The following is a 235,953-nucleotide window of genomic DNA, read 5'->3' as shown; positions in this document are numbered from 1 at the left end:
TCAGGAGTTCGAAGCCAGCCTCAGCAACTTTGTGAGGCACTTAGCAACTCAGTGAGACCCTGTCTCTAAATAAAATGTATAAAAGGGCTGGGGATATGGCTCAGTGGTTGAGCGCCCCTGGGTTCAATCCTCAGTACCAAAAAAAAAAAAAGAGAATGGGGACGTGGCTCAGTGGTTCTGGGTTCAATCCCCAGGACAAAAAAACAGAATTTGAGGGCCCCCTGGGTTAAGAATCCTGGGTAAATTGTGCCTACTGTGTTTCTTGGGGCTACCACAGCCCGTTTTTGACCGTACAAGGGATACTGAGGGTTATTTTTTCTCTCTTTCTCTCTCTCTGGCACTGGGATTGAAACCAGGGGCTCCTGAGTTACCACTGAGCTATCCCTTGCCTTTATTTATTTACTTATTTACTTATTCATTTTTGAGACAAGGCCTTGCTAAATTGCGAGGCTGGCCTCAAGCTTGAAATCCTCCTGCCTCATCCTCCCAAGTAGCTGGGACTACAGGCGTGCACCACTGCACCTGGTGATGATACTGAATCCCGAGGGCGTGGCCACCAGGAAATCCCCCCAGCCCCCGCTGTAGGACAGGCTGGGACAAGGTGATCCTGGTCCCCTGAGGGTTCCAGACAGGACCTCCCCAAGAATCTACTCCCCCTACAGGCTGTCATGGAACCAGCCCCCAGGAGCCGTCCCACCCTGCGGAACCTTCTCAAGCTTTTGGCTTGAAGTAGTGAATTGGCTAAAGCTGCAGCCCCCTGCCTCCATTCCAAAATCCAAAATGCTCCAAAAACCACAAACTCACCCATAAGAGTTAGGGACACTCATTTGACCCCAAGGCCTGACCTGAAGGCTCCCCACTGTGCCACTAAGTTCCTCTGGTGGGAGATACTGTTTCCCAGCCGGTTCGCCAGTCTGCAAGCTCGCGTGGTTTGTTTGGGGTCACTGCGTGCTCCTTGGTATTTTCACTATATTATCTTTGTAAATTCCACAACACCTGGCATCAAGGGTGTCTGGGGGTCTGTGCACCCACGCACGTTGCAGGTGGACCTAGGACATTCACATCCACAGCCTCCACCTCCCCCCATAGGCTAATAGGAGGGACCAGTGGGGCCACCTGGACTGCCAGATGGTAGAGCAGGATCCCTCAGGATCCCTCGAACGATTGCCAGAGACACAAACAGAACAGGCATGGGGAAACTTAGGATAGAGCACCTGGAGGGGTCTCAGCCCATGCTGCGGGTACACAGGGGTGCAGGACAAGGAGTTAGAGGCTGGCTCGGGTCTCTCTCTCTTCCAACCTGCGTGAAAGTCAAGGCAGCTGGATGGGCAGAGGAGCCATGGTTGGGGAGACTGAGGGAGAGAGGGGTCCAAGGTCAACCTTAGCATCCTCCAGAGCTCAGCAGAGATATTTCCTTCCTCAGCCTCAGTTCCCCTAGGAAGGACAGAAGTAGGGGAGGCTAGGCAACTGCCTCCTCCATCAGCCGTGGGGCAGGAGCCAAGAGAACCCAGAGTCAACTTCCTCCTGCCCTGGGCAGAAGAAGAAGTGCTTCATTCCAGGAGGAAAGAGGAACAAGGGCAACCCCAGCTAGTCAGGAGGCTGAGGCAGGAGGTCACGAGTTCCAGGCCAGCCTCTGCAACGAACGTAGCAAGACCCTTTCTCAAAATAAAAAGGGGATGGACCTCAGTGGTAGAGCACCTCTGGGCTCAATCCCCATGACCATAAAATAAGTAAATAAATAAAGGAAGGAAGGAAGAAGGAAGGGGTGGAGAGAGAGAATTTGGGTGATAGATGGCCTCTAAAGCAGAGGTTACAGTGTTCTGGGGCACAGGTCTTCTTTTTTTTTTTTTTTTTTTGGTATCAAAGATTGAACTCAGGAGGGCTTAACCACTAAACCACAACCTAGCCTTGCTAAATTGCTAAGGCTGGCCTTGAACCCACGATCCTCCTGCCTTAGCCTCCCAAGTCACTGGGATCACAGGCAAACCCACAGCGGCCATCTGGGGCACTGAGCACCTGGTACCACCTCAAACCTATGGGTAGCCCAGAAGTGAGGGGTCACAGAGATTAGACTTTGAAAGAGGAACAGGATTTAGAAGAACTGAGACCCAGACATGGAGAAGCAGGGTGCATAGCCAGTTGGGGCAGCTGGACCTTCCACGGGGCAAGGCCATGCATCCAGCAGGCACTGGGTAACTGGAGAGAAAGCCTCCTGGTTCTCCTTGATTTCCACTTCCTCCTCCTCCTCTCTCTTTCTCTTTTTCTTAAGACTCAGGATTTTGCAGCCTCTTTGCCACGCTGCAATTTAAAACTACTTATCATCTCTTTCTATCTCTTTCCACATGTCCGGGGGCTGTCAACCTCGAGCCAAATGTCATTAGGATGGATGTCACAAGCCCGGATGTCAAAATACAATTAACATTTAAAAGCCCCTCCTGGCCGCAGCCTCTTGGCCAGCCTGCCCCTTCCTTTGAGTGGCAGGGCTCTGGGCACCAGGGGGAGCAGGCAGGTGACAGGCGCAGGAGGCGCCGCTGTCCAGCTGGCTGTGAGAAGAGGCTGCCGGGAAAGGCAGAAGGGAGGGGGCCCCCGATCTGGAAAAGGGGTGTCTTCGCTTTGCAGCACCCCCTGAGCACCCCTGATGGATACTCTCCCTTCTGCCCCTCTGATCTCAGGCACACTCGCCATGGGCCATCCCGGTCCGTCACTGTCCACAGCACGCACTATGGGTGTGTCCAGGGCCTCAAATCCTCGACTGCCAAATGTGACCCCAGATTTGGCCTGCAGCTCACTTCTGGGCCATGTTGGGGACAAGAGGGAAGGTCAGCCGGGCGGTGACGCACACCTGTCATCCCAGCGGCTCGGGAGGCTGAGACAGGAGAATCGCAAGTTCAGAGCCAGCCTCAGCAAAAGCAAGGGAATAAGCACCTCAGTGAGCCCCTGTCTCTAAATAAAACACAAAATAGGGCTGGGGGTGTGGCTCAGGGGTCAAGTGCCCCTGAGTTCAATCCCTGGTACCCTCCCCCCAAAAAAAGAGGGAAGACCAGGTATGGCGAGTGCTCTCCAACTATCAGGATCCCTGTGAGGGGGGGCCTAGACTGCGTCTGGTGGCTTTTGTCCTCCAACTAGGCTCCAGTCCCTTGGGACAAGGCAAAAGCCACACAGCCTAGCTGACTGACTGACGGTGGGGGGGGAGTCCCTGGCGGGCCCCTCTGCCAATGTCCCCACCAACCCCACGCCAGCCTTGGTCCTGTTTAAGAAGCCACTGCAGCGGGGCATGGTGGCGCACAGGTGATCCCACGTCTTGGGAGGCGGAGGCCGGAGGATCACAGGTTTTAAGCCACCTCAACAACTCAGCGAGGCTGTAAGCAACTTGGTGAGATCCTATCTCAAAACTTAAAAAAAGGAGGGGGGCTGGGGATGTGGCTCGGTGATGAAGCGCCCCTGGGTTCAACTCCTGGTACCAAAAAAGCAGCAGCAGCAGCTGCTGGCAGACGGCAGGAAGGGAGCCCGGCACTTGCTCCCTTCCTGTGAGGGACACAGACACTGACAGGACAGAAAGCTGGACACGAACCCCAGGTCTGCGGCTGGTGGAGCCCTGAGGAGCATCGACCCCTCGGGCTTTTCTCCAGAACTTTCCATCACTGCTCCCGAGGCACCACCAGCACCTACCACAGAGCACCGGGGAGGCCAGGCTGACCCAGAAAAAAGCCTGATCCAGGAAGAGCAGGAGGGGCGCCATAGTCCCACCCGGGGCTGGGGCTCAGCGCACCGCCCCCCAACCTGCACGTCCTGGGGACCCAGCAGCACCAGGGCTCTGCTTCCCTCAGGCAGCAGCGCTTCTGCAGACAAGCCTTGCCCTCCTCCTCCTCAGCTCCCCTCTCCTCCTGCGCCGCCTCTCAACCACCGCGCTACCTCCCAGACCCCCCAAAGAGGACAAAGCCGAGCTGGGGAGGAGAAGCCCACACCCGCCAGCTCCTACCCTCGTGGGCTGCATTTTAATGGCGTTTGATTGGATCGGATGTGCTTTTAATTCCCTCCTGGGACATCAGAAGGAGGAGGGTAGAAAAGAATCTTTAATTCATCAAACTGAAATATTAATAGACTTCCAACCAGCTGGAGTGGGGTATGAGGCCCCCACAATGGAATATGAGGGGGACAGGCAGGAGCAAGGTGAGGATGTGGCTGGGGATGGGAAAATGGCCTCTTGGCAGGCCTGGGGCCAGGCTGGGTGGAGGACAGGAAAGAAGGAGCACATTGATCACCTGCTGGCTGCCAGGTGCTCCTCCAAGTAGCCCTGCTGCAGGAGTAGAGCTAGCTCCCTCCAGAGCCCTGTGACACAGAGACCGGGGTCATGATCTCACTCTGCAAACAGGGAAGCTGGGAGGCACAGAGACTCACCCAAGGAGGCACAGCTGGCGTGACATGCAGAACCCCCGCAGAGGGGAGAAGGGGTCTGGGCAGAGGACCCTGTCCCCCATGCACCCAGCTCGTGCCTGCACCCACACCTAGCCTCCCCAGCCCTTCCTACCCTGGGACAGCATGTCACTCCCCTGCTCAGATAACTGGGGCCCAGAGAGACCAGGGCTGCCCTGCAGTTTAATCAGAGCTGTCTCTGCCCGTAGACCTCCTGGGGTGGCAGAGTACTGGGGACCCCCAGGTGGTACCTTGGCTAAGCTCCACTTGGTTCCTGCCTGCTGGCACAGCCAGAATCCCTTCCTTCCCAGGGGTAAAGGCTTTTCCCACACACTGATGGCTGGTGGCTGAGAGCAGACCCTGTCCCCAGAGCAGGGCATGAGTGGGAGACTCCATGAGGTGCTGAACGGTGATGTGAAGCAGGGCCCGCCTATAGTTCCAGCCCTCAGTACCCTGAAGCAAGAGCATCGCAAGTCTGAGGCCAGCCTGAGCACTTAGCAAGGCCCTAAGCAACTTAGGGAGAACCTGTCTCAAAATAAAAAATAGAAAGGGCTGAAGATGTGGCTCAGTGGTTAAGTGCCTCTGGTTCAATCCCTGGTACCAAAAAAAAAACAAAAAAAAAAAAAAAAAAAACCAGACCCATGTGCTCCTGAGAGTCAGTGCTAGGCCCAGAACCACACTGGGGGTGTAGGGAACTGTCCTTTGGCTAACACACTCTGTGGTTAAAAGCAAGCCACTCTTAGCCAGGTGGTGCATGCCTGTAATCTCGGGGACTGCAGAGGCTAGAGCAGCAGGATGGCAAGTTTGGGGCCAACCTGGGCAACTGGGGAAGACCCAGTTTCAAAATAAAAAATTTTTAAAAGGGCTGGGGTGATAGAGCACCCCTGGATTCAATCCCCGGTTCCAAAACCAACCAACCAACCAAAAACCCCGAGGCCCCCTCTGAGTCTCAGGGCGCAGTCACTCCCCGCCCCAGCCTTGGTCTCCTGATCTCAGTCTTTGTGCAGCCACTAGCACAGAGTGGCCAGATCCTTGCTCCCTAAAGTCACAGAGCTCGGGCCCTCCACTCTCCTCGCCTCTGTGACCAGTCATCTTCTCTTCCACACCCAGAAGCCCCACCTTCTCCAACCTTCAACCTCAAGCATCTTCCCTGGCCCAGAATTCAGGCATCCCTCCCTGGGACTGGGAGGGATAATGTGCCCCTCCCCTATTTCTTTGGTCCAGTTAGCTGACAGTGGGCAACTAATTTTAGATGGATAGATGGAAGACAAACCGACTGGTTAGATGGAGGGTTGCCCTGCCTCCTACGTGGGAAATGCGGGACAAAAGGCGGCAGCAGCTGGGCATGAGGATGGAGATGGGGGGTGGTCTTCACGGCCCCAACTCTGCTGCGTCTGCAAGAAGGGGTACGCACTGGCCTGCGCAGGCCTCTGCCGGGTCTCTTCCGTATGAAGGGCCCCTTCAGCCACCCACAAAAGCAGGGAGATGATCTCTCAGGCGCCCAGGGACCAGGTGCGAGGCACCGCCTTCAAAAAGCCACGGCGCGGCACCTGCCGAGCTCCCTAGCGCGGGCCGACAGCGCCGCCGCGTGGTCGGGCGCCCTCACTGCACGCGCCGGCCCGGCCCCGGGCGGGTCCACTTGAACGTGAGCGGGACCCAGGCCCGAGCCTACGTAGCCCGCTGCGCTGGGCGCGCCTACCCACTGCGAGGCCGGGAAGACGCCCGGATTGAAAGGGTTGTTTTTCACCTGAGCAGATTCCGAAAGGAGGCTGCGGGGGCGACAGGGGTGTCTATTTCGGGGCCGTTCCCAGCTGGGCCGCCGCCCTCGGATTCGTGCGCAGCCGGCTCACCTGCTCCGGTGGCAGGGAGCGGGCTCCCCTGATGCACCCACACGCGCGCTCCCGCCAATCCAAGGCAGCCCGGGGCAGGGGGCGACCGGCGAGAGGCCCGAGGTTTCCTCGGTGGGGGGAGGGCGGGAACGGGAGTAGGTGAGCACCTCCGCCCAGGAGGTTGCACACTGCAGCCTTGCAGTCAGCCATCCTTGCAGTCAGCCATCCTCTCTGCCATCCTAGCCCGACGGCGCGCCCACTGTGCCAGGCGCTGGCCCTCAGCCTTGCTGCAGAGTTGAGAGTCACCTGGAGGCTTTTAAACTCCCGATGTCCAGACTGCACCCCCAAACCAACTACTCCGACCTGTGCAGGAGGACCTGGGCTTCGGGATTCCCAGGGTGGAGAACAGCCACTTCAGAGCGCAGGGAGACCCCTTCTCTGCACAGCCCCTGGGGTACACAGGATGTTCCCTGGCTTCACAGAGGCTCAGGGAGGGCGACAGAGAACTGGGCTCCAACCCCCAGGGCTACAACAATCCAAACTAACTAAGGCCCCATAGTCAAGAGGTGTGATCATTTACATGCACCATTATCCATGTGACATTTTTTATTTTTTAAAATAAATATCTTTATTTTAATTATTTATATGTGGTGCTAAGGATGGAACCCAGGGCCTCGGATATGCCAGGCAAGCGCTCCCCCACTGAGCCACAACCCCAGCCCTCCATGTGACATTGTTATTAATACTACAGCCATGTCCTCCCAGGGGCTCAAGCCCTAGGGGCTGATAGGACAGACTGCAGACAGGCACTTCAGGAAAATTGCTGGTTCAACATCTGAAAGTACAAATGGCCAGAGGTGTGTAGCTGGTAGAAAAGGACTAAAGACGAAGTTCTCCCAAGTACCACCATGTACTACCGTGAGGCAAAGGGCTTCCTGGGGCCTTGGCCTGAGTCCAAGCCTTTTTTTTTTTTTTTTTTTTGTACTGGGGATTGAACCCAGGGATACTTAACCACTGAGCCACATCCCAAGCCTTTTTTTATATTTAACTTAGGGACAAGGTTTTTATGAGTTGCTTAGAGCCTCAATAAGTTGCTGAGGCTGCCCTTGAACACATGATCCTCCTGCCTCAGCCTCCAGAGCCACTGGTATGCACCACCACACCCAGCCAAGTCCAAGCCCTTTAAAGGGGTTCCATGTGAGAAATACAACACTCACAGCTGTCACCGTAGGCCCCATTTCATAGACAAGGGATTGTGCCCGAGAGGTGCAGTGGCTCGTCCTCGGTCACTGTTGGACTCTCCAGATCCTGTCAGCCCCATCTCCAGAATATATCCTGAATCTCCCCAGCACAGTGCAGCTTGCAGCAGAGATGCTGGGCAAAAGAAGCCAGGTCCCAGGACACATGCTGAGCCACTGTGTCGCCATTTGTACCAAGTACAAAACCAGGTGAGACTAGCCCAGGGGGAGAGCGAGGATATTGGTCATCTTTGAGGGATGCAGTGGCAAGAAGGACGTGAGAGACACTGAGAGGGATGACTCTGGGAGTGTACGTCCTCATCTGGGTATCAGTGGCATGCCGAGCTGGCTCTAATGAAAATTAGTAAGTTAATTCCTATACTTACTTCCAGTAGGTATAGGAAATTCCGAAGCTCCCAGGTCCCTGGGCTTCAACCAAGGGTTCCAAAGCTTGTGCACCTCTCCCTCTGCTGGCATGGGCCCTGCTCTGCCATCCAGCCCCATTGGTGACAAAAGAGACATGAATTTACAGCTAGGATTCTCCAGTGCAAGCAACAGGGCATCTCTGTCCAATCTTAAGCAAAAATAAGACAATGTCTCCACAACCCACGGAGAACTTGCCCGTGGTCGCTGCCAGCTTACTAAGAGGCCTGAGCCGGCTTCCATGGTCCCTTAGGATAATGGCCATTGCCAGATTCCACATCTGTCCACATATCCTCCCAGAGCCACACAGAATGACAAGGAGGGCAAATAAAGCCATTTGTGTCCCTGCCTTGGGCATGGCCTGTAACAGGGTGCTTCACTCTCATCTGCAGCTAAGCAGAGGAATAAACATCTGTGAATAACAGGTCTGCTCATGTGGGAAGAGGGTCAGAGGGAGAGGAGGGGCGAGGACTGGGGTGTGGCTGGGGGCAGAGCCTCGCCCTGGGCTCCTCCTAACCCAGCACCAGGAAAAGAAAGGAAAAGAGGGGGAGGGGGAGGGGAGAAACAGGAAGAGCAGCGAGGGCCTGGCTGGAGATGTTAGGCCGGGGATCCTGCCCTGAGCCGAAACACCTAGAAAGGGCTGATGCTGATACTGGTGGAGCATGGACTTCTGGGGAGGTGGGCTGGTAAGGGAGGGTATATATTTTTTGTTGGTTGGTTTGTTTTGGGGGGAGTGTGCCAGAGATTGAACCCAGGGATGCTTAACTACTGAGCATTAACCACAATCTCAACCTTTTTTTTTTTTCTTTTCTTTTTTTTTTTTTTTAAGACAGGGTCTCTATAAATTCCTCAGGGCCTCACGAAGTTGCTGAGGCTGCTTTGAATTTCACTCTTCCTACCTCAGCCTCCAGAGACACTGGGATCACAGGAGCGCTCCACCACGCCTGGCCAGAAGGGGTTTGGGAACATGTGGGAACAGAATGGGAGTCCAAAGGACTCTGAAGACACGGGGTGGGGAAGAGCAGGTGACCTGGAAGAGGAAGGTGTCCCTGGAGGCTGGAGGGTGGATGGAGACAAGGCAGGAAGCCACGGAGGTCAAGGGTTTACAGCAACAAGAAAAAATCATAAAATCAAAGGAGAGGCCAAGGCTGGGGCGTGGCTCAGGGGTGGAGCGCTCACCCAGCATGTGGGAGGCCCCGGGTTCCAGCCCCAGCACCAAAGAAAGAAAACTCAGTATCAATGTCAGCCCTCCCTCCAGAAGGGCGTCACTGAGTTTTTTTTCTTGGTGGCACTGGGGATGGAACCAGGGCCTCGCACATGCTGGGCAACTGTTCTACCACTGAGCTGCACCCCAGCCCCTCACTGACTTGTTTTATAAACTTCTTTGGCAGAAGGTGCCCTTGTGGGTGCATGGCGTGTGCCTGCGGTCTCAGCTACTTGGGAGGCTGAGGCAGGAGGATCACGTGTGTCAACACAAGTGACAGAGGCGGGAGGCGGGAGGTGGGAAGCAGACCTCGGATCAACAAGGGTCTGAGTTTTATAGGCTTCATTTAGAGTGGGACAGGAGGGTAGTTCGTGGGGTTCATTGTATTGGAGTCAGGTACCAAGCAGGGGCAAGTTCCTTTTTTGGGGGGTACCAGGGATGAACTCAGGGGCACTAGACCACTGAGCCACACCCCCAGCCCTACTTTGTATTTTATTAAGAGACAGAGTCTCCTGAGTTGCTTAGTGCCTTGCTTTTGCTGAGGCTGGCTTTGAACTTGTGATCCTCCTGCCTCAGCCTCCTGAGCTGCTGGGATTACAGGGGTGTGCCACCGCACCAGGCGAGCCAGTTCCTATGGAGCTTTCCCTTCCTGCCTTCCTCTGGCTGAGGCCTGGGCTTTTAAATGACAAAAGCTTCAGTTTTACCCCAGACAAGTCTGATGGAGGAACACTGCAGATGTGTGGGGGGGGATGCTCTGGAGCCTATTTCCCATATTCTTCAACTTGAGCCAGGTAATTAGAGACCAGCCTGACCACACCCCCAACCCTCCCCCAAAAAGAGATGATTTTTTTTTTTTTTTTTTTATGCTGGGGATTGAACCCAGGGACTTGGGCTTGAGAGACAAGCACTCTACCAACTGAGCTATGTCCCCAGCCCCCACCCCTTTTATTTATTTATTTTTTAGTTTTCAGCGGACACAACATCTTTCTTTGTATGTGGTACTGAGGATCAGGCCGCACGCATGCCAGGCGAGCGCGCTACCGCTTGAGCCACATCCCCAGCCCTGAGACCCTGTTTCAAGATAAAAATTTTAGGGGCTGGGGATGTGGCTCAAGTGGTAGCGCGCTCGGCTGGCATGTGTGCGGCCCGGGTTCGATCCTCAGCACCACGTACAAACAATGATGTTGTGTCCGCCAAGTACTAAAAAATAAATATTAAAAAATTCTCTCTCTCTCCCTCTCTCACTCTTAAAAAAAAAAAAAAAAAAAAAATTTTAAAATGGCCAGAGATGTAGCTCAGTGGTACACCCCTGGGTTCAATCCCCTGTGAGAAAAAAAAAAAGAGAAAGAGAAAAATGCCAAACAGAAGAAATCAGTAACTCCACACTCGTATCTGAGCCAAGTTTTCTTACCACAAAAGCATTACATATATGAAAACACTATACTTTTTATTATTCAGTCCTGATGATTGAACCCACGGTCTCACACACATGCTAGCCTGGTGCTCTGCCACTAAGCAATATCCCCAGCCCTTTTTATTTCTTATTTTGAGACAGGATCTCACTAAATTGCTGAGGCCAGCCTTGAACTTGTGATCCTCCTGCCTCAGCCTCCCCAGTCACTGGGATTTCAGGTGTGCACCCTACACCAAGCTTTGAAAACTACTTTACATGGAAAAATTTTAAACACAAAGCAAATATAGACCCCACCCAAAAAAATAAATAAATAAAAGGAAAAAAGGGAGAAAGCATGAAATGAAAGTTAATAAAAATCAGGAAATAAAGAAAAACCAAAAATAATCTCAAAAATAAAGATTAAATTGCAAGATACTCAAGGAAAATGAAATTCAGTTGAAAATATATAACAGGCATTTATGAATGGAATGAGAGAGCTAAGAAAACAAAAATGAAATCAGTAAAAAGTTTTTTTAAGTATCAGAAAAAGATGGCTACAGAAGGCTTGCAAAGCAGGGCGCGGGGCCATTCCTGCAGTCCCAGTGACTTGGGAGCCTGAGACAGGAGGAGCGAAAGTTCAAGGTCAGCCTCAACACCTTAGGCAGGACTTGAGCACTTAGCCGGACCCTGTCTCGGGATTAAAGATTTTACATATCTCTCCATCAAGAAGAAGAAACTTTCTAGAAATAAAAAACTATGAATCTGGGGTTGGGGTTGTGGCTCAGCGATAGAGGCTGCCCTAGCGCGTGCGAAGCCCTGGGTTCAATCCTCAGCACCACATAAAAATAAATAAAATTTTAAAAAATAAAAACCATGGGTCTGCATATTGCCAAGGCCCATCAGGTTCTTAGGAAAGTGGACCTGGAATTGTCCACTCTGAGTCATGTGTCAGTAAACCCAGGAAGAGGGGCAGGACCTTTACCAAAGGGACTGTCACCAGGTGCCCCCACAGGCCCTGCAGGAGGCGTGCGTAGCACCTACGCAGTATTCTTGCCAAGAGTGTCCTGGCCTGTGTGTGGCTTCGGCCATCCTGGGTCACGGCCACCGCGAGTGCCCGAGCAGCCTTAGTCTGTTCCCCTCTAGTGTCCCAGCTGGTGCCTGGAGCTGCACTGCTCAGACTGATGCCATCCGCACCAGGGACGCGCCTGGTGTCCTCCATAGCAGCTATGGCTTGGCGGGGGTCACCTGTCCTGCTCACTACGGAAGCCTGATTGGGACCGCAGGGACCCACCCGTCTTGCTGCTGTCCTTCCTGTCAGTCAGCCCCCAGTCATTTGCACCTGGTGCCATCCTGGAACCTATCTGCTTCTTCTTTGATCTCAAGGCAACTTGCAGCCAGTTCTCGTACACTGGGGCCAGGTCTCTCCAGAACAACCTTCATGTTAGGGTTAGGGTTAGGAAATCATCAGACAAACACAGATGAAGGCTATTCCACAATACAACTAGACTCAAAAAATGGCAATGACTGCCAGGCACGGGGGCTCACTCCTGTAATCCCAGCAGCTCTGGAGGCTGAGGCAGGAGGATCACGAGTTCCAAGCCAGCCTCAGCAAAAGCAAGGTGCTAAGCAACTCAATGAGACCCTGTCTCTAAATAAAATACAAAATAGGGTTGGGGATGAGGCTCAATGGTTAAGCGCCCCTGGATTTACACCCAGTACCCCCCCCAAAAAAATGGCAATGACTAGGTGCACTTCTGTAATCCCAGCTACATGGGAGGCTGAGGGAGGAGGATCAAAAGATCAAGGCCAGCCTGGGAACACATCAAGACCCTGTCTCAAAATAAAAAATGACTGAGAACCAAGCTCAGTGGTATAGGGCTCAATCCCCAGTACCCCATCCCCCAAAAAAACTAGGAGTTGGGCCCAATGGGAGGTGATTAGGTGACTGGAGGAATCGCCCTAGAAAGCGGTTATTGCTGGTCTGTGAGAGAGCACATTCTCATGAGAACAAGTTGTTATAAAAGACCAAGCCTGGTTTCCTGTCTCTCCATGTGGTCTCTCCCTCTGGCAAGTCTTCCCACTGTGAGGCCATCTGCCATGTTGTGATGCAGCCCAGGGGCCCTCACCGGAGACCACACAGAGTCCAGCACTCAATCTTGGCCTCCAAAACTGGGAGTTAAATAAGAGTGTGTGTGTGTGTGTGTGTGTGTGTGTGTGTGTGTACATGTGTTGATGGAGATAAATCCAGGACCTTGTGCATGTTAGTCAAGTGCTTTTCTTTCTTTTTTTTTTTTTTTTTTTAATTTCAATATTTATTTTTCAGTTTGGGCGGACACAACATCTTTGTTTGTATGTGGTGCTGAGGATCGAACCCGGGCCACACGCATGCCAGGCGAGCGCGCTACCGCTTGAGCCACATCCCCAGCCCCAGTCAAGTGCTTTTCTACTGAGGTACAACCCCTACCCAACTTCTCCTTCTTTTTTTTTTTTTTCCTTTTGATACCAGGGGTTGAACCCAAGAGCACTTAACCACTGAGTCATATCCCAGCCTTTTTTATTTTTTATTTTGAGACAGAGTCTCACTAAGTTGTTTATAACCTCACTAAATTGCTAATGATGGCTTCAAACCTGGGATCCTCCTGCCTCAGCCTCCTGAGGCTCTGGGATTACAGGCATGTGCCACCACACTCAACCCAACTTTTTTCTTTGTAAGTATCCAGCCTCTGGTATTTTGTTATGGCAACAGAAAATGTACTAATACAATAGTGTAAAGCAAAATACAGGGGAAGTGTTCTAAGATACTAATTGTCAGGTTCCTGTTCGAGACTAAAAGGCTCAGAGGTCACTCCAGTTGAACTGGGCTAACTGGGCTGCTCAAAATAACCACACAAGGGCTGGGGATGTGGCTCAAGTGGCAGTGCGCTTGCCTGGCGTGCGCGGGGCGCCGGGTTTGATCCTCAGCACCACATAAAAATAAAATAAAGATGTTGTGTCCACCGAAAACTAAAAAATAAATATTAAAAAATTCTCTCTCTCTCTCTCAAAAAAAATTTCTAAATCATTAAAAACAAAAAACTACACAAGAGACACAAATACCTTTTTCTTTGGGGTCGCTGTGACGGCTCCTCTGATCTTAAGGGTCTGCAGAAAGAGAGAGAGGGAGAGAGCATGCGATGACCCCTTTTATTGAGGAGAAGCTATTCAAATGAGGCAAGGGGTCAGGTTTCAGGGGGCTGAGTCTATCTTCATGATGTCCACTGTCAGCAGGTTGACTGACACCTAGGTAGGCCACACCCAAGGGCACATTAAGAGAAGGGGACACACACAAGGCACTTCCTTGGAAGATTCTATCCTAAACAGGGCAAGGGGTTATATTACAAAGGAACAGGTGAACATAGCTTCACCCTGGGGCTGTAGCAAGACACACCCATGCACGAGATACCGACCCTCGAACCCAAGAGGGGTGGAGAAAGCTCTGCCACATTTCTGTGACTGAGCACCTCAGCACCCAGCCGGGGAGTGTGACTCTGTCGAGTGCAAGGTTAGTCTCCCACAACTAATGATAATTAAATGTATTGCATAATCCTGGATTGCAGACTAGATTTTTTAAAAGTTATAAATGACATTATTAATGCAAAGTTAAATGTGGACTTGTTTTAGGAATATTACTCTATCAACATTAAATTGATGGGGTATGCAGCAGTTTTAAACACAACACAGTCTTTGACACTCCTCCAATCAAGAAATGGGGCTAAGTCCCCAAATCTGGGATCTGTGACTTCTTTTTTTTTTTTCAATATTTTGTTTTAGTAGTAGTTGGACACAATACCTTTATTTTTTTATTTTTATGTGGTGCTGAAGATCGAACCCAGTGCCCTGAACAAACGTGCCAGGCGAGCGCTCTACTGCTGAGCCACAACCCCAGCCCTGGTCTGTGACTTCTTGACCAATAGAATACAAAAGAAATGACACTGCCAGTGTTTGGGACCAGACCTGAAGAAGCCAGCACCTTCCGCTTCCTGCTTCTTGAGATCCTGACTCTTGGAGCCCAGATACCATGACAAGGAAGCCCAAGCCACATAAAGAGGCCATCCAAGGTGTTCTGGTGCATAGCCCAGCTCGAGTCCCAGCCCCAGGCAGCCTCAGCCACCAGATATGTGCAGGGGGGACACTTGGACTATAGTCCCCAGAGAGATCCTGGGCGAAAGCCACCTGCTAATCACAGGACCCAAATAAATACTATAATTGCTGCTGTTGTTTGTAGCCACTAAGTACTGGGGTGATTCATTAAGGAACAATAGATATCCAAACCCTGTGATGGTTAGGAGAAGGGTGCCCTCACTCTTAGGAGAATTTGCTAAAGGGGTATGGATGAAGTGTTACTTGTAAATGAAAAAAAAATTGCTGGACGCGGTGGCACACACCTGTAATGCCAGAGGCTTGGGGAGGCTGAGGCAGGAGGATCACGAGTTCAAAGCCAGCCTCAGCAAAAGCGAGGCGCTAAGCAACTCAGTGAGACCCTGACTCTAAATAAAATACAAAATAGGGCTGGGGATGTGGCTTAGTGGTCAAGTACCCCCTGAGTTCACTCTCCAGTTACCCCTCCCCACCAAAAAAAATATATATTTAAAGAAAAAAATTGTGTATGTAAATAAATTACCAGGTGGTGAATCCCAGTGAGTGGAATAGGCACGCTCACTGCACTAGGGCTTCAACTGGGGAAATGGCAAGGTAGCCAAGCCCAACCACCTTGCCTGTGGGTTTCTCTGCAGGCTCCAAACTCCCAGGAGAGAATCTGATTGGCCAGTCCAGTTGATGGACTGTAAGTCCCAGCAGATGACAAGGAAGGGCAGAGAGGGACTTCCCAACAGAAAATCAGGAAGCTATCACCTGCAGCAGAGGGCAGAAACCCCCATGTTCACCCACACAGCCTCCAAGAGCTTCTGAGTTTTAATTCCTGCTGCTTTCCATGCGTGACAGGGATCCTCCACTACTCCCTGGGTCCCAGATTCAAAAACTCCACGGGGAAAGGATCTGTTCTTATATCCTGCATCCTGGTAGCTCTGGCCAGGAGTAAGGCAATGGCTGGCCCAAACAGACCAGGTGCCTCCGCCTGAGCCAATCAATGGCTGCCACGTGTTACGAAGGCGGGGGTCTAGGGGAAGGGAGTCCTGAACAGACATTGTCCACCATCCATGGTGAACCCAGGTGCCCTGGGAACCTGGAGCAGGGCCACTGGGAAGGTGGTCAAGCCTGCCGTGGGGGCACTTGGGTTTCTTGCCTCACTGGGTTCACTCGGCCAGCGCTCACACTCGGTGCTCACACTCGGTGCTCACACTCGCCAGTGTGTTCTCCCAGGAACTTGAAGGAGAGAGAGACTGGCTGTCATAGTGCGCCTGGACCCAGGTTCATGAGCTGGGACACTTGCTCATCTCCTGGGGGACGATCCACCAGTACAGACAGGACACAAGAGCTTGCTCCCCAAGGCCCGGCCCTGGCCAGCTGAAAGGGCTCCTGTCCCTCCCTGACCGAGTGCTCACACATTTGCAAAGCAAAGGTGGCAGAGCCATCAGAGGGGAGGGACAGCTCCCAGGGCTGAGAGCAGAAGGACAGCACGAGAGGCCTCCCACAGACGGGCTGAGACCATCCCCCCAGGGAAACTGGAGCTGGCAGCGAGGCTTTTTGGGCTGTGGAGTGGATGGTGGCCCTGGGGACAAACCAGAGTCAGGGAGGCCCATAGGAGGCTACTGGGGTAATTCAAAAGGCTGAGGGGCACGCTGAGCAGAGGGGCAAGGGTGACAGAGGAAAAAAGAACTGAGACAACAATCGGGAATCAGCCAACGGGGGGGTGACAGGCAGGCTCAGGACGGACCCCCATCTAAAAGCCTGGGGCTGGGCCAATCGTGCCAAGGATGATGGTGACGCTGGTCTTTGCTGGGATCTCAGAAGGGACAGGGATGGGGTTCTACCAGGGAACATCTCCAGGTGGCAGGTTGAACAGCCTTGCTCCTGAGCAGTGGGGGAAACCACAGGCAGGATCCAAGTCACAGATTGAGGCGGTCCCTGGCTCAGGTAAGTTCCCCGTCACTCCAGGTGTGCGTGGTACCGGGGCCCAGGCAACTCTGCTTAGGCACCAGATGACATGGAGATGCTACAACACCAGGAAAGGCAGAAGGAAGAACAAAAGGGACTTGGAGCCCTGGGAAAAAAGCATCAGGAGGAAACGGAAACCTGTCCTCGCTAGGTTGCCAGGGGAACTAGAGGCTGAAGGTGAAGTATTATGTCCCATGGCAGCTACTCCAGCAGGTGACATGGTGACATGGTGCCTGCATCCCAGGCCTGCGCAGAGCCTCCCCTGGCCTCCCACCCCACCTCCAGCCACAACCTGTGGCAAGGGCTGGCAGCCAGGAGGACCTAGCAGTGCAGGAGGGTCAGGTGTGGGTGGCGTCCCTGCCACACAGATGTGCACAGAAAGCTGCTGATGCCCCTCCCCACAGGGACAGGGGTTATTCCCTTCTCCCAGAAGATGAGACAGCAGGCTGACAGCTCCGTCCTCAGGGGGCCCCCAGCTGGCCTGGCTGGAGGGCTGCCACAGTTTCTGACTTGGGCCTTGGCGACCACTGGCCAGCAGAGGGCGCTCCAACACTCCTTTTGATCTTTGGGTCCCGCCGGTTCTCCTTCCTTTATACGGACAAGGAACCTTCAGGAAGGTGGAGGGAGGAAGCTGAAAAACAACTCACCATTAATTGAGCACCTACTGCGCTTGACTCCATATGGTTTCATTTACCCCCCCCCCGCCCAGGTGAGAAAACAGACCTGGGAAGGTTGTCTCCGGAAACACTTTCCACCAAGCTCCTGGGAAAGGGTCCACCTTCAGTCACTCAGCAAACCACAAACTTAAACTAAAAGACCTCAGGAAAGCAAAGGTAAGGAAAATGTTCCAACAAAGGAGGGCTGTTGGGGTGGCCAGTGTGGCCCTGGCAGATCCAAGCCCTAAATACACACGGGGCTTTGCCAGACTTTCTGGGAATCTGGCTCCTTGACTCTGGCCTGGTTTCCTCGGCTGGTGACAGGTGCAGGTTTGTCCCTGGCCCACCCAGCTCTGCACCCTCTGAGGCCCTGTCTCCGCCCCTTTCCCGCCCTGTGCCCTCTCAGGCCCTGGCTAAGAGTCTCCAGGGCTCCTGCCATCTGCCCCAGCCCCAGACTCCTGCCTCTTTTCTAAATTCAGGGGCTTTGCTCTCGGACTCTCCAAGGACCTTTAGCTGACCCTGGCCGGAGCCTGACCCCCACAGAGGAAGGGTGAGACAGCGGGTGGCCTCTGGCCCATGTCCAGCTGGTGCAGTGTAACAGCTTTGCCCTCCTGGGCCTCCAGGGTAGGACTTTCTGGTGGCACCACCCTGAATCACTGATGTGGTCGGCAGGTGGGGACAGGCCTGGCCTGGCAAGGGAGGGCCGAGGTTATTCACCCCCTGCTCCTACGGCCCCCACCCAGGACCTGAGATGGACCCGGCCAGGGTGAGGAGAGCCAGGTGCTGGCCTAGCAAGTCCCTGCTGGCAACCACAGCCCTGGTCCAGGGCGGGCTCAGGCCTGGGGTGGGGGTGGGCGCTTCCACACAAAACTCAATTTGTTTTTTGTTTGTCTGGTGACTTTCACATACAATAAGGCCCAGTCCCCTCAAGTGCAGATTTAAACTCCACCTGACCGGGTCATGCGCTCCCCCTCCCCCAGCTGGCTGGGGTCCACACCCGGGGCTCTGGAGGGGAGGGGCCCACCGGCTGCTCTGCCAGGAGCTGGGGTGAGAGGACAGGAGAGAGAGAAAAGGGGATCTGCGTGTCACTGATCCCTGCCACCGAGTCATCACCTCTACGGCCTCCAGAGCTGGGCCTCTGTGGACAGAGGGCTGGCAGGCTCCTGGCCGGGTCCCCTGTCCATTCAGTGCCCTCGTGGGGAAAAGAGGCCTTGCAGGTCCACCCTTCCACCACCCCAGGGTCCTCAGCCAGTGGCCAGCCCTGGGTGTGAGACAGGCAAATGGACCCTGACCTCCCGGTGGCCTCTCAGGTCCTTGCTCCCCTGCTGCCCCCAGGCCACCTGCTTCTGTCCTCTCTGCTTTTCCCAGCTCAGGCCTGGGGAAGGGCAGCCTGTCTTCCTGCCACCGAGGACGCAGGTGTTGCAGGGAATGAGAGGAATCCCATGTCCTCCCACCAGAGCCGGCAGAGGAGGGGCAGGGCCACCAGGGCCCTCCGCCCTGCACTCCCCAGCCTCCTGCTCAGGGGCTGTGAGTGGGTAAGAACCACAGTAACAGCAGCGCATTGCTTCTAGGTCCTGTCACTGTTCTCTTATACGTGGAGTGACCCATTTAACCCTCACAGCCACCCTGGAGCCCTGTTACCCCCACTTCACAGCTGAGGCACCTGAGCCCCAGAAGGGACATCTGTGCTCCAGTAGCCGAGTTTGGTGACGCTGCTGTAACTGGCACAAAGTTGAGGAGGCAGAACTGGTTCAGCCGCTTTCCAGGGCCCTGGAGGGAAGCCCGCCACCAGCAGAGTCCACGTCCTCCAGAGCGCCAGTCCCAGTGCTTCCCTGTCCCAACTGTGATTCCTAAGTGACAAGGAGAGGAGTGTCCTCCAGCCACCTCTTAGCAGGCTGGGCCACTGGGTCTCCCCCCACCCCCCACAGTCATTCATTGCACGTTGTTACAGTTCACCTCTGGAATGTTCCCCAAAAGCTCACATTTTGAAAGCATGATCCCCAATGCAGCCAGGACCAGAGGCGGGGCATCTGTCGGGGCTCTAACCTGGTGGAGGAAGCCGAAGGACACCAGGTGGAAACTGCAGGCAGATGAGGCGTGGCTAGAGGAAGTAGGTCACTGGGGGGTGGCCTCCCCCAGGACCACACCTTGTCCTGGCCAGCCTCCTCCTCTCCTCCTTCCGGCTGCCGTGAGCTGAGCAGCTGCCCTCTGCCACGAGGTTCTGCCATTCTCAGGCCCAGAACAATGGAGTTGGCAGAGCACGGCCTGAATCAGAACGAGTCAAAGAGAGATACGGGACACCTGGGTCAATGTAAGACGACACTCAATCAGAAACATTTCTTGGGCTAGGAGGGCTGAGGCAGGAGAACCGTGAGTTCAAAGCCAGCCTCAGCAATTTGGCAAGTCCCTAAGCAACTTAGCGAGACCCTGTCTCTAAATAAAACATAAAAAGGGCTGGGGATGGGGCTCAGTGGTTAAGCACCCCTAGGTTCAACCCCAGTACCCCAAAAAATAAAAATAATTAAAAAAAAAAAAAAACCTTCTTGGACCAGGGATGCAGCTCAGAGACAGAGCACTTGCCTAGTGTGCAGGGGACCCCAGGTTCCATCCCCAGCACCATTAAAATAAAAAATCCCTGCCAGGTGCATTGGCACACACCTGTCATCCCAGGGACTCAGGAGGCTGAGGCAGAAGGATCATAAGTTCAAGGCCAACCTCAGCAACTTAGTAATGTTGGGGACATCAAGCCAACCGATGCACCCTTCCAACATGACAGCCCAGAGAGGGGAGCTACCAGGCCTCCAAAGCTACTGCCCCATCGTCAGACCACCACAGGCACTTGGCACAGCCGAGGCTGCCCTCACAGGGAAGGGTCTCATTGCCAGCATGGCTGAGTCCCCATCCACCCCAGATTCCTGCTGTAGCCAAATCCTACCTGTAAAGATTTCATTTTATAAAAGCCAGTTAGGAGCTGGGTGCGGTATCACACGCCTGTAATCCCAGCAGCTCGGGAGGCTGAGGTGGGAGAATTGTGAGTTCAAAGCCAGCCTCAGGAAAGGCAAAGTGCTTAGCAATTCAGTGTGACCCTGTCTCTAAATAAAACACAAAATAGGGTTGGGGATGGGGCTCTGTGGTCAAGCGCCCCTGAATTCAATGCCCTGTACCAAAAAAGAAAGAAAGGAAGAAAGAAAAGAAAGTAAGTAAATGCGTGCCAGTTAGAGTGAGGATATTTGTCTCACCAAAGAAATTAAGGCAGGATTTTGTTGGGGGGGGTGCTGGTGGAGGGGGTATTTGTGTTATAGTGCTAGAGATCCCAGGGGGCTCTACCTCAGAGCTTCGGCCCCAGCCCTTTATATTTTTAATTATTTAATTATTTTTTGTGGTGCTGAGGAGCGAACCCAGGGCCTTGTACATGCTAGGCAATCCTCTACCACTGAGCCACATCCCCAGTCCCCTTTTTATTTATTTATTTATTTTTATTTTTTTAAAGAGAGAGTGAGAGAGGGAGGGAGAGAGAGAGAGAGAATTTTTAATATTTATTTTTTAGTTTTCTGCGGACACAACATCTTTGTTTGTATGTGGTGCTGAGGATCGAACCCGGGCTGCACACATGCCAGGTGAGCGCGCTACCACTTGAGCCACATCCCCAGCCCCCCCTTTTTATTTTTTGAGACAGGGTCTCACTTATTTTCTCAGGCTGGCCTCGGACTTATAATCCTCTTGTCTCAGCCTCCCAAGTAGCTGGGATTACAAGCATGTACCACCTTAAATTAAAAAGGTATTATTAAAAATTCCTGGGCTGGGGTTGTAGCTTAGCGGTAGAACACTCGCCTAGCACGTGTGAGGTCCTGGGTTCGATCCTCAGCATCACATAAAAAAATTAAATAAAGATATTGTGTCCATCTATAACTAAAAAATAAAATATATTTTTTTTAAATTCCTGGAGCTGGGTGCCTGGTGCATGTCTACAATCCCAGCTGCTTAGGAGTCTGAGGCAGGAGGATCACAAGTTCCGAGGTCAGCCTCAGCCCTGTCTCAAAAAAATAAAAAGGGCTGGGGATGTAGCTCAGTGGTTGAGTGCTCCTGGATTCAATCCCTGATACAAAAAAAAAAAAAAAAAAAACTAAACATTCACAAATTACTATCCAAGGTGGAGCAAGAATAACTGCATAAATCAAAAGAAAGTGGCCATCAGAAAGGGACAAAGAGCAGAATTACTAGATAGGAAACAACACAGAGTGAGAAGATCAAAAAGGGTCAAAAGTAGTTTTTGTGAAAAGACCAATTAAACTGGCAAACCTCTAGTAAGACCAGCCAAGGGAAAGAGAAAGAGGTCATAAATAAGTCACAGGAACATGGCGCTTGGGCACCATCCTGCTGATGCCGGGAGGTTAAAGAACGAAGGACAGGAGGGCACTTGTGGGACCTCAGGAGGACCAGAGAGCCCAGATCAGACCAGGTGCCCAGGGTCAAGCCACTGCCCCCAGGCCTGGGCAGGAGGCACGCTGCAGCCCTGGAGAGCAGAGCCCATGGCCACTGTCCTAGCCAGCAGGGGCCCTGGGAGCAGCTCCTCCAGCCCCTTCACCTCCGGCAGCAGCTCACGGCCTCTCTTGAGTCCCACGGGCCCCACAGGGAGCTGATCAGGCACTGCTCCTGGAGCAAGGAGAGTAGCAGACCTGCTCTGTCCTCCCTGGACAGTGGGCCTCTCCAACACAGGACGGGCCCTCCAAAGATGGTGGAAATTACTTCTGTGTGCACACCCTGGGAATTGAACCCAGGGCCTCCAGCACACTGAATGGAAATGATTAAGATGTTAAATTTTATTCTGAGTATGGTGGCCACATCTGTAATCCCAGCGGCTCGGGAGACTGAGGCAAGAGATTGTGAGTTCAAAGACAGCCTCAGCAATTTAGTGAGGCCCTAGGCAACTTAGTGAGACCCTGTCTCCAAAAAAAAAAAAAGAAAGTGGGGATTGGGAGTTGGGGTTGTGGCTCAGTGGTAGAGTGCATACACAGCATGTTCGATTCTCAGCACTACATAAAAATAAATAAATAAAATATAAAGGTCCATCAACAGCTAATAAAAAAAAATTTTAAAAAAGCTAAATTTTATGGTATGTATGTATTTTTTTTTTTTCACCAAAATTGAAAAAAGAAACGGGCTGGGTGAAGCCACAGCCACAGGCAGGTCAAAGGCCACTACAGAGAATCTTAATCCAGGCCCTACCCAAAGCCATGGAGAACCTGAGACTCTCCCCGATTTGCAAGCCAATACCTTAGTCCGTCGCCACGTCACACGTGATGGCAGAAGATTCCTGGGTCAGAGAGGAAGGACTTCAAGGCACAGCTGCGTAAGGGTTTCACGTTGGCGATGACTCCTCTTGCTCTGCTAGTCCCAGAGGAACATGCAAAGCAGCCCAAGTGGATTCTGAGCACACAGTGGGTCTGCATCACAGCTGAGGAGGCCCCAGCTCAGGGAACTCAAGGGTGTTTGTGGACAATGCTAAGGACCAGGGACCTTAGGCAAGCACTGGACCACCTGGGGAGGCACCACCGCGCACAGCCTCCGCCTGAATCTCAAGTCTTTCATGAGAAATAACACGTGAACCTACGGGAGACACAACACTGGACAGCAAGCAAACCTGCCCTCAACCTTCCAAGATTTTAGATCTAGAAAAGCCCTGCAAAGGTGGGCCACAACACAGGCGTGTGTGTGTCGGGAACCGCAGGACAGGACAGGATAGGCCCCGGCATGAGGAGCCCCGGCCACAGGCTCCAAGGTCCCAGCCCAGGACCAGAGGGGTTGCTCAGAGGATGCTGCCCAAAAGCCACCCAAGCACCAGGCCCCTCCACCGCCAGGGACAAGGACAGGCCACCCCTCCCCCTTTTCCTGGGACCAGGGAACCCAGATCCTGACATGAGCTGAGGTGATGGAGAGAGACTAATAATGGCTGGTTGTCCTGACAGCCAGGCGGGCGCAGGCTCTAAGCCAATCATAAGTTTGTTTTGAAGAATGCAGAAATGAGACTCTTCATGCACAAGTGTTTTGGAGACAGTTCCCATTGCTGAGAACAGCATGTGCCCTCGCCCGGGACCCCGCGGTGACCTTCTCATCACCCACTCTTGGCTCCAGGCCTCATTCCAAGTCCCTGGCCTGATTCTACCCCAAGACAGTACTGGCACAGTGAGGGCATAATACTCATTTGTTTACCAATCTCACCCCAAAAAATACAGAACGAGACTTTTTTTTAATCAAATCAGAGGCAAATTTGGGGTAAAGTAAAAATAAAGGCAGGAAAGAGAAAATGAAACCCAGAATAAGTTCATTACCCACAGTATGGTCTTCAGCTCTTCCTATTACTCCAGAGGTCAGGGCAGAAAGGGAAATTACATGGTCACAGGGCCCAAGCCACAGTCATTCAAAACAAATCACAGCCATTCGTATACTGACCTGGAAGAGATTTCTTCCCTGACCTCTGTAAGAGGGCTGGGGTGTACCTCAGTGGTGGAGCACATGCTTAGCACATACGAGGCCCGAGATTCAGTCCCCAGCCCTGCAAAGAATAAAAATGTCAATAATGATGCTATATACAGAGATTGCAGTGAACAGATTAAACTTACACAGACTAGCATTGATAGATTTCAAAAGCATATTGAAATAAAGTGATTCACAAAATATTGTGTAATATGTGATAAGATTCACTGGGTATGGTGGCCCAGGCCCGTAATCCCAGAGGCTTGAGAGGCTGAAGTGGAAGGATCGTGAGTTCAAAGCCATCCTCACCAATGGCAAGGTGCTAAGCAACTCAGTGAGACCCTGTCTCTAAGTAAAATATAAAATAGGGCTGGGGAAGTGCCTCAGTGGCTAAGTGCCCCTGAATTCAATCCCTGGTTCCAAAAAAAAAAAAAAATTTTCATATAAAATTTTAGAACACAAAAGGAGCACATATTGTTCATGAATATATCTACCTATTTGATAAAAGTTTTAAAGCATGTTTGGGAAGGAAGGAGGGAGGCCAAGGGTGGGCTTTAGTTCCTTCTGTGACCTTTCTTCTTTTCAATAAAGCAAAGATCAGAAGCAAATAAGCCAAAATATTAGAAATAAAATAAGCTGGTTGGAGGGTGTCTGGCTTTATATTACTTTTTGTACTTTTCTGCATGCATCAAATATTTTTAAATATCTAGGCAAAAGCAAAACAGAGAGTGCTATGGCTGCACAGCTGCCTGCCTGCTGTGGGTCACTACTGCCCACCCTGCAGGACCCAGCTTCTCTCACCTCCTGCTCCCCTGCCCAGGGTCCTGAGACCCAGCTGCCTACCTGACGGCAGGCCCTGCTATCACCATCTGGGTCCCTGGAAGCCCCCTGCCCCTGGTTTCCTGCTGGAAAACGCATCTCCTTGCCCACCCTACCACCTGTGCCCTTGCTAGACACCTTTCCCCAATGTCTACCACGCACAGTGGTGCCCAGAACATGAGAATCAGAGCCACAAGACCCGCATCCAACAGTATGGCCCTGGGCAAGCTACCTACCCCATGTTAAAAAGATGGACAGCATGCCAGGCACGATGGCTCACACCTGTAATCCCAGCAGCTCAGGAGGCTGAGGCAGGAGGATCGCAAGTTCAAAGCCAGCCTCAGCAACAGCGAGGCCCTAAGCAACTCAGTGAGGCCCTGTCTCTAAATAAAATACAAAATAGGGCTGGGGATGTGGCTCAGTGGTTGAGTGTCCCTGAGTTCAATCCCCGGTAACCACCCCCCCAAAAAATGGACAGTGCCTGTAATCCCAGAAATTTAGGAGGGTTAGGCAGGAGGATTACAAACCCAAGGCCAGCCTCAGCAACTTAAATGAGACACTGTCCCAAAATGAAAAGAGGTGGGGATGTAGCTCAATGGTAAAACACTCCTAGGTTCAAACCCCAGTAGCAAAAACCAAAGCAAACCAAATAAAATGATGGACACCAGGAGGGAAGGAACTGGGTCCTCATGGTTGTGGAACTGACCTCCTAGTCCTGGACAGGTCACTTCTGATCTCATCGACATGTGAGCAAAAGAAAACCTACCTTGGTTAAGCCACTGTTATTTGAAGGATTCGCTGAGATCCTATCTGCTCTTCCCAGAATGCCCTGCCCCTCCCCAACATCATCTTGAGCCTGGCTTCTCAGAGTGGGATGGGAGGCTCAGCAGCCTCCGCCTGGGGACTGGGCAAAGCTGTGGGATCTCAGGCAGGATCCCCAGTGGCTTGTGTGCAGCTGGGGTGAAGCCTGCTCAGGGCTGAGGAGATCCTGGGGCTTTTCCTGTTGTCCTGGGACTGCTAAAGCTGCAAAACCAGGAAGGCCAGGTACTAAGCACCCTTCATTCTAAAGTGGCTCCCCGGGCAACCAGGCCGGCCACCATGACCTGCCAGCACCCAGGAGCCCTGAGCAGGAGAGGGAGTTACCTCAAGGGCAAAGGAGAATGCTGTGGCTGCTCCCTTGGGCACCACCTGCCTCGTCACCCTGCCCCCAGGCCAAGGGCAGAGTCCCAGGGTGATCCTGGAGGGATGCCTGCAAGAAGGAGAACTTACTGGTGTCTCATTTTCCAGAGGGGCAGTCAGCAAGTGTCCACCTCTAAACCACTGGAACAGCCTGTTCCTCTAGGAGGACACCTGGGGGACAGGAAATGCATAAGAACAGACTTTCCAGGGGCTGGGTACGGTTAGGGTACATCAAGGCCATCATGTCCCGGGGACAGTCCTCTGTCCTAGCGCACATATGAGCTTCCTTCCAGGGTGCTTCTGGGGGTTCCCCCGATCCTAGAGTCTGACAGGGAGGTGCCCTCCTGTGTGACCCCTTCCAGCCCTTCAGTCCCTTGTGCTGCGGGGGTCCCTTTGCCTTTGGAGGGGTCTTCAAGGCTGCTGTGTCCACCCATGGTAACACACCCCTGGGTCAAAGGCAGAGGATAGCCCCCTCTCTGACTGCCATCCTTTCCAATTTCTTTAACCTTCTGTTTAAATTGAGAACTCACGCAGGAAAACCAGCATCCAAATTGTAGGAATTACAAAGGAGAGAGGGTAGAACCAGAGAGAAGATTTGATGTCGTCCATGCCATTATAATAGCCCCAAAATGGAAATATCCCCTGTCCATGGGCTGATGAGTAGATCAACAACATGCGGTCCATCTAGGGCTGGGGATGGGGCTCAGAGGTAGAGCACTCACCAAACATGTGCGAGGCCTGGTCTATCCACACAACAGAACATCCCCTGGTCATTAAGAGGAAGGAGGTGCTGACCCACAGCACAGAGCTGAGGCTGGAGAACATGGCCACGGTGAGAGAGGCCCATCTTCTGCAGCATCCCACCTAAATGAAACATCTAGAACAGGCACATTCATAGAAGCAGAAGGTGGATTAGTGGTTGCCCAGGGCTGAGGGAAGTGGGGGTACCAGCTAGGTGGTGTGGGGTCTCTTTCCCAAGGTAATGGGAATTGTGTAATGAATGTGTAATGAATGTACAACTCCATGAATACACTAAAAATCAATTGTGTAATGAATGTACAACTCCATGAATACACTAAAAATCAATTGTGTAATGAATGTACAACTCCATGAATACACTAAAAGTCATCGGGTGGTACACTTTAAATGTGGCAACTGTGTGGTATGTGAATAACATCTCATTAAAGTTAAAAAAAAAACCAATAATAATATTCAAGCTGGGCCAGTGTGCACACCTGAAATCTCAGCTATTTGGGAGGCTGGCACAGGAAGGTTGCAAGTTCAAGGCCAGCCTGGGCAACTTAGCAAGATCCTGTCTCAAAATAAAATAAAAAGGGCTGGGGATGTGGCTCAATGGCAAAGTGCTTGCCTACCATGTGTAAGGCCCTGGGTTCAGTCAATCCCCAGCTTTAGTCAGGTGTGGTGGCACACGCCTGTAATCCAAGGGGCTCTGGAGGCTGAGGCAAGAGGATAGCAAGTTCAAAGCCAGCCCCAGCAACTTAGCAAGACCCTGTATCAAAAACAAAAAAAAATATAAAAAAAGGGCTGGGAATCTGGCTAAGTTGGAAAGCACCCCTGGGGTTCAATCCCTGATATCAAAAAAAAATCCCCAGTATTGGGGGGTAAAAGCAATCATTTTCTAAACTAAAGAATGTAAGTTTCCAGATTTAAATGACCTGTTGGGTGCCAATACAATGAATAAAATAGAATCTCAACAAAGCCCAGAATCATGAAATTTCAGACATAGATATTCCACAGGCTTCTAAGGAGGAAAAACTAGGTTACATACAAAGGGTCAGGACCTAAGATGGCTTCCAGCTGGTCACAGGCACCCCTGAGAGCAAGAAGACAAAGTGCCACTGCTTCAGCCTTCAAAAGAAAAGTGACCTTCCAGGGGCTGGGGTTGTGGCTCAGTGGTAGAGTGCTCGCCTAGCATGTGTGAGGCACTGGGTTCGACTCTCAGCACCACATACAAATAAATAAAAAATAAAGGTCCATCCACAACTAAAAAATATTAAAAAAAAAAAAAAAAAGAAAGAAAGAAAGAAAGAAAAGAAAAGTGATCTTCTACCCACAGTTTTATAGCCAGCCCAACTGTCCATCAAATGTGCTGGTAAACCAGAGACATTCCCCGCCTGCCCTGTTTTTGAAGGCTTCCCTCTCACTAACCCTTCTCAGGAAGTCACATGGGACTGTCCCATCCATAGGAAGGAGTACACAGGAAGAAAGTCAGTGTGGGTGCAGGTAAAGGGACGGCCCAGGAGGATGGGGAAGGATGAGCTCAGGGTGACAGCCAGGCATAGGGCAGAGAGGGCAGCCAGCCACACCAAGAGGACACTGGTGTCATTTAAAATAAATAAAAGAGAGTCCAAGTTGGGTGCAGAGGCACACGCCTATAATCCCAGCAACTCCGGAGGCTGAGGCAGGAGGATCACAAGTTCAAAGTTGGCCTCAGCAATTTAGCAACCCGAAGCAATTTAGCAAGACCCTATCCTGAGCTGGGGTTGTGGCTCAGTGGTACAGAGCTTGTTGTGCGAGGCCCTGGGTTCCATCCTCAGCACCACACAAAATAAAAAAATATATTGTGTTCAACTATAACTAAAATGGAAATTTTTTAAAATTCATTTTTAAAAAAGACTCTATCTCTAAATAAAAAATTTAAAAGGGCTAGGGAGATGGCTCAGTGGTTAAGCACCTCTGGGTTCAATCCCCAGTACCCACCCCCTGAAAAAGAGAGAGTTTACATTCCCCTAAATAAAACAATATGTAATATACTCGTTATGTAAAATATACAACATACCAAAAAAGAGCAGCCTGGCCCAATTCTGCCTACTCTTAACCATCTACTGGTGAGATGCCCCTCACGGTGCAGTCCTGGCCACAAGGCACAGTGGAGGACCCGGAGGCCTTGAGTCTCTGCCGGCAGGGCTGGTCTCCATGAATCAAAGGAGAAATCCAGAGAGCCTGCCTCCATGCTGAGCCCCACAGGACCAGAGGTTTCAGGGAGCCCCAAGTTTTTAGGGTTCATTCCCAAACTTGCCCACTGTCTTCTCAGAAGGGGCTGTGCTCCCTCTCAGGAATCAGCAGGTGGACTGTGCCCAGCGGTTTTGTCCAGTGGACCTTCTCTAGGGGCCTTCATTGGACACTGAGAAGGGACAACGTGGCCCTTCTTATTCCCAGCTGGGCGCATGCTCTACCAGTTGGGTTATTTTTTAGTTTGTTTGTTGTGTTTTGTTGCAGGGCTGGGGTGGAAGCCAGGTCTTGCTTATGCGGGTGGCGCTCTACCCCTGAGCTAAGCCCCAGCCCCCAGTTTTTGCATGCACCTCTTCTTTATTCATTTATGTGAAAATCCTTCCCAACAGAAATTTTTAAGTTTTCTTTTAGTGAAGGAGAAAATAAAGAGTGGGGAGAAGCTCCTGCCCCAAGGGATGAAGCAACAGAGGTGGAGAGCGGAGGAAGGTGAGGCAAGCTGTGGGAGGTCAAGCCCCAGCAAGGAGGCCGCGGGGCCTTGGGGGCTGTTGCGCAGGCTGAGGGCTGGGACACCAACCTGCAGATAAGAGGTGCCCACACCTCCTCCAGAGGGTCATCCCTGAGCTGCCCCCTCCCTACAGTGGGGACCAGAACAGCCCTGGGCACTGCTGGGAAGGGTTCTGCCGGACCACGCGGGCCACCTGGATCACAGTGGAGGCCTCACCTGTGCGGAGGACTGACCCGGGAAGCTTATCTCCGGCCCATGGTCGCGCTCAGGGTTCCTGGCAGGAGCTATGGCCGATGTGGCCGAGATCTGGCCATCTGCCCTCAGCGATCAGGAATAGGTGGAGGGAGGCTGCCTCCAGCTCATCCTCTCCCCCACCAGGGCCTCCACCTGAGCCACAGGGGCAGGTCTGGAAAGGTCGCGGGATTCCGTGGGTGGGGGTCGAGCCACAGTGTGGGTGCCGGGTGTCGTCCTGAGCCCGGGGCACCCTCACTCCCCGGGCCACCTCTGCCTCACCTGCCCTGGACCCGCCCAGTTCTTCCTTCCCAGCTTCCGGTGCGTCCCGGGCCACGGGAAGCGCGCGGAGAGCTGGTTTTCTCTCCAAAGCCTGGAACAGGGGTTGAGGGGCCGTTCCCTTCCCGGAGCCCCAGAGGCCGAGTTGACCCCCACAGCCTCTGCCCTCCCGCCGCCAGCAGCAGCCCCACGACTTTCCGAGGAGGCGCGACAACGCCGACCACGACCACGAGGTGGCGCCACGGCCCTGCGCTGAGAATCCCGACCCAGGCCCATCCGGGCCTCTCTCCAGGCGCGAACCCCACAGTCCCAGGGCTTGCACGTGGCCCTGTGGGTCCAAGCCTGCCCACGCGGCGGCCCCAGGGAGACCCAAGCCGGGCCGCAGGGACATCCTCGTGCTCCGGTCCAGGGCGCCAGCATTATCCCCGCATCCTGGTGATGCCAGCCCGCCATCGAATGTGGCATGCACTCTCCCTGCGGGGTCCCTCGGGGTGCACCCAGCTCCCTGTTTGTAAAAGAGGAGGGGAGAGAATGGGACATGAAGCCTTGGGGTGTAGGTCAGTGGTGGGTCGCTTGCCTAGTGACATGGAAGACATCGCCATTGACAGAGCTCCTCGATGCCAGCGCTGGCCCAGTGCCTCCGTCAATATTCCTCAGTTGGGGCGGGGGCGGGGGCGGGGGTGGGGGGGTGGGGGGGCGGGGTTGCTCCTGTTGTGTCTCTACAGATGGAGACAAAGTCTGGAGGTTACCCAGCTCGGCCATATCAGCGGTAGAGCTGGCATTGATGTCCCGGACCCCAAGCTCCCCATGCACACCTGGATGCTCATCCCTGTGGAAGGGCAGAGGTGCCGGCTCCTTGTGCTTGGAAGGAGGCGACCCAGGCACACGACTGATCTAAAGTTCAAGCTCCTGAGCAAGCTGGGTCCTGAGGACAGACTCCCCAGTCTGACCCCTGAACTGAGTCTCCCCTAACACCACACACACACACACACACACACACACACACACCATCCATGCTGGGCAGCAACATGGGGTCAGGCAGGGAACGGGGCTCTGGGGCTCTGGGGCTCTGGGCCACCGCTGGCTCTGCAATGACTAGCTGTATGATCTTGAGCCAGTCCTTCAACTTTCCTCCTTCCCTGGAGGGCCATCCTAACTTAGAAACCTGGTGTGAGTGGGTGCTTGATAAACTACCACTGAACAAGTGATCATTGTCTCCTTCTTTGTCAAACCATTTGGACCCCTGAGAAGAATGAAGTGGGAGTGACCGCTGCCCTCCAGGAATAACTGTTGGGCGAGATATGATTCAAGTTCTTCCCCAGAGACCCAGGGGAGGGAGGGAGATGTGGTTTAACTGAACGGAACCACAAAGGCTGCAAGAGGTAGCTGTTGTTGACCTTGAATGTGGGGGGCACGCTTTTCCCCCCTTGGTACTGGGGATTGAACCAGGGACGCTCTACCACTGAGCTACACTCCCAGCCCTTTTTATTTTTCATTTTGGGACAGGGGTCTTGCTGGCCCAGGCTGTGGCCTCAAAACTTGTGATCCTCCAGCCTCAGCCTTCAGAGTCACTGGGATTACAGGAGTGCCACACCCCACCAGGTTGGTGGCAGGCTTCTTACATTTCATATTATAAATATGCCACAGATCATAGCCATTGTCACTGACTTTATTGAGTCCATACCCTGTGGCAGCTTCTTCACGTACATTCATTCAACAAACATGTTCTGAAGGCCTTCTGGGTACCAAGTACTCTGCCAAGAGCTGAGCACAAGCCATGAACCACAGGGATTGCCCCACACAGAAAGGACAGTCTGGCGAGGAACAGGCCCCAGGGATCATGATACAAGCACAATATGGACTCATAATTGAGGTCAGAGCCTCAGAGGGAATTGTCAGGAGGCAGACCCAGGAGTATGCACCAAGGGCAGGCATGCAGCAGCCACCCCGCGCGTGCAGGCAGAGGGAGGAGATGCTGTCAGGAACAAATTTTAAAACAATAAGAACCAACTAAAAGCCAGTCTGCTCTCTATTATCACTGCACACCAGCAATCCTAAACAATGGCCTCCCCCCAGATTCTTTTGATGGTTTAAGACCTCAACAATTGCTTCAGTTACTGTTGACTTTTAATAATATCTATGTAAGTTTCAAATTAACACATTTTTATTACTTACCCTTTAATAAACACTACATGCTACTTGGAAGTTAATTGGGAGAGTTCCCAGTTATGCAGCCGCTCCCAAGGAGGGGGACCCAGCTGCTGGGCTTCACATAGACTCAGAACTCTTCCCTCTGGCCTGGGGTCCCTGTTGTCCTGCGTCATCCTGAAGCAGTGGGGTTGGTAGAAACACTGGTAGCATGGTTTTAGGTGACCACTTGAGTTTTATTGGCTTGAAATGGGAAGATATTTGAAAGCCACTGCGCGATGAATCCCTAAGAAACAGATTTGACGATACTGTAATTTCTGGAATTTATTGTGAAATGGATCTTTTTCTGATTTTCTGCCAAACTTATCCTTATGTTGAAGGCTTTCCCTAGCATTTGTGCATTTATTGCTTCATGTGAGAAAAGAGGTTTCCAAATAAAAATAAAAAATGCTGCTCAATCAATCATGAGTGAGATAGATTAACAAATCTGCCTGTGCTCCTTTCAAATCATGAATATGCAAAGATTGATTCTGATGATGTCATTGTCAGATTTGCAGAAGTCCGGAGACGGTGACGTTGATTCGTCATCGCAACAGGTGCGGATAGACATTTTTCCCTTTTGCCAATAAAATTAAAAACTACAATATTAATCCATTATTTCTTTATTTTTTGCACTATCAAGATTGTTCGGGCTGGGGATGTGGCTCAAGTGGTAGCGCGCTCGCCTGGCATGCGTGCGGCCCGGGTTCGATTCTCAGCACCACGTACAAAGATGTTGTGTCTGCCGAAAACTAAAAAATAAATATAAAAAAAAAAAAAAAAGATTGTTCTATTTTATTTTTTACTATGATAATTATATACACGAAATTCAATAAAATAAAAATTTTACTGTATTTTTGTTGGTCATTTTATTCATGAGTAATAATCATAATAAGAAAATTAATATAGAGAGGAGGGATATTTTTAAAAATTATCTGCTCTAAGGGGCTGGAGATATAGCTCAGTTGGTTGGGTGCTTGCCCCTCATGCACTAGGCCCTGGGTTCAATCCCCAGCACCATTAAAAAAAAAAAAAAAATCTGCTCTGGGTACCGATACTCTAGGTAGGACACTGCATGCGGGAAGTCTCCCCTGAGCAAGCAGCACCCTGGCTAAATCTTGAAGGGTGCATTGAGCTGGCCAGAAAAAGCCGGTGGGGATGGGGATTCAGGCAGAGGGCAGAGCATGTACAAAGGCCTGAGACAGGACCAGCTGGGGGTGCAGAAGAGACTGAGAACCCACAGCCGCACCTCACTGGCTGCTGCAGAGTGCACAGGGCAGGACCAGCAGGGGCCTGTGATTTGGGTGGGATCTGGCTGAGCCAAGAGAACATCCAAAATAAATGACTTGAACTAGGAGGTCCCTGACTGTTTCCCATCACTAAAGGTAGGTAGGGCCAGGGCCAGGGCCAGCCCAGGTCGATGCTGCCGTATTGCTGCACTCCTTCTTCCTGTGGTCCAAGATGGTGGAGTGTCAATCACCAGGCTTGCATTTATGGGTAGGGAAAATAAAGGGGCAAAAGAAGCCTCACCCCACAGCCATGTAAGGACAGGATTTAGTCCTGTGGCCCCACCTAGCTAAAAGGAAGGCTGGGAATGGAGTCTTTATTTAAATGGGTTTGTGCTCAGCTGGGTGTGGCACACACCTGTAATCCCAGCCACTTGAAGGGCTGAGCTAGAAGGGTCCAGAGTTTGAAGCCTGCCTGGGCGACTTAGTGAGACCCTGTCTTTTTTTTTTTTTTTTTTTTTTGGTACTGTTGATTAAGCCCCACTGAGCCATGTCCCCAGCCCTTTTTATTTATTTATTTTTTTTATTTAGAGACAGGGTCTCACTGAGATGTGTAGGGCCTCTCTAGTTGCTGAGGCTGACCTTGAACTTGTGATCCTCCTACCTCAGCCTCCTGAGTTGTTGGAATTACAGATGTGGAGCCCTGGGCCTGGTGAATTCCTGTCTTAAAAAGAGCTGGGAATGTGGCTCAGGGACAGCACTTGCCAAGTACATGTGAGGCCCTGGGTTCATTCTTTAGTTCCCCAAACAACCAAAGATTAATAAAAGGAAAATGACTTTTAAAAAATAAAAGCATGGGCCAGGCACAGTGGTACATGTCTGTAATCCCAGGGGCTTGGGAGGCGGAGGCAGGAGAATTGAGAGTTCAAAGCCAGCCTCAGCAATTATCGAGGCACTGAGCAACTCAGTATGACCCTGTCTCTAATAAAATACAAAATAGGGCTGAGGATGTGGCTCAGTGGTTGAGTGCCCCTGAGTTCAACCCCCGGAACCCCCAAAAAGAAAAGAATGGATAATGGGGAAGAGAGACTATTCTGTTGTACTAAGAAGAGAATTTGGGTCTTTATACTGAAAACAATGGTGAGCCATGGAAGATTTTAAAACAAGAACAGGAAGAAAATAGAAAGAAAACTACCATTTTAGGAAGGTATTTTTTGGCCAGGGCTGGGGTGTGCTCGGTGGCAGAGCACTTGCCCAGCATGTGTGAGGCCCTGGATTCCAGTGCCCAGCACTAAAAACAAAAAAAAAAAAACAAAAAAACAGAGAAGCTGAGTGGCTTCAGGCTTCGGGGAGGCAGGTGAGGCAGGACGGTGATGGCCCCGACGCAGGGGACCGCAGGGAGGGAGAGGAAGAGGAGTCTCAGATGCCCAGTCGGCCTGGCCGAGCATGGAGCCAGGACTGAGCCTGGCAAGAGGGGGACACAAGCACGTTTGTGGGGGGTGTTGGCGACAGGCCTGAAAGAAGGCAGTGGAGAGGGACCTGAGGGAGGGACACCCCCTGAGCAGCCGCAGGACAGAGGGGGCTTGTGGGAGGAAGCAGAGGCGGCCTTCACTGGAGGCTGCAGGAGGCCTCCCCACCCAGACGCCCCCAACCTGTGCTGGAGCAGAGACTGGGAAAGCCGGGAACCCCGAGACCTGGTAAGCGAAACTGGAGTGCAGAGTGTTCGCCTGTCACAAAGGAGCATAGGTTCCCTCCTGGTTGAAACGCCCACCCTGCCTCTCGGGACCCCATTCTTCCTCTGTAACATGGGCATGTGGCGCTAGGCATTGTCACCTGGCCAAGGCCATTTCTCCTGAATTCCTAGTAGAACCCTAGTCTATGGGGGAACTGGCAGAGACTGCAAACGCCCACCCCACCCCACCCCCCGGTCCTTTCTCCCTTCTTTCTTAGAAACTGGAGTTTTAGCTGGGCACAGTGTCCCTTCCACACCTGTATTTCCAGCAGCTGAGGAGGCTGAGGCGGGAGGATCACTAGTTCAAGGCCAACTTCAGCAAAAAGCAAGGCGCTAAACAAATCGGTGAGACCCTGTCTCTAAATAAAATACAAAAAATAGGGCTGGGGATGTGGCTCAGTGGTTTAAGCACCCCTGGTTTCAATCCCTGGCACAATAGAAAATAAAAAAAAGAAAAGAAAAGAAAAAAGAATTTGGAGTTTTAGCTGAGCACCCCAGTATCCAGATAAAGACTACATTTCCCAGCCTCCACTGCGGCGAGGTGGTCTTGTGACTGCAGTGGGTTGTACCACAGGAGAGGAACCCAGAGCTTAGGAAACCTGTAGAAGGGGACCCAAGCAAACCTGCCCTTTAACCTAAAAGAAAACACTATCTTCTGAGACTGTTGGCTCTACAAACCCCTTGAAAAGAGCCTGGAACAAAGGGCACATGGCACCCCTGCTCACAGAGTGCACAGAAACACAAGAGACTCGAGGATTCCATTTGTAAAAGAGCAAATGGAGAATGAATATGGCCATGGCCAGGGAGACACAAGGACAGCTGGAACTGCAGCTGAGTGGTAGGGTGCTTGCTGGAAGTGCAAGGGCCTGGGTTTGATCTCAGCGCAGAGAAAGAGAGAGAGAGAGAGAGAGAGAGAGAGAGAGAGAGAGAGAGAGAGGGGTTATTGGCCGCTTCTGGGAAAGTTCATCCTCCCTCACTGTACATTGTCATGTCTAGACATAATGCTTGGTAACAAGCAACCATCTTGTGACTATGAGGAAAAATTTGATATTTCAGCAGTGGTAGAGATGAAAGTTGAAAACGACCTTGGTCCTTTCTGTTTTGTTTTGGTACCAGGGATTGAACTCTGCGATGCTTAACCACTGAGCCACATCCCCAACCCTTTTTATTTTGATACAGGGTTTCACTAAATTGCTTAGGGCCTCACTAAATTGCTGAGGCTGGCCTCAAACTTGCAGTCCTCCTGCCTCAGCCTCTTTTTTTAATTTAATTTTATTTTAGTTGTAGATGAACACAATATCTTTATCTTTATTTTATTTATTTTTATGTGGTGCTGAGGATCGAACCCCCTGCCTCATGCATGCAAAGCCAGCACTCTACCACTGAGCTACAAACCCAGCCCCTGCTTCAGGCTCTTGAGCTCTAGGATTACAATGTGCGCCACCACACCTGGCACAACCTTGGTCCTTGATGAAACTGTTGAGTCACTCAATTGGCCAACCTCTCTGTTCACTTGTCACAAAAGAGCCTAGCTGTCCTCCTGGTTGAAGCCTCCTGAGACAGGGCGTTTGCACACGGGCACTGGGAATCTTGCTGACCAGTACACCATCCCTCCTCCCTCCTGAAGGGCCACGAGGTCAGTCACACAAAGGCCCAGGTGGGAAGCATTTCCCCAGAGCTGGCTTCACCCAGAGGTGGCAGAAATCACCCATTCAGAGCCACAGATGCGGGGCACCTTGACAGCCCCTCAGCAGGGACCAGGCACCCACCCCCCCCACCCCACCCCCCGGCTTCTTGGCGTTCCTTCAGCTCCCAGCTCTGCGGCTGTGGGACCCTCCTGTCCACCCAGCGAGCTGCTCCTACGTTCCACCGAGACTCTCCAGTGCAGGCCCTGTGCTCCTGGGAGGTGTGGGGGGCGGATGTGCCGGGGGCATGTCCCCACTGCTTTGAAGGGGCACGTTCTGCTCACCTTCTCCACCATGGGAAGTCCCCTCAGGGTGGAGGACAACCCGCCCTCGGTCCTCCTCATTCAGGAGTCTCCAAGGAGGAGCAGGCCACGGGTCACTCCCGGGGGTCTGGACTGACCGTGAGGGGGTGGCTTAGGGATCTGGGTGAGAACCGCGAGGCGGACTCCAGCCTGGTGACACACCAGGCAGTTTCGCAGTGTGGCTGAGGGCTGTGGTGACAGATGGTTTGTCAGATCAGTTAATCAGGACGCAGGGCCTTTGTTACCCTCCCACGGAGCCGCTGGTGAGGCTGAGCGGGAGCTTCCACCATGCGGCTCCAGAGCTGAGCGCCACCCACCAGGGACTGCAGGTGCCTCAGCAACCCAGGGGACACAGACAGGGATTCTGTCACCCCTTGAGCCCTCAGATTACCCTCCTCCGGATCAATTGAAGTTCTGTTGAACTACTGAACGTCCAGGTCACAGATGGAAAAGGCCCAGCTTGCAGCCCCTGCTGGCTGCCCGTGCTGGAGTCCTGTGACCCACTTACCGCTCACCCCGTTCCTGTGTGACCCTCTTGCCGCAGTGCAGTGGAAGTGGCTGCCACCCCAAGCCCGGCTGTTCCCAGCCCAGCTGGCTGCCCTCCGCCCCTCTGCAGCTGTGTGGATCCCACCACCTCAGCTGCGCTCCAGCCTGTGGCCAGGCGGAAGGTACCAGAAGGAGGCCTGGGGGGAACAGTGCCCTGGGCTGGGAGGAGCACCGCACCTGGGAGAGCCCGTGAGCAAAGGGAACAGAGGAGGGGGCTGGGCAGCTGCAGTCAGATGGAGGGACAGTGGCAGGGCAGGGGGGCAGGGCTGGAGCGCAGGAGGCCACCAGAGAACGGAGCAGGGACAGTAACCCAGGGAGCTCTGTGTGAGCAGCTACGATGGGCAGCACCGGTCCAGCACCGTCCACCACTGCGCCACACTGCCTGTCCCTGCCTCACACCGCGCAGCTGCAGCACGGGGGCCGCAGGGGGCCCAGGCCCAGGTCAGCTCGGTCTCTTGCCCTTGCTGAGCTATGATGCCAAGGACACACCCCTCCTGGCACTGAGCCCCGCTGTCCCTCCCACATGGCGGGGGTGAAACTACTGCAGAACTGGCCAGGCCTGGCTCCCGTGGAGGAGCTAAATGGCATTGGGACATCTGCCTTGCGCTCAGTCTGGGGTCACACACTCTGGGGGATGCCGTCCACCAAGTCACCAGGATGCTCCATCAGCCTGTGGAGAGAAGCTGGGACGGAGACCGCCAGCCGACAGCCCCCGTGAGCCCCTGGGAAGGGGCCCGGCAGCCCTGGTGGAGCCCCCAGGCCACTGCAGGCCTGGCCGGCCTGGCTGCCCTCTCAGGAGGACCCACGTCCGAAACCCCGCAGCAGGGCCTAGACCCCAGGCCTGCTCTGCAGTGACGTCACTGGCTCTGAGACAGCCTCCCTGCCATGTGACCCAGCCTCTACCGCCATGTGACCGTGGGCCTTCTTACCTGAGTGCATCGATCTGAGGCAGAGCTCAGATCGATGCAGTAAGTGGCCCCCGGGAAAGTCCTCAGCCTGGAACTGGCCTGTCCCAGGTCAATGCCTCTGGCCACTTCCCGCCACAGCTCAGGCTGTCCTCAGCTCTTCCAGCTACCAAACAGCCCCTCACTGACCCTCTCGCCTAATGCAGAGTGCAGGTGACAAATGGGTCACCCTAGGCAGAAGTGTATTTCTGGGGCCGGGGATACAGCTCAGTTGGTGGAGGGCTCCCCTTGCCTGCACAAGGCCCTGGGTTCAATCCCAGCAAAAAAAAAAGAAAAAGAAAGAAGGAAGGAAGGAAGGAAGGAAGGAAGGAAGGAAGGAAGGGAGCTGCTGGCATTTTTTAAAATTTAATTTTACTTTTTTCTAAATTGATAAAAATTTTATATAAGATCTGAGGTTCTTTGTTGTTTTTGTTTTTTCTGGTGCTGGGAATTGAACCCAGGACCTCATACTTGCTAGGTAAGTGCTCCTCTACCACTGAGCCACAGCCCCAGTCCTGGATATAGGGCTTTTTTATTCTTTTTATTGTGGGGGTACCAGGGATTAAACTCAGGCACTCAACCACTGAACCACGTCCCCAGCCCTATTTTGTATTTTATTTAGAAACAGGGTCTCACTGGGTTGGTGAGTGCCTGGCTGTTGCTGAGGTTGGCTTTGAACTTATGGTCCTTCTGCCTCAGCCTCTGAGCCTCTGGGATCACAGGCATGGGCCACTGCACCTGGCTAGGTTTTTTTTAATCAGATAGTGATCTTGATCTCCTTTGGTGTGCAGTTCTATGACTTTGACGTGTACAATGGCATATAACTGTGACAATCAAGATTCTGAACAGCTCCATCAACCAGAAAAGCTCCCCCGTGAGGTCCCCTCTAGTCTTCCCTCCCCCAACCCTAGCAACCTCTGCACTGTCCTCATGACCCTGTTTGGTATCTTCTGCTGTCACTGTGCCACTCAGTGTGCAGCCTTCCCAAGACTGGCCTTTTTCATCCTTGCTGTTCAATGTACCAATAGTTTGTTCCTTTTTATTACTGAGTAGTATTCCATGGCGTGGGCATACCACAGTTCATTTGTTCATTCACCATGTTCCAACTGCCTCCAGTTATTAGTGATTATGAATAAAGCTGCTATAAACATTCTTGTTAAGTGTTTTGTTGGTTTTTGTTTTTTTGTACCAGGGATTGAACCCAGGGGTGCTTAACCACTGAGCCACTTCTCCAGCCCTATTTTAGTTAAAGACAGGGTCTTGCTGAGTCACTCAGGGCCTTGCTAAGTTGATGAGGCTGGCTTTGAACTCACAATCCTCCTGCCTCAGCCTCCTTAATTCGCTGGGTTTACAGGCATGTCCCACCGCACCTAGCTCTTATACAGATTTTTGTGTGAACATAAGTTTTTATTTCTCTGGGGTAAATATCTAGAAGCGGGAATGCTGGGACATCGTGATTTTATTCTGTATTTATACGATGCTTGAGGGTCTTGAGCGTTTTTCATGAACTGGTCATCTGCATTTCCTCTTTGGCGAGGTGTCTCTTCAGCTTGCCCACTTTTTTTTTTTTTTTTCACCATAAAGAAAAAGATTTTATTTTTATAAATTTGGTTATTGTGGTTATAAAGGAAGAAAATGTGGCAAACAAAAAACTCGCCCACTTTTAATTTGCTGGCTGACTTTCTCCCTATGTTGCTGGGGCTGGCTTCAAACACCCCGCCCTCCTGCCCAGCCTTGAAGGTCTCTGGGTTTGTGGTCACGTGCCATCACCACCAGCCTGGAGACAGGTCTTTAGTAAAACATGTGATTTGTGAATACAGTCTCTCAGCCTATAACTTGCAATTGCATCCTTTTTACCTTGTCTTTCGCGGAGCAAAGGGTTTATAATTTTGATAAAATCCAACTTACTGTTTTTTTCTTTCACTATCAGGCTTTTAGTCTCAATGTTAAGGACTCTTGGATGACCCTGGTTCACGAAGGGAGCTTCTCCTGTGTTTCTGTGGAAGTTCTATGAATCTCGGATTCCTCTGAGTTGATCTTAGCTGTGGTGCCTGAGTGAAAGGTTCTCTCTGAGTTGCTTAGGGCCTCGCTAAGTTGCTGAGGCTGGCCTTAAACTTGCCATTCTCCGGCCTCAGCCTCCTGAGCTGCTGAGATTACAAGCATGTGCTACTATGCCCAGCCATTCCTGCATCTTTATTGTCTTTTTCAAAATTGTTTTGGCTATTCTAATTTCTTTGCCTTTCCCAATACATTTTATTTTTATTTATTTATTTTAAAGTTAGACAATGTAAGCATTGGTTAACTTTTTTTTTTAAAGAGAGAGTGAGATAATTTTTTAATATATATATATATTTTTTTTTTAGTTTTCAGCGGACACAACATCTTTGTTTGTGTGTGGTGTTGAGGATCGAACCCGGGCCGCACGCATGCTAGGCAAATGTGCTACCGCTTGAGCCACATCCCCAGCCCCTTCCCAATACATTTTAGAACGAGGTTGCCTACATCTAAAAAAAAATTATTGCTGGCTTTTGATTAGAATTGTGAATAGGTCACTGTTATGGGTTGAATTGTGTCCCCCAAAAGAAATATTAAAGTCCTAACCCCCAATTCTTCAAGATGCAACCTTAGTTAGAAATAGGGCCATTTAAGCCCGGTGCAGTGACACATACCTCTAACCCCAGAGATTTAGGAGTTCGAGACAGGAGACAGGAGGATCAGAAGTTTGAGGCCAGTCTCAGCATCTGAGTGAGGCCCTCAGTAACTTAGCAAGACTTTCTCAAAATAAAAGGGGCGGGTACTGGGGATATAGCTAATGATAAAGCACCCCTGTGTTCAATCCTCAATACAAAAAGGAAGGAAGGAAGGAAATATAGGGCCATCGTAGCCAGGTATGCACACCTATAATTCCAGCTACCCAGGAGGATGAGGTAGGAGGATGTCAAGTTCAAGGCCAGCCTGGGCAACTTAAGCACTGTATCAAAATGAAAAAATTAAAAGGGTTGGGGACAGCTTCATGGTCGAATGTTTGCCTATACCACCAGGAAGCCCTGCATGAAAAAAAAGAAAGGAAGTGAGACAGAGAGTCACAGACTCACAGAGAGAACACCTGGTGACATTGGGGGCAGGAGCCGGAGTGCTTCAGCTGCAGCCACAGAGCACGGAGGGCTGCAGGGAAGTCCCAGAAGCTGCGTGGAAGAGGCGGCAGGGACTCCCTGGGGCCCCAGAGCACGCCTGCTCACAGCTGGCAGGACCTCCGCCTGCAGAGCTGCGAGCCCGTGGTTCTCATCTGGCTGTGATGGCAGCCCTGGAAATGGATTCCCTTAGGGGAGAAAGGACATCTCTACTAAGGTGAATCTTCCAGTACACAGCAGTGATGGCCTCTCCATTTATGAAGGTCTCATTCCCCTCGAGAGCATCCTGGAGTGCGCAGCCCAGCCGTCTTGTGCGTGCTGTTAGAACATCCTGGGTGTGGTGTGCAGGCTTGTCATGCCCACGTATTTCCTTTTTTCTTTCTTTCTTTTGCAACTATTATAAGCGGTAGAGGTTTTGCATTTCAGTTTCCACTTGTTTACTGCTGACGTGCAGAGACACGGGTGATTTTTGTTTGTGATCTTGCATCCTGGGCTCTGCTGAATGCTCTTGTTAGCTGCAGGAGTTCTAAGAGTCTTTCTGTGGTGTTTACTCTCGCAGAAGAAGTTAGGTTAAGCCAGGTGCCATGGGCCACACCTGTAGTCCCAGCAGCTTGGAAAGCTGAAGCAGGAGGATCTCAAGTTCAAAGCTAGCCTGGGTGACTTAGCAAGGCCCTAAGCAATTTAGCAAGAACCTGTCTTGGATTTTTTAAATGACAAGGGCTGAGGATGTGGCCCAGTGGTTAAGCACCCCAGGGCTCAATCCCTGGTACCAAAAGAAAAAGTTAGGTTAATTCTTTCTTTTTTTTTTATTAAGTTGTTGATGGACCTTTATTTTATTTATTTATTTATATGTGGTGCTGAGGATGGAACCCGGAGCCTCACACATGTGAGGCAAGCGCTCTACCACTGAGTCACAACCCCAGCCCCCAAAGTCAGGTTAATTCTATAAAACATGTTATCATAGTTCATTATTTTTCTATTTTATTTATTTAATTTTTTGTAGTTGTGTATGGATAGAATGCTTTTATTTTATTTGTTTATTTTTCTCTGATGCTAAGGATCAAACCCAGTACCTCACATGTGCTAGGCAAGCCCTCTGCCATTGAGTGACAGCCCCAGCCCCTATCAAAGTCATTTTGTGTGTGTGTGTGGTGCTGGGGATTGAACCCAGGGCCCTGTGCATGTGAGGCAAACACTCTACCAACTGAGCTATATCCCCAGTTCCTTGTTCTTAATTTATTTCAACAATTCCCTCTCTTTCTGGACATTAATGTTGTTTTCTTTTATTATTATAAAAATGATGGAATTAAAGCCGGGCGCAGCAATGCACACCTGTTATCCCAGCAGCTTGGGAGGCTGAGACAGGAGGATCCAGAGTTCAAAGCCAGCCTCAGCAATGGGGAGGAGCTAAGCTACTCAGTGAGACCCTGTCTCTAAATAAAATACAAGATAGGGCTGGAGGTGTGGCTCAGTGGTGGAGTGCTGTTAGAACCCCATGTGGTGTGTAGGTCAAAAAAAAAAGATATTAAATTTAGATTAACTAATTATTTGGGAAATAAATCTCTAACCCTTTTACTAAATATGTCAGAGGAGAGATTCCTAGAAATGGGATTAGGAAGTCAATACATGGCTCAGTGGCTTTCCAGAAATGTCACCAAGCCACTGCCATCAGTGATGTGTGTGAGGACTCATGGGGCTTTAGCAGAGCCAGCACTGAGCATGATCACTTAAAGCTCTTTGCACTCAACAGGAAAATACAGTATTTCCTGTGAATTTCAGAGTAGTCCTTTCTAAAATACCAACAGGCCCCACCCCTGCTAAAAAAAAAAACCTCCCGTGGCTACCCAGTATTTTTTTTTTTTTTTTATTATTGGCACCAGGGATTGAACCCAGGGGTGTTTAACCACTGAGTCATATCCCCAGTCCTTTCTGTATTTTATTTAGAGACAGGGGCTCATTGAGTTGCTTAGGGTCTCAATAAGTTGCTGAGGCTGGCTTTGAATTTGCTATCCTCCTGCCTCAGCCTCCTGAGCAGCTGGGATTACAGGCATGCACCCCTAAACCCAGCCTTTAATTTTCTATTTTGAGATAGGGTCTTGCTTAAGTTGCTTAGGGCCTCACTAAGATGCTGAGGCTGGCCCCAAACTTGTGATCCTCCTGCTTCAGCCTCCTGAATCTCTGGGATTACCGGCTGCCTCACCACGTGGCTCCTTGGCTATTTTTGAAACCCACTAGGTGAGCTCTTTCCCCTCCAAGCCAGGCTTCCCACTGGGCTTAGATGCAGGTGTTTACCTAGCTGACCCCTCCCTGCCCAGCCTGATTCACACCCCACAGGGGTTCCTAGGAGAAGTGTAGAGGAGCAAATTTAGAACCAGACTGGTTGTGTTTCAGTCCACTTTTTTTTTTTTTTTAAAGAGAGAGAGAGAGAGAGAGAGAGAGAGAGAGAGAATTTTTTTAATATTTATTTTTTAGTTTTCAGCGGACACAACATCTTTCTTTGTATGTGGTGCTGAGGATTGAACTTGGGCCGCATGCATGACAGGCAAGCACGCTAGCGCTTCAGCCACACCCCCAGCCCCTTCAGTTCACTTTTACTGGGTGGCCTTGGAAAAGTTATTTAACCTCTCTGTGCCTGTTACCTCAACTGCAAAATGGCGGTAAGAACAGCCACCTCACTGAGTTATAAGGGTATGTCAGAACTCTCTGGCCCTTGAGAAGTGTGGCTATATGTTAGCTACTATTCTTGTCACTCATAGCTGTCTTCTCCCAGATCTGGCCCATTACCCATGGGAAACAGCCAGATTGCTGTGGCTGCTCTTATTCCCTCATTGCTTGTTAAATGTCTCAGCCTGTTTTTCTCATCTGAGGGAAGCTAATCCCCATCCCTGCTTCACAGACTCATGTGAGGACTGGAAGAGTGACAGGTGTCCTTGCTTAGGCTGACCACTGCCATAATGATCATCTCTGCCCACCCCCATGCTTGGGGCAGGAGCAGGATAGGAAAGCTATGAGCTCTGATTTGTTGAGGTTGAGCACTTACAAAACTCCAAACCCTGGGCTGCCTCATTTCATGCCCCCTGCTGTGTGGCTGTCAAGGCCTGGGCAGGAAATGGAATCCAACCCAGAGGGTTCAAGAGCTTCAGCAGAAGTTCTGGCAGGTGAAGAGGCCCAGCCATGCTGGGGAGGCACTGGGACCTCCAAGGCTGAAATGAAAACGGGAAAATCCCCTAGATGCCATCAGAGGGACAAGCTGCACCCAGGCCAGGCACAGAGGCACTCTGCTCCACCTGTCTCCATCTCTCCCCACTCCCACCCATCTCCTGGGTGGGGTGCTGGACAGGAATCCAGCCGCAAGGGAACCTGGGGACCAGGCCCAGAAGTCAGCAGCCTCGGTAGGAAGGAGGGGGACAGAGAACAACAGGTGGGCAAGGGAGGATAATAGGCCCCAGGGGGCAGGATAATCCTCCCATCCCTCTCTTTGTCGCCGCGTTCCTGTTTTTCTGGTTCTGGGGAGTGAACCCAGGGCCCCCTGCGTGCAGACCGGCTCTCCACCACCCAGCTACGTCCCCCGTCTTTCAAATCTCATTTTGAGACCGGGCCTCCCTCCCCAGGCCACCTTTGAACCGCCATCCTCCTGCCTCCCCCAAACAAGTGGCTGTGGCTGGGGTTCCAGGACAAGTGCCGCCATCCCAGGCCCCAATCCATTTTGCAGATGGGCAGATGGCGGTGCGGAGACCTGCGGGGACTTGCCTGCCGTCAGGGAACTGGGAGGTGGGGCTGGAGGGGAGGCTCGCGGGCCTCGGCGGCCAGGCTTCCCGCACAGCCCACCCCCGTCCCTGGGTGGCAGGGCGGGCATGGCCCGGAGTCCTGTCCCCAAGGCCGCCCTCGCCCCTGGCAGGACTGAAGGCCTCGCTCCTTTTTCCCAGTCCCCCCTTTGGACCTCTCTTCCCGACCTTCCGTCGGCGGTGCCCTCCCGGCCTCTCCCCGCGGGGGCTCCCTCCCGGCTCGCCATCCTCCCGCTCGGCTCTGCAGCTCCGCAGCCTCGACCCGGCGACCCTCGGCCCCACCCCTCGCCCCGCGGGCCGCCCACCCCCGGCCACCCCGGGCCACCCCCGGCCACCCCCGGCCCGGGTTCCCCCCGCGGCGCCCCCCGCGGCCCGGGCCCTCGCGTCCCTGCGGCGGCGGGCTGGGTGGCGGGCGCGGGGCGGGAGCAGGGCTGGCGCGGCGCCGGCCTGAGTCACACGCATGAGGCAGCGTGAGTCAGGCGCGGAGGGAAGTCCCTGCGGAAGGGGCTTTCGGAGCCGCAGTGGAGTCGCAGGAAAGAGAAAGTGTCCGAAATGCTCCTTTGACACAGTGACCTTGTGTGAGCCCGAGCCCGACACACCCCTCGCCCACGGCCTCCCCGCAAACCACGGCACGCACGCCCCGCGCCGCCGAGGCCCCGGCCGCCCGCCGCTCCCAGGTACGCGGCCCGCGGCCCGCAGGGCCAGGCGGGGCCCGTGCTGCCTCCTCCGGGATGGCCGGAGAGGAACCCTGGAGGGTCCCAGCCGCCCTGTGCCCCGCAGCCCCAAAGCTCGGTCTTGTTCCCTCCCAGCTTCTCAAAGGTGCAGTGAGTGCCCCCCAGCCGGCATGGTCCCCTGCGACCAGATGGCAAGCCCGTGATGGGTGTCAAGGACCCCTTGGGGTCTTCCCTGACACCCAATGGGGCCTTGTGGGGTGTGCCAGGAAGCTGACAGCTTGCGGTCCCACAGAGTCCGGAGGACCAAGTGTGAAGCTCTGCCACTTCGGACTCTTCCAGCCCTCTTAGGTTGTCCTGGAACCCATCGTTTGATTCAATTACAGAAATATTTACCTACTAAGTGCCAGGCTCTTAAAAACCCGCGATATAGCTGGGTGCAATGGCCCTGTAAATCCCAGTGACTGGAGGCTGAGGCAGGAGAATTGCAAGTTGGAGGCCACCCTCAGAATGTAGCCAGGCCCTATCTCAAAAAAGAAAAACAACAAGGGATGTAGCTCAGCGGTAAAGCACCCCTGGGTTCAATTCCAATATCAAAGCAAACAAACAAACTGAACAAAGTGAAAACGGGAAAGTGAATAAAATATGTTATAATACCTGCATTTCAAAGAGTAGGCCTTCTGTCTGGATGGGTGAGGGAGACAATGATCAATAATAAATAAGCAAATTAGGTTTGGGGGTGTAGCTCAGTGGTGGAGCACTTTAGCATGCAGAGGCCCTGGATTTCATCACCAGTACTTAAATAAATAATAAGCAAATTATCTAGACCAGGGCTCTCCAAAATATAGAATGGGAGCCATGACTGTAATGTTAATTGTTCTAGTAGCCACTTTAAAATGTAGAAGAAACACATGAAATAAATTTTAATAACAGAATCTATTTAATCCAATATATCCAGATATTACCATTTTGTTCTTATTATTTATTTACTCATATTCTTTGTTACTGGGAATTAAATTAAATCCTAGGGTGTTGTATCCCCAATCCTTTTCATTTTGGGGGGAAGTTACCTGGGATTGAACTCAGGGACACTTGGCCACTAAGCCACATCTCCAGCACTATTTTTTTTTTTTTTTTTTGTATTTTATTTAGAGACAGGGCCTCACTGAATTGCTTAGCACCTCACTTTCACTGAGGCTGACTTTGAACTCATGATCCTTCTGTCTCAGCCTCCCAAGCCGCTGGGATTACAGGCCTGTACCACCACTCCTGGCTCCCAAGTCTCCCAATCCTTTTGAGCCAGGATCTCACTAAGTTGCCAGGGCTGGCCTCAAACTTGGGCTCCTTCTGCCTCAGCCTCCAGAGTTGCTGGCATTGCAGGTGTGCAGCACCGAGCCTAGCTTTCCCTTTTTTTTTTTTTTTTTTTTGGTACTAAGCCTTCGAAATCCAGTGAGTACTACTTACACTTCCAGCAAACTGCAGTTCAGACTCACATTTCAAGTGCTTGGGCAGTGTGTGTGCAGAAGGGGTAGCGCAGTGGTGACTCTGAGGAAGGTAAGGGGGTGGTGGGACCTGGTGTACTGATTAGGTTGGCAGGACAGTAGTCTGTGAAGGAATGGGAGCCACAGACACCTGGAGCCAGGCTCCTCCACTGGCTACAGCAAGCCCTTGACCTTGCTGAGCCCCTGAGGACTGAGGAGGGGCAGGTGCAATGTGTTGCATCCCACCTACCTACCTACCCAGCTGGTTAAAGTTGCATGCAGGACACAGACTCCTAATCTCAGAGTCATGTCCCACCCTCAAGGTTTGATGGTCACCAAAGGCAGCCCTTGCCCAGGCCCTTCATTTTTATCCATTTCTAGCCAGGGCTACAGTGATAGATTGATAGATAGATAATTTTTTTTCTTTTTTATGCCAGGGATTGAACCCAAGGCCACTTAACCACTGAGCCACATCCTCAGCCCTTTTTTTATTTTCTGTTTTGAGATAGGGTCTTGCTGAGTTTCGTTCAGGGTCTCAATATGTTGTTGCTGAGACTGATCTCAAACTTGCAATCCTCCTGCCTTAGCCTCCCTGGTTGCTGGGATTATGGGCATGCGTCACCACACCCGGTTTCCAGTGAGATGTTTAATTAGTATTTTGAACTTTTTTTTTTTTTTTTTTTTCCAGTACTGGGAATTGAACCCAGGGTCTTGCACATGCCATCCTCAGCTCATGTTTTAATCTTAAAAACATTGTAGATTTCCAGGGGACCAAGCCATCCACTTAAGATGGACCCAGGACAACGCCAATGTGGGTGGGGACATCAGATACCAACCTTACCATACCTCTTTGGGAACTGGGAGAAAGATTAGCCCTGGTTTTCTGCCCAGATATCATCCTGCTCTCAAAGCACCCCCCCCCCCGCCCCACTAAGGCAAACTGCTGGAAAGGGTCACCTCTGAACTGTGGACAGATCCCAGAAGCAGTGGTGGAAGAGAGGGCCCCAAGCCAAGAAGTTATTGTGGAGGGGCTTTGGATATCTTTTATGCACCCCATCTCTGCAAACCTAAGGGATTTATGGTATCAATAACCAGCCTCTTCCTGGGGACAGGGGCTTAGGACTAAGGCTGCTGAGAGGCTGGAGATGAGGGCGGGAGCATTCCAGAAAACCCAAGAGGCAGCAAGGCCTGGCCCTGGGATGTAGACCTGCCCTTGTTCCTCACCCAAGACTTGGGAACTGGCAGGGTACCGTGGATGGTGACCCAGAAACCTGGCTGTCAGCCGCTCCTGCCTGGCACTGCTTACAGCAACGGGAGGGAGTCCCTGGCAGCTGTCAGTGGAGCAGGCCCCTGGACTCTTTCACCCTAGCCCCGTTTCTCCAGGGCTCCCAGATCCAGACCTGAGATGTCAGGCAGGGTTAGGGGATGTCCCAGCAAGGCTTAGCTCCCAGATTCACATGGCCAGCCCAGGCACTCAGGTCCCAGAGGGCCGCAGACTGCTCATCCTAGAAAATAAGAAAACAAAGAGGCTGCCCACCTAATTTGCAGTGAGGACTGGGTTTTGGAGGACTTACTGCACCCCAGGATTTATGGAGTGAGGGTAGGGACTGGGTGAGCAGGGAGCAGACAAGGAAATTGAAGCCAGATTGGTGGGGAAGGGAATGCTGGTGGGCCCACCCTGCCGGCTCCGGCGCCATCTCCAAGACAGATTCCAGACCAGTGGGGCCTGCCCAGCCCCCTCCTCTGCTCTCCCGCCAGTGGCTTCCTCTCCTCCCCTCCCCCACTCCCTCTCCCCCTCCCCCCAGCTACCCACTTCCTCCGCCCCTTCTCCAGCCCCTTTTGCTCCCATTCATCCATCCATTCACGAAACTTTTGCTGAGCGCCAAGGCCCCCTTGGGCCCTAAGGAGCAAGGCTTGCGGGTGTGGAAAGGAACCAAACAAAGCCCCAGAGAATTCTCACAAATCTCTGGCATGGAGTTGGCCCCTCCCACACCTCTCTCCCCAGCTGCAGGGGCCTGCACCTCCATCCACCCAGCTCTCAGTTCCATCGCCAGGCTTCAACTTAGAGGAAGTGTGCAGGGTCCCAGGTGATACGTGGACTTCTGGGATGTCCTCCCAGGTTGGAGACCTCAGAAGCACACTCTCAGACCTAAGAAAGTCATGGGGTAAGAATCCAGGGTGGCCTGGACTCCTGGACCCAGGTCACATTTCCTCAGTCCCATCGGCAGCTCAGTAGGGGATTTCAGCTTCCAGAGGAAGAAGGGACCAGGCCAGAACCTGCGCTTGCGGGGCTGAGGGGCCATCCCATGACTGGTGATGGAGAACCGGCAGGCCTGAGGCACAGGGCAGCCAGCCTTTCCTGTGGGCCTCACAGGACCCACTCCCACTGGGCTTGGAGAGCTGGCAAGAAACACAGACGAGAAGGTCAGAGGCCATAGAGAACCCCGTTTAGTTGTGGAGAATTGAGCACATAGATAGAAGTGGCTTTGAGGAATCCCCTGCTCCCAGATGGGTTCCCCGGGTGGGAGCAGGTAGCTAAGTTCCACACTCTAAGGCTGGCTCAGGAGCTGCCATGGACTTCTGGCCCTGGGTCAGGACCTAGGAAGGCCAACCCAGCCCAGGGCCTCTCGCAGGACTCCGGAAAACGACCCCACCACCCACTAGACCACAGGGTCACCACATGCTGTCCCACAGTCCCGTTCTAACATGCTGTGTGTTGGTTGGTGTAACTGATGTCAGACTCTCGCTTTCACGGGCTCCAAGGCTTTCAAGCTTGACTATTCCCAGTCGCCCCCTCCCCATAGGAGGGAGCAATGTTTTGGGGGCATTTGACCTGCAAGGCCTGGCACACCGGGTGGGTTCCTGGACACTGTCAGTTAGGCTCCCTAGTGAGCTGCCACCAGTGCTCTGCACCACAGCGAACTGGGCACCACAGCGAACTGCCAATCCCTTAAGCCTAAGAGACAAGGTGTTTGACAAGCGGCTACCAGCTCCTCAGGATAAACCCGGGACAAAGGGGGAAAACAACAGTTTTCTACAACTGGCGACACTACAAGCAGAAGAGCACATGAAGACCGTGCTGAACCTCGGGATGCAAAAACTAAGGTCTCCACAGGGGGACACGATACCTTTTCACCTGTCTGAGGCCTGACCAACCTGCCACATGATGCCATCTGACTGCTGCCATGTGCCCTCGTCTGTCTTGAGGTTGGGGGACAGATGCCCCAGGGTTTGGCCTTTGTGGGTAACAGAAACTACTTGGCCTAACTATTCTTCTTTCAACACATTTTTGGGGTCTGAACACTCTGCTAGGTCCCAGGCTCAGTGAACACACAAGATAAAATTGACAGCTGTCTCGACCTGAAGGAGCTGGCGTTCCAGTGGAGAGAAGTAGACAGAAAATATCACATATATCATTAATTATTGATAATGATTAAATAATTATACAGTATGTTAGAAATTGATATGTTCTGGGAAAAGAAATAAAACATGTAAAGCTGATGTGATCCTGTAGAGAGAGACATTCAGTTTTAAATAGTGAAGACAAGTAATATTGAACAGAGACCTGATGGCCGTGAGACAGCAAGCCCTGGAGATGACTGGGAGAGCATACCAGGCAGAGGCAACCACAGGTGCAAAGGCCCTGAGGTAATCTCAAGCCTGGCAGGTCTGGGGAAGCCCAAGGCCAAAGCAGAGAGAGCAGTAGGTAGGAGATGGGCAGGAGACAGATGGCAGGGCCTTGTTGGCCTTTGTTTTTGTTCTCTAAGATGGGAGCCCCTGGAGGGTTTTGAGCACAGCAGGAAACTACTTTACATTTCAGGTAGAGAGATTCAGTATTGGGAATTAGACGCTTACAAAACTGTTGGAAGAACTGGAGAAGCCGGCTCCAGGCCTGACCTCCTGGAACGACAGGACTGAGCTCCTGGCCTCTGCCCCAGTGATGGGGTAGGGTGTCAGGAAGCCCCACAGCAGGGCTGAGTTGTGATCTAGGAACAGGAGGCCTTTCTCTCAGCTCTGACCAAAGTCCAAAACTAGTGGCTGGATGATGCTGAATGTGCTGTTGAATCTCCACAGCCCACATGACAATATATCCAAACTATCATGACAGTCACACCTCCACCCCCAAACCCCTGCCAGACACTGCTGTTCCTACCTGCCTGCTTCCTGGGCCTCCTGCAATATGTCCTGGGTCCCTGCCCTAGGCTTCCCCAGACCCCCTTACAGTTACACTGCTCTGGTGAAATTGTCCATGTTCTTGTCTACCCCCACCCCCGAGGAAACCCCTTGAGGACAGGAATGTAGCTACTCCATTCAAAGCCACACACCAAATCAATCTGGTCAGGCTGGAAGAAGGCAACAAACCAGCCAGCCTGGGAGTAGAGGGACAGGAAGAGGCAGAATTCTAAGCTACTTAACTACCCAAGACTCAGCTGTCCCTTTTGTTTGTTTGCATCCTGGCTCTGCTACCCAGGGTCTTGCACATGCCAGACAAGCACTCTACCACTGAGCCACATTCTCAGTCTTGAGGTTGTTTTCTTTTTATACCAGGGAGTGAGCTCAGGAGCACTCTGCTGAGCCACATCCCCAACCCTACTTTGTATTTTATTTAGGGACAAGGTCTCATCGAGTTGCTTAGCACCTTGCTATTGCTGAGGCTGGCTTTGAATTCGCGATCCTCCTGTCTCAGCCTCCTGAGCCACTGGGATTACAGGTGTGTGCCACCGTGCCCAGCTAGCCCTTGGGTTTTAACACCCGTAAAACAGGCACTAGCATTCCTGATGGTAAGGGTGTTGAGGGATCTGGGAGAATGTTATGCTTTTGCAAACTCCACCTTCAGTTTTTTTTTTTTTTTTCCCCTGAGGTTAGATAAAAACTGTGTTTCCCCGGAGATCCAGCCCTGAAGAGGAAAAATGATAAAACCCATGGTGACCTGGGCAGTGCAGGGTGGGTGGCCAGCTCACATCAGGGAAGCAGAAAGGTGCCTGCTTCCTGGGCCCTCCTTTACTTGAGAGTTTTTCCCTCGAAAGTTGGAACCCGAAGAGGCCCTCCTCCCACTCCAGGCCTGCCAGGCTTCCTGGCAGCAGAGCTTGTGGTCAGCAGGGCCTGGAGGCCTGATCCTGCCAGATGACCAGATGCACTAGTAGCTGGGTGGCTCTCCAGAAGAGTGGTCAAACACTGTGTGCCAGGGTGACCCTACCTCTTGGCTTGCTTGGGTCAGTCCCAGCTGCTATGGGCCAGATCAAGTTTATGCCCGTTGTCTGCTCCTAACTATTAATAGTGCTCCTTTCACTCTGAAGTGTCTTGCTTGTCTGCTAAAGCTGAGCATGCATATCCTGTGATCCAGTAACTCCTCTCCTAGGCATGTACCCAACAGAAATTTGCACATCTACTCACCAGGAATATTCTAGAACACTCATTGCAGCACTATTTCCAATAGTCTCAAACCAGAAATTATCCAAGTGCCCTTCAACAGAATGCATAAATAAGTTGTGGAACATTCACACTATGTAACTATGCAGTCATGAGGATGTGCATTCTGAAGCCACATGCTATGGGATGGATGAATTTCACAGATGCGACGCTGAACAAAGGAAAGTACAGTGCCTGGCTCCATCCCCACGGGGACATACAGGGATGTGAGAATGGTAACATGCAGGGGCCACAGACCTATTTCTTGATCTGGGTACTAGTGACACAAAAGGGTTCACTTTGTAAAACTACATCAAGTTCAACACTTATGAGTGTTTTCTGCTTGTATAGATTTTACCAGTAAAAGTTTTACTTTTTACTTTACTGATCTGGACAACAGGTTAGATGAATACCTAACCCTCCCCTCCACCCTTCCCATCTACTTCCCGTTCACCTGGACCCCTAGAACACCAACACACCTTACCACCTAGCCACATAACTAAACAGAACCTCTGCACCTGCCCTCCCATGTAGTCTAAAAAATGAGCTACCTCAGCTGTCCTGAAATAAAGTTGACCTGAACTCCCTCCCCGTTCCCCACACATTCTTGTTGGTTTGCCAGGCTGTCCTTGAGAGTAATGTGTAAGTCAACTTCGATCACTGGAAAATGTTTCCTGGGAGAAGACTGGTTCTGATGACAATTCCTCTGGGACTCCTCAGGCCTTGGCCAACCAGCTGATGTCCCAGGTCTGGAACAGCTCCCTCTCCCTGTGTGTCCTTCCCACCCCAGCCATCCAAATCCCAGGAAGGCCTGCTCAAGCCCATCTTTTTCTACCTTTTGGAGCTCCAACCCTCTTTCTTTAAGCATCTGCCTCCCCCACTTTTCAAGTTTCAAAAATAGAGAGGACTTTGCTTTATTCATTGGCTGTACCCCAAGAGTTGGGACTAGCTCCTGGTTACACAGTAGTCACTCAATGTTTTCAGCCTCATGGCAGTTCCTGGGTTGTTATGCAGCTTTCTCTTGGTGTATTCCTGGTCCTGATTCCTCTACTCGGTAAATTCGGGAAATCCGCTGGGACTCATTCATCTTTTTACCCCGACCACTCACCCTTCTGTTCAAGAGGAAAGCAAGGAAAGGAAGTGAATCCGGGGCATTTGCATCCAGAAAGCCTGAAGGTGGGGGTCAGTGGGTAGAGTTATTTGGATTTCAAGGGTGTGGGTAATCCTGGAGAGGAACAAGCTACTATATTTATTTGCCTACGAATTTATTTATACCTGTGCCTCCTTCCAGAGAGGGTTTGAGGTGGCTTACAAAAATACACACAATGCAAGGTAGAAAACAAGTCGGTGAGCAAAATCAGGACTAGGGGAAAACAAGACTGGGAAAAACGGCACCACGTGGGCTGGCTAAATGCGGGCCCAGAAGTTGGCCAAGGTTTCCCACAGCCCACTCGGGGCGGAGGACCCTTCCTCCTGCCCAAGCTCCTCCTGGGGAGAGCCACACGTCCCATCAGGATAGGAGGCTGCCCCGCGGTCAGCGGCTTGTGCAGAAAGGGGCTGACGAAACCCAGGCGGCCGCCAGCCCCAGAGCCCCGGCCTAGGAGCCTGCGCGGCCTCAGGGAGGGCTCTGTCGAAGGGCGCCCGGCGCTGGGGCACATGCTCGGGCCCGCACCTGGGCGCCCGGGTTGCTGCCTAGGGCCTGCGACCTGGGACAAGGTGTGGCAGGGGCGGAAGGTTCACTTTTCCACTCAATCCTGCAAAGGTGCCCTGGCTCGCAACTTGAGAGCCCTCCAGCTAACTCCGCTCGCGGCCTACTAAGCGCGCGCTCGGCGCGCGGGGCACAAAGATGGAAGGAGCAGCGCGCTTCCACCCCGCCCCACCCCCAGCGCTCCAGACAAAGGGGCAGCCGCCCCTCCCCCACCGCCCTCCTCTCCCCTCCTCGCAGGCCGCCCTTCGGTGACTTCCTCTCCCTCCAGGGCCGGCCCCAGGTCTCCTCAGGAACTGCCTTTCACCTGGGCGTGGGGCGGGAGCAGCGCGCGGAGGCCGGCCGCCCCAGGCCCGCGCCCTCCCCTTTGAACCCACTCTGGGCCTCCAGCGCCTTCCCGCCCGGGCGCCCGCGCCCCGCCCCCACCGGCCGAGCACGTGCTGCCCCGCGCCCAGAGCGCCATCCCGCCGGCCCGGTGGGGGCTGGGCCCGGCTGCCCGCCCCGCTCCCCACCCCCACCGGAAACATTCCTGAGGCATTCCTGAAACTTGGAGGCCCGGCCCCTCGAGTTCCCCACCCCGCCTCCACGCCGGGCGCTGGGTTTGCCTGGCGTCCCCCCTCCACCGCTCGCCCCTGAGGAGGGGGCTGGACCAGGGCCTCGGCTGACCGGGGAGGAAGAAGGGGAACCCTGAAAAACATGAGTCACAGCCCTGTGTCACTGGGCCGCATTGCTATTCCCTGCATCACAGGAGGTGTGGAAGGCCGCCTCAGGGACCAGGCGCAGGGAGGTGCACCGGGAGGGCCCTGGCCGGCCTGCAGGGCGCGCCTCTCCGGCTGCGCCTTCTTCCCCCACCGCCCTCCCCGCCATCTTCCCACTTTGGCTTCCTCCTCGCTCCGTGCAACAAGTCTTTGTTGAACCAGGCGCCAAGCGGGCCAGGCCCGGCGGATATGGTGTGCGTCAACTCAGCCCCTGCCCTCAAAGCGCTTCCAGGCGGCCTCTGACCCGCCCTTTACTTTTTAAAAAAAAGTCGCCGTGGAGGGGATCGGGGTCCGAAGTGGTATCGCGTGTCTCCGGAACCCCATCCAGGTCACCTAGAAGGGTAACTCCTCCCTCTGGGCTACCTGCTAAAGGGCCAGTCGTTTGTTTCGCTTGAAGGCTGCACCTTGATTACGGCTCACTTGCGGCCGTTAATAAATTTAAACACTTAGCATTTCCCAAGTTTCACGTCGGAATTTCACAAGACTTGTATTTCACCCGCCAACCACCCGCGGGTTGACGCCGAAACGCACATGCTGACACCTGTCCGCCCCAGGGAAATCTACGAGCCGTCGATCTGGGCGAAAGGGGCGGCGAGTAGGCCGCGGAATCCTCCAACTGGCGCGCTTATCTCCACCCCCTCCGCCCGCGTGGACCCCCGCAGGCGCGAGCGCCCGCCCACCCCCACGCGCCATGCGGGGGTCGGGCCCACACGGCCGGAAGGACCCCAGAGGTGACTGACCCGGGACCCCATTCCAGGCAGGAAGCACGCCCCGGTCAACCCCCACCCACGAGAAAAGCTCCTCGGCGCCCGCAACCGTATTTCCTCGCCCGGGACTGTGGGAGTGGACCGTGGACTCGGGATGCCGGCCCAGGCCTCCCGCACAGGCCGGCCCACGGACAGCACCCACCCGCGCGCGGCGGCGGCTGGCGGGCGGCCGCCCTTTTAAATCCCCGGGCTCATTTGCATGGCCCCGCCCACCCCAGTGACACGGCTGGCGCGGGCGGGCCCGTCCCCCCTGCCCCTGGGTCGCTCTTTTTTAAGCTCCCCTGAGCCGGGGCTGCGCTCCTCTAATTGGGACTCCGAGCCGGGGCTATTTCTGGCGCTGGCGCGGCTCCAAGAAGGCGTGAGTTCGCGGCCGCTCCGGTGGCTTCTTTTTTTTATATCTATAATTTAATTAAATTATTTATTTATTGAGGCCGCGCACGGGCCGTGCCCAGCTTCCTGCCCCTCGCCATCCTCTGGGGGAGGGGGGATATTTTTGTCCCCCCGCCTGGATGTGACATATAAATACCCCGCGGGGGCCTTGGCGGCGAGCACGCGGCGGCGGCGGTCTCTGAGCGCCTCTGCCCTCTCTCCCGGTTTCAGATCCGCATTTGCTAGCAGCGGCGGCGGCGGCGGAGCCAGGCCGGTCCTCAGCGCCCAGCACCGTCGCTCCCGGCAGCCCGGAGCGCGCACCGCAGGCCGTCAGCCGAGCTCGCGGTGAGTCGTCCCCGGGGCCCGCGGCGGCGGCGGCCGAGGGGGGCGCCCGCACGCCGCCCCTCCTGCGAGCCGCCCGGGGCTGCAGCGCGCGCCGCCGGCTTTATTCCCAGGCCCGGGCGGCGCGATCCGCCGGCGGGGAGGGCCGCGCGGCGCGGGGGCGGGCGGTGGCGCCCGGCGGCGCGGGGAGAACGCCCGCACCGGGTCCCCAGCGCCGCGGGCGCCCTGCGGGGGGCGGGGACCCGGGAAAGGCGCGCGGTGGGGGAGGGGGTTGCGCGACTGCAGCGGGCGCGAGTTGTGCACCCAGCGGAGCCCGGTGCACCTCGCGCGGCCGCCGCTCCCGCCCGAGCCCAGGCCGGGTGGGGGGCGGGGAGAGGCACGGGCTGCGGCGCAGTGGGCGAGCGGGGGTCGAGCGCCCCCCGCAGCCTGGGGAAGTTCTTGAAGTGAGGGGGAGGGGCGGGAGCCCCGCGATTCAGCTCTGCCCTCTCTCGGCCTTTCTCCCCGGGGCCGCTCCGCAGATGAGGCCGGATCGCGGGCCTGGGCTTGGGGCTTCACCCCGACCCCACCTCTGGCCCGGCCCGCGCCTCTTCAGCCCCCAGGGCCCTCCGCCCCCACAAACTGGTTTCTCTGCTTTGCTGGGCTCTGTTGGAACTAGTCCCTTTGACTCCCCGTTTCTTTTTTTTTTTTTTCTGGGGTTTTATTTTTCGGGAAAGGTAGGGAGGAGGGGGTTTTCTTCCTCTAGCGCGCGCCAGGTTTCCTGCCCCAAGGCGGGCTTGGGTGCCCCCTCTGGCAGGAAGTGGGGCCGGGTGCACCCGCGTGGCGGTGCATGCGGTCGGGGTGCGCTGGTTTCCCGCGCCTGCAGGAACGGCCTGCGCCCCTCCCCCCGCGCGCCCTAGCTCCTAGGCCGGCTGGCCGGCGGTTGTAGGCCGTCTGCAGACACTAGCAGAGTCACCCAGGGTCGGTCTGGAGCTGGGGGCAATTGAGTTTTAACTAGCTACTAAGCCCTGTACAAAGTGGCAGACTGGAAGGGCCACCGAGAACCTACTCCATCCTTCTCGCCAACTTGCTCTGTGACCTTGGGCCACTCATCGGGCTTCTCTGGGCCACTTTTTTTTTTCCTGGAAAATAATGGAGCTGCCAGATTTTTTCTGAATTATTTTTGCAGAATTATAAAGCATTTAAGGGCCACACACACTGCATGGTGTATGGAGGAGATAGGTTTAAGGCTCAGAAGGGCTTATTACAAACAGGAATTGGTCTTGGGCCCGAAATGTGGCTTCTCCAAGCCAGGCCTCCCTGATGTTCAGAAACAGGTGGAAAAGACAAGCCTTCCTTGGCCTCATTAGACAGGGCCTGCCTCCTTCATTCAGTGGGGACCTAACTGAAAGGTGGGAGTGGGTGAATTAAGGGGTCCCTTATAGTCTGAGGTGGGTGGAGAAACCAGACAGCATGAGAGCTTCCAGAGAGACTGGTTCCTCACCTGAACCCCCTCTGAGAGGGCCTGAGGCAGACCTCATGTGAGGTCAGCACTCATTTAGCTGATTAATTTTGATGTTTAGTTTGAGGGGGGACCTGTGGTGTAATGTGAGATCCTAATCACTGCCTGTAATTACAGAGCAAAGCAAGCCACTAATGATGGAGCAGGATAAATCACCAACCACCCTGTTTAAAAGGGTCTCCAAGTCTGAAATATTATAAAATAGAATGATTACCGAAGTCCTGCCATCTGGAGGGTCTCTAAGTGCTTGAGAATGGGGGTTGGAGCCCTTCAAAAATCAAGTTTCCAAAAATGTTTTCTTGTCATTGGGTTAAAATTGGAAATTGCCTCAAAATCTGAAAAGAGAAAAGAAACATCTTCAAATAGTTTAGCTCTCACTGTGGTGAGTGAAGATGTCTTTCCATCCAAGTCTCTTTAAATACTGCCTGGTTCAGCCTCAACAGTCTGGGAAGATCTGGGGGGTAGGGTGTTGAGGCAGGTGCTCCTTGTCCCCATCTTACAGATGGGCAGACTTTCAGAAGTGGGGCCACTTGTGCCCACTCCAACCAAGGACAGGTTGGTAGAGCTATAGGTCTCCCAGGAAGGGTCCATTCTGGAGTCCCACCCCTCCTGTAAGTGAGCCCCATCTGTCTCCAGGTGGGCCAGGTTGGAGGGAGAGGACATCCCCAGCTCCTTTCCCTCACCCTCTGCACATTCAGCCATTTCCTCTCTCCCTCAGTTGTGTTCATCTCTGAATCCTTTAGAGTTTGCCCTGGGAGAAAGCAGAGAGAACTGGCTGGTGGACATCCCCACACTCTGATTGGCCCTTCTTAGCATCTGGTCCTTAGGCTTGGGACCTTGCCAGATAGGCAGTGTCAGTGCAGGGGCAGGGGGATGACATTGATGGCTGCAGATACCACGGTTTCTTTTTTTCCACTTGACTTTTTACTCCCCTCAGAACTGCCTAGGCATGGTTTTCACAAGAGAGAGCAGCAGCTGCTGACAAGAGGGAGGGGTCCTTGGCAGTTTGTGGGATCCCATTTTCCCCTCACCTTTGTCCTTGGGCTGCCTTACCAGGTCTGGGCTGGCAGTACCTCATGGCACCACTCCTGTGGCTGCAGGACAACAAAGAACCCTTCTAAAAAGAGATAAGGAGCTGATTAGAACCAACGGCACTGCTCCACCCCTCCACTCTGTGGTAGCATGTATGGGATGGGCAGCACCTTCTGTCTAGAGTCCTGGGGTCCGCTGGAAGCAGGCAGTTCCTGCAGAGTCCCCCAGGGTGGGGGTGGTGAGAGGTAGAAGATGACTGAAGCATGATGTTTTGTTTAAGATTACTTTTTCTGTCTCTAGCATCCCAGCCTTGCTCTTCACCTGCTCCATAGAGAAGGAAGATGAGTGAGTCAAGCTCAAAGTCCAGCCAGCCCTTGGCCTCCAAGCAGGAAAAGGATGGTACTGAGAAGCGAGGCCGGGGCAGGCCGCGCAAGCAGCCTCCGGTGAGTCCCGGGACAGCGCTGGTAGGGAGTCAGGTGGGTGTCCAAAACTTTGCCTCAATTTACCCTTTGGGGCTAGGGAGGTGCTTGGTGGATCTGTAAGTGTGGACATGGCATGGAAGGGTCCAGAATCATGCCTACATGTCTGTGTGTCATCCCCACACCCATGAGTGCTCATAACTTGTAGACGACTGTATAATCAGATCCTTCAGACATCCCAGGAAAGTGTCCTGGGGCCTGAGGAACTCAAGGTAAGGTGGGTTTTAAAGCCAGTGTCAGAAATCCAGGCCAGAAACAACCCAGTGGTCTACACAGAGGTCAGTGATTTATCTCCCAGGGTTTAATCATGAGATTCAGTGCATATAAGATTACTCCTTGTCAATTTGCTATACAAATTTCTATACACTGTCAATTTTTGTCCATTCGGTCCCATAATGAATTCCTGGGCCAGCACCTATTCGCAGGCCACACTTTAAGTAGTCCTCAGGTGGGCTTTGTCCCTGGCTCTATAAACATTAATGAGGCCCAAGAAATTGAAGGTGTTGGGTAATTAGTGGCAGTAACCTTGGTACTGATACCCTATAATGTCCCTTAGTGGGGTGGGGTGACTGCTCTGGCAGTGTTAGGCACCCTAGGGAATGTGGCCACCTGTTAATGTGGCAGAGATCTTGTCACAGGAAGGAAGCTGTCTCCCAAGCAAGGGATGGTTGTTGAAGCCTAGTTACTTCCTCTTCCTGAGGAACAGAAGAATTGAAGTTGGCCTTGTCCCTTCAGCACGAGGCAGGTTGTTACACCCGCAGGTCTTCCCAGCTGTAGCCAGGGAGTCTCAGGAGACTATGAATTAAGAAAGAGTCTGCTGGGTGCAGTGGCACGCCTATAGTCCCAGTGGCTCGGGAGGCTGAGACAGGAGGATCGAGAGTTCAAAGCCAGCCTTAGCAACAAGGAGGTACTGAGCAACTCAATGAGACCCTGTCTCTAAGTAAAATACAAAATAGGGCTGGGGATGTGGCTCAGTGGCAGAGTGCCCCTGAGTTCAGTCCCTGGTACCCAAAGAGAGAAAGAGTCTTGATTGTATGGTGGAATTCAGCACCTTCAGGACAGGGTGCTGGACTTATCCTCTTAGCCCAGCCCCCTTTGCCTCCCTTATTTTACCTTTTGGCAGAGGTAGGGGTTACAGGGCCATGCTTATATAGGGCCCCTGGAGCTGCCCCTAAAGAGTGTCCTTCTATGCAGAAGCTTTTTATTTTGTCTTGGGCTTTTAAAATTCAGCAACAGTGGTATAGGGATCTCTGGAGTCTAGGCATAATTTCTCTTCTCTAGGAGTCCCCCCAGTTTTCAGCATATCTCATGGGAGAAAGGTGATAATGATCAAGACCAGTGCCAAATATTTGCCTCATATTGATTTGGTTTTATGACCTCCTGAGGCTCCAACGTTAAGTGTTTTGCCCAAGATCAGGGGCAAGACCATCTAAGAGTTTCTTCCTGCCCATGGCATCTTTCCCAGAGGTCTTCTGGCTTCTTGTCATTTCATTGTCCCAGAAACCTCCAGGGAAGAAAGTGGTAGGGGGGAGGTGGAGGGCTTTGAAAAATGGTCACATTGAGGCCCTGAGTCCTGAAGGGCTGGCCTCCTGCTAGCCTCCTGCTAGCCTCCTGCCTTGGTTCTGTTTGACTGGGTCAGGAATTTTCTTGCTGACTTAACCCTGCTGGGTGGGGCACAGGACTGTCTTCTGAAGGGGCTTGGACAGACAGGTGGTGGCTATGACCCTGACTGCCTCCTTCTATCTGCAGAAGGAACCCAGCGAAGTGCCAACACCCAAGAGACCTCGGGGCCGACCAAAGGGGAGCAAAAATAAGGGCGCTGCCAAGACCCGGGTGAGGCTTGAGGGGAAATGACCCCACCTGGGCCACTGGAGAGAGGCCCCTCTGGTTTTTCATGGGCACATCTGTAGGGAGGCTGGGAAGAGACTGCTTGTCCTGATTCTTCACCCCACCCCATCCTGGTACATAGTGGGTGGTAGGTCTTTGCTAAGCGTGGGAAGTGGGGTCATGACTGAGGTTTCTTCTGTGGCCTTGGCCCTGTCACTGATGGTGGGGAAATCAAGTCAGAAGTTTGGGTGGCTTTCCAGTCTGGAGAAAGGTGGTGATATGGGGAGAGTAAAGGGCTTCTTCCAGCCCCAGGCCGAGAATGTCCCCTTCACCCTTGGGGTCCCTGGAGCCCAAAGAGGTGGGGACAAGCAGTGAAGGCCAGATTCCCAGTGGCATGAGCCTTTCAGAAGGGTGTTTTGTGTTTGTTTTTTTTCGGAGACACGACTCATATCCTCTGAGTCACAGGTGGAGGAGGGGGCAGGGGGCGAGCGTGTATGTTGGGTGGGGGGCAAGTGTGGCTGGCCAGTCATCAGCAGCTGGACTTGGGTGGGCCTTTGGGGTGAGTCCTGGGTTGCCCTGAGCACAGTGGGTACTTCTGTACCTCCCTTTCCTCTCCTCACTAATGGGCACTGGGCACTGAGTAGGGGCTTCCTAGCACTTTTTTACTTACGGGATATTTTCTCTGACCCTCCAGAAAACCACCACAGCTCCAGGGAGGAAACCCAGGGGCAGACCTAAGAAACTGGTAGGTGTTCTTGCTTCTGTGGCTCATTTTGGGGTGGGGGTTAAGAATTCAGCGTCTAGTTCTGTGCACCGACTCTTGTCCCTGACCTGCAGCAACAGGAATGCCAGGACATGACAAATGTCCACATGGGTCCAGAGAAAGGAAGGGGTTTGCCAGGGTTTTTATAGGACTGTGCCCATGAGGAGTGGTCGCCCACACATTCTGCAGCCCCTCTGCTCCTAGCATAGACTTTGGGAGTCATCTAGTTGATGTTGAAGGAAAGCCGCAGGGGGTACTAGGATGTTCCTGGAAAGAGCAAAGCAGCTCAGCTCAGCCCTGCTAGTTCCAGGCTGGTTGGGAGTTACACTGTGACCCCACCTCCCCTCATGGGGAGGCGCCATTCATTTCTGGGCTCCCAGGTAGCTGGTGGCAGGCTGTCCTGAGGAGTGCAGTCTCCTCTGCTTCTCGCCCTTTCCTACCCTTCACCTGCCCCTCCACTCCCAAGGCACTCATTGCTAGAGCTGGGCCATGGGGTGGGGGAGGCTTAGGGGGCACTCTGGCCAGGCCCCAGGAGTGAGTAACAGGAAACAAGTTGTTTTGGATTCTGTGCCTGGCACAGGGGCTGCGGGCCCTGTGGTGTCGCAGCATTCCCGCCCAGTGAGTGAGCCCAGGCAGCATGCGCTTCCCCTTCCTCCCCACCCTGGGCTGGGGTCAGCCTTTGGCCACTCAGGACTCAGGCCCAGCTCCACAGTTCAGCGCCTGCCCTATGGGTCAAGGCCATCTTGTTTCTCTGCGCCCACCCCAGGGCTTGCCCTCTGCTGCCCCTTCCAGATTCCTCTCTCCAGGCTGCATCTTTTCCCTCCTGGAGAGAGCCAGTCACTTCCTCTGCAGAGCCCTGCCCTCCCCTGGGCCTAGGGGCCTGGCTTTGGCTGTGTGTGAGCAGCATGTGTGTGTGTGTTTTTTTCCCCCTTTTAAATTCTTCATTTTTATGAATGAAACCCAGGGCTGGAGGTTGCTGAGTCACCCACACACTCAGCCCTGACTCATCCCCCTTCTGGAGAGCCTGGGAGTGCAGGGAGGGGTGGGGACCTGCCTCTGGGATAGAGGAGGGGGCCAGACCCAGAGCTGCTCTGCCCACCTCTGCAGGAGAAGGAGGAAGAGGAGGGCATCTCGCAGGAGTCCTCTGAAGAGGAGCAGTGACCGCCCGTGCCGCCTGCTCCCTCCCCAAGGAGCAGCTTTCTTCTGGGACTGGACAGCTTCACTCCGCCCCCACCACCCTCCCCTTCCCCCAGGCCCACTGACACCTCTGGCCCGCCACCCCACTGCGCCCTCCCCACCGCACACTACACAGCACACCAGCCGCTGCAGGGCCCCTGTGGTCCCATGGGAAGCAGTTTTCCTCTAGCCTCAGTCCCCAGCCACCCTTCCTACCCCAGCCCCACACGCGCACATTTGCCCTTCTGGACAAGGCTAACGTCCCACTTAGCCGCACCCTGCGCCTGCTAGTCCTTACCCACTTGGTGGGGACATTGCTATCTGGGCTCTTGGTTTGAGGGCCCCTTCTGCTCCACTGTTCCTTCTGGCTTCCCATAGAGGGGCCTGGGAGGGCTCCCCTGGCCTTAAGGGGTCCAAACCCCATCTCATTCTGACATGCCCCCCTGTTGGACCTGCACTAGCAGGTATAGCCAATGGGGAAGGGGTGCTGAGCCCCCAGGGAGCCCCCAGCCAAACTTATCAGGTGGAACTCCCCACTCTCTTCCCCACCTGAGCCCTGCACTAGGTTGGACAGCCCCTTTGGGATATGGGAAAGGGGGCAGGAGTTAGAGCCCCTGTCCCCTATCACAGGCCCTACCACCTTCTTCTCACCCTGGGATCTGAGTATATAGTACAGGGGTGGAGATTAGTCATCTACTGCCCAGGTTCCCTGTGGCAGCCACCCAAGGCAGGCCAGGGGCTACTTGCCCATCCTCTGCTTCCACTCTCAGCTGTTGACCTTCCTACGAGGGGGCGCTATCAACAAGGAGCCTGCCCTGCCCACGCTGCCTCCCCCTCCTTCCCAACCCCCATGGTTCTGGTTCCATCTTTTCCTCTGTTCACAAACTACCTCTGGACAGTTGTGTTGGTTTTTGTTCAATGTTTCATTCTTAGACATCAGTCACCTGCTGCTACCAGCGCCAGACGCTCATCCCCATGCCCTCTCCCCTGTTCCGACCATATTGCCCTCCCCAAGGTGTTCCTCAGGGGGAAGGGGCACTGGGGTGCAGCAGGCTGGGTTACCTACTACCCCAGTCCCAGGGAAGGTGGGGTCCTGCCCCTAGGATGCTGCAGCAGAGTGAGGAGGGGGGTCTGTGTTGACCGTGAAGGGTGTAGGGGCCACCTTCTCCCCTTGTTCTGTTGGGGAGAGGTTGGCCATTATTTGTCCCAGCCTGGGGCTCCCCTCTGGTTTCCTATTTGCAGTTACTTGAATAAAAAAATATCCTTTTCTGGACTAGAGTCATTCTGTAATGTACCCCTGTAGCCAGGGTAGAGGGGTGAGAAGCAAAGTTGGTACTTGGAAGGGCTCTCTCCGCCCTCATGCCATTTCTGGGAGAAGAAATGGCAATGAAAGGAGCTCCAGAGGTAATTTAGACCCTTCTTGAAGTCAAGTCAACCACACCCCTAGCCACAAAACATTTTATTTACAAAATATATATATACTGAATACTATACATGTGGGTCCTGTAACCATGGAAACAATTCCAAATCCCTCCTGGGGGTTTGTGCCAAGGCCCAGTTCAGGCAGGTTAGAGAAAGCAAAGCTGTTCCCAGCCACAGAACCCCCAAAATGAGATCTGTTAGTGCCTGGGGGTGGGTGGGGTCAGCCCAAAAAGGGCGAGGGTCTAAAGGGAGCAAGATGATGGAGCAGCGGGGTGAAGACCACAGGAGCCTGCAGGACCCTCAAAGCTGGAGGTCAGGGCCAGGAACCAGGTCATGTCTTGACATCAAGCAAGGGCATCCGCTTGTGCTGGTAGCCACTCTGCCAGCCATGCACAACCTGTGGGGGGAGACACTGAGGGCTGTCACTTGGAGCAAGTGTCCCACTGGGGAGGCCTAGGGCAGGATGGGGTCTGGTTTCAGGAGTATGAGGGAGAAGATTGCTCCCTCATCTCCACTTGATTTCCCCTGCCCAAGAGTGCTCACCTTGGGGTCTCCCACGTCAGAGAGGAGCTCCTGCTCAGCCTCGTGCAGCTCCTCAGCAGGGTCATAGCTGTACATGGGTAGCAGGTGATGGCGGAGCCGGTCCACCCTGGAGAACAGGGCAGGGGCTCAGCCCAAGCCCCACCTTCACCCCCATCAAATACTTGACTGCCTGGGGCCACTCCCCCTCCCCCAGCCAGGGCACTTAAGTGGGTGTCCTGGACATAATGTGGCTGCAAAGGGGCCTCTCCCAGGTGAGTTGCATGAGGCAAGGAGAACAGACTTTCAGGCTTGGTTCAGGCTGGCCAAGGTTTTACCACTCACACAGACAACCCAGATCCTATGGGAAGAAATATCAGACTGGGGTGGGGACACTTACCGCTTTTTCTTCTGCACATACATTACCTGTAACAGAGACACAGCACTGTGGAGGCTGCTGAGCCCAGGAAGGCCCACAGTGAGGAGGCCCAACTCCACACCCTTCACTCCCTCAAAGGACAGCTAAGATGCTGTGTGCACCTGACCAGGCCCACCCAGCCCCTGCCTGGGCACAGGTGTGTCTATGTGTGCATGTGGGGGGCTCCTTACCACAGCCACCACCACCCCGACCAGGGTGATGAGGAAGAAAGGCCCCAACACATAGCCCACCATGGAGTCACTGTTGGCCTGGGGAGCATTGGGCACTGTGGTGTTACTCATGACATCAGCAGCAGGAGGGCTGGGTGGTCAGCATGGGCAGTGGTGCCTCGGGAGGGTGCCTCCACAGGGCTCCCTGGGGAGGAGGAAGGGAGGTTATCAATTGCTCCTACAGTGACATCCAAGTTCCCAGCCCCTCCCCCAGAGCCCAAGATCTGCAAAAAACACCCCAGGTCAAACCCTGGGATGAGGAATCCTCTACAAAAACACACTGTGTGTAATCCTCCAATGACTCTTGGTCAATCCTGGGTGGAAAGGGCACCAAAGGAAGGTCCAGATCCAGGATCTGTTTCCTGTCCAGCTCCTATCCCTAAGTCAGGGTGGGGCCCAGCTCAGATGCTGGATGAACATTTGGATATCTCAATTGTTGGGGAAAGGGTAGGTGCAGGTTTCCAGGTCCTGCCACAGACCTGGACATTGGGCTATTAGCACCCATCCAGTGTAGCAAAATGGAGATCAGGTAAACAGGAGGGGTGGACTGCACCTAGAGGTGAGATGGGAGCATCTGAAGGGGCCTGCCTCAGTTCTGGTTCAGTCCCCACACTTCAGGCTACAGGCTCCATGCGTAGGCTCTATGTCCTTCTTACCCCTGGTGTCACAAGAACCCGGACACCCCCTATCACCCCACTCAGTCTCATGTACCAGTGTGTGCACAGTGGATAGGGCTGGACCTTATCTTCGAGATGATGTCATCTCACTCCGTTCCCCACCCGGGACTCCGCCCAGGTCCCTCCCCTCCTGGCCAGGGTTGACAGGCGAAGTGGAGAGGGTCAGTCCCCATAGACAGAAGCGAGAAGATCGTCCTGGAGCAGCTGCACCAAGATTGTCCAAGGTCCCTGACCCATGTTTGCCTGGGTCTCAATCAGAGGGCAAGGTAGAGCTCCCTGCCCCGTGTCCGTGGGGTATCAGCTTGCCCATACCTAGCGACAGGCTCCGCCGTCCCAGGCCGAGGAGGCAAGCCAGGATGCGGAGCGCATCAGGCCGCTCCTAGGATGCTGGCCAGCAGCGGCGGGCGGAAGGTAGTTCCCACCGTGCTGGGAGGCTCAGGCCGGGGGCGTGGAGTGTTGGGGGAGCGTGGAGGGGCCGCCCCGGGCCTCGGCATCTTGGAATCCGGGCACCCTGACGTGTGGACCCGTGCCTGCGCTCTGCAGCCCATCCAACCCTGCCATGCCTTACCTCCCGCCGCTGCAGCCCCGACAGGAACACCCAGGGTTGGCTCCCGGGCCCCGGAAGAGCCGGCGGGCGCGTGATCAAAGGACCCGGGGAGGTGGGCGGGGCCTCACCCCGGGGCGCAGCCAATCCGGTGGCGGAAGGCGAACGGCCCGAGCCTTCCGGAGCAGCCAATCCGGAGGCGGGGGTGGGCAGCGAGAAGGCGGGAACAGCGGGGCGTGCAGGGCCCACCCCGCGGCGGCAGGGGGCAGCCGAGGGCTGCGCAGCTGAGGGAGATCACAGGGCTGCAGGCGGCGCGGGTGGTTTCCCGGCTTTCCGCGGGCGGGCCCCGGTTGGGCGCCTCGGTGCCAGAGAGTTGGAGTCGGAACTTGGGGGCGACGCCGGGCGTCCGTCGCCCTCACCCTTCTGGTTGGAGCCCAGGCCTGGTGTCACGCCACGCTCTAGCCCAGACCCTTCACGACAGGACCCTGCCCCCGGCCCACGAGGCCTCCATCGGCGTTTGTTGACAGGCTCTTGGGCTGCGCTCAGCGGGTAGAGGCGGGGGCGTGGGTTACTTCCTGCCCAGCGGCGGGACCCAGGCCCACCCACCCTTTCTGTGTCCAGTCTTAGTGTCTGTGAAACAGGCTGTCGTGACGATTAAACGATGATACAGAAAAGGAGCCTGGTTCATAGGCCGTGTCCTGAATGTTACATTCCTCCTGTTCTCTTTCCTTCCTGTGTCTTAGGGGACACAGGCAGCTCAGGAATCTTGGGTTAAAGTTTTCACGGTCCGATGGTACACACTGGAGAAACCTGAGTAAGATTGGTGAAGTGTACCAATGTCAATATCCCAGCAACTCAGAAGGCTGAGGCAGGAGGATGGCAAGTTCAAAGCCAGCCTCAGCAACTTAGCGAGGCCCTAACTATTAAATAGAAAAAAAGGTCTGGGAGTGTGGCTCGGTGGTGAAGTACCCATGGGTTCAATCCCAAGCACCTGAGTCTACATTTACCTCAAATGTGTGTATACATACCTGTACATACCTATAACTAATTTATATATGCATTCAGTTTTGTACCAGAGCCTCCTCTTCCACCCCAAATCACAGGTGATCAGATTATTCTAGGCTTGATGTTGGGGGAGCCACCAAAGAATATCAAGTTTGTGGCATCTAAACCAGACTGAAGCCCTCTTGGGTCATCAGGTGGTAATGAGGATAAGGGATGGCCCGTGTCACCCTATTCTTGCCAGGGGAACCCTTAGGAGTGAGTGTGAAGTGCTGGGAACCACTCACCACTGGCTACCTGGCAGTGGACATGGTGACTTGGTCTGAGCTGTCCTGACAAGGCTGAATGAGGACAAGTCTTTGAGAGAGGCAGACCCACTGGGAACCACAGGGCAGATGGGCACTTTGACCTCTAGCCTGCCTGCAGACACCACTGTCCGACTCTGGCAGGGAATTGGGTAGAGGGAAAGAATGAAACAAACCCAGGAGCCTAGGGGCTTCCAGAATCTCCTGCTGCTCTCAGGCTTTTGAGTCTGGAAAGAAGGAGGACCACCCACCCAGGGCTTTGTCTTACAGGGACATGGGAGCAAGTGATGAATTTGAGAACCGAGGCCCTCTTGTCTACCCATATACCCAGGTTTGTACTCATCCTTGGGACTTCTAGCCACATTTGCTGAGAGTCCTCTGTGAGTCAGTCCAGTGCTCATGTTGTATGTGGAAATGGCCCAGCTTCCATGTCAGACTCAACATGTTTTACTTCCCTCTCTTCTAGGACAGGACACCTGTGCAAGCTACCCAGGGCCCCTTAAGCAACTCCAGTTAGAACTGAGCAAGCTGACATCCTGAGAAGTGTGATGACATGGTCTGATCATCCAGGAAATGGTGTGATGGGGTGTCAGGTGACAGACACTCTTCCTGGCAGCTGTTCCTCCCACGCTGCAGGTGAGGCCCATTTTCTCCTGAACTGAGGCTTTGTATCCCATGAGCAACCAGAGAGCAATCCAATTCCATAGGTCTTCTTCTTGTAGCCGTCCCTTCAAAAAGGGGTAGGGATAGGATGGGAATGAGGTCCCCAACGCTCCCCTGACTAACTGTGCTGCTTCAGTCATTGCCTGGACTCGTGCATCCCTTCTCCAACACCTCGCTCACCCAGACCCCATGAAAACATCATAAAAACACTACCTGAAAAGACCAACCTGTTTTCAAGTGACTTAACTAAATTCCAGAACAAAGCTCAAAAAAGATGTATAGGAATGCAAAAATATTCAGTTCTAAGAGGTAAATTCATCATATCTGGCATCCGTTAAAAATATCCAGAGGTGTGCTGGGGTTGCAGCTTGGTAGTAGGTTGCTTGCTTAGCATGTGAAGCACTGGGTTCGATCCTCAGCTCCACATAAAAATAAACCAATAAACTGGACATGGTGATGCATGCCTGTAATCCTAGCAGCTCAGCAAGCTGAGGCAGGAGGATCATGAGTTCAAAGCCAGCCTCAGCAATGTCAAGGCGCTAAGCAACTCAGTGAGAACCTGTCTCTAAATGAAATACAAAATAGGGCTGGGGATGTGGCTCAGTGGTTGACTGCCCTGAGTTCTTTCCCCAGTAACAAAATAAATAAATAAATAAAGCAAAGGTATTGTATCCATTACTTAAAAAACAAAAAATCCAGAAATATTGTAGAGGATCAGGAAAACACAACCAACCCCTATTGAAAATAATAAAAATAAAACCCCATTCAACTGAAACGAACCAAGAACAGATAATACAGATGTTAGGCCTAGCAGAAGATATTAAACATTATCATAACTGCATTCCATAGATACCAAGAAGTATGAAGTTAAGTATGAAGTCACAGAATATATTTTAAAAATCCAAACTGAACTGGAGATGAAATCCACAGAGTCAACTGAAAGTGTCTACTGAGTGGGATTCCTGGTAGATAAAATATTATAGAAAAAAAGAAAATGAACTTGGACACATAACAAGAATAAATCCAAATATAAATACAACAGAGAAAAAATTGCAGAAATAAAGAAAAGGAAGGGAAGGGATAGAAGAAGAAAGAAAAATATGAAAAGGGCACCAGTGAGCTGTGGAACAACTTTAAGGAGCCGCACTCTGAGGAGAGAGCTGGGCGTGGGGCGCACACCCGAGATCCCAGCTACTTGGGAGGCTGAGGCAGGAGTCACAAAATAAAGACTACAGGGGACATTTTATATTGATAAAAGGGTCAGTTCATCAAGAAGATCCAGAAATTGCAAACATACATGCTGAAAAACAGGGTCCAAAAATATATAAAACAGATTTTGTCAGAAGTTAAGGGAGAAATTATTATTTTTTATTTTTTAGATGTTAATAAACCTTTATTTTTTTAATTCATTTATTTGTATGTGAATCAAACTCCGTGCCTCACACATGCTAGGCAAGTGCTCTACCACTGAACCACAGCCCCAGCCTGAGAAATTGCTCTGTATTCTTGGAAATCTGTTTGGAATTTTTTATAAATATGAACCTATCTAAAAACAAATAAACAAAAAAATACATGAACCTATCTAATGATAGATAAGCAGTTTCACTCCCAGAAAAAAATGAAAATGTTTGTCCTCAACATATACATATGTGAATGTTCATAGGAGCATTATTTATTTACTTATTTTTCATTTAATTTTTTTTTTTTCAGTACTGAAGATCAAACCCAGGGCATCATGCAAGGTAGGCAATTGCTCTACCATGGAGCGACACCCCAGCCCTTAAATTTTTTTTTTTTATTGTAATAATTATGATTTTGCTGTGCTGGGGCTGGGGATACAGGTTAGTTGGGAGAGTGCTTGCCTCAAATGCACAAGGCCCTGGGTTCAATCCCCAGCATCACCCCCCCCCCCCGAAAAAAAAAAAAGATTTTGCTGTACTGGAGTTAGAACCCAGGGACTTTACCAATAAGCTATATCCCCAGCCCCATTTTGGGGGTTGGGGGTTACCAGGGATTGAACTCAGGGGGCACTTTCCCATGGAGCCACATTCACAGCCCTATTTTGTATTTATTAGAGACAGGGTCTCACTGACTTGCTTAGCGCCTTGCTTTTGCTGAGGCTGGCTTTGAACTTCCCAACCTCCTGTCTCAGCCTCCCAGCTGCTGGGGTTATGGGGTGTGCCACTGCACCCAGCCCTTTAATTTAATTAAGTAATTAATTTATTTTTGGCATCAGGGGCTGAACTCAGGGCACTTGCACATTGAGCCACTTCCCCAGCCCTATTTTTTTTTTTTTTAAGAGAGAGGTAAGAGAGAGAGAGAGAGAGACAGACAGACAGACTTTTTAATATTTATTTTTTAGTTTTTGGCGGACACAACATCTTTGTTTGTATGTGGTGCTGAGGATCGAACCCAGGCCGCTTGAGCCACATCCTCAGCCCCCTATTTTGTATTTTATTTAGAGACAGGGTCTCACTGAGTTCTTAGTGCCTCACTATTGGCTTTGAACTTGTGATCCTCCTGTCTCAGCCTCCTGAGCCACTAGGATTACAGGTGTGAGCACTGTGCCCGGCTTCTTTTAATTTTGTTTTGAGACAGGGTCTCACTGAGTTGCTAAGTCTGGCCTTGCATTTGCCATCCTTTTGCCTCAGCTCCTGAGTGACTGCATCTCAGGCCTGTGCTGTTGCACCTGGCTTCAGTGTTTTGTGTTGGTTTCTTTTCAGTGTCAGATTGGACTGAGGACCTTATACATTCTAAGTATGTACTCTACCACTGGGTTACACTTCTGTATTTAAGGTTTTTGGTTGCTGTTGAATTAGAATCCTACATAACTATAGGGTACAAAACAATATTACATATATATAGTGTGGAAGGACTGAATCAAGCTAGTAACATATCCATCACCTTAAATACTTACCACTTACTCCTCCTGTCTGACTGCAACTTTATACCCTGTGACCAACATCTCCCCATCCCCCACATCCCAGCCTCTTATAACCACTGTACTATACTCTGCTTCTATGGTTTGATATTTTTAGATTTCACATACAAGTGAGAACATATTTAGAAATAATTCCACAATTATAGTTTTGGAGACTTCAGTACCCCATTTTCAATAATGGTTAGGAGATCCAGATGGATAAATAAGGAAATAGAGGACTTGAAAAACACTACACCAACTGGATCCAACCGTCACAAATAGAAGGTTCCACCCAACAACAGTAGAGCATGGGTTCTTCTCGAGGGCACATGGAACATTCTCCAGACATATGTTCTCCAGAACATGTCAGGCCACATACACAATTTTTTTTTTTTTTTTTTTTTTTTTAAGAGGAGGAAAAGTTTATATCAAGGCTCAGGGTTTCAGAGGTCTTAGTCCATAGAAGGCGGCCCCAGTCCTCCAGGCACAAGGGGAAGCAGACCTCATGGCAAAGAGTGTGGCAGAGGGAAGCAGCTCTTGTGGTGATGGGGCTGCAGAGTCAGAATCTGCTCACCAGGTATAAATATATACCCAAAGCCACACCCCAGTTCCCACCCCCTCCAGCCACACCCTACCACTTCAGTTACCCCTCAGTTAATCCCAGTTGGGGGATGAATTCACTGACTAGGTTAAGGCCATAACCCAATCATTTCTCCCTTGAACCTTCTTTTTAAAAAAAATTTTTTTTAATTTGTTCTAATTAGTTGTACATGACAGTAGAATGCATTTTGACACACTGTACACAGATGGCGCACAGCTTCTCCTTCCCCTGGCTGCACATGGTGCAGTCACTCCAGTGGTGTAAGCATTCATGTATTGAGGGTAACAATGTCTGTCACTCCACCTTCCTTGTCATCCCCACAGCCCCACACCTCTCTTCACTCCCCTCAAAAATCTTAATACTAAAAAACCTTCCAACAGCCAGGGACACGGACACATGCCTGTAATCCCAGTAACTAGGGAGGATGAGACAGGAGGATCACAAGTTCAAGGCCAGTCTCAGCAATTTATAATGAGGCCCTGTCTCAAAGTAAAATATAACAGGCCTGGAGGTGTTGCCCAGTGTAGAGCGCCAGGTTCATCCCCAGCACTGCAACAAAACAACCAAAGCAAAAAAAAAAAATCTTCCAACAGTCTAGATGTCTTCTTCACTGGTGAATTCTACCAAATACCTAAAGGAGAATTAACACTAGTCTTTCTCAGAAATTTTGAGAGGAGGGAATCCTTCCTAACTTTTTTTAACTCAGTATTGCCCTGATCAAAGCCAAAAAAACATTCAAAAAAAGGACCCTATGGGCACAGTGGCACATTCCTGTCATTCCAGCTACACCAGAGGCTGAGGCAGGATGATCACAAGTTTAAAAGCCAGACTCTGCAATTTAGTGAGACTCTGTTTCAAAATTAAAAGGGCTGGAAATATGATTCAGTGGTAGAGTGCTCCTGTGTTCAATCCCCATCCTCCCACCCGGAAAACAAACAAACAAACAAAATTAAAGGTCACTATTCCTTGTTAACATAGGCGTTAGCCCACAAAAGCATTCTCAGGGCTAGGGCTGGGGCTGGGGCTCAGTGGTAGAGTGCTTGCCTAGCATGTGTGAGGCCCTGGGCTTGTTTCTCAGCACCGCATATAAATAAATGAATAAAATAAAGGTCCATCAACAACTACAAAAAATTTAAAAAAAAATTCTCAATAAATTTTCACAATAATTGAAATTTATACAAAGTCTCTTCTCTGACTAAAATGAAATGAAACCAGAAGCCAATAGCAGAAGGAAAACTGGAAATTTTGTAAATTTGTAGAAAATAAATACACTCTTCAACAACCAATGGGTCAAAGAAGAAGCCACTAGGAAAATTATAAAATACTGTAAGACCAATTTAAAACATCCCCAAACTTAAGGAATATTGTAAAAGCAGTACTCAGAGGGAAATTCATAGCTGTAAAAGCATAATTATCTCAAATCAACATTACAATTTAAGAAACTAAAAAAAGTAGATCAGAGCTGAGGCTGTAGCTCAGTGGTAGAGCGCTTGCCTAGTGTGTGAAGCACTGGGTTCAATTCTCAGCACCACATAAAAAGAAATACAATAAAGACATGCTGTCCATCTACAACTCCCCCCGCCCACAGAAAAAAATCAAACTGAATTTAAGTCATGAAGGAAAAAAGGAAATAATGGAGCAGGGCACTGGGTATGGTGGCACACACCTATAATTGCAACTACTCTGGAGGCTGAGACAGAGGATCACAAGTTGGAGGCCAGCCTGGGAACTTTGTGAGATTGTGTCTCAAGATACAAAATAAAAAGGGGCTAAGGATGTAGCTCAGTGGTAGAGCACCCTTGAGTTCAAAGTTCAGTCCTCAGTACAAAGGAAGGAAATAAAGAAAAAGAAAACATGGATCAATATTCTCAATGAATATAGACTCAAAAATCCTCAACAAAATACTAGCAAAATGAATCTAATAGCACATTAGAAAAAATTATAGAGCTGGGGATGTGGCTCAAGTGGTAGCACGCACACTCACCTGGCATGCCTGAGGCACTGGGTTTGATTATTTTATGAAAAATAAAATGTTTTCATTAAAAAAAGGAAAATATTATACACTATACCCAAAGGAGATTTAACACAGGGATGTCAGGGAGGTTCAGCATAGGAAGTCCCCCATACACCCTACTAATTGGACAATAGGAGAATAACATATCCCATGTATGTTTTTTCTTTTAATCTACCAATAATCTCCCTCTCCTGCCCCTGGCCTCTCTCCCTCTCCTTTTCTCCCTTCCTCTCTTTTTTTCTTTTGCAGTGCTGGGGATTGAACCCAGTGACTCAGGCATGCTAGGCAAGTACTCTACCGCCTTTTTATTATTTTCATTTTGAGCTTGAACTTCAACTTTCGATCCTCCTGCCTCACCTTCCAAGGAGCTGGAATTGCAGGTGTGTGCCATCATGCTGGTCTCAAATTGGACATTTTAGATATGTGTAGCCTCTTGTATGTTAATTTGATTTGATTAAACTTTTAAAAATGTGGTGGATGAAGATTGCTTTAAAAAAAATGGAGGGCTGGGGTTGTGGCTCAGTGGTAGAGCACTTGCCTAACATGTGTGAGGCAATGGGTTCAAGTCTCAGCACCACATACCAATAAATAAATAAAATTTAAAAATTCATCAACGACTAATAAAAAAAAAAAATATATATATATATATATAAAATGGAGCGCCCCGTGGGCAATCGGTACATAGGTACCTTAGAAATGAATGAATGGAATCAGTGACTGGGTAGTCCACTGTGGCTGGGATGGTGACACACACTAAAAAAGAGGGACCAAGACTGTAGCAGCGCACTGTCCACTGTTTCATCAACAGGCTCCGCTTTGCAGGGTGCCTGGTATGCCTGGCCCCACAGATGTTTCCCCTGGGGTCCTGCCCCGACCCGCCCACTGTTCTCATGGGAAATCCCCTGGTGTTCCCTGGGCAGCGGTTCCCCACCTCTCTCCAGCCATTCTCCACCTGTGCAGTTGGAAGCACATGGGTCTTCTGAGGAAGGCCAGAGCCAGGTCAGCCTGGGTCCCACCCTGTTCTGGCATGAGGGGTCAGGGGGTTGAGGCTGAGAGGGACTCCACAGTCCCAGTCCCTAGTACTGGTGGCCTGAGCAAGCGGGCCATGGAGCTGCTGGGACTAGGGCATCAACTTCATTTTGGGACTTTCTACTTCATGGTCATCACAGGTGCTTGAGAGTATGGGTTTCCAGGAGCTGAGCCACCCGCCACAGGCCCCTGTCTCTGCTTAGCCCTGAGCTCGCTGTGACTTTGCCCAGCATCCTCCATGCTGGTCCTCCCAGGCCCCCAAGTGGAAAGGGTTTCCATCCAAGCTGGTCATTTCTCAATAACAGGACAGTCCATACTCCTTTCAAAGCTGAGCAGAGTCAGGGCTGGGATAGGGGACCCAGGTGTTCCATGCTGGGGCTGCTGGGATAGTGAGGAGGGACTGAGTGAGTCCTGCAGGAGTCAGTGGGAAGCCCTCATGGCGTCCCCTGGCAGCACCCGAGGCCTGACTTGCAGCCTCCCCAGCTCTCCTCCTCCTGAGCTGGTTCTCCACCAACCCAGCTCCCTTCTGCCCTCAGGCTCCTCGGGCTCTGGCTCCCTCCAAAAGAACCAAGTCGGGATGGAGGTGCCTGCTCCCGGGGAGAGATGTGAAAGTCCGGGGTCCTGTGCAAGAGCTCTCGGAACTGGTGGGAGGGGGTTCTGGAGACTAACCGGGAAGCACTGAAAACAGTGTCAGCTGTGAGGGTGGCCCTTCAGCTTCCTCAGGAAGTGACCAGCCTCTTGTCGCCTCCTGCCCTAGGTATGGGGAAGTTCACAGGATCCTGGCTGAGTTAGAGGGAGCAGCAGGAACTGGGGGTCTCCTTTCCTTGACAAAGCACCTCCTCCATGTCCCCCAGACTAAAGGCAGGAAGAGAAAGATGGAGAAGGGCTTCGGGGGAGGCTGGACTCGGTGATTGGTCAGGTTGCTGCAGAGGATGGGCAGCACCATGCCCCCAGGGGAGGAGCCTCCCACCTCCCCTGCTCCACACTCCTGCCCCAGGTCCCTCAGGGCACCTGGTATTTGCTCCAGGGTTTGGGGAAATGCACGGTGGGGGTGTGGGGTGCAGCGGGAAAGGACAGGATGCCACCACGCACACATTCCTTGTGCTGTGGACTTTCAAAATGCCAGTTGGCTTTTTGTCTCCTCCAACCAAATTTCCTGGGTACTAGCTCTACATCAGTCAGAGACCAAGACTGGGGAGAGCCTCCCTGTGTGCCTTCAGAGGGCACCTGCAGCCTGGGGGTGGGACTGAGGGGACAAGGACCAGTATAGGGAGAAGGATGTCAGGAGATCTTTCCCCCTAAAGGGCACAGACCCTGTGGGTTTGAACAGTGTGGTGGAGTATGATGCATCTGCAGAAAGTTCTGGGACACAGAGTGGCAGTAAAGTGGTCTGACAAGGTGGGCAGGGCCGACTGGCTAAAGGACTGCTGAGCAAAGGGGTGGAACTTCCCCTGAAAACTACAGTAGGGAGAGAACCGGAAGTGTGGCCAAGGACTGGGGGATGGGGAGCTCAGGAGCTGGGTTCAGAACAGGTGAGTGGCCTTGGACTTGCTAATGCAGCAGTCACTGGCCAAAGATGGGCAACACCAGAGGTTGAATGGAGGGCAAGCATGAGCCTGTGGTGTCCCCTCAAGATACTGTTCTCTGAGCAGGATCAGCTCTTCCCAGGAGGGGAGAGGAATGGATGGATTAATTCAGGGTGATGGATGTGGGGTCTGGGCCTCACACCGGTTGGATAGTTTGTTGGCCAGAGTAAGACAGCCATTTAAAAATGCTTTCCATAATGACAAAGAGCAGCTAGCTATTTTTTTTCTTCCTTCCTTCCTTCCTTCTTTCCTTTGCAGTATTAGGGATTGAACCTGGGGTCTGCCACTGAGTCACGTCCCCAGCCCTTTTTTATACTTTATTTAGAGACATGGTCTCACTGGGTTGCTTGGGGCCTTGCTAAGTTGCTGAGGCTGACTTCAAACCTGCAATTCTTCTGCATCAGTCTTCCAAGTAGCAGGGGTCACAGGCGTGCCCCACTGCACCTGCTGGCCGCTAGCTACTTAATGGAACTTAGGGTTCCAGTCCAGAACACTGGTGAAAAGTCCCTTCCTGCTGTGCTGTTTCTAGAACTGTAAAACAGAGGATTCGACTAGACTATCCCTAAAATGCTTCTAACTCTGTCAAGCGATGATTCGCTGCAACCATCTTATTTATAGCCTCTTCTACTAAGTGCTGTGACCACACATTCACCCACGGGTGCCTCACAGACACCTGTCACTGCACGGGTACATCGTCAGTGCCTGCTGCAGTTTTTGATCTGGACTATTCCCTAAGGACTCGTGTGTTAAAGGCCTGGTCCCCACTGTGACCCTATGGGAGGCGGTGGAAGCCTTAGGAGGTGGGTCTTAGCGGGAGGTCTTCAGGTCATTGGGGACATGCCCTTGGTGGGGACAGTGGGATCCCAGCTCCTTCCTCTATTTTTTTTCCCCCCTCATTTGCTTCCTGGCCACAAGGCAAGTGACTCTGCTTTCCCACGGGCTCCTGCCAGGTTGTGCGGCCTCACCCCAAGCTGGCAGCAGTGTGCCAACCATCAGGAACAGAAACCTCCAAACCGCAGGTCAAAACAGACCTTTTCTTTTCTTTTTGATATTTATTTATTTATTTATTGGCGGACACAACATCTTTGTTTGTATGTGGTGCTGAGGATTGAACCCAAGTCGCACGCATGCCAGGTGAGCGCGCTACCGCTTGAGCCACATCCCCAGCCTCCAAAACAGACCTTTTCTCTAACTTGGTTATCTCAGGCTGTCGGTGCCATGGTGGGCGGCGAGTGCGGTGACCAACCTGTTGACTGAGTGATACCCAGGAAGCCCCTCCCTCGGCCTCCCTAGCCATCTTCATATGAGGTGTTTGGGGACAAGATGCCAACCCCATTCTCATTTACCACCTCCCTACTGTCCTGGCCCATCCTGCAGTCTAAGGTGACCATGACGGAGAGAGTACTGCCCATTGCAAAGAGGGTGGGTCCTATGGGGACCCCTCAGCTCGGAGCTCAGTTGTCATCTTGGATGTTACTTCTAGGATTTCTTCTAAGGGTTTTATAATTCATTTTTTTCACATTTGTGAACTCGTTGTCCTGGATGGTGTGAGGCTGGGATCGGACCTTATTTATTTTTCCCATTTGGCTGGTCTGAGGCCCAAACACTGAGGAGCATGTGCGCTTCCTCTGGCTCTGGCCACGCTCCTGTCACGCAGGGTCTGTTCCTTGGCACCCTATTGCATTCTCTTCGACTTCCTAACTTACTTCTCCTGAGTGATGTTCTTTCAGGGCACCCAGTTACCTTTGTGTATGTTGATAGGACCCAGGATTTCCCTTGCAGTCCAGTTTTTCCAAACTGTCTTAGTTATCCTGGGTATTTTACTCTTGTGATTCCAGAATGAACTTGTCTAGTTGTTTTAAAGTGGTTAGCTCCCCTAGGCCTCCATTTCCTTTCCCATGACCTACACCTCCCACGATGACCAAGACTCCATGAACGCAAGGCCTGGGATTAAGCCCTGGAGCAGTGGGAGCACTCTGTAGAGAGTGGTATCATTGTCCCCAAATGCCCGAGCCAGTGCAGTCACCGCTGCTTTAAAGCCTCGTTGGCTTCCCAGTCATGCGGAGTAAAGTTCAAACGCGGCCAGCCAAGCCACTGACCCCAGCCTACCTTTCCCACAGCATTGCCTGGCCCTCTCTCCTCCCTGCCCACTATGACCATCAAGTTCCAGATACCTGCTCTTCCCCAGGGGTCCCTTCAGCTGGGGATCCCCTCATCCATCCCAAATCCTCTCAGATGATGCCTCTTCTTTTGGGAAGGGGAAGGGGTCGGTCACCCCCTCGGTCTTCTTTTCTTGCATGTGACTGTGTCGCTGTGACTCTATTTATATAGTAAACTCAGCACAGCCCTGGGCATTTCCCCAGCAGGTGCAGCATAGTGATCACACCCCAACTTTGGTGCCATATACTCCTTCACTTATTATTAAACACAGCAGTCATGGATGGCAACATGTCAAGATCACGGAGCCTGTCAGCAGCGGAGCTGGGACCCACACCTGGCTGAACTCCAGCGCCCACACCTGTCACACCAGGCAGCCTTCCCATGAATGTGTCCCTCCCCCTTTTCTGATCGGCTCTCTGTCCCATTCCTCCATTATCCTCTCAACTGGGCTCTGCAACATCAGCACCCCCCGCCTCCTGCAGCTTATTCTACCCAGGCTGTCACCTCTCCCGTTTCACGCCATCTGTCACCCAAGCAGGTGCCTCTGCGAGGACTGTGTGTCCTGGTTTTAGCACATTGCTGGTATTCAGGACACAGAATATGGGGCCTCATGGCTTCACCTTCGGATGCTGAGATGTTAGTTGGGTGTCACAAGACAAAGGAGAAAAAACAAGCCCTTCACACCCTAAATCTGCCTGAAACCAGGAAGCAACCAAGGCCATGGCTTCCACCACAGGCTTCAGGTCTGCGCGGAGGGGAGTCAGCCTGAGTGAAGGATGGGCGGGAGTTCTGCCAAATCTGAGCAGGCCTGGGTGGTCAGAGCACCAGCACGACAGGTCACAGGAGCGCATTGCCTGTCCCTATGGTCAGAACTGCACTGGTGTCCTTCAAGACCATTTCCTGGGGCTGGGGATGTGGCTCAAGTGGCAGCGCACTCGCCTGGCATGCGTGCGGCCTGGGTTCGATCCTCAGCACCACATACCAACAAAGATGTTGTGTCCGCCGAAAACTAAAAAATAAATATTAAAAAATTCTCTTAAAAAAAAAAAAAAAAGACCATTTCCTCTCCTCACTCTTGCCCCAAGTTTTTTTGGGGCCACTTTTATGTTTCTCACTTTAGCCACAAAGTCCTGAAGGCCACAGAAAGAGGACTCCACACTTTACCCTGAGAATGGAATGACATGCAGTTGACATGCAGTAGATGTGACATTGGTAAGTGGGGTGTTTCCAGAACACCCCATCTGATTGGAAGTGGCCCTCTGTCAGCACCTACGAGCTTTGTCCCATGCTTACGGACTTGGGCACAAGGAAGACTCCTTTAACCAGAGCAGGGAAGGTGATCATCTTGACATGGACAAAGGCAGCCTTCACAGTCAGGATTTACGGGGAGAGGTGCTCCGACCGGCAGAAGCCATCTGTCCCATGTGGAATGAAGTGGAATAAGTTCACCAATTTTCTGTTTTTGGCTATTCACAGACTGTCACTCACCAGCCATTCAACTCAGTTTGACATTTATCACCACAGAGACACGCTGACTTCATCTGGGCCCATACATGAGCCTCTGGGTTAGGTTTGTGTGGCTCTTGTCCTGGATGTGGCCCTCTTCCACTGACCACTCGGCTTTCTTGGCTTATGAACGCTGGCCAGTGGTGACCCCAGTTTGCCTTGAGAAGCCAGCCCGTGCCCGGAGGGTGCGTGGTGACCTGATGGTGATGAGCTGTTGATTCTTTTCCTCCCCCTCTTCTCCCCAGGTCCCCTCTTTCAGACTGCATCACCTCTTGCACGGTAGGTCACAGTGGCTTCCAGAAGGCCTCTCAAAACTCCTGCCGACACTCCCTCAGGGAGCAGGCTGAGGCTGTGTGACTGCCTTGTTCAGGAATATGTCATGTGCATGAAGTCAAATTTGTCCCTGGTTTTTATGGTGTGATTATCTATCAGTCATTTGGGGGGTAGCGCTGAGGCTTGAACCCAGGGCCTTGTACACTAAGAGCAAGAGCTGTACCACTGAGCTACATCCCCAACTTTTTTTTAAAGATATTTTTTAGTTGTCAATGGATCTTTTATTTTATTTATTTGTGGTGCTGAGGATTGAACCCAGGGCCTCACACATACCAGGCAAGTGCTCTATCCCTGAGCCACAGCTCCAGCCCCCCAATTCTTATTTAAAATTTTCTTTTGCTTTAAATATCTTTTTAGTTGTACGTGGACACAATGCCTTTATTTTCATGTGAGGCTGAGGATTGAACCCAGGGCCTCACATGTACAAGGCAAGCACTCTACCACTGAGCCACACCCCCAGGCCCCCTCCTTTTAAAAATATTTTTAAGTTGTAGATGGACACAATATCTTTTATTTATTTTTATGTGGTGCTGAGGATGGAACCCAGTGCCTCACATGTGAAAAACAAGGCTCTACCACTGAGCCCCAACCCCTCTTTATTGAGACAGGGTTTTGCTAAGATGCTGAGATTGGCCTCAAACTTGGCCTCAGCCTCCTGAGTGGCTGGGATTACAGGCATAATCCACTGTGCCCATCTGTACTATTGACCCCACTGTACTATTTTTCATTATACTTCAAAGTGGTTTTCTTCTGTCTGGGGCTCAGAGGGACAGCTCACTTACTGCTACTCGCTCACAATATCGTCTGCCTGTTGTCCTCTGCCTACAAGCCTTACCTGCTGTGTATCTTCAAAAAGTGGTACTTGTTAGCTGGGTGCAGTGGTGCATGCCTGTAATCCCATCAGTTTGGGAGGCTGAGACAAGAGGATCACAAGTTCAAAGCCAGCCTCAGCAACTTAGAGAGGCTCTAAGCAACTCAGTGAGACCCTGTCTCTAAAAGAAATATAAAAAAGGGTTGGGGATGTGGCTCAGTGGCAAAGCATCCTGGGTTCAATCCCCACTAACAAAAGGTGGGGGCACTTGTCCTTGACTCCACCCCCACACAGGAAAGCTGCTTCTTGCTGTCTCCCTCATCCGGGATGATGCCTAGCTCTTTCCGCTCCCTGCTAACAGGACCTCCTCCGCCCCAGGCAGCAGTGCTGGCTGATGCTGGCTTGTCCACTGTGTTCTTCAGTTTTCCACAGCTACCCTTGACCTCTAGGGCAATTTGCAAGAACCCCAGAGAAGTAGGGGGTGACATTTAAAGACTGATATGAAGGACTCGTGGAAAATCCTTGAGAGAAGAGACCGGATGCTAATAGAGTGTGAAATACTGGCTTTTATTGGTTGGCACAGGATTACAGCCCATGTCCCATGCCCGCCCTCCCCCATGGCTCATATGGAAGGAACCAGTGGACACAGGGAAGGGCGGCACTCACAGGCTCCAGTGTTTATTTTTACAAAAAGGAGTGGGATTCGGAGTGGAGGGTGCGGGGAGTACCAGAGCTCTCCCTAGACTTCAGGGGAGGCTTGGTCCCTGTTGCAGGCGCCACATAGGGAGGTGTGTTAGTGAAGCAGGGGAGGGCCACACACCTGTCTAGGGCTATTCTGGGTCCGGCCAGCGTCCCTTTCTTCTCTGCTCCCCTCTCCTCTCCTCCACAGTGACAGCGCGGCTGGCCGCACTGTGGGGAGAAGACAGCAGGAAAGCCCTGAGGGAAGTGAACAGGAAACTTCACCTTCTCGAGGCCAGTTTCCATCCCCGCAGAGAGCATTGCTGTCCTCAGGAGCACTGGGCAGACTCTGTGGAGGAGGCCAGGCCTGTGGTGGCCATGTGCAGGCGGGAAAGTGCTCTCCATGCAGTGCCAAGCAAGGTTGTTTGGGGGACAGGAAGGAGAAAAAAAAGAAAAAAACCCACAGGCCGGGCAGCTCATCAGTCCCAAAATGCATCTGGATCAGGGCAAGGGCAGCAGCACCCCCAACCCCCATTTCATCTCCCGCACCAGGTGCCGAGGTTCAGTGGCCACACTACCCTGTCCTTCCTTGAACAGGCTGCTCTTTGGACTCCCCGTCCTGTCCCGCTCCTCTGGGGTCATTCCTGCCCCCAGGACTCAGCCTGCTGGTCATTCCACTTTCTACAACCATGAAACAGCCTGAGCGGGTGGCCCCTGGCACTGCGTCTCAGTCCCAGAGACACTGGTGGACTTGGCCATTTATACCTCAACCAAAAAGCCTGAGCACCAGGGAAAGGGACAAGACAGACTTGTGTCTTTTGTGAAAAGTTGAACTCAATATATCTCAGCATCTCTGCCTGGATCCCATGGGTTCCAGGGAGAGGAGGCCACATCTGGACAGCAAGCCTGCGAGGTGGGAAGCGCATCTAGTGCTTCAGTGGAATGGTCCCGGACCCTGACCTTTCTGATGCTGAGTGTGGGTGAGCGGAAACCACTTAGGGGAGCCTCTGACCCCACAGCTGTGGTCACACAAAGCTGGGGCCTCGTCACTCAGAGCCTGTCCCTTACCAAAGCCATGGGACAGGATGGAAGGCAAGGTCCTTAAAATAAAAGCTAGGCTGGCAAAAGCAGGTATGAAGATGCCACTCCCAAGCTTCCACTTCACTCTCTCGGACAGGATAAGTGACACTTACTCATTTTACAACAGTCCCCAACATCCCCAAACGTGCTGGCACATGGCCAACCAGCAGACATCTTTCTTGAAGTGCACAAACTGAAATTTTACTTATTTTAACTACCAATCTTTTCTTTGATTACAAACCAGCTTGAAAATTTTCAGACATAAAACAGTGAAACAACAGAACAGATCTGGCATTTATAAAACTGTTCCACATATTTCTTTTATGGTAGAGTGATAGATATTTTATGATAATTTCCTAACTACCGAAGCCTCTTGCACCTGCACCTTGAGCCACACATCCAGTCTGTTCAGAGGTGGAAGGCTGAGGCTATGTGAAACAGTGGCGGCAAGTTACATTTCTGAAGGGAGAGTTCCTTTGGAAAACTCTTGAGCAAAATGCTCCCAGCCACAAGAGAGGAAGTTTCTGTTTGGAAGCTGTGGTTTATTCAGATGCCTGTCATTCCCCTTGGACCGCCTTCAAGTTCTCAGGATACAAGCCTCTTGCTCCCTGAGAAAGGTCTCCAAGTCCTCCCTGCATCCAGTGCTCTTCAAGACCCCCGACCCTGACCTAGCCCTGGCTTGGGGAGGCTCTATTGAGGAGTAGCAGCCCTGTGCCATCCTGGGTCTTGACAATCTGCATTACTGCAGAACTGCATAACCCAAACTAGATGTCCTTCGGATCACTTTTATCTACACATTTTCTCCATGACAAAGGGAGGATAATGATCAAGGCTCAGGGCTGGGGTTGTGGCTCAGTGGTAGAGCCCTCCTTCCTAGGTAAACATTTTCGTTTCAGTTTGGAGAGAGGCCCAAACCAGGATTACTTCCTGAAGGCATTTATAGGCAATCTCACTGGCAAAATGACTTCCCAATGGTGAGCTCCTTTACCCCCGCACCATGGGCTGCGGGGGCCCCCACTGGGACTGAAGCATCTTCAATGGCTTCTAGGGGTTATGAAGATTTTCATCTAAGTTTTCAAGCCTGAAACAGTTATTGTACTATTTTTCAGTAGATTGTTGGGATGTTCTCTGCACAGTCCTCCCACAGACGATGAGCCATTTAGCAGGTAATTTATTCCAGACCAGAATGACAAGATGACAACGCGGCTGTTTCCACATCCTTTAACGCACCACATCCAGGGTTTTAAATGCCTTTTCTATTGTTGCCTGATAAGAAGTCAAGTGTTTGCTTTATGTTCCCAGTTTTGAACGCTAAGGAGACCTGAGTGACTGGACACCGTCTACTGGAGAAATAAGCAGTGACACTCTCGTCACCTTCCAGGTACTGATCTTGGTTTTTTTGGCCAAAGCATTTACTTCTTCAGCAGAGCCCCTCTGGCCTGCTGAATTCCAAGTCACTGCTTCTCTTGAGCTCCCTGCCAGACGACAGTCCCATTCTCTAACACAAGCTCAGGCTCAATGGCCATAACTGTAAGGTGTGTTCCACACAAGAACCTTTTACTTCAAAAGCTTCATGTCAAAATCAGGTGATTGCTGGCCTCACTCAAGGAGTATAGCTAAAATCAACATAAAGTAATCTTCCTTTTGTTTTCTTACTTTTTGTAGTACTGGGGATTGAAATCAGGGCCTCAGCATGCTAGGCAAGTGCTCTACTGCTGAACTACATCCCCAGCCTTTTTCACTGTTAAGTTTCAGACAGGGTCTGACTAAGTTGTCCAATCTGAGCTCAACTTGTGATCCTCCTCCCTCAGCCTCCTGAGTGGCTCATTTTTTCTTTTTCTTTTGGTACTAGGAATTGAACCCAGGGGCTCTTATTCACTGAGCCATATCCCCATCCCTTTTGATTTTTTATTTTGAGGCAGGGGCTTGCTAAATTGCTGAGACTGACCTCAAACTTGCAATCCTCAGCCTTAGCCCCCCTCAGTTGCTGGAATTACAGGTGTGCGTCACCATGCCTGGCTTCATTTATTAATTTTTAAAGGGAGTAAGACAATTTATATGATAATCTGAAGGTAAGAGGCATCATTTTTTCAGATGCCCTGATTAGGCTTCCTGCAGGGTTATTAGCTTATTAGCAAAAGACAAGAGACTTTCTGGGGCTCATACAAACACTGGTGAAAATGGGATGCAGCCCTGTCAGAGGCAGGGATGGAAGGCCGCCAGGCCCATGGGGATTCCTCCTCCACCTCAGTGCCCCCAGGACCACAGTGACTCAGATCAACTTCTTGCATGGACTGCAGCATCTTTTACATTATTATTGTAAATAATGCTCCCTAATTTGCAATATTTTTACCTTAAAATCTCAAATGTCTCACTGGTTTGGATGACACCTAGAGTGACATGGAAAATACAGCCCTCCTGGACAGGGAAGTTCCCATCACAAAGTTCACCCCAGAGCTCAGAATTCGACTCTAGGGAGCTCTCTCGCCTACTCCAAATGAGGCAGGTGCCCTGGTAGCCGGCTACATGGCCTCCAGGAGCTAGGTCCTGCCCAGCAGGGCTCCAAATTGATGCCACCTCAATGGGGCAGTCTGAACTGCAAAGCCTCATGTCTGACCTCTTCCAGTCCTTAAAAGTAAGTACTAGAAAAGCCACTTTGTATTGCTCAGTCACCATGAAGCAATTTCCCCTCTCCCATAGCTGCAAAAGCTGACCGCCCTTTTGAAATGCAGGTGGGACAGGCTGGAGCTCTACTAACAGTGACAGCCAATTCCCATCTCTCTTACAGCCAAATGTCATATCACTGTGGAGACGAGACTTCTCCAGATATTTCTCCCAGTTCCAAATCAATTTCATTTGATTCAAATCAAAACAGAGGGGCTTAGAAATATGCGTCAGAAATATTAAAATCATATAGTTTTGGCAAAATCGCATGTGGTTATTAAACCTTTCTTCTGAAGGAGAAGCATAAATGTGGCTCAGACTAAACTATTTTAAAAGTCGCTGAAGAGGAGACTCCACCGAAGATGGCCACACTGCACTGGATGGAAATGAGAAATATGCGAAGCTCAGATGGCAAAACGCACACCCAGAACGAAAAAGACTGAGTACATTTCTGTTAGGGAGGCTTAGGAGGGGCCTCCAACAAACACTGTCTGTGGAGAAGAAAAAGGGGAAGGAAAGAGGGGAGGAGTGGTTCTGCCCAGAACTTTTTTTTTCTTTTAAGTAAAAGCCTTAGGGACTTTACATGGGCCGACTCCTAACATCAAAACAGAAAATATTTCTTTGCCCTGAAGAACTTGTCATGTAGCAACACATTTACAAAACTGCTGCACAACACCCCCAGAGGGTAGTGAGTGACCTACTCTGCTCCCCAGAGGCCACAGGAAGCAAGGCTCTGTGCCCCCTGTTCCATGGGGCTGGACAGGCAATGCAGAGGGCGGAGCTCCCTGGGCCTTCTGTGGCCTCAGAGGGAGTGAGACTCCCTCACCCTTTGATCCCATCAGATGGTCCAGCCCAGGCTCAGCAGGGAGGGAGGCCTCTCCACCAGAGAAGACGGGTGGTGGACACGTGTGAAAACCAAACCCATCAACCCACTAACTGTTCTATCCTGTCATATTTGCTGTTTTATGGCTGCACTTCTTCATTGTGCTGGGGATGGAGGCCCGGGTGTGAGCGTGCTGGGCGAGCGCTCTAGCACTGAGCTATATCCCCGGCCCTTTTTATTTTATTGTTATATTTTGGATACAGGAGCTCCCTAAGTTGCCTAGGCTTGCCTCAAACTTGAAATCCTCCTGTCTCTGCCTCTGGAGTGGTGGGATCACAGGCCAGGCCGCTGTGTGCGGGCTGTGCCGCTGCTTCTACAGAGAACCTCACATAGTTGACTCCCAAAAGCACCCCCCCCCACACACACACTCACACACTCACACACAGAATTTAGTCCTGGTTCACAAAGATCACATGACCTCACTGGTGTTTCCCAAGGCTACAATTTATGAAGAAATAATAAAAATAATAAAAAATTCCATTGCTGTGTTTTTTATCGAATGTGGTGGCCCTGATGGTGGCTCCAGCAGCAGTCCGCGTCTCTGTGTAATTTACTATGAGCCAGAGACTCTGTACTGGCCATAAATATTCAGAACCTGTTTCCATCAAGCCTCATGAGCCTAACACTGGTAGAAATAACAGCAAATCAATGCCAACAAAATATTCTGCATGTAGGACAGTTTTTGAACCTCCTTTTGTTTCTTTTTGCTTTTTTTTTTGGAGAGACAAAGGATGTTGCGACCATGGCTCTAACCAACCTATCAGAAAAGGATTCCAAATATTTATCAGTAAAAACAGCCAATGTTCATGGTGCCAAGGAGAGAAAAACACCAGCCTTGCTGTCAGAATCCAGTGCAGCAGGAAATAGCACCAGTTCAACAATTGTGGGGTGGACAAAGCCTCCCTTTGTCAGTCACGAAAGCCTCAGCACTCTCCCTCTCCAGCTGACTGCATTATAGGACCCATTCATGTCACTGAAAAGTACTTGTTGGCACAGTGCACCTTCTTGATCCAGAGACTTCAACAACAATCAAAATGGAACTTTTCGGGGTGGTATCTCTTTACACCAGCCCCGCTGAAACATTTTCAGGAAAAATGCAAACTATCATTACCAATGAGGTTCCTTTTTCAGGAGATCTATTTTCCTGTAAAGCACTTTCAATCTGTATCAAAAAGGTAGAATTTTTCTGCAAGAATGTGTCTTTTTGATTCTACTTAGTGCTTAGTTAAATCTATTTTATCTTCCTCTTTTACTTATTTGGACAGAACTTTAGAATGCTCTAAGTCAGGCAATAAGAATCAGTGTTTGCTTTTGGGCAGGACTTGTGAACAGCAAGTGGGCTTTTGGACTTAAATTTCAAGGTGCTGTGTCTGTCCACTGGGACCCTGTCTGGCATACAATTCTTTCCCCAGAGGTAAGATGGCACCCCAGGAAAACTGCCTACTTTCTGTCTCTGTGGGTCAAGCCCGGGAAAGAGAATGCAAAACTAATGTCTACAGAAATGCTGAAGGCTAAATGACACAGGCCTACCAGAGGGACACATTTCTTTGAGTGGCAGGGAAGAGCAAAAGCTTTAAGGAGTTTGATGACTTGTTGGAATTTTTAAATAAACAGATCTACAATTTTAATTTCACATGTTGGCTATGTTTTGACAAAGGAGATGCCACTAAGAGAAGAGCAGCCATCTCCTGTCCTAAGCCAGGGACCAATCCCACCCCACCCCACTCCCATCCCTGATTCTCAAGACCCTTCATGAGACCCTCTCACTTCCCAACAAAACAATACAACTGGCAAAGGAAGCCAGCAAGAACCTGTATCCACACACCAAGACCACCCGCAGCAAGCCAACGTATCACACGGCCAGGCTGGGGCTGACGCATGGCCTAGCGCTGCTCTTGCAGCAGATGGACCTTTCACATCCTGGCAGGGACCAGGGCTCCTGCTGTATCCAGAGGCTCCACTACATCACAGGACAAGTACACATACTTTCCTCTGGGTACCTTTCAGGACCTCAACAAGGTTACCATGTGTGGAGACAGGACTGAGCAGGGCCGCACTTGCAAAGTTCAGTTGTGGCTGCTCCAAGAGCACAGGATGATGTCCATTCAGCGCGGTGTGAGGTGCACACGGCGAGAAGAGAGCCGTTGTGGTCAGGATGTAGCACCGCGGAAAGATCCCCAGCTGGCAGGGCAGAAGCAGGGCTTGATGCTCCAGTTTTCAAGATCGTAATCCCAAGAATCCAGTTCAAAACCTACTGTGGACATGTAGGCCAGAATGCAGTTGCTACCATTGTTTCTCTGGGTCTAGGCTGAGGCCATTTGCTCCTGGATTGGTAATTAAAAAAAAGGTTTCTTCCTTAGCATGGAGACACAGCTTGAAGAGAAGACCGTGAGTCCTGGGAGCGCTATGAAGGTGGCCAAATTCCTCCTGCACCTAGGGAATGACAGTTCCAACTGGGGAATGGAGAGAAGGCAGGGAAATGTACCTAGCCCCTAGCATCAAAAATAAAAAGTCAATTAACTATTCTCCACACCAGAAACATCCCTAAATCAAAACCCCAAAACCTTGAAAAATTCAATGGTTAAATTCTTTCTAAAAGTCATTTATTTACATATTATATGTCCAGTATATAATGTGTAGATAAATGCAGCCTGCAGTGAAAGTGACCAACCTACTGGACTGAAGAGCACATTATAGGACAAATTCTTGGAAAGTTTCATCTCACATTGGTATATTTTAATAAAAAAATTAAAAATCAAAGAAAATGTCTGGCCAGGGCTGGGATGAGACAGGAACACTTCAGAACCCCAACTGGAGAAAGCTCTTTGCCCCCCTTCAGAGGGTGCCGGGTGTGGAGGGGAGGGACAGGTCATGCACAAAGGTACTTACAATCACACACCCAGCCCCCACCCCCTCAATAAAAAGAAGGAAAAGCCCCATCACTTAACACCAAACAGCAACGTCCCAGCACCCCTGCTCTGCTGCCCATCTTGCCACATTGAAAGAGGAGGCCTGTGAGGAGAGGTGAGAAGAGCCGGGGGAGGGGGAGGTCTGCGCTTCAGTCTAGTTTCCACTTTCCATCTCTTACAGGAAGTCTTCAGTCATCTGATGCCTGACATTGAGCTCTGAGCAGAAACCGAGTACGTGGTGGCCACGACCGGGGTGCCGTTGTTGGTGGAGTAGCCTTGCCTCAACGTCTCAAAGTACGACGCCTGCACAGGTTTGTGATACTGCAGCACTTTTATGGCTTCTTCTATTTTAAACCATTCCCTCTTCCTTCCTATGGAGAGAAATAAGTACAAGAGGGAAGCAACCAGGAGGCTTATGAACCTAGAACTTCTGAGAAAATGTAGAAGAAAACATTGAAGCAATGCTTCTCAACACTTTTAAAATGTGTATTTTATAAATTTTCCCCCCTCTTTTCTTTTTTTTTTTTTTTTTTTTGTACCGAGATTGGACCCAGGGGCACTTAACCACTGAGCCACATCCTCAGCTCTTTTTCATATTTTATTTAGAGACAGGGTCTTGCTGAGTTGCTAAGTGCCTTGCTAAATTGCTGAGGCTGGCTTTGAACTTGCGATCCTCCTGCCTCAGCCTCCCAAGTTGCTGGGATTACAAGCATGCGCCACTGTGCCCAGCCTTTATTTTCTTTTCTTACAAAAGAAAAGGAAGCATACTTTATATGCTCCAAATAGTATACAAATGCTTACTGCAGAAAACAGATACATAATTAAACCTGAGACTAAGAGTGACCATGCCACATGACCTCCAGTGTGCTTCTCTAGGCCCTGGGACTCCCTCTGGCTTGGGTGAAGGGTCCAGTAGTATTTCCACTTTCTGAAAAAATTAACATGAGTATCAGCTGGCAGAATACGAGGATTGCTGGCCTATAATCAGTTATTTAATCAAGAACTTAAGTGGTATATCTACCTAATGGGAAATATAAAAGAAGCCAGGCATGGGGGAGCATGCCTCTAATCCCAGCTGCTCAGGTGGCTGAGGTTGGGCGGCTGAGGGGGGCTGCAAGTTTGAGAGCAGCCTGAGCAATTTGGTGAGACTGTTTCAAAAAAAGGGAAGTGGATATAGCTCTGTGGCAGAGCACCTGCCTGGAGGGTGCAAGGCTCTGGGTCCAATCCATAGCACTAAAAACAAAACAAAACGACAAACAGCAGAACCCAACTCAACACAAGCATTATTATCTTCACAGTCTTTCTTAAATTTTTTTCTTTTGTGGTGTTGGGGACTGAGCCCAGGGCCTCATGCATACTAGGCAAGATCACTATTCTGTGTATGACTTTTCAACTATCAACTGAGGTGGTTAATGCTTGAATCTTTTACCTCTAATGGAAAGCATATTCTGGAAAAGTGTAATATTAATTTCTGCTATAAACTGGCAGATGGATAAAATTCACCTGCCCAAATCGTTCCCCCTACTGTTGACAAGCCTTGTCCCCATGCCCCCTCACTGTTAGTCTGGGCGGTCTGTAGCCCTTCAGTTCTTAATGGCTTTGTATCTCTTAACAGTGCAATAAACTCATGTCAAAAGGTTCAGTGTGGACTGCTGAAAACTAACTCCTGGACTCCAGTGCTGGGGCCTGAGGAGGAGACAGAAGTGAGTGCGCTGCAGCGCCATCCTCAGCACTCTGTCAGGCAGGAGTTGCACACTTGTGATACTAATTTTTAAGGTGCTCTTGCTCTATTAATGTCCAAAAAAGCCTTTTACACCCACTTATGAGAACTGGTCCTAATGTGACGGCTGGTCCAAAATGTGAGGAATAAGTCTGTACTCTTTCCTTTGGATGATCTTCCTCATATTACTAGAGAAAGACTGTGTCTTAAATGTACATCTCAATGCAGACAAATGAAGGTGCATTTATCTGATGGGCTGTTACACAGGTGTTCCCCTGGCTGTGAATCCTAGCAGCAGACCACAGGAAGGCGCTTATGGAATAGTGTTGGTGAAGAGCAGAGCAGGGTGTGCACACACACACACTCTAACTACAGCCACATTAAAATAGGAGGCTGAAGTAAAACCTGAAGTGAGATGCAGGTCTTCACCTAAGTAACTGACAAAGATGAAGAACAGGCAGCAGTGTGTGCTGAGACAGGCACTGCGACCGACCCCTATAAGTGACACTGAGGGTTGGAACAGCCTTTCTGGAGAGCAGTTTCAAATATACACCATGAACCCTTCAAAGTGTGAATGCTTTACTGAGGTAGTCCTTAGGCTACAGGTCTTTCCCTGGAAGGTTAAAATAGAAAAAACAAGGCTAAAGATCTTTTTCTTTCTTTTTTTTTTTTAATATTTATTTTTTTTTTTTAGTTTTCAGTGGACACAACATCTTTGTTTGTATGTGGTGCTGAGGATCGAACCTGGGCCGCACGCATGCCAGGCGAGCGCGCTACCGCTTGAACCACTCTTTTTCCTTTTTATTTATTTTCTTGCTACTGGGGATTGTACCCAGGGGCACTTAACCACTGAGCCACATCCTCAGCCTCCTGGGCCACTGGGATCACAGGCATGCGCCACCACTCCCAGCTCTAAAGATCTTTTTCTAATCATAGCATTATTTATGATAACTAAATTACAGACTGTTGATGGTCAATAATAGGGAATCAGTTAAATGTGATGTCATGCAGCCATTAAATGTCATATTTTAAAAATGATATCTCAGTCTCCCAAGTAGCTGGGGTTATAGGTATGTGCCACTGTGCCCAGCTCTTTTTTTTCAAATTGATGTTTTAAAATCTTTTATTGTTTTTCTCTTATAAATAAAAGTAATAAAATAGCTGGGTGCAAATCAAAGAAAATGGCTCCCTACAAGGAAGCTGGGTAGTATGAATAAAGCTAAACACTGTCCTCACTACTCTGCATCTATGGAGTGACTCTTTGGGGACAGTTGTACACCACCCAACAGACTTTTCCAACAATACAAACTTTTTTTCCCCCCAACACTGGGAATCCAACCCGGGCCTTGAGCTTGCTATATAATCACTCTACCACGGAACTGTATCCTCAGCACAAGTGAGCACCATGAGAAACAAGAAGGTCCTGCTCTCACCTCTTGTCCCCATGGCCAGCAGCAGGCCTCAGTCAGTATCTGCTCAGGAGATACAGATGCATAACCCTTTTGGGGAGGATACAATTTGATTTAAGAAATACCTCTAATATGTATAGGCCATGTTTCTACTTGTTGACCCTATACCTGATTTTAGCACATTTTAATTTTATTTTAAAATTCTGTTTTTTTTCAGCTTGCTTTTAGACAATGCAAAATAATAACTTTCTCAAGTTCAAAATATATGTGCTTATTTTATTAAACACAATCTTTTATGCCAGGCATGGTGGCGCACACCTGTAATCCCAGCAAATAGAGAGGCTGAGGCCAGAGCATCTCAAGTTCAAGGTAAGCTTCAGCAATTCTGTGAAGATTCTCAGCAAAAGAAAAAGAAAAAAATCACCCTTCTACCATTTCTTTTCTTCAACAGGCTCTTTTTGGTTCTGAGTAATGCCCTAAGGGCAAGTGTCAGTTATGGGGAGCTCTTCCAAGGCAGCAGTCAGGTGACGAGGACTTACCAATGTTAACTGAGTCTTCCCAGTCTTCCAGCACTTCTGTGACAACCAGCACATAGACATACGTCCTGTGCTTCCTCTCCTGGTTCTGACAGACAAAAGAGAAGGGTAGAGGGAGAGTTTTTCCTCGGAGAGCGAGATCACGGAAACACACTCTTATGCACATGTCCAGAGAATTTAGACATAAAGATTCCTTTCACTTTTTCCCATCCTACAATCATGGCCTATTTAAAACAGGTTACACCTGAATTTTGGGCTATGAAAGTTAAGACTTTATACTCACTTTTCCCTCTCTTCCCTTAACTGCAACTTCAAAGGAATGTTGAGACCTCTCAAGGAAAAGGACCATGAGCCAGGCGTGGTACACCCCTGTAATTCCAGCTACTCGGGATGCTGAGCAAGTCTGAGGCCTGCCTCAGCAATTTAGCAAGACCCTCGAGCTAGACCCTCAAAATAAAAAAGGAAGAGGGCTGAGGATGTGGCTCAGTGGTTAAGTGCCCCAGGTTCAATACCCAGTACAAAAAAACCCCCAAACAAACAAACAAAAACCATGTAAATGTAACTAAATACAATGCTAGAAAAGAGACTATGGATGGCAGGAACGCCACAGAGGTCTCAGCTTTGGTGGCCCCATCAGACTGGCTGAGTATGGCAAGCCTCCCCTTTTCCTATGAACTCTGCTCCTCTCTATTCCCATGACTTCTCAGGTCCTTCACCTTCTTTCACATACCACAGCCAATTTTCTTGTGTTTCCCTCCTGTACTACAGACACCTAACTCCTATTTTTCTTGTTTTCTCTACCTCCCTCCCACCTCAGGAGAAGAGGAAGAAAGATAGGTATGGGATAAATAATGACTAAAATTATTTTAGCTTTTTGGAGGAAGACATTAAAGGATTTAAAAAGAAAGAATGGTGCCTGGCGCTGTGGCGCACGCTTGTAATCCCAGCAGCTCAGGAGGCTGAGATAGGAGAATCGCAAGTTCAAAGCCAGCCTCAGCAAAAGCAAGGTGCTAAGCAACTCAGTGAGACCCTGTCTCTAAATAAAATACAAAATAAGGCTGGGGATGTGGCTCAGTGGTTGAATGCCCTTGAGTTCAATCCCCATATCAAAAAAGAAAGAAAGAATGCTATTCTCTGCTGTGCTTTGTTTGACAATTCAGGAAAGCAGAGCTCTTTCCCAGATTAGGAATTTGTGGTTATTAATATAACATTTGTACCAAAGAGGTCAAGAGACTTACCTCAAAAATTCCAACTAATCTTCCCAATGTCCCTTTTACTCCAGCCTGAAAAAGGAAAAAGAAAAATTAATACAGATATTTTTACATTGCTGGTCTCACTGAGTCTTTTTGAACAGTCTAATAAAAACCAAAAGGAGATGCTGGCAGAGACTCCAGGGCTGAGTACACCACAGTTTCCTACATGTTACATCTAGACTGGTCACAGCAGGGTACATTCCGGAGAGGAGGAGTTCCTGTTCCTCTCATCTCTCCTGGTCTCTCTCCCCAAAATGCTGGCCAAACAAGCAAGGTGATTAATCAAGTCAATGAAACTATATAAAAATACAGTGAGGTATTCGCTACTTATTCTTTATGTAACACACATACACTGAATGCCTGAGCTAAGCCAGAGCAGTGTCGTGCCAGAGGTGCGCAGAGAACAGGCCGGGCACGACCGTCGAGAGCAAGACCCTAGGCTGGCTTGTTTGTGGCTCTCTATATACAATATGCCAGAAGATAATGCAGGACCCCCCAGGACCTCAGCAAAGCCCAAGCCAACAGACACATAAACATGGTAATCCTAGTGCAGGGTATTGGGCCAGACATGTACTGAGTGATGTGACCAAGAGTGACAGGAAGAGGGCCAACCTCAGAGATAATACCTTCTTCTTCTTTTTTTTTTTTTTTTTTTTTTTTTTTTTAGAGAGAGAGAGAGAGAGAATTTTAATATTTATTTTTTAGTTTTCGGGGGACACAACATCTTTGTTTGTATGTGGTGCTGAGGATCGAACCCGGGCCGAACGCACGCCAGGCAAGCACGCTACTGCTTGAGCCACATCCCCAGTCCCGAGATAATACCTTCTTAAAATATAATTTCCATTTTCCACCAGCCCTTTCAAATTTTAGAATTATGTCTTTCTTCCTCGCTCACTCTCTCTCCCTCATCTCCATGCCTTCTTTTAAAATTTATGATTTTTTAAAAATACCTTTGTATTTATTCTTATGTGATGCTGAAGATCAAACCCAGTGTCTCACATGTGCTAGGCGAGCACTCTACCGCTGAGCCCCAGCCCCAGCCCCAGGCCATCATCCCTATGCCTTTTAACTTCACTTTGATATAGGGTCTAGCCAAGTTGCTGAGGCTGGTCTTGAACTTGCGATCTTCCTACCTCCCAAGTAACACTAGGCTAGTTTTGTTTCTTTCTGATGCACTCCATGTAGAATTTTTTTTGTGTGTGTGTGTGTGGTAATGGGGACTGAACCTAGTTCAGGACAATTTACCACTGAATTAGAACCCCAGTCCTGTGCTGGGGTTGTGGCTCAGTGGTAGAGCACTCACCTATCATGTGCGAAACACTGGGTTCAACCTTCAGCACCACAGAAAAGTAAAATAAAGGTATTGTGTCCATCTACAGCTAAAAATATTAAAAAAAAAAAAAAAAAAAAAGAACCGAAATCCTTTTTATTTTTTATTCTGAAACAGGATCTCATTAAGTTGCTGAGGCAGGCCTTGAACTTGCAATCCTTCTGCCTCAGCCTGAGGCTCAGCTGGGATTATAGGTGTGTACCACTGTGCCTGGCGACAGGTGAATTTTTCATGAGTGTTTTTGAGATAGATAAAAAAACATGTCTCCAGAACAGATGAATTTTTAAGTCTATTCCAATTCACTAACTTTCTGTTCAAGTGTATGCATTCAAACCTATTTCCATCATGTATACTTTTGTTTGCATGAAACACACACATACTCTCTCTCTTGAGGTGCTAGGAAATTGAAACTAGAGCATCCTAGGCAAGTGTTTATATTTTGAAGTACTGGGGATTGAGCCCAGAGGCACTCTATCACTGAGCTACATCCTTAGTACTTTTAATTTTATTTAAAATTTTTTTAGTTGTAGATGAATTCAATACCTTTATTTTATTTTTCTGTGGTGCTGAGGATCAAACCCAGTGCCCACATGTGCTAAGCAAGTGTTCTGCCACTGAGTCACAACCCCAGCCCAGCCCTTTTTATTTTACTGAGATAAGGTGTCACTAAGTTACTGAGGCTGGCCTTGAACTTGTGATCCTCCTGCCTCAGGCTCTGAGTTGCTGGGATTGCAGGAGTGTGCCCCTGTGCTAGGTAAGTGTTTATTCTTTTAAAACATAAGTTATTCCTTCATTTACTCATTGAATGTCTTGAATATAAATTTAAGTTCTTTACAAGTCATGCTACAAAATCCTCCATCTCTGATTAATTCCTCCTGCACTAGCTGAGGCTGCTTTCCCCACACTCTCCAGGCCAGATCATGGCACAGTCATCTAGGTGATATGGGGCACTGCAGGGAGAGTCAGGGGTCAGAAGGTGGCATGGCTCTGTCCTTTGCTGGGCAGGGCACCTGTGTTCTCTCTCTGCCTAGGCCCAGGTCTTTCTGAACATCTCAGCTCTTGGTGTCCTTTCATCCCACATCCCATTTCAGGAGGGCCTTTGGACTCTGCTTACTCCACGGGTTCAACCATGAGCCACCCAAGGCCAGACAGGCTTTGTCTTTTCTTCGCTGTTCTGAAATTCTGTTTGTGATTCACAAGTGTTCACCTTCCTTTTGGATAAGACTATTGTGTTTTTGGCAATGTCTTTTTTTTTAATATTTATTTTTTAGCTTTAGGTGGACACAATATCTTTATTTCATTTTTAGGTGGTGCTGAGGATCGAACCCAGTGCCTCACGCATGCTAGGCCAGTGCGCTACTACTTGAGCCGTATCCCCAGCCCTGGCAATGTCTTTTTATTTTTTAAAAGAGAGGGTGGGGGGAGGGAATTTATTTTTAATATTTATTTTTTAGTTCTCAGCAGACCCAACATCTTTGTTTGTATGTGGTGCTGAGGATCGAACCCGGGCCGCACGCATGCCAGGTGAGCGCGCTACCGCTTGAGCCATATCCCCAGCCCAGTCTTTTTAGCTTTTATATTTATCTCTATTTTCTGGGAGCAGAAGGGATAAGAGGTAAAGGCTTCGTCTCTGGAAGCACCTGAGTAATGCTATAACTTGTTTTCCATTTCTACTGCCACTTTTTTTGGGTAATAAATTAAAAATTAAGACAAAAATACTTTTTCTTTTTTTTTGAGGGGGCAGTACTGAAGAGTGAACCCAGGGGCGCTTCATTACTGTGTCTCACATCCCAGTCCTTTTGAAGACAGGGTTTCACTAAGTTGCTTGGTCTTTCGATAAGTTGTGAAGGCTGGTCTTGATCTTGTGATCCTCCTGCCTCAGCCTCCTGAGCTACTGGGTTTACAACTGTGCACCACTGTGCCTAGCCCAAAAATACCTTCTAAACACAATACTCAATAAGTTTGTACAGAATGAACAAAATTTTAAATACTCTAAAATTCTTAAGAGATATTTAATAACAAAACAATAAAAATGGATTGAAAGGCCTAAACTGGATGACTTACATTTTGACATTAATTTCTGCTAATTTTCTGTTAAGGAATTTTGTTCCTCTCTTGCCAACATGCCTGCTTTCTCACTATTTTATATCGGTTCCTTATATCCATGCACCCTGGTGGCTTTTAATCTACCTGAATAAAAACGTCTACCTTTCTTTTACTTTAACTGCTTGTCTTACATTTTTAGAAATAATTGCTCTTCAAAGCCAGATAAAACTAGCTTTACCTCAGGAATTAGTCAGTGACGCTGCCTGAAAGAGGCGGCACAGCTGGCAGGCACCGGACTAGAAAGCCCTTCTCATCACCTCTGGATTCAAGCCACCCGTGCTCGGGCCCCAGGTGTCCAGGGCCTGGGCAGACAGCTGCTGCCACAGCAGGGGCGGGGGGGCGGGAAATAGGGGCCGGGTGAGGAAAGATGGATTTATAAAGGCCACCTTCCCCTCTCCCTTCTGGAAAGTGGAATATGTTCGCTGTAGCAGCTGCTGCCCACCTAATTTTTTTTTTTTTTTCATGAAGAAGTAAAAAATTTAGAAAAGCAAACAATGTCCAAATTTTAAGGGCACAATCAAGTTATTATTATGACAACTCAATATATTCAAAATTTTTAATAGTAATTTATGCATTCAACACCAATGATTCATTGTGTCAGAAGCATTTGGGTGAAATATAAAAGCACCTTTCAGAAGTATGAAATAAGTATATTTTTGTAAAATCTACTATAAATCAAATAATGTTGCCATCTGTATATGAAAATTTCGGTAGCATTTGTTTACACTTTACTTTCAACTTGTAGAAACTAATAATAGGTTTTTTAATAGGGTGGTGCTCTGAATTGAACCCAGGGCCTCGCACATGCCAGGCAAGTGCTCTACCACGAGGCTACGCTCCCAGCCTTCCTTATGACAGTTTTCTTTGTCCTTTAGTCGTTCAGACTTTTAGACTAATACTTAAGGGATTTACTTGGCAGAAATCTATTTAAAGTGATCCTACCACTTAGTCTACAATAAAAAGCAGAGAAATATTCCTACATTTACCGGTTTTCATATTGGGGGATTTGGCATTTCCTAAAGGAGAGGTCCCCTTTAGGAAAGAAGATTTCAGGGTGCAGGTTGTGGTTCAGTGGTAGAGCGCTTGCCTAGCATGTGTGAGGCACTGGATTCGATCCCCAGCATCATATGGAAATGAACAAATAAAGGCATTGTGTCCATCCAGAAATAAAATTTGTATTGTGTGTGTGTGTGTGTGTGTGTGTGCGCGCGCGCGCGCGCGCATGTGTATGAAAGAAGGTTTCAGAGTAGGAGTGTGGTTCAGAGGAAGGGCACATGTCTAGCATGCCTGAACCTCTGGGTCCCCTCCCAGCATGGGGGAGTCAGTGTAGCCATGGCGCTCATCAGGAGCAAGCCCCCTTGTGTGCAGGGTCCTCCTAGACAGGGCTCACTTGAATCATTTTACTTTTTCACAATTCTGGACCCTGAGTCCAATTTTTATCTCCTGTTCTTTTTCAAAAGCTGCCATGTGCAACCTGAGAGTGGGTTATTTTTATCTCTCACATGATTCCTGCATGCAGGTCAGGATAGGTGTCAGGGTCACGGCTGACAGATATTTGGCTCAGGCATTTGGGAATAAGATTTGATTTAGGGTATGTATAAGTCTGGTCCAGTTAGTCTGCTGGTATGGTCCTGTTTATCTGAAATCATATGAAAGCAATTAAATTTCAATCTTTATGTTAAAACCCCATAATCCAGAGAAGGGATCTGTATTTAAAAGCTAACAGTGAAAATTCAAAATAATATAATCTATTCATCATTATTTGATCAAATGGAGGAAGTGCTTTCCCAAATCTCAAACTATGGAGTATGGATTCTAGAATTTTAGATCTAGGTAACAAAAACAATCTCAGCAACTTCCTCCCACCTTTGGGCTATACTACAGATTAAGCCCAAAGGCGCTCTACCATGAGCCACATTCTCAGCCCCTTTCATTTATTTTTAATTCTGAGACAGAGTCTCACTAAGTTGCCAAGGGTAGCCTCGAATTCGCAATCCTTCCTCCGCCTCAGGCTGTTCAGTCACTTGGATTACAGATGTGCGCCACCACACCTGGTAACTATCTTTTTTTTTTTTTTTTTTTAAAGAAAAAAATCCTACTCCTTTTCCTTTGGGGTGTTTTATTATTAGCATAAAATATTTACCTGGGAAGGGCTGGACTGACTGGTAAGACCTCAGCCACCCTTTCTTCCCTGTACATGCGTGCATGAGCTCAGGCAAAGGCATGAATTCAATGGGCCTAAAATGACCTCCACAAAGAGCCCTGGCTTTGCTGTTCAGTTTGGATGAACACAGGATGGATCCTCATTGTCTAAAACCAGGTTTTGCCCTCTGTGGTGGACACTCTGGCTGCCTCATCAACAGATACTGCCTGCCCTCCTGGCTACCTGGAAGACTAAGATTCTGTTCAGGCCTGGGCTCCAGCACACCTGGAAAAGGCATCTTGAGTGGGGCACTGGGAATTCACTCCCTCCAGACACAGGTTCAGGGGTGCTGCGTATGACCCAGTTCTGGTCAGCGGCTCCTGGGAGAATGTGTCCTGGGGACCTGCAGAAAAGATTTCCCACCAAGATAAAGAGACTGCACAAAAGAAACCCTACACTTCCTTGCTTCTCAAGTGGGGACTGAAACTTGGAGCTGCCCCAGTCATCTTGTGATCATAAGGGGAAAGTCAAAAGAATCAGCGAGAAGCCGACGAGCCCTGGGGCTGCGGAGCTGAGGAGCAACACCATCATGGCCACCTTTGGACTTCTGTAGAAAGATGACCATGGTGCAGAAGCCACTTTGAGTCAGCAGAAAGCTATTACTTTTGATTTAAAGGACAGCTCTCTGAGGAAAGCTAAGTATCCCCAAACAAAAATTCTGAACATTCAAGGAGGCTGAGGTATACAGCATCAAAGCGTCCTCTGTGAAAGCAGCGAGCCCAGTCCTACCAGAGGACCGTGCAGCGACTCTAGTGCAAGTGCTTCAGTGAGGAACCCACACACAACAATAGGGGGTCTTCAGTGCACCTGTCTGGCAACTGCCAGGCTTGGGGACCACTTAGAAAAGTTCAACTGAAGAAAGGTAGAGGTAGATGGGAAGCCAATAGAGGTCCATTAGAATTAAATCATAGGATTTTCTTTTTAAAAAGAAATACTTCAAATGTCAAAAAAGTAAATAAAAAAATACTCATGTTGTCACTGCACCAAATAATAACACCTTTTTGTCTTTTTTGTTTTTTTAAACAACTACTGGCACACATGAAACCCCCTGTGTACTCTCCAACTCCTACAGGTGGCAACTAATCATCCCAGTGACTTGGGAGGCTGAGGTAGGAGGATTGCAAATTTGAGGCCAGCCTCAGCAACTTAGGGAGATCCTCTCTCAAATAAAAAATAAAAAGGGCTGGGGATGTGGATTGGTGGTTAAGCACCCCTATGTTCAATCCTCAGTACCAAAAATAAACTCCTGTGTGTTTTTATACTTTTACTACCTAGCTATGTATCCACTATTAACACTATATGGTATATGATACATGGAGTTCTAGTTAATTCACTTTAACTGCTAAACAACTATGTTTTATGAAATTACCATGTTTATTAATCCATTTTAGTTCTATCATTAATATGCTTTAAATAAACCTCTTGTAGATCTCCTTATCATGTGTGAATTTCTATAAAACCTACATTAAAATTCATATTTCTGAGACACAGGGATAAGAATTTCCAATTTTCCCAGATACTCAGTTGCTGTCTGCAGTTTATCAACTACAAAACCAGCCACCATTCTCCACCTTTTCTCACATCTGTGTCCTTTGAAAGGTGATTTTGCAGCTCTTCGTATCAAGAGAGAGAATCTACTTACTCACCCCTGATCTAGAATAATCATGACTTGCTTTGGCCAACAAAATGAGAATGGTGTACCAGTTCCAAGCCTGGGCCTCGAGAGGCTTTGCACTTTCCATGATACCTGCACCGGAACTCTGCCACTGGCATGTGAATAGGCTTGAGATAGCCTCTTAAAGCCTGAAAGGCCACGGTGTCTCAGCTGAGCAGCCTACAGCCAGCCAGCCTCCAAACAGAGAGTACAGCCAGCACAGTCAGCAGAGTTGCTTACTTGACCCAGAGCTGGCTGCAGACATCTGAATAGTCCAGCTAACACCAGGAGCTGATCCATGGGCACCTAAGAATTAATAAATACTTACATTTTAAGCCAATGGATTTTGAAATGTTTTGTTATATGGCAAACTGAAACATCATCAAAATACACATGTAGTGTATGAGCTGCCATCATTTTTTCGACTCCCTTCTGGTACTGGGATTGAACCCAGGCATACTACCAGTGAGCCACACTTCCACACATTTTCAACCCTTTTAATTTTATTTTGAGATAGGGGCCTTGCTAAGTTGCTGCAGCTGGCCTTGAAGTTGTGATCCTCCTGCCTCAGCCTCCCAAGTTACTGAGGTTACAGGCATGTGCCACCATTCCAGTTATTACATTGCCTTTTTTTTTTTTTTTTAATATTTATTTATTTTAGTTCTCGGCGGACACAACATCTTTGTTTGTATGTGGTGCTGAGGATCGAACCCGGGCCGCACGCATGCCAGGCAAGCGTGCTACCGCTTGAGCCACATCCCCAGCCCCTACATTGCTTTTTAATTGAAATTGTGCACCTTAATGTTTAACAAACAGAGGCTGAGGTTGTAGCTCAGTTGTAGAGTGTTTGCCTGGCATGGGTGAGGCCCTGGGTTCAATTCTCAGCACCACATACAAATAAATAAATAAATTAAATAAAGGTCCATCAATGACTAAAAACATATTTAAAAAATGTTCAGCGAACATTCAGATATTCCCTAATGGTAATTTTACAGTCATATCCTTTTCACACTCCACTACTCAGGTACATACCAAGCCCTGAGAGCTGGATTCCTTGATCTTCAGAAGTAATCTGTCCTGTCTTGATACACATTCTGTGGTAACTATTTTCTGTCACTCTGGTACTGGTACTTGTCTTTGGCCTTTTAAAAAAATGTTGTGGTATTGGGGATTGAACCCAGGGGTGTTTTACCAATGAGCTATATCCCCACTCCTTTTAATTTTGAGACAGGGGTCTCAACTAAGTTGCCAAGGCTGGCCTTGACCTTGCAATCCTCCTGCCTCAACCTCTCAAGTTGCTGGGATTATAGGCCTGTGCCACCATACCTGGTTTAGCCTTATTTTTGATGTATTTGTTGAACGTATTTTATTAGACACAATTGATTTTACTTTTAGTTTTGTGAGTTTAGGATCTTGTTTTAAAAACATCCCTATTCCACAGTATTAAGTTAGTCTTCCAATTTTTCTTATAATATTTTTGAGGTTTTTTTTGCGGGGGGTACTAAGGATTGAACTCAGAGACACTCAACAATGGAGCTGCATTCCCAGCCCTATTTTGTATTTTATTTAGAGACAGGAACTCGCGATCATTCTGCCTCAGCCTCCCAAGCTGCTGGGACTATAGGCGTGTGCCACTACACCCAGCCTTTGAGAGAGTTTTATACTATGACTCAATTATATTTATTCTCCAGTAGCCAAGGACCTAGAGATTTCAGAATAGAGCCATGGGACATTGTTCTGCTTTCCTAACCTAGTTGTTAATTTGTGTACTAATAACACACATTCTGGTTTTTTTTTTTTTTTTTTTTTTTGGTGTTAGGGATTAAACCCAGGGGTGCTTTACCACTGAGCTACATCTTCAGAGCTTCCCGTCCCTTTTTAAATTTTTTTTTTTTTGAAGAGAGAGTGAGAGAGGAAAAGAGAGAGAGAATTTTTTTAATATTTATTTTTTAGTTATTGGCGGACACAACATCTTTGTTTGTATGTGGTGCTGAGGATTGAACCTGGGCCGCACGCATGCCAGGCAAGCGCGCTACCGCTTGAGCCACATCCCCAGCCCCCCTTTTTAAAAATTTTTGAGACAGGGTCTTAACTAAGTTGCTCAAGGCCTCGCTAAGTTGATGAGGCTAGCTTTAAACTTGTGATTCTCCTGCTTTAGCCTCTCAAGTTGCTGGGATTATAGGTGTGTACCACTGTGTCTGGCTGTCTTTTTGTATTAGTCCTCAGAGGTTCATCTATTTTATTAAACAAATAATTCTGTTACTTTTGGCTTTGTTGATCATTTCTATTTTTCCTACGATTTCTGTTCCTTTTCTTCCTGTTTCCATCCTTTTATCCTCTTTGGGCTTACTCCTGTTTTTTCAGGCCTCTTGAATTGACTGCTTAATATACTTAATATCTATTTTACTTTCTGATATAATATCTAAGGTACAAAGAACCAACTGAGCTGCATCCCAGAAGTTATGAAAGCAACTGTGTCTGAAAGCTTTTGTAGCTGTTCAGTTACATCTGCTAACTAATTTCTATTATGAATTGTGCTTTCCCTCATGGATTAGAGTATCTTTTTCTTTCCAAACATGTTTCTCTGTTAGGTTGGCTTTCTTGTTGATTTCTAATTTTTACTGCACTGTTCAGAGTATAGAGAGCATATAATATTGATGTTCTAGATTTTATTTCTCCCCAGTACTGGGGGTTAAATCCAGGAGCATTCTAGCATGAGCTACACTCCAATCCCTTTTTTTACTTTTTTGAGACAGGATCTTGCTAAATTGCCCAGGCTGGCCTCGAACCTGACATCTTCCTGCCTAGTCTTCTAAGCAGCTGGAACTAGTTATGTAAGACAGCACTCAGGGGGATGCAATGAAATTTTTAGTACTTCATTACTTTACATAGGATTAGTTTTTATAACCCTTCCATTTGTGCTTAAAAACCTACGTATTCGTTTGGTACAATAGCTCTTGACACACCTAACTTCCTCAGTCTTGTAAATGATGTTATTCAACCACTGGTAGTCTTTTTTTTTTTTTTTTTTTTGGTACCAGGGATTAAACTCAGTGGCACTTAACCACTAAGCCACATCCCCAGCCCTATTTTGTATTTTATTTAGAGACAGGGTCTCACTGAGTTGCTGAGGCTGGCTTTGAACTTGAGATCTTCCTGTGCCACTGGGATCATAGGTGTGTGTCACTGTGCCCAGATTTCTTTTATGTCCCTCTAATTTCTTTCTTTCTTTTTTTTTCCTATTTTTTTATTGGTTGTTCAAAATATTACAAAGCTCTTGACATATCATATTTCATATATTAGATTCAAGTGGATTATGAACTCCCATTTTTACCCCAAATACAGATTGCAGAATCACATCGGTTACACATCCACATTTTTACATAATGCCCTATTAGTAACTGTTGTATTCTGCTACCTTTCCTATCCTCTACTATCCCTCCTCCCCTCCCCTCCCATCTTCTCTCTCTACCCCATCTACTGTAATTCATTTCCCTCCTTGTTTATTTTCCCCTTCCCCTCACAACCTCTTATATGTAATTTTGTATAACATTGAGGGTCTCCCTCCATTTCCATGCAATTTCCCTTTTCTCTCCCTTTCCCTCCCACCTCATGTCTCTGTTTAATATTAATCTTTTCTTCTTGCTCTTTCTCCCTACTCTGTTCTTAGTTGCTCTCATTATATCAAAGAAGACATTAGGTATTTGTTTTTTAGGGATTGGCTAGCTTCACTAAGCATAATCTGCTCTAGTGCCATCCATTTCCCTGCAAATTCCATGATTTTGTCATTTTTTTAGTGCTGCGTAATACTCCATGGTGTATAAATGCCACATTTTTTTAATCCATTCATCTATTGAAGGGCATCTGGATTGGTTCCACAGTCTAGCAATTGTGAATTGTGCTGCTATGAACATCGATGTGGCAGTATCTCTGTAGTACGCTCTTTTAAGGTCTTCAGGGAATAGTCCGAGAAGGGCAATGGCTGGGTCAAATGGTGGTTCCATTCCCAGCTTTCCCAGGAATCTCCATACTGCTTTCCAAATTGGCCGCACCAGTTTGCAGTCCCACCAGCAATGTACAAGAGTACCCTTTTCCCCACATCCTCGCCAGCACTTGTTGTTGTTTGACTTCAGAATGGCTGCTAATCTTACTGGAGTGAGATGGTATCTTAGGGTGGTTTTGATTTGCATTTCTCTGACTGCTAGAGATGGTGAGCTTTTTTTCATGTACTTGTTGATTGATTGTATGTCCTCCTCTGAGAAGTGTCTGTTCAGGTCCTTGGCCCATTGTTGATTGGGTTATTTGTTATCTTATTGTCTAATTTTTTGAGTTCTTTGTATATTCTGGATATCTGAAGTGTGAGGAGTAAATATTTGTTCCCATGGTGTAGGCTCCCTATTTACCTCCCTTATTAATTTCTTTCTTTCTTTTTAAAGAGAGAGAGAAAGAGAGAGAGAGAGAGAGAGAGAGAGAGAGAGAGAGAGGGAGGGAGGGAGGGAGGGAGGGAGGGAGAGAATTCTTTAATATTCATTTTCTAATTTTCGGCAGACACAACATCTTTGTTTGTATGTGGTGCTGAGGATCGAACCTTGGCCGCACGCATGCCAGGCGAGCGTGCTACCGCTTGAGCCACATCCTCAGTCCCAATGTCCCTCTAATTTCTTCAAATGTTTTTGACTTAAATTCTGTTTTCTCTAATATTACAATTACTATCCAAGTTTTCTTTTGGTTATGACTTACCTGATATATCTGTTAATTAACTGCCAGCAACTTACATTTACTGTGATTTAACCTGGACACAGTTTTTTAATACTGATCCATGTGAAGTCTCTTCAAGAGGAGAAACAATCTAGTTCTTAAATTTACTTCCTACTTGCATTTGTAAATTTGATGAATTAAGAAGCTGCTGCTAAGTGGCACCTCAGCCAGATTGTCAGACACATCTAAATCCAGCGGCTTCTTGCAGTTTAATAATTGTGGACTTGCTAGAGGCAAGGGCTGTGTGTGGTATTTGCTGAAGCCACTGTGAGCTTTATTAGAGTCAATGGAAAGCAGGCTGTGGAGGTGCTTCCTAATGACTAAACATCCTTTCCTGGAATGTGGAGCTGGATGTGGAAAGCAAATACAACTGTTTTGGAAGACTCTTCTGGACTCAATTCATTTAGCAGAAGGCAATTGGCTCTTATCCCAGTAATTCAACCTCTATTCAGGGTTCCAACAAAAACTAGTTCAAATACAGTAGTATATTCACTAAGAGGATAGATTCTAATCTCTACACTTAGCCACTGAATTAGCTACTCATCAATGGGTAGTATTCAATTATGTGTGATAACAGCTAATGTGCATAAAGGACATCATATTTTCTTTTATTCCAGTTTTTAAAATGGCTGAAAGGCAATTTAGGGATAGTTACTTGCACTAAAAATGTTCTAACAGCAAGGTACCTTTAAATTAGGCTCTCTTAGTAAGTTTAAGATATCAATTATTTGACTAAAGAGTGATTCTTGTTTATTTATTTATTTATTTATTTATTTTTAATTAAAAAAAATCTTTTTTATGTTTTGGGTACTGGGGATTGAACTGCAGGGCAATTGACCATTGAGCCACTTCCCCAAGAGTGATTCTTTTTTAAAAGCCACAAGTGTTCAAGATAAATCCTACATAGAAATGACCGAATTTATAAAAACAAGACCTATTTGCAATCAGGGGATGAGAGGGTCACACACTTATTGAAAGATACACCTTTTTAGTATCTTATGTCACAACCTTAGAGAAACAAAAATACTTCTATCATTACTTCAGAATCAAAAGAAAAGAGGATATGTAATTCTAAAACTTTAAAAAACATGATGGTAGACTGACAATGCATATTATCTCCTTTTTCTAGAACCCCACTAAAACAGAAGTAGGAGAGTAAGAAAGAAAGAAATTCTATCATATAAAAATGTTCAAAAGGCTCATAATCCCAGTTACTCAGGAGACCAAGACAGGAGGACTGCAGGCTTGGCGTCAGTGAGACTCTGTCTCAAAATAAAAATAATAATGGCTGGGATGCAGCTCCATGGCAGAGGGCCTGCCTAGACTACGAGAGGATCTGGATTCCCCCATAACAAACCAACCAACCAACCAACAGACACAAAAGGCAGACAGAGAAGACAAAATAAAGAACAAAGAACATGGACGGTGACTAGAAAACAGCATCAAACATAGAAGATACTAATCCAAGTATATTAATAATTACCTAAGCAACCATGGATTAAATTCATCAATTAAAAGAGAATGTCAGGGGGCTGGGGTTGTGGCTCAGTGGTAAAGCTCTTGCCTAGCATGCGTGAAGCACTGGGCACTGGGTTCGATCCTCAGCACCACATAAAAATAAGTAAATAAAAAAATAAAGGTATAGTGTCCATCTACAACTAAAAATATTTTGGGGAAAAAAAAAAAAAGAGAGAGAATGCCAGGGGCTGGGGTTGTGGTTCAGTGGTTGAGCACTTCCTTAACATGTGTGAGGCAATGGATTCAATTCTCACCACTGCATGTAAATAAATGAATAAAATAAAGGTCCACTAACAACTAAAAAAAGAAGGGCTGGGGATGTGGCTCAAGCAGTAGCGCGCTTGCCTGGCATGCGTGCTGCCTGGGTTCGATCCTCAGCACCACATACAAAGATGTTGTGTCCGCCGAAAACTAAAAAATAATTATTAAAAAATTCTCTCTCTCTCTAAAAAAAAAAAACAAAAAACACAAACAACAACTAAAAAAATACATATAACTTAAAAAAAAAAAGAGAGAGAATGTCAGGGTGGATTAAAAAGCAAGATCCACCTATATTCTGTTTATAAGAAACTCAATTTAATTATAAAAATACATATACATCAAAAGGAAAGGGATGGAGAAATATATACCATGCTAATACTAGTCAAAAGAAAGCAAGAATAGCTATATTAATTCAGACACAGGAAACTCCAGGGCAAGGAAAGTTATGAGGAATAGAGAGAGGCATTATATAAGAACAAAGGAGCCAATTCTCCAAAAAGACATAGTAATGCCTTATGTGCATGCACCCGATGATAGAAGATCAAAAGATACACGGCTCCCGGCATGGTGGTGTGTGCCTGTAATCCTGGCAAGTTGGGGATTAAATTTAATCAAATTTAAAAGAACAGAAAGCACACAGTGTATGCTCTCAGACAACAATGGAATTAAAACTAAAAATAACAGATAGTTGGAAAATCCAAAAACATTAGGAAATTAAGCAGTCTACTTCTAAATAACACACCAAAGCAGAAATCAAGAAAAATTTTGAATTAAATGAAAATAAAAATACATCTTATCAAAATGTGAGAATCAGCAAAAGCAGTGCTTAGAGGGAAAGTTATAGTATTAAATACATATGTTAGAAAAGAAGAAAGATCTAAAACAAATAATCTAAGGGTCTAGTGGCACATGACTATAATTTTAGTTAGTTTGGAGGCTGAGGCAGGAGGATTGCAAGGGTTTATTTAATGTCTTTTCTTTTTTGGAACTGGGGATCGAACTCAGGGCTTCACATAAGTAAGGCAAGCACTTTACCACTGAGCTACATTCCAGCCTGGAGTATTGCAATGCAGGCCAGCTTGAGCTACTTAGTAAGACCCTGTCTCAAAATTAAAAAAATAAAATAAAAAGGGCTGGGGATATTGCTCAATGGCCCAGTGCAATTGGATTCAACCCCCAGTACCACTCACCAAACAAAACCAAAAAACTTCTATTTTAGGAAACTAGGGGGAAAAAAAAAAAGAGCAAAATAAACCCAAAGCAAGCAGAAGAAAAATAATGAAAGCTAGAGCAATGATCAATGAAATTGAAACAAAATATCAACTAAGATAAGCTATGGTTCTTTAGAGAATAGGCATAATTGATAAGCTGCTAGCCATGCTAATTAAGGAAAAAGAAAAGACACAAATTGCTAGTATCAGAAATAAAAGATGGGATACCACTACAGATCCCATGGACAGCAAATGGAAAATAAAGAAATATTAAGAACAAGTCTGTGCTCACAAATTTGATAACCAAGATGAAACAACCAATTTCATGAAAGACACAATCTGCCAAAACTCATACCAGAAGAAATATAATCTGAAAAAGTCTGTATCTATTACAGAAATTGAGTTTATAATTAATAATCTTTCCAAACAGAGGGTGCCAGAAGGGTTCACTGATAAATTCTACCAAAAATTTAAGGAAGAATTTACATCAAGTCTCTATGATTGCCTCTAGAATACAGAAGCAGAAGTATTACTCTCTGGTTACTCAATGCGGCCAGCATTATACTAATACCAAAACGAGACACAAAGACTTCACAAGAAAACCAACGACCAATATTATTTTGCAAATCAAATCCAACAATGTATAAAGAGAATCACAGCTATGGCCAAGTGGGATTCATCTCAGGTACGCAAGGCTGGTTCAACATTCAAAAGTGGAATAAAGCAATCCATCATATCAACAGGCTAAATATGAAAATTCACACATCAATAGATGCAAAAAATGATTAAATTAATTATTTTAAATAATTTTAATTAATTAGTAACCATTTAAATCATTAATTAAAAATTAATTAATCCATGATTTAAAATCCTCAGCAAACAAGAAGAAAGACAATCTATAAAACAAAACCAAAAAAATCTCTATGCTAATATCATACTTAATGGAGAGAAATTAGGTTTCTCACTAGGAATAGGGACAAGGCAAGGATGTCCTCTCTCACCACTCCTTTCCAAAGTCTCACCACTGCTTTTCAACTTCACACTGCCAAGTCCTAAGTAATGCAATAAGACAGAAAAAAGAAATAAAGGGTATATATATGGAAAAGGAAGAAATGAAACTATTTTTGTTTAAAGGTGACATGACTGTCATGTTAATAAAACAGAAGTCAACTATTTTCTTTTATTCCAGAAATGAACAAGTGGAACTTGAAATTAAAAGCAGTATCACTTAATATTAGCACCCCAAAAGAAATAATTACATATAAATCTGACAAAAAATTATGTACCAGATATCTGTATGAAGAAAATGCTGATGAAAGGTATCCAAGAAAAACTAAATAAATGGCAATATTCCATGTGAATGGAAAGAAGACACGACATGAGAAGACACCAGTTTATCCCAACTTGATCTATAAATTCAATGCAATCCCAGTTAAACCCCATCAAGTTGTTTTATAAATATTGACAAGTTGACTCTCAAGTTTATAGGGAGGTAAACACTTAGGTAACTCAATGAAGAAGAATAAAGTCAAAGACTGATGTTACCTGACTTCAAGACTTACTGTAAAGCTACAGTAAGCAATACAGTGTGGTTTGTTCAAAGACACAAGAAATAATGGAATAGAAAGCCCAGAAACAGACTCAAATACACAGGTAGAGTCAACTGATCTTTGAAAAAGGAGCAAGAGCAATATAAAGGACAAAAAAAAAAAAGTCCTTTTGACAAGTGAAGTTGGAACCATGGCATCCACGTTAAAAAAAAAAAAAAATCTACATACACACATCTTCAAACCTTCAAAAAAATTAAAACCAAAATGGATAACAGGCCTAAATGTAAAACGTGAAGCTATAAAATTCCAAGAAGGTCGGATAAGACAGGAGAAAGTCTAGGTGACCTTGGGTTTAGTGATGGCCTTTTATTTTTATTTCTTCTTTTTATTTGTGAATGGACACAATACCTTTCTTTTGTTTTTATTTTTATGTGGTGCTGGGGATCAAACCCAGTGCCTCACACATGCTAGGTAAGTGCTCTACCCCTGAGCCACAATCCCGGCTCCTGGTGACAGTCTTTTAGATATGACACTAAAGGTGTGATTTTAGGGGCTGGGAATGGGGCTCAAGCTGTAGTGCACTCTCCTGGCATGCGTGCGGTCTGGGTTCAATCCTCAGCACCACATACAAACAAAGATGTTGTGTCCGCCGAAAATTAAAAAATAAATATTAAAAGGGCTGGGGATGTGGCTCAAGCGGTAATGCGCTCACCTGGCATGTGTGCGGCTCAGGTTCGATCCTCAGTACCACATACAAAGATGTTGTGTCCGCCGAAAACAAAAATAAATAAGTATAAATATTTTAAAAAATAAAAAAATAAAAATAAAGGTGTGATTTTTTATAATGTTTATTTTTTGGGAAGTATTTGGAAACAATACCTTTATTTTATTTAATTACTTTTTATGTGGTGTTGAGGATCGAACCCAGGGCTTCGCATGTGCTAGACGAGCGCTCTACCACTCAGCCCCAGCCCCAGCCCAAAGGTGTGATTTTTTTTTTTTTAAAGAAAGAACCGCATAGTTTAGTGTAGCAGCAGAGTGCTTGCTTAGCATCATGCAAGGGCCCTGGGTTCAATCTATAATATGGCAAAAAAAAAAAAAAAAAAGAGAGAGAGAGAGAGAGAGCATTATTAAAATAAAAAATTTGGGGCTAAGCTCTTAGTGCTTCCTGCATTTCATGAGGTGAGCAATTTTCCTCTGCCACCCCTTCCACCATGACGCTCTGCTTCACCTCAGGTCCTGAGTGTGGAGTTGGCTGACCATGGACTTCGACCTCTGGAACCATTAATCGCACTGTCAGAGGAAGACACAAAATGTCATCGACTAGAGAAGACTAGGAAAATAGGATGATTAAATGCAATGTGACACCCTGAATACATTAAAAAAAATTAGTGGAAAAATATGTGAAATCTGAATGAAATTATAATTTAGTTAATAGTAATGTACCAATACAAAATTTCATAGTTTTGTTACATGTACCATGGTCATGTAAAATGTTAACATTAGGGAATTCTAATATCTCTGCAACTTTCCTATAAATCTGAAATTATTGAAAAATAAAAATTTTTAAGAAAAAAATGTTGCTTTGTGAAAGACACTGTCAAGAGAATGAAAAGACACAAATTGAGAGAAACTATCTGCAAAAGAGATATTTGATACAAAATTATTATCTAAAATGTACAAAGAAAACAGCCATGTTAGCACAGCCTATAATCCCAGTAACTCAGGAGACTGAGACAGGAAAATCCCAAGTTTCACCAACTTTGCAAGACTGTGATTAAAAATAAAATAGAAAACTGGGCATGGTGGCTCACTACTATAGTCCTACCAACTTTGGAGGCTGAGGCAGGAGGATCACAATTTTGAGGTCAGCCTAAGCAACTTTGTGAGATCTTGACTCACAATAAAATAAAAAGGACTCGGGATGTAGCTCAGTGGTAGAGTGCCCCTGGGTTCAATCCCCAGTACTGTGCTCAGGGGAATACCACACAAAGAACTGAGGTTATAAAAGAGAATAAAATCATGGCATTTGCAGGTAAATGGATGGAGTTAGAGAAGATAATACTAAGTGAAGTTAGCCAATCCCCCCCCAAAAAAAACAAATGCTGAATGTTTTCTTTTCTTTTTTTTATTATTAGTTGTTCAAAACATTACAAAGCTCTTGACATATCATATTTCATACATTTGATTCTGCAATATGTATACGGGGTAAAAATGGGAGTTCATAATCTGCTTGAATGTTTTCTTTGATATAAGGAAGCCGATTCACAGTGGGATAGGGAGCGGGAGCAAGGGAGGAATAGACGAAATCTAGATAGGGCAGAGGGGTTGGAGGGGAAGGGATGGGGCATGGGGTTATTAATGATGGTGGAATGTGATGGTCATTACTATCCAAAGTACATGTATGAAGACATGAATTGGTGTAAATATCTTTTGTATACAACCAGAGAAATGAAAAATTGTGCTCTTTCTCTATAATAAGTATAGTAATGCATTCTGCTGTTATATATAAATAAAAAAATGACATAAAAAAGTAACTCATAATTCTTTACTTCTAATCCCTGGTAACCTCTATTCTATTTTTGGCTTCTATGAAACCATATATTCTAGGAACTTATTAAATGGAATCATATTTAAAAAAAAAAAAAAGAACTGGGGTTGTGGCTTAGTGGTGGAGCACTCGCCTAGCACATGCGGGGGCCCTGGGTTTGATCCTCAGCACCACATAAAAATAAATAAAATGAGGGTATTATGTCCAACTACAACTAAAAAACAAATATTAAAAAAAAAAAATCCACAGTAACTAAACAACCTGATTAAAAGAGATGGCACATGCTTGTAATCCCAGCGGCTCAGGAGGCTGAGACAGAAGAATCTTGAGTTCAAAGCTATCCTCAGCAATTTAGCAAGGCCCTGAGCAACTCAGCAAGACCCTGTCCCTAAATAAAATAGAAAAAGTAGGGGGAGGGCACTGGGGATATGGCTCAGTGGGTTAAGAGCCTCTGGGTTCAATCCCCAGTACCCCCCCCCCAAAAAAGGCAAAAGACCTAAAGACACCTCACTAAAGAAGATACACAGATGTGAAATGCGTATAGGATGAACTGCTCTGTGCCACACTACAATGTAAATTACACAGAGATTTCACTACAAACCCACTAAGAGGGCCAAAATTCAGAACACTGCTGGGGAAGATGTGGAGGAACAAGAACTCTCATTTACTGCTGGTGGAAATGCAAAACAGCTACTCTGGAAGATGGTTCCTTTCCTCTCCTTTCCTTCCCCTTCACCCTGCCTCTTGACACAGTCTCTAAGTTGCCCAGGCTCATGATCCTCCAGCCTCGGCCTTCCAAGTAGCCAGGAATATGGGCACACACCACTGTACCTGGCTCTAGAAGAATTTTTGTTTTTTTTCAAAATTACAATCTAGCAATCATTCTTTGGTATTTACCCAAAGGGGCTGAAAATATGTCCACAAAAAAAAACCTGCACACAGATGTTTATAGCACCTTTATTCATAATGACCCAAGCTTGTAAGAACCAAGATGCCCCTTAATACATAAATGAATTGTACTACAACCAGATAATGGAACATTATTCAGTGCTCAAAGAAATGATCTATTAAGCCATGAAAAGACATGGAGGAGACTAAAGTGCACACTGCCAAGTGAAAGTTATCTATCTGAAAAGGCTATATACTGATGATTCCAACTATGTGACATTCTGGAAAGGGAGAAACTATGGAGACAGTAAAAAGTTCAGTGGTTGCCAGAAGTTTATGGGGGGGAGAGAGAAATGAACAGGCAGAGCACAAAGAATTTTTAGCACAGTGAAAATGTTTCAAATGACAATGGTGGCTACACATTATTATATCTTGACCAAGGATGTCAGCTATGGACTTTGGGTGATAATGTGACAAAGCTGGTCCACTGACTGCAGCAACTGTAGCACGGTGAGGAGGGATGTTGACAACGGGGGAGGCTATGCATGAGTATGGTTAGTGGGTTTATGAGAATTTTCTATACTTTCCACTTGGTTTTTCTGTGAAGCTAAAAATGCTTAAAAACTAATGTTAAACAAAACTAAACTACTTTTAAAATAGAATGATTAAACAAACTATGGCATATTCATGATATCCTTCAAAACAATCACATGTATGCCAAATAATATGAGTGGATGGTCACAATATAAGCAGTTAATCAAATGCCCAAGTTCCAGGATTAAAAAAAGACTTATTGGTCTGTATGAAATTACCAAAATGTTAAGTTTTTTTTTTTTTTTTTTTTTTGAGATAGGTATTTCACTATGTTGCCCAGGCTGGCCAACTTTTGGTGTCAAATGATGCTCCTGTCTTGGCTTCCCAAGCCTCTGGGATGACAGGTGTGCACCACCAAGCCTGGCTCTGAAACATTTAATAACACGTATATTTAATTCACTCAACAGAAAGTTTATCTGAAAGTAGCAGTAAACTGCAACTACCTTTCTTACTCTCATTCAGCATCATTCATTTTATCATATTAGCTATTCTAATAGGTGTATAGTAGCATCTCACTTGTGGATGAAATTAAAGGTGACTTTTTAAAATTAAAAATTATTTATTAGATACTGTACCAGAGTATTTTTACAAATATAAACTCAAAAGGAAAAAAATGGAGGCTTAAATGTTGTAAAGTTTGCTTGACTAAAGTTAAGACTTAAACAGATAATCTCTTGATGCTCTTTGTAACAATGTGATTCTATGACCTCATAAAAATAGATTCCACTAAACATCACAGTCCCCAAATAGGCAGGCAGGCACCTTCCCTGCTCCTCGCAAGCTCCTCAGCGATGTCCTCATTCAGCTCTGTACTCAGAGCGTTGCTGGTCACACAGGCATAAATAGTTGATTGCCATCTTTCAGCTCTTATAAATCTTAGTTAAAGCAGGCCATGGAGGAGCTCTGGCTGTCTTGGTTAAAAATGATATGGTTCCACTCTTTAACTGCCTTACCTCTCCATTTTAAAAACCCACTTCAAAAGCTTAGCCCTTTGGAGAGTGGTTTTTATGGCTTACTTTGAAACCAAACCATATCTGTTTGAGGGCCTGATGTGGAGCCCTACCAAGTTTCTCACTTGACAGAACCCGCAGTGCAGACGGCGTACCAGACTGCCCCTTATAGTCCCTCAGCCACGAAATGTAGTGAAAGGAACAAAAGTGGAGTGGAGTGTTGGTCCTGGTGGTGCACACTTGGAATCCCAGAAACTCAGGAGACTGAGGCAAGGGGACGGCAAGTTCAAGATCAGTCTGGTCAACTTTGGGAGACCCTGCTTCAAAATAAAAAAATAAAAAGGACTGGGGATGTAGCTGAGTCGTATAGAGCCGTGGATTCAATTCCCAGTTTCATCAAAAAGGGAAGGGGACAGCAAATGCAATGACCACTTTAGTAGTATTCAAGAAGCCTCCTAGAACTCCCACCTGATCTGAAGTCACATAGAAGAACTCTGAATGATCAAGAATGGCAGGAGATGGACTCTGAGTAAAGGTATTTAATATGGCACAGATAAAAATGCTTGGGCCTACCACTTACAATGGGAGCAGTCTGTTGTTGGAAACTGAATTTCCCATCCTCCACACCACAGCGTTTCTTTACCTATAAAGGAACTAATTATAAAACCATTAGGAAAAACCAGCAGGATGGAGTCTCTCTCCTGCAGGCTAAACACCTTAGACAGTATTTTCAATTGTGGTGAGTTAGACAAAGGAAATGGCAATTACAAAGACCCTGAGTGGGAAAAGGCCTGGTGTTGGAGGAACAGCAAGGAGGTTCAGGGCTGGCTGGAGCTCAGTGAGAAAGACGGAGTGAGAGATGAGGAGGCAGACCACTGGCCAATCTAAGGGCTGTAGGTCAGAAAGCCGGCGAATGACATGATCTGTCATGTCAAGTTGAGGAGAGCTGAGTTGGGCATGGATGATTCACCCACCCTTCTGTTTACCTACCTACCCACGAACTCAACCACTCACCTGCTCTTCTTTTTGCAGTACTGAAGATTGAATACAAGGATGCTTTACCACTGAGCTACAATCCCCAGTCCTGTATTTTTTATTTTGAGGCAGGATCTTGCTAAATTGCCAAGGCTGACCTGCAGTCCTCCTGACTCAGTCTCTCAAGTTGCTGGGTCTACTGCAGCAACCTGGTTCTTTTAAGAGAATCGTTTTGGCTGCTGGATCAAAAATAGAAGAGGCGAAAGTTGTGGAGGGAACAGAGGAACTGAGGTAAGAGGCAATGGTGATTTGGACCTCGGTGGTAGAGACAGAGATGGTAAAAGAAGATGTGTATTTGAAGGTACAGCCAACTAAGGGACTAAGTATTAGGTAAGAGAAAAGACAGAAAACAAGGATGATTTTAGTTTTTCAGGTGAACCAACCAAAAGGATGGAATTGCCATTCATTAAGATGGAGAAGACTGCTGGAGGAGCAGGTCTGGGAAGGTCGTGGACTTCAGGTTTACATATACTGAGTTTCAGATGCCTGCTGGAGTTCCAGATGGAAATACCAAGCAGGCAAGTTGAGGAGAGCCGCGTTGGGGATGGATGATTCACCCACCCTTCTGTTTATCTACTCACCCACGAACTCAACCACTCACCTGCTATATTTGCTTTTCTTTCACGGTTACCGGGTGCTAAACCTTGAGCCTTGCACTTGCTAGCCGAGTGCTCTACTGCTGAGCGACATCCCCAGCCCTCACCTACTATATTTAAAGCTCTGAAATCACCAAGAAATAAAGAGGAGGCAGACAAGAAGAAAAAAAAAGGCAAAGGACTGAATTTTGGGGTATTCAACATTTAGAGGTAAAGAAATGAAGAGGAACCAGCAAACTTAAATAGATGTACAAGAAAAAATTATTCGCGAGTCTCCCGGCTCCCAAAGGTCTTCTGCGCTCCGTCTGTGATGCTTCCGGCTAGGATCTGAGAGCTCATGGAGCATGGCTGCACCTTGCATGAATTCATGTCTCACAGAAAGCATGAAATAAAAATGCTCATTTGTGTTTTAAGTTTTGGTAGGTAGTAATAGGTAATAGTTTCTAAGTTCGTAAGTATCAGCATCACCAACAAAAGGGGTCCCAAATACAACAAGAACATTCTTTAATTCACAGGCTGATTAGCATTTTTGATGGTTCTTCAGGGAGTACTTCTGGACAAAATGTCTTTTACCCCTTTAAAAATTAACCTAGACATTAACTGTCTCACAGATTGCATGTGAACTATCCCTTCTCCAACTAACCTAATCATCAATAAGCATTCTAACTAGGACAAAAAAATAAAAATTCTAAGAATTGGAAGATAAAGTTTTGAAGTTGAAAATAAGCTTGCTTCAAAAGCAAAAACAAAATCCTAACTAAAGTTCTTTGGTTTCATTTCTTCAGATCCAAGAAGATGACAATGTGGGAAAGAATTTCAGCAATTCTAATTTTAACTGTTCTGAGCTCAAAAATATCTCTTTAGAATTCTTGCGGGGAGGGCTATACCATTAAGTACTTTAAATATGAATTTTCACAACTGGATGATGGCTCATATGTCTGCCCTGACTCTAGAAAACACAACAGGATTATAAAAAACTCATTTTTTTTTTTTTAAGATAAAGCAAAAGTTCCTTAGGTCTTCCTTTGAGTCCACCTCCTTCCCCAAAGGCAATCACTATGATCAGTTTAATAATTTCTCTTTCCAGTTCTATAAATATATTTACATATATATGAACACACACGTGTAGGCATTAGTATATTTCAGTTCATACAAATGGGACCACATTTGCCATCTTATTTAACTTCATGTCTTAGAAGATGCTCTGTGTTAGGATATACAGATTCCCTATCATCTAGTTTATTTTTAAACTAGGTGAAAATATATAATATTAATGTCCATCTCTTATTGATGGACATGTAGATGGTTTCTAATTTTTTGCTTTTACAAAACAAGTTTTGATGAGCCTCTTTACATGCTTCTTTTTTTTCTTTCAATTAATTTTTTTTTATTTGGGGATAGATCTAGGTAGAAAAATCGTGATGACTGTACATGCTTCTTTGTGTCCATGAACAAACATTTCTTGGCAGATGCTTAGTGAAAATGCTGGGGTGAGATATAACCAAGAGGCACAGAAAGTTACAAGATTTGGTCAATGTGTCCTGGACTGTGGTAGGAAGAGAGACAGAGCTCCTCTGGGAGAAAAGGAATGGTAGGAAATGACAGCAAAGAGAAGTGCTAGAAAACCCTGTTTCCGCTTATGTTTTTATGAAGCTCTCAATTTGTCCCAATATCTGATATTTGAGATTCTCCTTTGGAAGCCTGCAGTTGAGAAGGAACCCTATAGCAGGCTGGAAAAACACAGAATACATCAAAATGTTACAAGGTGGGGTAATAGCTCAGAGGTAGAGTATGTTTGAGGCCCTGTGTGAAATTCCTAGTTTAAAAACAAAACAAAAAATTCTAGTGGCAAGAAAAAATTAAATTTTATTCTTTTTATTTTTCTCTTTTTAAAATGTCCATACTAAATACAAATATTGTAACCAAAAAGAAAAAAAAAAGCAAAATTTAAAGCCTGCACTACAATGGGATGGTGAATAAAGCACTTTATACATCAGCCCATAAAGTCATGAAAGCTTCCATTAAACGTAGTGACCAAGTTGAAAAGCCAAAGAGGGGGCAGGAGGGAACCACTGAATCATGTTGCACGTGTGGTAAGCCATGACTTGGAGAGCAGGTGGAATGACCACTGCACGGGGCCCAAGAAACAAAGACATTCTTAAGGTTGTTAATATATGATGCCTCCTTCAAACTCACTGTCAGAATTTATTTATAAATCTTGGCTAATTTGATAGAAACAAGACACCAGCTTGTTTTACTTTGCATTTACCTGATGATCAGTGAGATGGAATACGTCTTTTTTCAGTTATTATTTCCTCTTCGCTGAGTGGCAAATCCCATGGGAGAACCACCACTCCAGCTGGGTGCTGTGGCCCACCGCTGTAATCCCAGTTACTTGGGAGGCTGAGGCAGGAGGATCAGAAGTTTGAGGTGAACCTGGACAACTCAGTGAGACTCTCAAAAAAAGGAATCACCATTGCTATCTTCCCCAGTACATTCCATGGATTTGCAAGTCACTGAGCAGAAGTATAATCTCACCACCACACCCCGGTCTAAGAACCTCCTCCATTGTGAACTCCTCTGCCGGGCTGCAAGAGCCCTCCGCCACCCTGCTGTACTCGTGACCCTTCTTTTCTTCTATTGTATCTACCATGTTCAGAAGCCCACAGTGAGAGCCTGGCAGAGTTACCAGTTAAGCATGAGTAATTAAGCAACTAGGATCTGAGGACAAAAGGAATTCCCAGATCTGCCAAAATGGCACTTCTCCACAACTGTGACTGCCCCCAAGGGCACTGTGGAAGTGTATGTCTTTTTGGTTTTGGTGACGATGGAAGGGAGGCACATAATGAAAGGGACCAGGATTGCTAGATGTCTTGAACTTGGAAGGATGGTCTTACCATTCTGTGGTTCTGGGGCTGGGCGCGGTGGTGCATGCCTGTAATCCAGTGGCAATGGGAGGCTGAGGCAGGAGGATTACAAGTTCAAAGCCAGCCTCAGGAATTTTTGGCCCTAAGCAACTCAGCAAGACCCTGTCTCTACATAAAATACAAAAAAAGGCTAGAGATGTTGCTCAGTGGTTAAGAGCCCTTGGGTTCAAACTCTGGTACCAAAAAATTAAAATAATAATAATAAAAAAAAGATTAGTTCTGTGGGACTTTTAAAAAAAAAGTCTTGCCACACATTTATGCAGATGGGAAACCTGGATTTAACTCTTTAAGCCTAGAATAGAACTCTTCTTTATTTTATTTTAATAATATTTATTTTTTTTTTTGTTTTTTTCGGCGGACACAACATCTTTGTATGTGGTGCTGAGGATCGAACCCGGGCCGCATGCATGCCAGGCGAGCGCGCTACTGCTTGAGCCACATCCCCAGCCCAGAACTCTTCTTTAGTTGATAAATATTAATACAGAAGAATGTATTGATTACAAAGCATTTATTATAGAAAGGAGGTATCGGGTTTGACAAGATTGAGAACCACTCTGATTTAAGTAATCATTTAGCAAATATACGAAGAGAAGAATGGTAATTGTGTATACAGGAGTCTACCACACAGCAGTACCTTTTTTTATCAGCACAATAAGGGTATCTATGAGGCCCAGATCTACACAGAAGAAATTAGTAATCTCCCTGCCCAGTTCTCAGATTGTTTCCTAACTTGTTTTATTATTTCTCTGTCTGAAAACAGCTCCCAAATGAGCTGAAGAAGCCACTGTACCTAAAATAAATCAAACTAGAATCCAGGTTTAGAAAGAAAAGTTAAGCAACACCTTCCTGCTACTGCCAATTATTTCCTAATATTGTCTTTGTCATTTACCCCCAATTCCAAGCAACCCAGATTCAATTCCTAAATTACACAAAGCAGCACCAAGAGTTATCCAGTCTACTCCTACCAGTGCTCCTCCCTAAAAGCAACATTTTAGACAACTGAGAATCTATTCTCAGACTCTATGACATCTCTCCTGAAAATACTAGTGCTTCTGTTCTAATTTATTTAGTTTTGTGTTTTGCAAACATGTGTTACAAGCCAATTAAAATTTTACTGGCAGTTGCTGCTTTACAGCACTAAAATTTACATCTCTCAAGGTCCCATGCTTTATGTTAGAAAAAACAATGTTTTTAGAAGCCAGTAACAATAATGTTATTAGAATAATGTTATTAAACCAATATTTTAAAAGATACAAACAGAAAATGAAAGAAAAAGGCTTGTAATGTTAATTTTGGAGCAGAAATATTAACATGAGATCATAACTCTTAAAAAATGTTTTTTATTTCTGTCTCCTGAAAGGGCCTAGGAGCAATGGTACCGAGTAGCACCTTAACCTTGATGTCTATATAACATTTCTATACAACATTTTTTACTAAAAGGGAATTCACCAGAGAAATGGCTGATAACAGGTCTGGGTTCAAGAAAGGTCAAGGTGACGGGACTGGGATTGTGGCTCAGCGGGGCCCTGGGTTCAATCCTCAGCACCACATAAAAATAAATAAATGGAATAAAGGTATTGTGTCCAACTACAACTAAAAAAATAAATATTTTTTTTTAAAAAAAGAAAGGTCAAGGTGAATCTGGAACAGAATTCAGGGGTAATATATCATGATTATGACATTTACAACTTTTTTTTTTTTTTTGGTACTAAGAATTTAACCCACGAGTGCTTTACCACTGAGCCACATTCCCAGTTCTTTGATTTATTTATTTGGAGACAGGGTCCAAATTGCTTAGGGCCTTGATAAATTGCTTAGGCTGGCCTTGATCTTGCTATCCTCCTGTCTCAGTCTCCCAAATTGCTGGGATTACAGGCATGTGCCAAAGTTCCTGATATCTATAACTTATTTAAATGGCATAGTTACATGCTGAAACAAAATATAGGGAGGTAAATATACAGAGATAAAGCAAAAATATGTAAGATCAAAAGATGTTATATTTAGAAGATAGTACTTTTGGGCTGGGGATGTGGCTCAAGCGGTAGCACACTCGCCTGGCATGCGTGCGGCCCGGGTTCGATCCTCAGCACCACATACAAACAAAGATGTTGTGTCTGCCAAGAACTAAAAAATAAATATTAAAATTCTCTCCCCCCCCCCCGCTTTGAAAAAAAAATAGAAGATAGTACTTTTAAAAATAGTTTATTTTACTAAAGATTTTCTTATATGTTTGAAAAGGTTCATGATTAAAAAGAAACAAATAATTAGCAATGGAACTGTAAAAAAATGTGCTTTCTGTGTTTTCATTTTTCGATTTATTATTTTTACAATAAGAAAAATGGTAAGCTAAGATGAGCACCAGCTTAATCAAGGGGTCAACCTTGGCCTGACTAAAAGAATCACTAAGTGCTTTGAAGGAGCACTTAAAACCTCTTAGAATCAGGCTAGAGTTGTAGCTCAGCGGTAGAGTGTTCACCTAGCACGTGTGAGGCCCTGGGTTCAATCCTCAGCACCACATAAAAATAAATAAAATAAAGGTATTGTGTCCAGCTATAACTAAAAAATAAATATTTTTTTTTTAAAAAAAAAAAACCTCTCAGAATCAGGGCCTTACAAAGATTATAATTTTGGGGGGTGTTTGTTTGCTGTATGGTGCTGGGGATTGAACCCAGGTCCTTGTTCATGCTACAGAAGCACCCAATTGCTGAGTTACATCCCCCTTCCAGCCCTTTTTTCATTTGAGACAGTCTTGTTAAGTTGCCCAGGCTGGCACTGAGGTTGTTCTCCTCCTGCCTCAGTCTCTCAAGTAGCTGGGACTACAGGCATATGCCACCACATCCAGCTCTCTCTCTCTCTTTTATTTTGGTACTGGAACGGAACCCAGGGTCTCATGCATGCTAAGCAAGTGCTTTACCACTGAGCTACATCCCCAGTCTCAGCTCTATTTTTATTATTTATTTACTTATTTATTATTTATTTTGGCATTGGGGATCGAACTGAGGGGGTCTTAGCCACTGAGCCACATCCTCAGCCCATTTTTATTTTTAGATAAGGTCTTGCTAAGTTGCTTAGTGCCTGGTTAAGTTGCCAAGGCTGGCTTTGATCCTGTGATTCTCCTGCCTCAGCCTCCCAAATCCCTGGGATTACAGGCATGTGCCACAAAGGCCAGCTTTCAGTTCTACTTTTTTGTGTGTGGGGAGGCAGGTACCAGGGATTGAACTCAGGGGCACTTGACCACTGAGCCACATCCCCAGCCCTATTTTGTACTTTATTTAGAAACAGGGTCTCGGGGCTGGGGATGTGGCTCAAGCGGTGGTGCGCTCGCCTGGCATGCGTTCGGCCCGGGTTCGATCCTCAGCACCACATACAAACAAAGATGTTGTGTCCGCCAATAACTAAAAATAAATAAGTGAATAAAATATTAAAAAAAAAAAAAAAGAAAGAAACAGGGTCTCACTGAGTTGCTTAGCACTTTACTTTTGCTGAGGCTGGTTTTGAACTCCAGATCCTCCTACCTCAGCCTCCCAAGCTACTGGGATCACAGGTGGTCAGTTCTATTATTAAAGAGAAAATTTTATACATCACTCTAGTGGATATTCCTAGTCAAAATTATATTTTTAAACTAAAACAGTCACTAACACAAATATGTAAGAACATTATGAATATCAGTTTTCATAGAGTCAACAGTGTCTACTAAGAGTTTTTGCAAAAGTCAAAATGATAGTCACCAAAACTCAATCTTCCTGAAGATAATTCTAAAAGTAAACATGGAAGGAAAATAGGAGTAGATAGCTGCCATTTTCTATTCCATGTGGAGTAGAGGAGTTCCTCTGAAAAAACAGTATCCCCTGAGCTGGGCCCAGAGTTGAAATTTCACTTGGCCATATGAGCACACAGCAAAAGCCGAGCACAGGGATCTTCACAATTGTACCTCAGCCAGGCCTTTCACTGAGGACGTGTCTAGGCCAAGGTTTCTTTTCATCCCTGAACTGTAACTGAGAAGCCAGGTCCTTTCTAAGGTCTCAGCTGCCAGAAATAGAAGATTCAATACCGATTCACTCACAGGCCCCAAAGTTCCTGCGGTCTGCAGGATTCATTTTGTTCTCTAATGTAAAATGGCCTCACAACAGCTTGTACATCAAGACGTGGAATGTTTTCTCTGTTCATTTTATGTATTCAAATTTATTTCTTCTAAGAACAAGCTCTTAACTTCTTTTTTTTTTTTTTAAACAATTGACTTTATTTATTTTTTAATATTTGGCGGACACAACATCTTTGTTTGTATGTGGTGCTGAGGATCAAACCCGGGCCGCACGCATGCCAGGCGAGCGCGCTACCGCTTGAGCCACATCTCCAGCCCCCTCTTAACTTCTTTGTATATATTTTTGTGTCTCTGCTTTCCCAGGAGGGCAGAATAACGAAGGTTCCTCACCAAAAAAAAATTCATGTTTGCCAGGCACAGTGGTGCACGCCTATAATCCCAGTGATGCAGGGGGGCTGCAAATTCAAGGCCAGTCCCAGCAATTTAGCAAGATAATGTCTCAAAATAAAAAAATTAAAGGGCTGGTGATGTGGCTTAGTACGAAGTGCCCATCGATCAATCGATCAATCAATCTCAAAACAAAACCAACCCCCCCCCCCAAATAAAAATGGCTGGGATGAAATGAGTGACCCACTACTGCAGTCAAAAAAAAAAAAAAAAAAAAAATCAATCCATGTTAGGTAAACAAAGGCTTTCTTGAAATTTTTATGACTATGCCACAGTTCCCAATAAATCCTTTAAAGAGAATAAATTATTCATGTAAAACTAAAATGTACTAATAAAAACATAAATAAACTCTAGAGATGGCATAAAACAGAATAAAGCTATTTCTATCATAAAAAAGAATGAAATCTAACAAAACTTTCCTATGTACACATATGAATGCACTACAGTGAATCTGAACATTATGCATATCCACAGACTGGCATCCTAATTAGAATAAGATATACTCCGTGTTTGTATAAATATGTCAAAATAGACTGTACTGTCATGTGTACCTAAAAAGAATAAAAAATTAAAAAAGAATTATCAGAATAAAATCAGTTCATGTAGTGTACTAGGTGGCAGATACTTGTATTTTGTAATGCTGTGACTAAAAGAGCTTAAAATGTCTTTTTCCAAGTAAAAATAAAGTCATGGTGATCCTGATGAACACGCAATTTGTCTTGGGGAAAGCAGCGTCCATCATGTCAATGTGCTTCAGTTTCCAGCTCAAGATGTTGAATATGGTTGGCATATAAGTATTATGTCTATTTTGTACCCAGCCATTTTTTTTTTAATGTCAAATAGAAAAATTCTTTGTCGGGCTGGAGTTGTGGCTTGGCAGTAGAGCGCTCACCTAGCATCTGCAAGGCCCTGGGTTCAATCCTCAGCACCACATAAAAATAAATAAAAGTATTGTGTCCAACTACAATTAAAAAATAAATATTAAAAAAAAATTCTTTATATATTTTTGTACCTGTTTTATGTTTGTTTGTTTTTGGCACTAGGGATTGAACCCATGGGCACTTAACCACTGAACTAGATCCCCGGCCCTTTTTATTTTTTATTTTGAGACAGGGTCTTACTAAGTTGCTGAGGCCGGCTTTGAACTTGCAATCTTCCTGCCTCAGCCTCCTGAGCTAGGGATTACAGGTATACACCACCCTGCCCAACTTATTTTTATACCTATGTTAAAGATAAATCTATAGGTCCAACAAACATACATGTACATTAAAAACTGGCAATCCATATTCATGTATTTAAAATCCTTTAAAAATTAAATAATGAGAATTCAGAGATGGTTATCTTAATAAAGCCTGCTTTTAAACAAACAAATGGGGTTAACTGATGGTCTCTTTTAATTTATAGCAATTTATAACTAGATATGCACTTTCTCATTTAAAATATTTATTTTTTAGTTATAGGTGGACAGTATATTTTATTTTATTTTCATGTGGTGCTGAGGATCAAACCCGGTGCCTCATGCATGCCAGGCAAGCAGTTTACCTCTGAGCCACAACCCAGCCCTATACTTTCTCATTTTAACATTTCTGTTAAATATATTCCAAAGGTTAAAAACCTTCATTGGCTTTCACTTATTACTTAGGAGACTGAAAAAAGGAAAACTATCTTCTTCTAGGAGGCTGGAGTTTCAGTTTGAGCTCGATATCTGGAACACAGCTGATTCACCTAATTAAGAACAAATTTTAGTTATTTTTCATTATTAGCCTTTCATTATTATTGCTGTTATTGCTTTTTTAATCCACAAGCAACTTTAACATTTTGAAAAAAACATTTTTTAAAATCAGTTGCCTACACTGAAAGATCAGGAGATCTCACTCGAGTACTCATCTTTCAGGATTCCCTGGAGACGGCCGAGGACCTGGCCACGTGACGTTTCCCCTCACCTTCCCAACTTTATTAAGGTACAACTGGTGAATAAAATTATATATGGTCATGGTACAGAACACAATGTTTTGATGGATGGATGTGTATATGCCTGGTCTTAGATGCCACAAGACAGCTGGCGGGGCCTGAGCAGGGGCTGCCGTGAGGTTAGGGCAGGCTCTCCATACTTTGCCAAGCCCACACACACTGCCAACTGCCTGTCCTCCTCCCTATAAGCTTAAGAGCTGGAGAGTCCTGGTCTATAACTTTACCTCTCCTAATTCCCCAAACTGTTTTACTTATGATAAAATGATTGAAAATATTCTTAATTCATTCTTTTTTTTTTTTTTTTAAACTAGAATTCAACTGAGAAGTGCTCTCACCACTGAACTACATCCCAAGTCCTTTTTAAAAAATTTTTAAAAATTTTTTAGGTGTAGTTGGACACAATGCCTTTATTTTATTTATTTTTATGTGGTGCTGAGGATCAAACCCAGGGCCTCACATGTGCTAGGCAAGCACTCCACGGCTGAGCTACAACCCTAGCCCCTCCCCAAGTCCTTTATATTTCTGGTTTTTTTTTTTTTTTTTAATATTTTTTAGTTGCTGATAAACCTTTATTTTATTTATTTGTATGTGGTGCTAAGAATCGAACCCAGTGCCTCATGCATGCTAGGCAAGCGCTCTACCACTGAGCCACAACCTCAGCCCCAATTTATTTCTGATTTTGAGACAAGGCCTAAATTGCTGAGGCTGACCTCAATCTTGAGATCCTCTGCCTCAGTCTCCTGAGTAGTATGGATTATAAGATTATAAGTAAGTATGCACCACTGTGCCTGCTATTATTCATATTTTAAAGTTTGCTACTAAATGACATATATTTTGTGACTAAAGTTCTAGATTTTTTAATTTTTTTTTTTTTTGGTACCAGGGATTGAACTCAGGGGCACTTGACCACTGAGCCACATCCCCAGCCCTATTTTGTAGTTTATTTAGAAACAGAGTCTCAGTGAGTTGCTTAGTGCCTCGCAGTTGGCTGAGGCTGGCTTTGAACTCCCAATTCTCCTGTCTCAGCCTCCCAAGCCACAGGAATTACAGGCATGCGCCACCACGCCTGGCTTTAAAATGTTATTTCTTTGATAAATTCTGTGACACCCTACCATCTACCTTCTATTCACAACTGTTTGGGCCTGGTAAAAAGTAAACACATACTGAGCTTACACTGAACCTTCACTTTTTCTCACTCCACATCCAGTTAAACATTTATGAGCTTAAAAAAAAAAAAAGGTGACAAAAGAATTTCTTAAATTACTACCAAGTAGTCACAGACTTTAAATGTTATACTCTTGTGTAACAGGAGACATGAAATTCTGCTTTCCTGTTACAGACAATTCTGAGATACCATATGGACCCTCTTGATTGCTATAATATAAATATAAAACCATCCTTTTTCCAGCGACAGGAAATGCATAATAGAGGAATTGGCATTAAATACACACACACACACACACACACACACACACACAATACGTACATATATATGGGTCTTAACTGGGTGTATCTATCTATCTATATATATATATATATTGGGGGCAGAGTACTCAGGCCTACCACTGAGTCACATCTCTAGCCTATTTTTATTCTGAGACAGGATCTCACTAAGTTGCTGAGGCTGGCTTTGAACTTGTGATCCACTTGCCTCAGCCTCCCAAACTGCTAAGATCATAGGTGTGTGCCATCTCATCTGGCATCCCCAGCTCTTCTATTTTTTTTTTTTTAGACACAATCTCACTAAGTTACTTAAGGCCTCATTAAATTGCTGAGGCTGAACTTAAATTTGCAGCCCTTCTGCCTCCATCTCCAGAGTTGCTGAGATTATAGGCATATGCTACTGCATCCAGCAAACATACAGATTTTTAAAATAAAGTTCACTATGGCATTTTCTATGCTCTTATCTGAAAATGCAATGAGACCAAGAAGGGTTACAATAAACTCTTGTCAGTCTTCCATAAAACAGATTAGGAGGACTGAAGATAATTAAGAAGCAGCTCTGAACTCTTTTTGTGTGGTACTGGGGAATGAACCCAGGGCCTTGTGCATGCTTGGCAAACAATCTACCACTAAGCTACATCCCCAGCCCTTTAAAAAAACTAAGTCACACAGGGTAGCCTCAAACTTGCAATCTGCCCTGCCTTGGCCTCCCAAGTAGCTGGGATTACAGGCATGTACCACAGCAAACAGCAGCTCTGAACTCTTGAGGTCCCATTAGGGAGATAAACTTGCTTCTTGGCAGTGGTTCACAAGCCCAGTGACCACTGGTCCCAGTGACTACAGTAATTGAACCCAGGAGTTTGAGACTAGCTAGGACAACATAACAAGAACTTGTCTAGGGGGCTGATGATGTGGCTCAAGCAGTAGCGCGCTGGCCTGGCATGCGTGTGGCCCGGGTTCGATCCTCAGCACCACATACAAACAAAGATGTTGTGTCCACCAAAAACTAAAAAATAAATATTAAAAAATTCTCTCTCTCTCTCTCTCTTTAAAAAAAAAAAAAAGAAGAAGAACTTGTCTAAAGAAGGGAAATGGTCTTAATAATAAATACCACATTAGGTATCAAGACTTTCAAACTTTTTCTTTAATAAGGCTGATTAAGTCAAACATGCTGTGAGATTTTTACATACATACATTTTACCTAAATTCTGACAGTCTATGAAAAGCTTAAGGGAGGATAGTGAGGTATAGGAAAGATAATGAGACATCACTAATTTGAAAAAATTTCGAAGATGGTGAGTTTCATACAGCAAAGTGTATTGTAGTAAGAGAGAAGCACAGAGAACTGCAACATTAGGGTTAGATTTCAGAGAGAGTACGCATTGTCTTAAGGTTGAGCCTATGTCACAGGCTAATTAGGATGTATACAAATGCTTTATGTACTTAATTTTCTCTTGCTTTCTTTTCAGATGTTCTCTATCTTTGTGATAATGCTCTTGGTTTGACTGAGGTGAGAAGAGGTGAAAGGAATGTAACAAGAACAGAGGCAGAAGGTTTCAGAGCCATCTTCTCTTTCCCCCTGTGATAAGGGTTTTACCTTTCCCATTGAACTTAGCAAGAAAGAACACCTGAGGACCACACAATGAGGTGCCTTTCTTTTATAACTACAGAGACTATCATATGGATGTTCACACAAGCTTTTACTGCCCTGGACTAGGAATGCACTGTTGTAAGGCTCACAGCAGGCCCTGAGAAAAAGTCTGGTCCCTCTAACCCTGTGAGGGTCACTATAATAGGATTTTGATTGTGAGCAGCTAAAATGTGGAGGGCAGTTTATAAAGGAGAACCTTTTAGTTCTTCCTTTAAGTGTTGTTGATGATGTTTCAAATGTAACAGATTTATGTTTCTGAATTCAGCCAATATGCTGAATATTTTAAGCTGAGTTGAACAAGAATAGGGAGAGTTTAGTGATACCTAGGCCTGAACATGCCATGATAAACTACTTAATAATCTCGTTCTATTCATGCTTACATAGGATTTTTTTTTTTTTTTTTTTTGGGGGGTTACTGGGGATTGAACTCAGAGGAACTTGACCAATGAGCCACTTCCCAGCCCTTTTTTGTATTTTATCAAGAGCCAGGGTCTCACTGAATTGCTTAGCACCTTGCTTTTGCTGAGGCTGGCTTTTTAAAAAAACAAAACAACAAAAAAATAAAAAAACAATTTTTTTTTATATTTATTTTTTTTTAGTTTTTAGGTGGATACAATAGCTTTATTTTATTTTTGTGCTGAGAATCGAACCCAGTGCCTCACGCACGCTAGGTGAGCACGCTACCACCTGAGCCACATCTCCAGCCCAAGGCTGGCTTTGAACTTGTGATCCTCCTTCCGCAGCCTCCCGAGCCACTGGGATTACAGACATGTGCCACTGTGCCTGGCAGGAATTTTTTTTTTCTAGTAACAAAATTTATGTTCAATGCAGAGAATCTGATAACCTACAAGCTGACCCAAAGATAACCAATGTGAACATTCTGGTAAACATTCTTTCAAGGAGCACAACATTAGGAGAACAGTTATTCAAGCTAGAGGTCCTGGATTCAAGTACTACTGTGAGTACAAGGCACAATTTGGGCAGATCATTTAATTTCACTGATCCTTAGTATTTTTTCCCCTCGCCTGTCAAATATAGATAATAACAGTTACAATGTCACTGCATCATACAAAATGCTTTAGAGCAGACTCACACACAGTAAGTGTGTAATAAGTGTTAACTATTATGATGTCTACACAAATGGATATACCCTTTCCTTTATTCACATCATAAATCCTGTTTTATCCTGCTTTTATCCCTTAGAAATGTGTTGCAAACATTTTTCTGTATGAATAAACACCTTTACCACATACCCAGAAGCCTTGGTGAAGTTGCAGCAGGCAGTACTTAAGCAGGGTTGTCTGCTTTTATTCCACATGACCTCACCACTGTGAGCATAGCTAAAGAGTAAGAAATCAGCCAGGTACTGTAGCACACCCCTGTAATCCCAGCGGCTCAGGAGGCTGAGCCAGGAGCATCACCAGTTTAAAGCCAGCCTCAGCAAAAGTGGGGTACTAAGCAATTCAGTGAGACCCTGTCTCTAAATAAAATACAAAATAGGGCTGGGGATGTGGTTCATGCCAGTGCCCCTGAGTTCAATCCCTGGTACCACGCCGCAAAAAGGAAAGAAAATATAAGATCAGTTTTCTAGTGAGCAAACATCTTTCTTTCTTTTTTTAATATTTATTTTTTAGTTTTAGGTGAACACGATATCTTTATTTTACATTTATTTGGTGCTGAGGATTGAACCCAGTGCCTTAAGAATGCTAGGCGAGCACTCTACCACTGAGCCACAACCCCAGCCCCTAGCAAACATCTTTCAATCCTAGAAATATTATTTTAGAATTAGATATAGAAATGTTTAAGTGAATCGAAATAACAGTAAGATATTTTTTGTGTTAAGGAGACTAGAACATGCATGAGGCCCAGGTTCAGACCCCAGCACCACAAAACAAAACAAAACAAAACAAAACAAAAAGGGAAGGAGACTACACACATTTTATGATTTTGTAATGTTTGTAAGAATCAACCTATTTGTTAGACTGGCGGTCTTAGAATATCACATTAAAAGAGTATTACTGAATAATTTATTTATAACTTGTGATGTTAAGTTGGAAATCTTAACAAGCTTATATACAGTATGGGAATATTTAAAGAAAACTAAGACTTGGCCAGGCAAGAGGGCTCACTCATATCTGTAATCTCGGCAACTCAGGAGACCAAGGCAGGAGAATCACAATTCAAGGACAGCCTCGCAACTAAATGAGACTCTCAAAAAGACTAGGAATGCTGGCCTGGGGCTGGGGCTCAGGCTCAGCAGTAGCGTGCTTGCCTAGCACCTGCAAGGCCCTGGGTTTGATCCTCAGCACCACATAAAAATAAATAAAAAATAGGGGATGGGGTTGTGGCTCAGTGGTAAAGCGCTTACCTAGCATGTGCGAGATGCTGGGTTAAATCCTCAGCACAACATAAAAATGAATAAAATAAAGGTATTGTATCCAACTACAACTAAAAAAAAAAAAAAAAAAAAAAAAGACTAAGAATGTAGCTCAGTGGTACAATGTCCCTGGGTTCAATCCCCGTGCTTAAAAAAGAGGAGGCAGGATGAAGAGTCTTAGACTCATTTGTAAGTTTAAGAGTCACAAGTTTTTGTTTTTGTTTTTGTTTTTTTTAATTAAAGAGCTTTGTAAGTTTTCTGTTTAAATCAGACAAATGAAGTTTTTCAAAAGCATATACACTAAATTAATTAATGCCATTTGAAATGTGAAGGTTATTAATTAACTGTTATAGGTATTTATAACAGTTTATAAGGACTTTTGAAAGCAATTATAAAATCTATGCTTAAAAACAAAACAATAAGATCTTCAAGCACACAGAAGAACTTAAGTTTTAACTATATTTTAAAGTAATATTAACATTTTGAAAACTGAATTTCTAAATATTGCTTTCTATTTTACAGGTACATGGTCTTAAAGGACAATAAAAAATACCTATCAAGATCCTCCCTGGGACGGGGTTGCGGCTCAGTGGTGGAGTGCTTGCCTAGCATGAGTGAGGCACTGGGTTCAATCCCCTACACCACATAAAAATAAACAAATAAAATAAAGGTATTTTGTCCATCTATAACCAAAAAAAAAAAAAAAATTTTTTTTTAAAGATCTTTCCTGATTTCAAGTCTAATCCTCTGTTGATGGATGTGGAACTGGAAAAACTACCCTCTATTCTTTTTTTATTGTGTGTACAACATTTTATTTATTTAGAATTTATTTGAAGATCAAAGCAGTTAACATTTCTTTATCCTTTCAATGATTCTGAAATAAAGTATGGGGTATGATGAAATGAACTCTCCTTTGTTTGCAGGAGAAAAAAAAATGTGTAAGGTTAGGCAGGATTCGTAAGGGCTGAGAATGGCAGAGGGGCTTAATCTCAAGTTCAGGATTCACTTCAAGATAGGATAATGAATAGCAGGTAAGACATTAAGTATATGAGGAATATAATTTAATGATCTGTGCTGCATATTTCATTTCCTTGTTTCATAAACACTTCATTTCTACTTCTCGCTATCCTTCCGTTTTCCCACAGAGGAACGGAATCAAATTTCCAAGGAACAAGTGGTAAGCACATTACCCTATATCCTTCCACACTCACTCACTGCATTTTCCTATTGCAACCAAGGACATAGTAACTGTTATTATCTATTCTACATCTTAGCTGTACTCCTATAAGGCAAGGCAATTCAAATATAACACCAAACCAAACAAAAAACAAACAGCAATAGTAACAACAACTAAGGCCAGCTTTCCTGAGACAGATGTCAAATCCAAGCAAGCGTTACAAAAATAGAATTGTTGAGAATTCAAATTATACTACAGAAATATAGGAACAAGAACTTCATAGAGGCTGGGGATACAGCTCAGTTGGTAGAGTGCTTGCCTTGCAAGTACAAAACCCTGGGTTCAATCCCCAGCATACACACTCACATTCAAATAAACAAACAAATAAAATAAAAAGTCATGGTACTAATAAAAAAGCAGATACACAGGGCAGTGGTACAGAATAGAACACACACACAGACAAACCCAGTCATCTGATCCTTAACAAAGGTGCCAAAAACATACATTGGAGAAAAGTCAGTCTTTTTAATAAATGGTGCTAAGGAAACTGGTTATCCATATGTAGAAGAATGAGACTAGACCCTTCTCTCTCACCCTGCTCAAAAATCAACTCAAAATGGATCAAAGATCTATGAGTTAGAACAGAAACTATGCAACTTCTAGAAGAAAATGTAGCATCCACATTCCAACAACTTTCTCAACAGAACTCCTAAAGCTCAGAAAAAAATGCCAGGAGTTAGTAAATGGGATGGCATCAAATTAAAAATCTTCTGCATAGCAAAGGAAGCAATTAAGAATATAAAAAGAGGGGCTGGGGTTGTGGCTCAGCATAGAGCGCTAGCCTAGCATGTATGAGGCCCTGGGTTCGATCCTTAGCACCATATAAAAATGAATTAAAAAAAAAAAGTACAATACCTTTCTGTCCAACTACAACTAAAAAATAAATAAAAATTTAAAAAAGAATACAAAAAGACAACTTACAGAATGAGAGAAAAATCTATGCTAGTCACTCTTCTAAAAGAGGATTATATCCAGAAAATATCATGAATTCAAAAAACTTACCACGAAAAAAACCCAAGACCCAATTAATAAATTGTCAAGATTCTTAACTGTAATCAACAGAAACCAATCTGATTAGTTCAAGAGAAGAATTTGTCAAGCAATAAATAAAAACAGCTTACAGAACCATTGGGAGAGCTGAAGAAACAGACTGCTGGGCAAGGTGCCAGGAACAACACCCCAAAACACACTGCAGACTGGGCTGCCAAGGGAGCTGCTCCCTCAAGGATGGACCAGGAAGCTGCCAAACAAAAGGCACCAGCCAAATCAGGAAGCTGACACTACAGCTGCCAATCCAGACCACATCTGCTCTGTCAAAATGTGTCACCGAAAGGATGGGCCGGCCACCCTCAGAACCTGACCTGCTTCTCTCCTTGTGATTCCCTTAAGCAGTCTTGTGCAAGTGCTTTATATCCGGCAAATCTCAGTTCACCAGGGAGACTTAGTTGCGACTGTTAGAGAGTGTGGGAAAAGCACTTTTGAGTGTTCTAGTCTCACCATGTCCCAAAGGAACTACAATGGATATGCAGATAGCCAATCAGAATCCAGCCCTCAAAGAGCAAGTTCTCTCCACACCCCATGGAGAGGAATTCTCAGAACACTTCTTTGTACAAATTCAATATTCTAATACAGTGGGTTCTCAAATCATCTGAGGATCTTATTTAAAATCAGATTCTGGGGGCTGGGGATATAGCTCAGTTGGTAGAGTGCTTGCCTCACATGTACAATGCCGTCGGTTCAATCCCCCAGCACCCCCCCCACACACACACACACAAAAGTAAAATCAGATTTGGAGACTAGGTCTGGAGTAAAGCCTGAGGTTTTCTGTTTCTAACAAGAAATGGTGACACAGACAGTGCTGCGGGAGCAGCCACACTGAGTTTCAAGGGCTCGCACTGTTTCTGTTTTTATTTAAACAAACAACTTTTTAAAAAATCTTTCATCACTGGTTTTATAAATAAAGCTTTACTGGAATGCAGGTCCATTTTGTTATGTATTATGTGTTATTTCTGGCTACTTTTGCCTTACAATGGCAGAGTTAAGTAGTTGCAACAGAGACTGTCTGACCTGCATAATGAATTTTTCCACTCTAAAAGTATATATTATCTGTCCATTCTTTTACACTATAGAATGAGGATATAGTGTCGCATTGCAATATAAGTATTTTTAACAATATAAAGATTTTATCTTCTATTGGTTATGCTTTTAAATTGTTTTATATTCAAGTCTTAAAAGGCTTCTGAAACCCTAGTCAGTAAAGGCTACCAGTTTTTTTCTAATATTTATTTTTTAGTTGTAGGTGGACATAATATCTATTTCATTTTTAAGTGGTGCTGAGGTTTGAATGCAGTGCCTCATGTGGCTAGGCAAGCCCTCTACCACTGAGCCACACTCCCAGCCCAAGGCTACCAGTTTGTACATGGAACTGTCATTCCCTTTGCTGGGGCCTAGTTTAAGCACTGGCTTATGAAGCAACTCTGGACTACCAAACATAAAGAGTCTACAGGGGTATTCCCAGGGAAGGTTTCTTTCTTCCAAATAAAGAGAGACCCCCTAAGGCAAAACTATTTATCCTGTATTTGAAGAGTGTGTGAAGGTGTAGCAGGAGAAGCCACAAGGAGAGGAGCCCAGGAACAAAAGCCAATGTACCAGGGAGGGTGGAACAAAAAGGCGGGAAAGCCCGGGGCTCTTGGTACCGCTGAGTCAGCCAGCCTGGGACTTGTGATGTGATATGATAAACCTGTTATTGAACAATAAGGACATATTCTTTTTCCCCTGCATACATCTTAACAGATAAGAGTCACATATTATTTACAAAGGACATTCATACTCATGTTCTCATTTGAACCTCACTCTATCTCCCCTCCTCCCATATTGGAGTAAACAGGAAGATATTCAAGTGAGGGGCCAAGTTCAGAGAGTTTAAAACTAATTTTTTCCACAGGTCACGTAGCTTTTAACTAACAGAATGAGAAACCAAGATTTCCGTGGCTGACTTCCTTTCATCATACATCCTCTGGATTCCATTTGGTTCCACCAGGTTAGTCTCCTCAGCAGCCACTGTGAGAACGCCTTCTCATGTCTACTCTGTTGATGTTTATCATTTCCTGTATCTTATCATTTCCATTTTGGGTATTTCTTCAGAATCTGCATTATTCCAGCCATTGTTTCATCTAGCACAGATCTATGTATTAATATTATTGTCTATTTATTTAGTATGTGTATTAGGCTCAGGAAGAGGGGAATTTTATATGGGAAATATGATTTTTGCCTTTGGAGATTACAATCCAGTTATAGATACCAAATACAAGATAAAATGAGTTAGACATAAGCCAATGTAAGCCTGTAGGAGTTTGTAATGAGAAATCCTGGGATGTTCTTAGGATACAATTAGTCTAAGGGACCTCAACAAGAGCTAGACCCAAAACAAATGTAGAATGTAGACTAGCCCTAACGTCACTTTATATGTTAGTCTTAAATGCCCTCTAGAACAAGGAAAGGGATTTTAAGACATACTGCCTATGTGTGCCAGGGTAAGAACATGAGGACAAAAAACCTTATTAATTATGAGTCCTAAATGAGATACCATAGGCAAAGCAGAGCTTGGTGTTGCCACAACAGGCTATGGAGAAACATCAGTTCCTTCCTCTTGATTCTAAATTTCAGTATGTTTCTCAGGTTCCTCCAGACTGCAAAATCATGAAATATGGGAACTAAGGACCCATGACTTGACTTTTTCTGTTTATTTGGAAGAATCTTATATTATGGCCTAGGAACTTACTACATGTATGTTGAATACCATATGACTAAATAAAAAAGAAGATGCTGTCATTTTTTCAAGCTGCACGATTACCAGCTCCAGCTAACAGAACTGTTGCTTTAGCCACCATTTATTTCATGGCTAGGATCCAGGAAGCACAGGAGAAAAGGGCCTCTTCTTCCTCCTCATCCCAAGGTTAATGAGAATGAGCCATTATACTAATGCAGACTGTTTTGTTTCTTAGGGCTGATACTTGATCCTCTGCCACAGGTAACAGGCAGTGTTGGAGGAGATCCATGGAAAGTCACAAAAGACTGGCAGGTATCACTGGATATAGTTACTACTACTATGAGTGTCTGATAAACATTACCACGTCACACCCAATCATTCCTTTAATCAAGAAGACACATGGTAACCATTAGATGGTATCTCTGTGATCTTAAGTATGCTTATTCAGTGGGTGGTGATGAATTAAAGAATCACACAGACAGGACAGGCTCATGGTCACGAGGTACAGCTGCGCCCTTTGCTTCAGTACATACCTCCTCGCAAACTTCACGGACTGCTGCTACACTTGGCTCCTCCTCAGGCTCCATGCCACCTCCAGGGACAATCCATCGGTCTGGATGGCGACTACTGCTCACCAGCAGCACCTGAAGTCACAGAGGTCACACGGAAAGGGTTAAAAATTTAAAAAGACATTTGGACAAATGCAGTTTAAACCCCACAAACACTGAAGTTATAATTAAGACCCATTCCTTATTTACGCCTCTCCAAATTGCTTTTTTATAAGATAGGTTTCTGTTTCATTTCAAAAGGACACTCTGCCTAGTAAAAACAGAAGGTACCTCAGACTCAGTCCTCAGTCTCATCTCCTCCCTGTCCCTTTCTCTAAAGCCCATTGAACATATACCTGACAAAGTTACCAAAAGACAACTTTAAAAAATGCTACTAAAGGGCTTGTAAGCACCAAGAGAGCTGCCAGAAGGCACCCTTGGCTGTGCTTGCCACCATGGTCCAATGCTTTCCATCCACAGTTCTCCCTCCTGTGTGTCCAAATTCTTGTTCTATCAGGTGGCCACAGGCCAATGTAACTCACCATCCTAAGTTCTCTAAGCCCTAAGGGTGTAATGAGAACCTTCCTCTATGGGAGAAGCAGAATATTATTTTTATCATTCTCTCAGGGGAAATAAATCTGGACTTTTTAAACTAGGAAATGTTACGAATGGAAAGAAAACTAAACAAACCACATATAAAACACTGTCATAAAATATAGTTTCACTAATTAAAGAAAAAAGAATACAGTTTTAGTAACTGAAACTTAAACCAGTATTCTGATCACAGCTGAAATAAAATCTAAATGTCTCTACTTCCTTTCCCTTCCCATCTTTGGGACAGATGCTAAGCAAAGTCAGCTGGACTCTAATTGGGAGGTAGAGTTGGATTGGCATTATTTCTAAAACTAAAGGAATGCTTAACTATTCCTGAATCTCCTCTCTGATGATGATGACTGGGCCTCCCTGTTCTAAGCCATTTTCCCTGTGAGCTCTTCACTTCTGCTCTGCAGTCATTCTGTTGCCCTCTCTGGCCCATTTACCCCAATGCCTTCTGGTCACTGACCTTCCAGTCATTGCCTCTCTCCCGCTTGAGGTCTCTCCAATTATGGGCCTTTGGAAATTCCATCCTCATTCTTTCTTTTTTTTTTTTTTAAGAATTTTTAATATTTATTATTTAGTTTTCGGTGGACACAACATCTTTGTTTGTATGTGGTGCTGAGGATCGAACCTGGGCCACACGCATGCCAGGCGAGCGCGCTACCGCTTGAGCCACATCCCCAGCCCTCCATCCTCATTCTTAATTCCTGTTTCCCTGCCATGGCAGATTCTCCCAATTCTCACCTACAACACCTGTGATGTGCAGACTGAGTGGAGACCATGAAGTTAGGGAAAGGGCATGAACCTACATCCGTTACAGACTGAAAGAAATAATGTCTTACATGTAGTATTTTGAAAAAAACTATGTAAGTTCTGCTTTGATTAATACAATGCAGAATAATTTAACTTTCTATGAAATCCACAGTAGTTTTTGTTGTTGTTGTTGGTACGTATGTATGTTCAATTAAAGAATACTCACAATATAACGCAGAGGCTCCATGAAATTTTGCCATTAAAAAAGAGTCCCCTACCTCAGATCATACACAAAATTAACTCAAGATGAGCCAAGTTAAATTTAAGAGCTGAAACTAAAAAAAAAAAGAAAACATAAAGGTAAATCTTCATGATTTTGGATTTGGCAAATTCTTGGATATGACACCAAAAGCATGAATAACAAAATAAAAAATGACAAATTGGACTCTATCAAAATTTAAAACTTCTAGGCATCCAAGAACACTGTCAAGAACGTGAAAAGACATGGGGCTGGGCTGTGGCTCAGTGGTAGAGCACTTGCCTAGAATGCATGAGGCAGTGGGTTCCATCCTCAGCACCACATAAATATAAAATAAAGATACTGTAACCACCTTAAAAAAAAATGAATGTGAAAAGACAAAAGAATAGAAGAAAATAACTGCAAATCATGTATCTAATAAAGGCACAGTATCTAAAATATAAAAAGAACTCTTACAATTCAACAAAAGATAACATTTCCAAGAAGACATACAAATGGCTAATAGACACATGAAATGATGCTCAGCATCACTTAGTCATTAGGGAAATGTAAAATCACAATACTTCATACCCATAAGGATAGGCTTTTTAAAAATTTTTTTTATTAGTTGTTCAAAACATTACAAAGCTCTTGACATATAAGGATAGCCTTAATACAAACAAAAGGGACATAACAAGTGCTGGCAAGGATATGAAGAAACTACATTGCCCGTAGAAGGCAAAATGATTCAGCCATTGTGAATCATTTTGAAAACAGTTTGGTGTTTCCTCAAAAATTCACATAAACTGGGTGCAGTGGTACATATCTATAATCCCAGCAACTTGGAAGGCTGAGGCAGGAGGATTGCATATTTGATGTCATACTGGGCAACTTAGTGAGATGTTGTCTCAAAAATTAAATGGGCTGAGGGTGCAGCTCAGTGGTTAAGCACTCCTGGGTTCAATCCCCAGTACCAAAAAAAAAAGTTAACATAAAATTACTGTATGACCAGAACTGGGGATAAGGTTCAGTTGTAGAGCACTTGTCTGCCATGTGGGAAGCCCTGGCTTTATATCTCCAGCACTGTACACACACAAAACTATTACCATATGACCTAATAATTTCTAAGTATATACACAAAAGAACTAAAAATAAGAACTCAAACAAAAACCTGCACACAAGTGTACAAAGCAGTGCTATTTAGAATAACCCAAATGTCTATCAAAGAAGATGACATCCAAACAAAATATAGCTGTGTATGGTGGTGCACACCTGCAATCCCAGAGACTCAGGAGGCTGAGGCCAGCCTCAGCAATTTAGTGAGGTCCTAAGCAACAGTGAGACCCTGACCCCTGCCTCAAAATAAAAAATAAAAAGAGTGGGGATGTAGCTCAGTGGTTGGGTGCCCCTGGGTTCAATTCCCAGTATTTAAAAAAAAGAAAAAAAAAAAGCAGCATATTCACACAATGGAATATTATTTGGTCATAAAAAGAATGAACTGCTGACACACAACATGAATAAACTTGGAAACACTACACTACAAGAAGTCAGACACAAAATGGAATATATGATATGATTCCATTTATATGAAATATGTACAACAAGTAAATTCATAGAGAAAAAAACAGATTGGTTGTTGCCAGGGACTGGGAAGGAGGAGAAATGGTTAGCAAGTGCTTAACTGGCACAGGTTTTATTTTGGGGAGACCACAGTGTTCTGAAAGTAGATAAGAAGCAGTAAATATCAATGAATTATTCACTTTAAAACGGCTAATGTTATGTTACATGAATTTCATCTCAATTTTTCAAAACCCAGTTTTCAGACGTGAGCTGGGTGTGGTGGTGCACATGCCTGCAATCCCAGCAGCACACCTGCAATCTAATCGATGAGAAAGAGCCGAGAAGAAAACGCAGTAAAATCAATTAATCCTTCATTAATTTGTTATATAAATGACAACAAAGTCCCTCTTCCCCTGCCTCCTAGAAAAAATTTTTCCTGCCTTTCTAAACCTAAGCATGACTTCAAAGGCTGACTAGGTCCATTCAGCCAAGGCTTAGTCCAAATAAAAAATCTTTATGGGAACATTTCAAAGGTAAAGCAAAGAAAAGGAAAACTCTGACATAAAACATAACCAATCAATTTTTAAATTTCAATCCTTGTGAAAGAGTAATTGGTAAATCTAGCTTGTGTTATTGTTTCGCACATTCAAAGCTTGACTATGAAGTAAGACTATCTGTAATAACGCCTCATTACTTTTAGTCACACTTCAAAGCAAACACTATTACTGGTAAATAGCTCTCCTCAGTAAGTTTCCTTGACAACCTGTTGAAAACTTACTGCCCGAAACCCCAAAACAAAAGAGAAAGTTCTTTACTTAGCCAGAGCCTTACTCCTTCCTGCCTTGTAAAATGCTAAATGGTGTTCTAGTCAGTAAATTATTTGTTGGGGGAGGGGGAAGATGCCGGGGACTGAACCCAGGGCCTTGAACATAAAATTCTTATCAAGAAGTTTAATTTCAACACACAAAATACTCTAAAAAATAAATTAAGTGTCAAAGTTCCTAAAAGATTCCGAAAGTAACGTGCTAAGGGGGGAGTCCTAGAATTTATCATTTGTTCAAAATATATTCAACAGGCACCATCACAAGCCAGGACTGGAGACGCAGAAATTAAAACTACTGCAATTTTAAGACAGATCATAGTGGAGTACAGTCAACCAAGAACCAGACCTTTATGAAGCTTTAGTCATTGAGACAGGTGACAGCACAGAGATGAATAAACACACTGTTAGGCTCATGATATGGTGACTGCATACAGCAGGCAGGAATCAACAAGGCAGGGATAATTTGTTTTCCATGTGGACACAGAGAGGAGATCATCATATCAACTACGACACCTATGTACAACGAAAGAATTAAAAAAAAAAGTGAGAATGATAAATCTAATGGAGGGAGAGAGAAATACAGCAATGTTTTATTTCTTAATTACTTTTCCTTTTTTTTTTTTTGGTGGTACTGGCCTTGTACATGCTAGGCAAGTGCTCTCCTACTGAGCAACATCCCCAGTCCTTTTCTCTTTAAATTTTGAGACAGGGTCTTGTTAAGTTGTCCAGACTGCCACCATGTCCAGCAAGTTTTTTAAAGAACATGAAAAGCATATGTCCTGCTCTAAAGGTATCCAGTGGACTAAAAAAAAAAAAAAAAAAGCATAATTATACAGAGTTGGGAATGCTTTGGTTGAGTTATGAACAGGGTACCACCACGGCATCATGGGAAGAGAAGAGACACCTACTGAGGCTTGCGGGGAAGTGGTGGAGAGATAGTAAGAGAAGTGACTTAAGCTGAATCCAAGCTCAAGAACAGTTATTCAATGCCAACAATAACAACAACAAAAATCGTTCAATGGCTACTGTGTGTCCATGTGCTTATAACACAAAAGCAAAGTGGTTCTAGTCTCAGCCCTTAAGAATTTAAAGTCAGCAACTGCTTACATGTCACTAACTGGCAGAGACCAGAATGCTCACCAGACAGTCCATGTTCTTGCCTACAGTATTTCCACCTCTCTTGCTGTTAGGTGGGGCCATGTGACTAGATTGGCTAATGAAATGTGAGAAGGGACAGGTGTCACCACTGGGCTGTAGCAGCAAGAAGCCCATCTAGTCTCTCTCCTCCTTTGCCCCAGGACCCAAGGACACTGGGAGGTCCAGTGGGTGCAGCTACAAGCCTGGGCCCCTGTACAGAGAAATGTGTGTGTGGAGCAGAGCCTCTTAAAACCCATGACTGACAGGCAATAAAACTCTTAGTGTGCTAAAACAATGATTTCAGGTTAAATTTGTTGCATGTTGACCTCACCTGCTCTGATTAACTTTGAGAGGCAATGAAATGTCTAAAGATCTGGCTCATGATATGGTGACTGCATACATCTGGGACTGGGGATGTGGCTCAGTGGTATAGTGTCAGTCTAGCATGTACAAGGCCCTGGGTTCAACCCCCAGCACCACCAAAAAGAAAAAGAAAAAAAAAAAAATCTGTTCTGTTGCCTGCCTCACACCTAATAATATTGGTAAAGAGTCTGACCCATATAAGCAATCAACAAATGTTTGCTAAACAAATGAAAAGAATGTACCAGTGACAGAAAGAACAAAGAAATGTTTTGAGAAATGAGGACCAAGGGGCTGGGGCTATAGCTTAGTGGTAAAGCGCTTGTCTCACATGTGTGAGGCACTGAGTTCGAACTCAGCACCACATTTATTTTTTTTATAAATAAAAATACTGTATATTTATCTATATCTATATCTATCTATCTATATCTATCTATCTATATATACAGAGAGAGAGAGAGAATAAAAAAAGAAATGAGGGTCTCTTGGTAAAAAAGGCAGGGTCCAATTATAAACACTTTGGATTGAAAGCAACAGGGAAGTCACTGAAGTTTGCTTTTGTGTGTGTGTGTGTATGTGTGTTTTTAATATTTTTTTAGATGTTGATGGACCTTTATTTTAGTCACTTATTTATATGGGTGCTGAGAATCGAACTTGGTGCCTCATACATGCTAGTCAAGTGCTCTACCACTGAGCCACAACCCCAGCCCAGTCACTGAAGTTTTTGAAGCCTAGAACCGGCAATGTGGGTTTCAGAAAGGTCACTCTGGCACTGAGATGGAAGAGGCCTGGTGATGGAGGTTTCTGTGGTAATTCAAGTTCAGAATGATAAGGGCAGTAGGAAAATAGGAGTTGGAAGGAAGTGACAGATTTTCAGATACATCCCAGGAAGAACCAATAGGACAAGGAGGAGGGCCAGGGCAAAGGAGTACTACCTACTGCTCAGGGACTGGCTCAGTGGGGAAACTGCCTCCAAGGAGACCATCGAGAGGAGTATGAAGAAGGGAAGCACAGGAGGGGTGGGGAGGCTGGTCTCTGAGCATGCGCAGTGTGACGACCACCGAGTATTTCAAGTGGTCTATCATGTAAGTGTGGAACTGGAACTAAGAAAAGGAAAAGCGACAGTGATTTGGGAAACAAGTTTCAGAATCTCCGAGTCAGGGTGAGGTTGACCAAGGGGCAATACATGCAGAGGCAAAGCCCCAGCTCCAGGAGCCTTCCCCATTTTCCCACCCACCCTCCAGGCCCCCGATTCCACTGCTGAGGGGGTAGATGTATTCCAGACACCCCAGGTTAACGATCAGGAGATATTTCCCTTGAAGAGATTAGTCTATGTATGATGACATGTGGCTAATTTCTGGAGAATGCCACACAGTAATGTACCTAACACAACCTCATTTCCAACAATGCAAAGCCCTAGCCCTCAACAGTCCCCCAGCATTGCCATTATGGCCAGAAAGCTCTGCTGGCACCCGGGTGGCACAAGGACCACATACCCCATCAAATCTGTGATATGCCCTGTAGACTAGTTCTACAGACAAGCCCTTTTTCATCATGTATGTGTCCCTTCTTAATATAAGACTAACATCAAAATGAATAATTATTTGTATCTGCTTGGATTCTCAAATAAATGGAGGTCTACTATCTTTTCCAGAATATTTTAAAGAACAGATGTCATACCTGCTTGTGCACAATGATCCATAAAATGTTTAAAAGATGAGTAAAGGTAAGTATAAGGTGAAGTAACTTATTAAAAGCAAATCAATAAATTATCACAGGGCCCAGTACTAGTGCTTTCAGATCCTAGAGTTTTAAAGCCATTTAGTCTTTTTTTTTTTTAACAACAGGGATTGAATTCAGGGGCACTCAGCCACTGAGCCACATCCCCAGCCCTCTTTTGTATTTTTATTTAGAGACAGGGTCTCACTGGGTTGCTTAGTGCCTCACAGTTGCTGAGGCTGCCTTTGAACTCTCAATCTTCCTGCCTCAGGTTCCTGAGCCGCTGGGATTACAGGCATGTGTCACCATGCCTGGCCATTTAACCTATTTTTAAAATAGCTACTTAAAATTCTTAATAGTTGTTTTTTAAATACTACACAGGCGCTCAAAAAACTGCTAAAAGCAAGAATCACTAAAATATAAACAGTTTACAAAATGCCTTATAAACATCATTTTTCTTGCCTACATGAATGACTAGGTTGTTTATTTAATAAAAGAATAAATTTCCTAGCTGGCATGGTGGCACATGCCTGTAATCCCAGCAGCTCTGGAAGCTGAGACAGGAGAATCATGAATTCAAAGCCAGTCTTAGCAACGCAGCAAGGCCCTAAACAACTTAGAGAGACCCTGTCTCTAAATAAAATATAAAAGGGCTGGGGATGGAGCTCAGTGGTTAAGCGCCCCTGGGTTCAATCACTGGGAGGGAGGGAGGGAGGGAGGGAGGGAAGGAGGAAGGAAGGAAGGAAGGAAGGAAGGAAGGAAGGAAGGAAGGAAGGAAGGAAGGAAGGAATTCATTTCCTGCCTACTTACAGAGAAACACCATACAGTGCAAGTGAACAGATATTCTGTCAGCCTGTCAGTTTCTACCTTGGGAGCAGCAAGAATGATATAAAAAGGTAGTCACAGACACAAACTATTATACACAAATACCATCCTTAAGTATGCACCCCCACGGTGTGGGATATAACACTAGACAATGACTACCTCTGTACAGTACAATTGGGGGCCCTGAGGAGGAGGTGTGTCACTTTAAAACCTCGGGTACAGCTGCCGTATTTTAGAACAAGCACTGAAGACTTTTATAACTGACCCAAGAAGAATGCCAAGCATTATTTCCTAGGAAATTTCTGAAAGCCAAATGGAGTGAATGGAATATTTAGAATGCTCCAGTTTCTTGGGGTCATTAAAACAAATGAAGGAATGGCATTCCTGACATCCATAAACTGCATTATTTTCCCACACAGGCTTAGAGCTATAGGAAAGTACTGCAAAACTCCTGCTCGATGACAGGCTAATTTTGCCAAGTCTTGTACTTGATGTCCTCTAAAATACAGGTTCACAAAGGAGACATTCACTATAAACTCAAAGACAGATATTGCATTCAAAAATAGCATCAATGTATTAATCACATTTCAACCCAATTTAAGATGTCAAAGTACATTGTGTCCGCTTTTTAGAAGAGGATAGTCAAGAAACTTGGGAAACCAGTCTGCCTTTAATACACATCCATCACACAAATACAAAGAAAAAAATTTCACCTCCCTAGACTTCAGCTTCTTTAGGTTTGAAATGAGGTGTCTAAAGAATCTCTAAAATCCCTTCAGCACTGGCTTTCTATCATTCTAAACTTACACAGGTGCATGTGTCTAGAATTGTGGTTCCTAATTCCTTTACTTATTTTGCAGTGCTGGGGATCATTTTCAAAAGGCCCAAAAGGACCCAGTGAAAAGCAAGCCTTCTCTCTTACATCTGTCCCCAGAGCACTTTTCGTGAAGATTCTGGGGACAGTACAGCATATAAGTATAAATAAACATTTATTTATTTTCTTTTCTCTTTGTTAACCGTATAGTAACTCATTATATACATTGTTCTATTTTACGTTTTCACTTAAATCATGGAGACAGTTACATCAATACATACTGAGGTCCTGTCAGTCAGAGTATCTATTGACAGGGTCTCACTATCCGGCTGGTCTTAAACTCCTGGGCTCAAGTGATCTTCTGGCCTCAGCTTCCCCAATAGCTGGAACTCCAGATGCACACCATCACACCCAGCTCTTTTTTAAAATATAGTAAAACTTTTGTTATAGAAAAATTCCAAACATACATAGAGAAAATATAATGAATTCCCTAGTAGTCACCATCACTTCAACATTTATCAACATCTTGCCCATTCTTATTTAACATTCACTCCAAATACTGTTTTAAGGTCTCATGAAAGAGCTATGTTCTGTATGATTATGCTACTGGCTTGTGATTCAGTTAAATTCATTATTTCCATTTGGTTTTCATTTTTAGGAACTGCATTTTGTTGTAACTGAAATGAAATTCACCTGTTCTGAAAAGCAAAGACTGTCAGGACAGGACTCCGTGAGCCTGACTAATGTACCCACCTGAACTCACACCTCTATAAAGATACATATTTCCATCTCCCCCAGAAAATGCCTTGTGCTGTCACTGTGGCACATGCCTGTAATCCTGGTGACTTGTGAGGCTGAGGCAGGAGGATTCTAAGCTGAAAGCCTGCCTGGGCAAATTAGCTGAAAATAAGAAATAAACAGGCCTGGGGATGTAGTGTGGGGAGCTGCCCTGGAAGAACACACCTTTAAGCCCCCCAGGGTCCTGAACAATTGTTGTGTTCCACAGTAACTTGGGTGTTACCCCAGCTCAATAACAAGGTGTGGCATCACCGGCTGGGGTTGAGTTACACTCACCTGTTCCTTTGTAATCCTACCCCTTCTGCCTTTTTTGGATAGAATGTTCTAAGAAACAGCACCCCCCAAAATAAAAGCCCACTTTCTAATTCTCTCTCGTAGGCCTCTCCTGACCTTCTCTTGCCCCACTTCTTGGGAAGCCTGAGGCAAGGAGACAGGGACCATCCTGAAGCTCACATAAAAGGTATTCTGTGCCTATGTGGTATTTTGCGTCACCCCAAATTCACCCAAGTAACTGCGCTGACAGGGATGGCAATGTAGCTCGGTGGTAGAACATCCCTGGGTTCAATCCCCAGAACCACAATAAGAAAGAAAGTTCCTTGTGCCTCTTTCTGTCAATGTTCTCAGACCCGAGGTAATCTCTGTTGTGATTTGTACCACCCCAGTTTATTTTTGCCCATTCTGAACTTTTCATATAAGTGAAATCATACAGTAACCATCAGTAATTTCAATATATGGTTGTACCATAATTTATTTAACCAGTCCTCTCAATGAACACTTGGGTATTCCCAATCTTCCACTATTAAAACAAAGTTACAATTAATAGCCTTATACATGAGCCATTTGCCACATATGAATATACTGGTGTGGGAGTTATGAAGATAATGTTTTCTACTAATTCTTTTTGTGTTTCAATAGCAGATTGTGATGACCTTGGACCAAGAGCCAAGTGACTGAAAGAAAATTTCCCAGTTACATTCTTTTTTTTATTTTATTTTATTTTTTTTATTTTTTTTTTTTTTAAAGAGAGAGGTGAGAGAGAGAGAGAGAGACAGAGAGAATTTTTAATATTTATTTTTTAGTTTTCGGCGGACACAACATCTTTGTTTGTATGTGGTGCTGAGGATCGAACCCGGGCCGCACGCATGCCAGGCAAGCGCACTACCACTTGAGCCACATCCCCAGCCCTCTTTTTTTTATTTTAAGAAAGAGGGAATATGTGGGAGGCCAACCTTATGGGTGACTGAGTTACACTCCCCAGCTGGGTGCTGAGGCGCTCAGTCACAGAAATGGGTGTGCCTTGCTACAGCCCCATGGGTGAAGCTATGCTCACCTGTTCCTTTGTAATATAACCCCTTGCCCTGTTTAGGAAGTGCCTTGTGTGTGTCCCCTCCTCTTACTGTGCCCTTGGGTGTGGCCTACCCAGGTGTCAATCTGCAGACAGTGGACATCATGAAGATAGACTCAGCCCCCTGAAACCTGACCCCTTGCCTCATTTGAATAGCTTCTCCTCAATAAAAGGGGTCATCGCATGCTCTCTCTCTCCCTCTCTCTTTCTGCAGACCCTTAAGATCAGAGGAGCCGTCACAGCAACCCCAAAGAAAAAGGTATTTGTGTCTCTTGTGTGGTTATTTCGTGCAGCCCAGTTAGCCCAGTTTAACTAGAGTGACCCCTGAGCCTTTTAGTCTCGAGAACAGAAACCCGGCAATTGACTGACACCTGGGTAGGCCACACCCAAGGGTACAGTAAGAGGAGGGGACACACACAAGGCACTTCCATGGAAGATTCTATCCTAAACAGGGCAAGGGGTTATATTACAAAGGAACAGGTGAGCATAGCTTCACCCATGGGGCTGTAGCAAGGCACACCCATTTCTGTGACTGAGCGCCTCAGCACCCAGCTGGGGAGTGTAACTCAGTCACCCGTAAGGTTGGCCTCCCACATACTGGTAGAAACTGTAATTAATTGAATATTCACTGAATATCAACTCAATGCCAGTCAATGTTCTAGGTACTTAGGATACAGCAATGAGCAAAACAAAGGTCTTGCTCTTGTGCTCACAGACAATCTAGTGGGAGAAGAAGACAGACAACAAACAAACAAAAATAGCGTCATCTGTCAATAGCTCCTAAGAGAAATTAAGACTGAGTGAGGAAGCAGAGATTAACAGAGCTCTCTTTAAACAGTATGGGTCAGAGGAGGCCTCTCGTAAGAGGCAATACCCAGAGAGAACTGATGGAAGTGAGGAGGCAAGCCTGGGCTCTCCACAGGAAAGGGCATGTCAGGGAAAGTACCCCCGGGGGCAAAGGTCCTGCGAAGGAGAGAGGGACAGGAGTGGGGCAGGTCACATATTATTTCTCCAAGAGGAGAAGCAAAGATGGCTTCCACTAAGGAGGTAGCAGAGCAGGGGTGAGCAGCAGTGACACTCCCGACTCCACTGCCAAATGGTGGGGGCAAGAGCATTCCCACCGGGGACTGCGATGAGGAAAAAGAAGGAAGCTCAGCTGGACTTGAGTTCCTGCAGGGACAGGCAGGCAGGGCAGGGCAGGAGCTGGATTTCACCCAGGTAAAGCCCAGGTGCCGAGGGCAGTGGAGGCCGAGTCTGCGGATCAGCAAGGAGGGCAGAGCTGAGGTTCACATCTGGCTGTATGTGGAGCTGGACAGGATTCCCCAGAGCAGTCCATGGCTCTCCACCTGAGCCCTTAGAGCCTCTTCATGTTTTAGAAGAGCCAACAAAGGATCTGAGAACAACAATCAGTGAGAGTAAACAACCCAGTGGAGCACAGGCGAAGTGCCCAAACGACCTACGGGGCTCAAGCCATAGAGGGGTCAAGTAAGACAAGAACTAAGGACAGACCCCTGGAGCTGGCAATGTGGAGGTTTCTGACATGTGACAAGAGTAGCTTACTGAACCTGAGACAGGAACTGCCATGTCAAAGACAGGCACATTTGTAATTAAGTAAATACTGATGTTTTGTCATTCCTGAGGTTTGTGCGAGTCTGTGTGCCTCCCAGTAGCCCATGAGACTGACTGTTCCCACAGCCTCTCTAACATTTTGATATTTGCCAATCTGATAGGTGAAATACAGTGTTCCTGTTTTAGTTTCAATTCAAGTTTCTCTTATTATGAGGGGAGTATGGCATCTTTCATATAGTTAAGAGTAAAATGTGTTTCCTTTTTTTATATCTTTAGCTCATTTCTTACTGGGCTATTGATCTTTTTCTTACTAATTTGGAAAAACTCTTTATAAAGGTATTAAGTATATTAGCCTGGTGATAGTCAACACTTGCTCAGAAACATATACAATGTTTGTACATTGATCTTAAACCTACACCACATTTAGTTCACTAATTAGTTCTGGTAGCTTTTGGTAGATTCCTTAGGATTTTCTACATAGATGACCATATTGAATGCAAATGAGAGTTTTACTTCTTCCTTCCTAATTTATCCTGATTTCTAAATCCTGCTTTACTGTACTGGCCAAGACTTTCAAAACAGTGATGAGTAGAACAGGGCATTATCACAAAAAGTCACAGAAAAAAACAGGATTAAGATTAAGGTGATACATGTCTATAATCCCAGAGACTCTGGAGGCTGAGGTAGGAGGATGGCCAAGTTTGAGGCCAGCTTCAGCAACTTAGCAAGACCCTGTCTCGAGATAAAAAATAAAAAGGGCTAGGGATGTGGCTAAGTGGTTAAGTGCTCTGGGTTCAATCTCTGGTATCAAAATAAAATAAAACAGGCTCAAGATGTAACTTGGTGACTGGGGATACAGCTCAGTTGGTAGAGTGCTTGCCTTGCATACACAAGGTCCTGGGTTTTAATCTCCAGCACCACAAAAACAAAGAAAGAAAGAAAAAGAAAAGAAAGATACAGCTTGGTGGTAGAACATCCCTGGGTTAAATCCCTAGGTCAGGAGGGGAAAAAAAGACAGGATTGAGATTCCTGGTTAAGTGTTTCTATACTTGTGGTCAGACCACTGCTCAAAGACTCACATGCAAACAGATGTAAATATGGAGAAAAAGTTCATTACAGACCAAGAAATTTTAATTATTCAACATCGAGAAAATTATATATACATAAATCTTAGACAATCAAACATCTATTAAAGGAACCACACACACTGATGACACTGGTTTTCTATGAGGAAGGAAATGGGGTAACTGGGGAAGACGAGCATGGTAGAATTTTCCCTGTATCTTAAGCCATCTGAATTCTTTTTTTGGGGGGAGGCGGGGTACTGGGGACTGAACTCAGGGACACTTGACCACTGAGACACATCATCAGCCCTATTTTGTATTTTATTTAGAGATAGGGTCTCATTGATTTGCTTAGTGCCTTGCTTTTGCTGAGACTGGCTTTGAACTCATGATCCTCTTGCCTCAACCTCCCAGCCACTGAGTTACAAGTGTGCACCACTGCACCCAGCTGTCATTTGAATTCTGAATGATAGAAACATTTTTTTTACCATTGAATTTGTGTGTGTATGTGTGTGTGTGTGTGTGTGTGTGTGTGCACATGCCCGCGCACTCTGCGGACTGAACCAAGGAACACTTCACCACTTAGCTACATGCCTGGTTCTTTTTATTTTTATTTTGAATAGAAAATCTCACTAAATTTTTGAGGCAAGCCTAGAATTTACAATCCTCCTGCCTCAGCCTCTTGAGGTGCTGGAATTACAGGTATGGATCACTTCATCCAGCATAAATAGATAATTTAAGGAGCTTATTAAACTTTACAAAATGACCAAATGAGGAACAACTTTGAACCTCTACAAACCACATTTCAAGACATCGCCAGTTGAGCACAGTGGTACATGCGTATAATCCTAGAAACTCAGGAAGATGAGGCAGGAGAACCCCGAGTTCAAAACTAACCTGGGGGCTGGGGATGTGGCTCAAGTGGTAGCGCGCTCGCCTGGCATGCGTGCGGCCCGGGTTCGATTCTCAGCACCACGTACAAACAAAGATGTTGTGTCCGCCGATAACTAAAAAAATAAATATTAAAAAATTCTCTCTCTCTCTCTCTCTCTCTCTCTCTCTCTCTCTCTCCTCTCTCACTCTCTCTTTAAAAAAAAAAAAAAAACCTAACCTGGGCAAATTAGCAAGACCTGTCTCAAAATAATTTTAAAAGGCTGGCGATGTAGCTCAGTGGTAGAACACCCCTGGGCTCAATCACCAGTAGCACACACACAAACTACCTACATGTGATAATTTCCTCTATAAATGCCTCTTAAAATACAATGTCAGGGGGCTGGGATTGTTGCTCAGTGGTAGAGCACTTGCCTAGCACGTACAAAGTACTAGGTTGAATCTTCAGCACCATGTATAAATAAATAGATAAATATATAAAACAAAGGTAAAATAAATCCATATATAAATTACACACATACACACACACATATATAAATGTCAGGGGAAATCAATTTCTATACTAGCATATATGTATCCTTTTACTGACCATTAAAAGTCTTTAGTCCTATCTATCACCTTTTTCCTCTTTCTAATCTTTTTGCTAACCTATAATAGAGCTAAATTTAGTGAAAACTGCCCATTCTTCGAACATTTCCTCCACTGATCTTTTTTAATGTTTAGCTGACTTTTTTGGTCTATTCTTTTTTAATCTTTAATTAATTTATTTATTGTTATGTGGTGCTGAGGATGGAACCCAGGGCCTCGCCTGTGCTGGGCGAGCGCTCTACTGCTGAGCCACAACCCCAGTCCCTCTTTCGTGTATAAATTTAATGAAAGTGCTTGCAAATCTTTTCTTAAAGCAAAGGAAATCAAAATTATAAAATTATTCTTGACTTTTTTTTTCTCAATCATTAAGAGGCCAAAACAAAAATGGCTCTGGCCAACTCTGGAAAAGCATCACTGCTCAACAATTAATTTGACCACATTTCTACATGCCTCGGAAATTTTAAAAAAATTATCCTAAATTTGTTTTTCAACTGTACTTCAAAGCATTTAGAGAACGAAACAGCCTCATAACACCCACCCAATGAAGTATGCAGAAAACAAAGGCTTTTTCTGCTTACAATTATGTCTTAAGTTGCCATTTAGTTTTAACCTAAAAGGAATACTTTTTTTTTTTAAAGAGAGAGTGAGAGAGAGAGAGAGAGAGAGAGAGAGAGAGAGAGAGAGAATTTTTTTTAATATTTTTATTTTTTAGTTTTTCGGCAGACACAGCATCTTTGTTGGTATGTGGTGCTGAGGATCGACCCCGGGCCGCACGCATACCAGGCGAGCGCGCTACCGCTTGAGCCACATCCCCAGCCCCAAAGGAATACTTTTTTAAATATTTTTTTTAGTTGTAGTTGGACACAATACCTTTATTTTATTTTATTTATTTATTTAAAATATTTATTTCATAGTTGTAGTTGGACACAATACCTTTATTTCACTCATTTATTTTTTATGAGGTGCTGAGGATCAAACCCAGGGTCTCACGCGTGTGAGACGAGTGCTCTACCGCTCAGCCACAACCCCAGCCCTAAAAGGAATACTTTTAAGTGAATACTTTCAAAAATTACCGAGGGTTATGATGAAGCTCAGTGGCAGAGCACCTGCCTAGCACAAGCAAGGTCTGGTTCAATCCCTAGCACCACCAAAGGGAAAATTAAGTGGTCTTAAAATCATTTTTTTGAGGTGAAACAGACGTAAAATTAAATATTTAAAAGTGAACAATTGGGGCTGAGATTGTGGTTCAGTAGCAGAGCACTTACCTAGTACAAGTGAAGCATTGGGTTCGATCCTCAGTACCACATATAAATAAATAATTAAATTAAATAAAGGTCCATTGAAAACTAAAACAATATTTTTTTAAAGTGAACAATTCAGTGAAATTTAATATGTTCATGGTGTTGTGAAACTACCACCTCTATCTGGTGTCAAAACACTTCTATCATTCCCAGATAAAACCTTACACCAATAAACTGCGTATTCCTACCCCCTCTTCCTTAAACCCTCAATCTGCTTTCTGTATCTGTGTGTTTACCTATTACTTTTCTTTCATAGAGAGGTGTTCCTTAACAGGAGTACATTCTGATAAGTAAAAAATATCACAGACTGGAAATGCAATTACTAGCCTAGCAACATAGTACAGAGTATCAGTTGTTTACCCTCATGATCACATGGCTGAATAGAAGCTAGACCTTATGCTGCTACCCAGCATTGTGAGAATACTGTATTGCATATTTTAGCCTGGGAAAAAGATAAAAAATTTAAAGTCCAAAGTAGGATTCTTATAGCATGCACATCATCTTTTTTTATTTGTTTGGTACTAGGGATTGAACTCAGGGGCACTCAACCACTGAGCCACATCCCCAGCCCTATTTGTATTTTATTTAGATACAGGGTATTAATGAATTGCTTAGCACTTTGCCATTGCTGAGGCTGCCTTTGAACTCATGATCCTCCTATCTCAGCCTCCCGAGCCACTTGGGATAACAGATGTGTGCCATTTTGCCTGGCATGCACATCATCTTGCCATCATAAAGTCAAAAATACTTGGGCACAGTGGCACATGCCTGCCATCCCAGAGGCTGGTGGTAGCACACTTGCCTAGCATGCGTGAGGCACTGGGTTCGATTCTCGGCACCACATGCAAATAAAAATAAAGATAAAAAAAAAAAAAAGAGTTCAAAACCAGCCTCAGAGACTTAGTGAGGCCTTAAGCAACTCATTGAGACCCTGTATCTAAATAAAATATAAAAAAGGGTTGGGATTGGCTCAGTATGTAAGCACCCCTAGGTTCAATCCCCTGTCCCGCACCCCCCCCCCAAAAAAAAAGTTAAAAAATACCATATGTTGAACCAGGGTAACTGGAAGGCTATCTGTAAATGGAATCATACAATATATGTATTGTATTGTAATTTTACGCCTAGCTTCTTAAACTTTGCATGAGGTTTTCAAGGTTCATCTACACATTTAACCTGTATCAGTATTTTATTCCTTTTTATGTCAGAATAACACTCCTATGCATGTACAAGCCATATACCACAATTTGATATTCACTCATCCACTAATTTGGCTCTTTTCACATTTTGGTTATTGTGAATAGTGTTGAACACTCCTATACAAATATCTGAACACTTGTTTTCAATTCTTTTGGGTATAAACCTAGCAGTGGAATTGAGGAGTCAAACATAATTCTCTAAGTTTTTGAGAATCCCCCATTAACTTTTCCATAGCAGCTGAACCATTTCATATTCCCACCAACAATGTATGAGGTATCTAGTTTCTCCCCATATTCACTAAAACTTACAATTACCTAACTTCTAAAGGAAGATGAAATGCCTGGATTAATAAGATTGGGAAATATTAAAATCCTTCTCTCTCTCTTTCCCTCTCATATACATATGTGTGTGCGCCATATAACTAGACTTTCCCCCAGAAGATGTGTAAAAGCATATTGAATATCAAGAGAATAAGAAGACAAGGGGCTGGGGATGTGGTTCAGTAGTAGAGTGCTAACCTAGTATGCGTGAGGCATTAGATTCAATTCTCAGCACCATATAAAAATGAATAAATACAATAAAGGTATTGTGTCCATCTACAATTAAAAAGAGAGAGAGAGGGCTGGGGATGTGGCTCAAGTGGTAGCGCGCTTGAGCGTGCGGCCCAGGTTCGATCCTCAGCACCACATACAAATAAAGATGTTGTGTCCGCCGAAAACTAAAAAATAAATATTAAAAATTCTCTCTCAAAAAAAAACATAAAAAGAGAGAGAGAAAAAGAAGACAAGCCAATGTTAGTGAGAAAATATTTGCAAAAGACATGTTTAATGAAGGTCTTATTTTGGATAAGATATATAAAGAACAAAATATACAAAGAATATTTTAAATTCAATAAGAAAACAAATAATCTGATTTTAAAAAGCCAAAGACCTGAATAGACACCTCACCAAAGAACAGTTATAGATGGTAAATAGCATTAAGAGAAGATGCTCCACATCATGTCACCAAGGACATGAAAATTAAAATGAGATATCACAAAATACCTCTTAGGAAGGCCAAAATCCAGACCACTGATGACAATACAGGTCATTCTCTCCTGGCAGGAATGCAGAACAGGACAACCACTTCCAAAAACAGTTTGCCAGTATTGTTATTTTTTTTTTTTTGGTCCAGGGATTGAACCCAGGGATGCTTAACCACTGAGCCACATCCCAGCCCATTTTTATATTTTAGAGACAGGGTCTCCCTAAGTTGTTTAGGGCCTCATTAAGTTGCTGAGTCTGGCTTTGAACTTTTGATCCTCCTGCCTAAGACTCCTGAGCTGCTGGGATTACAGGCGTGTGCCACCGTGCCCGGCTCAGTTTGGCATTTTTTAACAAAGCTAAATGTACTTTTACCATAAGATTCAGCAGTCATGCTCATTAGTATTTACCCAAAGGACCTGAAAAGGGATGTATAAAGAAAAACCTGTGCCTTACTTTTGCTGAGGCTGGCAGTGAAATCTAAGCTCACAGAATTATTAATAACAGCTATGACTAATATTTCTATGGCAATTTATAATGTTCCAAGTTCTATTGATATAAATATAATCTGAGTTAATTCTCAAAATAACAGTAGGATTTAAATGTTGTTAGTGGACATACTTCTATTTCACACTTGAAGAAACTGTGGTTAAAGAGGGAACTTGGACCTGAGGGCCAGATCTGACTCGAAAGCCATGTTCTTTCAGCCACACTACGTGACTCCATTTGCCTGCTGCAGCACTATCCACCATGAGCTAACACTCACCATGACTGTCCTGAATAAAGAGCAGGTTGTTTGTAGTTTCTGCTCTACAGCACATGAATTCTTTTTTTTTTTTAATACAAAAGCACTAAGATTTTATTTTATTTTTTTTCAATGCAAGAAGTGACAATTTTATTATGTTGAGTGCTCTATTTCTTTTTTTTCTTTGTTCTTAGTAATATTTTTTTTATTGGTTATTCAAAACATTACAAAGATTGCAGAATCACATCGGTTACACATCCACATTTTTACATAATGCCATAATAGTAACTGTTGTATTCTGCTACCTTTCCTATCCTCTACTATCCCCCCTCCCCTCCCCTCCCATCTTCTCTCTCTACCCCATCTACTGTAATTCATTTCTCTCCTTATTTTTTTCCCATTCCCCTCACAACCTCTTATATGTAATTTTGTATAACAATGAGGGTCTCCTTCCATTTCCATGCAATTTCCCTTTTTTCTCCCTTTCCCTCTGACCTCATGACTCTGTTTAATGTTAATCTTTTCCTCCTGTTCTTCCTCCCTGCTCTGTTCTTAGTTGCTCTCATTATATCAAAGAAGACATTTGGCATTTATTTTTTTAGGGATTGGCTAGCTTCACTTAGCATAATCTGCTCTAATGCCATCCATTTCCCTGCAAATTCCATGATTTTGTCATTCAGCACATGAATTCTAACAGTTTACATTAGCAAACATGCTCAGTGTACATAGCAACAATTCAGTACAACACTCAAACCAGCAAGGATGAGGTCTTACCCTTCACTTTTTTGGGTGACCAAAAGTTGTCAGTTTTATAGCTGATTTATGAACTCAAAGGCTGCATAACGTGCTAGCAATCATATCTAAATTCACTGGGTGCTAGCCCAGCAGAACCTGGGAATCCACCAGGCATCCAGATCCCCATCTCACCTTCAGGAAGATAAACAGTTACTTGGGTCCCTTTGCAAGTTAACTTTGATCCTAATTATTTCAACAATCTAATGGTATTTAGTAACTTCCACCAGGGGAAGGAAACTATGCAAAAGAGATGCCCCAAAATGGCAAATAACCAAAGAGAAAGAAAAAGGGCAGACTAAACTCCTCATTTACCCATTGCATTAGAAAATAAATGAATTTATATCCTAGTCTCTGAAGAAGAGGGAGGCAGCCTGTCATTTAAGGGTGAGAAGCATACTCAGCAGTTGTAGGAGATTAGTAAGTCTTGGCAGTGGGGAAAGAGGGCCCAAAATAGATGCATTAAACAGAGTTAGGTGAGAGTTCTAATCAACACATATTTTTAGAAATTGCACATTTATAACTTTCACATGTCTTATTCAACATTAATCCAACTGAAGTCTTTAGAAATGTCAGAAAAGAGGGCTGGGGATGTGGCTCAGTGGTAGTGTACTTGTCTAGAAACACCAGAAAAGCCGGCTCTCACAGCCCCTATCCCCCATTACAGTGGAAATAGTCACAACGGAAGCCCAGCACTGATTCTGGCCCTGCCCTGTAGCCTGGCAGAGCTTTTACTCCCACCATGCAGCTTCCCCACCCTGCACCCCGGCTGCAGTACTGCTCCTACGTTCCACAGTTGAGCTGGGGGTGGGTGTGATGTGCATGGCCTAAGGAAAGCAGTGAGGAAGACATAAAGAGAACCTTTGTATGTCTTCCATATTCTGTTCCCTCTTTATCCATAAAATGCTAAACAAGGAAGTTATTTGCTAACTGACCAGACTGAATCAAGTTCAAGTTAAAATTAAACCTGGGGCTGGGGATGTGTCTCAGTGGTAGAGCACTTGCCAGGCAAATCTGAGGCATTGGGTTTGAACCTCAGCACCACATAAAAATAAATAAAATAAAGGTATTGTGTCCATCTATGGCTTAAATAAAAAGATTAAGAATATTAAACCTAACCACACTGTTTTAATAAAAAATTCCTCTGCTGGGTTTTTAAAAAATTTAATAATATTATTATTATTATTAGTAGTAGTAGTAGTAGTAGTAGTAGTAGTAGTAGTAATATTGATGGACAAAATACCTTGTTTTATTTATTTTTTATTTTTATGTGGTGCTGAGTATGAAACCCAGCACCTCTTGTGTGCCAGGCAAGCGCACTACCATTGAGCTACAAACCCAACCTCTTGTTTTTGATTGCTTTCAAGTTCTTTTACTACAAGGATTTAAAAATTCCTTCCTTCCTTCCTTCCTTCCTTCCTTCCTTCCTTCCTTTCTTCCTTCCTCCCTCCCTCCCTTCCTTCCTCTGCACCTGGCACAAGGACTTTTTTAAACCTACCTCTACTGAACATCAAGAATCAAGGAATGTTTCAGATTATTATAAAAAGTCAGAAAATGATTGGTAGATGAAACAAGAATAATTGGTATGTTCTATTATTGTCATTTACTATAAATATTATAACTGAATCTAAATGACTTTACTAAGGTTCTGTCTTTGTCTAGGAACTTAGCTCCCATAGCTCTCTTTTTTTTTAGGTACTAGGGATTGACCCAAGGGTGCTTAACCACTGAGCCACATCCTCAGCCCTTTTTATTTTTTATTTTGAGACAGGATTTTGCTGGGTTGTTCACAGACTCACTAAGTTGCTGAGGCTGGGTCCAAACCTGCAATCTTCCTGCTTCAACCTCCCAAACTGCTGGGATTACGGGAGTTTACCACCACTGCCAGTTCTTCTTTCATTTCTAATATTTCCAACAGCAGTTCAACCTATTGCTTTCCTTTTATAGATGCTTTTTTAAAATATATTTTTTAAAATTTTCAATGGACCTTTATTTTATTAATTTATTTATATGTGGTGCTGAGAATCGAATCCAGTGCCTTGCACATCCTAGGCAAGTGCTCTTCCACTGAGCTACAACCCCAGCCCACAATACCTTCATTTTATATATTTATTTTTATGTGGTGCTGAGAATCGAACTCAGTGCCTTGCACATGCTAAGCGAGCACTCTACCACTGAGCCACAACCCCAACACAGATGCTTTTATTTTTAATAAGTACACTTAAAAATATAAATGCTAATGATAGTTTCTAAGTGTAAATCATGGGAAGCCAATATACAAATCCTACCATCCTTTAAAACTTAAAACAAATGCTGAATACAGTGTGCATTTGTAATCCCAGTAACTCAAAAGACTAAACAAGAGAATCACAAGTTTGAGGACAGCCTCAGCAACTTAATGTGACCTAATCTCAAAAAATAAAAAGGGTTGGGGGTGTAGTTTGGTGGCAAGGCACCACTAGGTTTAATACACTGTACGACAATAAGAGAAGTTCAGCACCAATCTTCTGTCCAACCTTTACTTTGTAAGTGAAGGTTTCCCTGCCCTAGAAGTTACAAGCCCATTCAGGAAGGGCCTAAACCTTGGTAATTTTTGTGTCACTGAGTACATCCAGCATAGTATGTGTAAGGTATAACAAATACTTATTAAATAATAACCAATCAATGAAATATCAGTCCACTCAGGGCATGATATTGGTAATGAGTTTCAAAATTTTAAAATCTCATTAATAAGTAAGTTTTTAAAAAATAAATAAGGTACTAGAACATTACTTAGTCTTAAAATGAAATGAAATTCTGACACATGCTACAACATGGATAAGCCTTGAAGACATTATGCTAAGTGAAATAAGTTAGTCACAAAAAGGCAAAAATTGTATGTTTCACTTACATGAGGTATCTGTAGTCAAATTCAGATTCATAGAGACACAACAATTGGTGGTTTTGGCCAAGGCTGGGAAAGTGAGGAATGGGACTTGTTGTTTAAAGGGCACAGAGTTTCAGCTCAGGAAGATAAAAACGTTCTGGAAATGGAAGGAGGTAATGGTTGTAGAACAATGTGAATATGCTTAATGCCATAAACTGCACACTTAGTAAAAGTTAAAATTGCAAAATTTGTTATGTATACTTTACCACAATTTAAAAAAATGTTTAATAAGGAACTTATACTGCTACCACCATATTTTGCCAAGTAAGTAAATAGAAGATTAAATATAAGTATCATCCAGAATGACCATCAGTTCAAAAGGAAAGAACATTTTATTATAAAAAATACTGACATGATATATCTAAAAGGACCAAATAAAATTGAAAAATATATACTGGCATGAATAGCTGGGGATATAGCTCAGTGGTATTATGCCCCTGGATTCAATCCCCAGTACAGCCAAAACCAAAACAAAACAATAAAACTGTATCTTTCATGAGGAATGTCTTTTTTAGATGTCCTTTTTAAAGATATTTTACTTCTAGGACTGCCTGAAGCTGCTTTTTCACCTCTCCCTCTTCCCTATCAAGTGCTTGGGGATGGGCAGGGCTCCTTACACGTTGAGAAGGGACCTAACTCTTGGAGGGATGACTAATCTGGCCAGAGGACCTCAGACAGCAAGGAAGCATCAGCAGTTTACAACCTCTCAACTCCAGGACTTCGGGAGAAAGTCTTGTTTATTTGGCCCTCATCAAATCACATCACCAAATTACACATGAAATGGAGAAAGAAAAAAAGAAAAAAAACAGTATGGATCATGGAGAGCAATTCCCGATTCATTGCTCAAAAACTCCCAAGTTTGATGGGTGGTGGAGTGCCTGCCTAGCATGCTTGTGGTCCTAGGCTCCATTCCCAGCAAAACAAAACACAACTTTCCAGATTTAAGCACCTGGGAAACAGTAGTTCAATCTGTTGTTTCTATTTTGCAATTTTGGTTTTAATGGACACATAGTATTCCTTGTAGAGAGTGAAGAGTTCCTTGAAGCTCAACCCCTGGGCAGCCTTGGGGATTTTGACTGTTTTAAACCTATTCTGTTTTTTGTGTACCTATAATAAATAGGTCATTGACTAAATACAAGATACAGATGGAAGACTAATATAGTTAGCAAAGAACACAATTCTGCTAATTTTTTTTTTAATATTTATTTTTTAGCTTTCGGCGGACACAACATCTTTGTATGTGGTGCTGAGGATCAAACCCGGGCCACACCCATGCCAGGCGAGTGCGCTACCGCTTGAGCCACATCCCCAGCCCTCTGCTAATTTCTTTCAAAATGATTTCTACCAGACCTGCCATTTGAAGCCAACTGATCAAAATGACTAATAAGAGAACACTCACATACTCAGAAGTTAATAACAAAGAAAAAGTATATAATGAAGACAATCACTGAATGTTTATTAATGAGAATTAAGTTACTCAGCTAGCCAATCCTTAAAAAACAAATGCCAAATGTCTTCTTTGATATAAAGAGAGCAACTAAGAACAGAACAGGAAGGATGAGCATGAGGAAAAGATTAACATTAAACAAAGACGAGAGGGGGGAGAGAAAGGGAGAGAGAAGGGAAAGCATATAGAAAAAGTAGGAGACCTTCAATGTTACACAATATTATAAGAGGTTGAGAGGGGAAAGGAGGAGGGAAAAAAGAGAGAGAATTAAACAACAGCAGAGGAGGTAGAGAGGGAAGATGGGAGGGGAGGGGAGGGGGGATAATAGGGGATAGGAATGGTAGCAGAACACAACAGTCACTAATATGCCATTATGTAAAAATGTGAGTGTGTAACCAATGTGATTCTGCAATTTGTATTTGGGGAAAAAATGGGAATTCATAAATCGAGTCAAATGTATGAAAGATGATATATCATGAGCTCTGTAATGTTTTGAACAATCAATAAAAAAAAAAAGAATTAAGTTACTCATAGCTTCAATTTCACTTACTAAATAAAATTTGCTAAAAGAATCCTAAAATTTCCATCATTTAGAAAAATAATTAGTTTTTAAAATATGAAATAAACTACTAGTTTTTTAGAAGACAAGGCAAAAATTCCAAACATTATCACATGTAATCATCTTTTGTATACTTTGTAAATCATTACATTTCAATGTAACACTTTAACTTGTATTAAGTACCAAACTATTTATCAATTTATCTGTTGACAAATAACTTCTTTCTTTGGGGAGGGGTATTGGGGATTGAGCTCAGGGTACTTTACCACTAAGATACATCCCCAGCACCCTCCATTCCTTTTTAATTATACATACACACAATATCTTTATTTTGTTTATTTTTATGTGGTGCTGAGAATCAAACCCAGGGCCTCACATGTGCAAGGCAAGTGCTCTGCCACTGAGCCACAACCCCAGCCCTCCCAGCCTTTTTTGAGACAGGATCTAAGTTATTTAGGGACTCGTTAATTTGCTGAGGCAAGTTGGCCTCCAACTTGCAATCCTCCTCTCAGACTCCTAAATCACTGGGATTACAAGCATGCACCACCATGCTCAGCTCAAGCAACACTTTTCTTACATGATTATTTTAGACTAAATTCAACAATGTGAATTATGTGATAAATGAGAGCAGAGGAAGAAATCTATTTACATTTTCATATTGATTCAAAAATTATCTACTGGATATATTCTGGTTCTGTTTAGATCTTATGAATCTTTCAACTTTTTAAAAAAGATTTTTGTGGAAAGGAATAATTCTGAGTCATAAATTAAGTTTTTCAGCCAGCAGGGCTAGGAAAAAAATATCTGCTGGGATGTGTATGTATGTCTAATGTAGGTACTGGTGAGCAAGACAAAAGAGACCACTGCTCTGATGGAGTCACCACAAAGGAAGGAGAGTCATATAAAAAGGTGAAGAAGATAATATCCAATAGTGGGAGGTGCTAAGAGGGAAATTAAAGAACATGATGCAATAGTGCGTGACTTAAAGGGCAATATCCGAAAGGTTTCTCTAGAAAAGCAATATACTGATCCAGAGCAATTCAACTTTCTTAAAAATATTTTTAGTTGTAGATGAACATAATACCTTTATCTTGTTGATTTAGTTTTATGCGGTGCTGGGAAATGAATCCAGGGCCTCACACATGCTAGACAAACACTCTACCACTGAGCCACAATCCCAGCCCCAGTAATTCATCTTTTACTTAAAATCATTTATCACATGCCACCCAGAACAGTGAAAGGATTATATCTAGCCATGACCAGGGCAGGTACCTGGGGATCTTCTCAGGAATGTTATGGAGTTATCAGAGATCAGCAGCCTCAGAGACCCTTCTCTTGACCTCTTGGTATTATGACTGACACAATGCACATGCATAAGGCATATGATATTCATATTCTTGTAGAAAAGCTAAGATTTCCTAGAGGCAGTTTAAAATCTATTTAATCAAAAAGATTAAAGAAGAAATAACACTTGAATAAGGCTTTCAAAAATATTTTGAAAGTGTAACACTTTTCCTGGTTCATTTTTAAGACTGGTGACTCTTCAAAGAAAATGGCAAGTATTACTCAAAATCCAGACAGATTAGTCATAAAACATTTTTGACAATTTACACCCGTCCCAATGGATAAACCTTTTGCTACCGTCTTTGGACCATTCTACCAGCCATCTCTATAATGTTATTTGAATCTAGATACAATAATAACCTCTGTTCTGGAGATAGATTACGAGAATACAGCTCAAATTCAGATTAGTTCAGTGAAACTGGCTGACTTCCTTCTTCCTGTGCTTGGTCTTCACACTGTGGCACCATCAACCACCCAGGTGTTCAGGTTATAAACTTAGGAATCACCTGAGGAAGCTTCTCCCCTCTCCTTTCCTCCTCTATTTGACCTGTTACCTAGTTCAAAGAATCTCCCCCACCCCAATACATATCTGAAATCCTTCTTTCCGCTTCAATGCCACTAACCTAACTCAAGATGTTTACCTAGCTGAACTTTTATAATAAACTATCTGGTCTCCCAATATATGTGCTCTCCCCCTTCCAATTTACTCTATTCTACAGCCCAAATAATCTTTTTTTGGTACTGGAGAGGGAATCCGGGGGTGCTTAACCACTGAGCCACATCCCCAGCCCTTTTCAATTTTTTTTTAGAGACAGGGCCTCACTGACTTACTTAGGGCCTTGCTGAGTTGCTGAGGCTGGCTTTGAACTTGAGATCCTCCTGCCTGAGCCTCTTGAGCTGCTGGGATTACAGGACTGTGCCACCATTCCTGGCCCAAATAATCTTTTAAAACAAAATTCTGATTACATTTCTTACTTGGTTCTGCTTTTATTAAAAACACTTCAAATGCCTCTATTGCTTTTAAAATCAGTACTATGATCAGAAGAGTGAAAACATGGATGAAACAGGATTGTCCAAGTGCTGACTAAAGCTGGATGATGAGGATGCTGAGGTCATCATACTGTTCTCCCTTTCGTGTCCTTCCCAATGCCTGGCTAACACTCCTCAGAGATGAGAGCAGCCTGCCCTAAGATATCCCTGCCCCAGGAAGTTCATATCAAGGCCTTTTGTAAAATGCCCTCACTGACTTGATCTTCTTTTCCTGGACGATGTCACTTCAGTCTGTGATGAAGCATTTTGAGTGTAACTGTCAGCTTCTAAGAGTAGAGCCCCTGTTTTTGCTCATCAGTACTCCTCCTTCCAAGCACTCAGCCTAGGACCTGGCAGGGAGCCAGTGCTTTAAAAATAGTTGTTGAAGGATCTATTGCTATCTTAAAGACTTCCAAGGGAACTACTTTCAATTTTTTATAACAAAACAAAGTCCAATTTTTTAAAAAACTACTTGCCATCTTGGTCTTAGTTTCTCTCAAATTGCTACAGAGAAATCATTCTTACTCCCTTTGGAGAGCCTTTCCTCTGATTTATGGGAGTCTCCAGCATTCCTGTGATGGCAGTATTATGATTACCCCAACCAAAACAACCATATAAATCCACATCCTGGTCTCCTTTCACTCTTCTTTATAGTTGCTCCTTTCTCCCTCGTCCAAAGCAACATCAAAGGACGGAAAAACAGGGATAAATTCCCTGCCAGGCCCCAGGAATTTCCAACAGCTCCTGCTCCTGATGACTGGCAAGCAGATCTCGGTTAGAGATGCTTCAGCAGAGGCTCCTGGACTTTGCTCTGCTTCTCCTGTAATCATCATGAACACTCCTTCTACAGCTCGGTCCAGGCACCAGCATCACGCAGCTTAATTTGTATCATGTAGTAAATGGATATTAAGGGGCTTATCTTTTGTTCAGAACTTCTGGGTGATAAAAAACGGAAAAGACCAGAAATTAAATAATTTTGGTTATTTTCTCATGTTTAATATTCAGTGTAAAAATTATCTAGAGAGGGATATCTTGCACATTAATTTCAATACTTAGAGCAACAGTGCAATTAAGAGCCTGAGAAATAAACATTCAGGAGACTAAGTTTATTAAAATACCTTCTAAATCAAAAAACAGCATGAGACATCTGGTACAGGATACACCAATTAATTCAGACATAATTAAACTAAAATTATAACTGATGAAAGGATTAAAATATTAACTTTTATCAAATCTATGATGTTAAATAATTTTATAGTCCAAAAAATGTGCACATCAAATGCCTCATTATGTGAAAACATTCCATGCTAACCACAAATCTCTCTCATCAGTTACTTAACACTAGTCAGTGAGGACCTTCATTAGAAATAATCTAACACTACCTATAAATCAAAAAGAAAGTTCCACAACATAGACTTCTGACTATTAAATGGTATTCTGTCAGATAAACTTGAATTAAGAAGACTCTATTTAAAGAGAAAGAAGATCATATTTTTTTTAAAAAAAAAGGCCTCTAACAGCAGTGCAGAGTAAACACACCTTCAAAATTTCATTTCAAACATTTTGAGTAACCATTTCTCAAACATTTTAATTTCTAAATTAAAAGTTGAATATGAGCAATGAAAAAGGTTTTTTGTTGTTGTTGTTTGTTTTTTTGGTAGAGGGGAGACAGGGTCTTGCTAAATTGCCCAGGCTATCTGAACCTGTGACTGTGATCCTTCCACCTCAGCTTTCCTGAGTAGCTGGGATTGATTCTAGACAAGCATGTGCCATCATGTCTGGCTCCTCATACATTTTTTAGAAACTATTTTTTGCCAAGCTCAATAAAAAAAATTCAACACAACTAGTAAGGAGAGTTCTTAAGACTGTCTTACCATTTGCTAGTTAAAAAACCAAAGCTAAAGGGTAGGCCTTCTGAAACCCTGATCCCTCTACTTACAGGCAAGGCTGCATTTCGATTTCAGATACAGCCTATCTTTAGGAAAAGACTTGAAAGTCTATGCAATGTTTAATTGCTTACTGTTGCTGGTTTCAGGCGTTTGCCCTTATGGCTAATTCCTCCTGTTCTTGGTAGTCTTATCTGGTGTTTATCAGAGGTTGAGCTAGCTGCTAACATATGCCAAACAATAATTAAGTAAACCTCTTTCATGTTATTCTCTTTCAGAAGCATGGATTTTTATCTAACAGTTACTAAGAGCCTTTTACTTGGAAATTTGTATTGCCAATTAACATTATGTGGGGCTCCTAGGCATCACTGGCCAAATGCTTAAAAATAAGCCACTCAGCATATGTATACCAGCCCCAGGTACGAGGGCCCTTTGGGAGGCTATTCATATCTATTGTTCCCCAAAACTAACTTCCTTCAGTCTAGAACTCAAAGTCATGTTATTCTACAATTTATCGGCTAATTTCTTAAAATATCTATAGAATTCTTAATCAGTTTTAATCAGTTTTCTATTTCTTATGTAGCATACTATTTACAGGTGGAATCAGATGACAGTTTCTAGGCTTTCTGTACTCCCATTTGCCTGTATGAATAATTCTTTGGTAAATCTGGTCTAACTCCAGCTGTCTTCAGGATTACTGCCAGTCTACAGCACAGAACTGATTCTACAGAATGGCTGAGATCTTCCTATGCACAACCAAGGCAATTATTATCAAGAAGCTCCTGGGTATCATCCATTGTATAAAAGAACCACAGGAAGGGTCCCAAAATTCAACCTACAGCAAGAGTTGTGAGATGCAGAGAAACAGCTGCATCAGTAATCAGCTAATCAGTCTGATCACATCAGCAGGTGCAAGCAGGTCTTTCCTGTAATGGTCACTGTGTCACCAACAGAGAGGCGACCCACCAACCAAGACGAGCTCCGTAAATCCTGGACTTAACTACATAGCAACATATTCGCTCCAAATAAGATTGAGAAAAAGGCTAATCACTTATATATTGTTTTTCAAATGTACATGAAATAACATTAGTCTACACCATCTTTTTTTTTCTTCTTTTTTTTGGGGGGGGTGTGTAGGGGTATTTTTGTTTTTCAGTACTTGGACTGAAGTACTTGGATTACCACTGAGCTATATCCCCAGCCTTTTAATTTTTTTATTCTGAAGCAGGATCTTGATAAATTGTCCAGGCTGGCCTTGGCCTTTCAAACCTCCTGCCTCAGCCTCCCGAGTAGCTAGGCCCACATCACCATTCCCAGTACGTCATTGCTAAATAAATAAAACACAACAAACCACAAGACTATATATGAATGATACACTAAGGATCAAAAGCAAGGAAAGAGAATGACAAAAGTACGAATGATGCAAGTTTTCTGGATTTGATTGTGTTGTTTGTTTCTCTCAAAACTATTTAAAGGTTTTTGCTCTGACTATATAGTTATGTAAAGAAGATGAATTTGGATTTTGCACAAAAGACTAATTATTAAGCAACATATTTTCAAATTCATGATAACTCACTCTGATTAGGCAGTGCATAAACAATCCTAGGAATGGATGATTAGACAAAAGTGTGATGTATTTATTTGCTTTTCTTCCTTCACTGAAACCCAGTTGTCCACTGGTTTTACGGATGTGTCTTACACCAATGGGAAATTTGATGCCAGGCTCAGTAATCCTGTCTCAAAAAACAAGAAAAATTTTTAAAAGGCTAGAGGGCTGGGGATGTATCTCAGTGGCAGAGTGCCTGACTAGTGTGAAAGGCCCTAGGTTTAATCCCTAGTACCTCAAAAATCAACCAACTGAAAAACTGTTTTTTTGGTGGCTGTTTTCATTAGCTATTACCACATAAGAAACCTGAAATGATGAACTATTGCTAGCCTTCTATTTCCAAGTTAATAAATTTTTCTAGGGGCTGGGGATGTGGCTCAAGCGGTAGCGTGTTCGCCTGGCATGCGTACGGCCCAGGTTCAATCCTCAGCACCACATACAAACAAAGATGTTGTCTCCGCCTAAAAAATAAATAAAAAAAAATTCTCCCTCTCTCTCTCTAAAAATAAATAAATATTAAAATTCTTAAAAAAATAAAAATAAAAAAATTAATTTTTCTAATGCCTTTGTATATTATTTACAGTAGAATAATAAAGTACAATGTGACCATTAATATGAAGATGAATCTAAGGTAAAACACGACTGTGAAATATAATCATCTGAACACATATATCATGCCTAATTAATCAGGATACTAAAAATATCCCTTGATATGAAACTAAGATTTAAGAAATTTAATAATGAAGAAAATTAAGTATACATCATTTAGTGAGACTTCAGAACCAAAGTGGAAAATCTGTGCACTTATTCACTTAATATAACCAGATATGAAATTCACAAGCCTCACTTGTCTGACAGAGGCCCTGGGGGAAATCAGTTCCATCACATCACTCCAGACTGTTTCTTCTTTGGGTCTTCTTTGCCAGTGTTGAGCTACACCTAATGTTGTATATTACTTTCATCTCCCCACCCTCACTCTCAATTTGTTTTGTTGAGAATACAGAAGCAATCCACAGAGATCACCCACCATTTTTCATCTCTATCTACATACATTCCTGTACAACTTACCTCTCTTCTGGTACCATGGAGGCACTGTATGTGCTCCAAGAAAAAACTAACCCCTCAGTTTGCCAGATGTTATGCCATACACCTGTAATCCCAGTGGCTCAGGAGGGTGAAGCAGGAGGATCACAAGTTGGAGACCAGACTCAGCAACTTACAAAGACCCTGTCTCAAAATAAAATATGAAAGGGCTGGGGATGTGGCTCAGTGGTTAAGTGCCTCTGGGTTCAATCCCAGGTACAAAAAAAAAAAAAAAAAAAAAAAACACAAGTAAATAAATCACCTCTTTGTGCATGTGGATCTTCTTTCTATTCTACTAAGAGACATTGTTCCAAATTCCCCCCACCTCTTATCTGTATCATAATATTTTACCTATTGTATCAGATAATCTCCATCAGTACAAAATTGATGCAATTTCTCTCAAGAAAAAAAATAAAACTATCTCTTGACTCAACATCCTTTTCCATCTACTACCTCATTTCTGTTTGTTTTTTGCCTTTGCAATACTGGGGACAGAATCCAGGGCTTGTACATGCCAGGCAAGCACTGTACCACTACCAACCCCTCCTACCTGAAACTTTAAAAGGCCAAGCCTGACCTCTAATTTGCAACCCTCCTGCCTCAGCCTCCTGAGTAGCTAGGATTATGTGCCACCTCGCCCAGCTCTGCTACTTGTTATAGCAAAGATTCTTCAATAAAGTTGACTATTACAGGCTGAGCATACTTAATCAAAAAATCCAAAATATGAAATGCTCCAAAATCCAAAATTTTTTGAGCACAACATAATGTCACGAATGGCACAAAAAAATCCACAAATGACACGTAACCGCTTAAAGTCAAAATGGAGGTGCACTATTCTACTGGTCTTCCTTTCGTTCATTTATTTAATTATTTTAAATTGGTGCTTTACAAATATAAAGGTGGAATTCACTGTGGCATATTTATACATGCACAGAGCGTAATTTTGTCAAAATCATTCTATATTTTCTCCCCGTCCTGCTCCTATTTCCTTCTTGTACTCCACTGATCTTCTCTAGATCTTTATGATATCTGACCCCCACAAAACACACACACACACACACAAACCTACTTCTTGTCCCAAGTATTTCAGATAAGGGATACTCAGTCTGTATTATTGATTTGTATTCTTCTTTTCCCATTCTCTTCTAAATCCACCTCAAACAGAATTATACCACCTTTCAATGTCACCCACTTCTTTCTTGTTGCTAAATCCAATAGTCTATTCTTATTCACATTGCTTGACCCATTGTCCAATCAACCCATCCACAGCACTTGCCACAGTGACATTAGCTCTGTTTTGAAACAATCTTTCCATGGCTTCTAAAACATATTCTTCTGGTCCTCTTCATCTCTTGCTCACTACTCTTTCCTTATTTCCTCAGTCTCTGTGCTGCACGGTTTGGTCTTCAAATCATCTTGTCTTCTTTATATAAAGTCACTCCCTTTGTGGCTTTTGTCAAGGCTGTCGTTCAAAACACCACTGGATAGGCTGACAACTTCCAAATTTATATCTCCAGTCTAGACTGTTCCCCTGAAAGCCAACTTCTGTGTCCAGCTGATCTCTGCATTGCAAATCTCTCCCCCTTGCATCCTTTTTCCATCTTAGAAAATGGTAGTTCCATCCTTCCAGTTATGATGATCAAAGTTCAGTGCCATCGACCTGATTCACATCTCATGGTCAATGGTCAACAGATTGCACCTTCAAATAGGACCCAAGTGGGACCACCTCACACCATCTCTGTAGCTACCACCCTATATCTAAGCCATCTTCAGCTTCTGGATTAAAGTAAAAGTCTCCCTGCTCCCACCCTTCCCCTCTTTCCCACACAGCCATTCTCAACACAGAAGCAAGGGAAATCCTTTATAACTTCATCTCAGATTATGTCCCTCCTCTGCTAAAAACCTTTCAATGGCTCTCCATCTCATTCCAGGTCCAAGTCTTCACATTTTAAGGCTAAAGTCCTTACAGAGACCTTCACCAAATATCTTATAAAGCCTCTATTCCAGGGTTTGACACCCAAAGTACTAGGCTGGGTCCTTCCTCCCACCAGGCTGCAGTTAAGACTCAGACTCCTCTCCCCTCCTTCCTCTCCTCTCTATTTTTTGTGGTACCAGGAACAGAACCCAGGGGTACCCAACCTTTTTTTTTTCTTTTGGTAGCTGTAGATGGCCAGCTTGCCTTTATTTTATTTGTTTATTTTTATGTGGTGCTGAGGACCGAACCTAGTGCCTCACAAACTAGGCAAGTGCTTTACCACTGAGCTACAGCCTCAGCCTTTTTATGTGTGTCATAAAATATTTCTTTTAATATTTCTTTTTTAGTTGTAGTTGGACACAATACCTTTATTTCATTTATTTATGTATTTATTTATTTTTGATATTTTATTTTTTAGTTTTAGGTGGACACAATATTTTTATGTGGTGCTGAGAATGGAACCCAGTGCTTCACGCATGCCAGGCGAGTGCGCTACCACTTGAGCCACATTCCCAGCCCTCATTTATTTTCATGTGGTGCTGAGGATCGACCCCAGGGTCTTGCACGCGCAAGGCGAGCGCTCTACACTGAGCCACAACCCCAGCCCCTGCCTAGCCCTTTTTGTTATTGTTGTTGTCATCGTCCAGACTGGCCTCAAATATGCTATTCTCCTGACTCAGCCTCCCAAGGGCTGGTATTACAGGCATGGACCACAGCATTGGTCTGGTCACAGACTCTTTATACCTTTGCATTCCCACATCCCTCCTTATGATTGTCACCACATGGTCTCAAATATCACTTCAATGTTCAAGACAAAAAATAGTGCCAGTCACATCTGTTCTTCAGCAAACTTCTGCTTCTAGGTCACACAGCATCCCTGATTGCAAAGAAAACTGGAAAAGTGGAAAGGGAGGTAAGGATGAGCATGGAGTGAGCCAAGCAACAACGTCTGTCATGCACTAAGTGAACCAGAATGGGGGACATCGATGTCCAACTTGATTCCCTAGGCGGGACTTGGTAATTGATTAGATATTAATTTTAGAATGAGTTGACTATCAAGTCAGTGATAACTAGCACTACTGGGTAAATTCTTATGTATTTTCTCGGCTAAAACAAAATACAATTTTTTAAAATCGTTGTTCTGTTGACAAACACCAACAAAGAAAAGATGCATTAAAAATGTTTATTACCACTTTGTTGTGTCTTTGAAAAGCAATTTTATGACTACTGCCAAATGCTTTGAAGAGAGTAAGTCTTGTACCCAGTAGACAAGAAGCAACAAGGCAAACAAGAAGGTCTAACTGTTACTAAACGTGTTATTGATTTCTTACTGCAAATAAATCTGCACTTGGTCATTTCTGAAATCATCAGAGATGACTCTAAACTTAACAAATCGCACTGACACACATAAAAATGTCTGGCACTCTTTCTCTATCCTATCAATCACAGTTTATGTGGTTCCCTGATTAAATGAATAGAGTATCACATTTACTTCTTATTCTTTTTTAAATTTTAATTGTTATATATGACAGCAGAATGCATCACAATTCCTTTTATACACATAGAGCACAATTTTTCATATATATGGCTGTGAACAAAGTAAAATCACACCATTCGTGTCTTCATACATGTACTTAGGGTTTACTTCTTATTCTTATTTTTGTTTTTTTCCAGTACTGAGGATGAATCCAAAGGAAATCTACTACTAAGCTACATCCCCAGTCTTTTTTATTTTGAGACAGGGTCTTGTTTAATGTCCCAGGCTGGCCTTGAACTTGAGATCCTCCTGTCTCAGCCTCTCCTGTTGCAGGGGTTTCAGGTCTGTGCCACCATACCTGGCATGCTTGGTTTCTGTCAGCAAGCACTGGGAAGAGAGTGGCAAGCAGAGGACAACTTTGTTAAGATGGCTGGTTAAGTATCATATATTTTTTAAAATGTGTAACTTTGTGAAATGGGACAAAAATAAAGTAATTATTACTGGAGTCACTAATACTATCATCTTTTGTGATTTAACAATGTATCTACAACATGAGAGGGACATTTAAATAAATTCTTTCATCTGTATAGTGGACATGTAGCCATTAAATACATGTATGGGGTTGGGGTGCATCTCAGTGGTAGAGCGCTTGATTAGCATACGTAAGTCCTTGGGTTTGACCTCCAGCACTGCAAAAAATAAAGTTAAAAAATAAAAATGTTGGGCTGGAGTTGTGGCTCAGTGGTAGTGCGCTCACCCAGCAAGCTTGAGGCCCTGGGTTCGATCCTCAGCACCACATAAAAACAAATAAAGGTATTGTGTCTAACCACAACTAAAAAATAAATAAATAAATAGATAGATAGATAGATAGATAGGAGTTGATTTAAAAAATATGTACAGAAGCCAGGCTAGGAAAAAATGCTTATATGTGCTAAAAAAGATCATAAAATTATAAACCAAATTAATCACAATGCTGTAAAACTAAACACATTACTGATTAAAGAAAATAATGACTTTTATATGCTTTGGAGGAAATTATTTCAAGGCTTAACGGTATTTATCTTCACAAACAACTGTGAGTCTCCTGTGCATACAGCACCATGCAGTGCCACAGACGATAAACTATGAGCAGAAGACATTTTAAACCCTGGTTTCCAGGAGTGATGGCGCAGACTGATGGCGCAGATCTATAATACCAGCTACCTAAGAGGCTGAAGCAGGAGGATCTCAAGTTCAAGGCCAGCCTGGGCAGCTGGAGACACAGCTCAGTGGGAATGCCTTTGGGTTAAGTCTCCAGAACCACACACACAAAAAAAAAAATAAAAATAAAAAATAAAAAAAGAACAAGAACTCTGGTAATTTATAACTTACTAGACTCAAAGGCTATACAGTGAGTGTAAATCATCCTCATAATGAAAGAAATACCACTAAAATGGTCAAAAGTATTATTCTGCATCCAAAATTTACCGAAAATATCCATCTTTCTGATAAATTCAGCTTCTTCCCACAATACACAAGCACTGGTGCCAGGACTCGTGATCAACTACAGCAAACTAACAACAGAACAGCAGATGCTGCTGGAGTTGGTAGAGGCTACATTTCTATAATTATATGAGAGCCTCTCATTCCACCAATTTACTGTTGTTTTTTTTTAATATATCTTTTTTAATTGTAGGCGGACAAAATACCTTTATTTTAATTATAGATTCTTATGTGGTGCTGAGGATCAAATCCAGTGCCTCACATGTGCTAGGCAAGTGTTCTACCACTGAGCCACAACCTCAGCCCTAGGTTTTTTGTTTTAAATGCTGGTGCTATGAATCAGTCTTAGAAATATATTTTTATTCAAAATTTTTCCATTCTACTTGTTTAACTCTCTCTTGTGGATTTTTCAGATGAAATGAATGTCCTGTCTTTACACAGATTATTTTACCAGAAATATCACAGTAGACAGATTTGTATTCCCTTTTACTTCTTTCACTGAGGTAGAAGGATAAATCATGCCTAAGACTACTTCCAGACTGACAAATTTAAAGATTCTATAGCCTCAGGTCTTACCTACTGCCATAAGACCCTTTAAATATTTCCTTTTGGACTGGGGTTGCGGCTCAGCAATGGAGCGCTTGCCTAACATGTGCAAGGCCCTGGGTTCGATCCTCAGCACCACATACAAATAAAATAAATAAAGGTATTATGTCCAACTACAACTTAAAACAAAACAAAAAAATAAAATAAAAAATCTTTCTTTTCTGTATTTTTGAATCACATACCACACTGAAGTCTATCTTTGTGCAACTGTGTGAAGCTGTTATACATTTTGTGTGTGTATGTGTATGCAGAATTGGGGATTGAGCCCAGAGGCACTTTATCACTAAGGTATACCCCCAGCCCTTTCAAATTTTTATTCTGAGACATTGTCTCCCTAAATTGCTTGGGACCTCACTAAATTGCTGAAACTGGTCTTGAACTTGGGATCCCCCTGCTTCAGCTTTCCAAATCACTGGGATTATATATGTGTGCCACTATACTTGGCTTGTGAAGCCACTATCATCAAGACATGCACACTCATTTTCCCCCCAGGGTGCTTGAGATAGAACCCAGGGCCCCATACATTCTGGGCAAGTGCTCACCACTAAGCTATACCCCAAGTCCCAGAATCTTTTCTTATCTTATTTTATTATTTTTTTTTTAATGCCTACACATTCTACAGTGGAGTAGCAGCAAACTTCTCACCCTTTGACACTCAGATCTTCTCCTTTCCCACTGTTTCTTCTCGATCTAGCATGTGTTACTTCTCCATGCCTAAATCATACGGACAGGTTTCTTTTGCAGCTCCTATTATCCTCTATATATCATAATTACTGGTTGACCAGTGGGATTCCTCTTGGGTCTCAATAACAACACCTAACATTTTCTGAGCATTTATTACATATCTCAGAAGCACATTATTTCTCTTTCTTCATTCAAGTCTCACAACAACTTCATGAATTAGGTACGACTTATTCCCATTCCACATATAAAGCAACTGATTTTCAATTCCCTGATTCCTTTGACCTTATCTGATATTCTTGAATCAGTCTCCATCCAACCTTAAAACATTTCTATTGTTCCTTTTCCCCTCTCTAGCTCCTATAAGCAAAGGAATAAAAAAATATACAAAACCTCAACACTGAAAGTCCTCCTTTTTTAAGCCTAGATTATAAACTCTGAAACTGTCTCTCCTGCTTGTAGTTTATCGTCTGTGCTACCTACATGGTTCCCCATGCCCAACAGGCCCATGACTGTGTGAGGATAAGCACCACTCAACCTCCACTTTCACCCCTTATAGAACCATCACTTCGATCATGACTACACCACAGCAACTCTGTCCAATTTCTCTTGTGTCTTAAACTCCTATCACCAGACCACTTCCAGAAATATGTTTAACTTCTCCCCAGAATGAGGCCATCTAGAAGAGACTTTCTCAAATCCACATCAATATTAATCTGGGTTCTAGGTTTTGTTTCTTTCATGTGCCCTCCAATGGCAGGGAAAAAAAAGGGGGGGGGGGAGCTTCCTTCCCAAAGCCTGATTTAGCCACCCGAAGTCCACGTGTCATCTTAACATTCTACTGGAACCACTTTCCAAAGTCATCACTAACATTGCTGCTACACCCCACCTTCGCGGCATTTGACTGCTCCAGGTCTGACACTATTGCCCAGCATAATTTTTCAAAAGGTTCTCTTCCCTCAGCTTTCACCATTCCGCCTCCCTGAGCACCTCCCTGAGCACTGAGATGCTGCACTCCACTGTTCCCCCTGCCCACTTTCTCTTGTGCTCACTTTCCACCCTCTCCCTGAGGTCCCTGATGCCCAACTCTGGCTGCGGTCCTGACTTTTCATTACACCTCTAGCCACACGTCTCCAACTACTGTCAGTTCAATTCCTATGATTACTTCAAATTGGACATGAAAAAACTGAAGTCCCATCTTCTCTCCAAGACCAATCTCTCTTCTAAATTTTCATCTTTCCTATTACCCAGGTCATTTATAAGTCAATGTCACCCATAGGCTTCTTTTTTTGTTAATATTTTTTAAGTTATACATGGACACAATATCTTTATTTTATCTATTTATTTTTATGTGGTGCTAAGGATAGAACCCAGTGCCTCACATGTGCGAGGCAAGCGCTCTGCCACTGAGCCACAACCCCAGCCCAGGCTTCTTATTTCATCTTTAACTTACCATCTGTCACCCAATCTGTCTGCTCCTTTGACTGCAACATCACTTAAGTCACTCCTTCACTCCCTCTGGGGAGAAGCCTGTGGAGTTAATCCTGCACAGCCTTTACACAACAACCCTGTGAGGGACAACTGGGGTCCCCAGTGTGAGGTCAACCCAAACTCCTCATTCTCTTAAACCAAGGCTCTATACCCCCAAATTCCCTCCCTGTCAACACCCCCATTTTATTGCCCTGCCACCCCACCAAGCCACTCAGGTGCTCTGGGTCTCTGGTGTTCACTAACTCATTCCCACCCCTCTGTAGTGCTGGGCTCCCTCCTCCTAACTACCCTCTCCTCTTCCTTCTAACTATGCATTTCTTAGAGCCCAAGACTTGTGTATTTTGCCTCCAAAATTAAGTACTTCCAAACACTGTCTCTTCTCCATTTTCTTTATTGCTCCATATACTTTTTAAGTCCTGCTTCTTTTAATTTTCCTGTCTGACCCCACACAAGACACTTGTTCAACTGAACTGAGATGGCTGAAGGTCATTTAATCAATTTAAAAAGCATTCTTCCTGGAGATCAGGGAACATATCCATAGTTTTAAAATTATCACTACACCTAGAGAGATAAAGACCTCAATTCTTAGCCAAGATAGAACTTGCAAAGTACAGATATATATTTTAAAAGCATCCTACGGTCTTTTTAATCTTGGATTGTTAAAATTGATTTTTAAAATCTTGTCCTTGACAACCACATGATTTAAAACATTAAAAACCTCACACATTCTTGAACAGGTTTTAGAACAGTTCTAAACACTAAGTATCGATGGTAGGGAGGGCATAAGTATGCTGGTAAGCATTTCATAAAGATAATCAAGAGTTCAAGCCACTGTCAGTTATATTTGCTCTAATTTCTGGATTATTTTTTCACCATTTAAAATCAATTTTATGAAAAAAAATTTAAAAAATAAAAAAATAAAATAAAATCAATTTTATGGGGCTGGGGATGTGGCTCAAGTGGTAGCGTGCTCGCCTGGCATGCGTGCGGCCCAGGTTCGATTCTCAGCACCACATACAAACAAAGATGTTGTGTCCACCAATAACTTAAAAAAAATAAATAAAATAAAATATTTTTAAAAATTCTCTCTCTCTCTCTCTCTAAAAAATAAATAAATAAAATAAAATAAATTTTATGGGGCTGAGACTGGGGCTCAGCAGCAGCACACTTGCCTGGCATGTGTGAGGCACTGGGTTCAATTCTCAACACCACATATAAGTAAATAAAATAAAGGCCTATCATCTGTGTGTGTGTGTGTGTGTGTGTGTATAAATTTAAAATAAAATCAATTTTAAGGCCATTAGCATGAACATATTTTTTTTACTTCAAAAAATTTAAAAATTTAAAGCCTGCTTCAGAAGTAAAATGAAAAAGATCTCTCCCAAAAATATGAATTAAAAATTTCTGAGTCAATACATATAAATTTCTTCTGCTGTAATGGACTACTAAGGAGGTTAGGTTAAAAATTACTCAGATAGTGTATTATAATTCTTGGTTGCAAGCAACAGAAACCAAGCCTGGTTGTATGAAGCCAAAAGGAATTTACTGGAAGAAAATCAAAGGCTCAGAAAACCGGAGTAGCAGGGACCATAGGCCAGGACTGGAAGATTGGCATCATACCACAGGCACTCCAGGGCTGGCAGCAAAAGCCACAGCCCGGGTCTTCAGCACAAGCATCTGGTCAGCACACAGCCAATGCCCTCCCTGAGACTCCACACAGCCTCTTCAGGAGCCAGACACCAAGCACTGAAAAGCCAACTACTGAAGCCTTAGTACTGCATTCATGTAGGCATACCAGAAAAGGGATCTAGCATAATGGCCCATTCAGTTTATGCACTAAAAGATGGGCCCTTCATCCCCTTCAGGATGGGCTTTCTCCAAAAAGGAGATAAGAGTATTCTGAGGAAGGAGAGGTTGGCCAGAAATTCTAGAAATAATAAACATCCCTGTTCCCAGAGACACAAATACTTCCAAAATTATTTACAGAACAATTCTTTACATACTATATTCCATGATTTCTGATTTTATGCCAGAAAAAAAAAATCATCCAATACATACTACATCCCTCCCTGCACAGCTACCCAAGCTCTTCTAAAGAGGTGGTGCTACATAAACTATTGCCCCTACTGACCTTGACCTCTTCTGCCTAATCTGGCCACAGCACACCCTTCTCTAAATCCCTCAAGTCCTTTGCCAAGTCCTCATTCACAAACATAATCAAATGCAAGAAAAATCTCTCTTCCTTTTTCTTCCACAGCACTGTACTTCAAGTTTAAAAAAAAAAAAAAAAAGATGTGGTGTCATTCCCCTGTAATTCCAACCACTAGGGAGACCGAGGCAGAAGGATTAAAAATTCAAGGCCAGGGCTGGGGTTGTAGCTCAGTGATAGAGCACTTGCCTAGCACATGTGAGGCACTGGGTTCGGCTCTCAGCACCACAAAAAAATATAAATAAACAAAATAAAGTTTAAAAAAAAAAGTTCAAGGCCAGCCTCAGCAACTTAGTGAGATCCTAAGCAACTTAGTGAGAAAAAACGAAAAGGGCTTGGGTGTAGCTCAGTGTTGAAGCACCTCTGGGTTCACTCTCTGGTAATCCCTCCCCCCCAAAAAAAGCTTTCTTTAAATAAAAGACTTTTTAAAAAGTCTTATTATAATAATAATCCATAGGCATTATTTTAAATAAAAAATACATACTAATTATTTAAATATGAAATTATTTTAAGCATTTAAAATAATTTCTTAGACATGCAATCAAGTACAGTCATCTCTGAGAACTGGCAGGGAATCAACTCCAGGGCTCAACATACTCAGCTAATGGTCTAGCAAGTAAGTCATTTCTGCAAAGAGGAAGCAAGTGAAAATATTAAATAATCAAATTTCCAAGAACTACCATAATAACCACATATTTAAGATATATTAGTTCAAGTTATACATACAAAAAAAGTGTTTCATAAAAGCAACTTCTTATTGCATGTTTTATTAGAATTCCTAAATATTCAAAGAAAAATCACTATCCTTCCTCTTCTTAATAGAAGCATAAGCACTGTATGTCTGAGTTCATGTCCACTTCTGTCTATCAGTGCAATGCTGCTCTTATAAAGCTTATCCAAAAGGTGTTAAATAACCCAGAGAAAAGAAAATTACCTTTCTGTTTTATGAACAAAGAGATTGATTAATTGTACAAAAAAAAAGTCTATTTAAGGGATCGTTTTTTATTTATAATACTCCTTTTCTCTTTATTTCTACTTGCTGTACATTTCAACTTTTATTCCTTTTAAATAAAAGTTTTCATTCTCTGATATTGAACTAAAAATTCACTTTCTTTATTTCATCTTAGAAGTGCTAAAAAAATACACCATAAAATAAGGCTTTGTAACACTCAAGTTGTTAATTTCCCATTTAAAATAGAGTAAAGGGGGCTGGGGATGTGGCTCAGGTGGTAGCGCGCTCGCCTGGCATGCGTGCGGCCTGGGTTTGATCCTCAGCATCACATACAAAGATGGTATGTCCGCCGAAAACTAAAAAATAAATAAATAAATAAAAATAAAATAGAGTAAAAATGTGTTCTAAACTAAGAATTTTTAAAAGTATATTTGGATGAAACACACAACAGACTTGCAGAAACAGTTGACTTCTGATTAAATGCATTAAGAAGCACAAGCACACCCTGAAAGGGATGAGATGTCCAAAAGAAAAAAATAAAACCACTTACTCTGCTTTGCAAATACGTTTGCAATTACATTTTAATATGGATGTATCTTTTAGCAATTTTCTCCTATTTCAAATTAAATAAGGAGATTAAATTGCAATGATCTTTTTCAAGTCAAGTTTTTCTATTTAGGTTTTCCCACACCCAGCTCTGTTGGCATTTTGGGGGACTGGTGGGAAGAAGAAACAAAAGTAGTTTAAGACATGGCCTCTTGCCTCAGAAGGAGCTGAAAAACCACAATTCCACCCATAATTCTACAGGTTCCCATTCCACAGCCAGGGATTAAGCATGTGGCTAAAGTGAACTACTTCCTAACAGGTGTAGGCTCATACAGTACCTTGAAAAGAAAGGTTCTTTAAGCTTACAAGGTTCCTTTTTTCAGTTCTTCTGAGTAGTCTAAACAATGAGACAGTCTAGGAGTTAGCAAGCCCAGTCTGCCCCAGACAACTGCTAAGCCGCTTCTTAGAACTTGAAGGTCAGTTAGAAAACTGACTTCCACACTCCAGCTCTCTCCTGCCTGCCTCACAAGAACTGACCCCATGTGCACACACACTAGTCTTAGCACTTTATGTAAACAAACCTCAAAAAACTAGGCAAGTGATGAAAAAGTATAGGTATTCAACTGATATGGGTTCTAATAAATTTCTAAGAAAATTTGGCAAATCTTTATTCTTTTTTTTTTTTAAGAGAGAGAGAATTTTTAATATTTATTTTTTAGTTTTCGGCGGACACAACATCTTTGTTTGTATGTGGTACTGAGGATCAAACCCGGGCCGCACGCATGTCAGGCGAGCGCGCTACCGCCTGAGCCACATCCCCAGCTCCCAAATCTTTATTCTATTAAGCAAAAACTGTCACTCAATCTTTTATGTATGTTTGTATGTATGTATTTTTTTATTCAGGGTTTCTGTGTTGCCCAGGCAGACCTCAAACCCATGGGCTCAAGTGACCACCCATTTCAATCTCCCAAGTAGCTCGGACTACAGGTATGTACCACTGCCCCTGCCTTGATTCCAGATCTTTCATTTGCAATATCAGTTCTAACTACCTGACTGACCAGTGTGCAAGAGCTTGACATGCACATGCACACACATACACTATATATATATATAAAGAAACTAGTAGCAGTGGTAGAATCTAGGGCAAGGAACTGGTGGCAAGGGAAGACATGAAAGGAGAATCACCTTTCACTCCACACCCTTTTCAAATTTTGTACCGCATGCCTGTATTACCAATTTCCAACAAGTCTTTCTGACTAAATTGTCTTAAGAAGAGTTGAAGAAATGTTAGGTCATCACACAGTATTCCCTTATTTTTCATGAAGTTTCTTCTCCCCTTTGTCATCTTCCTTTTTTTCCTCACATCTTAAATTTTGGGGGGGAGATGGAGTCCTTTCAGATTAACTTCTTTAAAAATTATAGAACTTCCTTTTATCTCCATTCTTACATTACTTTAATACAGCTTTTTCTAATAAACTCTCACCATCCCATTCATTTCCACCCCTCACATTCAAAGGAAAAAGCTGGTTTCACTGGATGCTCCTGGTGGCGGAGGCAGGAAAGGGTCAAGGAGAAGCCCCACCCCAGTGGGCTGCCTCCCACCTCTCCCACCACGATCCCCCAGCTCTGGCTTCCAGCCACACTGGCCTGCTTCCTGTATTTTCTCCAGACCAAGTCATTTCCACGTTGGAGTGTAACTATTTTTCCCTCTGCCTTGTCATTCAGAGGGGACCACCCAACCAAAATATGCCAAAACCCCCACTCTCACACTTACTTTCTGCTAGCACTCCCTGCTGCCTAAGTTCATCATGTGCACTGATTTCTTTGCTCAATACTATCTCCCTGCATTTTATCTGATGTTCCACAAGAGTAAGGACTTTTGTTCTGACACTAGTGTCCCCAGAATAGCATCCAGTCTGTACATAGGCACTCAATAAATTAAGTTCAGAAAGGAAGAAGTGAGTGAATGGGTGAACAGTTTTCACTATTCAAAGGGTCAGAAAACAAAGGCTTCATTCAGGAAGGCTGTGGAAAAGATTGCAGGCATGTTATATTAAGGCAAAAATTCTCAAAGTGGGTTCAAGGAAGTTTTCTTGGGTATTGAGAGGACTTTACTCAGAGAAACTGATTTGGGGTATGTTTCTTTATTAAATTTTAAGTTTGAGGATTTTATTTCCAAACTCAAGTCCTTACTCTTCTTTTATCCTGTTACCTGTTCCACCTGAGAAAGTTCCTTTGTTCTGTCACTAACATTAACCACCATAAATCAAATGTGTCAGGATAGCACCCACAAACTTTGCATCATGTTTCTTAAACCTTGACCTAGATAAAGAACAAGATCATGGGAACATTTTATGACCATCCCTATCAACCTCCATCTCCAAATGACCTATTCTAATATTAATTAATTTTAGAATTCAGATCTGACATACATTATTAACTAGGAACCACTATCAACAAACCATTAAAATAGCAACTATCTCGATTGTGGTTTTTTGGAATATTTATGTATTAATAAAAGATTCTAGGATACCAGCAAAATGAAAAAATATTTTGCCCTCAGGTACTTGTGCCACTAGAAATAGGGATCTAGTTTATGTATCAATCACCCAAAACAAATTCTGCAAGATGGGGCTGGGGTTGTGGCTTGGAGGCAGAGTGCTTGCCTAGCATGTGTGAGGCACTGGGTTTGATTCTCAGCACCACATATAAATAAATAAAATAAAGTCCATTGACAACCAAAAAATTTTTTTAAAATTCTGCAAGATGACACAGACTCACAATATTCAATGTCTGAAAGAAATCCTGAGTGTCCTATTATAATACTATCCAGTAAGCCTCAGAAAAGATTTACAACCTAAAGCACATTCACTGGAATCGGGCTGATACTCATGATTATCAAATACCCTGTCACTAAAATACTGGAAATAAGCAAAGAGCTGGGAGAATTCTCTGGAACACGGTTATCAATGTATTACTGGTAGACACTAGCGTTCAGTGTGTTTTGGCTATCAGTTCCTCCACTAGACATAAGTGTGTGGGTGTGGATGTGGGTAAGTCTGATCAAACCCAGGACCTTAAGCTTGGGAGTCAAGCACTTTCCCACTAAGCCACATCCCAATGCAAACAGTAAGCTTCTTGAAAGCAGGGACTATATAGAGTCACTCATTCAATCACGCATTCAACAACTGGATATTTCTACATTCTAAGGACTGAAGACAGAGAAGTGAAAACAGATAAAAACACAAAAATCTTCAAAAACTAGCTTACATTCTAGTGGAGGAAATAAGACAATAAATAAATAAATATATGTCTGGTGGTGGTATGTGCTGTCAAATAATAACAAGCACTGGAGACACATGTTGACAAGAGACCATCGATATTTTAAACAGTGTGATCATTAAAGACGTGTCTGATAAGGTACATTAAGCAAAGACCTAATGTGAGGGAGTGATTCAGGCAGATAATATGGGGTAGAAATGACCCTGAGGCCAGTATGTCTAGAAAAGAGGCATGAGTAAGAGGGAGAGTGGGAAGAGATGTTATCAGAGCCGTGACAAGGAATCTGATCATCTAGGACCTTAGAAGTCACAGTTAAGACTCTGGATGTACTCTGCAGGTGTTGTGATCTGACCTCTGTGTTGATGAATCACCCTTGCAGTGATGGTAGAGTCGGCTAGAGGAGGGAGGGCAGAAACAGGCAGAGCGGTTAGGAAGACAAGGCAATGGTCAGGCAGGAGGCAAGGACAGGCCAGGGAGGAGCAGCACAGTGAATGCTGGGAGACACTAGAGTTGTGATTTCTGCTAGATGACATGTGGGATGAGAAGGGGAAGACTCAAAGACGATTTCCAAGGTTTCCCATCTGAGCAACTGATATTATCAAGATTTCTTTTACCGCAGGAAAAGCAGGAGTTTGTTGCTGTTTGTTTTTTTGGTGGATGGAATAAAGAATTCAGTTGGGGCTGGGGCTGGGGCTGGGGCAGAGTGGTGGAGCGCTTGCCTAGTACTCGTGAGACACTGGGTTCCATTCCCAGCACCACATTAAAAAAAAAAAAAAAAAAAAAAAAAAAAAAACCCTAAAGGTATTGTGTCTATCCACAACTAAAAAATATTTTTTAAAAAATTCAATTGGGGATTAGGGGTGTAACTTAGTGGTAGAATATGCAAACCTTTAGGTTCAATTTCCACCTCCCCCGCCCAAAAAAAAAGAAAGAAAGAAATCAGTTTAGGCTTTGGAATTTATCATATTTCCAAATGGAAATATCAAGTAGATTGCCATTCAAGTCTTGATTTCAGGAGAAAAAAATAGACATTTAAAAGTAATCAGTGTACACCAATGCGGTGGCATAGCTCAGAAGTCCCAGCCACACAGAAAGCTGAGACAGGAAAGATCACTCGAGCCCAGGAATTAAGAGACCAGGCTGGGCAAAGCAGGGATACCCCGTATTTCAAAGGAAAAAAAAAAAGCCAGGTATGATGGCCCAAGCTATAACCCCAATAACTTGGGAGGCTAAGGCAGGAGGATCATTCAAAGTCAGCCTTTCTCAAAATTTAAAAAAGGCTGGGGCTCAGTGGCAGAGCACTGCCTAGCACATGTGAGGCACTGGGTTCCATCTTTAGCACCACATTAAAAAAATTAAAAAAGGGGGGCTGGGGATATAACGCAATTGGTAGAGTGCTTGCCTAGCATGCATAAAGGCCTGGGTTCAACCCCAGCACCACCAAAAATAAACAATAAAGGCATGCTGCCCCATCTGCAACTACAAAAAAGAATTTTTTTTTTTTAATTTTAAAAAGGGATGGATGTGACTAGGAATATAGCTGAGAGCTAGGGCCCTTGTATAGAATACGCAAGACCCTGCATTCAATCCCTACTACTACCAAAAAACAAAAACAAAGTGTAAAAATGGTGTTTAAAGATGGGGTGAGACTGTCTACTGTATGAGTCCAAGGAAAAGAAAGGGTTCAAAGATTGTGTCTCACACACTGGAATGAAGAGAAGTCAGGAAATGTGGAGGAATCTACAACAATACTAGGAAGGAACAATCAGAAAGGAAGAAGAACGGGGCTGGGGATGTGGCTCAAGCGGCAGCGCGCTCGCCTGGCATGCGTGTGGCCCGGGTTCGATCCTCAGCACCACATACAAACAAAGATGTTGTGTCTGCCAAAAACTAAATAAATAAATATTTAAAAAAAAAAAAAAAAAAAAAAAGGAAGGAAGAAGAACTAGGGAGATCACCTAAAAGCCTGATGAAGAAAGTGTTTCAAGAAGAAAGGAACAGGGGCTGGGATGTGGCTCAGAGGTAGAGCGCTCGCCTAACACGCGTGAGGCACTGGGTTCAATCCTCAACACCACATAAAAATAAAATAAAGATACTGTGTCCACCTATAACTAAAAAATAAACATTTGGGGCTGGGGATGTGGCTCAAGCGGTAGCGCGATCACCTGGCATGCGTGTGGCCCAGGTTCGATCCTCAGCACCAAATAAAACAAAGATGTTGTGTCCGCCGAGAACTAAAAAATAAATATTAAAAAATTCTCTCTCTCTAAAATAAATAAATAAATAAATAAAAATTAAAAATAGATATTTAAAAAAAGAAGAGGGGCCTGGGGATGTGGCTCAAGTAGTAGTGCGCTCGCCTGGTATGTGTAAGGCACTGGGTTCGATCCTCAGCACCACATACAAATAAAATAAAGATATTGTGTTCACCTAAAAAGCTAAATATATACATAAATATATATTTTTTAATAAAATAAAAAAAGAAGAAAGGAAAAATCAAAAACACAAGAATTAAGAGCTGGCCGTTGGGTTAATAACTTGTAAATTATCATGAAGAGGAATTCAGCAAACAGTAGAAGAAAGTGCCTACGTGGAATGAGTTCAGGAAAGGATGGATGGGTGGAGGGGAAGCAGAGAGAGCAATGACAAGAAAAATTATCATGAAAGGGAAGAGAGAACTAGGATGGTAGCTGGAGGGAATATGGCACGGAGAGAACTTTTTCTCCCCTTGTTTTTCTTAAAATGAGAAGTATAATAGCCTCTTTTCCCTAGAATGATAAAGTTGAGAAAGAAAGGATGCAGGAGAGATGAGACACTGCAGGAATGAGGCTGCTGAATCACCAGGAGGGATGGGAGGGACAGGGACCAGCCACAGCTAAGCTAAGGAGATGAGTAAACAAAGGTATTCCTGAGCAAGCCCCTTCTCTTCTGTACTAGGCTGTAAAGAAAAATTAGAGACTGCTTCACACACAGTAGATAAGCAACTGTGTAAGAGAGTGTGTGTGTGTGTGCACGCACGCGTGTGTTTTACTGGAGATTGAACCCAGGGCTTCCCACATGCTAGGCAAGCACTCTACCACTGAAACATGTCCCCAGCGCCTTTTATTTTATTCTGTGATAGGATATCGCTAAGTTACCGGGACTTGTTTTGAACTTGTGATCCTCTTACCTCATCCTCCCAAGTAGACGGTATTACAGGCAAGCACTGCTGAGTCTGGCATACCTCACTATTTTTACAGAGAAATGAGAATCACCTTAAAGCAAGAGTAGGGCAAAGAGTTGTTTAAAAAAAAAAAAGTACAGTGAGGAGGATTGCAGTAGGACTTCAGCCCAGAAGTCACATCTGGAAAAGGGGGAAGAAAAGTATATAAATGGGAGAAATGAGTAACTGACTGGTATTGGGCAGGCAGAAGGGGAAAACAAAAAAAAAACATCAAGCCAGCGCGGTGCACACACCTATAATCCCAGCAGCTCAGGAGGCTGAGGCAAGAGGATTGCAGGTTCAAGGCCAGCCTCAGCAATTTAGCAAGGCCCTAAGCAACTCAGCCAGAGCTTGTCTCAGAATAAAAACAATAATAATGATAATAAAAAGGGCTGGGGATGTGGCTCAGTGGTCAAGTGCCCCTGGGTTCAATCCCCGTTCCAAAAAAAAAAAAAAGCCAACAATATAAAACAAAAAACAGACTCTGGGAAAGATTTTGAAAAATGAAGAGTAGAAATGTCCAATGGCTATATCAGAGCACCCATCCTGATCTTAGAACGATGTAACACTGGACAATGAGATACTCCCCAGTCAGCCTGGGATATACTGGAAGCCCTTCGTCATGGTTATTACCCCTGGGATTGCCACCTGCACCTTACTCCCCTCTCTAGAGCCTGCTGGAAGGTGTGGTCTGCAGTGACGTCCTTCCCTTTACTCCTCTGGGGCATTTTATAGACAAACACTCAGGCCACCAACCTGGAGAGCTCCAGGATCTAAGAAAATGCAGAAGCACTCCCCTAGCCAAGAGTTGTAGGGCTTCTGGTGGAAACGTTTAAAATTTAAATTTCATCCTTTTGGTGTTTGTTTGTTTGTTTGTTTGTTTATTTATTTATTTATTTATTTATTTGGTGGTGGTGGTGTGGGGGGGAGACATTACTGTGGAACTGAACCCAAGGATGCTTTACCCTGAGCCACATTCCCAGCCCTTTTTACTTTGAGACAGGGTCTTACTAAGTTGTTTAGAGTCTCACTTAGTCGCTGAGGCTGGCCTCAAACTTGTGATCCTCCTGCCTCAGCCTCCTAACTGACTGGGATTACAGGCATGAAACCACCACACCCAGCATTATTCTTTCTTTTTGAAAAGGGTTCTAATACACAAGGAATTCTAACTGACACAATTTTGTTAGTCTTCATTTTTTTTTCTCCTTATAGTCCTACCTTTTTAGTAAGGTGAGGTGGGAGGATCACTTCAGCCCAAGAATTTGAAACCACACCAGACAATAGTGAGACCCTGTCTAACAAAAAAAAAAAGAAAGACCTTCAGGAGCAGCTTTAACTCTCCCAGGCATCGTGACATTATCTTCATATATTCCATATCACTGGCTCTTCTAAGAGTATTTCATAGTCCTAGATATTTCAACTGTATGGAATGCCTGTGTTACATTCTTCACCCCTCCTCCAGAGAGGGTAGACAGAGTACAAATTCTTATAAGACTGTCCCTTCCCCCTAGTATTTATCACTTCTCATTATAGAGGCTGAAAATAAATAAATAAATAAATAAATGAAAAAGAAAGAAAGGAAAAAGAAAAGGGAGAGAGGGAGACAATCTCACTAGAATTACTTTAGGGGGACCGAAGTTTAATAATACGATAAAGATAAATGCCATATTACCAATTCAGAATAAAATTTTAATAAATTTCATATTAAATTAAATAATTAAATATGGTATTTCATTAAATATGATAAAGTACCATAAACTGGATGATGTGGCATATTAAAAAAATATAAAGCAGGGTGCAATAGTGCATCCCTATAAGTCCATCAGTTCAGGAAGCTGAGGTAGGAGGATCAAAAGTTTGAACCAGACTTACCAAATTAGCAAGGCTTTAAGTACTTGGTGAGGGGCTGGGGATGTGGCTCAAGCGCTAGTGCGCTCGCCTGGCGTGCATGCGGCCTGGGTTCGATCCTCAGCACCACATACAAACAAAGATGTTGTGTCCGCTGAAAACTAAAAAATAAATATTAAAAAAAAATTCTCTCTCTCTCTCTCAAAAAAAAAATAAGTACTTGGTGAGACTCTGTCTTAAAAAATAAAAAGGAGGGGCTGGGGTTGTGGCTCAGTGGTAGAGCGCTTGCCTCCCTCATGTGAGGCACTGTGTTCGCTCCTCAGCACCATATAAAAACAAATAAGATAAATGTATTGTGTTCATCTACAACTAAAAAAAAAAAAAATTTAAAGAGAAAGAGAGAGAGAAGAGAGAGAGAATTTTTTTTTAATATTTATTTTTCAGTTTTCAGTGGACACAGCATCTTATTTTATTTTATGTGGTGCTGAGGATTGAGCCCAGTGCTCCGCGCTTGCCAGGCGAGCACGTTACTGCTTGAGCCACATCCCCAGCCCCTAAAAAAAAAATTTTTAATAAATAAATAAAAAGAATGGGGCAACAGCTCAGTGGTAAAGCATCCAGGGATTCAATCCAGAGTACCAAAATAAAATATAAAAGTGTATTTATTCACCAATCTTTGTAAGACCAAGATCTTGCTTTAAGTATGAGTCTTACTGAAGTTGTCTGTCTTTCCTATACCACACACATAATGAAGGACCTGTTTTCCAGTCCTAGTTTCTTTAAAACAAAAACCCTGCCATAGTGCATGCCTATATTCCCAAGGGCTTAGGAGGCTGAGGCAGGAGAATCACAAGTTCAAAGCCAGTCTCAGCAACTTAGTGAGGAGGTACTAAGCAACTGAGAGATGCTATCTCAAAATAAAACATAAAAAGGGCTGGGAATGTGGCTCCATGTTTAAGGACCCCTCGATTCAATTCCCAGCACCAAAACAAAACAAAACCCTAAAAACATTCATAAAGTAATACAGAAGCAAAGTCCTTCTAAAATTTCAAGATTTCTTCCCAATCTCTTCCAGTCTGTTCTGCCATATATAATTGAGCAGTAATTTATTTTAGTAACTTGCCTTTATAGACTTTTCCCAAAGCATTTAAAATATTCCTCATAAACTATTCCTTTTTGAACTCAAATTTCACTGACCTATGGCATATTTAATTAAGTTGCATAATTACAAAAACAAATATGATGAGCATGAACAGATACAAGAATAAGTACACCTGACTCCTTATAAGCACACAATTTCACTTCTAGGAGACCACGGCTGGGGTACAGGGAATCCAGTGGCCTGATGAGTAACCAATGTTCACTGAGCCAAGCTGACTGGAGTGGGGGCTGGTTAAGAGAACGTCCCCTGTACATTAGGTTCACAGGACTATGGAAATGTGTTCATTATCACAAATACCCCAAACTCAAGATTTTATCAAAATGTTAATGACATTAGTAAGAGATGGGGGTGCAGCTCAGAGGCAGAGCACTGGCCTAGCATGTGTTGTTTGATGTACAGTATCAAAACATCAAATAATTAGTAGAACTTGTTATGGGGAATTTTTCTGGTTAACTTTAGTTTATCAACAGGAAAAGAAGCCAGAAGTCTGGAAGAAAGAGAACTCCTTTTCATCTTGTGTTTGGGCCTCTTTTTCTATTTCTCCCACTAACCCCAGAGCCCCCTCCTTTCATGCCTGTCTCCTTCACTCCCAACATTCAATGAGCACTCAGTAAACATTCCATGTGCACACATCCTAACCTGGATCTGAATTTCAGCTGTTCTCACTACTGGCCTATAAGTAAAGTTTTTTGGGGCTGAAAAAAACACAATGCTAGAGGGTTTTATTCAATGGTCAATTATCTTCTAATATTTCCATCTTTTTCCTCACATTTGTTTTTGTTTCTTGACACTAGCTAATTAAATTTATGAATCAAGGTTCATGTTTATACTTACATTAGAACTATATTATGCTAATAATATTCTGTAAACTATTTATCTTGATTAAAGCCATTAGTTCCCATTAAAAAATAAAATTAGGTTGAATGACCTGTTAAGTTTGAATTTCACTTTCCCACAATGTGTGGCGGCTAATACTTCCAGTCTCTGGCACATCTATTGAGAACATAAAAGTTCTCCTGGAACTAACAAATCACTTCCCTTCCAACACAATTATATAATTTGAAAGTTGAACAGTGCTCTGGATATTATTTTGTGGTCCAAAATCCCTCTCAATTAAGAAACCCCATCTAAAACTACTTTTGGATAAGGGATGCTTTTCTTTAAATCTCACATGACAGAGAGCTGCACCCATAGTAGGTTCTTTATTTAAAACATACTTGCTTAAATGAACTAAATAAGTCTAAAATGGGCCCACTTCATTATTTTTCTTGTTCTTCACAGGCTTTAGCTGTAACACCACTGAATCTGTAATTAAAGATTTACATGATTCTTCTGCTCATTAACCAATGTTCAAAAAGAAATCACTAAAGGAAACTCCATGATCAGGCAAATCTTTTAATCCATTCAAGAAACTTCTTTCAACAGGTTAAGATCTTAAGCTCCTTAAAACGTAGGTCCTATGCCTAGTCTGATTTGCAAGAAGCAGCTGGGCAGCCTAAACATTCAAGTAAACGTGCAACATTAACTCTGCTAATATCAATACATGATAAAACTTCTAACAGAAAATGGAAAATCAAGTCTTTATTAGTTTGCTTATGATCTACACAGGGTCTCCAATTTATCCCAAATACTCACATGTTTTCAATTTCAAGTATGATTTGAAAAAAAAAAAAAAAAGTCTTGTATCATTTATGACAAAATTATACACCCTTCTACTTATAATTAGGGTGCTCTCAGACTTAAGCATAGTGTAGAAAAACATTATTATGCTAATTTGCTTTCCCTCCAGTTAACATCCTACGATACCATCTGATTTCCCATAATATATGATAATGAAGAGAACAAAACCTCTAGAACAGGAACCACCACCAATAATTTCATTTTACTCAAGTATGTATTCCAAAACAGTACATAATTTACAAAATGGCCCTGATTAGTATCACTCTTACAAGCATCTCTTTGAGGGACGTTTTTAATATAGGCTAGGTCACAAAGTATACATTTCCATATCTTTTCTTCTATTTTGCGGGAAAAGGGCACATATGGGATCCCTCAAGAGCACAATTAGTGCTTCCTTGATTTTCTTCAGGCAGTAATTTAAATTCCCACTTCCTCCTAAATATCTCTGGACAGCAGCAACTCCTGGCAGTCCGTCCGTCTCTTTCATCACAGCTTCTTTTCATAACTAACGGGTCAAGTTCCTTTCCCCCCCCATTTCAACACTTACACTGTACTGCAACCTTGCCACCCTAGCCCACTGCTGATCGCTGGAATATAACATATTGAATTTCACTGTCCTTCATTGTTTCCAGCCTAACTGCCATTTTACCACCATGCACAAGAGAAAAACGCGTTCCCACAGGCATCTTATGAATTTCCAAAGCAGCTATTCTTTGTGGATTTACAAAACATGTGCCTTCCCTGAATTCCCTTCATCACCACAGAAACGGCTTTGGGGAAACGAGATTTTTCTTTTTCTTTCTAAGTACCCAAAGCAAAAAGAAACGGATTCTAAAATTCTATTTTCCTGGCAAATTTAATCCTAAGGGTCTTGCTAGAGATCAGTGGAGGAACGGCAGAGATCTTAAGTGCCACTTTTGGTCTTCCCAATTAAAACGGAAAAAAAAAAAATCAGTCCCCAGAAATTATTTTTTCAAGTGTCCTTTCTTCTCTGGCTACACCATACTAACCAGCGCACTGTAAAATAAACAGCTGGCTTTGGCTTGTGCACAACGCCCTAAATCTTCCTAATGCAACCCCGGTCCCTGGCGTGGGCTCACACATAATCCCTCACAAACCCCAAACCTGCCTTCGAAGCGGACAAAATTAATTCTCTGCCACAAAGGCCGGCCTGCGCCGCGTGCTCGGCGGCCTCTGCACACATGTGCTGGGCTGACAAGCGCGGAGCTGCCCTTCCTGGCTCAGAGCTGGGGGTCCGGACCGGGGACTGGCCCTCCCGGCCGCTGCCTGCTCCCCGCGGGCGCTCCCCGGTGGCAGCCTGGCATCCCCCCGGGCGGGCGCGTCCACCCCGGCCCCGCTCACAGCCGCTTCCCCTCCGCCCCGCCAGCCCTTTTGTGTCCCCTCTTCCCCGCCTCAGGAATTCCATCGGAACTTCTTTCGCGCGGAGCGGGGCGGCCCAGTCCGCTGCCCGCGCACACCCCGCCGGGCGGCCGCGCCCCCCGCGCCGTGGCCGCCAGCGGCCCGCGACCCCGACCCCGCCGCGCCCAGCGCCTCACCTCCTCCTCGCTCTCGCTGCGGAAACACAGGCACGCGGCCCGCTTCTTGTAGCCGTCGCCGTCATAGGTGCGGGTCTGGTTCGACTTGAGCTTCATCATCCTCCGAGCCCGGGTGGGGGTGCGGTGCGGGTCGCGGGAGTGGAGGGGTGGAGAGCCCGCTCCTGACGGCCGCGCGCGCGCGTCCCCGGCTCGGCCACGAGAAGCAGGGAGGGGAAGGCGCTTCTCTGCTACACGGCTCCGCCGCTCGCCCGCCGCGGCCGCCTCATTCCCCCCGGCCCAGGTCCCGCGCTGCCACCGCAGCCGTCACGGCTGTCGTCGCCGCTGCCGCCACGGCCGCCGCCCCCTCTGCCGCCGCCACCCCCGACGACGACTGCGCCGCCATCTTGGGCGCGCTGCGTCAGCAGCGTAAGACTGCGCCAGCCTGTGGGACGGCCGCGAGCCCCTGGCGCAGGCCGCGTTTGGGAATCGCGCCCTCCCAGTCCGAGCGGCGTAAACGAGCTTCTGGAATGAGAGGGCCGCACGACTCCAGGCAGCCCCTATGCTGGCAGCGTAGGCGTGGGGACCCTGGGCTGCGAGCAGAGGGAGATAGGAAAGAGGGGCGTGGGCGCATGGCCCGGACCCAGGGGTCCAGCTAAGCGGGTCAGCGGAAAGCGGGGACTTGCGCAAGGTCACCCCGCGCGTCTGCGGACGAGGATGACCCAAGGTCATGCCGCCGGACCCTTGGCCCTGTGTGTCAAGTCTGGGAGAGGGTGTGGGGGGTCGCCTGGAGGAGAAAGTGGGTACAATTAAATGCATCCGAGAGTGCCACCCGAAGTGTCTGGGATTAGGAACTGCATGGAAATGGGGCGGGGAATTGTACACGTTGTTTCGATAGCCTGAAGCTCGAAAGTCTTGTAGGCTGGGACATATTGTCCATTAGAAGGAATAAATATTTATTCTGCAATTCTTTATTGATGCATAAAGCAAATACTGGGCTGCGTATGTAGCTTGACTAGCATGCACGAGCCCTTGGGTTGGATCCCAGCACTGAAGCCAGGTTGTGGGGAGGCGAATGCCACAGGGAAGATGTAAGGGACACACGCAATGTAAATCATGCAACATCTGCAACATCGGTTCTGTCAATACACAAGGGGTATATACTGTGGATGTTAAACATATTCTTAAGAAAAAGATAATACATGCTCTCCAGGAAGAAAAACTAAAAACAAAAAAACTGAGTATGAACAGTGAATGTTTTTGGCTGCCCCGACCAAGCTAGTACCATTACAATATCCTAAACATTTGAAAAATCTTGTGCAGGATTTGTGAATTGCTTATTACTCTTTTTTAATCTGCTTGTACTTTATATAATAATTTTAAAAATCAGGATTTTATGACTGGTGTGATGGTGTACACCTGTAATCCCAACAGGGGAGGCTGAGGCAGGAGGATCTCAAGTTCAAGGCTAGCCTTGGGAAAAAATTTAAGAATCATAAAAAGGGCTCAATGATGGAAAGCCTAGTACAATGGCTTGGGGAGATCAGGAGTTGAAACCAGACAAACCAAACCTAATTGGAACCTCAGTTTCCTGCCTGCTACACACACACTTTTTTTTTTTGGGGGGGGGGGGGTTGTATTTATATATATATATATATATATATATGACAATAGAGTGTATTTTGATATATTATACATTCATGGAGTATAACTTATTCTAATTAGGATTACCCAATTTTTTTAACTTCCATAAAATAAGGAGTGATTGCAGTTACATAGTAGGCACTCAGTACATTGTAGCTAATATTGACATTTCTCTCAACCATTGCCACAGTAGGTATGAAATTTCAGTTCACTTCAGTCAATCCTCATGTGACAATTCCTAAACTACGTCGTTTTGGTTGTCTTTTTGCTTTCTCCTCTGCCATTATGATTTAAAAGAAAGGAATAAAAAAAAACTGAAAGTTTATAGACATAGTACACTGTCAAAAATTTGGAAGACACAAAGAGCATAAAAACTAAATCATGGTATATCTTTGAGATCTGTATCCTGCATTTTTTTTTTTTTTTTCTGGCCATTCCCCTGTGTTTGTTCTTTGGCTGGTTGGTTGTTTTTTTGGCAGTACTGGGGATCAAACCCAGGGCCTCACACATGATAGGCAAGTGCTTTATCAATGAGCTTAATCCCCAGCCTGTTTTTATATTATTTTGAGAGGGTCTCACTAAGTTGCCCAGACTGGCCTAAAAATTTGGAAAACCTCCTGCCTCAGCCTCCCAAGTTGCTGGGATTACAAGCATGCAGCACCATGCCCATATGTTATGTTTCCTAGGTCCATATCAGAGTAAGATATTTATTCAGTTTCCTAAGCCAGAGACCCAGGAGTCATTGTTGCTGTATCTCTTACTTTCTATCCAATTAATCATGAACTTGATTGCTTCTGTCTTCTTGACATCCTCAGTCCCAGGTCCTTCCTGCCTTTACCTCAGGCATTACTTTATTTGGACTCTCCCTTTTACCTGACATCAGGTCTTGGCTCTCAACCAGCCCCCTTCAATCACATCCACTCATTGGAGTAAGAGGAATTCTTCCAAAATGCAAATTTAGTGACGACGTGTCACTAATTAAAGCCCTACAGTTGCTCCTCATTGCTTTGACAATAAAAATTCAAAGGCTTCCAGGAAATATGAGACCCTGTAAGAGCTGGGCCTTTGCCAGCCTTACCCTTTCCCTTATTTCCTATATTATAGTCATTCTGAACTAACTAATTTTTTAAGCCTCTAGACAACCTTCTGGGTCTTTGCACATGCTTTACCTGCCATCTGGAAGGCTCCCTCACACTCTCCATTGTCTCTAACATGTCACCTCTTCCAGGAAGCCCTCCCTAACTACTTTGGTGGCTCCTAGTAGCCTGGGTTTGTCCTAATTTATCACATCATGTGTTACATAGTGTTGTCATTATTTTCTTGCCTTTCTCGTCCTCCACATTTCAGTCTTTTTTTTTTTTTTTTTTTTTTTTTTTTTTTAGAGAGAGAGAATTTTAATATTTATGTTTTAGTTTTTGGCGGACACAACATCTTTGTTTGTATGTGGTGCTGAGGATCGAACCCGGGCCGCACGCATGCCAGGTGAGCACGCTACCGCTTGAGCCCCATCCCCAGCCCACATTTCAGTCTTCTTAAAGGCAGGGTCTGTGTCTCATTTATAATTTCTTATCTTACTCAGTAATTATCCCAGGGTCTGGTATAGAAGACAGTTCAAAAAATCGTTAGCAAGGCTTGGTGGCGCATGCCTGTAATCCCTGTGACTTGGGGGACTGAGGCAGGAGAATCACAAATCTGAGGCCAGTCTCAACAATTTAATAAGGCCCTGTCTCAAAGTAAAAAGTGAATAAATAAAAAGGAATGGGGGTGGGCTGTGGTTGTGGCTCAGTGGGCTGCTGGCCTAGCACGTGTGAGGCATTTGGTTCAATCCTCAGCACCACATAAAAATAAATAAATAAAGGTATTTGTCCATTTATAACTAAAAATAGTTTGTTTTTTGATTTTTGTTTTTATTTTAAAAAAAGGAGTGGGAATGTGACTCAGAGGTAGAGAACCCTGGGTTCAATCCCTAGCAATTGAAAAAAAAATGATTGTTAAATGAAAAATCAACCCTTCTAGAATCTGACCATTATCTGTAGAGTGTAGTCATTCCAGATGGAATGAGATGAACTTGTCTGGAGGAACACACCACCCACCACATCTAAAATCCATCTTCTGAATGAAGATCACAGCATTCTGTTGATCTCATATCAGGGACCACCTGAAGTAACTTCTTAGGACCAATCCTACATGGAATGGTGAATAAAATCCAGAAGAGGGGCTGGGGACGTGGCTCAAGCGGTAACGTGCTTGCCTGGCATGCGCAGGGCGCTGGGTTCGATCCTCAGCACCACATAAAATAAAATAAAGATGTTGTGTCCACCAAAAACTAAAAATAAATAAATATTTTAAAATTTTCTCTCTCTCTCTCTCTCTCTCTGAGAAATCCCATTTTAAAAAAAATCCGGAAGATTGATTTTCACAGATTCTTTACTCCCCTTGCTTCCTGAACATGCTGCTTATTCTTCCTACCTTGCCAAGGTCACCTTCTCTGCCAGGGTCACCTTGTCATATCCTATTAAATCCTCCAGGGCACCTTTTGTTTCTGACCTCTTCTTTTGTATCAGTTACTTACTACTGGATAACAAATACCCACAGATCTCAGAGGCTTAAAACATGAATCAGGGCCAGGCATGGTGGCACATGCCTGTAATCCCAGTGGTTTGGAGGTAGGAGAATTGTGAGTTGGAAGCCAGCCTCAGCAATGGCGAGGAACTTAGCAACTCAGTGAGACCCTGTCTCTAAATAAAATAAAAAATAGGGCTGGGGATGTGGCTCAGTGGTGAAGTGCCCCTGAGTTCAATCCTCAGTACTGCCTTAGTTGAACCCCACAAATATTCCTATCAGTTAAAAATGCTATGATTTTCTGTTTGTTTCATGTATTATTTAGAACTAGACTATTTAATCTACAAATATTTGGGATTTTTCAAATATCTTCTTTTTCTTTTTTAGTTAAAGTCTTCTTTTTTTTTTCCTTTTTTTTAACCCCAGGCCTTATATGCACTAGACAAGCACTTTATCATTCAGCTAAATTCCAGCCCTTTTGAAAAAAAATTTTTTTTGAGACAGGATCTTGCTAAATTGTTTAGGCTAGCTTTGAACTTGGTAATGCTCCTTCCTCAACCTTATGAGTTGCTGGGACTATAGTCATGCCTTTTTATTACTAGTTGAAGTCCTTTTTTTTCCCCTCAGAACATATTCTTTTTTTCTTTTTTTTGCTGGGTGTGGTGGCACACACTGTAATCCCAGTGATTGGGAGGCTGAGGCAGGAAGATCATGAGTTCAAAACCAGCCTTAGCAATTTAGTGAGGCCCTAGGCAGTTTAGTGAGACACTGTCTTAAAATTAAACATAAAAAGGGTTAGGGATGTGGTACAGTGGTTAAGCACCCCTGGGTTCAATTCTTGGTACAAAAAAAAATTTTTTTTTTCTTTTTTGTTATTTCATGTTTGAATTTAATTGTATGTGTTCAAACAATTTTATTGCTATTTCTTTGTATTTTGTTTTGGTACTAGAGATTTACCACCGGGCTACATGCCCAGCCCACCCCCGTTTTTAAATATATATCCTTTTAGTTGTCGATGGACACAATACCTTTATTTGATTGATTTATGTGGTGCTGAGAATTGAATGTTAGGCAAATGCTTTACCACTCAGCCCCAGCCCCAGGCCTTTTTGCTTTTTATTTTGAGGGGATCTCACCAAGTTGCCTAGGGCCTCCTTAGCTGAGGCTGGCCTTGAACTTGGGATCTTCTGGTCTCAGCTTCCCAAACTCCTGGGGTTAGGGGTGTGCACAGCCATGCCCAGCTTTATTGCTGGTTTTTTTTTTTTTTTAATTTCTCAGAAAAAAAATGAAACAATATGCTGAAAAAAAGAAAAAGAAACACTAAGTTTCCATGCAGTAGTATTCACTGAATATCCACAGCATCCTAAGAATTAATGTTGACTTTTTATCTTTTCTTAAATAAAATGTTCTTTTATTATTTACTACCCTGTTGTGTCCATAACAACATTTTTGTTTTTTCGCTGTGCTGGGGCTTGAGCCCAGGGCCACTCTCCCATTGAACTATATCCCTTGCCCTTTTTAATTTTATTTTGAGACAACTTTCTAAGTTGCCCAGGTTGGTCTTGGGCTTTGCCATTATATACTTGTTGGGTATAGTGCTTTATAAATATCAATTAAGTTAAATTAGTTGATAATATTGTCCTTGCTGATTTTTTGTTGAGTTGCTCTATCAAGTACTGAGGGAAAGGTAATAAAATCTTCATCTAAGCTTGTGGGTTTGTGTATTTCTCCCTTTAGTTCTGTTTTTACTTCATATATTTTGAAGTTCTATTATTAGGTGGATATATATTTATAATTATTGCATCTTCCTGAAATGTCTCTCTGTTTGTCTGTCTGTCTTTCTTTTTGTGGTGCTGAGGTTTGAACTCAGGGCTTTGTATATGCTATGTAAATGCTCTACCACTGAGCTACATCCCCAGCTCTATTATTCCATTTTTGAATGACAGTATTCATATATCATTAAATATTGGGCATCAAAGTAGAGGGAGGCATGGGTCAGAACTTATGACTGACCATGTGGAAGTGGAGGTGGAAATTAATAAACATGAACTTCCCAATTCTGTTAAAAAAAAAAATCAGATATGTCCTGGGACTTGAAATGTATTAATTAGTGTTTTACTTTTCAGGACTTTTAGAAAATTGAACGTACTTAGTAGAATGACATATATATTGGGATTTTTTAAAAATTTAAATCTATTATCAGCCAGACAGTAGTGCACACCTATAATCACAGTGACTCAGGACGCTAAGGCAGGAGGGTCACAAGTTCAAATCCAGCCTTAGCAATTTAGTGAGGCCCTGAGCAACTCAAAAAGACCCCGTCTATAATAAAATAATGATTTTTTAAAAGGCTGGGGATGTGGCTCTGTGGTTAAGTGCCCCTGGGTTCAATCCCTGGTACAAAAAAAAAAAAAAACTATGACACTATCATCTATGGAAGGATAATTATTTCTTCTCTCAAGAGTGATCTCCTTTACTTCTGTTAAGTACTCTGCCTGGATTTTACAGGCAGAGAGTAAATGAAGCACAAAGTAACCTTTTTTTTTTTTTTTTTCATATTAGGAAGAAAGGGTTTAAAAGAAATTCAGTGGGGCTTGGGATGTGGCTCAAGTGGTAGCACCCTCGCCTGGCATGCATGCGGCCCGAGTTCGATCCTCAGCATCACATAAAAATAAACAAATAAAATAAAGGGTACAAAAAATAAAAAATAAAGAAGCTAGGGAAAAAACCTAGTAGGACTGGAGACATAGCTCAGTTGGTAGAGTGCTTGTCTCCCATGCACAAGGATCTGGGTTCAAACCCCAGCACCCAAATAAATAAATAATAAAGTAAATCAAATCTAAATTGAGTGGAGGTGGAAATTAATAAAGAGAATAAACCAATGAAATAGAAAGTAAACGAGATAAAATTAACAAAGCCACCAGGCATGGTGGTATATACCTATAATCACAGCAAACAAGGAGGCTGAGGAAGAAAGGTTTCAAGTTCAAGGCTAGTCTCAGCAATATAGTGGGGCCCTAAACCCAATTTAGTGAGATCTCTCTCAAAAAATTAAGAAAGGGCGGGGATGTAGCTCAGTGGTTAAGCACCCCAGGGTTCAATTCCTGGTACCAAAATAAAAATAATAATAAAAATAAAAAATAAACAAGCCAGAGTATATGAAGAAATACAACAACTTTGTATTTTAAAACAATAAAATTAATTTTTTGTTTGGATTTTGTTTTGTTTTGTGGTACCAGGGATTGAACCAGGGGTGCTTAACCACTGAGCCACATCCTGGCCCTTTTTAATTTTTTATTTTGACACAGGGTCTCCCTAAGTTGCTCAGGACCTTGCTAAATTGCTGAGGCTGATTTTGAACTTGCAATCCTCCTGCCTCAGCCTCCCGAGCCGCTGGGATTACAGGTGTGCACTCCCGTGCCTAGTTACCAAGTCAATTTTTAAACTAACAGAAAATTACCTTTTCAACATATGGTGCTGGGTAATTGGACATCCATAAGCATAACAAAACAAAAACAAAAAATTCAACCTAATATAAGGACTACCTCATACCTAATATAAAAAATAACTCAAAATGTATCATGGATTTACATGAAAGATCTAAAACTTTCAGAGAAAACTTCAAGTTTTACTTCTTGACAGATTTCTTACACTTGACACCAAAAACATGATTAATAAAAGGAAAAAATGAGGGCTGGGGATGTGGCTCAGGTGGTAGCGCGCTCGCCTGGCATGCGTGCAGCCCGGGTTCGATCCTCAGCACCACATACAAACAAAGATGTTGTGTCCGCAGATAACTAAAAAATAAATATTAAAAAAAATTCTCTCTCTCTCTCTTCTCTCTCACTCTCTTTAAAAAAAAATTTTAAAAAAATAAAAGGAAAAAATGATAAATTAATCTACATGAAAATAAAAAATTTTGCTCTGTGAAGGACCCATAAAGAGGCTGAAAAGACAAGCCTGGAAGAAAATATTTGCAAACCACATATCGGACCAAGGAAAAGTACTTTGAATATATGAAGAATTTTAAAAATATAATGGTTAAAAAATAATTTAGTTAGAGCCAGGCACGACTATAATCCCGGCAGCTCAGGAGGCTGAGGCAGGAGGATCACAAGTTCTAAGCCAGCCTCAGCAACTTAGCAAGGCCCTAAGCAACTCAGTGAGACCCTATCTCTAAAATACAAAAAAGGGGTTGGGATATGTCTAGTGGTTGAGTGCCCCTGGTTTCAATCCTGAGTACCAAAAATAAAAATAATTCAGTTAGTAAATGGGCAAAAGGTGGGGAAGAAGGAGTTTACTGGATTGGACAATGGGGAAGGAGGGAAGGGAAGGGAGAGGGAATGGGAAAGACAGTAGAATGAACTGGACTAATTTTCCTATGTTCATATATGAATGCATGACCAGTGTGATGCCACATCATGTACAGCCACAAAAATGGGAAGTTATACTCCATGTATGTATGATATGTCAAAATCATCCTGCTGTTATGTATAACTGAAAAGAACAAATCAAAATTAAATCAATGCAAAAAAAAAAAAAGAAAATGGGCAAACAACATGATAGACTTATCACCAAAGAGGATATATAGATAGCAAAACAGCATATTAAAAGTTGCTTATTATCATTAGTCATTAAAGTAAATTAAATTGTAGTGAAATATCACTACACACATCAGAATGGCTAAATTAAAAATAGGGACAAGGGCTGGGGCTGGGGCTCAGCAGTAGCACATTTGCCTGGCATGTGTGAGGCACTGAGTTCAATTCTCAGCACCGCATATAAATAAATAAAATAAACGTCTATCAACAACTAAAAAATATATATTTAAAAACAAATAGGGTTAAACACTAAATGTTGGCAAAGATGAAGGGAAACTGGATCACTCTTGTAATATGATACACCCTGGAAAAGGGTCTGGTAGTTTCTTGAAAAAAACTTAACATGCAGTTGGACATGGTGGTGCATGTCCATAATCCCAGCAGCTCAGGAGGCTGAGGCAGGAGAATTGCAAATTGGAGGCCAGCCCCAGAAATTTAGCAAGGCCTTAAGTAACTTAGTAAGATCCTGTCTCAACATGAAAAATGAAAAAAGAAAAAAAAAAGGGCTGGGGATGTGGCTCAGTAGTTAAACGCCCCTGGCTTCAAAAAAACTTAATATGCAACAACCATACCACCCAGCAGCAACTGCATTCCTGGGCATTTATCCTAGAGAAATTAAGAAATATGTTTATTCAGAAAACTGAACATGAAGCCAGGCGTGATAGTGCACACCTGTAATCCCAGTGACTCAGGAGGCAGAAGCAGGAGGATAACAATTTTGAGGCCAGTCTCCACAATTTACAGAGGCCCTAAGCAATTTTGTGAGACCCTGTCTCAAAAAAAAAAAAAAAAAAAAAAGTCAAAAGGGCTGTGGATGTAACTCAGTGGTAAAGTGCCCCTGAGTTCCATCTCTAGTACCAAAACCACAAAAACAAAAAACCTGAACATGAATATGTGGCAGCTTTACTTATGGTAACCCCAAACAAGATGTCCTTTGGTTGGGTGAATGATTAATCAAATTGTGGCAAATCCATACCATGGAATGGAATGCTGTTGAACAATCAAAAAGATTCAACAGCTAGATTGAGAAGCACATGTTGGTCATCCTAGCTACTCGGGAGCCTGAGGAAGGAGGGTTGCAAGTTCAAGGCCAGTGTGGACAACTTAGCTAGACCCTATCACAAATTAAAAAATAAAAGGGAGGGCTGGGGTTGTGGCTCAGTGGTAGAGTGCTCACCTAGCACATGCGAGATGCTGGGTTTGATCCTTAGCACCATAAAAAAATAAATACTACAACTAAAATAAATAAATAAATAAATATATATATATATATATATATATATATATATATATATATATATATATATAAAATTAAAAGGGGCTAGGGATGTAGCTCAGTGGTAGAGCACCCTTGAATACAATCCCAGTAAAGCAAAAATACACACACACACACACACACACCTGACTTAAAAAAACAACCAGGGCTGGGGTTGTGGCTCAGCAGTAGAGCGCTCGCCTAAAACAGGCAAGGCCCTGGGTTTGATCCTCAGCACCTCATATGAATAAATAAAATAAAGGTATTGTGCCCAACTACTACTAAAAAATATTTTTAAAAACCCACCAAATTATGGATGGGATGGGTGGGGAGAGGATGCAGGTATCATGTAACAAGAAAGACCGAATGGGCCCACTTTTGGGGAGCAGTGCACGGCTCAATCCCAGTGATCTCAGAGGCTGAGACAGGAAAATTGAAAGTTTGAGGCCATCTGGGCAATTTAGCAAGACCCTGCCTGGCAATTAAAAAAAAAAAAAAAAAAAAGGACGGGGGATAAAAAAGAATGGCATGGAATGTTGGTTACATTGAATCTCAGAGATGGTTACATTGTGGTTTACTATAATCATGTTTATTTTATGTTTGAAAATTCCTTTACTAAAATGGCTTTGGGGCTGGGGTATAACTCAGTGGGAGAATGCCTGCCTAGAATGCATGCCCAAGGGCCTAGATTGGATCCCCACACTGCAGTATAAATTTAAAAAATATTTTTAGCTTTAACAGAAGGAGGAAATCTCTGTGTAATAGTGGCAATCTATCAGAATCAGCTGGCTACTCAGCCCCATACACTTTTTGCATATTGAGGAACTGATGCCTCCAGATCCTCAAACTGACCTCCAACTTTTCGTGTATTTCAATAAACTAGAACTATTTACTTGGATGTTTCTTGCAGGGACTCTTCAGAATTTTAAAATCCCATTGGATTCACTGCTTCCATAAATTTTGTCCCATTTTGAGGCTTCCTTAGTCCCTCAGCTCCAGTATCCTCTCATTTAATATTTATTTATTTTTAAAGATGCCCTTTTCTTACAATGGCCTCTTTGATATGTCAGTAAACCAAGCAGGGCTTATTTTTCAAGTGGCTGTTCTTTTGGATCTGTGCCATGCATTTATCACGGGTTTCTATTTAATAAAGCACTTTTAAATAGAAATGGGCTCCAGGCTTTCTATGGCTGTAACTTTTTAAACAATCCCTTTCATCCCTCTTCTCCACACACACCAATGCCCTCATTCTGTCCCAGTTTCCTTTCTAGAACTGAGCAGTCCAATGATGGATTTCCTCTCCCTTTCCCGCAGGCTGTGTATTGTAGTCCCCAGTGACAGAGCACTTCACCCATGACCACTCAGTGCCCCTGTGTGGTCACCATGCAGACCCAAACTCAGTCAGCTAGATCCTCACCTTCACTGCACCTTGGTCTGGCCAGTCACTTAATCTCAGCAACTGTAAATAATGTGGATTTTTTTCTGCAGTAAGGATTTAAGTATTTGCCTCGCCATTGCTGACGCTGGCCTTGAACTCATGATCCTCCTGTCTTAGCCTCCCAAGCCGCTGGGATTATAGGCATGTGCCACATGCCCTGCACATATAACATTTTGAAATGAGAAAAATCAGGCCAGTTGGCCTATCTACCACCTCGAATACTTATCCTTTTTTATGGGGAGAACACTTAAAATCCTCTATAGCTACTTTGAAATATATTATGTATGACATATAATATGATATAATGTATAATATATGATTATATATTATCTTAATATATTAATACGTTAACTATAGTCATTATGCTGTACAATATAAGAACTTCTCCTAAATTTGTACCCTTAGACCAAAGTCTCCCTTTCTCCACCACCTCTACCCCTGTCTTCATTCTGTGAATTGTCATCTTTAGGAAAAAATCCAAACTCTTCACAATGGCTGAGATTAAAAGACTGGCCAAACCAAGACTTGGTAAGGATGAGAAGCAATTACAACTCATAACCTGCAAAAGGGAATGTAAAATGGTACAGCCACTCTGGGAAATGGTTTGGCTGTTCCTCAAAATGTTACCCAGGACCACAGAACCTAGCCACTCCACTCCTATGTATATACCTAGGAGAACTGCAAACACAGGTTCACCGGAAACTGCACACAAATGTTCACAGCAACGTTAATCACCATAGCCAAAAAGTAGAAATAACCCAAGTGCCTATCAACAGGTAAAATACTCAGCTATAAAAAGCCACTACAAATATCTGTAACAACATTGTGAAACTCACAGTGCTGCTAAGTAAAAGAAGCCAAACTAAAAGGAGTGCATATTATATAATTCCATTTGAATAAAATTAGAAAATGCAAAACAATCTGCACTGAATTCCTCCTCCCTGTTGAGGACCCTTGCCAAGAACTAGGCAGCAAATATTCTCAGTAGGACCTCTTATCTTCAGGGCAGAGGATGTAACCTCTTCAAAAATGAGTTTCTTGGAAAATCCTTGTTTGTTTGCCATACTCGATTGAACCTGGGGGTGCTCTAGCACTGAAGTTACATACCCAGCACTCCCCACTCCCTGCCTTTTTTTTTTTTTTTTTTTTGGTACCAGGGATTGAACCCAAGGGCACTTAACCACTGAGCCACTCCCCAATCCTTTTTATTTTTTGAGACAGTCTCACTAGATTGCTTACAGCCTTGCTAAATTGCTGAGGCTGGCTTTGAACCAGCGATCCTCCTGCCTCAGGCTCTAGAGCTGCTGGGATTACAGGCATGTGACACCACATCTGGCACCCTTTTTTGAGACAGAGTCTTGTTAAATTACCTAGACTGGCCTCAAACTTTTGATCCTTCTGCCTCCACCTCCTGAGGCACTGGGATTCCAAGTGTGCACCTCTGCACCTGGCTCTTGGGAAATCCTTTAAACTGATTCTATATTCACCTCTTTGTCTCCCAGCATCTAACAGAGCAGAGTGGCTGCCTTGTATGTCACAGAGAATTGAAGCTGCTATTGGCACTCGTTATAAGGAAATTGTAGTTTTCGGGGAAAGGAGATTTGTGACCATATCAGGAAGTTTATGTTAAATTAGGGGGAGAAAAAAAAACCTTCATCTATCAGCTTCCAAAATCCCTTTAAAAATTCTTTGGACGTTTTTTGGTGGCGGTTGTGTGGTAGGAATGAGCTGGTAAGGCAGGGGTTGGAGGGCAGAAGCAAGCTATGATGGACCTAGAAAGCAACCCTGGAAGACGCCCAAAGTTTTCCCTTAGTGGTGGCTGTGCCCACACAGTCCTCCAGCTGGGCCTCTCACTGTCTTTCCTAACCCACTCTCCCCAAGTGAGGAGCACTTACAATAAAAACTCTTCAAGATGCCCCATCTGGTCTCATGCCTCCTCTGTCCCACAAAACCCCATTGGGCTGCTTCCCTTTAATTTCTCTCCCCTGTGCTACATTTCCTTATAATTCAGTTTGGAGATGGATGTGGTGACACACACCTGTAATCACAGCAACTCAGGAGGCTGAGGCAGGAGGATTCAAAGTTCAAGGCCAACTTCAGCAACTTAATGAGACCCTGTCTCAAACTTTTAAAATAAGGGGCTAAGGATGTGGCCTAGTGGTTAAGCACCCCTGGGTTCAATCCCTGGTACAAAAAAAGAAAAAAAATTGTTTGGTCATGATTTACCACTCAGGTAGTATTTGATATTATACTCAATATATAACCAATATATAAGGTGCTTGAGGGCAAATTTTGAGCTTGTTTCTTAGAGTACTTACCAGCAATGATCCCTGAGCAGCTAAGGAATGACTGACAGGGGAATTTCAACTTATCAATGGAGGGGACTGGAGGTGTAAGACTCACCTCCAACAGCATGCTTATCCACTTGCTTGGACTACTTTATAGGTTCCTTGGGGTTTATCCAGAGTCAGGGGTGATCTAGAATATATTCTGGAACTAATTTAAATCATAAGGGTTGGCAAAGAGCCCTACTTGAAAAACAGTGACATTTTAGGGACAGAAAATCACCAAGGTTGTAGAAGTCCATCCACTCACTGATCTCAGTGGGAAACAGAAAGGCCGGGAGCTACTAACATTTCACAGTGGAATCCAGGTTAAACAATCACAAGGCGTGTGAACACGGGCAAACCACTTGACATCCTCGAGCCAGCAGAAAAATTGGATAAAAAGCAATCTTTGGCAGGGCAGCCAAGGCCGCGCTGAAACAAGCTTCCCCAAACACTGCCTCTTCCTGGCAAAGCAAGCTTCTATTTATTGGTGGTTCAGATTCCAAAGCTCACCTCCCAGGACTGTGAAGTGCTTTATCTGGAGTTGCCATCAGCTGCCATCTAGTGGTCTAAAGTACAACTGCCTACCAAGACCCAAGGTCAGGTACCAGCACAATACCACCATTTTTGGTTTTTACAAACAGTCCATCTCCATACAAAGCTTAGCTCATAGTACTTCACAAATTATTCCCAAGTCCCCAGAGTCCAAAGAGGTATTTCTATTATTATTTTCATTGGCTGAAACTTGGTATGTTTGTCCTGAGTCACTGCCTAGCTGAGCTTACAATCTCAAATCCTGACAACCCTACCACCCCAAACCCCAGTAGCACATTTACAACCATGGATGGTAATTGATCTGCAAGTCAACATTGGTGTCTGACCCAGCAAAGTCTACAAGGGTGTTCCTAAGGTCTCATTAGGCCATTTGAAGGTCCTTCAGGCAGTGTGCTAAGAATGCTTAATAGTGCAGCACTGTAAAAATCCTTTCAGTCTACTTTACTTCCCATCAAAGCCCCAGACACACCACTATGATGGTTTGCATTACCCCCAGGAAACTGGACATACAGCCCTTATCCATTTCCTCAAGTGCTACACTGGGTCACCACTTATGAAAACCTCAGAAACTAGGCAGGCACTCTACCACTGAGCTATATCCCAAGCCAGTTTATATACATAGTTGTAGGTGGACGAGGTGCTGAGGATCGAACCCAGTGCCTCACGTGTGCCAGGTAAGCACTCTACCACTGAGCCATACATAGCCCCAGCCCTCAAGCCATTTTTATGCACTGTAATTCTATAAATCCTGAGGCTTAAGATTGGTATTAGTAAAACTGTTTGCCTAAATACTATTCCTTGCACGTCGTCCCTTTAAATTGTTTGTGCAGAATTCCAAGAACAGTATTTGCTTCCTTTAATCCTTTCCAGAACCTCTCAGGTACTCAGAACAAAATCTCAATTCCAGGCCAACAAAGAGCAATTTTCCCACATGTAGCACTGAATCAGCACGGCTGTGAGGGAGGCGTGGGTTCCATAGAACACAACTCTGCAGGAAGGTGCTGGATAGAGCAGAGGGCAAAAGGAAAAGCCAAGCACAACAGCCCTATCAGCAGCAATGATGTCATGCCAGACAGGACAACTCCCCAAACCAATCCAATCTTGCCCCACTTACATTCAGATCCTTAAGCCATTTCTGTTTAAGCTATATAACACACACAAAAAACGGATACACAAGTTTTTTTCTGGCTACAAGTTTATTCAAAACAAAATAATCCCGTCCAACTTCACTGAGGTGGCTGACCACGTCCACGACCAAATCCGCCTCTCTGCAAGAGAAATAACATGAAGTCAGCATTAGTAGCATGCAGGGTTGTACCTCTCATGCTTTCTGGCTTCATTATCACTGGAGAGAGATACGAAGCCAACAGCCAAGAGAGTGCAGGCCATAACCCCCAGCCCTGCCCCTTATTGCTACGGGGCCATTCAATATCTAAGCCTACTTCCTCACTGGTACAATGGGCATATGGCCACCCAGCCAGTATATTCATACATACCCACAAGACCTGCCACAGGAGGACCTGCTAAGCATTTCAACTAGATCAACTAACCTCACAGTACCTTTATTGCTCTATTAGCATCCCTGTTTCACACATGAGAAAGTGAAGCAGAAAAGAACCTGCCCAAAGGCTGGGGTTGTGGAAGAGTGCTTGCCTAGTGTCTGTGAGGCACTGGGTCAATTCTCAGCACCACATATAAATAAATGAAGGTCCAACCTGCCCTAGATCACGCGATTAGATTTCAGACCAACTTTATTCTGGAGTCCACTCAATCTCTAGTGTTTTGTTCAATTTCAAATTTCACTTTCTAAAAATTCAGGGAGTTATGACCATCATTAATAAAACAGAACACCAGCATGCCACGTATTGATTTTTGAGACTCACATCAGCAACATATATTTACTAAAAAGTTTTCATACTGGGTCCTCCTCAATGTAAAACTGATTTGAAATTTGGGAAAAAACAGGTAACAGACTCCCCACCCAAACCATATCCCCAGAACTTGTAAAGCCACAAGCCTGAGGTTAGTAGAGTGACTATTTATAGTAGCAAATGGAGGAATACTTACAAACTGAAATTCGGTTGCTGACCCAGCCCCAGCCTCGGCTTTCTTGTCAGCACCAGCTGGAAAGAGAAACATCAATTTGAAGTCACTGTTACCTTCCCTCTCCTGGGGCACAGTCAGTTTTCACTATACCACCCTTCAAAACTCAGCTCAAACCATCCACCCCTCCAGGAAGGCCACTGTAGCCACAAAGGACCCTCACTTCCCATCCTGCACTAAGCTTGTAGAGGGAGCTCAATAAGGGAAAACTTTAAGGACAATTAAGGGCCCAGAGCTGCAAAATGGGAGAGACAAGATCAAAGATCTAGTGCTAGCTATCCTACAGGCAGCCAGGAGTTTATGTCAAGATGTGCACGTTAATATAATGAAAATCTAACGAAACACACGTTAGATTTCAAAGACTTGGGAACAAAACAATGTAAAATATCAATGTTTGTAAGGGTTTCATGTTAAAATAACACATAACCCATTTCCACCTGTTTTTAAATTGTATGGCTAAGAAATGTGTATTTCATATATAAGTCACATGGAGAATAAGGGGAGCGGGGAGCCAGGGCCAATAACGTGTGTCAATGAATACCACTAAAAGTGGAGTTTCCCTTTAGCCCACCACTTCCACCTCAGGGTCCTGACTGCTCACTTCCAGCCCTCTCACCAAACTAGCCACCATGTTCTCCCCACCTCCCCATGCTCACTCTCAAGGGAGGACCCTGTGGCTCAAGTTCAACTGTCTCATTCTCTGAAGAACAGTTCCCAAGTTCCCCGTGTGGCATGACTTCTAATACTAGCCATCACCAACTTTCTCTGAACCAAGAGCTGGAAGAATTCACCCTCCTCCCTATAAGGTGCTCAGGCCAAATGCTCTCTTCTTCACATACGAAGAACCAGAAAAGATGACAAGGTGGCAGGTAAGAGTGGTGGAAGTAAAAACTTCTTTTTGGAACTTGCTTTTATATCACAATACCCTTTGCAACAGAGTGAATGACTGTAAGTTCTTCCCATATGACATCTTTATCTTCCCTCTTTTGACAAGCTAGGTGCCCTCTGAGGGACTCTGCTTGGGACGCTCCCTTGGCTGACTCCCCTTCTGTCCTGTCCCTTCAGATATCTGCTTACTTCTGCAGAGACTCTGAAAACCCAACTGAATATCACCAACACCCACCCACTACTGCTTAAATTTTCTCACACAGCATCCAGACCACCTAACACAAACCCATCTTCCCTAGCACTGAAAGCTCAACGAGAATTGAGCCTTTTGTCTATTATACAGACACGTCCCTACAATAGTGCTTGGCATGCAAACGGCACCCAACCCAGTGAATTTGTCATTCTGGGTCATGTAAGCCCTTGCTAATTCACATTATTTTTGCAAAAACAGCTGAGTGAGCGCTGCCCTCAAGGAGCTTACAAAACAAAGCAAATAGGAAAAAAGGAAAGCATGTGGCTTTCCTGAGAGTTGTTTTTTCTGGTTATGGGTTTTTAGTGTCCCCCAACTGAGAGGGCTTGATTTCCAAAGGACTCCTGCTGTTCTGATGATGTGGAGACTGAAATCAAGCATCTCTCCTGCACCTGTAAGGGCTGAAGAATTCATTAAAATTCCTTAAGAAGTGTTCCTAACAGGTTCTTGAGTTCTCCAACAGCCCAGATACAGAAGATGCCATTACTCACGGGGCACAGCACTCCGCCTGTAGGTATCTCTGTCAGCTTCCCCTCTTGTGAGTCTTGCAGGCCGCTCACCCTCCAGACCTACATAAATTAAACCACACCGTGAACACACAGCAGCATGGGAACTCTGTTTCTTGAGGGTCAGGAAAACAGGCATGGCTCTTCCATCTCTGGTGAACTGCAAGAAAACTGGTTTTCTTCTACTGAGTCTCTCCACATAAAGACATTTTCCAATCACTTGGCAAATTTAGAAATATTGCTACAAATATCCAAATTTTGAATTCTCCCCAACTTTCCAAGTGAAAAATTTAGTATATGACTGGAAAAGTAATTATATAATGTAGAAGTCACCAAGAATCCTTTAGTTCCTTTTGGGCTTCTATACGTACCTCATAAGCGGTATATATATTAACCCATTTTCCCCCCATTGTCCCAGATGTGGAACACCTATAGAAATCTATGATATATAATTATGCTGTAATAACAACAAGAACATAATTATATTGGCAGAATTGAAAATTTGTGACTTCATGGGCCAAGGCACAGTTTTTTGCATGTTATGCTTGGGGTGGAACACAGGATCCTGTGCCACTAGACGACCCCTTAGCTATGTTCCCAGTCAGAAGTTTAAGGTAAAGTCTACCTTTAAAAATTCTCCCAAACATATAAAATATTAAATTTAATTCAGCATTCTCTCAAAAGCCAATGGAATCCATATAACTAAAAAAAAAAAAAAAAAAACTCCCAAAAAACTGTTTTTGAAGTAGAAAAAAACAAAATTGACTCTTAAGTGAATGGCAAAAGCAAACGTCAGGTCCACATAGACCAAATCAGAATTTGTGGATTACAGAAGGACAACAGCATTTTCATTCTTAGGTAGAGAAACTTTGCTCTAAGTATTCACAAGGCTGGGCTGGCCTGGCCTAGTGGAACACTCCTATAAGCCCAGTGACCAGGGAGGCGGAGGCAGAAGAATCGCAAGGTCAGAAACAGCCTCAGCAATTTAGCAAGACTCTGTCTCTAAATGAAATATTAAAAAGGCAGAGGATGTGGCGCAGTGGTTAAGCCACCCCTGGGTTCAATCCCTGGTACCCTGCCCCCAAGGAAAGGGGGGGGGGGCTGTCCACACACTCAATTGCAAAGTACCCCTGGGCTCAATCCCTAATTAATAACATTAAAAATAGATAAAAGGAGTAGGGAAATAGCTCAACAGCAAAGCAGTCCTGGGTCCAATCTCAGGCACAAAATAAAGAAAGAAGATAACTCTACGTAACCATTAAAATCTCTTAAGTGTTCCTAACAGGTTCTTGAGTTCCATGAAGTCACTCTCCAGGGGAACCTAGAGAATCTGCAGATCATTTTTGGATATCTGTCCATCTTGTCACCGGCCTACAAATTCTCTGCAGATCCTACCAAGTTCATAACAAGTAACCAGAACCCTGACAAAAATGCTAACTGTGAGCCAGTAAGGATCTCAGAAGACAACTTTATTCATAAGGGAGCCTATTTCACACCCAAATTATATACACACCCATTCTCCCCCGTTTTTAAAATTTTTGCTCCCCTTGTCAAGAAACCATTCATTTCTTTCACATGTTGGTGAAGAGCTTTGCTCTGGACTTCTTGAGCACAATCTCATTCTGGTAGAAAATAATCACTGTATGACCTGCCCGTATCTGAATATTTGCAGTCACTCGGGAAGAAAGATCAAAATTCTACTCATGTTTAATGCAATTTCATGAAAGGACAAAGACCTGGGTTCAGTTCAAAGGTTCCAGAACTTGACCAAAGGCCCTTGCCACTGTCCCCTCTAAAGCTAACACCAATGGTAAGTTTTAATAACACTTCTGTCCCCCACACAAAAGATCATACCATTTCATATACACTGTTTCCCACAGAAAAGAGCAGCTTCAGAGCAGGCCCTTGGTGGCATTAATTAGGCACCTACCTTTGGGCCGAGGTCGGCCAGTTTCTGGTCGGCTACGGCGTAGAGTGGCAGGCACAATCTCAGGTGGCAGGTGGAGGTAATCGCGGAGATACTGAATGCCTTCGTTGGTAAGGTACCAGTAGAAGTGTCTCCAAGCAAACTGTTCCTTCACGTAGCCTCGAGACTTGAGGGACTAAGGCAGAAAACTACTGTTTAGACATAACAAGGCTGGGCATGGTGGCGAGTGCCTGTAGTCCCAGCTACCCAGGAGGCTGAGGCAGAAGGATCCCCTCCACACAAGAGTTTAAGGCCAGACTGTGCAATAGTGAGAGATCCCATCTCAAAACAAAACAAAGAACAGATTAGAAGCTGGAAACTCTGCATTTCAAAGGGGATAAAGAGACAAGTTTTCACAGCATATATCTACATCTGTATCCTTCAAGGAAGCAAGCAGCTACCCTGATCTCTTGTTGGAATCTACCTTGAACATTAGTGGGAAATCTCCCCATTTCCATCCCAGTCCATACCTGCATGGCCTTCATGACGTGAAGGTTGGGTACATTCTTATCTGCCAGCTCTGGGTGCTTGGGCATGTGGACATCTTTCTTGGCTACCATTACTCCCTCCTTAAAAAGGAGTTCATAAATGGCAATCCGATTCTTCTTGGGCATCAACATCTGCAAAGAGAGTGATCATGAAGAACGTTTCTGAGCAATACAGCTAGGATCCCAGTAACCAAGTAGATGACCCTAAGTGACCACAAAATCACTGCCCAGTGGATGGAAAATTTAAAACACATCATAGAAGACATGCTGGAAAAAAAAAAAAAACAGCATTATAAACTCACTGGAGACCAGCCCTCTCCCCCACCGCCAAATGTTTCAGATGGAATACTGGCCAGGACATTAAAACAGGGACATGGACATGTATCTGATCCAACTTCACAAGCTCTGACAACCACAAGGGTACAGAGAGTGGGGAGTACGCAGACATGGTACTCTAGCGGTACTGGGGGGTCATCAAGACCTACCCAGTGGGGATTCTCCCATCTGCACTTTAAGGCACACAGCAGGACCCGGAAGTGGAAAAGCCCCCCCACCGATGCCTCAGAGATCACTGACCCCCAACAGAAGGGCTAAGGTTCCCGCAACCGTCATCCCCTAAAATTCCCTACCCCAAACTAGAGCTCCAGGGCCAGGCGAAAGGTCCTCCCGCGAAAGAAACGCGTGCAGGTGGGGTACGGCCTCCCTAGCCTCGCCTGGCTGGTCCCCGCCACACCAGGGCTTCAAACTCCCCTCCTCCGTCTTCCGCCATCCGGACGCCGAACTTCGCCTACCAGCACCCCTAACTCCCTGAACAACACCCCCAACCCTTCTCGCCGCTTAGAAATGGGAGTGTCAAGAGGGGCAGAGAGATCCTCGGTCCAAACCCTAGGGAGACACGGCCTCTATGACGACAGGACGGCCCGATGGTGGCAGATGGAACCCGAACACCAGAGGAACTCACCTCGGAGGCTTCAGGGTCCGAGGCCGAGGCTGGAAAGGAAGGGGCATGCGCGGCGCAGCGTCTCTTCCGGGCTGCGCGGCCCCGCCCACAACCAGGACCCGCGCGCGGCCTGGGGTGTCCTCGGCGATGCCTGAAGAGTGGGAGGCTCTGGCGACCAGTGTCGGCTTCTTGGACTCAGGAGCCAGAAAACCGCCGCCCGGCGGGAGCTCGGGAGCCTGCGTGCTTTATGAACAGATAAATGGTCGCTTATATTTAGACGGTGTCTTTAGGAACACGTGTCTTTCCCATCGGTAATTTAACTTATGCAAGTGGTATATGCTGTTTGAGTAGGAAGAGAGAAAACGTACAGATAAATAAAAAAAAATACACAAATAAAAATAGTTCCCCAACAAAAGATAATCATTGTTTTGAGTATATGTTCTCCCAAACTCACATGCACCCACACAAATGTATTATTATTTTTAAAACTTTTAACAAGCCGGGCGTAGTGACTCCTTGGGAGGCTGAGGCCGGAGGACTGCTAAGTTCAAGGCCAGCCTCAGCAACTTAATGAGGCCCTAAGCAAATCAGGGAGACCCCGACTCAAAATAAAAAGGACTAGAAACGTCGTTCTGTTGTAAGTGTTCCTGAGCTCAATCCCTAGTACAAAAAAAAAAAAAAAAAGTTAACAAAAATAGGATTTTTGTACGTAATGTATGATATGTTTTGCAAGCTGTTTTTTCCTTAAAAGAATGTCATGAATCTTTTCATATTAAAAATTACAATTTTTGATGATTGAATAGTAATTCACTGTTGAATAAATGCTTTATAACTATTTATTTAAAAATCGCAATCATAAGCAATGCTACACAGATACTTGCACCCTTGCCCAATATTTTCCTTTAGCTTAATCCTGAATGTATAACTACTGAGTGAGAAAGCATGCATCTCAGGCTTCTTACATGCACCGTGTTGAGTTACATAGGGCATTATCAGTTACACTCATGCCAGCAGTTATTAAAGCTCACTCTCATTAGGGGGCTGGGGATATAGCTCAGTTGGTGGATGCTTGCCTTGCATGCATAAGGCCCTTGGTTCAATCCTCAGCGCCACAAAAAAAAAAAAAAAAAAAAGCTCACTCTCATTATCCCTGCTGATATTGAAGGATGTCATTCTTATGCTTTTTGGCCATTCTAAAAAATGAAATGGTAATTTTCCCGCTTTTTAAATGTATACATATATATTTTTTTATATATATTACTAATGTGGTTAAACATTTTTTTCTTTTTAGAATATTTGTTCCATCTTTTATAAATTGTCTTTTCATTTTTATTACCTACTTTTCAGTGTTGATTCCTCTTTTATTGGTCTGACTCACTCTGTACACAGTAAAGCTGTTAACCTCATGTCACATTTGTAATTGTGTGCTGGGGATTGAACCCAGGGCCTGGTGCATGCTAAGCAGACGCTGTCACCCAGCTACAACCCTAGCCTTTCATCACAGATTTTTCAGGTTCTCGGGGTGATTTCAGATAGAGCTAAGCCTGTGTCCTGTGGGAGAGAGCTGGGTTAGGGAAGGATGTCATCTAGGATGGATGTCATGCTGTAGGATCTGAGATCCCCTGGAGAGGATGTGGAGAGGGGAGAGAAGGAGGAAGAACCCACAGCACTTCCACCTCCCCTTCTCTGGTGCTGCTCCTGGGGGCATATCCATCCCTGGATGCACTATCTTGAGGGCAGGCACTGTGCCCTCTCTAGCCTTTAGTACAGTGGCCTACTGCGCTTAAACGTTTCAGGGATAAACAACAGCCTCCTGGAGAGCAGAGGGAATGGAAGGCGGGAATGAAGGGAGTGAATAATAGAACCCCCCATTTCAGAAGCCTTCTCAGATGGTAGTGCTCCGGCATGGAGTTCGCTGACTTCCATTCAGCAGTTAGGCTCTGAGGCTTTGGCACTGGCCCATGTGGTGGGGCTAAAACGGGGACAGGAGCATATACAGATCACACCCCAAGCAACGGATATTCCTGTTGTATGTCAAGGACTATGCCAGAGCCGTGTTGCACGCCTGGAATCCCAGTAGCGGAGGAGGCTGAGGAAGGAGGCTTGGGGTTTCAAAGCCAGCCTCAGCAGTGAGACCCTAAGCAACTCAGGGAGGCCCTGTCTCTAAATAAAATATTAAAAAGGGCCGAGGATGTGGTTCAGTGGTTAAGTGCCCCTGGGTTCAGTCCTGGGTACCAAAAAAAAACCTATAGAGAACATGGTCAGAGCGTAGGTGGCAGAGAGTGATTTAAGTGAGGAGTGAAGTTTCAGCCGAGAGCCCCAGAGCAGGCATCAGGCTCCAGATGAGAACTGGGAAGGGGAAACACATCTTTGAAAGGCCTGGGGGCCACAGAGAGCTTGACTGACAGGCGGCCATAGTGGCTAGGACTGGTGTCCCACAGGCACGTGGCCTCAGGGAGGTGGTCAAATTTTCTTCCACAGGTAACAAAATGTCTCAGAGGCAATTAAGCAGTAGTGACGGTATTAAAGGTGTGGTGCGGTTTAGAGAGTGCCTTTATAAAGACCAACCCCCTTCCCACCCCACCCCACTCTATTGCTATGAGATCTAACCCTGGAGATAAAGGTATAATCACCTGCATCGAGTTCAAAAGGAAACAAATAAACCCAATCCGTGGTGCACACCTGTCGTCCCAGCAGCTTGGGAGGCTGAGGCAGGAGGATCTCGGTGAGACCCTGTCTCTAAATAAAATACAAAATAGGGCTGGGGATGTGGCTCAGTGGTTGAGTACCCCTGAGTTCAACCTCTGGTACCAAAAACAGAAATAAACCATCTCCCCTGAATTTTTTGGAGAAATGGACATTTCCTTCTCTGGGCTTCCTGCAGGCTTCCCACTGCCCCAGGCTGCCCTTTCGCAATGAGGTCTCCTGAGGGGGCCGAGGGCAGGGACAGGGCACCAGAGCCCTGGGTGCAGAGCAGGGCAAGGAGGGGTCAGCCCTGCAGCTCATCAGAACTCCCTGGAAGGCTTCGGAAGGTCCATTGACCGGGCCACACTCCACATGGGTCACATCCATCCCTGGGGGTGGGACCAGCTGTCAGTATTTTACTTCTTCCTTTTTTCTTGGTGTGTAATAAGCACACAGTAAAGTGCACAGGTTTTTAGGTTACAACTCAGTGCATTCTAACATGTGTGCATGTGTGTGTATAAATCCACAGTGTCTACTTTGTGTTCCCCCTCCTATTCTAGGTCTGTGAGAATCATCTATGTAGTAGGTATCAATAGGTATTTTTGGTTACTAAGTATTATTCCATCGTAAAAAGATTCTAAGTTTGCTTATCCATTCGCTAGTGGATGGTGATGGAAGTTGTGCCCAGTTTTCCACTATGGGAAACAAAGCTGCTGGGAATCTTTTAGTGTCCTTTGGTGGATATAGGTATTGGGCGCAGGAGTTTCTCATGTAGTCAGAACCAGAGACTGGGAGAGATCTACAAGTCCCCCGGGGGGCCTCTATTGAAGAAGCTGGGGTCTAGGTCCTGGGGAAGCCTGGGGGCAGGTTCTCCCCAGGTTCAAAAATGAGTAAGCTACAGCTTTCAAAGGTTTTCAAGTTCCTTTCCTTTTGAAATTCCTGGGCCTTTAATAAAATCTTTGTCCCAACAGCTCAGGGAGGCTGAGGCAGGAGGATCACAAGTTCAAAGTCAGCCTCAGCAATTTAGGGAAGCCCTAAGCAACTTAGCAAGACCCTGTCTCAAAATGAAAAATAGGGGTCTGGGATTGTAGCTCAGTGGTAGAGCTCTTTACTAGCATGGGTGAGGCCTTGAGTTCGATCCTCAGCACCACATAAAAATAAATAAGTAAAATAAATTGTGTCCATCTACAATAATCAATCAATCAATAACATTTTAAAAAGGGCTGGGGATGTGGCTCAGTGGTTAAGCATCCTTAGGTTCAATCCCCAGTAACAAACACACAAAGTCACAGCAGGAATGGAGCAGGGCCTAGGGGAACAGTGGCCCTGCCAGCAGCACCATGTGGGGTAGCTCCTGGGGGCTTTGGGGCGGGCCAGCTGCAGCTGTGACCACGAACCAGAGCCAGAGTTCCTCAACAGACTCCCCGGCCTCACCTCTCCCCACATCCCCCTTCCCCACACCTAGAACAGCTTTCTAAGCACATTCTCTCTTTCCCACTCAGGCACAAACCTCCTAAAAAGAGCCATCTGTGTCTCCCTCTGTAGCTCCCCCGACACACGTGAGTTGGGAATGTGGGTCGATGGCTGCCGACACACCCAGGCACACCACACGGGCACTTTGAGTCACCCGCGTCTGGAGCCAGGGGACAGAGGAATGATTTCTTCTCCCAGTGGAGACTGGCCGTGCCCTGCACCAGGGCAAATCGTGCACGACCTCTGCAAGGTGACTGTACCTCTGGCTGTCACTGTTGAGGGTGGCTACTCGGGCCTCGCCTGCCGGCCTTATTCTTGTCACTTTGACTCTGGTTAGGGTCAAGATGAACACAGTAGGACTCAGGAAATGCCACACATAGGCTGCCTGCTGTCCCTGCTCCTGCTGGGGTGACCCACCCTGGAGGTGACCCCCACTGCCGTCAGGTCTGGGTCCTCTATTGCCACCTGTGAACCTTGGAGCATTTCTCCCACTCCCTTATATTCGGTTTGAATGTCTAACCACACTTTTTTTTAAAATTTTTTGAGCCCAGGGGCACTGAAACACCGAGCCACATCCCCAGTCCTTTCCGTTTTTTTAATTTGAGACAGGGCCTCACTTGGTTGCTTATAGCCTCCCTAAATTTCTGAGGCTGGCTTCAAACCTGCAATCCTCCTGCCTCAGCCTCCAGAGCTGCTGGGATTACAGGCGTGAGCCACTGTGCCTGGCTAACCACATATTCAAGTGCCTGTTTTACAGCTGGAAAAACTGAGATGTGGGACAGTTTGGAATGTCAGGGCCTGGGTGACAGGGATTTCTGCCTGTAATGCCCACCATGGGGCCCCAGCAGCTTGGAACAGTGCCTAGCACACAAAGAGACTCGGGAAAGATTTCTTAAAGAAACAGTGAAGCTGGACCTGGTAGCACATGCCAATGATCCCAGTGGCTCCGGAGGCTGAGTCGGGAAGATCCAAGTTGGAGGCCAGCCTGGGCAATCTGATGGGACTCAAAGTAAAAAAACACAAAGGATCAGGGTTGTAGCTCAGGGGTACAGCAACCTGCGTTGAATCCCCAGAAGCAAAAAATAAAAAAAGAAACAAGCAAAGCTTGTGTACATCTTGGCTTGAAACTCCTACCTCGATATCCTCTTCCTATGGAGCCTCCTTCTCCAGCAGAGCCTGGCTGGACGAGCAAGGTGGCCACATTCCTGCCTGAGTTTCTACTCCTAACCCCCATTAGAGACTCCTTTTACCTCTGAGCACGGACTTAGGAGCTACTTGGCCTACACCAAAATCCAGCTCTGCCACTGGCTGTGCGGCCTTGGGCAAATTGCTTGGCCTCTCTGGGCCTCAGTTTCCTCGCCCTTTTTTCCTGGAGATAATAGCAATACCAACCCCATGGATTTGGGGGAAGGATTACTTTAGGACAGTGCCCTGCATATGGAAGATACTCAAGAAATGTTAGTGATTGGTATTACTTTTATTTTTAAATTCATTTTAAATATTAAAAAATAAAAACATACGTGAACACAGAAAACAAAGGTATAACTTAGTGAATTTTATTTTTTGTGTAGTGAATTCTTTTTTTAAAACCTTTTAGTTGTGGATGAACACAATAGCTTTGCTTTATTTATTCATATGTGGTACTGAGAATCAAACCCAGGGCCTCACACATGCTAGGCAGATGCTCTACCACTGAGCCCCAGCCCCAGCCCCTGTGTGGTGAGTACTTATCATGCATATGCACTTGTAATCCCCAACCTCTACAGAAGTCCCCCCCTGTCCCCCACTGTCCCACACCAGTTATGTTCCCCGGCTCCCTCAATGGTACCCACCATCCTGCCTCATTATGGTGTCTCTAGATGCCATAGTTCAGTCTCGCCCATTTAAAAAATCAACTTTGTGGAGGTGAAATTTATACCAAATAAAACTCACCCATTTTAAGTGTTCGATTGATGAATTCTGACAAATAGCGCTTCTGCTATTCAGAACATTTTCACGCTCCCCAGTATTTTCCTTGTGCCATTTGTACTCAATCCCTCCCTCTTCCTGGCCCCAGACAACCTCTGATCTTCTTTCTGTTACGTGGATTAGATTTCCTTCAGCCAGGTGTGGTGGCTCAGGCTGTAATCCCAGCCACTGCGGAAGCTAAGGAGGAGGAGGATCCCAAGTTTGAGGCTGGTCTCAGCAATTTAACTTAGCTAGACCCTGTCTCAAAATTTTTTTTAATGAAAAAAATTTTTTGAAAATTTCTCCTTTCTACAATTTCATATAAATGAAGTCATGTGGAGTACTCCTTTCCTGCTTACAGATTATTTTACTCAGTATACTGTTCTTTAAATTTTTTTAGTTGAAGATGGACACAATGCCTTTATTTATTTATTTATATGTGGTGCTGAGACTCGAACCCAGCACCTCTCACGATCTACCAACAAATAGACTGTAGACGTTGGTGAACAGGCTTTTTTTTTTTTTAATATTTATTTGTCAGTTTTTGGTGGACACAACATCTTTATTTTATTTTATTTTATTTTTAAAGAGAGAGTGAGAGAGAGAGAGAATTTTTAATATTTATTTTTTAGTTTTCGGCGGACACAACATCTTTGTTTGTATGTGGTGCTGAGGATCGAACCCGGGCCACATGCATGCCAGGCGAGTGCGCTACCGCTTGAGCCACATCCCCAGCCCCCCCAAAATGGCAGACTTTTGAGTAGACATTTGTTTTCATTCTCTTGGGTGTAGATAGGCAGGGGTGGGATTGCCAGCTGCACAGGAGGCATCAGACGGTCAAACTGATTTCCAAAGTGGCCAAATCCTTGGATGTTCTCACCAGCAATAGATGAGAGTTCAGTTACTTTGCCTCTTCACTAGCATTTAAAGTTGTCATGATTTTTTTTAAAGATCGGTTTTTAAAATCACCCTAATAGGTATTTAGTGGGATCTTTTTGTAGTTTTCCCTAGTGACCAATAATGTTAATCATTTTTCATGTGTTTAGTGGTTATTCAAATATCTTCTTTTCTGAAAGGGCTTTGTTTGTTTGTTTGTTTTTGTGCCACAGATTGAACCCAGGGGGGCTTCATCATTGATTCCCATCCCCAGCCCTTTTCACATTTTACTTTGAGACAGGGTCTCACTAATTTAGTTGCTCAGGGTCTCACTGAGTTACTGAGGCTGGCCTCAAACTTGCAATCCTCCTGCCTCAGCCTCCAGAGTCACTGGAATTACAGGTATGTGCCACTGCACCAGGTTGAAAGGTCCTTTCAAGTCTTTTATTCATTAAAAATCTCTTCATTGGCCGGGTGTACTGGTGCATGCTTGTAATCCCAGGGACTCGGGAGGCTGAGGCAGGAGAATCACAAGTTCAAAGCCAGCCTCAGCAATTTAGAGAAGCCCAAAGTGACTTAGCAAAACCCTTTCTCAAAATAAAAATTTTTAAAAGAGGGCTTGGGATATGGCTCAGTGTTAAGTGCCCCTGGGTTCAATTCCTGGTACCAAAAAAAAAAAAAAAAAAAAAACCTCTTAATTGTGTTAAAATATATACCCCATAATATTTTCTGTCCTAGCCATGTTTTTTTATTTATTTTTTTGAGGAGGAAAAGTTTGAGTGCTCTCGGTTTCAGAGGTCTTAGTCCACAGAAGGCCAGCTCCATTCCTCGGGGCTCGAGGTGAGGCAGGACATCATGGTGGAAGAGTGTGGTGGAGGGAAGCCGCTCACATTATGGTAATCAGAAAGCAGAGAGAGCTGTCCTAGCCATTTTTAAATGTATAGTTCGTTTTTTTGCCCTTGTTTTTGGGGGAGTAGGTACAGGGTATTGAACTCAGAGTCACTCAACCACTGAGCCACATCCCCAGCCCTAATTCTGTATTTTATTTAGAGACAGGGTCTCACTGAGTTTCTAAAGTGCTTCATCATTGTTGAGGCTGGCTTGGAACTAGTGATCCTCCTGCCTCAGCCTCCTGAGCTGCTGGGATTATAGGCGTGCGCCACCGCACCCAGCTTGGTAGTGTCTTTTGAATGCCAGAAGTTGCAATATTTTATCATTTAATTTATTAATTTTTTAATGACCCATGCTTAAGAGATCTTTAAAAATTTTTAAATTTGTTTTAATCAGCTTTATGTGATAGTAGAATGGATGCATTTATGCACTTTGATATATCATACATAGATGGGATATAATTTCTCATTTCTCTGAGTGTTCGTGTTACAGAATCATATTGGTCATGCAGTCACATATATACAAACAATAATAATGTCTGTTTCATTCTACTATCTTTCCTATCCCCACATCTCCCCGCACATCACTTCCCTCTACTTAATCTAAGATAATGCTATTCTTCCCTAGTGCCCCCTGCCCCCACACCTTATTGTGAATCAGCATCTGCATATTATAGAAAACACTCAGCCTTTAGTTTTGTGGGATTGGCTTATGTCGCTAGCACGATATTCTCCAACTCTAACCATTTACTGGAAAATGCCATAATTTCACTCTTCTTTAAGGTGAGTAATATTCCATTGAATACATATACCACATTTTCTTTATCCATTCATCTATTGAGGGACATCTAAGTTGGTTCCATAGTCTAGCTACTGTGACTGAGCTGCTATAAACATTGATGTGGCTGTGTCACTATAGTATGCTGATTTTAAGTCCTTGGCTATGAACCAAGGAGTGGGATAGCTAGGTCAAATGGTGGTTCCATTCCCGGTTTTCTGGGGAATCTCCATACTGCTTTCCACAGTGGTTGTACCAATTTGCAGTCCCACCATCAATGTATGAGTGTGCCTTTTCCCTCACATCCTCACCAACATTTATTATTGCCTGGATTCTTGGTAATTGCCATTCTGACAGGAGTGAGACGAAATCTTAGAGTAGTTTTGATTTGCATTTCTCAAATTGCTAGAGACGTTAAACACTTTTTTCATATATTTGTCATTAACTGTATTTCTTCTTCTGTGAAGTGTCTGTTCAGTCCCTTAGCCCATTTATTGATTGGGTTATTTGTTCTTTGGTGTTAAGTTTATTGAGTTCTTTATACATCCTAGAGATTAATGATTCATCAGAGGTGCATATGGTAAAGATTTTTTCCCATCTGTAGGCTCTTTCCTCACGTTATTGATTGTTTCCTTTGCTGAGAAGAAGCTTTTTAATTTGAATCACCCCATTTATTGATTCTTGGTTTTACTCTTGTGCTTTAGGAGTCTGGTTAAGGAAGTCAGGTCCTAGGCCTATGTGGTGAAGATTGGGCCTATTTTTTCTTCTAGTAGCCGCAGGGTCTCTGCTCTAGTGCCTAAGTCTTTGATCCACTTTGAGTTGATTTTTGTGCAGGGTGAGAGAGAGAGGGAGGCTTAATTTCATTTTGCCACATACAGATTTCCAGTTTTGCCAGCACTATTTGTTGAAGAGGCCATCTTTTCTCCAGTGAATGTTTTTGGCACCTTTGTCTAGTATGAGCTAACTGTATTTATGGGGGTTAGTCTCTGTGTCCTATACTCTGTACCATTGGTCTACAAGTCTATTTTGGTGACAATACCATGCTGTTTTTGTTACTATAGCTCTGTAGTATAGTTTAAGGTCTGGTATGGAGATGCCTCCTGCTTCACTTTTCTTTCTAAGGATTGCTTTAGCTATTTTACATCTCTTATTTTTCCCTAATAAATTTCATGATTGCTTTTTCTATGCCTATGAAGAATGTCATTGGGATTTTAATAGGAATTGCATTAAATCTGTATAACACTTTTGGTAGTATGGCCATTTCGACAATATTAATTCTGCCTGTCCGGGAGCATGGGAGATCTTTCCATCTTCCGAGGTTTTCTTCAATTTCTTTGCTTAAGAGACCTTTGCCTATATCAAGCCACAAGAATTTTTTTCTTGTTTTCCTCTAGAATTTTTCTAGTTTTGGCCAGGTATGGTGGCCTATAATCCCAGTGGCTCAGGAGGCTGATGCAGGAGGATGGAGAGTTCAAAGACAGGCTCAGCAACTTAGTGAGTCCCTCAGTGCTGGGAGCCATCAGCCAAGTAGGTATGACAATTTCCTTGCCAGCGTACCCCCATGTTTCTTTAGTGGAAGGACTCATGGAAATAGGACATTTTGCAGGACATTGCATGTAAGGTGACCTTGCTCAAGGACCAGGGCGGATCCGAGTTTAGGGTGTTCCCCCTTTAGAATAGGGCGGTTTAGCATAATAGGAGATTAGGGTGTTCCCCCTTTAGAATAGGGTGTATCCTGCTGCTGAGTTCCTCTTGAGTTCTTAGGGTCAGACAGTATATTTTGGGAGACAGAAGCCCAGTAGTGGATTTGGGCAGAGTGTGGATTTGGGCAAAGAACGTGGATTCCCCCAGAACGTGTTTGTAGACGGCCGGTGTGAGTTCGGGAATAAAGAATTGCTGTTTGAATCTACAAGCTGTGTGGAGACTCGTGATTTGTGCCCAGCCAGAGACTGCGGCACCTCAGCAACATAGTGAGACCCTGTCCCTAAATAAAATACAAGAAAAGGGGACTGGAGATGGGGCTCAGGAATCATTTGTCCATGGGTTCAATTCCCAGTATTAAAAAAAAAAAAAAAAAAAGTGGAGAGAGAGAGACAGACAGACAGAGACAGATACCAACACACCCTAAGTGACCTATACCCATGAGCCATGCTCTTGGATAACATTATCTATTTCAGTGTGGGCGGGACCTGTGACTTGCTCCAGCCAGTAGAACAGGGGCATGACGGGTGTTGCTCCTGTGGTCATGTGTTGCAGTCTGGGTTTCGCTGGTTACACACACATGGTGCAGTTCCATGTGTTCCTCAGTTCCCAGTATTTCTGGCACACTGGCCGCTGGCTCCGGGGGATTATCAGATTCAGGTCAAATCCCTTTGGCAGTACATCAGGCAGCGGTATGACCTTCCCTTAGGAGGTACTTAATTTCTGGCTGTTTCTTGTCTGTGTAGCAGCTGTTGGTGCCATGTACCAGCCAATTCACCAAAGACATCAAAATGAGGATATCCCCCCGGGCACTGTGGCACACACCTGTAGACCCAGCGACTCGGGAAGCTGAGGCAGGAGGGTTGTGAGTTCAAAGCCAGCCTCAGCAAAAGCAAGGCCCTAAGCAACTCCGTGAGACCCTGTCTGTAAATAAAATACAAAATAGGGCTGGGGGTGTGGCTCAGTGGTCGAGTGCCCCTGAGTTCAATTCCTGGTCCCCCCACACCCCCCAAAAAGGTGCTATCTAATCTATTGTTTCTCTTTAATTTATTCCTTGTCACACTTCTATAAGGAGCTGCCTCACCTGATTCATATTTAAACACAGGCACACACACATATAGACATATGTATTTAAAGCAGGATAAATTCTTTATCCATTTTTAAAAATTTTACCACTCTTCAAGATTAATAAATTCTTGGCAATTATCTTTTAATAGCATTATGAACTCATAGATTAAATCTACTTGATTGATTTAAATCCATTGTGATTCTTATCCTTGTCAAGCCCCATGTTCCAGCTGGAGCCTCTTGGGCCGGGCTTCTGGGTCTTTATGACGTGATCCCATTAGTCCTCAGAAGCTTTCCTGCTGGCGGGTCTGTCTAGCCGATCCCACTCACCTTGCAACCTGCACTTTTCTGATCTAGACCTGAAACAAGGCATTTCTCCAGAAGCCGGATCCCTTTCCAGGGGAAATGATATTTCAACACCCAATTCAGGATCTAGGATACTCTCACTGTTACTGGGTTGATTACTGTTTCTAATCTCTCTCTCTCTCTCTCTGTCTCTCCCCGTAGTTGTAGATGGACAGCATGCCTTTATTTTATTTTATTTCTATTTATTTGGTACCAGGGATTGAACTCAGGGGCATTCGACCACTGAGCCACACCCCCAGCCCTATTTTGTATTTTATTTAGAGACAGGGTCTCACTGAGTTGATTAGAGCCTTGTTTTTGCTGAGGCTGGCTTTGAACTTGCTGTTCTCCTGTCTCAGCCTCCTGAGCCGCTAGGAGGCAGTACTAGGAAGATCTTTGTGAGCTCATCTGATACGAGGAACAAAGGGAGGGCCAGAGACGAGAGACAATAAATTAGAAACTGCCATTCCCATTTGTTTCAGGCCCTCTTCCTGTCCTTCATTTCTCTCTTTATTTCTTTTGATGCTGGGGATTGAACCCAGGGGTATTTACCATTGAGCTACATCCCCAGCCCTTTAGTTTTATTTTATTTTATTTTATTTTTTTAAGCAGAGTCTCGCTGAGTTGCCGAAGGCCTAAGTCGCTGAGGCTGGCCTTGAATTTGGGGTCCTCCTGCCTCAGCCTCCCGGGTCCCTGGGATTACAGGCGTGCCCCACCTCACATGGCTCCATCCTTCATTTCTGTTGTCCCTATTCTACTCCAAATTCTATGCCATGCCCAGCAGTGTCTCCCTAGGGTGGATCCTGGCCCAGAGGAGCAGGTGGCCTTGCCATGTCTGTTTCCAGAGCCCCGTGAGCTCCCCAGACCCTCCAGACCCCTCGGCCCTTGCGCTTGGTCACCCAGTTTCAGCATTTCTTAAATTGGCTCCTGCCTTCTTGTGAGTATCTGCTGTCTATTGGAGGTCCCCTGTTTTCCTGTCCACCGGATGCTGCCCCGTGGCTTCCCTCTGCGTCCTCCCCGACAGATGCAGGGTCTTGTGACTGTCAGTAGCTTGTCCTCATCCATTTGGATTTTCGGCCTTGCTGGCCGTTGGTCGCTGGTTGTGTTGTAAGCCTTATCTGTGGTTTTGGCGACCCTAAGGTCACCACTGAGCAGGTAGAGGGGCAAGAAAACTTGGCTGCAAGTCCCCCCCACCCCATGGCCACTCCCTCCCTGCACAGTGACAGGTCTCTCAGTAACTTGAGCTTCCTTAAAGCATAGAGGTGGCTTCCCCAGAGAGCATTAAAGCAGGAGCCACTAAGCCTCCTAAGGATCAATGAGGAAGGGTCAGGTGTCACCCCTGAGCCCTTCTGTTGGCCAAAGTGTCACAGGGCCAGGCCGGATTCTAGGAGAAACAGACACCAGCCCCTGGTGGGGGAGTGACAGGTACAGACAGGGAGGGGACATGGCTGGTGCCACCTCCAGAGATTCCAGCTCAGGCTGGTCCCTCTCAGTGCCCGTGCAGGCCCCATCCCCAAGAGGCTGAGGGCTGCACCGTCACGTCACTCAGGGGTGGGTAGGGGAGACAAGAGAATCTCGGGGTTCCGCCTCGGCCCAGATGTGCATATCCTCCCGGGGCTCCGGGTTGTGTGGTCCAGCACCGTGGGAAAGAATGGGCTCCCATCTCCGCTCCCCGCCCCATCTCTTCCCGTCCCTCCCGGGCCCTCGGAGGGTTGGCCGGACACACGGCCCTGCCAGGGGTAAGTCGAGCCGGGAGCTCTGCCAGCGAGGGCCAGATGGAGCAGGAAGAAGGCCCAAACATAAATAACGCTCCTGGGGGTGCCTTGCCCTGCAGGCTCCTGGTGGCCCCCTCACCCCTGCTGGAAGCCGTCATCTGCTCCCTGCAGCCTGCAGGCCCCGACAGCTGAAGGGGAAGGCAGATCAGGTGTCGGGGTCACTCCTAAAGCCATTCTTTGGTTCCCACCTGAGCGGTGCTGAGCCTGGGGCCGTGACATTCTGATGGAGCAAAGGGCAGGACATTGTCCTCTTGGATGCCTCCGCTTTGTCAGGGGGCTGCTGGGAGCGCCAGCCAGGCTGCGGCCATATGGCAGTCCCCCTTCCCCAGCCCTAGACTGCAAACTGGAGGGCCGGCCCTGGGCCCGCTCCAGCTGTCTTCTGTGCCCGGCTTTCTCCCTTCAAGGTGAAGAGTGGATTTTCTGCCTCCAGACAGATTCCACAAGCTGTGCCTTTCGCTCTTGGGAAGGAGGAACAGAGCTCTGAGTTCTGCCTGCCGCTCTGCATCCTCCGTGAGCCCCCAGGGGCTCCGAGGATTCGAAGATGAGTGACAAAGGGGGGCTGGGGCCACAGCTCCGATGGTGGAGGGTGACAAAGAGCTGCAGGCTCGGGATGTTGGAGTTACTGTCATCTCAGGGTCTCTTCCTGCCTTACTTGATGTCATGGAATTTGTTTGAACTTGCAAACATCTTACAGCTTTGATTCTCTAAGTGTAGCTGAGCTCCCACGTGGGAGTCCCCTGAGGAGCTTTTAAAAGTGACAGGTTCCTGGGTGTCACCAGCCCTGCTGTATCACAAGCTGTGAAGAAGAGGCGCGGGAAGCTGCATATTAAAAGAGGGTTCTGGCGACTCTGAGGCCCCAGAAGGCTTCTTGTCAAAGGTGGTTCAGAAATCAGGTTCTGAACTGGACAAAATGGCCGGCAACCAGAACCATCTAGAAAGCAACTTGCTCTCCCCACCACCCCGCCCTGGGCTTCATTGTTCTCATCTGCAAAATGGGAAAGATAACAGCATCACTCAGAGATAGGAGTGTTCCAGGGATAAAAATTCAAGAATCGGGGAGCACCTCATTCATGTTCATGTGATCATCGTGAGAATCAAATGCTTGGTTTTGCTCAGAGCAGGGAAGAGACCCAGATAGGGAGAGGCCCTGCCAACGCTCACTCACCAGTGCCCTGCCCGACTCACGGGGGAACCAGGTCACATGCATGACTCACCGGCCGCGTGTGCTGTCCTGGGTCTGTTTTCTGGAGAGGGACGAGAGCCTGAGCCCACTCGCCTTTCCCTAGGATGTCTCCAGCGTCTCCCTGCAGTATCCACCTCGCGGCAGACAGAGCAGAGGCTGCGGGGGGCAGGCCCGACGCTGGGGGTGGAAGGTGCACTTGGTGCCTGGGCTGGGAGCTGTCAGCTCCTATTACCAGCCCCGTGCCTTGATCCCCTGATCTCTCTGGCTTCTGGGGAGGGTGTCATCTGTGAAGGTGGAGCTGGCACAGAAGCAGATGGATCAGAGCCTTCTGTGACTGGAAGAGCCAGGGCAAACTACTGGCCATTTAGGATAAGAGAGAACAATAATGGATAAAATGGCTGCCTACTGACTGCCAGCCAGTTCTGTCATGGTTACAGCACCATTTTACAGAAGAAAACAAACAAACAAACCCTGAGACACAAAGAGTGTAACTCATGCACCCCAAGCCATGCAGCAGATAATGTAGAAATAGACAGAGCCTTGGGTTTGGGTTCCAATGTTGGGCAGCAAGGCAACAGGGTCTATTAGAATAGTCCAAATCCAAATCCTGGCTTTGTTACTATCTGTGTGGACTTGGGAAAGTCACTTAGCTTCCCAAGTCTTAGTTTCTCACTCTGTTAGATGGAAATAGTAACCTTGAGTTGGAGTCTAGTGGTGTGTATCCGTTTCCTACTGCTGCTGTAACAACAATAACATGTTCAGCAGCTTAACATCATTCATTTGTTCTCTTACAGTTCTGGAGGATAGAAATCTGAGATAAGTTAGGGTTAAAATCAAGTTGCTAGCAGGGCTGGGTTGTGATCAAATCAGGCCTTTCCAGATAATTTAGGATAATCTCTCAAAATCCATAACTTATCACATCTGGAATTATTATTTTTTTTAATACTGAGGACAGAACTCAGGTCACTTAACCACTGAGCCACATCTCCAGCCCCTTTTTCATATTTTATTTAGAGGCAGAGTCTCAACAAGTTGCTTAAGGCCCCACTAAGTTGCTGAGGCTGGCTTTGAACATGCAATCTTCTTGCCTCAGCCTCTCAGGCCACTTGGATCATAGGTGTGCATCACAGTGCCCATCTAAGATCTGTTTTTATAATATAAGGTATATCGCCATCTATCCTTGCTGGGAACCTAATGCTGGGTTCACAAAATCTGATTATTCCAATAACTGAAGAAAACAACAAAGAAAGCACGTAACCACACAGAATTACCTTTTCAATAATCCAGAGACGGCTCTGTGACCTTAAGGGTGCTTGGAAAGAGAGAGCCACCGGAATTCTTTATTCTTATATAAGGAACACACAAGGAGAATTTCCATGGAATATTCTACCCCAAGAGGGCAAAGGGGTAGGATTACAAAGGAACAGGCGAGTGTAGCTCAGCCCCTCTGGCTGTCACCTACTCCTAGGGCCACACCTCATTATCCGAGTGAGGAAAAGCCCAATTCCAGTGACCATTCAGATCCCCCTGGTGCACCAGGACTTACAGGTGCGTTTGGAGTGGCTCCCCACAGACATACACAGCTTCTGGAGACTGAGGCCTGGACATCCCTGGAGACTCACCAATTGGCCTCCTACCCAGGAACCAGCAGAAGGCAGCGCGGTCATTGTTATGTTCTGGCCTCAGGTGGTGAGCGGCTGGCGTGATCCGGGACAAGGCACTCTCTAAGCCTCAGTGTCCTGATCTGTAAAGAGGGGTGATGACAGGGCTGTCCCATGAAGGATCTGCGTTCAGACGTGGCAATGGCCAGTCGGTATTTGCTGTGTGAGTTTGGGTGACGATGCAGGGATGCCAGGGAGGTCCCTGGGCAGAGCGGGGAGGCCTCAGCGGGGAGGCCCGTGTCCCAGCGTGAGGGGCCCCACTTCTGGAGTGGGCGCAGGGCTCTGGGTGCTGCAGGCCAAGTCTTCCCCTGAGTGTAGGATGGGGGCCTGGTGGGACATGCCGCCCTCGGCCTCCCGGGGTGTGACCTGGCTGGGCACTCAGCCCCCCCACATCTCTGGTCTGGCTCAGTTGCTTAGCCTTAGATGAATCTCCAACGTACTTTGTGCCCCCAACAAACCCTACTGCCAACATGGGGTCACAAAGGGCATCCAGAGAAACCATTCGGCAGGTCACCTCACTGGAGTCCCGCCCTCCATCTCACCGCCCCACTCAGAGGTCCTCGGGAGAGTGATGCGGCCTGCATCCGGGACCCCCCATCACCGAGGAGAGGGGCTGCAGATCGGAGGCCGCAGGTCCACCCAGGAAGCCCCCAGCTCTGTCCCCCCGCCAGCGGCTGCCCTCCCTGAGCTCAGGTACGGCCGGGCTCGGCAGCAGGGCTCCGGGGCTTAGGTTGGGGATGTGTTGTAATGTGACCGAGGGCGGGACAGGGGCTCTGCCTGTCCTGAGCAGTTGTGCAGCCAGGCGGTGGCCTGCCTTCCTTCCCTGGCATTCAGGCCTGTGGGAAGGGGCAGCGTGTGTGCAGACGGGGCCTGGGGCCCTCCGTCCTGCCTCAGGTGGGGGCCACGTAGGAAAGAGAGGGCCGAAGGGGACAGAGGCCTGCCTGCCGCTTAGGGCCACCGCAGATTCTGCGCCTGAGGAGCCAGAGAGGAGTCAGGACAACCAGGAGGGTCTCCTTCTGCAGGAAGCACCGGAGTCCTCTTCCCAGCGAGGATCCTGACGTTCTGGGGAAGAGCACCGTGACCATGGGCCAGCAGAGCGTCCCCGCAGTCCCCACCGCTGTTGGTGGAGCACCCCCTGTGCCACGTTGTCAGACTTTTCTGACACCGGCAAACAGACCCCGTCAAGAAATTTTGATTCTTTCAAATTTTAGATCATCTTTATGTTGTGCCACTGATGCCGCGGGGACATTCACTGGCCTCCTCTAAAAAGGTGTGGGGGTGTGCATGCCCGTAATTCTAGGGACTTGGGAGGCTGAGGCAGGAGGATGGAAAGTCTGAGGCTAGCCTCAGTAACTTAGTGAGACCTTATCTGAAAATGAAAAATTAAAAAAAACCCAGAAAAATGTAACTCAGTGGGAAAGTGCCCCTGGGTTCAAGTTCCAATCTAAAAACATTTTTTTAATTGAAAAAGAATCTAAAATTTATTTATTTATTTATTTTGGATAGGTAATACATTTACCTAGTTCAAATGCAAAAAAGGGAATGTGAGGGAGCATATGAGTCTCCTTGCCTTCCGTCCTCTTTCCTGTAGGCAACCCACTTTTTCCTTGGTCCTAGGGTCCTGCCCAAAATATCCTCCACACTTACAAGCAAACATGGGTATCACTGTTACATACATGTGCACACACACACACACACACACACGATAGTGACTCACAACTTTGCACTTGTTTTCCCTTAAGGCAGACACTGGTGATTGTTCCATATCAGAGCACTGAGAGCAGCCACCTCCTTTTTATCAACTGCATAATACTCTACTGTACAGCTGTGGTGTGGTATTGTGTCCACTGAGCCGCCCGTGGAAGGACACTTAGGTGATTTTTGGCCTTCAGCTCTGCACACCATGCCGTGCTCCACTGTGTGGATGAAGAAATCAAGATCTGAGAGCAAAGCCCCACCTCATGGTGGGCTGGGAGGACCAAGGTGGGATTGCAGGCTCTGACCCTAGCCCCATGGTGCATCCCCATCTCATCTTGGCCCAGCCCTCCTGGCCCTGGGAAGGCAGGACACCTGAGAAGGGGACAGGAGGCAGGAGGGCAAGTAGGGGGCCTGCAGCCATGAGCCCCCCGACAGCCCCTCTGTGTCATGCGGGGTCTGGTTTGGGTCCGTAGAAGCCAAATCACAGGCACAGATGGAGTCCTCAGCCCGAGGTTCAGCAGAGCAGGGCTGCAGACCCAGCCTTGTCACCTGCTCCCTGGGATCCTGGGCAAGTCACCCCACCTCTCTGGGCTGGCGTCCGGGAGCTTCACCCCAGTGGCCTCTCCAGCTACAGGTTCTGGAGCCAGTGAGCTCCGTTCAACTCCAACTCCATCAACGCCCCCCCAGCCTTTTTTTTTTTTTAATCAATGCTTCTTTGATGAGTCTAATTTCCTCATTAAAAAAATGTGGGCATCAAGGGCTGGGGCTGGGGCTGAGTGCAGAGCGCTTGCCTAGCACTGGGTTCTGTCCAGCATAAAAAAACTCGACAACTAAGGCGTGCTGTCCCTCTACAACTAGGAACATTTTTTTTTTTTTTAACGTGGGCATCAAAGTAACATTTTGTGAGGTGACACAACAAAACCAAGCGTGCGAAAGCCCCGGGGACACTGAAAAGCCAGCCCGCAGATTTCCCAATTATTAACTTTGAGGATGACATTACAAACGTGAACTCAGCCCAGGGCCACAGCCCAAATAGAGAGGATGGTCACTAGCGAGCCACACTGCTCTCCTGTTCAGGACCCAGCGACTTGGCCGTAGGTGTTCTGCTGGTATTTAAGGTACAGTGCCACTAGGTGGCAATGGTGTCCAGGCTATTGAGGCCCCGCCCCGAGAGGACACCCTAAGGACAGTCTC

The 235,953-nt window shown here is 45.3% G+C and overlaps 4 protein-coding genes across 9 annotated transcripts; 1 reads left to right on the top strand and 3 right to left on the bottom strand.

Annotated features, from left to right (window-relative positions):
• Nucleotides 1-56,281: 56,281 nt before the first annotated feature.
• Nucleotides 56,282-63,593, top strand: Hmga1 (high mobility group AT-hook 1). Of its 2 annotated transcripts, none has more exons than XM_076857718.1 (6): nucleotides 56,282-56,396; nucleotides 56,639-56,752; nucleotides 59,580-59,722; nucleotides 61,508-61,591; nucleotides 62,280-62,330; nucleotides 63,456-63,593. In XM_076857718.1, exons 3-6 carry the CDS (start codon nucleotides 59,621-59,623, stop codon nucleotides 63,507-63,509), a joined length of 291 nt encoding a protein of 96 aa, XP_076713833.1. In that variant the 5' UTR covers nucleotides 56,282-56,396; nucleotides 56,639-56,752; nucleotides 59,580-59,620; the 3' UTR covers nucleotides 63,510-63,593. The 2 variants fall into 2 exon arrangements, with proteins under 2 accessions (XP_076713833.1, XP_076713832.1); XM_076857717.1 differs by having other exon boundaries at nucleotides 59,580-59,755.
• Nucleotides 63,594-64,968: 1,375 nt separating this feature from the next.
• On the bottom strand, nucleotides 64,969-67,444 carry Smim29 (small integral membrane protein 29). 5 transcript variants are annotated; one of them, XM_076857712.1, is made up of 5 exons: nucleotides 67,359-67,444; nucleotides 66,075-66,258; nucleotides 65,866-65,891; nucleotides 65,490-65,595; nucleotides 64,969-65,358 (listed from the first exon to the last, which is right to left on the bottom strand). In XM_076857712.1, the coding sequence occupies exons 2-5, from the start codon at nucleotides 66,183-66,185 to the stop codon at nucleotides 65,278-65,280; spliced, it is 324 nt and encodes a 107-aa protein (XP_076713827.1). In that variant the 5' UTR covers nucleotides 66,186-66,258; nucleotides 67,359-67,444; the 3' UTR covers nucleotides 64,969-65,277. The 5 variants fall into 5 exon arrangements, with proteins under 5 accessions (XP_076713827.1, XP_076713828.1, XP_076713829.1 ...); XM_076857713.1 differs by having other exon boundaries at nucleotides 64,969-65,343; XM_076857714.1 differs by having other exon boundaries at nucleotides 65,490-65,556.
• Nucleotides 67,445-82,812: 15,368 nt separating this feature from the next.
• Nudt3 (nudix hydrolase 3) lies at nucleotides 82,813-195,563 on the bottom strand. Its single transcript, XM_076858877.1, has 5 exons — nucleotides 195,181-195,563; nucleotides 138,999-139,109; nucleotides 95,382-95,426; nucleotides 94,147-94,231; nucleotides 82,813-90,849 (listed from the first exon to the last, which is right to left on the bottom strand). Exons 1-5 carry the CDS (start codon nucleotides 195,277-195,279, stop codon nucleotides 90,671-90,673), a joined length of 519 nt encoding a protein of 172 aa, XP_076714992.1. The 5' UTR covers nucleotides 195,280-195,563; the 3' UTR covers nucleotides 82,813-90,670.
• A 15,152-nt stretch (nucleotides 195,564-210,715) lies between these two features.
• On the bottom strand, nucleotides 210,716-216,780 carry Rps10 (ribosomal protein S10). The gene is made up of 6 exons (XM_076858878.1): nucleotides 216,701-216,780; nucleotides 215,722-215,871; nucleotides 215,216-215,387; nucleotides 213,271-213,348; nucleotides 211,606-211,661; nucleotides 210,716-210,806 (listed from the first exon to the last, which is right to left on the bottom strand). The coding sequence occupies exons 2-6, from the start codon at nucleotides 215,869-215,871 to the stop codon at nucleotides 210,765-210,767; spliced, it is 498 nt and encodes a 165-aa protein (XP_076714993.1). The 5' UTR covers nucleotides 216,701-216,780; the 3' UTR covers nucleotides 210,716-210,764.
• Nucleotides 216,781-235,953: the final 19,173 nt, after the last annotated feature.

The sequence above is a fragment of the Callospermophilus lateralis genome, chromosome 6 (genome assembly GCF_048772815.1).
Source record: "Callospermophilus lateralis isolate mCalLat2 chromosome 6, mCalLat2.hap1, whole genome shotgun sequence".
NCBI classification, from domain to species: domain Eukaryota; kingdom Metazoa; phylum Chordata; class Mammalia; order Rodentia; family Sciuridae; genus Callospermophilus; species Callospermophilus lateralis.
The sequence above is the reverse complement of the archived record's forward strand: the minus strand, read 5'-3'. Positions and strand labels throughout refer to the sequence as shown.

Excerpts from the sequence above, each read along its gene's own strand:
- Hmga1 (XM_076857717.1), top strand. The coding sequence starts at position 59,621 with ATGAGTGAGTCAAGCTCAAAGTCCAGCCAGCCCTTGGCCTCCAAGCAG. Across the intron at positions 59,756-61,507 it reads CAGCGCTGGTAGGGAGTCAG|AAGGAACCCAGCGAAGTGCC; the intron begins GTGGGTGTCCAA and ends TTCTATCTGCAG. Across the intron at positions 62,331-63,455 it reads GGGGCAGACCTAAGAAACTG|GAGAAGGAGGAAGAGGAGGG; the intron begins GTAGGTGTTCTT and ends CCACCTCTGCAG.
- Smim29 (XM_076857712.1), bottom strand. The coding sequence starts at position 66,185 with ATGAGTAACACCACAGTGCCCAATGCTCCCCAGGCCAACAGTGACTCC. Across the intron at positions 65,892-66,074 it reads TCGGGGTGGTGGTGGCTGTG|GTAATGTATGTGCAGAAGAA; the intron begins GTAAGGAGCCCC and ends TCTCTGTTACAG. Across the intron at positions 65,359-65,489 it reads CTGACGTGGGAGACCCCAAG|TGTCTCCCCCCACAGGTTGT; the intron begins GTGAGCACTCTT and ends GACAGCCCTCAG.
- Nudt3 (XM_076858877.1), bottom strand. The coding sequence starts at position 195,279 with ATGATGAAGCTCAAGTCGAACCAGACCCGCACCTATGACGGCGACGGC. Across the intron at positions 95,427-138,998 it reads TCCGTGAAGTTTGCGAGGAG|GCTGGAGTAAAAGGGACATT; the intron begins GTATGTACTGAA and ends TTCCTTTTTCAG. Across the intron at positions 94,232-95,381 it reads GATTAGTTGGAATTTTTGAG|AACCAGGAGAGGAAGCACAG; the intron begins GTAAGTCTCTTG and ends TTTGTCTGTCAG.
- Rps10 (XM_076858878.1), bottom strand. The coding sequence starts at position 215,871 with ATGTTGATGCCCAAGAAGAATCGGATTGCCATTTATGAACTCCTTTTT. Across the intron at positions 213,349-215,215 it reads TGGCCGACCTCGGCCCAAAG|GTCTGGAGGGTGAGCGGCCT; the intron begins GTAGGTGCCTAA and ends TAATTTATGTAG. Across the intron at positions 211,662-213,270 it reads CAGGCGGAGTGCTGTGCCCC|CTGGTGCTGACAAGAAAGCC; the intron begins GTGAGTAATGGC and ends TTCTCTTTCCAG.